We start from the raw sequence: 261,268 nt of genomic DNA on the forward strand, positions 1-261,268 counted from the left end.
TGCAATGAAAAGCAGTTTGCCCCTTCAACAGAACAAGCAGGTTCAGTGGAAACTTTGGAGAAATCCAAGCTGCGTGCAGGTTACACCATAGAGCCCAAATGCGACATCGTAAGATGCCTCTGCTGTCTGTTTGGTTCATGTATCTTCCAAGACTGCCTCTGAAAGAAGCTGCCTGTTGTTTCTTTCACTGACTCGAACATAACTTCAGGAGATGGGGTAAAGGCTATGAGGTAACCTACACCTTCCCTTGAGTCTCTACTATGAGGTGGAAAAAATACAATACTTGCAAAATTCCCTAATGGTGGCTGCCTGCGATTTCCTCCTTACACACACCTTACATACTGCAACTACTATGAATACAGGTGAAACTCGGAAAATTAGAATATCGTGCAAAAGTCCATTAATTTCAGTAATGCAAATTAAAAGGTGAAACTGATATATGAGACAGACGCATTACATGCAAAGCGAGATCAGTCAAGCCTTAATTTGTTATAATTGTGATGATCATGGCGTACAGCTCATGAAAACCCCAAATCCACAATCTCAGAAAATTAGAATATTACATGGAACCAAGAAGACAAGGATTGAAGAATAGAACAATATTGGACCTCTGAAAAGTATAAGCATGCATATGTATTCAGTACTTGGTTTGGGCCCCTTTTGCAGCAATTACTGCCTCAATGCGGCGTGGCATGGATGCTATCAGCCTGTGGCACTGATGAGGTATTATGGAAGACCAGGATGCTTCATTAGCGGCCTTCAGCAATTCTGCATTATTTGGTCTCATGTCTCTCATCCTTCTCTTGGCAATGCCCCATAGATTCTCTATGGGGTTCAGGTCAGGCGAATTTGCTGGCCAATCAAGCACAGTACACTGTATACTTTTCAGAGGTCCGATATTGTTCTATTCTTCAATCCTTGTCTTATTGGTTCCATGTAATATTCTAATTTTCTGAGATTGTGGATTTGGGGTTTTCATGAGCTGTACGCCATGATCATCACAATTATAACAAATTAAGGCTTGACTTATCTCGCTTTGCATGTAATGCGTCTGTCTCATATATCAGTTTCACCTTTTAATTTGCATTACTGAAATTAATGGACTTTTGCACGATATTCTAATTTTCCGAGTTTCACCTGTATTTATATACCACTTTTTAACAAAAGTTCCCAAAGCAGTTTACATAGAGAAATAAAAATAAACTAGCTGGGCTGGGTGCAGAGCATCTGTGCTTCTAGTTCTCCCTCCACTCGCCCACCCACTGCCGTCATTTCCTTTCCCCACCGTTTTCTTCCCTGCCCGCCTGCCGCCACTGCCATTTTCTTCCCCCACCCGCTACCTGCCACCGCCGTTTTCTCCCCCCACCCCAGCCTTGCCCACAAGCTTTCCCTCTTTGCCCGCAAGCCTGTTCTCTGGCACTGGCACTTTCCTCTCCCCCTACTGGCAGCTTGCTTGAGAACTCTCGTGAGATCTGTCACTCATGGGATTAGCGACGTGGACGCCTTAGATAGATAGATAGATAGATAGATAGATAGATAGATAGATAGACTTCTCAATGGAGGATGAAGGGGGACAGTGTGTGTGGGGGGGTATCACCTTCAGCCCCCCCTTCCCCACAGATTGGGTATGTGTGTCTTACAAGATTGCTAAGAATACACACACAATCCAGAATAAGAGCCATTAGCAGAGCCATTCAAGAAACATCCTCTGGGTCTCTTTGCTCTTCACCCAGTGATTTACTCACATAATAATTGTCATCCAGCTAATGACTAGCCATTTTGCAACAACATAGACTCATTGGATCTTGGCCACAGAGGACAAATGCAACATTTGTGTATTAAGAACTGAACAGCCTTGATATAAAATGAACCAAAGATTTAGATTTTTCAGCCTTCTGTTCCCTACAGTGGCCAACCAAATGCCTTTGAGAAGATCATGAGGAGCAGGAGCAGGAGGAGGAGGAGGAGGAGGCAGAAGCCCCACCTTCTGCTTGCCTCACAGCAACTAGGCATTTTTCCTGCCTCTGTAAAAAGAGATCACACACACTTGGCTTTTGATTGCAATCCGAGGTACACCTAGGTAATTTTGGAGCCTGGACCTAAAGGCCTTTGGAGTAGGGATGTGCGAAACGTTTCGGGTACAGAACAATCTGTACCCGAAACAGCCAATTTCGGGTGATTCGGATCCAAACCGAATCACCCCCGAAGAACCCCGAAAAATTTCAGATCCGAAACGCATCTCCCTGTTTTGGATCCAAAATATTTGGATGTTTCAGACCTCCATTTTGTGGCCTTCTTTCCCCCTCTCCATTTTGAGCAATGACGTCTATTTGAATTTCCCGCCTTTTTGCCTCCCATTGACTTCAATGCAAAAATGTCTGATGTGACATCTGCTCGAATTTCGGGTCCCAGGGGCAAAATAGTAGGGTGTGGTGGTAGTGCCCAATGGGTGGTGGCTACCACCCAAATTGCAGAGGGATTGGGCAAAGGGCTGATTTTTGGTGATTTTCTGAAGTTTTAGTGTCTTTGGGGCAGATTGGGGGCATAACGTGGGATCTGGGCTAAAAGAGTGGGGTGGGTGGTAGTGCCTAATGGGTGGAGGCTACCACCCCAATTGCAGAGTGATTGGGCAGAGGGCTGATTTTTGATGAATTTCTGAAGTTTACGCGTCTTTAAGGTTTTCCCCCATTAGGTATAATGGAGGATGTATCGCTTCACATCAGGGGGAAAGGGGTGGCCTAGAGTGGTGTGGGGTTGGTGGTAGTGCCGGGTAGGGGCAAGGAAGCTACCTGAATTTTTTCAAAGGATTTGGGCAGAGGGCTGATTTTTGGTGAATTGTTGAATTTTACGCATCTTTAAGGTTTTTCCTCATAAGGTATAATGGAGCTTTCAGCAGGCCCATAAATGCACTTGAGGGGTGCTGGGGTGGCCCAGAGCAAGTGGTGGTGTAGTGCACATAGCGTGCCAACCACCCCCATGGGTTGCTAACCCATGGGGTACAGGGTTCTGTTGTTTCTGAGGTATTCTGAGTGTGGATTCTACGATAGCAAATTAGAGTGGATTCATGGTGTCTCATTGAAAATCTCATTTGCTATCACCCCACCCCACTCTTTTGGCCCCAGGACCCGTTTTTTAATCCAAATCGATTCGGATTCGGATTAATTCGGATCTGAATCGAATCGGGGGTGATTTAGATGGGCAATATTCGGATACAAAACAGAACAGGGGTGTTTCAGTTCGGATCCGAATCGAAACACCGAAAATCCGAATTGCACACCCCTACTTTGGAGGCCTCCTGCTGAAAGTTAAGCATCATTTATTAACACATAGGTTCTTGAGGGCACTAACGATACCACCCAGGACAGACTAAAGAGGATTTGGGTGGCCCCAGGGGGTGTAGAGGCCCTGAACTCTCTGTGTGTGTGTGTGTGTGTGTATGTGTGTGTGTGTGTGTGTGTGTGTGTGTGTGTGTGTGTGTGTGTGTGTGTCCCCATTGCAATGAAAAGCCAATGATAGTTCTATTATGCAGAAATGTGTTTAATCACCTTTTAAAGTCATCCGAGTTTGTAGATCAAAATTGTGGCTCCATCACCATATATCGTAGCAGCAAGTTCCATAACTTGATTCAAAAACACAGAAGCTGTCTTATACTGAATCAGACCATTGGCCCATCTAGTTCAGTAGATGTTACACTAACTGGCAGTGGCTCTGTGGGGCTTCAGGCAGGAGTCTTTCTACCTGGGGATGCTGGGGGTTGTATCTGGGACCTTCTGCAAAGCAGAACTATGGCCCAATCCCAATTGTGCATATTCATCCAGAAGCTTTTCGGTTACTCCCTCATGTGGTAGATCAATGCCGACCCAAGTATTGGTGACACCCCAGATGAAGCCTGGCACTGGTGGCCCCAGCCCTCCGGCTTGAGCGGGTGCCCCCATCCCCTTTGTGTGCATGGGCAGGTGCCTCCTGTCTGCAGGCAGGCAGTCCCCATCGCCCACCTGGTTGCCCACTTGCTCTCTTCACTACCTCTGCCCACTGCTGGGCAGCCAGCCTGCCACAGCATGTTATGATGATGTCATCACACAACGTGGCAACATTATAATGTGTTGTGGCTGCTGGCTACCCAGAAGCACCCGTCAGAAGCAGCGGGCAGAAGTGGCAAGGAGGGCAAGTGGGAGGCCAGGTGGTTGACAGGGATGGGGAGTGCCCCCTCAGTTGACCGCTTGCTTTGACAAAGGGAGGTGTGTCAGTCCCTCTGTGGAGGTGGGGGGCAGACAATACATGCCATCAGTGCCCCACCCCGCTTGAAGCCTTAGCATCAGCCTAGTTCACCTAATGGATGGGCCGGCCCTGGGTAGATGCAGAGTAAGATAATATGTCAATCACATAATTGTTGCTGAAATTTAATTAAATCTGCCTTCTTGTACATAACCTGGCTCTTGTCCTATCTTAAGAGGAGAGCTGGTCTTGTGGTAACAAGCATGACTTGTCCCCATAGCTAAGCAGGGTCTGCCCTGGTTGCATATGAATGGGAGACTTGATATGTGAGCACTGTAAGATATTCCCCTTAGGGGATGGAGCTGCTCTGGGAAGAGCATCTAGGTTCCAAGTTCCCTCCTTGGCTTCTCCAAGATAGAATTGAGAGAGATTCCTGCCTGCAACCTTGGAGAAGCCACTGCCAGTCTGTGAAGACAATACTGAGCTAGATAGACCAATGGTCTGACTCAGTATATGGCAGTTTCCTATGTTCCTAAGAGGATAGGATGATATTCTAATTATTATTTAATGTCTCTCCCCCAGCTGTGTTTGTGCCAGTGATTGCTCTTTAAAACGGTGTCCCCTAGTCAGAGCTGGCCCTATCATGGAGCAGAATGAAGGGAGTCACTTCAGACAGCAGATTGTGGGCTGGTCCTCAGGGGCAGCAGGGTAGGCCAGTCACCAGCCCCCACCCACCCACCCACGAGTGGCAGACAGAGGAAGGAAGGCAAAGCAGCAGTGCATCATGCCGCTTTTCTTCTTTCCTTCCTAACAGAAGTGGAAGAAAGGGGAGGGGGACAGTTTTCCCGCTAAGGCGTGCGCATGTGAGTACACACACACAAGTCTTTTGATTCCTCTCAGTTAATTTTAGAACCCACTCGGTTTGTCTCAGGAAGGCTCCATTCTGAATGCACATGCACAAACACACATTGCCTTGATACTGCCACCCAGAACAAAACTCATTCTGCACACAGATGAAAAAAATAGAGGGAACACTGAAGTGGGAGATTTGAAGGTAGGAAGGAATGGGTGGTGATTTTAGCAGAAAAAAGAGAAAGGGGACTGAAGGGAGGAGGTGTCATTTGGTACTGAGGGCTATAGGCCACCTGCAGCCTCAGAGCAAGATGCCTCTAAGTTTTCGTGGAGTAGCCATAGGAGAGAGTGCATGCCCTCAGCTCTTACCTGTGGGCTTCTCAGAGGCATCTGGTGGGCCACTGTGTGAAGCAGGATGGGCCGTGGGCCTGATCCAGCAGGGCTGTTCTTATGTTCTTATGCACTCTGCTTCAGGCAGCAAAATGTCAGAGGCAGGCACCATCCCCGGTCTTAAAACAGTACTACATATGTCTCACTACAGCTTTCTGTCTTTGTCAAGATTGTAGCAAAGTAGATCCCGAGTAATTTAGATTTTAGGAAAAGAAATAGTTCTGAAGGTCTCAAATCAGGGAGGAGAGCTGGTCTTGTGGTAGCAAGCATGACTTGTCCCCATAGCTAAGCAGGGTCTGCCCTGGTTGCATCTGAATGGGAGACTTGATATGTGAGCACTGCAAGATATTCCCCTCAGGGGATGAAGCCGCTCTGGGAAGAGCAGAAGGTTTCAAGTTCCCTCCCTGGCAGCATCTCCAAGATAGGGCTGAGAGAGATTCCTGCCTGCAACCTTGGAGAAGCCACTGCCAGTCTGTGAAGACAATACTGAGCTAGATAGACCAATGGTCTGACTCAGTATATGGCAGCTTCCTATGTTCCTATGTTGCATGCTGCAAACCATTTTGCAGCCATGCTGATTCCCTGCCCCCCCCCCCATTTGAACATGAATAGAAAATAACAAATGGTCATCCATACACTGGTAACAAGTAGGGCAGCAACAGTAGATTGCAGTTCTCTACAATCATTCATATCCCAGAGCTCAGGGTCAGAGGCATTGTAATAATGATGGAAAATCTTTACCACTTCCCAGCTTGTATATTGGCAGAAACAGGTGTGTGGATTCAGCATGTTTTAATTTTCCAATGCAGCTATGCTGAATGATGAGCTCATATTACAAACACTCTGGTGCAGGCATTTGGATGAATACGCCTCCTCCCATTTTGTGCCTACATTCGAAATATTGCTTTAGCTGCTTGTCCTCATATGCATAGCCTCATTTGAGACAAATGCTTGTTCTTTTCACTTCCCACCTCTTCCACTTTTTTCAATGACCTGGAAGTTTTTCACACCAGGCTTTTGAAGCCCTTTAATTCACATCTCCTCTGTAATGGAGGGGGTGCGTTCACATATCAGCCAGATTTACCCTGAAGTCCCTGCGAGTTATTGGGGAGCAGTTCACACACAATTCAGGCACTATGCCTTCGAGTGTAGCCCAGTTTATATCGGGGGGGGGGGGACAACAACTGTTTGTGTTGTTTTTTGTGGAAAACTTTCAGTTTGCATTAAAGCCTCCCCATATAATAGCTGTGAAGTCTGCTGTGTGTAAAAGTCGCTGGCAGCAGATGAAGTTTTCATGTTCTTATTATGTTTGTCACCATCTTCATTATTATCAACATTATTATCATCTGATCTGACATCCACACTAACAAAGTGCATGTGCACTGAGCATGCAGCACAGGGATGGGGCAATTTTCATCTACCTCCTCTTCCCTCTGTGACTCCCAAAAGTTTGTTCCTGAGGGCTGCACAATCTTCAGGGACATATTTTTGCTCATCATCATTGGCTTCAGAGAGGAGAGGGACAAAAATTGCCCTTGCCCCAGAATGTGTAGTGTGTGTTTGCTGCACACACACTTCATTCGTCTGTATGTCAGCCATGATGATGATGATGATGATGATGATGATGCATCTAAATTTCACATTTGTTTCCTTTTTGTCCATATGCATTTTGAGCTTTTGTTTGAGATATATTGTACTCTCTGAGAGCATTATTTTGTCCTTAACACAGAGCATGAATTGTCCCTTTTGCTAAGCAGCGTCTGTCCTGGTTTGCATTTGAATGGGAGCCTACATGTGTGAACACTGTAATATATTCCCCTTGGTGGCTCTGGGAAGAACATCTCCATGCTTGCATGCAAAAGGTTCCAAGTTCCATCTCTGGTCTCTCCAGATAGGGCTGAGAGAGACTCCTGCCTGTAAACTTGGAGAAGCCACTCCCTGGATAGACAATACTGAGCTAGATGGGCCAAAGATCTCTCGGTATAAGGCAGCTTCCTATGTTCCTAGCCATATCACATACTCATAGCCTTTGCTGATGTGGTATGACACACTATGACACATGACGCTAGGATTTCCCACATTTTTAAAAAACTAAGGATAATGTATACTTGTATTTGATTGTAGCATTGGCACTGAGAAAGGGGTAATCCAAGATTGGTCTTTTTAAAGTGAAATACAGGCTTTGGTGGGGGGAGGCAGGTTGTGAATGCTGGGGTTCACCCTTTCCCTGCAAGTCATTTTTGTCTCCCTGCTAACTGCTTTCCTATAGGGGTTCCTGTACTTGTTTTCCTACAGGTGGGAGTGTGTGTGTGTGTGTGTGTGTGTGTGTGTGTGTGTGAGAGAGAGAGAGAGAGAGAGAGAGATTTTGACTGCAAAAATGGCCGAGAGGGAAAGAGGTAATCAACCCATTCATGCACACACACCCAACACCAAGCCTACATTTCCTTTAAAAAATCAGATCTGTAATGGATCTCTCAGTGCAACATATAGTTTGAGCCTACATTCTTCCTTATGCGTTAATTGTGCCTATTTTTAAATGTTATACCTCCCTTTCCCACTTTGTAACCATAGACTTGCACAACAAAATATCAGTTTAAAGACCTGTTGTCAAGCTTCTGGAAGGGAGTGTGCATCTCAGGAGATGAAAGAAAAAGGAGTGGCAAACAGCAGAAAAGCTGTCTCCCTGCAGTTGACCCATTCATCTCTTTTACTACTATAAGATGTGGAGAAAGAGCTGTTGTGGCTGAAAATGCAGTTGGAGCATGCTTTGGTTGATTGTGCCAAAAGGCTCATAGACTTGGCATTCACAGCTTGACTGTTTTTGACTTTGCTCCAAATATTGACCCCAACCCTGATCTGATATGGCCCAACTCCTATCGACTTCATTTCTGGATTTGCTCCCTTGCTATTGCTTGTACCATTTAGGCATCTCGTTATTTGATTTCCTGCAACCTAACCTGTGCACTCACTACATGGTATGATTGTGCACCCCAGGTGGGGATGTCAAAATGAAAATTGCATCAGTTTCTGGATAGGGCAAAGAAGGCTAGAGTTGGGTGTGGATGAAACAGCTTGAAGGGGAAAGCTAAAGATAATAAGGTCATTTTCACAGAGGATGGGTGTGGGGGGAGTGAGGTTTCAACCTACCTTCTCCCAGAAGATCAGTCTTGGTGTTTTTGGTGTGTGAGCTGCATGCCCACACAATCCGCACTGCCAGGGTCAACAGATCGACTGTGCGGATCAACAGAGGCCAGGACTCATTTTCCCAGCCTCTGGATATCCCACAAGGCACTGCACAATGTGTGCATTGCCTTGGGGGATTCCCCCATCATACAGATGCTCTAGGTGTGTGCAGCCCTGGAAGACACATGATCCTGGCAGCCGGGTGAAGGGCGTGCAGGTACCCTTAACGTTGACTAAAAGCTGGGGTAAGAAATAGAGTTCAACTAGGCAAGAGCACCAGAATCCATGCAGATCCCAGCACTCCACATAAGCAGGCTAGCCCAAGCTAGGCTGCTCGTCAGAACAGCCTCAATGGCTAACATTCTGACTAAGTTTTCTAGAGGAAGTCCTATTGAAATTGGTGCACTTAGACTGGAAGTGCTGTTAGTTTGCTTCCTTGCTCTGAATGTCAGCCAATATTTAATTGGTAGGATATATGTGGGGGAATAGTTTCAAAAGTGTGTTTGGGAGCGCCTGAGAATTCTCTTTCATTTCTGGGTTGGTTTATTTTGCATTGCATGCACAGTAAGATCTCGCAAAGCCAAGAACAAACTAATTCTCCTGTAAACCTTGCTCTAAGTAGAAACCACATCATACCTCTTAAAGTGACACCTTCTCTGTTGAGTTGCAGGATTAACACCTCATGCTCCCTAATACCACCCACCAACATATACAGAATGATGGAAGTGTCCATGTGTAGTAGACATATATATAGGATGTATTTTCACTGCTAATTTGAATAGTGCTAATAGAACAGCACTCCAGAAAAACATTTCAGAGTAATCATTGGGATCATGATAGCAGATATCTTGCCTTCTTCAGTGTCTAACATTATATTTTCTTTTCTATTAAGGGTTAGGGTTTGTTGGTCCTACATTTCCTGGCAATGAATTTCATGGGATGACCCCTGGTTCTAGTGTTGTGTGTGTGTGGGGGGGGGGAATTCTCTCTATCCACTTTCTCCACACCATGCATGATTTTATCGACCTCTATATGTCTCCCCACAGTTGTCTTTTTTCTAAACTAAAAGGCTCCAGGTGTCGTAGTCTTGCCTCATAAGGAAGGTGCTCTACATTCCGCAACTGTGCTAGTCCACTCTATCACAGGACGGTAGGAGGCAGCAAATCCAGCTAGGAAATATGTACCAGTGTTGGTTGGAGGGATGGTCTAGAGCTCATCTATCTATCTATTTCTCTTAAACATACCCATTGCTAATTCCATATGTGGCAGCTCTTGCAAGAGTTCACGAGCAGTTGCTGGATAGTGGCAGGGATGGGTTGACGGTGGCCAGGCCGGCCAGCCAGCCAGCAGTAAGGGAAAGTGGCAGCCAGACTGGCCGGCTAGAGGAGAGGGAAAGCGTTGGCAGGCTGGCGCGTAGTGAGGGAAAGCGCCGCCAGAGGGTGGTGAGAGAAAGCAGACTGGGAGGGGGAGAACGGACTGGGGCTGAAGACGAAATTAATTTGGGGGAGAGATGAAGAACTAGGGGTGCAGATGTTCTGCACCAGATTAGCTAGTATATATAACTCTCTAAGGCATACCCGTGGCTAATCTTGTGCATGGCAGCTCTTATTTATTGATTGATTGATTGATTTGATTTGATTTGATTTGATTTGATTTGATTTGATTTGATTTGATTTGATTTGTATACTGCCCTTCCAAAAAGGCTCAGGGAGGTTTACAGCACGATAAAAACAATTAAAACAAGTTAACAATTAAAATCAAACTATTAAAACACAATAAAACCAGGCAATTAAACAGCTAAAAACCCTGGAAATCAGGAAAACAATTTAAAACAGTTAGTCAATCATTTAAAACCCTGGAAGGCCAGGCCAAACAGATAGGTTTTAAGGGCTCTCCTGAAGGACAGCAATGATCTCAAATTACAAATTTCTGCCGGGAGTGCATTCCACAGCCCATGAGCAGCTACAAAGAAGGCCTGCCAGATGAACCAGTGGCAACTGGAGACGGACCTCCTCAGATGACCTTAACGTGCAGTGGGGATCATGTAGGAGAAGGCACTCTCTAAGATAACTTGGACCTAAGCCGTTCAGGGCTTTAAAGGTAATAACCAGCACTTTGTATTTTCCCGGAAACATATCAGCAGCCAGTGTAACTATTTCAAAACAGGCATGATATGGTCTCTCCAGGTTGCCCCAGAGACCAATCTGGCTGCCGCATTCTGAACTAACTGAAGTTTCCAGACTACGTACAAAGGCAGCCCCACGTTGAGCTCATTGCAGTAGTCGAGCCGGGAGGTTACCAGCTGATGCACCACTGTTTGGGGGTCATCCTCTTCAAGGAATGGGCGCAGCTGTCGAATCAGCCGAAGCTGATAGAAAGTACTCCTGGCCATGGCCTCCACCTGTAGGGATGTGCAGAACCGGTCGGGCCAGACGGTTCCGTGCACACCCCTATCCAGCTGAAATACCAGGGTGAGGCCTGGGTCCAGGAGTACTCCCAAGCTGCACACCTGCTCCTTCTGGGAAAGTGTAACCCCATCCAGCACAGGAAGATCTAACTCACCCCTCAGATTCTGAGCCCCCACAATGAGCACCTCCGTCTTGCTTGGATTCAGCTTCAATTTGTTCTCCCTCATCCAGCCCATTAATGCCTGTAGGCAGGCATTTAGTATTATTATTATTATTTTATTATTATTATTTTAACATTTATATCCCGCTCTTCCTCTAAGGAGCCCAGAGCGGTGTACTACATACTTTAGTTTCTCTTTCACAACAACCCTGTGAAGTAGGTTAGGCTGAGAGAGAAGAGTCACCCAGTTAGTTTTATGGCTGAATGGGGATTTGAACTCAGGTCTCCCAGGTCCTAGTCCAGCACTCTAACCACTACACCATGCTGGCTCTCATTTAGGGAATGAACACCATTTCCTGAAGATGAAAAGGAGAAGTAGATTTGGGCGTCATCAGCATACTGATAACACCCAGCACCAAATCTCCCGATGACCTCACCCAGTGGTTTCATGTAGATATTAAAAAGCATTGGTGACATAATGGAGCACTGGGGGACTCAATATAACTCCCATTTTGAGGAGCAACTGTCACCAAGCTCCACCATCTGGAATCTACCCGAGAGATAGGAGCGGAACCACTGCAAAGCAGTGCCCCCTGTCCCCAACTCCCCCAGGCAATCCAGAAGGATACCATGGTCAATGGTGTCGAACACTGCCAAGAGATCCAGAAGATCCAGCAGAGTCACACTCCCTCTGTCGATTCCCTGGTAAAGGTCATCCATCAGGCTGACCAAGGCTGTCTCAACCCTATAGCCAGCTTTAAAGCCAGTTTGAAATGAGTCTAGATAATCACTTTCCTCCAAGACTGTCTGGAGCTGGTTGGCCACTCTTGCGAGAGTTCGTGAGCAGAAGCACTGTGGTGATTGGGCAGTGGAGATTCCATATGCAGATAGGGAGGAGGAGACTGTGAGAGCAGAAGCACCGTGGTGATTGGGCAGTGGGGAGTCCATATGAAGACAGGGAGGAGAAGCCTGTGGCACCGTGGTGATTGGGCAGCGGGAACTCAATATGCAGATAGGGGGGGGGTGAGCCTGTGATGGTTAAGGTCAGTTGGAATGCAACTGTTACTGGTCAAAAGATGTTCTTGATTGTAGAGGAGAGGAATCTATCTATCTATCTATCTATCAAAGGATAGTGGGCAGGGGTCTGTGAAGAGAGGAGTCATGAGAGAGGCAAGAGCCCCTTCAGGAGAAGGAGGCTGCCATTGTGTGAACTAGATAAGGACACAAGATCTGTTAACTCAGGAAGCGGGAGAGAGAGAGAGAGAGAGAGAGAGAGAAGGGAGGGGAAGAGTGAGTGGAGGAGAGAGAAAGAGAGAAAAAGAAGGGAGGGGAAGAGAGAAAGAAGGGAGGGCGAGGGATGGGTCCGAGCCTGTCAGCGGCCTGAGGGGAACGAGCGGCCATGGTGGCGCCTACTGGCAGCAAGGAAGGGCCTGCTGCCGCTGTTCGAGGTTACCGAGGCCATTGGTGGAGGGAGGCAGGCAGGCAAGGGATGGGCCCGAACCTGTCAGCGGCCTGACGAGAATGAGCGGCCATGGCAGTGGCAGCAGCGAGGAAGGACTCAGTCAACAGCTGCTGCTGCTACTCCTGTGAGGGGAACAATCAAGTACTAGCATGCAGATGCTCTGCAGAGGTTAAGCTAGTATTACTGAAACCCTGTACATTGTTTTTAATATTACTGTATATAACTGTTTATTTTTCATGGGCACGTGCATGTATGTTGTAGTTTTGTTATGGACTATGGCTCAGGCATGTACATTTAATGAAAACAGATAAGGAGGCTATGCACAGGCACGTGCAAAACTGGACTTCATTTTCCAGTTGCAGCAGGGAAATAACTTCCCTTTTAAAGAGGGCTCTCTTTCCACACAATGACTGAATGCAGAATGCTTTCAACTTCCTTGCGAGTTCATCCAATGGCTGGGAAGTTCTTTTCAACCAAGAGAGCTATTCTCAGTGAAGAGCTACATGTCACAGCCTAGACAAACATCATCCCTGCTCACAATAGTGACTCTGAGTGAGAAGCTGAGAAGGTCCCTGATCTTCACATCAGACCTAAACCTGAGAGAGCCCCAGAGCTGGAGTCCCCTGAGGTAACTCCTTCGGGGCCTGAGATTTCTGAAGCAGCATGAAACCTCATGAAGCACCATGAGGAGGAACCTTGGAACCCAAGCTCACAACAGAGCTGGCTTCTCTCACACAAGCCCCAATGTCTGCATACCAGTACTAGCAGCAAGCTCTGCAGAAGCAGTTAGAGGAGAGGAGAGGAGCGGAGAGGAGTGCTTGATTCTGGGAGGATGCCTCTTGAAGGATCCTACTCTCCTGGATACTTAAGGGCTCATGTCTGTCCAATCATGTCTGTCCAGAATAGTGTCCAATCAATTTGCTAGGGTCCTGTGGTCTGGCCTGGCAGGCAACCAGGGCAGGATACGACACCAGATGTGCTGGCTGAGGAGGGCTTCAGGCTGCTTTTCTAAGCAACAGGCTGGAACCCTTCTGACTTTTGTGGATTTACTCATGAATAAGTACCCCAGCCTGCCATGGGAAATTTTTATTATTATTATTATTATTATTATTATTATTATTATTATTATTATTATTATTTCTTGTTTACACAGTCAGACAAATGTTATTGACTGGTTTGTTTTATCCAGACATCGAGTTCTTCCCAAGGACCTGGGATGCCAGAATTTTATTAATTAATTAATTATTATTACATTTATATCCCACTCTTTCTCCTAGGAGCCCATAGCAGTGTACATGGTTTATATTTATCCTCACAACAACCCTGTGAGGTAGGTAACACTGAGAGAAAAGTGACTGGCCCAGAATCACCTAGTGAGTTTCATGGCAAAATGGGTATAAAGTGCTTACACCCCACTAATTATGCTACTGCTCTCAGTAGGTGCACATTGCCCACTTGCAAAGAGCTGCAGAGGAGCCTTTTGGGTAATCTGTACCCCCTCCTGGCAAGGGATCCCATGGTGCAAACACACTCATAGAGTGGCTCTGGACATTAATAACCAATGTCTGTATGGGTACCTCACATGTATACTATATAGAAGCATCTGAAAAATCAGGACTGCACAACTTTGGCCTTCCAGCTGTTCTTGCACTACAACTCCCATCATCCCTAGCCACAGTGGCTAATAGTGGAGCTGGAGTCCATCACAGCTAGAAAGCTGGTTGTGCAGCCCCACCCCCACACAAAAGAGTCCAACTTTTCAAGCCACAGCACACCTGATGAAACCAAGAACACCATCAAAAAGGCTACCATGTTATGGGACTGTTCACACAATTCTAATCAAGGTAGGAGACACATCCTGTCCAAGTTTGGGGGCCATGAGCACTCCCATTTTCCAGTGTGAGCAAATAGTAAAGCAGGAGGGGGAGGAAGTGATCACCTGCTAGACAGCAGCTGGGGTCAGAGGGCTTTTTGTCTTACCTCGTTAATGAACTGGGTACAGCCACTGGGTAGGATGGAGCTCTCTGACCCAGCTATTGCTTAGCATACAATCACTTCCTCCCCCTCCTACCTTGCTTTCTACTCACAGATGGTTGGAAAATGTGAGCATGCACAGCTATCAAACTTGAGAAGGGCATATCTCCTACCCTAATTAGACTAGTGTGAACCACCCTTATGTATGTTACCCGGAATCCTTCCTTTAGATTCATGGCTGCATGCGTGAGATGGAAGGCACATCTGATACCACCCAGCAGGAAGAAGACAAAATGTACCATGGTACCTTAGAGACTAGCCACCTAATGGCGCAGCGGGAAAATTGTTTGACTAGCAAGTCAGAGGTTGCCCATTCAAATCCCAGCTGGTATGTTCCCCAGACTATGGGAAACACCTATATCGGGCAGCAGCAATATAGGGAGATGCTGAAATGCATCATCTCATAATGTGCAGGAGATAGCAATGGTAAACCCCTCTATATTCTACCAAAGACACAGGGCTTTGTGTTTGCCAGGAGTCAACACCGACTCGACGGCACACTTTACCTTAGAGACGAAAAGCTCCTTCAGACATTAGTTGGAAGGCTTTCTAAACCTCTTGGTGGGCAAATGAGGAGGAAGTCTTGCCCCCTCCATGTCAGTTATCTGCATGCCCCATTGCTCATGGGTCCTACAGGGCTTGTCTAAAGAGGGGAAATCCCTCTCCATGATGGTGGGTTGGCCTGTGATTGTGAGGATAGATCTTTCCACCCTCACAATCACTAGTCTGCCTGCCATCACAGAATTATGAGCCTGTAGGAGCTGTGAGTGACAGGGCACAGGAATAAGTGACGCAGATGGGGCGGGACTTCCTCCCCCTTTGCCCTGCCGCACGCGGGTATGGTGATGCTTCAGATCTATACCCATGAGCAGGTACATCTGAAGGAGCCTTAATTGTTTCTCCCATCAGTCACTGAATGCAGTTTATCCTTTGCATGATCCCCCCCACCATCACACACACAAATGCCATTAAAAGGCAATAAATCATTCAACTGTATCAAGCTGAAAGGAGGTACTTGGTGTTGTTTCACTGGGATCTCTCCTAGGGCAAGTTTACATAATATATGTTTTTAACCTCTAATAGTAGTTCCAAGAGCCTGCACTTAACAGAACAAATATTCTGTGTGAAGTGGTAGATAATCACAAGAACCACTACAGCTAATTTTTTATTTTATTTTTTTACAGAGACCAGACCACTTTGGTGAACAGAGCAAGCAGGGCTCTGAATAATAATATTTATTCATTATATTTCTATACTGCCACATAACAATGTCTCATGGAGGTTTACAAGGCAAACAAAAACAAAACCAAGTTTTTAATTTTTTGGAACCATAACCAGAATTAAAACCAAACAGTTGTAAAAAGTGTAAAACAATTTAAAACAGCAGGAAAAAATAAAATAAAAACCAACTTACAGTTAGTCAAAGGTTTGGTGAAATTAATGTGTCTTGAGTGTTATTTTAAAACCTGCTAGTGATTGGGGAAACTCTTGCAACAACAGGGACTTCATTCCAAAGCCTTGGAGCAGCTATAGAAAAGACTCCACACTGAGTTGGGCCAACCAGACAAGCTGGGGGCAGCTGCAGGTGGACCTCCAGAAGATCTTAATAAGCAGTGGGGGGTCCTGAAGGAGATGGCACTCTCTTAAATACCCTGGGCCCAAGTAATTTAAAGCCTTATAGGTAATTAGCAGACAAAGCAGCTCAACACTTTACATAATGAGTTCAGCAGGGGTGATGGGAATTTTAGTCCAACAACAGCTAAAGAACCTCAGGTTGACCACCTCTACCTAATATTGTAGACCTTAGCTGCAAATGTGAATGGAAAGATGAAATTTTAAAAAGGTAGGAACTGAGATTCTATGAAGTATTAGACTACTGCAGCGCACTCTAAGTGGGGCTGCCCCCGAAGAAAGTTCAGAAGCTTCAGCTGGTCCAGAATGCTGCTGCAAAGATACTCATCGGTGCAAGTCACTCTATGAGTGTCACACCCATCCTGCAGCAGCTTCACTGGTTACCAGTCTGCTTCTGGGTTAGATTCAAGATGCTGGTCTTGACCTTTAAAGCCCTACACAGCTTGGGGTCAGGGTACCTGTCAGACCGCATGCTCCCATAAGAACCTGCCAGGGTCCTCCATTCAGCATCTCAGGCCCCGCTCATGGCCCCACCACTAACAGAGATCTTGTTGGCAGCAAGGACTAGACATAGACCCGTTTTTCCTGGTTGTAGCTCCTTGACTTCTGAACGTTCTCTCATAAGAGCTTTGGCATGCTGCTCCCCCCACCCCAGTGTTTTTGGTTTTTAAAAACAATAAAAGACTTATCTTTTTAAAGGATTTTTAATGTTGTATCCACTGCTTATATCTGGTAGGTTTCTTAATTCTTAGTTTTGAGCTTGTTACTTATAACTTTTAATTTGAAACTTAAAACTGGTAACTTTTAAATGTGATTCTAACTTGATCTTTTAACTTTTTAATTTTATTAATTTTTTATTATTTAATATTGTATCTGAGTATGCATATTTTAATTAAATAAACAAACAAACAAAATAAAGTATTTAGGCTTGTGGGAAAGAATTGTATCTGCCAGGTGGAGCACTCTTGGACAGTTTTGTCACAGCAGAAGCATCAACAACCAACAAGCTGTGATGGTTTTTTAACTGAAGAGTGACTTGCCTTTTCATCAGTTGAACCAGAGCACTTTCCAGATTACATGCTGTACAGCAGTAAAATGCTTCGGCTTGGCAGAATCTTTTTGACGACATAAATAGCTTGTGCAACCTTCCTACAACGGGAAAATACAGCTTCTTTTTTTTTTTTTTTGGCGATGCAGATGCAACGTTGTAGGACTAAAACGCAAGGATAAAATTTGAAAGACAGCATCAGAAATGTGAACAGCACCTTGCTGTGATGTTGAAACTCAGGCAGTACAGAAGCACACTTAACAGACATGTAGTGACACTGTTGTAGAGGGTAATCTGGAAAGCGCCCTGATGGAGTTAAGACTATTTAAAAAAAAAAAAAAAAAGCTGTGGCTGCATTCATTATTTTTGCCTATGTAGCTTTCTACTGCATCCAAAATCAATAATATCCTATACCTGAATGATAAGAATCCTTATATATAAGGTAATGTGGCTTTAAACACTGTCAAACAGAAATCCACTTGAAGAGCAGAACTCTGGTGATGCTCAGTTCCAAGGAACTTGAGAATAGAAAGCACAACTGAGATTCACAGAGTGAAATGTTCTCAAATATTGTCTTTTTCAGCTCGCTCAAAGAAACACTAACAGCTGGAGTTTCCCCAAAGATTAATTGGTTGGCAGAGATTGCTCTTTTTCTCACATAGGGGGGCCACATGATAGGTTGGGTGTAACAGGAATGCCCATGGGGTGCTAGAAGGACGAATGAAAGTCAAAGAACAAAGCCTCATGTAAAAGTATGGAATTGTGCCATTGGCACCAAGAAATGAAAGCTGGAGGCATACAGACGCCTGGTTTACACAGATGCAGATAAAGATTACGTGAATTCAGATCTGGAGCTGGGGAGGCAACACAGAGTCATACTCTGCCTACTGATCCATAAAAGACATTTTCATCCATAAAATGAAGGGGTGGAATCAGAGAGGAATTCATGCCCTTTTCAGCAACTGTCAACAACATGTTTTGAGAACTGTGATATGAATGCATAATGATCTGCAAACTTCACTTCCAGCAATAGGGAGCTCCTGTAAAGACTTAAGACACGAAAGAAGGAAGGAAGGAAGGAAGGTGGCTTGCATTAATTCATGATGTGAGATACGTAATAAGCATTTCATTTTGGGCCTAAACTGTGGCTGCTCTAGCAAAACATGGAACCATAACTGAAGATAATTAGATATGATAGCATAAAATCCCACCACTTTACAGTTTATGTTTATTGTATTTACTGTTAATTAATTGGCAATTTTAGGGTTGACTGGAAAAAATATCTTTCTGGTGAAAGCACTGCTTTAATTTAGGTGATAAATGCACACCTGATTCACACAAGCACACTATCAGAGCACTTCATCCTAGTTCTCCACCTGTCCATATGGCTGCCTGGAACTGTTGTAAGTTGCAGCCAGGGAGATGAGATGGCATCCCGCTTTGTGAGTTTCAAATTGGACATTCACAACATTTGAAGCAATCACTCCTTCCTTCCTTTCCTCTGTCATGAAATTCCATACTAAAGCCACGAGAGGGAACCAAAGCAGTAGGAACTTGTCAAATGAATAAATGGCATCTGCGACTTTCCACAATCCACATACTAACCTGCATTTGCTTCTTGAGCTATTCTGATCAGAGTCTGACATAAATTATGTTGTCTAAACACTGGTGTTCTTCATCTGAATCCTCTTGGATCTCAGTGATGGTGAGTTTGCAGAATCTGCATTTCATTGTTTAATTGCATATCAGAATGGTTTTCACATATCTCAGTCCAGGCAGTAGCCTGCATCATTAGAGGGAGGACAGGGGAGTAAAACAATTTACTTGGTCCCCTTCTTGCTACATTCCTCTTACTGTCCTTTACTGTTGTTGCCATCAAATGGAAGTCTTCTCTCCCTCTTGTTTCCTCCTCTATGGCTGCCTCTCTCAATTCAGCCATTGAGAATTCTTTTATAACTCTGCCAACTGACAGCGCACATCAGGGGAGGCTCATCTGTGGCTACCTTCATGCTGTCTGGTGGCCACCCAGGATGGGCCTTCTCTGTTGTCGCCCCGAGACTTTGGAACGTGCTTCCCGTGGGAATAAGAGTCTCCCCATCTCTAGCAGCTTTTAAAAAGCATCTAAAGACTTATCTTTTTACCCAGGCCTTTTAGCTTTTAACTTTTTAAATTTTGGATTGTTTATTATTTGATTTAAACTGTTTAAGTATTTAATTGATTTTAATGTTTTGTTTTTGTTAGTTGTGAACCACCCTCAGACCTTGGGTTGGGGCGCTATAAAAATGCGCTAAATAATAAATAAATAAATAAATAAATAAATAAATAAATAAATAAATAAATAGACTCAAGTGAGAAGGCAGTTTGAGATGGGGTGGCAAACAAAGTTTCAAAGACCAAAGCAAATCAATAACAAAGGTATGTTTTTACAAAAGTCTATTTAAAAACAACAACAATCAGCAGGTTTGTAGAACAAGAAAGTTCTGTACTTTCAGAGCAGTACCCATCAGAGCAGTACACAATTGGGAAATACATTCAACTAAACCTATCTCTGTTGATATCCTACTTTAGCCAGGTTCTAAAACCAAACAATTTCTTTCAACTCTTACAAGTTTCTTTTTAAAAATTTTATTTTAGACTGGCTCTGTTGTGAGCCAAGCCTGATTCGCACTGTGTATATGCTCCAGAGCTAGCAATGAGAAAGAGGCTTGTTCACTTTAGCCATACATGGGTTTCGTTCTTTATGTGGCAGCCATGTATGATCTGGATTCAGAGGTAGAAAGAAGACACAATCCTCTCATAAATCCAATGGTCTTTATTAAGGCAAATTGGTCACAGAGGTATGAATGCTAACCAAGTAAATCAAACAAATCAATAATATTTCTAGCCATAGTGTAGTGTAGTGTAATAATTACCAACTATCATATGTGTTGTGTGCTTGTGATCTCAGTAATTACTCTAACTAACAAGAGTTAGAGAGACTGGAAAGGAGAACGGAGAAGGAGTTGTTTGGAAGGGGGATGGCAGAGCACCAGGGTTTAGTAGGGAAAAGGAGGAGGAGCAAAGGTTGAATCTTCTCCGGTAGACATATTACCAGATCTAGATGTGGCCAAATGGATGTGAGAGCATAGCTTGAGTTCATTGCTGGTGAGCGTTGCAAATAACTTCAAGCAGGCATGTTGAGTTCTTGGACCTGATGTGTCTCAGGAGAGATAGTCATGCTTCCTCATCCCACGACAGGAATCTCTACAGTCTCTTGCCTAGCTGGAGAGAACTTCTGCTTTGCTCCGTAGCTCAGACAGCAAGTTCTTAGGTGAGCAAGGTTTGCTTGTTAGGCAAAAGATTGCTGAAGCCCTGTCCCGAGAGATGGATTCTTATAGTTGTTAGATCATTTGATCTCAACAAGAGGTTCTTTCAAGATAGCAAACATCCGTCATAAATCTCCAAAGTGTCAATTGTTTGTACCATAAAACTTCTCACTAGGGATGTGCGAAACGTTTCGGATACAAAATGTTTTGTACCCAAAACAGCCTGTTTGGGGTGTTTTGTAGACAAAACAAAACACCAATTTTCCAGATCCAAAAGTTTTGTATACAAAACAAAACGTCCCTGTTTCAGCTACAAAAAGTTTTTTTGTTTCGGACCTCCATTTTGTGGTGATCTCTGAGTCAGTCTCCATTTTGTGTTTGATATCTCCTTGAATTTTCCACCCTTCTGATTGGTGACCTAAATCATGGGTTGACCTGCTGACAATTCCCTCCTTGTTCTGCATTGGCTCTTTTGTTTCTTGCTACTCTTTTACTGATCCCACATTGGCCAGGGGAAGGGTTGCTAACCCATGGGGTGCTGGGTTCTGTTGTTTCTGTGGTGTTCTGAGTGTAGATTCTCTGGTAGCATATGAGAGTGGATTCTTGTTTTTCACTGAAAATCTCATATGCTACCAGAGAATCTACAATGAACACCTCAGAAACAACAAAACCCAGTACCCATGGGCTTGTGGGTATGGGGGTGGTTGGCACCCTATGTGCACTACACAACCCCTCGCTCTGGGCAACCCCAGTGCCCCCCAAGTGGAACTATGGGGCTGCTGAAACCTAAACCTCCATTATTCCCTATGGGAGAAAATCAACACGTAAACTTCAACAAATCACAAAAGATCAGCCCTTTGCCCAATTCCTTTGAAATAATTCTGGAAGTTTCCTTGCCCCTATTGGGCACTACCACCCACCACACTCCACTCTGGGTCATCCCTTTCCCCTTGATTTGAAGTGATACATTTGCTGGAATCCCCATTATTCCCTATGGGAAAATTCTTAAAGATGTGTAAACTTTAAAAAAAATCACACACACAAAAATCAGCCCTTTGCCTAATTCCTTTGAAATTTGGGTGGTAGCTTTCACCCATTGGACAGTACCACCACCACCCACTCTTTTTGCCCTGGGACCCTTTTAAAAAATCCAAATCGATTCGGATTCAGAAAATTTGGCTACAAAACAAAGCAAGGCTGATTCAGATTCAGAAAATTTGGGTACAAAACAAAACGGGGGTGTTTCGATTTGGATACAAATCGAAACAAGAAAATTCCAATATGCACACCCCTACTTCTCACACATGACAACTGTTTGTTTGCCAGAGGAAGACTGGAGGAGATGAGGGCCATCTCCTGCGTAGTGTCAGTCAGTGTTATCAGGGAGCATTGTATTCTTGTGTTCTTAAAACAATCTGCATTTCTGAGCTTTGCAGATGGGCAGTTTTTCTTGTCAGTAGACTCCTGGTGCCTTTGCCCCAAAGAACTGTTAGAAGTCAAAGGTGTTTGCGAAGGAAGATGCTAAGCTAAATGTGTGAGACAGCAATTAAATCACTTCTTGTGTAAATCTATCTAGTGTACATTTCTAAAACATTCCAAAGTAACAGCAATAGGATATATGTGAGGCTAGTAATCAATGCAACAGGTTACATCAACATTGTAAATGATGTCATCCAATCCAAGATGGCAGCTGTGTGAACATCTGAGGCGCAAGTGGGCTAATTTGTGGACTGCCTAACCCATTTGAACCAAATTGGGTACAGTTGCAGTGTGTGACACACAGGGACACCTCAATGGCATAGTTTGTGATGATGTCACACACCCTGATTCAAGATGGCGGAACCATAAACCTTTGAGGCACAAGTGAGCTAACTTGTGAACCACTTAGCCGATTTGAACCACATTTGATACAGCTGTAGGGACACATAGGAATACCCTAATGGCGTGGTCTGTGCTGATGTCATCCACTCCATGATGGTGGCTGTGTGAACATCTGAGGTGCAAACTTGTGGACACCAGCTGTAGGGACACCTCAACAGCAAAGACTATGATGATGTCATCCACCCTAATTCAAGATGGTGGACACAAATGTTTGAGGCGCATGTGCACTAACTAATGGACAGTCTAACTGATTTGAACCAAATTTTCTACAGTTGAATGGACACATAGGGATGCCCCAACGGTGTAGTTTGTGATGATGTCACCCACCCCGATCCAAGATGGTGGGTGCATAAACCTTTGAGGCACAAGTGCACTAACTTGAGAACTGTCTAACCAATTTGAACTAAATTTGGAACTGCTCAGGGGCGTAACGATAGGGGGGCAGGCAGGGCACGTGCCCTGGGCACCACTCTGGGAGGGGGCGCAGCGCGTTGCCCCAGAAAAGCTCCACCACCAAAAAAAATTTTCCCAAAATTCCAGGCGGCGGAGGGTGGTGGGGGTGGCTGGTGGGCGCTCCCCCTGGCTTGCAGGAAAGGCGGCCGCCCACCCGCCCACCCCCCGCACTCACACTCCTGCAAAGAGCGCGTGCCTATGTGACCACGACTGGCAGGGTAGCAGCGGGCGGCCCACGGCAAACCAGTCGCAGTGCCTGGACGATGCACCCTTCCGAGGGCTCCTCCGCTGCTGGGAGCCCAGTCCGCCCCAGGCCTACAGCGAGGCGCAGCGCCTGGCGCTGGAGGAGCTCATCGCCGGCGGGCGGGCCACTTTCCGAGCCTTCCTGCACCGCGAGAAGATGCGCGCCTTCCTCTCGGAGCACGAGATCCAGGCCATCCTGCGTGCCGCTGTGCCGCTGCCCGGCGCCGAGGAAAACTCCTCCTTGGCAGGCGCGGATCAGCCGCTGAATGGCTCTCTGGATTGCTCGTCTCTCACCTACTTCCCGGTGCAGTCCGACGTGGAGCCGCCAGTGCTGGAGCTGGGCTGGCCGGCCTTCATCAGCGGCTCTTTTCGGGGGCTCACATGGGTGGAGACGCATTTCCAGCCCAGCTTTGGCGAGACCGTCTACCCCTGCAAGGAAGCGGTGCGCAAGCAGATCCGATCGGCCAGGGAGTTAAGATAGCTGGGCCCAAAGGTGCATTTTCTCCTCCTCCTTATCGGCCATTTTGGATACCAGGATTTACAGTGCAAGCCTATTGCAGCTTTAGGTTGCAATCCTTTCCCCCCCTCAAATTCAATTTTTATTAATTTTTAACAATAGTAACCATTAACAATCATAATAAACACAAATGGACTTCCCACGCACCTCCCTTTGTGAAACAACAACTATAAAGTTTACCCTTATTATAATGTTAATTAAAAACACAAATTTAAACCTTTAGCATAAAAAAAAGAATCATTAATCTACCCAACCTGCATTTCAAATTTCAAATCCTGCTGTAAGATCAATAGTAGGAAAATAATTTTTTAAATACAACAAAAAAGGTCTCCAGTCTTCCTTGAAACGTTCTAAGCTTTGATCTCTTATCAATGTTGTAAGTTTTGCCATCTCTGCATATTCCAAAGTTTTTATCAGCCAGTCTTCTTTTGAAGGCAGTTCATTACTCTTCCATTTCTGTGCATATATTATTCTGGCCGCCGTAGATGCATACATGAAAAAAATTAAGTTATTTGTAGAAATCACTCCTTGTGTTATTCCTAGCAGGAAGGATTCTGGCTTCTTAGGAAATGTCACTTTGAATATTTTCTTTAATTCATTATGAATTAATGAATTAAAGGCCTTAGCCTTCCAATAGGCCTTAGCCTTCCCACAGGTCCACCACATATGAAAGAAAGTACCTTCAGTATGCCCACACTTCCAACATTTGTTTGAAACATTTTTATACATTAATGCCAGTTTTTTTGGTGTCAGATACCATCTGTACATCATTTTATAATAATTTTCCTTCAAAGCATAGCAAGCAGTAAATTTTAAATCACTCTTCCATAACTTTTTCCAGGCTACCATTTCTATATTATGTCCAACATCTTGAGCCCACTTTATCATAGTTGTTTTAACTACTTCCTCTCTTGTCTCCTCCAAAAGTAATATTTTATACATTTTAGAAATTAATTTTTCATCATCTTGGCATAATTCCTTCTCAAAGTTCAAAATCTGATCCTCAAACCCAACTTTAAGGTCTTTCTTATAAATCTCATTTAACTAATAATACTGAAACCAATCTCTAACCAAGTTTTGTATTTCAGTTAAGCTTTTTAACTTACAATCCTTTCCATGAAAATGCAACAAATCTCTATAAGTACCCCAACACATCTGCATGTTTACTTCTTTACGCGATAAAGCTTCGATCGGGGATATCCATAACGGAGTTTTTGGTTCGAACCAGTTTTTATATTTTAACCATACCCTCATTAAACTCCTTCTTACATAATGGTTCAAAAAGTCTTTATGTATTTTACTTTTTTCATACCATAAGTAAGCATGCCATCCAAACCTTCTGTCGAATCCCTCCAGATCAAGAACTCTGGGGTTTCTCAATGTTATCCATTCCTTTAACCATGTCAAACAAACAGCATCAAAATACAACCTTAGGTCTGGCAAGGTAAGACCACCTCTTTCCTTTGCATCTGTTAAGTTCTTAAAATTTATTCTTGGTCTTTTCCCCTGCCAAACAAACTTAGTTATATCCTTCTCCCATTGCCTAAAACAAGTCAAATTATTAATTATAGGAATAGTCTGAAAAAGAAATAACATTTTAGGTAAAACATTCATCTTCACCACTGAGATTCTTCCCATTAAAGATAAATTCATTTTAGACCATCTTTGCAAATCATTTTTCACTGAGTTCCATGTTTTAACATAATTATTAGCAAACAACAAAAAATTATTATTTGATAACCAAGCTCCCAAATATTTCACTTTCTTCTCCAGTCTTAACTCACTTATTTCAAAGAGTCTGTCTTTAGTTTTCTGGTCTATATTTTTAGTCAAGACCTTGGTTTTAGTCTTATTTATATAAAATCCAGCCAGCTGACCAAATTGTTGTATCTTATCCAAAAGTCTTTCAATCTTGTCCATTGGATTTTCTAAAAATAACACATCATCTGCAAAGGCTCTCAACTTATAGTCTTGTTTCCCAATTTTGGGACCATGTAATTCATCAACTTCTCTAATACTTCTACAAAGCACTTCTAAAACCAATATAAAAAGCAATGGGGAAAGTGGACAACCTTGTCTAGTCCCTTTTTGTATTACACAGTTATCTGATAATTCCCCATTTACAATAATCTTAGCGTATTGTTCCGAGTAAATAGTTTTAATTGCTCTAATAAAATTGTTACCAGCAGTTATTTCCTCTAATAGTCCCCACATAAATTGCCACGAAATATTATCAAAAGCTTTCTCTGCATCCAAAAAAATCATCGTCATCTGTTTATCATTATGTTTTTCGTAGTACTCCAATACATTCAAAACTGTTCTAACATTGTCTCTACAATTGTCTCTTTGGCAAAAAGCCAGCTTGATCTTCATGAATGAAATCTCTTAAAACAACTTTCATTCTTCTTGCCAAAACAGCAGCAAAAAATTTGTAATCATTATTTAAAAAGTGAAATTGGTCTATAATTTTTAACTAATGTTAGATCTTGATCTGGCTTGGGGATTATTGCAATATTTGCATACTTCCATGAATCCGGCATAATCCCTTTTTGTAAAATGTCATTCATAGTCCATTGAAGAGGTTGTAGAATTTGATCTTTAAATAACTTATAGTACAAAGCTGACAGTCTTTGCAATCCTGTGCTCGCTTGTCTGGGAGCAAGCTCATGCATATAGCCAGATTTACTTAATATGCATAGGATTGGGCAACATCGCTAGCATTGTCACCTTTCTTCCGACAAACTGTCTTTAAACAGCTGCAGGACAGGTAGCAATTCAACAGGTGCAGCAGTCTCCAGCACTGCATTGCTATGCCAAAAGGCACCTGTATGAATTTCTGTTTGTCTTGCAACTCAGGTGTTAAAGATACCGGATTTTTGCTAGAAGTAAAGATTCTCAGCTTGGGCTGAGCCAGCTAAAGTCTCATGTCCACTATGGGTGCAAACAGCTACTCAATTGCAACTGGAAACAGGAGTAGCTCAGATGATCGCCCAGGGTTGTTGTGAGGAGAAACTTAAGTATGTAGTACGCCGCTCTGGGCTCCTTGGAGGAGGAGGAAGAGCGGGATATTTTTAAAAAGTTAAATAACTAAATAAATAAATGTATGAATGTTGCTGCTTGCTGGCAGATAGCAGTGGGGGGGGGCGGTGCTAATACGCACTCCTGGATTTGGAATAGAATGGGGACTGATGCTACTTGAAAGACCATCATTGCTTGCCTGAGTGTTTGGCTGCTACTCCATGTTCCATGTTTATATTTGTAAATATAACAGATATACCAAAAATGCCATAGGACTCCATGCCTTTGGAGCTGCTAAGGAGACTTGGGTAGCAGACATGGGTAGAGAATACTGTCCTGAATTATTAATATTATTAATGTTCTCTAAACTATGTTTGGATGGGGGGGGCGCAATTTCAGGACTTGCCCTAGGCGCTATTTTCTCTAGATACGCCTCTGGAACCGCTGTAGTGAATGACACACAGGGACACCTTAGTGGTGCAGTTTGTAATGATGTCTTCCACCCCAATCCAAGATGGCAGACACATGAACATTTGAGGTGCAAGAGATCTAACTTGTGGACCTCTATTTGCACCAAAGTTAGTCCAGATGTAGAGACAGTGAAAGGAAAGTAGGTTGATTAGTTCTTACTAGAACAATTTGTTGAAATTACTGTGATTGCAAGTAAAAGAACAGTTTGAAATCTGTAGGATTCACCCTCAAATGCTTTTTATTTTATTAGATAATGAATATATATGGTAAATGTGAATCTGAGAAAGATCTGCTTTCTTGGGGCATGATGTGGTTTGGGAATTACTAATCTAATTATTGAGTGGTGAACATCTGTTGAGAACAATGACAGTTAAAATCTGCTAGTTATCTTGAGGATTTCTTCTTTTAAAAATACATGCATAATGATATTTAAACCTCCCCTCGCTCCAGCATATTCTAGTCTAAATTGCAGTCCATTCAGCTAATTTCAATGGCAGGATTGTTCATGCAAAATCTGGTATCTGTAGGTCATAAGGAAGTATTACTGCATTTCCCACAAATTATCCAACATATATAATGGATTGTTTAACTATAACCTACACAATGGCTGCCATCCAACTTTAGTTAAGTGTTGGGAATCCAAGTATCTTCCTTCAAATGAGATTTTTATTGGAAGAGAATTCAATTTTGGAATTCAAATTTGGAATGCAACTGTGTTAAATTGTGTATGTTTGCATCTGTGTTTTTCATATTATGCATATTAGATTGAAATGTCAAGGGGGCCCAACATGCTGATTCGCCCCTAGCCCCGCTCCCCACTAGGGATAGCCCTGGTCATGGTGAAGGCCCTTCTGTGGGTAAGGGATTCTAGCTGCATAAGATATAGAGCAGGTATTGCTATGGATCTTAGACTTCCAGTGATAAGGAAGTTCAGGACCCCACCTAAGTCAGTTTGGCGCTCTGTACCCATTACGTGCTGTTTAAAGAGTGTTCTAGCCTATGGAAAGTGGGAAGGGGAGAGCCCAAGTGATGATATTTTCACCAGCAAAGTCTGTTTCCACGTGGATTGGTAGCCAAAGGTTGGCAGGTTTGGCTTTTTTTAAGCCAAACTTTGGGTTACGGCCCATTTGACCCACAAGTATACCCCTTAGGTTCTGGCAGCGAGGCTAAGGCCATTGGGAGGCATGATAGTCTTAACCAGAAGAGTATAGTCAGCCATTCTCCACTTTAACCATTCCTGCCTCTACAACAGAGTACTTGAAATACTGCTCTAAGAAATTTGGACTGGACAAGCTCCAGAGGGGCAAAGTTGGAAAAAAAGGCCCAGCTGAGCACCATAGAGCAGTTGCGCCAGCAACTTGGCTTCAAATAGTTTAAGGGCTGCAGGTATGTAATGGCCACCTCTTCTATGAAATAATTTTAAGATGGCAGCAGCACTCCTCTGGGCATTTTGGGCAACATGGCTGCTGTGAGCCTTCATGGTACCAGAGGCATGAAAAAACACCCCCCACATATTTGAAGAATGAGACCTGCTCAGTTGTGTTCCCATTTATGCACTAGGAGTGTGTTTTTGGTCTCTTAGCAAAGACCATAATTTTGGTTTTGAGATAGTTAATTTCTAGTTTATCCTCCTTACAATATTGAGCAAGGGCCATCAAGAGCTCTTCTGAGACCTATGGGGGTCCTTGAGAGAATTGCTATGTCATCTGCATAATGTCTGGCATAGAGCTTACTGAATAGGCTGATGGGTCTATAGTTGGCTAGTTCATCTCTCTTGCCTTTTTTGAAGATGGGAACAATATGGATATGGAGTTCCAGAGCATCAACCTCTTGCACCGACTATCCTAATGACCACTAGGGGCATTGGGAGTAGAGGTAGTTAGTGAGGGTCTCCTTACCTGTCCCTGCTTGCATCTACTCTATTACCTCTGCCTTGACTCCTCAGGTACTTCCTGCGCTGAGTCAGTCCTCTTACTTTCCTCTTAGAGAGTAGATAGAAACATCTCTCTCACCCTACCTATTCATTATGTAGCTGATATTTAGGCTAGATCTTTCTTCTTTCCTATCTCAAATTTACTTAACCAATAAACCTACTGAGTTAGACTGTACAACAATCTCCATGCGTATTTTTAAGATAACTGCAACAACTAAACTCTGCACTCTACTCTGTAACTGGAGTGGGCAGCTTCTCTTTTTGGTGCTTTGCTAAATAATTACAAACCCCAACACTGCTAGCCCCCAGTCCCTAGGGATACAACTGTGCTTATCGATGAATGAGTGGAGTTGTATTTCTCTGCCAGCTTGGGAGGGTGGAAGTCTGGGTTATTTAGGTGAGCCACCATGGTGTTTATGTAGAAGTTAAACAGGAGCGGAGCAAGAATGCAGCCTTGTCTGACGCCCTTACAAGTTGGAACGGCACTTAATAAGTGACCTTGGGGTTGTATCTAACATTCAGGGAGGTGTCATCATGGAGGATGTGAATGAGAGACAGCAAGCACTGGTCAATCAAAGAGGCTTCCAGTTTTCCCCACAGTTTGTTTCGAGAGATGGAGTCAAATGCAGACTAGAGATCTATAAGGTTGCATATAGGGAGACTGTGATACATATGGAATATTTCTCAATTAGATGCTGAATTACTAGGCACTGGTCATTGGTGGATTGTCTCTCCCTTAATCTGGCCTGTTCCTCCACTAGGAGGTTTTTGCTTGTTCCAGCCAGTCCTTTAGTTTCAAATATAGAGGTCTGGCATAGAGCTTGCTGAGTAGGATGATGGGTCTATAATTTGGCTGGTTTAATCCCTCTTGCCTTTTTTGAAGATGCTTCCCCACCTTGTTTAGTTGGTGGTTGTTTGGGCTGTTCCTGTTTCTTTTCTTGCTTTAGATTTCTGTAAATTTTGCTTGGGAATTTCAGGCCCAATAAGGAGAAGTCCAATTTTAAGTCAGGAGCTAGCCTTGGTTAATCTTAAGTTTATAAAATAATTAAAAAAAGCAATACCATAGGCAGGAGCCATTTGGGACTCTGTGATATAGCAGCATTAATCCAGACCTGAATGCTAAGACCACCTGGAGGTATGGATGTTGTTGGAGACAGATCAGTACAATTGCAGATCCAAGAGCTGCGAGACATTTATCAGAATATTCCATTCTGCTTTCACTTTCCATGATATCACAAAGGATATACAAGCTCCATTTGACCATAGGGATGTGCAAAGATGTTTGATGTCAAACAGGTTTGACATTGAACCTTTTTGGTTCAATGATCCAATATCGAACTGAAAACCACCACCACCCCGAGTTTGGTTCACTATCAGACTGAACCCCCGGCCGTTTGGGGGTGTGTGTGTGTGTGAGTTTAAAAAAAAATGTTTTTAACTTTAAAAAATTAAACTTACTGCCACCCGGTCCAGGGCCTTAGATTCAGCTGCGGGGGGAGGGGTCTCTTTGACCCATTCCAGGCCTGCCCTCCATTGCAGTGGCCATTTTGGAGGGGTCATGTTCCAGCCAGCCACACAAAGGCCCATTGGGCATGTGTGGCGGCCTCCAAAATGGCCACCGCAACAGAGAGCAGGCCCAGAACAGGCTGAAAACTGCTCAAACTGGGTAATTTGTACATAAATGGAGGCCAGCAGGGGGCAGGGGGGACTTCTGGAAAACCCCACCCCCCATGCGGCAGTAAAATTTAATTTTCAGTAAAAAATCCATATTTTTTAAAAAAAAACTTTTAAAAACTGAACCAAACCGGGTGTGTGTGTGTGTTTGGGGGTGCCCAAACTGAACATGCGCGGTCCAGTTCGAGTCCAGTCTGGACTCGAACCGAACTGCACACCCCGGAGTGTTGTACACCCCTATTTGACCACTGCTCACTGAGCAAAGAGGCACTTTTAAAAGTTGTGATTCTCTTTATATTAAGCAGGAGGTAGAGCAACATGCCCAATTCATTCCCAGCACAGCATCCCACCAGTGGCAGTTGCTGGTGTTTACTTTGTGTTTCTTTGTAGATTGTGAGCCCTTTGGAGACAGGGAACCATCTTATCTATCTACCTATCTATATATCTATCTACTCACCTATGTAAACTGCTTTGCGAACTTTGGTTACTAAGTGGTGTATAAGTGGTAGTAGATGTTGTTGTCTGTTCACATGTTACTGTGTGTTCAATGCATGCAATCTGTGTAGAGACTGATATTCATACATTATGTTCAGCACACATACAGTAGTACACTTCCTAGCAGTGCCTTGCTTATTTATTTATTTATTTAGTTAGTTATTACATTTATATCCCGCTCTTCCTCCAAGGAGCTCAGAGCAGTATACATGGTTATTTTTATCCTCACAACGACCCTGTCAGGTAGGTTAGGCTGAGAGCTACATGACTGGCCCAGAGTCACCCAGTGAGTTTCATGGTTGAATGGGGATTTGAACTCGGGCCTTCCTGGTCCTAGTCCAACACTCTAAACACTATGCTATGAGGAGACCTGTACCCAGGTTCACTTTTTAAATGAACGCATGTACAGTCATTCATGCAAAAATAAAAAATGGAAAATGTGTACACATGTACAGACATCAGTATGCATGTACAGGGCTGCTCAACTTTGGCCCTCCTGCAGATGTTGGCCTACAACTCCCATCAGGGGCATAACTATAATAGGGCAAGGGGAGACAGTTGTCTGGGGGCCCACTGCCTTGGGGGGGCCACCCAGAGGCAAGTCACATGACTGACTCCCACAGCCGCGCATCCACCCTGACTTCCTTTAGTTGTATTCATCCTCCGAAATTGATGTGAGTGTTAAGAACTGCAGCTACCAGAACAGCATGTCGTTCTCTAGTACCATTAAATGACTTGCATCATCCACAATTTACAAAACCTTTTAAAAATAATTTTGTAAGATGTTCTATTGTGGCACATAGGAGATATGAGGCTGAATAGTGGTAACAAAAAGCATCTATCTATCTATCTATCTATGCTTTTTGTTACCACTATCCAGCCTCATTTAAGATTTCTTTACTTCATGAGCTGAGCTTCAGTGGGGTGGGGGTGGGGGTTGCATCTTAAAATCTTGTCTCTGGGCCCACTACAACCTTGCTACGCCCCTGACTCCCATAATCCCTGGCTATTGGCCACTGTGGCTGGGGATTCTGGGAGCCGTAGTCCAAAAACAGCTGGAGGGCCAAAGTTGAACAACATAACTTGATGTACAACATAACGTTTGAATTGGGCTGCAGAGAAAGGTACATGAATTTAAGTCCTCTGGTCATTAGTGGAACTAAAACTGCAGTTCTGTGCACACTTACCTGAGATTAAGCCCCACTGAACACAGTGACCCTTGAATACAATTGGGCTGCACAGCTGCAGTCCTCACCACACTTACTTTGAGGTAAGTCCTATTTGAATCAATAGGGCTGAGCAAACATGATTACGGTAGAACTGTTAGGTTACTTTCATTTAAAGCCCACTGACTTCAAATAACTCAAATGCAGCTATGGTTTTTTTTAGATGTCACTCCAAAACTGGGTGTGGCCCCTGGCTAGCATTGTGAAGTCTTTCCATTAAAGGCAAAAGAGACCTGCCAGAAGAAAGGGTTGTACCCTTACCTGTGGCAAACAGGGTCCCTTTGGGCAGGGGACAGGACTAAATGATCTTTTGTTTTTGTCCAACTCTGATTCTATTGTCGTTTTGGGCACTGCAGTCTTTCCATAGAACTGTACATGGGAACTTCTGGAGAGAGAGAGAGAGAGAGAGAGAGAGAGAGAGAGAGAGAGAGAGCGAGAGAGAGAGAGAGAGAGAGAGAGAGACTCATTAACAACTTCTGCACACAGTGAACATACTTGAACTTCTTTTAGTCACCTTTGTGCAGTCTCCAGGAGACTGGCTTCTATTTACTAAGCAGCTTCCACACCCTTTCCCTATCAGTACACCTGGAGACCAGACTGGCACATGAAATGACTGAAACCATTGTTATCTACACGGCTTATCACTTCTGTGGGCATTCTGTCAGGAGGCCTAGCACTGAATTCACTCTCCTTTTTAGAGAAAAGGGTGAAAGAGTCAGGTATTAGCCATCTTTTGTGCTGGAGATATGAAGCTGAATTTGTTATTGACTCCACAGTAATTTGTACAGAATATTGCTTGTGTACATCATTGCACAGAGTCCGAGCATAAGTAGAAAGGATTTTTGCTGTTTTCCCCTCAGACATCCTTTCCACTTCTAAAGGTTGCTTCTTAGGTGAGGCTTTAGGACCAGTATGGAGGCCCCAGATAGGGGTGGATTAACCATTTTGCCGCCTATAGGCTAAAGGCTTTTACCACCCTTAAAATAATAATTTTTTTAAAGCTCCAGTGAGGGCGGGGTGTGAGGGGGAAATTCCCCCCTTTACTTTATCTTTTTTAAAGCCACAGCAGTGGCAGTAGCTGTGGGGAGGGGGGTGACTAGGCAAGAGGAAAGTTCCTCCTTTTGCCCCCTAAGGATCATCGCTGTTGGCAGTGGGATGGGGCATGGCGGCCTGCTGCAGGGAGTGTGGGTGAGGAGGGGAGAGCTGTGCCCCCCCTTTAACCACTAAGCCCACTGTGCAGGTGGCAACAAGCTCCTTCCTCCTCCCCTCCTCCCAAGTGACTGCTCTGCTTTCTGCAGCCCGTTTCTGGCTTTCCTTCCACGTGGAAGGAAAGCCAGAAATGTGCTACAGATAGCAGAGCCCAGGGGCCGTGCAGTCACCTGGGAGGAGGGGAGGAGGAAGGAGTCCACCACTGGCCGGCACAGTGGGTTTTCAGAGGTTAAAAAAGGGGGCACTGTGACTCTCCGCTCCTCGCCCCCCCTCCTCCCTGCAGTCACCCACCACGCCCCATCCCACCGCCGACAGTGGCGATCTCTAGGGGGCAAAAGGGGAAACTTTCCCTTTGCCCAGTCCACCCCCCAGCTACTGCCGCCGCCACGGCCTTTTAAAAAATTTAAGTAAAGGGGGGGACTTTCCTCTCGCCCCCCTCCCCGCAGCTACTGCCACCACTCCTCAAATTCTGGCGTCGTAGGCAGATGCCTCCTCTGCCTCTGCGTTAATCCACCATTGGCTCCAGATCTACCTGCCCTCACCTTTCAATTCTCAACTGATTTGCAAGAAGATGCCACTGGTCTGCAAGGTATAGACAGCCCTGATAGAATATTTTTACCTATTTCTTGATTTCCACCTGGTCTACACCTTATGCAGCTATGAAAACTGCTGTCTTTACCAGTTCAGTCTCAGAACACATCAGTAATGCACATATTTGTCCCAGTATAAACATACTCCCATGTGGTTAAAGCCATGGAAAAACTACCAGGAAAAATGAGCAAATATACCATAGAGTCGTTCACACAACACTTGAGGCTGGAGCTGGGGAGGGCAAAGGCAGGACACAAGCTGCTTTTCCCCACACAAGCGAGGGCTCACCTGGATGACGATGCACCATATGCCCACATGATCAGCGCGGCAGTGATGTTTTGAATGGGGAAGAGGAAGTCCTCCGGTATACCACAATGCATTGTGCGGGCAGCAGAGAGGCTGCTTGCATCAATACAGCAACTCCCAGTTTCCTGACCACTCTATAGGTGGCACTCTATGGTCCCAATTGCACACACAATCAGGGCTGTAAGGTAAGAAGATGCTTTCCCACTCTTACCTTGGTTAAAGACAAGGTATAAAAATAGAGTAGCCCTGCGCTGGTGTAGTAGGGTAGGACCAGGTTCTATGGCTCTACACAAGCCTCTCTACCCGGGTTTTTCCACTCCTACCCTGCTTTGGCTGATTGTGAGAACCACCTTCAGGTGTTTCACTAAAGAAAAGAGAACCTAGCCACAGAATCTACATTCACTGCCTGCACACATTGGCACGTACATGCCTAGAACAAATTGTTGCAGCAGGACATTTGCCCTTTGGTACAAATGTGGGCTTTTTTGGTACAGAAATTACATCTTCCACTTAGTGCAGTTGTAAGTCATTTATCTTTCAGTGCCTCCTAGGTATTTCATTCCATGGTTCCTCTTTCATTTTCCAGAACCAATGGGCTTGGGGAGATTTTGTTATGGGCTGTAGGACAGTAAAGGGACAATTAGAAGTATCATTTCAGTTACTACAGTGATATGAAAATGATTTCAAATGAACTGATGGTATTTAAAGACTCTGTGGATGTTTAAATAAATTAGCTTGCTTTTGAATAAGGATGTAAATTACCTTTTAAAAGTACTATGAGAACATTGTTGCTAATTAGCAGCATTTCCTCAGCATGTGTGAAGCCACATTCTTTATTTCTGCATCGAGGGCTGAACTTATGATATGCACAAGACCCAAGGGCTTTTGTGATCTAATAATACATCTACAAGGAAGTTTCTTTGGGTATCAGATGGGAATCCAATGTTGAGAAATCTAGTTGTATGGACTGGCCTGAACGTTAAAATCCTGAAAGGTCGTATTCTCTCAGGATTCTGAGATGGCACTACTGGTGAAGAGAGGGATAGATAAGGCAATAACCATATAAACAACTCAAGGCTAATGAATTATTGTACTCATATATTCAGGAAATTGTGCAGGGAATTGCTTAATCTGCAAGGACTGCATTAGGGGTGTGCATATTGGAATTTTCTTGTTTCGATTTGTATCCAAATCAAAACACCCCCATTTTGTTTTGTACCCAAATTTTCTGAATCTGAATCAGCCTTGTTTTGTTTTGTAGCCAAATTTTCTGAATCCGAATCGATTTGGATTTTTAAAAATGGTCCCAGGGCAATAAGAGTGGGTGGTGGTGGTAGTGCCCAATGGGTGAAAGCTACCACCCAAATTTCAAAGGAATTAGGCAAAGGGCTGATTTTTGTGTGTGTGATTTTTTTAAAAGTTTACACATCTTTAAGAATTTTCCCATAGGGAATAATGGGGATTCCAGCAAATGTATCACTTCAAATCAAGGGGAAAGGGATGACCCAGAGTGGAGTGTGGTGGGTGGTAGTGCCCAATAGGGGCAAGGAAACTTCCAGAATTATTTCAAAGGAATTGGGCAAAGGGCTGATCTTTTGTGATTTGTTGAAGTTTACGTGTTGATTTTCTCCCATAGGGAATAATGGAGGTTTAGGTTTCAGCAGCCCCATAGTTCCACTTGGGGGGCACTGGGGTTGCCCAGAGCGAGGGGTTGTGTAGTGCACATAGGGTGCCAACCACCCCCATACCCACAAGCCCATGGGTACTGGGTTTTGTTGTTTCTGAGGTGTTCATTGTAGATTCTCTGGTAGCATATGAGATTTTCAGTGAAAAACAAGAATCCACTCTCATATGCTACCAGAGAATCTACACTCAGAACACCACAGAAACAACAGAACCCAGCACCCCATGGGTTAGCAACCCTTCCCCTGGCCAATGTGGGATCAGTAAAAGAGTAGCAAGAAGCAAAAGAGCCAATGCAGAACAAGGAGGGAATTGTCAGCAGGTCAACCCATGATTTAGGTCACCAATCAGAAGGCTGGAAGGCTGGAAAATTCAAAGAGATGTCAAACACAAAATGGAGACTGACTCAGAGATCACCACAAAATGGAGGTCCGAAACAACAAAACTTTTTGTAGCTGAAACAGAGACGTTTTGTTTTGTATACAAAACTTTTGGATCTGGAAAATGGGTGTTTTGTTTTGTCTACAGAACACCTAAAACAGGCTGTTTTGGGTACAAAACATTTTGTATCCTAAACGTTTCGCACATCCCTAGTATACCATATTATCTTCACAGCTTGTCTATTCTTAAGTGCCACATTATCATCATACATTTCCTTTTTGCATGCTCCTACTGAAAAATTCAAGCACAGAGAGAGTATGTACAGCTCTTCTTTCCAGGAAAGGGATCGGCTGCTACTTTCTCCACAGTGTAGGCCTCAGGTATCACTACCATGTCCTCTTCTTTACAGTGCTTACAGTTGCTCACAGCTTTTATGGCTATCACTCACTGCTATTGCCTCCTCAACGGCTAAGTAGCCAGGCAAGCATCTTGTGAAGAACTGTTGTTGCTGCTGCTGCTTGCTGCTGCTGCTGCTGCTGCTGCTGCTACTGTTAGAGAAACCCATCCAACATCTATTCAGAGATGGAGGAAGAAGAGTCATTTGAGTGTCAACTTCCCCAAGCATGTGCTTTCATGAATTTCATAGGGACTTCCCTGTAATGTGCCCAACTAGAGATTGGAAAAACATTTGCTGGTAATTCCTTGGAAAGCCTGCATGTGATTGTTTTAGCCGTGGGCTTGGAAGGCAGGAAGCTAGTAGGTAGGCTGTGGGCTGGGACAGCAAGGGAACTAGGGGAAATAATCTATTCATCCATCCATCCTCCAAGAAGCTCATGTGGCATACATGAAGTCTTTCTCAGTCACCTGCTTTGTTTCCACAACAATCCTGTGTGGTAGGTCAAACTGAAAGATGGTGACGAGGGCCAAAGTTGCCATTTTTTCCAGAACCTTGGCACTTGTGTATGCCAGAGCAGGCCAGTTCATTATGGATGAGATGTGTTTCAACCACCAAACCTGAAGAGTGCTTCATCCTTCCTCTAGCCTATCCTAGGACCTGGTTGAAAATTGTTCTTCTGCAAGAGAGGCAGCAAAGCCACCACTGCTGAGAAAGAAAGAAGTAGGCAGTGGTGCTGGCATGGCTGGGGACTGCAGAAGGAGTTGACATAGAGAGTGAGGGGGCAGTTGTGAATGAGTGGACCCTGTACGTGTCAGCTAGGCCTAACAGTTGAGAGAGCTCACAAGATTTCACATGTGATTATTCTAAACTGTCAGTTGGTTTTGGCCAGCAAACCTGTTCTTTCCATGAAAGAGCAGTAAACTTTGCAAAATTGCTTAACCTCTCTATGTAGCTATTATGTGTACTAAGGCTTCCTGGAAGTATAACATATTATCTTCACAGCTTGTCTCTTCTTAAGTGCCACATTATCACTCTACATCGGCTTTTTGCATGCTCCTACTGGAAAATTCAAGCACAGACAGAAGAGGAGCAGTTACCTTGCCTGAGAAGGGCAATGGGGATTGACATAAATTATCGCTGCTTGGCAGGAAGTGATGGCAGAGTGTGCTGCAGCTGCCCAGGAGCCAAGAGGGGCTATAGGAATGGCCACAGGTAGGTACAGAACAAAGCAGCCAGCTGGTGGTTTATCATCTACATTGAGAAAGCGGCGGAGATCCAGTGGTTTGATGGGTGAATCACGAGAGAGGAATGAGTAACAGGCCACAGACATCGAGCTTGCCAGGAGAGAATGAGTAATGTGACATTTATTAGATTGCACAGCCCTGGTATCCATCAAAGTCAGAGAGCTGGAGAGTGACACAACTACAGGCAGAGAAGGCTGCGGGGGAGGGCTGTCCCTGTGTATCAGCCGGTTCCTTGCACCTTCGGCAGTGGCTGCTTTTTTGGATGGCTGCCTAGAGCAGTGGCTGAGTCGGAGGCATGTCGACAGTGACAGATGCAAAGCAGTCAGCCAGGCTGTTCCTTTTCTGGAGCGGAAGGCAGGGAGGGCACCCCACTGGCAGGGGCGACAGAGCAAGATGCTTTGAACCCAGAGTAGTCAGAGCTCAGGGCAGAATCAGCAGGGGTGGCCAGGCAGGGGAAGAGGCTGCTCACTGCTTCCAGCTGTGAAAAGGTTGTAAGGGCTCAAATTTGGCTTTGCATTAAATTACCTGTGTTACTTGTAGAGATGGTGGCTCAGAAGGGGGCTGGCACCATAAAGCAAAATGTAAAGAAGCAGGCAAAACCAGAGGGTGCAAGGCAAGTGTATTAACACACTGGTTTCCAAATGTCCCAGTGCATTTTGGACATAAGTATTTTTCCTCAAGGGAAACTTGAGCATACCTTCCCAGGAAAATCAATATAAAGGTAGTGCCAAAATATCCTTTAGATCTTAAAAAAAATAAAGTACTTAACAGGACTATTGAGAATCTCAGAGTTGGTATTGTTTATCAATCTCTGAGAAGCATTTTCATAATATAGAATTAATATGCCCTTAACTGTCAGTTCAACCAATTAAAATCCCCCTCCCCAATTAAAAAATGCTCCCTTCTGAATAATCAAATAATGCATAGTAAGGTTAACTTTAATGATTAAAGGTTGCGGCCCTTATTCTAAATTTATTTTTAAAGAGATATATCCAGGGTTGCAATATTTAGTTGACAAATTTATTGTATAGATCAGGGGTTCTCAAACATGAGTCTCCAGATGCTGTTAAACTAGTTGGAGCTAGGACCCTGGCAGCATCAGCTCTCCGCTGCAATGTCTCATAGTGACCGGGGGTGGGGGTGGGGTGTTAGAGTCATGGATAAAAGTGCTGGACTCCTCCCCTCTTTATTCTTCCAGTTTTAGTCTGCATTTTGTCGCTCCAGAGAGGGCTGTTTGTTTTGGTCTCTCTGTTCAGTCATGAGCTACAGCTGAAATTAAGCTGCAGGCTTTTCCACATTTGTTTGTAACCTTTTCTTTTAAATAAATCCTTGTAGTTCTTCCATCCTAAAAAGCTGGCTCAAGACCTCTTGCTTTGCTGCTTTCTCACCAAACTGGTTTTGCTTTGCTATTTGGGCACTGAAACTGCCATTCTTCCCCTACAAAACTACCACTCCCATCACCTCCAGGCATAATGGCCAAAGGCTACTGTGGCTGGGGATGATTGGGAATAGTAGTAGTCCAACAGCATCTGAGGACCCATGCTTGAGAACCCCTGTGATAGAGTAATCAATGAAGAATTGTTTGGTGTCTCCGATTAATCAGCTAACTTTTTTTAAATTGTAGTATTAGTACTTACAAAAGTGAGCCCTTTGGGGACAGGGATCCATCTTATTTGTTTATTATTTATCTGTGTAAACCATCCTGAGCCATTTTTGGAAGGGTGGTATAGACATCAAAGAAAGAAAGAAAGAAAGAAAGAAAGAAAGAAAGAAAGAAAGAAAGAAAGAAAGAAAGAAAGGGAAAACCCTGAGTGACAGCCACCATTTTAGAAGAGGCATTTCCATCTTCTTCCAGTGCTAAACTAGACATGCCTTTAATGACATAACTGGCACAGACATGCTTGCTTTTTCTTGTTGAGTAAACAGCATGCAAGGGAGCTCAATCTAGATTGGGACCACAGCAGCAGCCAAGGTGTTTTTAGCCCTCCCCTTACATTTTTTAGATGGCTGCCTAGAATAGTTGCCGAGTCTAGGCATGTTGACAGTGACAGGGAAGAACACCTGCATGCTTGCATGTAGAAGGCTCCAAGTTCCCTCCCTGGCAGCATCTCCAAGATAGGGCGGAGAGAGACTCCTGCCTGCAACCTTGGAGAAGCCGCTGCCAGTCTGTGTCGACAACACTGATCTAGATGGACCAAGGGTCTGACTCAGTATTTCCTATGTTCCTATGTACAGTCACAATTCAGATCAGGAGTCAGGACCCCAAGTATGCTCTTTGCCCCAGAGGATAAAAGCTCTCTCTGAAGCCAACAGAAGTTTTGTTTTGTTTTTTGACAGGGCAGATAGCGCAGAAAGACAATCTGGATTAGGACCATGACAGGGGCAGGTTTAAAGCCCCCTCCCCTACATTCTCAATCTAGATTGGTCCCATGTGCATCCTACTTACAGCAAAGAAAGCAAACAACGCCAGGCTAATGACAAAATTCAAGTCATGTCTCGTTCAGCTTCAGCATACAAAAGGAAATGAGATGGAGAGATGGTACCTACGGTGCTGCGTAACACAAAAGCAAGAATGCCTTTTTCCCCTCTACTATTTTTATACAGATGTTGCAGATTTAATCCATTAATGGATAGATCTGTGATTAATTGACTAAGGGCTAAGTAAGCTAGAGCCTTATTCACACATTATGTTTGATGCATATACAATCTGTGGACATGGTATGAATGTGCAGATCTGTATGCACATCGTTATTCACTCGTTAAGCTGAACACGTGTACAGCATCGTGCATTTGTGGAGGCCTGTACCCAGGTTCCCTTTTGAAATGGACACATTTCAATCATTTCACACAAAATGAATGCATGCACATTCACGCAAAAACATGCAAATGCATAGAGACTCCTGAATGCACATACAACATGTCTGAAGAGGGCTTGTGCAAGATGCACTTCTGGGGAGGGCTTCATCTTTGCCCCACTGTCATAGTCAAGACTGAGACAGCCAAAACCACCACTGACATCAGCAAGAGAGGATGGCAACTCCATCAAGCCCTCCTCCTGTTAACGATTCTAACTGTCATCAAGCCAGCTGTCTTTGGGAAGACCTGAGTTGCTACAGGAGGAGCTGCCCATATCTACTGATCTGGACACTGTTATGTACTCTGCTCTCAGATTAGTCTGGATTTGTGAGTCCTTCCACGGCAGTCTTGTTCCTTGTTTCTCCGTCACCTGATCTAATGGTAACAATGTGCAACAGGACATTGTACATAAGAACATAAGAACAGCCCTGCTGGATCAGGCCCAAGGCCCATCTAGTCCAGCATCCTGTTTTGCACAGTGGACCACCAGATGCCATTGGGAGCCTACAGTCAGGAGTTGAGGGCGTGCCCTCTCTCCTGCCATTTCTCCCCTGCAACTGGTACTCAGAGGCACCCTGCCCTTGAGGCTGGAGGTGGCCATCCAACTAGTAGCCATTGATAGACCTCTCCTCCATGAAGTCATCCAAACCCCTCTTAAAGCCATCCAGGTTGTTGGCTGTCACCACATCCTGTGGCAGAGAGTTCCACAAGTGGACCACACGTTGTGTGAAAAAGTACTTCTGTTTGTTGGTCCTAGACCTCCTGGCAATCAATTTCATGGAGTGACCCCTGCTTCTAGTGTTGTGTGAGAGGGAAAAGAATCTCTCTCTCTCCACTTTCTCCACTTCCTCCACACCATGCATGATTTTATAGACCTCTATCATGTCTCCCCGCAGTCATCTTTTTTCTAAACTAAAAAGCCCCAGGTGTTGTAGTCTTGCCTCATAAGAAAGGTGCTCTAGGCCCCTGATAATCTTGGTTGCCCTCTTCTGTACCTTCTCCAGTTCAACAATGTCCTTTTTAAGATGTGGTGACCAGAATTGTACGCAGTACTCCAAGTATGGTCGCACCATAGTTTTGTATAAGGGCATTATAATGTTAGCCGTTTTATTTTCAATCCCCTTTCTAATGATCCCTAGCATGGAATTTGCCTTTTTCACAGCTGCCGCACATTGAGTCGACACTTTCAACGAGCTGTCCACCACAACCCCAAGATCCCTCTCCTGGTCCGTCACCGACAGCTCGGATCCCATCAGCATATACTTGAAGTTGGGGTTTTTCGTCCCAATGTGCATCACTTTACACATGCTAATATTGAACTGCATTTGCCATTTTGTCGCCCACTCCCCCAGTTTGGAGAGATCCTTTTGGAGCTGCTCACAATCCGTTTGGGATTTCACTACCCGGAAGAGTTTGGTATCATCTGCAAATTTGGCCATTCGCTGCTTACCCCTGCTTCTAGATCATTTATGAATACATTAAAAAGCACTGGTCCCAGTACAGATCCCGGGGGACCCCACTTCTTACTTCCCTCCATTGTGAAAACTCTCCATTTATACTTACCCTCTGTTTCCTGTCTTTCAAACAGTTAGCAATCCACACATGTACTTGTCCCCTTATCCCATGACAGCTAAGTTTCCTCAGGAGTCTTTGATGAGGAACTTTGTCAAAAGCTTTTTGGAAGTCCAGGTATACTATGTCAAATGGATCACCTTGATCCGCACACTCGTTGACACCCTCAGAGAAGTCCAAAAGGTTGGTGAGGCAAGATTTACCTTTGTGGAAGCCATGCTGGCTCACTCCCAGCAGGGCCTGTTCTTCTAGGTGCTTTACAATTTTATCCTTGAGGATGCTTTCCATCAATTTGCCTGGAACGGACGTTAGGCTAACTGGCCTGTAATTTCCCGGATTGCCCCTGGATCCCTTTTTGAAAATTGGTGTTACATTTGCTACTCTCCAGTCCTCTGGTACAGAGCCCGATTTCAGGGATAAGTTAAATATTTTGGCAAGGAGGTCAGCAATTTCACATTTGAGTTCTTTGAGGACTCTTGGATGGATGCCATCTGGCCCTGGTGATTTGTTAGCTTTCAGTTTTTCCAGACAGTTTAGAACATCATCCCTTGTCACTTCTATCTGACTCAGCTCTCTAGCCTCCATCCCTAAAAAGCCTGGTTCAGGAGCAGGTATATGCTCAGTATCCTCTGCCGTGAAGACAGATGCAAAGAACTCATTCAGCTTCTCTGCAACCTCCATATCCTCCTTAATTATCCCTTTCACTCCCTCATTGTCTAATGGTCCAACTGCCTCCCTGGCAGGTTTCCTGCCTCTGATGTACTTAAAGATAAAGACTGCATGTAACAGAGAATTTGAGTCAACCCCTTATTTAGCAGAGAAACCCAGTTTGGTGAGAACAGAGCTCATAGAAGAGATCTGGAGACAACTGCTTAAGGCAGGGTTTCTTAACCTTGGGCCCCCAGATGTTGTTAAACTACAACTCCAAGAATCCCCAGCCACAAAGGCCATGTCTGGGGATTCTGGGATTTGTAGTCCAACAACATCTGGGGGCCTAAGGTTAATAAACTCTAGCTTAAGGGCTAAAACAATGGAGGTTTATTTTTAAGAAGTTACAAGCTTAGATAGAAAAGCTTGCGCCCTGCCCTCATGGTGAAAGGAAGAAGGAAGAATAGAGAGAAGAAAGAAGAAGGGAGGGTCCTAAGAGTATCTATCTACTAATCAGAACAGATGTGGAGAGAAAAGGGGGGTAGTCCTACACACTCTGCCTCTACTCCTAATGTCCCTAATGGTCAGTAAGAGTTATTGGTGTTGAGAGTCAATGCCAGTGGAGTCATATCTCCAACAATGCAGGCCCTCCTCCAGTATTCCTGGTCACCCTCCTCCTCAGCTTGTTTTGCTACTGGGCCTTTAGCCCTGCAACAAGTAAGGAAGAAAAATGAGCTGAAGGACTGAGGAAGGAGCCAGTGGAAGGCAGAACAGCAGCTCCACAATCTTATACTGCATTATCAGTGGTGGATCAAGGCTTCTGAATGCCTGGGTGACAAATGCTGCCCACCTTGTATGCATACTCCTCTCCTTCTTCCTTCAAGGGCATAGGAAAAGCTGGATCAGGCCCAAGGCCCATACAGTCCAGCATCCTGTTTCACACAGTGGCACCAGATGCTTCTGGGGAACCCACAGGCAAGAAGTGTTGGCATGCCCTCTCTCCTGCTGTTGCTCCTCTGCAACTGGAATTCAGAGGCATCTTACCTCAGAGGCTGGAGGTAGCCTATAGCCACCAGACTAGTAGCCATTGATAGACCCATCCTTCATGAATTTATCTAAGTCCCTTTTAAAGCCATGCAGGCTAGTGGCCATCATCACATCCCATGGCATGTGCTGTGTGAAAAAGTACTTCATTTTGTTGGTCCTAAATTTCCTGGCCTTCAGTTTCATGGGATGACCCCTGGTTCTACTGTTGCGAGAGAAGGAGAAAATTTTCTCTCTGTCCACTCTCTCTACTCCATGCATAATTTTATTCACCTTGATCATGTCTCCCAGTAGTTATCTCTTTTCCAAAGTAAAGAGTCCCAGATGCTGTATCCTTGCCTCATAAGGAAGGTGCTCCAGGTCCCTGATCATCTCAGTTGCCCTCTTCTGCACCTTTTCCAGTTCTACAATGTCCCTTTTGAGATATGATAACCAGAACTGCACACAGTACTCCAAATGTGGCCGCACCATAGATTTATATAAGGGCATTATGATAGTAGCATTTTTATTTTCAACCCCCTTCCTAATGATTCCTAGCATGGAATTAGACTTTTTCACAGCTGCCGCACTGAGTCAACTTTCAATGAACTGCCACCATGACCCCAAGATCTGTCTCCTACTTTGTCACTGACAGCTCAGACCCCATCAGTGTATATGTGAAGTTGGAGTTTTTTGCCCCAATATGCATCACTTTACACTTACTAGCACTGAACCGCATTTGCCATTTTGTCACCCCACCATCTTGCAACCTTGCTGTTGCCCCAAAAACCTTGCCTCGCTTTGTGGAAGGACCAGCCCTGTGCAACAGGAATGTTAAAGGCAAAGACTAGATTTCTGGGTTGCACTTTGACAACCCTAAATAGGGGCAAAAGATTTCAAAACTTGGTTCATAGCAAGATTGGAGCAAGGCCTGAAGAAACCACTGCACATTTACAGTCATTAATAAATGAATGCATTTAAACCAGTAGTTCATTACACGTTGTCTGTTATGCACCAAAAACACTGAACTCTCTCCCTGGGGCTGGCAGAGAGCACTGAGATCTAGACTCATTCAAGTCCTGCATTAATCTTTACAGATAAGCAATTACGCACTTCCATTTAATCAATACAAATGGAGCTTTAAATAAGGCTCTGCCATTGAGACTGCTTGATGGGGACTTTAACGTGCCAGATCTTTTCTGGCCTTTAGCTTGATCACATGGCCCAAACAGACCTGATAAAATATTCTTGTGCATTAAGAAGGGCGGGACTTTTACAAAAGAACTTCAATATTGACAAGAAGTGAGGGATCTGCTCTTTGCACAAATGTGGCAAATGATCTCATAGGGCTGTGGTTTACAAATTGATTTGTCAAGTGTGGTCATGTATAGTGCTTGTAGTATTCAATCGTATTAATAAAGGTGAACCTCAAAGTCAAGTGAAGCCCCCTAAAACTGTCCCTGCTGGAAGATGAATCTCCTGATCTTAAAATGTATATGTCAAAATCTTCACATGCCCCACAAAAATGTTATAGATACCTTAAGCCTCACATACACTTCACCCCAATATAGGGAGGAGAGCTGGTCTTGTGGTAGCAAGCATGACTTGTCCCCTTAGCTAAGCAGGGTCCATCCTGGTTGCATATGAATAGGATACTAGAAGTGTGAGCACTGTCAGATATTCCCCTCAGGCGATGGAGCCACTCTGGGAAGAGCATCTAGGTTCCAAGTTCCCTCCCTGCCATCTCCAAGATAGGGCTGAGAGAGATTCCTGCCTGCAACCTTGGAGAAGCCGCTGCCAGTCTGTGAAGACAATACTGAGCTAGATAGACCAAAGGTCTGACTCAGTATATGGCAGTTTCCTATGTTCCTATGTCCTATATCCCACTTGCCTGCACAGATGAGCAATCAGTGCATGATAATGCATTAGACTTGAGTTTGGGGAAACCATTGTCTCACACCACAGAGCCTCATGCAAGTCATTGAGTCCATTCTCACGACCAGCCCTACATTGGTAGGACAGGGCTAGCTGGCTTCTGGGGTCACTCCCAGTTCCACTGCTCTTCCCCTGGGTAGTGCTGATTGGCTACCCAGATTTAAAGTGGGGTAGGAAGACAAGCACACGCCTCCTTCCTACGTCACTCTCTGGTCGTCTGGGTTGCTGCTTTGTCAGCAGTGGCTCCCAGGCGTCTGGCAGCCATCTTTATCATAGAGCCAAGAGGCAGGAGCTTCCAGGCAGCACGGAGCTTCCACAATGCACCGTACTGTTCATGCAGTGCATTGTGGGATGCCTGGCGGCACCGTCTTCATCCCCATTGATTGCTGCCTCGCCATTTCTATGAGCAGTGGAACCCTAATGAGCAACTGGTTATTTTGGGAGAAGGCACGTAGGCTCCTGCCCCCAGCCTACCCCCTTGTGGTCCTGTGAACAACCTCATTATCTGGATTTCTTTGTACGTTTGCTGCTGAAGACTTCTTCCGCATGCCAGGACTTCCTGGAATGTTTAATATCTCACGAGGATGGCTCAGCCTTAAAAGAAAGTCAGTGCTCTTGCTAGTGGAAAGTACATTGCTAGCATAGCCGGATGGCATGCAATAGGACCAGTTCTCATGATAAACAGCTTACACATAGTATGGCAGCCATGCAGAGCCACACGGAAGCAGTTTGGGGTGACAACCACCCAGGGGCATAGCTATAATTGAGCGAATGGGTTCAAAGTACCTTCGGGGCCCAGCTCCTGAGGGGCCCCCAGCTTCACCCCTCCCTATTTTCTTCATGATCTTCCTCACTCTGAGGGGCCGCCAGAGAAGGAGTTGAACATGTGCCCCCTCTCCCCTAGCTACACCCCTGCAACCACCTTGCAGTGTAACATTTGGAGTCGGTCTGAAGTCTGCCCCTGTTTTAAACAGTGAACAAGCTTTGAGGTTGCATGATGATAAGAGATGGAAGGACATGGAGACACCATTGGGACCGCGAGAGCCCAGCTTTTCTGAACAAAAGTAGTATGTCAGGGAGAAGAGTTCAAGCCTAGTCTTCTCCCTGACATGCTCCTTTAATGTGAAGGGTGGTTGCTGTTTTTTAATCTAGGAGAACACACAAGTCCCCCACCCCCCACTTGCTATCTGAAATGGTACAATCCAGAAAGAGATGTTCCACATGATTCTCCTGGTAGTGTCTTTCAGCTCTTTCGTATGTAATGGAGTGATGTTGTGATGGAACATAAGCACAGCCCAACTAGATCAGGCCAAAGGCCTATCTAGTCCAGCATCTTGTTTCACACAGTGGCCTACCAGATCACACACTTATTAATACGATGCCTCCAGCTTTATTAAAACAGTGTCTCCAGTTGATAGCGCAAATCACACTACAGCATCGACTACCCACTTCCAGCAGCTTTGCAATGACGCAATATATCACATGGTCACTTCATGACAGAGGTGCACCTAGATGACTTTGAAGCCTGGACCTAAAGGCCTTTGGAGCCGCCCCACCTCCAAATTAAGCATCATCATGCTTGGCCAGGCAACCACACCACTGGGAGAGATTAAAGAGGATTGGGGGGGGCAGGAGTGGTGGAGGCTTGGACTTGGGCCCCAAAGTCCAGGGATAAGAGCGCCTCTGCTTCACAATGTACTGGACTCAGACCAGTTCCTCTTGTTAGGTAAAGATTGCTTCTCCTGTACTTTGTTATTACAAATCTCTGTGTATTATAGAAGATTGCCTTGGCTGAGTTTTTTGTTTGGGGTCTATTTCTTTTCCTTCAGGGATGTTGAGGCTCCTAAAAATTGAGGCTGTAGCCACATGCCTAGTCTGCCTTTTGGTAAATCCAGCCCTATCTGCCATGCAGTAAAGCACTAACAGTGACACACCCTTTGGTACTTACTATATTTTCTGTCTACACCACATCGGTCTTTTGCTTCTATTAACCCACTTCCTATCTCCACGTAGGCAACACTTGCCCCTTCTTTCGGTGAGCTCACCTTTGCAAATATACACTATGGGTGTGGTTGAATTATATAGGCTTAAGCAATTGCCTTTTCTCAGAGTGTTGCTTTTTGCTGCTTGTGCAGATACGTGACATCTCTGTGAGTATAATTCTATTGCTATTTGGACAGATAATAGGCAATATGAAGTGTATAGCTGTATTTATGTTTTAAATGACCAATAGTTTATAACTGTAAACTTCAAGACAATTCTGTTCTTGGGCAGGGACACAATTCTATATTTTTTGAGAAAATCTGCTAGTACAGAAATATACCTAAATTGATCTGATGTGTTTCTAACCATTTTCACAGCTTAATTCTATTGCACGACCATAACAAATGCATTTATTATTTTTGTTTTGTTTTGTTTATTACTAAACATAGTGGATTTCCATTGCAGACACGCCATGTGAAGGTCTGGATAGGTGTTAACTGTTCCATAAACAGTTCAGTATTTGGCTGATTTTATAAATTAAACAAATTTCATGAATTAAACAATGTTGTTCCCTATTTATATGTGGCAATCAGCAGTATGTGTTACTAGGCGTAGCATAAGAAAACAGAACTTAAAGACTTGTCTTAAACTAAGGAATAGACTACAATGGCTCTTTGAGGCTTTATAACACCATATTTACCTGAATCCAAAACTAGGTTTTTTTTTCAAGTTCTATGATAGAAATTGGAGGGGGTCATCTTAAATTCAGAGTCATCAACCTTTTTTGGTAAATATAGGTAAAATTTGTATTTTAAGTGGATCATCTTCAATTCAGAGTAATATTCTATTTGGGTAAATGTGAAATAGATATATAGGTATAGATATAGATATAGAGAACTGATCAATTCCAGTGAGTACTTGCCAATCTTGTTAAAACTTGGATTGTATCTCCCATTTCCATCCAGTTATAGCACATGCCTCTATTCTGTTTTCCAGGTGTGTGTGACTGCTCAGACTGTAACACAGCAATATGGATTCTGGTAACAAAACTGAACAGTTTCTTATTAATATTGATAGCCTTTATTTCACATGCTTATGCCTCTGTTTATTTTATATTCATATACCTACAACTGTGTGAATTCTGAATGAAATATCTCAGATTCTTCAACAAGCAAATGATTCTTCAGTTTACTAAACATTACATTGCTGTTGCTGCTGTTATAGATGGCTAATGGCTTTGTAATGAAATTTTGAGTTTCAGTGCAAGAACTGAGATGCTAATGGATAAATTGAATTAAATAATAATAATAATAATAATAATAATAATGCTGCAGTGGAAATACTAGAGAAGCAGTGGAAATATGGTGGGGGGTACAGTAGAAAGGACATGGGGGGTTGCATTTTTTAGTTTCAGTTGTACAACTCTTGAGACTAGAAGTTTGTGAATATAATTGGATTATTCAACCCCTATATTCTGCTCTCAACATAATTTTAAAAATCCACACAGCTGGTTTAAAAATGAAGTTCTTTTTCCGGCACTCTGAATTTTCATCTTTCCCCCACCATGCCTTAATTCAAAGGAGTAATAGTTTGCAAACTGTAATGCTGCAATGAGCAACAGCCCCATCTGTAGCTGTGTTGGGGAAATGTGAGTGAACTGTGCCTTGCTCCCTCCAACTCCCTTAATAACTCAGTTTTGCTGAATTATTCAGCAAAGTTAAGCTGCACTGAATGTATTAGGATAGGCTGCTGAGACAAATTAAATATTCTTATGGAAAGACCTGAGCATGAGCCAAAGTGGTGCATGCTGAGATTCAAAAATTAGACTCATCAGATCCATTCTGGCCAAACTGGAATAGGCTGTGAGACTCTTATACGGGAAAGGTTTCCCTGAGCCAGCCCTAATGGATTGGAGGGAGAGTGGTTTGCTGAGCTGTGCGCGTATGAGACAGAGCATTATGAACTAATAAGGCCAACTGGGCTGGAAGGATTTGAAATGAATGCACAAGCTGTGCTATTCTGAAGATAACTAATTTTTTTTATTTTATTTTGCTATCACGCAAGCCAAAGGTACAAGGCAGTGTGCAAACAAACAAAACCAAAACACAGCATGATATTAAAATCAAACTATAAACCAGCACAAAAGAAATATTAAAGCCAACATTAAACAGTAATAGTAGTCCTAATCACTAGCTACTGAAACCCAGAATGAGACAATGTGAATCTCAACCTAAACTGACCTATTTAAGAGGGGCTTACTAAAATAGCCCGAACCGGCAACCTCTGGCTTGATAATCAAGTCATTTCCGAAAGGCACCATCTCACACTGTGCGGGAGGAGGCAATGGTAAACCCTTCCTGTTTTCTACCAAAGAGCCCCATAGGGCTCTGTGGTCGCCTGGAGTCGAGACCGATTCGGCGGCACACTTTACTTTACTTTACTTTACTTTACTTTACTTTACTTTACTAAGATAGCCAGCTGCAAAGGAGGACAGGGCTCCTGTACTTGCTGAAATACTTGTCTGGAAGAAGGCATTTTGGGAGATGCAACTTGCCGTGCAGGCATGGGGTAGGTGGGAACTGCCCCTACTGCAATTCCCTTTCCTTCCGTCAAAGAATTCCCTCGATCTGCTGTCAGTTTCTCTCATCCAGTGTAGCAAACTGGATGAGAGACTGAGCTCTGAAGCAGGAAGTATCTGCTTTGAATCTCATCTCTGAGCCACCATCAGTCAGTCCCCATCTGCTATATGGAGAGAATAATATTGGCCTGCATACAGAGTTACTGCAGGGACCGTGACAAAATAATGTTTTGCAAGTGAGATATATATATATAATATCCAGGGCGGAGCTAGCAGTGTTCCAATGCATTCTGTGGAGAAGGGCTGCCAGGGCCGCTTTCCCCGGCTTTTCGCCTCCACCCCGCACTGTCCTCCCCCCTGCAGCAGCACCATGCTCATCCCACACACACCCGGGCAGTGCTGCGTTCCTGCTGCCTGCTTTTGCTTAGCATCCAGCTTGCTGCCTCCTCGGGTGCCTCCGGCTCCAACTCTGGCTCCTGCCCCTACCCCTAGTCCCAGCAGCAGAGGAAATAAACAGTGCGCACCCCACATAGGAAAAGCCAGCTGGGAAAGCTCCTGGCTGGTTTTCATATGCTGGGTGTGTTGGTTTCCTCTGCCATCAGCACTGCAAGAACTAGCAGCAGAGTTGGTGGCAGTGATGAAGGAGGAGGAGGTAGGAGGTGCTACTGGGGAGCAACTATATGGTGGCTGCCATTACCACCACCACCACCCCTCAAAAATAAAATATTAAACAATTGAAGTGGGGTGTCCATTTATTGAACACAAACCCCCTCTGACCTTGTTACATCACTGTCTGCTGAAGATACAGTAGATAAACCTTCCCCCACTTTTACAGCTCTTCACACAAATTCACCCTTCCATCATGAAAGATGAAAACTCGATTCCATCATTCTGGATCGCTAGCTCTAGTTCAGTGATCTTCATTATTTTTCAAGGAAGAATCACTTTGGTTTAAAACAAACAAACAAACAAACAAACAACAACAACTTCTTGTGTGAGAGCCATTTCCCACTGCACTGACCGCACTGACCTCTGGGCAGTGCTGGTCTTTCCCCAGCACCAGGATGGGGGAGTGGGGGGTGGGTTGTCTTTAAGAGAAATAGAGCCCCGTTTGGACTGAGAAGGACTACACTTCCCATTGCTCCATGGGCACCTTCCCAGATGTCACTGGGGCTTGACAAGGCTCTGTTTCGCTTAAAGCCCCCAACACCACCCCCAGCACTTGGAAAAGCATAGCAATGCACAGGGGGAACAGTCGCTTCTGCACAGGCTGGGGGTTTGGGGGTGTGGAAGGGAGGGTGTGTGTTCAGTTTTGGCCTAAGCTTTGCAGAGGCCTTGAAAACAATTTATAAGGGAGCTGCTGCACTTAGAGTTGATGACAGCCATCACTGGCTCCCAAGCCTTGCAATGAGGAAGACTGCTCTGGTTATATAGAACCTTCCACAGCAATGTGGAGGATTATAGGATGCAGGGTTTCAGGAAGTTCTCAGCAAACAGCTCTCCCATGTCCTGAGAGAGTCATTCTGCCACCACTACAGAAAGGCTCTGAGCTTGGAGGTAATCTCAGGAATCAGCAAGGGCCCTTCTGAGGGTGCTAGTTCCTCTGCAGAGAGGGAGAAGCTGGTCTTGTGGTAGCAAGCATGACTTGTCTCCTTAGCTAAGCAGGGTCTGCCCTGGTTGCATCTGAATGAGAGAGTAGAAGTGTGAGCATTGTAAGATATTCCCCTCAGGGGATGGAGCCGCTCTGGGAAGAGCAGAAGGTTCCAAGTTCCCTCCCTGGCAGCATCTCCAAGATAGGACTGAGAGAGATTCCTGCCTGCAACCTTGGAGAAGCCGCTGCCAGTCTGTGAAGACAATACTGAGCTAGATGGACCAATGGTCTGACTCAGTATATGGCAGCTTCCTATGTACCCAACAGTGTCAACCCTGATGGGATGCACTGAGTTTGTGTGAGCAGGATGCCCTTGAAGCAACAGACTTTGATCCAGGCCTGTGACTGCTTACTGATTCCTCAGTCTCACTCTCTGAAGTTTTTCACACCCAGCTTTTCATTCGCATCTCCTCCAGAATGGAGGTGTGCGTTCACATATCCACCTAATTTGCCTGAAGTCCCTGCAACCTATCAGGGAGCACTTCACACACAATTCGGGTTTTTCATTGCACGTTAGAATGTAGCTCAGAGCAAAAAATAAATCCACGTTTTGCGCCAGGTTTTTTGAGCAACTTCAAACTTGCAGTAAAGCCTCACAGATAACCTGCGGTAAAGCCTGCTGTCTGGGAAAGCTCTCTGTTTAGAACTAATTGAGCACAGCAAAGGCCTGCCTCTTATATGGTGGTTGTGAGGCTGAATGAGGGAAGTATTGTTGTCAGTATATAATCCACATTAATGATGAACACTGAGGGGCTACGGAATGCACGGAGCCTCTCCCTTTAATCATGGTGTGCCCAGCAATTTCCTGTAGCATTTGTGGTCACAATGTATAGATATTCATCTGGATTTGAACATGTTCCCAGCTTTCATATCAATATAATAAACACTCCTTAAACTTCCCTGAGGGAAGAGGCTGGCAAGCATTGAGCCCACATCATAGGCAGTTGTCAATAGATGAGATATTTACATCAGGTGAGCTTGTAGGTATAGTGTATCAACTGCTCATTGCTGCCGATAAGGCTCCTTTTCAATGCACAGGGGTGTGGACCAGTAAAAAAGTTGGTAATCCTAGGTATAAGTGATGCCTGAGAGATGTATTAAAAGAATACCAAATAAAAAGATTAAATTATTCTTTCCTCTCTTTTCTTAACAGCTGCAAAGCCACAGGTAAGAAAACTAATTATTTGCATGGGGATAGGGAGTTCTCTTTGAATTTTGTAATCTGGTGTGGTATAGTGGACAGCAGTTTTGGGAGACCCAGGTTCAAATCCCCAGTCCTCATGTAGTTCACTGCCCCTGGAGCCAGCCAGTCTTAGCCTAACCTACTTTAAAAGGTTGTTATGAGGATAAAAGGGAGTGCATGGAACACTTTGGAGGAAAGGTGGAATTCAAATGTAATGAAAGGAAGAACTGACTCCATAGGCTCTCTGCTTTGCCAGAAGTATTGCCCATTATATTTGGGTGGTTTAAAGCTGTTTTTTATTATTTAAAATATTTTAATGCTATATTTTAACACCTTAGTGCTTTCGCTCTCGCTCTTGCTCTCTCCCTCTCCCTCTCCTCTCATTAATGGTCCTGGATACAGGAATGGAGGAAATAAATTATTATAGAAAACTCCCTCCATAAAGAAGCCCTTGTGCCTCCAAGGGTTGCATGGCAGGGAGAAGGTAGCAAATTACTGTGTAAGAAGTTCCTATCCCACTAAATATTCCCTACTGTGCACCTTTTAAACAGAAATTGGCAACCTCTTCATAAAAGACACATTGAAGGCTAGGAACTCCTTTCACAATAAGCTGCTCAAATCCTGACACAACTCTTAAAGGGGTAGGGTTTTCTTCAAATGCTTTAAGTTTGGCAACCTCTGTACTGTTGGAGGGGCCATTCTTTTCTCTAGAAACTTTATTCAATATCTTTGTGAATGGTTAGACTCTGTGAAAAAATGAATGAATGAATGAATAATATAATATAGAAACTGAATGAATGAATGAATGGCTACCATACCATCTAGTAGTAGGTGCTTCAAACCTGTATGGACTACATTAATTTTATTTTTATTTTCAAGAAATCTCTGGCTTATCAACAAGGTTTTCAAAGCAGCTCATAAAAAGATGTTAAACATTTAACATTAGAACAAATACAAATGATTAAACTATAGTTACAACTAGGAGCCAAAGGTTCTCAGCGGAGAATTTTTGACCAATGTGTCAGGCGCTGGGGGGTGTCAGGAGAAAATGCGGGGGGAAACACTTACTTTTCTCCCTGGCTTCCCCTTTTCACTGTTGCTGCTTTTGTGGGTGGCAGTCTTCTTGATGGCTGCCTTCCCCCTACCCCAGAATGCCACCTGGAAATAATGCTGCATGATGACATAAGGGCTGTTCTCACAAACAGCCTAACCCAAGCTAGGGCAGGCTAATGGGTTAGGCTGCTCATGTGCAGCTCCAGGATCTCCATGGATCCCAGCACTTCCCAGCCACCTAACCCCACTTCGAAGCCTGACCTTTCACTGAGGTTAAGGGCACAAGTGCGTCCTTAACCCCAGTGTCAGGATTGTGTGTATACTTAGGCTGCTTGCAGCCCAAGCGCACAGATGCCTGTCTCATGGAGGTATCCCCCAATGCACCATGCTTGTAGTGCAATGCATTGTGGGATATCTGGAGGCCGGGCTGTGTCATCCCAGCCTCTGGAGATCCCTACTGCCAGGAGCAGTGTGGATTGTGTGGGTGTGTGGCTGTGCACCCAAGGAAAAGCACAGCAATCGTCTGGGTGGGAGGTGAGAGGGTGACCCTGCCTTCTCCCTCCCTCCCTCCCTCCCTGCCTGCCTGCCTGCCATCCCCACCTGGGGATGATCATGTGAATAGCTTTATAATATCATTCATAGATTGCATTCTAGGGAGGGGATGGGGGGTGGAATTGTGTCAGCCAGGTAGTGACTGCTGGGAGGACCTTTGCCACTGTCACCTATAAGCAGACTCCTTTTGCCACCTGAAAATCACCAAAATAGAGGGACTCACATACAGAGCTAAAAAGAGCCATCACTGAGCATCTTTTCCGGTTAGCATTACAAACAAAATCTAAAAGGAAAATATCACCTTAAAGTATTTTATTTGAAGTAAAACTAATATAGAACCTTTTTTACCATAGCTTGATTTAAATTTGCAAACCAGCTGGCAGGGGGTAAGATAACCCATGATCTATTAATTGAGCAGCTCTGTGTCAAAGTAACAGAAACATTTTACAAGGATAGGTATTGCTGATCTCACAGCTACAGCGGGGTGGTGGGGAGGGAGAGAAAACAAATACCCTGTAATCTTGTTCCCTTTAAAGGTCACAGAGACTCTACTGATCCATGTCATTCTCGTGTGTGTGTTTGTGTGTGTGTGTGTGTGTGTGTGTGTGTGTATATCCCCCATAGCCTTGAGTTTCTTGTCTCCCTTTCATTTTTTTCTTATCACCTTTTTAATCTCCATTCTTCCTGTTGCTTCCTTATCGCTGGCATTAAATCTTGTGTCTGGTTTATTTCCTTTATTCCATCTTCTAATTGTCTCTGTGGATTTGCTGCTTTGATTTAAAGTTATGTCTATAGACATATGCCTAAAATGTCCATTATGACTGCCCCCATAGTGTTATAGTGACTCCAACCCTACTTCAGTAGCTAGAAAATTTCACAAATCTAATGTTGGAGAGCCTTGTTCCAGGAGAGCCATGCTGTGATGAGGGGTGGGGAGCAGGGCAGTTATTAGCCCATTTTTAAAGGACTGTAAAACTCCAGAGGTGTTCATTTTTCTGCTGGAGAGGAATTGTGCTTTGTTCAGTGGGGGGAAAGGGGTTTTGAGAAATAAGAAAATACTGTTGAAATTATAATGCTGGCTTCATTATAGTGGAAGCACTGGCAATCTTGCACTATTAATTAAAAATAGAGCCATACATACATTTACATGCATATATATTAATTCTTCACCTTACTAAATATAAGATATAGATGGATCCAACTTTTAAAGCTACAAAATCACTCCACTGATGGGAGAAGTGTGCTACTTGACTCTAGTGATGTCACATGTGCTAGCCAATAGGCACCTACCACAGCTGCACACAGATCTAGGGAATTCCAGAAACTGCCTTTCTCTTTTTTCTGGGAGGAAGAATCTAGGCTTCCCAGATTCACCTCGAAATGCACTGAAAATCTACAAAACTGGTTAGACCAGAGCCCATGGGGGTGGGGGGAAGTACACATCAACTGTGGATCACAATAACACTATTATACTTCCAAACCACTCTGAAAATGGCACAGCCTAAGAAACATTGTCTGTGTAGTCATGCCAAGCCTACCCATAAGTTGTGGTGAGACAGTGGCCTCAGGTGATGGATTCAATCAGACAAAGACGGAGGCAGTACCTTTGCTGCCCCACTGGGCCTTTCTTTGCCCTGCCTCTCCTGCCACTGCTAATCTCCTTACATTGCGGGCCTTTTGAAAAGGCAGGGATGGTGAATGGATTACAGTCATCCCTTGCGAACCGCAGTTTTCCCAATTGCAGTTTTGAGTACCTGTGACTGGGAAATTGTGACAGGTTCCTCAATTTGCCAACTGAAAGATTTTCCTGGAACGGAACCCTCGTGGTTGGTGAGGGATGACTGTATCAGGAAGTGTGGATCACTGCTTCCTGTTGCTCAGTTCCCCACCTCCTGCCTTTTCAAAAGGCAGGGAAACTGGGGGGACCAGTAAGTGTGAGATGTAGTGACAGTGCTTGCCACCACCAGCACCACAAGGGGAGAAAGGGCAGAGGCATGGAAAGAAAATTTCTGGCACGGGGAAGGGGCTGTGTAGTGAGTGGCATGAAGGGAGAGACCCAAGGGGGAGAGAGGGGGAGGGTTGGTGTGGCTGGGAGGGAAAGGAGGGAAAGGGTCCATTTGGGCAGGGGGCAAGAGAGCGGTGGGGAGAAACATTTCTCCATGGCATTTTTCACACAGCAGGCTTTAACACAAATTTACTGTGAGTTCAAAGCTGCCCCCCCCCCCCAAAGTAGATTTTTTTTACCCTGGATGTAAATCACTCTAATGCACAATGAAAAACCCGAATTGTGTGTGAAGTGCTCCTCAATAGCTAGCTGGGACTTTGAGGTAAATCTGGCCAATATGTGAACCCACGCCCTCCATTTTGGATAAGATGCAAACTAAAAGCCTTGTGTGAAAAATGCCCATGGCTTGGCACCACAAGTATGCAGATGGGAGTGGCAGCTCGCTGGTGGTGCTTTGGCTGGGCCTGTGTGTAGTCCCCCCACCCCCCGCACACACACACACTTCTTACTGCTTACTGCCTCATTTTTCAGTTCAGAAGAACAACAGTACATCACAGCCCTGGAGCAGTCCTCTTTTCCAGGAAATCTTGCTAAGCGTTGGTTCCATGGAAGAGGCTTTTTTACATCCCTCATAAAAACCAGAAATAACAATACACTAATTTTACAGACAGCAGTTGCAGAGCTGCCTGCCCTGTCAGCAATACAAAGAACTTTGAACAGCTTACAAAACATGAGTTAATAGTAGCAGTGCTAGTTAAAAGAAAAAGTGTCCATTGAGATCCTCGTTTCAGACTATACTCTACAAACAACCCCAAGCAGGAGATTCTGTCAACACGGACCAAAGGTGTCTTGTTTTCCCTATTCTGCTGATTTGAAACATGGGCTCAGAGAACTTTTGTGAACACTTCTTAAATTTACCAAGTGATCTAGGAAATGCTTTGGCCATATAAACACTAAAGAGCTGGACTGGATCTACAGCCCCAGAAAATAATAGTATAATGAGATGCAGTGGCTGCCACGCCAGTACAATCTTGGTCCTTGGTATTTTATTAAGCAGGGGGAGAGCCATTGGCCCTATCCATCCCCAGCACAGCATCCCTCCAGTAGCTGTTGCTGGTGTCTATCATTTCTCCTCCTCCTCCTCCTCCTCAACCCTCTTTGGGAACTTTTGTTGAAAAGTGGTATATAAATAACTGTCCTATATAAATATCCATCATGATATCTGTCACATTCATATTCATATGGTGTAGCTCTGCCATTGCAGTTTGATCCAGAATGTTGTGCCAGCGTAGCAGCTGGTATTGCCACTGCTCTCCCAGGAACAGCCACCTTCACCAGCTCTGGCACTCTGAGTGGTATTACTCAAAACTATTGTGTGTCACAAAATGGGTGAAGCAGAAAGCTGAGGATTGCATCCTGGATGTGCTGTCCTAAAAGTGTTTAGCTGCCATCTAACCAGCCAAACTGGTGCAAACATACTGATGTGAACCATGAGATATGGTTCTCTGCTTTAGTACAGGTTTCAGCTGACATGCAGTATAGTAAAAGACAGGCCTGCCCCACTTTGCCCCCAAAGGACACTGCTGTACTTTTGTCTTTGCATGCATCCATGCTCTACCACAGCTATGCATATCTCTGCACATTAATCTGGATCAGACTAAAGGTCCATCTAGTTTGGCATCTTACTTTTCACAGTGCACCATCAGATGCTTCTAGGAAGCACAAGCATGACACGATGAAGGTAGCCCTCTCTTGCTGTAGCTCAACAGCAACTGATCTTCAGTGGCATACCACTCTGAATGGCATACTACTTGTGATGGCTAGTGCCATCTAGCCAACATGATAACCAACACGGACAGATCTATTCAGATTCCAGTCTCCTACGGTTGTAATTTGATGTATATTTGTTTGGGTGTGAGCCCAAAGGGGATCTACTGCCTCATGTATGGAATCAGATGCACATACCAAAGCCTGTATTGTAATCAGAACATGCAGTGCAATCCTATCTCTGTTTGTTTGGAAGCAAATAGCATCAGTTTCAATGATGCCTTAATTTTACAGACTGGAGGCCCAGCAGATGTCACAGACAGAAACTTATGGGTTCCCACCCATTGTTTTAGTCTCAACATTCTTCCTTGTCTCTGCTGAATTATTTAGGGCTTTGCTGCCTGCAGCAGTCAGGAACTTAGAACAAGGAATGGGTCCTTCTGTTGCTGATCCCTCAGTTTTATGCCATCAAAATGCATTGCAGCCTCCATAAAACTGCTAAGTGTAAAATGTAATGACATGTTTAGAAAAGCTTGTCAAGTCAATCTGCTTGCATTTCAGTCTCCAGACTAGTATCACAGAAGGGCTTATGTTCTTTATGCTATCTTAAGACTTATAGGGCATTAAGAGAAGAGGGGCTAATTCTAAAGTGCAAATAGTGTCTTCAACACTCTAGCAATTCATCACACTTTTTGTTGATTTCCTGGCTTTTCACAGCATGAGAAACATGGAGAATGCCACAGTCATGGCCAAACCCATTGTCATGAGAAGGGCCAAGGTCATGGGCAAGGTGAATGCCACAAGAGTGAAAGTCATTGTCATGGCCAAGCTTCTGGAGAGGAATGTCGCAAGGATCAAAGTCATTGTCATGAGAAGGGCCAAGGTGAATGTCAGAAGGGTCAAGGTCATTGTCATGGACAAGCTTCTGGAGGACAGCACAAATGAAGCCTACCTGGATCGACTCTAATTTGACATAATACATGACAAATGTAATCCTTTACTATCATTATTATGGAAAAAATAAACATAGTCTATACACTGTGGGGGGAAAGAACCTAATTTGTATCTCCTTTTGACATTTTACTTAAGTCAGTTCACTTTAACAGCAGTTATTAGGAAAGATGAGAAGATGTGTTTTCTTTTTTTCAACACCTCTACCAAAGTGAATCTTGATTTTTTCAAAAGATTAGAGAGACTGTTCATAGGAACATAAGATGCTGCCATATACTGAGTCAGACCATAGGTCCCTCTCATTCAGTATTGTCTAAACAGACTGGCAGAGGCTTCTCCAAGGTTGCAGGCAGGAATCTCTCTCAGCCCTATCTTGGAGATGCTGCCAGGGAGGGAACTTGGAACCTAGATGCTCTTCCCAGAGCAGCTCCATCCCCTAAGGGGAATATCTTACAATGCTCACACTTCTAGTCTCCCATTCATATGCAACCAGAGTGGACCCTGCTTAGCTAAGGGGACAAGTCATGCTTGCTACCCCAAGACAGCTCTCTTCCAAACTCACGCATGCAAAGCACAATGGTCTGTTTCCTAGACCTATTGACTGCAGAGGTATATTAACTGATTCTCAGACTCAAACCATGGGTTAAGACGCAGCAGTTGGTTCTAGGATGGATCTTTAGGCTATTGTTTATGAAAGGTGTTTTTTAAAAAAACTTTCATTAGTTAACTGTTAAAAGTTAAAAGTTAGTTAGTTAAAAGTTACCTGTCTTTCTCATTCTCAGCTCTTGGGGGGGGGGCTGAGCCCTTTAAGGCCCTTTAAGGCCCTTTAAGGCCCATGTCCTTAGATCAGTTCCTGGCAGTCTCACAATCAATCAGAGCAAGGAGTCCCACCCAAGCATGTGAGTGCTACAGGAAGTCAGGAGGGACAGAAAAGTAGCCAGAATGGATGCAAACAAAGAAGGGGGGGGGAATCAAACTATAATTAGCTCACTGAGATAGTCCAAGCAGCTTCCAGTGGGTGCTAACTCTAGCTGATTCAGTACATCTTGATGTACATCTTCATCTCAGGAAAAATATTCCATCAGGTCTCTTGATATTATTTAGCTCCGATGATAAGGCACATTCCAAGGACATGGCCAGGCAACAGTTACTGGTAACCCGACCATGACAGGCCCCCAAAAAGTGTTTTTTATCAAAACAACAAGACGGGAAGGTTTGGTCAGAAACTATATGCATACTATGGTCAATCATTTTGCTTTCTTTGAAGGATTCGGAATACACAAATACAAAGCGTATTTCTCCTGTCTCTAGTACTTGGGAGGCACCAAGAAAATCTCTCTCTCTCTCTCTCTCTCTCTCTCTCTCTCACTCACGCACACACACACCCTCCTCCCCCCCTCCTCCTCGAATAGTTGTGACCCCGATAGATAGGATGTGCTCGGGAAAGTCTAGAGAGACCATAGAAGATGCTGTCCACTCAGCCGCTCAGCAGCCCGAAACAGCGCTCTCAGGTCGGCCTCCCCCTCCCTTTGCTGCGATTGGACCACGTGCCCGGCTCGGTCCGGTCCCCTCCCCAATAGGTTCCCGCTGGATTAGCGCACGCGCTTTGTCGGCGAGGGCGCAGCCGCTGCGGCTCTGGAGAAAGCGTTCAGCACCGCGGAGCTGCGGTCAGCGCCTTTCTCCTGCCCCCACCCCCACCCACCCCCAGGCAGCGCTGCCCGCAGGAAGGCAAGGGCGCCGAGGGCCATGGAAGGGGCGGCAGGTCCCCAGTCACTGGACGAGGCGGCTGCGGGCGAGAGGGCAGAGGCGACGCGCCCAGAGAAAGGATGCTGCTCCTCCAGGTAAGGCTCGGGTACCAGGCGCGGGCTTGGGCTGCCGGTCGGACAGACTCCACGCGTGCAGCAGAGCCCTCCCCTTCCTTGGCTCTTGCGTCCTCCTCGGGGTCCTCCATGCCTTTCCCCTCTACCAGCCCTAAGCCCGCTCCATTCCGCCACTCCCGCCCCGCTTCCATTGCCAGCGCTGAGTGCCAACCCAGGCCAGCCGTTCATTTCCCAGACAATGGAGGCGATCTCCCCCGGGCGACGGGAGGTGAGGGAGGGACCTGCTGCTGCTCCCAGCAACCCTGCAGACGCCTCGGCTTCATCCCTGCTGTAGGGCGCCGCTGTCAGCGGATCACCCTCCCTGCAAAAGTTGGCATCGCAGAGTGGAGCGCTGGAGCGTCGTGCGCGACCCCGTGCACCAGCCGGGGCAGGCTGCAATGCCTTCTCCCGGGTTTCAGTCCGGTTGGCTCTCGCATCCCCGCCACGCGTGTTTGCTGTTTCCTCGAGGTGTCGGAGGCTGCCTGCGGCCGCCGGGTAAACAAGGGATTCTGTCAAACTCTTGCAGTGCACGCAGCCAGTGACACTTCGGGAAGCCATCCCCAGCAAACCTCCTTCAATCCGAACGGGGCTAATGTCTCTGCATGTTCTACTAGTAGTGATATCAAACGAGCCCATCTGCACATCTGTCGCCACGCTGGTGTGTGCCTTTTTATCCTCGATGGAAGTGACGTGCGTTGCCCTAGATCCTTGAGGAGAGCTGTCATTTGTGTCAGAGAGAATTTCCTGCTCCTAGAGCCCCAAATGAGACACAACAAAAGGAGGAAATCTCTTCTGTGGTGCGCGCCACAAACAAAAGAAACAGGAGGCAAATTTTGCCCAGATTCCCCGCTAAGCAAACACAAAGAAGGCGGAGCAAAGTCTGGGCTGGGCAGACTGGATGATCCCTAGTCTATAGTACTGGTTGACCCTGCAACCATCAGGTGTCAGATACAGAACAAGAGTAAAGGCTGGCATCCATAAAACAGCTATAGCGCCAGGGGTGTGATTTTTCCCTGCAGGGTGCAATGGGATGAAAGAAGCCATTATCAGAGGAAGGTATCCTAATGATAGTCCTTAGGGGAGAAAGCAGGAGGGTGTTGGGGTGTGGATTCAGAAGACATTCTTTAAGAGATAGCTCCTAGATGGATTATCTTCATGGACCATTGAGTATGAAGATATATGTGTACACAATAAATGTGAAAAGGTCTGGAAACTTCAGTCAATCCATAGATTAAGACTGCAATCCTGGAAATAAGCCCCATTCAGTAGATATGTTTTCAAGTAAACTTGCATAGGATGCACTGTAAAAGGTTTAGTTACAAGTTACAAATCCTGCCTGTAGTCAGTGGGATCACTGGGAGCAATAAAACGCTGCGGACATATGGCAAAAGCTATGCTTTCTTTGTCTTTCTTCTGTCAAATCTGATAAGAAGATAATGCAGAGATGTTTTCTAGTTTGCATCTAAAAGCTGGCACCCTTCCAAGTGAAATTATTACAGCTTTCCTTCCTCTGATACAACCCACGAGCAATTTAAAAGGACAATGTTTGTTCAAATTCCTTGTGGAATTGAGCTGAACTCTGTTTTGAGTTTGCCTCAACATTCATGTCATGAAGAATGGCTCTATTAGCTGCGACTAGTCATGCTAGCTAAATGGAACCCCCATGTTCAGAGGCAGTATATCACTGAATACCAGACGCTGGTGATAAACGCAACTGGGGAGGGCTGTTGCATTCATGCCTGCTCACAAACTTCCTGAATAACTGCTGTTGGAAACCAAATGCTGGAGCAGATGGTCTTCAGTCTGATCCAGCTGGGCTTTTTATGTTCAGTATCAATGCTTTTTAAACCTGGAACTTCCACAGTAGTGATGGGTCTTGAATGTTCTTTTTTCTAATATATGTGCTTATATATCCCAAATGTGATAGAAAATATATCCCAAATGTGATAGAAAACTCAAAGTGGCCACTCCTTTAAAAATGAGTAGCAGCTTTTGTTTATTCAAATTCTAATAGTTTCAAGAAACTTCACTTTTTTCAACGTCTTCACAAAAGTGCCTGCACTGAGATTTTGCATCATGTAAATGGCCATTAAATTAATTAATTTTAATTACAGATTAAAAGCCAGACTAACAATTTTTTTTAAGTTATTGGTTGGCTGCACTAGTGAAAATATGGACAAGAACCAATTACATCAGGGCAAAGAAGGTCATAATACTTAATGAAATGTTTGTACATGCATGCATACTAGCCCTATTCAGGCCGTATGTTGTACAAGTGTACAGATGTCTGTACATGAACTTGGGTACAGACTCCACATAGTACAGGTGCAAATATTTTACAAATGACATTATGCAAGAGTAAGCACATTGGAAAGAAAAGACTTACTCTTGTGTAACATTTGTGCAATATTTGAGTTTGCTCAATTGTGCAACTTGTGTGCATGCAACGTTACAGAGCTGATGTACCCTTGCATGGTATGTCAGCCAGGAATTCTACTTCTGAACCTATGTTCAGCATAGCATGTGAAAAACTATAGCCGGATTCAGACGTTATAAAAATGTCCTGCTCTAGCTGTGCGCAGTGGGGTGAAGGGGGAGGAAGTCCCTCCCCAGCCATGTCACTCACCTGTGCGGCCCACTGTTCATGCTTACAGAGGGGCTTGTCTCCTGCTAATTATCCCCTGCTAATTGAACAAAGAGGCAGCTTTTAAAAGTAATGATTCTATTTAGCAGGGGGAGAGCAACTGGCCCTTTCCATCCCCAGCACAGCATCCTTCCAGTGGCTGTTGCTGGTGGCTGTCTTGTTTTTCTTTTTTAGATTGTGAACCCTTTGGGGACAGGGAGCCATTTTTATTTATCTATTTATATCTATATAAACCGCTTTGAAAACTTTTTGTTGAAAAGTGGTATATAAATATTCTTTGTATTTGTATTCGTATAAGAGCCCTACCTGTGGTGGCAGGCACTTCCATGATTGCACGACTGGATTGATCCACCCTCACAATCATGGAAGAACCTCCCAGGTAGGGCTCTTCCTGCTTCATACAAGCCTCACTGTGTGTGTGAGTGGCGGGGTGCACAGGTGAGTGACACGGCAGGGGCGGGACTTCCTCCTCTTTCGCCCCGCTGTGCACAGCTACAGCAGGGCATTTTTACAATGTCTGATTCAGGCTTATATATGTATATAGATCTGTGCCTTATACTGTACACTTGTAGTTGAGACTATAATGTGTGAATAAGGTTATGTTTTGTGCAGGTTTGGATTAAAAGACATAGGTGCATGCTAAGGGTATGTTGTGTTTTTAAAAGTCTGGTACTTCCATTGAACCAGATTTAAATGGTACATGTCATGACATTGCAGCAGGAAGGGATCCCTGCTGCACCCTAAGATCTTGAGGAGGGACTCTTTTTCACTTTAGTGCCACTATGACATCTTGAGATGGTGGGCTAGTGGTACATGTAGTGATATTACAAGACATAAGCATTCCATGTTAGAACAGATGAAAGGTTTGTCAAGCTGAGGATGCTTTCTCTTTGACATTGGCCAGCCAGAGTCCCCAGGGAAGCTCATGAGCTCAGCAAGATTGTGGTAGCCATTCTCTGTCATTTGCATGAAAATCTAATCATCAGCAGTCTACTGCCTCTGGGTGCGGCATATTTAAAGCATAGCCATGTGAGGTTCTTTCATCCTTTCTTGCACTGTAGGCTCTGGAAATAAAACATATTTATATATTAAAATTAAACAAAACCTATTAATACTTAAAACTCCACTTTGATATCAGCCTATGGGGATCTGACATGTTCTATTGCTTTCTATATATGTTGCAATTCTGTCTGGTGAAGAGTTCTGTGTAACTCAAAAACTTGCTGAATCCTTACAAGTAGGCCCAATTACAAAACAAATTGTCATCCAGCTGGCCGTTTATGTAGAAATCCCACTGGAATATGCCATGCAGATTTAGAACCCTAAATCTCAGCATGTCCAGAGTGACTTCATTCCTGGCTCAGCTCAAAGTGATGTCATTGTTGGCTCAGCCCTCAACACATCACTGTCATTTCCCATCTGCTTATTCACAGATACAACTTTGTTGAGGAGGGCTAGGCAAAATTTGTCTTGAAATCTCTGATAATCCACCTTTCCTCATTGTTTTAGTCAAAGCCTGTCTCTTAGGGGAGGCATTGTAACTCACTAGTAGTGTGCCTGCTGTGCTTGTAGAAGGTCTCAGGTTCCATTGCTGACTTTTCTAGGTAGGGCCGCAGGGAAAGACATTGAATCCTGGAAAGATGCAGCCAGTCAGTGAAAACAATGTGGATATACAGTAGGTGGGTCAATGGTCTGATTCAAAATAAGGCAGCTTTATATGTCCATCATATTTCTCATTTGGACATTAGCAGGTCTTTGCAAAATTAAAAAGGGTTCCCACAAAGAGGTGTGCTTGGTTTGAGATGCACAAGACTAAAAATGTTCAGATTTAACACGTAGAGATATCTGAAAAATAGTTGAGCACTATACTCTATCTATACTGGCCGACATGGTGGGGAAAATTACTCAGAACAGTCCCATTGAAATTAAAAGGACAAGTTAGGAATTGTCTAACTTGTCCTTTTATTTTCAGTGGGACTACTGTGAGTAATTTTTCTCATCATGTTAGCCATTCTATTTAATTATGTCTTCATCTGCTCCAGTGTTTTGTACTATTTTATATTCAGGAAGAATGTTCTTAATCTTATACAAAACGTGTGAATGGCCAATTTAATGTGGGAAACATTTTAAAGGTGCAGTTCTATGTTCTTGGTATCACTTCAGATCACTTTCAGTCCTGGATTCCATTTCTATAACATCATCACCTTATCATATCAGCGGAATATGAATGCGGGGGATGGGGGAGATCACCGCTTCTGCATTCATGTTCTATACTCCCTGTTTTAGGTGTTGCGCTCTTTCAAAGTCTCAGAAAATGGATCTGACATTTTGTCCTCTATCTCCACTATAAAACCCAGTTCAGAAACCTTCTTCCATAAATCCCAGGGGGAGATATTGTGATGCCTACACAGAAATTGGCAAACAACATGAGGCTTCAGATCAGCAGGGATTTTTTTAAAATATGAAAAAATAATTGCTAATAGTATTTGATAAAGACTATCACTGCAGAAAGAAGCCTGTTTGTTTGTTTGTTTTGTTTTGTTTGTTTGCTTGCTTGCGTGTGTGTGTATGAGAGAGAGAGAGAGAGAGAGAGAGAGAGAGAATTTTTTTAACTTCTAGTATTCTGATGCAATACAGCAACAGGATTCCTTCATATTCCTAGTTTTTCTACCTGTATCAATAACTTCCAAGATTTCCCAGAAATGGGGAAAGAGGGTACATAAGTAATCCATGCTTTACCTTTTTGTGAAACATGTTTTGTTTCTGAGATAGAATAATATTGTGAAGAAACAATTCATATGTTTCCCCATGGCGAGCTGTTTGTTTTCCTGATGAATGTAAGACTCATGCCTCCTTGGAGGCAATTGTGCAGTCTTTGATTTTTAAAAGCTGCTGGAATGTAATAATCACCTTCCAGTTCCTAATTTACCACTTCTGAGCAAGGTGATTGACAACTCCAGAAATTCTGGATGAAGCTCATTTAGATCCTCGGTCTTGCTTCAGGTCCAGTATTGGTGCTGAAACTGCTTTGGTCACTCTGATGGATGATCTAAACTAGGAGATATTCATGAGGGATGTAAATATGAGCATGTTGATTATTCTGGACCTCTCAGCTGCTTTTGACCCCACTGATCATAGCAGCCTTTTAGGCTGCCTTCCTGGGGGAACTGTGTTGTGGTGATTCTATGACAGAATCCAAAAGGTGGTGCTGGGAGGAAGGCTGCGCTGTCCTAAGGAACTTGGCTTACAGCAGGGCTGCTCAACTTCAGCCCTCCTGCAGACATTGGCCTACAACTCCCATAATCCCTGGCTATTGGCCACTGTGGCTGGGGATTATGGGAGCTGTAGTCCAAAAACAGATGGGGGGGGGCAAAGTTGAGCAGGCCTGGCTTAAAGGGTTTTGCAGAGTTCGATCTTTTCTGCCATACTTTTTAACGTCTAGATGAAACCACTGGGAGGTATCATCCAAAAATTTGGGTGGTGGTCAGGGGTGATGACACTCATCTATTTTTCTCAACACAGCGAGATATGGTGGGAGAAGCCCTGAACAGGTGTCTGAGGTCAGTAATGGACTGTATGAGGGTGAGCAATGATATAGAACCTCCATGTTCAAAGGCAGTTCACCACTGCCTTATCCCTTGCCACCACCTTCCATGCCCTCACGTCCATTCACCATCTTCCACTGCTTTGCACGTCCTCACAAGGTCCCTGACACCTCACCACCATCTCACATTACCTCTTAAGTCCATTTGCTACCTCACCCTCCCAAACTCCCACTCCTATGCCCCCTCACAAGCTTATTCACCATACTGTGGCCACCTCATATGCCCTCCTGTCACCTCATCACCACTTCTCATACCCTTGCGAGTCCATTTGCCCCCCTGCCACTGCCTTGCACACCCTTGTGAGGCTGCTGCCAACAAGCTGCCCCCTTGCTTTCCCTTTGCCCCTCTGCTGACACTTCACATGCCCTTGCAAGGCCCACTGCACCTTGCCACTGCCCCGTGGAGGGAGAAAACAAAAGTCCATAAAAAGCGGGGGGGGGGGATTTGTTTAACTACAGAAGTGCCAGAGTTCTCCTAGATTCTCCTTATCAAACCGATAAGTTCAGAACCAGGAAGACACTCTCTCAAATTTGCCAGTATTTGTTCCTTAATAGGCAAAATCACTGATCTGTATCCTTAGCTGATGTTACCTTCATATTAGGAAGACTTCAGAGGCTAACCAGTGGTAGTGGGGAATAGAAGAAGTAACATTGGCAGGTCAGAAGGCCGTTACAAGGGGAAGGGAAATCAGAAATCTAATAGCTGTTTCCATTTCCTGCTGTCCTGCCAGCTCTTTAATGTTGGGGAGCAGTGCCAACTACCCACAGAGCTAGGGATGTGCCCGAACCGGTTCGGAGGCCATGCTGGAGGCCTCCGAACCGATCCGGATCCGAGCCGGTCCTGCGGCTTGGCATGGAGGGGGGTTGTAGCTTTAAGGGTGGGGGGGGTAGTACTCCCCCCCCGCCGCTCTTCCCCCTCCGGCGCTGTGGTTTTTTGTAAAGTTTCTGGGGCGGCAGCGTTCCCCGCTGCCGCCCCTGCCCCCGTCGTTAGCCTGCCATTACCGAAGTATGTAACACGCATGTGCCCGCTCCGGCGCGCATGTGCACCCACCGCCCCGCGCATGCTCCGCATACGTCATACATCGACGTGTGACGTACGCGGAGCGCGCACGCGGCGGCGGGTGCGCACACGCGCCGGAGCGGGTGCATGCGTGTTACGTACTTCGGCAATGGCAGGCTAACGACGGGGGCAGGAGCGACAGCGGGGAACGCTGCCGCCCCAGAAACTTTACAAAAAACCACAGCACCGGAGGGGGAAGAGCGGCCGGGGGGGGGGTAAGTACTACCCCTCGCCCTTAAAGCTACAACCCCCCCATGCCAAACCGGACCGGTTCGGAGGCCATGCACATCCCTACACAGAGCCTCAACTTGCTCATTTGTAATGCCTGATTGGTCCAGAATAAATAAGAAATAATCCATGATCTGATTATTAATGAAGGGGCCAACCTGGTATGCATCACAGAGACTTAGCTGTGGGAGGCCAGTGGTCCAATCTAATCCCAGCTTCTCCTTCCAGGGTACTCTGTTGAGGATCAGGTGAGGGGACACGGGCAGTAGACATGATTGTTCCTAAGCATCCTCTCCTACCCATTTCAAAATTGGCCCCTTGGTATATGGAAGAACTGTGGGAGCTGAAGTGGCAAGGTAGATGACTGGAGAACAAGGGGGAAAAGACTTGACTCAAATCCGACATATTACAACATAGAGAGCATTTGAAGCAAGAAGATTGCAAGCCAATTGGAAGCCAGTGCCAAAAACAGGAAACAAAGGGGAAACAGCCTGCCAAAATGCTGCTTGGAATGCTAGGAATATTCCAACTTGGAACAGAGTAGTTCTGTTCCGAGCTCAAAACAGGCCCGTTTTGAGTTGGAACTTTCTGAGCTCGGAATTTTCTACATATCCCTAAAACCAACCAACCAACCAATTCTTCAAAATATATAATAGATTAAACTGAAAATTGCTCCGAAGATATTTATACATGGCATCACAGGTACCAGCCAATCAGTGCTGTACACAGCTTGCTTGTGCTGCAAACATGCAGAAATGGTTTACTTTGAGCTCAATCCTGGAAAGAAGACCACAGGTGAGTGTGCTTCTACAGCAATCCCACCACCCCAATTGCATATGTAGGTACACTAGGGATGTGCACAGAACCGGCTGGCCCGGTTTGGTTCTAGAGCAAACTGCACTTGAACCCTACTGGGCCAGTTCAGTTCAGCACCCTGGTGAACCCCCTTGAATTTGGTTCGGGGGTTCACGAGCGTTTAAAGGCTTAATTTTTTTAAAGACTTTGCAGCCCTCCGTGGGGTTCCTGGAGGTGGCAGGGGGTGGGGGTCCATGGGTGCCAGCATGGGGGACACTGCTGGCCTTCTATATGCCCCCCAAGAGCCAGTTTGGCTGGCTCTGTACCTGTTCAGGAGGTCTTCAGCAGGTTTTCGGCCTTCTCCTGGTGGGGTGGGGGCCATGCTGGGGGCTGGGCACCTGCGCAGTAGGCCTCTCTGCATGGCCTCTGCATGCGCCCAAATGGGTGCAAACCAGCTCTTGGGGGACATATAGAAGGCCAGCGGGGGGAGGGAGATCCCCGTGGACCCCCTGCCGCTTCCAGGAACCTCATGGAAGGCTGCAAAGGTTAAAAAAAATTAAGACCTTTAAACTTTCATGAACCCCCCGAACTATTGGGGGGGTCGGTCTGAGGTTGGACAGAACAGGGGGGGGTTCGGTTTGACCCCGACCGGTCAAACCGAACCATTTCTACCTCGAACAGGTTTGGAGTCGAACCTGTTTGCACATCCCTAGTACACACCCTTTTTCTTAGCTTCCTTCCTCTTCCTGCTTCTCATCAGATTATGATTACTTGTTTCTGGTCAAAACAGGAATCTTTTAAGCATTGTTTTATGAAAGTGTTAAGAAGGACAAATAAGAGAGCAGCTGCAATGGAAAAACTGGAGCGACTGATCTCCAATTTCTCTTTGTCTCTGATTAGCTGAATCTCTCTTTTGTTTCTCTCTTGGTTGCATCCAGCTGAACTAGACATAATGGAGCTGCCAGACCACCACTTGTAAACCTCAGGCTTCTGCTCTTGCTCTAGTCCCAACATTGCTGAATGCATTGCAGTGTTATGACTGAGAATCACTGCCCACCAAGAACTCTTCCTTTGTTGCTTTTTTGAGTTGAATCATTACTAATGAATTAATGGATGAAAATAAATATGACAGTATCCCAGTGCAATGAAGATAACCATTTCTCTCTATTAAATAGCACTGGCATATCATCTGTTCTCTACAAAAGTCATCTTAGTGTGCTGCCCAAATAAAGGGATACATAGATTGCTGTGTGTGTCTGTTTTTCATCGCTGCTTTTCGTCACTGAGGTCATAGCAAAAAAGTGGTTTTAAAAAAACAAATGAGGAGAGCTAATTTGCTCAGCAGGCAGTTAATACCATTGGCTTGTCATTTTCATTGACCAGGCAGGTGTGAAACTACTGTTGGGTCTTATTTATTTATTTTATTATTATTTATTTAACATATTTTTATACCACCCAAAACTTACATCTCTGGGTGGTTTACAAGATTAAAAAGTAAAACATTAATTAAAAACAAAAACCCAGCCTTCTGCCCCAGCCCGCTCTCCCTCCCAAGCCTTCTACCCCAGTCCCCTCCCCCCAAGCCTTCTGCCCCAGCTTGCTCCCTCCTCCGTTTCCCCCTCTTTCTTTCTCTCTTTTTCGCTCTCTCATTCATGCTCCCCCCCCCACGCTTTTTAGCCTGCTTGTGTTTCCCCCGCTGGCCGTTGCTACCTCCTCCTTCCTCCAGTCCCCAGTGTCAGACTCGGGCTGCCAAGCGTTCAGCCGGCTCCTTCCTGCATGGCCCTCCCTCTAGCAAGCATCTTCCGAAGCGGCCAGCCGTTTGTCTCTGCCCAGCCAGGCTCCACCGCTTTCTCTCCCCGCAGCTTCCCCCCTCCCTTCTGCCCCAGTCCGTTCAGTTCTCCTCTCCGCTTGCCCGCTTTCCTTCTTTTCCTTTCCTCCCTAAGCGGCCACTTCCCTACACGGCCAACCGCTGCCCAGCCAATCCGGCGTCTCCGCTGCCCAGCCAATCCGCTGTGTTGCCAGGACGCATCCCCACAGAGGCACGTCTACGAGAAGTAATATAATAGATAGTCTAAAGATTCTACCAGGATCCTGCAAGCCACTCAAAAATGCTTATATGCAGATTATAGTGTGTTTCATTTACTCTTGGCTTACAAAGCCAATCAACATATTTTAGAAATTTGTTTAGTACATAACAACAGAGATGGACAATGCATGGAATCTAGTGCTTCCAGTTCAACCCCACAGCCATAGTAGCTTATGCTACACAAAACTGCCAGTTACCACGCCTACGAAGATGTTTTTCCTTAGTACTGGACAGTATAAAGACCAAGATCAGGATCAGTGATCAGCATCAATAGGCAGCTATTGAGGGCCCGCTGCTGATCTCTGCTGTCACTACAGCGCCCACAGCATTTTTGTAGTGGTGGTGGAGGCACTGCCCTGGGGCTCACTCAGGTAGGAGGGGCCTCAGAAAAGCAGCATAGCAACAAATGTACACTCAAACCATATTGCAGATCCCATGCAAACCACATTGCAGTAAAATCCAGGTAAAATGCAGGGAGCAGCAATAAATATAAGTTCACTATTAAGCAAAAAGCCAGGCCACTCAGCACTAGGTGAAATCTCTGGGGAGAACATTCCACACTTAAGAAGACCACAGGAAAAGCCTCCTTTTCTTTATTACTGCTCTCCAGTCACCAGTCACCACCCATTTAAAATCCAAAGGCAAAAGCACCTGGAGAAGGGCCTGTAAAGATCGTCTGAATTACTGGGCAGGTTCATGTTATAAAGGAGCTGACGGTCCTTTCGATAAACAAGTCCCAAGCCATAAGGTCAGTGTCACCGCTTTGAATTGTACCTGGAATCGCACAGGATGCAAGTGGGAGTTAACACTGGAGAGATACGTTCCCTGCTGCTAGCTCCAGTTGACAAGCTTGCTGCTGTGTTTTGTACCAATTAAAATGTATTTCCATCAAAGACTCTTGAGAGCCATCACTACCAAGCACTGCAACAACTTACCTAAATGATCCAGCAGTTGGACTCAGTATGGCAGCTTCATGTAAGAACCATATTCCCTTTGTAACACTGAGGCTATTCCCACGATTACTGGAAAGCGGGCTAAGGGAGATTAGCCCGCTTTCCAGGGATCGTGGGAACCACCGGGATCACAGGCGAGCCTGGTGCTCCCAAGGCAGCTAGCCCACCTAATTCCCCCTCCCCTTAAATGAGGTTAACGGAGCGGGTGCTCTGTTAACCTCATTTGGTTGCTCATGTGTCACCGCGGCACACAGTGGCAACACAAGCAGCCTCCCGGGTTCAGGGGTCTCTCCAGGATGCCCCGCACACTCGCACGCATCATCCTGGAACTTCTAGTGGCCGCGTGGCCCCCAATCCCCGCAGCCCCTGACCGATCTGGCCACCCAGCTACGAGGGGCTGCTTGTCTGCCCGCTCGTAAGCCCGCTCTCCCTTCAAGCTCCACAGAAGCTCTTCTTACGGATCATGAGAAGAGCTTCACTGTCTCTTTCGCACAAGGCATGGGCTTCCCTTCTGTGTTTAAAGGGCCAGTCTCTTGCACATGACCAGGCCCACGTTCTAAGAAGAATGTCTACAGTGCAGGAAACTATCCTATTGATTGAGGATTCACAGAAACCCATCTCATTTCTTTTTACAGAGAAAAAGTAAGCCCAGAACGTTGTCAGGCCTGTCTTAATGTGCCAGAGATCAGGAAGACAGAGCCAAGCCACAGTGGAGTTTCCTGGGAAAGGAGATGTCCAGTCCATCACTGCCCAATTGATTCTTCACCCAACTTCGTGAGATACCACCCGCCTTTCCCCAGCCATATGCATGCACCGATCTCCACTCGATCCAATGGCCAGGTGCCATCTGGCTCCAAGGACTCCTTTCAGCCTCACCTGTACTATCACTGCAACCAGCAAGAAAGCAGAAGCAGCTATGCCTTGCCTCCTCTTCCAGGCCATGGTGAGAGAGCTCCTTCATGCTCCCAGCGCTCCAGTGGGGATTCGTCACCAACTCCCCAGCACGAGAGCTCTGAAAGCAGATGGAAACAGTGGTCTCGTGACCAGCTGCAGCTACGGCCAGTGCAACACCATATTGTGACAGTCAGGTAAGAACAAAGCTCTGTAGTAAAAGGCCTCCGTGAATGTCCTTGTGGTCAGGGGACAAAGAGGCCAAGAGTGTGGCTTGCACTATGGAGTGATGTCCTCCTGGAAGTCTCCAGCAGTATACCCATGGCCAATAAAGTGCTTTTCTTTACTCAGTAGCAGCTGTAGGACTGCTACTGCCCCTGTTTGGACTGGGACCATGCTATAGGGGAGGGGGCTTTAACAGTGTTGTTTTTAATCAGTCACCTGGTCATCACTGGAGACCTGGAACTGAAGTCTGGGTGAGTGGCACTGGAGGGGGTGGTTTCTTTCATTTGCCCTTTTTTCACTGCATCTCTGTGGGCAGTGGTGGCTTCAGCATCTGGGGGTCAACTCTTGGGATGTTCTAAAGCCGAAGGGGTGGGGGGCAAGTGGCACAAGCCAGCCTCTGGAAACATGATCAATGCTTTAAGTGGCTTTGATTTGTAATAAATATTCCCTTCCTCTCCCAGGGTCCTCAGCTCCTTCTATTAGTTCTCTTTTTCCTGACTCTTGTTTGGTCCCTGAGGAGCTGCTGGGGGTGAACTCCCAGGATGATTCTTATCCTTTTTCTTCTGTTACTTCTGCAACTTCTTATCTTCATTCCTTAGCACCTGGCCTGTCTCCTCCTCTCCTCTTAGCTCTTTCTGCTGAATTTGTTATTTTTCTGTGCTTGGGTTCTGGATCCATTTATAGAGTTTTTATTTTCTTTTGTTGTGTAAGCTATGTTTGTTTGTTTTTTCTTTTACTTTCTTGGGCTCCCTGGCTAGGTGTGGGTGCTTTTTGGAGCTATCTGGGTTGGGTAATTTGGGCGGCTTATTCCCACAGTGTTGGGATTCGGGAGATATGGCGTGAGGAGGCTGGTTAGCCAGCTGAGGGGTAGCAATCCCTGCAATTTGTGTATGCTTTTTCCTTTTTGTTTCTGCTTCCGACCTTCCTTCCTCTTCCCTGGGACCAGGTGACCAGATTGCTGGTTCTCAAGGTCTTGGGTTCCTGCTTTTCAGTGCCAGGTCAATTTGCAATAAGACCTCTTCCATTTTTGATCTTATTATGGAGGAGCAGGCCAACCTGGTTTGTATTACGAAAACCTGGCTGGGTCATGATGGCGATGTTGCCTTATTGGAGATCTGCCCACCAGGTTTCCGTATGTTCCATCAGCCCAGGTCCTTGGCTGGGGATGCGGATTGGCAATGATTTATATTATATTATGTTATTTATTGCTTGTTTACACAGTCATAAGAACATAAGAACAGCCCTGCTGGATCAGGCCCAAGGCCCATCTAGTCCAGCATCCTGTTTCGCACAGTGGCCCACCAGATGCCATTGGGAGCCTACAGTCAGGAGTTGAGGGCATGCCCTCTCACCTGCCATTACTCCCCTGCAACTGGTACTCAGAGGCACCCTGCCCTTGAGGCAGGAGGTGGCCTACAGCCCTCCAACTAGTAGCCATTGATAGACCTCTGCTCCATGAAGTCATCCAAACCCAAGGACCTGGGATGGCTGAATTTTATTGTCAGTTGTTATAGATATCGTCGCAGAATATAGGCTCTTCCCAGTAAAGCTGCTTTTTGTAATTGGCTGATGGTGATTTCTGTGGCCCCTATGGTGTTGAGGTGCTCTTCAAGGTCTTTTGGAACTGCACCCAGGGTGCCAATTACCACTGGGATTATTTGGGTCTTTTTCTGCCACAGCCTTTCAATTTCAATTTGTAGATCTTTGTATTTGGTGATTTTTTCTATTTCTTTTTCTTCTATTCTGCTATCCCCTGGTATTGCTATGTCGATTATTTTGACTTGTTTTTCTTTCTTCTCGACTACAGTTATGTCTGGTGTATTGTGTGGCAGATGTTTGTCTGTTTGTAGTCGGAAGTCCCATAATATTTTTACATCTTCATTTTCAACAACTTTTTCAATTTTATGGTCCCACCAATGTTTGGCTACAGGTAGCTTATAATTTTTGCAGATGTTCCAGTGTATCATCCCTGCTAATTTGGCATGCCTTTGTTTGTAGTCAGTCTGTGCGATCTTTTTACAACAGCTGATTAGGTGGTCCACGGTTTCATCTGCTTCTTTACAAAGGCGGCACTTGCTGTTTGTTGTGGATTTTTCGACTTTGGCTCTTATTGCATTTGTTCTTAGTGCCTGTTCTTGTGCAGCCAGTATTAAACCCTCTGTTTCTTTCTTCAAGTTGCCATTCTTAAGCCATTGCCAGGTCTTGCTGATGTCTGATTTTCCACTTATATTGTGCAAATATTGACCATGCAGGGGCTTATTTCTCCATTTTTCTGCTGGGTTCTTGACTTGTTCTTTCTTGTAGGCCTGCTTTCTTTCATTGGTGTTGAATAGTTTTGCATTATTGACCATTTGAAGTGCATCTTCTTCACTGTCCTTTATATATTCTTCAAGGCCTCTTTTCTCCTCCTCTGCTGTTTGATGGACTTGCAGCATTCCTCTTCCACCTGAGCTGCAAGGGAGGTAGAGCCTATCTACATCACTGCGGGGGTGCAGAGCATGATTGATGGTCATGATTTTCCTGGTCTTACGATCTAGCGTCTCTAGCTCTGCTTGGGTCCAGTCTATTATTCCTGCAGTGTATCTGATAACAGGTATAGCCCAGGTGTTTATGGCTTGTATGGTGTTCCCGCCATTGAGTTTGGACTTGAGGATTTTTCTTCTTATTATTATCATTATCATTATCATTATCATTATCATTTATTCAATTTCTATACCGCCTTTCCAAAAATTGCTCAGGGCAGTTTACACAGAGAAATAATACATACATAAGATGGATATCTGTCCCCAAAAGACTCACAATCTAAAATAGGGAAGCTCTTGCATTGATTAGGGGCCCTGCCCTGCAGGCAGCAGGTTGTGAGTGTCTTTTCGTTATGTTGGGTCTTCGCGATAAGCTTGGGCTGTTGCTTGTATTCCGGCCGCCCCACTGCCCGGCCTCAGCCCTTCCTGAGCTTCTTGACCTTGCTGCAGGCCTGCTGGTTACGAACCCCAGATCTTTGATTCTGGGGGATTTCAACCTGCCATCTCTGGGTGAGGGTTCGATGATGGCCCAGGATTTCATGGCCTCCATGGCAGCCATGGGCTTATTGCAACTTATCTCTAGTCTGACTCACGTTGGTGGTCACACTGTGGACCTGGTTTTTGTCTCGGAGAGTGGCGATATGATCTTAAAATGGGGGACTTCTCCATCTGTCCCTTGCCATGGTCTGATCATTCCCTAATTTGTTTGCAGATCACTGCCGCTCCTTCCCTTTGCAGGGGCAATGGACCTATTTTGGATGGTCCACCCCAGGTGTCTTATGGATCCTGATGGTTTTCAGAGGGCACTTGGAGAGTTTCCCAGCAATCTGGTAGGCAACTCGCCAGTGCTACTCATTGAGGCCTGGAACATCGGGGCTATGAGGGTACTTGAGCAGCCTCTTAGGGCTCATGGATTTCGGCTTCCCTGGTTTTCTGAGGAACTTCGAGAGATGAAGCAAGTCAAAAGACGCCTAGAGCACCGCTGGAGGAATACTAAGACAGAAGCCGACCGAGCACAGTTGCTTGCCCATGTTTGGGAGTACACAGTGACGATAAGGGTGGCAAAATCTTCTCATTTCTCCATGCTTATTGCATCAGCGGATTCCTGTCCGGCGGCCCTTTTCTGAATCACCCGTTCTTTGCTGGGAAGGGTTGATTCTGGTGACCTTCCACCTGGCCGCTGAGACATGTTTGCTAGGTTTTTCGCTGATAAAGTTACTCGCCTTCGGTCAGAGTTGGATTCCAATTGCTCAGTATCCATTGAGGTAATAGAGGCTGGGTCTTGTGATACTATCTGGGATACCTTTGAGCTTGTTGGGGTTGATTATGTGGACAGGATTCTCACCAATGTGGGCACAGCAACCTCTAGCCTGGACCCTTGTCTCTCCTGGCTCGCGAGGGCTGCGAGGGGGAATGTTCACTCCTGGCTTCGGGAGACGGTTAATTCCTCTCTTCAGGAGGGGTTTGTTCCATCAGCCCTTAAAGAGGTGGTGGTCTACACTCTCCTGAAGAAGCCTCCTCTCGACCCTGACAATCTGGATAACTACCGATTGGAAGATCTCCAATCTTCCTTTTCTTGGTAAGATTTTGGAGAAGGTGGTTTGTGCCCAGTTGATGAGAGTTCTGGAGGAGACTGATTTCCTGGGTCCTTGCCAGTCAGGTTTTAGGCCACAGCACAGCACTGAAATGGCATTGGGAGCCCTATTAGATGACCTGTATCGTAACCTTGATGTGGGAAGCGTACCTCTCTTGGTTCTTCTTGATCTCTCAGTGGCCTTCGATACCATTGACCATGCTATCTTTCTGGAGCACTTAAGTGGGCTGGATCTTGGGGACACTGTTCTTCAGTGGTTCCGGTCCTACCTCACTGGGTGATTCCAGTCGGTGTCGATTGGGAGTGAGTGTTCTGTGCCCTGGCCCATTTCTTGTGGGGTTCCACAGGGCTAGGTCCTTGCTTCCATTCTCTTTAACATCTACATGAAGCCACTGGGCTTGGTCATCCGTCAGTTTGGGGTATGTTTTCATCAATATGCTGATGATACTCAGCTTCATATCTCTACCCCTGGCGAAACAGGTAATGCCGTTTATGTGCTGGCTCAGTGCCTAGAGGCTATCAGGACCTGGATGGGCCAAAACAAGGTCAGGCTCAATCCCTCCAAGACCAAGTTGTTCTTGTTCAATTTGTGATCTGGCCAGTTGCCGTGTGTGAGTTTATCTCTTGACGGGGTTGTGCTTCTCTTGAGAGAGACAGTTCATGATCTGGGGGTCCTCCTGGACTCGTGGCTCCTGCTTGAACAGCAGGTGGAGGCTGTGGCCAGGGGTGCCTTTGCCCAGCTTTGGCTGGTTTGCCAGTTACGGCCTTTCCTCAACTGGCAGGCCCTGACAACAGTAACTCATGCATTACCTCTCGTTTGGATTACTGTAATGCGCTCTACCTAGGGTTGCCTTTGAAAAGGATTCGGAAGCTTCAACTAGTCCAGAATGCTGCGGCCCGCCTCCTCATGGGTGGTCGTAGATTTGATAGTGTCACACCTCTTTTACGGTCGCTGCACTGGTTGCCTGTTCACTTCCGGGTCCAATCCAAGGTGCTGGTTCTCACCTACAAAACCCTTATGGGCTTAGAACCTGTATATCTCTCGGCCAATTGTATCCCATCCTGTGAGGTCTTCTCAGTTGGCCCTCCTTAGTGTCTCGGGCCCTGGTGTAGTGTGTGGTGCCTGGGCCCGTAGGAGGGCCTTTTCTGTGGCTGCCCCTCTTCTCTGGAACACTCTTCCCCCCAGGTTCATTCAGCCCCCTCCCTGCCTGCTTTTAAGGCCCTTCTTAAGACCCACCTGTTTCGCCAGGCATTTGCCCTTTAATAGTTTTTTTAAAAAATTGATTGTTGTTGATATCTCTGTTGTTCACCACCTTGAGTGTTTGGAGGAGGCAGTATATAAGACGTTTCAATAAATAAGTACTGCTGAAGCCACCGCCTGCAGAGGTGTAGCCAAAAGGGGGGTGGGCAGGTAAAAAATAATTCATCGCTTCCCACACCATCAGAGCAGGAGATGACAAATATTTGTGAGTTTGGGTGGGGCTTAATTACAAGACTGTTTTAACTCTTTGTCCCTGCCACAGTCCCAATCTGGATCAGGCTCCTCTATGGTTGCTATACAGAAACTAAGCATGACAAGGTCAAGGTTCCTGTGTTACTAATGTGAAGTATAGGTTGGCCCTAAGAGGATTCAGAGTATATCTAAAAATGCAGTTCCACAGACATATCTGCAGACACAGGTACCCTACAGGACATGCTCATCAGAAATTGCTCATGACTCCCTGGCAGGTAAACATTAAGTGACAGACCTGGGTTTTCTGCCTAATGAGGCCATTCACACAACCAAAAACTGTGTTCTACCCGGGTTTGGGAGCTGTGTGTGCTCCCAATTTTCAGTTGTGTAGAAGCAAGGTAGGAGGAAAACCTGGTTAGCTTTTCCTCCTCCCTTGCTTCGAACACAACTGAAAACCAGGAGCGTGCACAGCTCTCAGAACTGGGTAGAACATTGTTTTTGGTTGTGTGAATGACCTCAGTGTATGAATGGCCCTGAGGGATGGATATGTGTCTGTTGCAAGTAGATTAATGGATCTGCCACTTCCTCATTTATTTTAACCACAATTCCCCCACTCCTATCTTATTAGCTGAAGCTTAATGATCCTAAATCTGGCTTCAGGTCAGTCTAAGTGCTGTTCATTGTATTACTTTTAAGACATTAAGATTAACATACTTTTGAGAGTTAAACCCTCTTCTAAATATCCATGAAATTTCATGGCTATTCCAAACATAACCATCTGTCTTAGAAAAGGACAAAAGCTCTCTCACAAGCTGTTTCTGCAGTTTGGTGCTTCCTGTGTTTTCTCTCCAAGGAAAGCCTCTATGTTTTTGTCCCGCAGTTACATTTTCATAAAGTTATGGACAAGGAACAACTCCAGAAAGGCTAATCAAGTCTTCAAAAGTCATGTGAAATGTCATGTGGCCCTGATAATATTGGTGGGAGGCATAGCTCAGTGGTAGTGCAAATGCTTTGCATGTAGAAGACCCTCGGTTCTATCCTTGGCATCTCCAGATAAAGCTTGGAAAGATAAGGCTCAGAAGAGAGCTACTGAAGTATAAGGCAGCTTCATCCATTTCCCTCTTTTCCAGCTATGCAAGCAACAGGATTCAGAGATAATCGGAATGAATTCTGGGGTTGTGGGGGTGGAATTCTTAAGCAAGCTCTTCTGATTCAAATTTGCTTGCCAAAATTCTAATTGATATTCTCTTAATTTAATTTGGTTTTCACCATTTTAGATGCTATTGGTGTGAGTGTTTTTAAAAATGTGTGCAAGTACTGAGTTTGGCTATTCATCTAAACAGGTGACCCTTGTTATTCGCAGGGGTTCTGTTCCCGCCAATTTCAGTGGATAATGAAACTGTGAATAGAGACCTTAACCTGATGGGGGTGGGTTAGGTTCCTTGAGCTTTAAAAAAAATGCTAAAAAAGCAGGGAGGGGCAGAAATAAGGGTAGAAAAGCTTAATACCTTGTTCTCCAGGTCTCCAGGAATGCCCCCCAAGTCCTCTTTTCATTTTCATTTTTTTTCTTTTTTTAACAAAAAAGCCACAAAATGTCTCTACACTTCAAAATGGCAGCTGTACATGACATCAGAAGTCATTTGCAGACACTCAGGAATCATGGATGGGTGAAAATTGCTTATATTTCATGCTGCAGATAAAGAAACTGGGTATCTAAGACTCATCCACGGATAATGAAAACGTGATCCACGAAACTGCAGATAACGAGGGTCTCCTTGTATTTTACATGACTTGTACTTTTAACCTTGTACGTTACCTGAACTATATAGAAGTAAGAGCTATTGAGTTTATGTGGTAAGGCAGTTAGTAAGATGCTGTGAGTGGGAGAACTCTATGGAAGAATCCTTGGACACATTTGCCATCCTGTTGGAAAAATATAAAATATGAGACCCTGAAAGTAGAATTTTCTGTACTGCTTAGAGCACTGTAGTTAGAATCACAGTTCTTTACCACCACAAGAAGACTTGGTGGATTATTCTGAGAGTCTAAAATGCTCCAAGGAACCCACATGATCACCCACAGTAACAATCAAGATCAGTGCCCAATGTAATTGTTAATGTAAGTGTAGGTTGTTAAGTGTAAATTGCCCTTATGGGCAGGGCAAGTGACCTGTTAAGTGTGGCAGGAAAGGATTTTCACTGTAGATGCTACAGCTCAGCTGCTGATTAAACAAATTCCACATTGACCCTCAGTAAATTACAGGCCCATAATAACCAGACTGCCAACTTCACCATACTAGTTATTAAGTGTTCATTGGCTGGTGCTGCATTATGGAGCTCAGATTTTGTACTTTGCCTGCCCGGAAGGGTTAACACTCTTATTAACAGAGAATTCTGCTTGGCTTGAAATTAATAAGCCAATGAATATCTTTCTCCCTACAGACATGACAAAGTGCTCAGGATGCCAAAGAGGTATGTTAAGATCAATCACGTCCTGTCTTTCTACCCTATTATCATTTTCTCTTCTCATACCCTGCTATTAGGAATGAGACGATGCATTATTCTTGGTGACATCCCAGGCAGGCAAAGAACTGCAGCTACATTAGCAGGTTCATGGTTCCTCAGTGAGAGCTTCCCATCTGTTCATGGTTCCTCAGTGAGAACTTCCACCCACCCCCCTCCATTTTGCATTTTGCAATAGATGTACTCTGCTTTTGTGAAAAGCTGCACAATCCAGATAACTTTCCTCAGGTGGCAGTTGCTTTTGGATTGGTCATTTGTTGCTCTTTTAACTGGGCGACAGCACTAAGAACTGCTTCATATATTGCACTAAAATTGGGTATTGATTTCTCATGCTGTATTGTTTAGTATGTGTTGCTTTACTCTGCGTGTTAAGCATGTACCCTCATCTGCCTCATAACGTATGTGGTGGAGAATGTCCTTCCCCCAACCCATCACATGTATACCATAGAAACATGCATCAGGGAGTTGGCACCAACCAACTGTGGCTCCCCACAGTGTTTCCATGATGTACGAAGACTGAAAAATAGACGTGTAGCTCCTTTTTGACAGGGTAGGAGCATCTACATGCTGAACTACTTTCGCTACAATACATGAAGTGGCCCCAAACGAACACTTGTGCACTATTTACCAATCAGAGCCATTTAAATCCCACCTTTCTGCTAAAAACCTTGATGGATTTTATTTTTTTATTTGATTTCTATACCGCCCTTCCAAAAATGGCTCAGGGCAGTTTACACAGAGAAATAATAAATAATAAGATGGATCCCTGCCCACAAAGAGCTCACAATCTAAAAAGATACATAATATAGACACCAGCAACAGTCACTGGAGGTACTGTGCTGGGGGTGGATAAGGCCAGTGCATGATGTGAGGTGACCCGCATCAAAAAAACCCATGAAATACAATAAAAACAACACACAGTGCCAAGACAGGGATAGTTGATAAGAACAATTTAGTATTATTAAAAATATTTATATATCACATTTCAACAACAAAAGTCAGAAAAGGGCTTACATAGTAAAAATTATGAGAAAATGGTTCCTTGTCCCCAAAGGGCTCACAGTCTTCACACACAACAAAACACAATACACCAGCAACTGGAGAGATGCTGTGCTGTGCTGAACAGAAACAGTTGCTCCCCCTCTGCTAAATATATGAGAGCCACAGCCTTAAAGGGGGTTTCCTTGCCCAGTTAGCAGCGGCAATTTAGCAAATTAATACAGCAGATCGTGTGATCAAAAATTTGGTAGTGCTGCCCAGCTCCTGCCTGCTGCACGATTACTCCCCACTCCTCCTTCCTAGTTGTTTGCTCTCACACAATCAAAAATCAAGTGCGCATACAGCTCCCAAGCTGGGTAGGATTCTTGTCCCACCCAGTTTTCAATTGTGTGGACTGCCTTATTTAGTTTTTTTAAAGGAAAGCACACCAGGGAGATGAGCTTTACAGGCCAAATACCCATTCTGTGACATAGAAGACAGCAAGGTGAGTTGCCCTAGGCAGGCAGTTCCATAGCCTAGGCACAGCCACAGAAAAGGCTGACTCTCCCGTGTCCCAATCACATGCTGGTTGGAGCTGGATCACAGGAATGTGCCTGGAACCGTTTGGCACTCCTTTCTAGGAGCGCCGAACCAGTTCCGTGGACCGGAGTTTGAGCTGGTTCGGAGGGCGGGGGGATCCTTTAAGGGGCCAGGGAGGTGCTGCCTACCTGCCAGCCCCCACCCTACCACTTTCCCCCCACTGGCACGCTAAAAGCAAGCACACAGGACAGCAGCATCCCTCTCTGTGCCCTGTTCTGCATAGCCATACAAATGGCTGGTGCGGTCCATGCACCAGCTTTTAGAGAGTGCGCTGTTGCGGGGGAAGTGGTGGGGCAGGGTTGGCAGGTAGGCAGCGGCTCCCCGGCCCCTTAAAGGAACCCCTGCCCTCTCAGGAGTGCATAGTCCCTACTGGATCAGAGCAAAGGTCTATCTAGTCCAGCATACTGTTTTCCACAGAGGCCAGCCAGATGCCTCTGGGAAGCCCACAAGTAGGATATATATTGTATATATATTCTAGTAGGATATATTCGTCAGTAGGCTCTCTCACTGTTGCTCCCTAGAAACTGGTATTCAGATGCTTACCAAGGTATGCATCACCATGGCCAGATTTCAAGAATGGGGCCACTTCCATACCAGCAGTGAAGTGTGGGATATTCAAGGCTTTCATGCAAGTTCTAAGCATGGTCATCTTGCTCCCCATGTATTGTTGTTGTTGGTATTTATTCAATTTCTATACCGCCCTTCCAAAAATGGCCCAGGGCGGTTTACAGAGAGAAATTATAAATAAATAAGTTGGATCCCTGTCCCCAAAGGTCTCACAATCTAAACAGAAACTTCAAAATAGACACCAGCAAAAATCACTGGAGGTACTGTGCTGGGGGTGGATAGGGCCAGTTACTCTCCCCCTGCTAAATAAAGAGAATCACCATGTTAAAAGGTGGCTCTTTGCCCAGTTAGCAGGGGTTACCCTAGAAACTGCTGCTGGCTTCCACACCGCTTCCTATGCAATCTTATCTTCTGTTCACACACCTAGCAGGGCCCTTGCACAGTTTTCACAGAGTCATATACCAGTCAGCTCTTGCATTCAGAGAAGAGCCCACCTTTTCCTTCAGTCACCACAAAAATGGTAATGAAAAGGAACCAGTTCTCAGAAAGCAAGATCTGGGCAGCAGATGACACTGTGAAAATCGCATGAGGTCACTATTGGCATGTGTACAGAGGGTAGGATCATGCTAGGAAGTACATAGGCACATAGGAAGCTGCCTTTTACTGAGCCAGACCATTGGTCCAGCTAGCTCACTGTTGTCTACACAGACTGGCAGCGGCTTCTCCAAAGTTGCAGGCGGGAGTCTCCCTCAGTCCTATCTCGGAGATGCCAGCAGGGGAACACCTAGGTAATTGGGGCACCCAGACCGCCCCCATCACAAGCCCACCACCACCATGAGGCCCTCCCAACCTGCTTTTGGGGGGCCTCCTGCAGTCACCTCGCACCCACCGTGCTGAACCTCCATCCCCCCCATAATTTCAGCCACCATGTATGTGGCTGGGGGCGGTGGTCAGTGGGGTGAGCCGAGCAGGTCTCCCCCACCCCCCACCCCCGCAGCAGCGGCGAACAGAGCAATCACTGGGCCTGTCTGTCTGGCGCAGCGGCTCTTGATAACTGTGAGGTGCTCCAGCGTGTCTGCGTAGTTGAAATGGACAGGCCCTACGGTCACTCTGTCCGCCTCTGCTGCCACGGCGGGGAGGTCTGCTCAGCTCACCTTCCGGCCACCACCCCTCAGCCATGCATATGGCAGCTGAAATCATGGGGGGGGGAGGTTCGGTGTGGTAGGGCAGCAGCAGGGTGGGCCAGGGGTGGCTGCAGGAGGCTCCCCTTGCCATTTGGAGGCCCCCTCAGACCTTGGTCCAGGGGTAAGAGCACCTCTGGATGCCAGAGAGGGAACTTAGAACCTTCTGCGTGCAGGCATGCAAATGCTCTCCCTAGAGCAGCTCCATCCCCTAAGGGGAATATCTTATAGTGCTCACGTGTGGTCTCCCATTCAAATGCAAACCAGGGCAGACCAGACTCTGATTAGCAAAGGGGACAATTCATGCTTGCTACCACTAGACCAGCTCTCCTCACTAGTAGTGCAGAAGCCTGCAGCAGCATGTCTACAGGGAGTAAGATTGTGTATGGAACTTGCACAAAAACTTTGAATATCTTGCACTTTATTACCTTATGGAAGTGGCCTGGATGCAGGTGGCACACTAACCTAAGTTGGGCAAAGACATCTCTGGCCACTTGAGCATCCAGAATAGCTCCCTATGAACCAGAGTTTTCAAGTGGAGTGCAGCCTCATCCACCATGACAGGCTTCCCTGATCAGCAGTCCTACTGAATATCTTGTAGAGATGTTTTGAACCAGAAGATACTTCTTTGCCTTCCTTAAAAACCCTGGATTCCATTTTGCTGCGCATGCTGGATGGAGCATCCTGACTCACGGTGTGCTATTGGACATATGTCTTTCTTGGCTTCGGGCTTCTGCATTCTCCAGCTTCTTCCTCTGCCAGATGAATATTTGGTTTGTTTACCTTCATATGAGATTATGAGATCAGCTACCAAGCTGCCTGCCTTTTGGGTGCAGCACAATGCAAATGTTAATTCAGCTAAAGGCAGAATGACTGTGTGTGCAGAAGTGGTCACCAAGCGTCATTCTCCATATCAGAAAAGGGATATTGTGCAGCACTCCTGAGACTGTGCCACTTCAAAATACAAGTGAAAGACTGCATGCTGGAATGCCAGTCCAGTAAACAAAACTCTCTTGAGTTTAGAAAAGGAACAAGTCAGGGATAAGCGCAGAAGCTTTCTCCTTGACATCCATCCTGGTTCTCAACATACAGAGGGCTGGGGTTTGGGCTGTTGTTTGTTGTTGTTGTTGTTGTTGTTGTTTTTTGTTTAATTATTTCCGGGAAGATTGCCAAACTTCACAGGCAACTGCTTCTTCATAGTGGATAGTACTGCAGCTACAGACTGTGGCTGAGATGTTATGCAGCTCTGAACCACCTGTGCTGCTGTTTTCCTGATTGAAATCTCTCTCCCCATCACCAGAGGAGCATCTAAGGCAGGTGCCTGTTTTGTGCTTGCTTTCCCTCCCCACCCCCAGCAAGTTTACTAGCAGCTTTGGGTGAGGTTGATTTCAATTGAGAAAAAACACTCCCTCCCCCATCAACCCTTTTACTGGGTGCATCATGCCATTAGCCTCTCTCTTCCAAGGAGATTTTTAAATGGTGACATCAAAGGCGGGGGAGCCCTAATTATGTTTAGTTATTTCCCCTCTAGGCTATTACTTAATAAATAAAACATGCACTAAGCAAGAGAAAATGCAATGAAAGTAGTTGCTTGTTTGTCTCTTGCTTGTTACAGTTTTTACCAAGTGATTGCAGAGTGGCCAGTTGCTGTCTTGGTGATCTGCTCTTTGACGATTTTAGTCTGTACACTGGTGGGTCTGTTAGTGGGAAATCTGCCGGATTTTTCTGAGCCCCTAATGGTGAGTTCATGCCAGTTCTGTGGGTCTGGATATATATCATTCTAGATAATAAAGGTTGCTTCCTGTTTTCCACTGGGTCTCTCATGTGAGTTGGAAATTGACCTCAGTGTGCTTCATCATATTATTTAACAATATTTATAGATTTCTCTTTTGCACAAAAAGTTTTCAAAGTCATTTGCGTAGCAAAAGATACTATCCAAGTAAAACTTATTTATTAATCGCAAATTAAATTATCTTATGCTTTTGGATTCTTTAGAAAAATATTGGTAGATGTCTACTTTAATTACTTGTCTCATTGACCACCAATAACAATACCTAGAACATTTGAAGGGAACACAAAAAGCAAAAAAAAAAGTTCTACTCGCAGGTTTTCATAACCCGTTCAATAATTCTATTGAAATTCTAGGGCATATTAGTAAGGAGCATACACCCAGAATTCTTTGGAAGTTCTCCTGCATATGTCCCATTGAAATAAATGAGAGCTGTACAAGAGCACTCTGTTTAAATGAAAAAATAAATGGGAGCCTGAAAGATTTATTGATTATCTTTATTCAGAGTCTTGGACAGACCTGTGTGATTTCTTCAGGATAAATTTGCATCATCTCATCTTCATGGCTAGAGAACAAATTTGACTTAGATTTTTGCTCTATCTAATCATACATGGCAAAAAAATTTCAAGTACTCAAGTTTAAAACGTTAATATATTTTTTCCATAAATAGGGGTTTGAGCCACAAGATACTGACATAGGCAGAAAGCTCACAGTGTGGAAGAACATGGAAAGCCATACAGGCTACAGAAAGACTCTCTCTCTTTTCCCCTACACTGACAACAGGTAAGCAATTGGTTATGTCGTATGGGTTACAGGTCTCAAATTTGTACAAAGAGATTATTTTATTACTAAATAGGTAATCAGATACCAAAAAGTGAAGAAGAACATCCAAAAAGTGGAGAAAAACAGAGAATGTGTACAGTGCTTACAAAGTAACATAGACAAACAAAGGGCAAATTCTTTGCTCCAAGGAGATTATAATTCAAATCTAGACAATGCAGGAGGCAACAATGTGGGGCAAAGAGAGAGGTGGAAGCGGTGGTAACAGAAGAGGCCCAGCTTCTGGCTCTGTACCCTGAAAGTATGCCTGTCAACGGAGTTCTACAAGGATGCTCAATTCAAGATGTGCATAAAGGATAATATTGCTTCTTTTGTTAGCTATGTAGACATGGGCATGAGCAGAGGGCAGCAGTCTACAAACAGTGAGCGAGGAGCAAGAATACGGAGAATGGTAGAACCGGACTATGAAAAGGATGGATTCTTTTGTGGCCCCCCAGGTAAGTTATGTCATAGATTGAGCCTCCAAAATGTAGAGAGAAAAGAATGGGAAACGTTTGATTGACTTGACGTGGCTTCCAAAACTGCAAAAGTGTTCCTCAAAGTTCCACATGGTCCACATGTTTACCCAGCAGCCTTCTGCTTGCATAAAAAAAAATAGTTCCAACCAGGGGTGTGCATGGAACTGGTTCCCGTGGTTCAGTTCAAATTCGAACCAGACTTGAACTGGGGCCACCGGTTTGAGTACCAATTCTATAGAACTGACCGCTGGTCCGGTTCAAATTCAAACCAGGGTTGAACTGGTCCAAAGTGGTTCTGCCATAGGGAATAATGGGGATTCGAATGGGGACTCGAATGGGCATTCAAACTGGGTAGCACCTAGGGACACCAAAATGGGTTGGGTGGTAGGACATTATGAGTACTATATACCACCAAACCCACAAAGCAACCAGGCAATTTTTAATGGGTTTTTTTTCTGGGTCAGTGGGTCAACCCCAAGTTGGAGTTGACCTACTAACCCAGAAAAAAATCATTAAAAATTGTCTGGTTGCCCAATTGCTTTGCGGGTTTGGTGGTAGGTAGCACCCACCACACTCTACCACCCAACCTGCTTTGGTGTCCCTAGGCACTATCCATTTTGAGTAATGGGCCAGTTTGAATCCCCATTTTCCCCATGGCAGGAACAGCATGCACTGCTACACAAGTGAAACACAAACACAGAGTACAAAAAAGGGGAATCTCCCAAGTCCCAACAGCCAACCAGCAGACCCAGTAGTACCTCCAGAATCCAGAGACTGAGTTAAGTCAGGCAGGCACTGCCTGGCTCTAAATACACTTTGAAACTCCCTCCTTTTTGCTCCCCCTTCATCCTTCCCCCCAAACCAATGGGGGCAGAGTTGCCCTGACAGCACAAAGACTTGAATGACAACAAGTCAACCAGGATAACAGAGATTGCTAGCCAATTGGAAGGCAGTAGCAGAAAACCAATGAGCAACTGAGAAAACCTGTAAACAGATCAGATAAAATGGTGGCCACCAAATCATTCGAACCATCAAACTAGTTCCAATTCAAACTGGGCTCAGTTTGGTTCAACCTCTAGCTGGCACCCCCTTTGGTTTGAGTGCCAAATCTCAATCTGGTTTGAGTTCAAACTGGTCGAACTGGCCTGGTTCAAATTGAACCAGTTCTGCACATCCCTAGTTTCAGCACATCTTTTCCCCACCCCACTATTTAAGTGTTACTGTTTTTTTCAGTACAGTTACAACCACTGAGACCTGCCCCATCCATACCCAAAACCTCTTCCCCTTGGTACCCACAATTACTAAGGGAGCCTAGCATACGTACCAACACAATCAGACATGCATAGCAGCATTATGTAAAGCAAACCAGACAAAAACAATATATTAATGGGCAGGGGAAAAAATCATTAGAATTAGCTTGATCCACTCGAAGATGAATAATATGGGTCAATTTATGCTTCCAGTATTGTGCAATAATCTAGCCGCAGTTAACATAAAAACTTTAAGATCCTTAGACAATAATGCCAAATTAGCTCCCGAAAATAAATTTAATAGAGCCAACTCTGGTCTGACCTCTGTTGTGTAATTTTACCCATTTCTAAAAATACCTCTGTCCAAAAGCAGAAAATACTGGGACAAGACCGCCAGAGATGGAAGTATGTTCCCCTATTTCCACAGCCATTCCAGCATAGCGGGGACAAACGTTCTTGATCATTTCCATTGCATATTCTTGATAACTTCAGTGTACCAAGAGTTTTTAAAAAGGGGAATGCAGATTTCGAAAATCACATCACCTTTCTTTCTGAGGAACATGCTACATGTTACATTATCCATTCAAATTCCTCATGAATACACTCTCTCATATCTAATTCTGCTTATCATGTGAAGAGTTCCCTTGCCAGTCAGAGTATCCTTTTTTCCTCCTAGGACATTTAGCACTAGCATGGATACTCTCTGCTTATAAGAGAGAGCCGGGGCTGGGGTACCTGTTGGACTGCATTCACCCATATGAATCTGCCAGGGCCTTCTGCTCATCATCTCAGGCCCTGCTCATGACCCCACCACTAACAGAGATCTGGTTGGCGGGAACTAGAGACAGGGCCTTATCGGTTGTAGCCCCTCGGCTTTGGAACGCCCTCCCTGAAGAGCTTCGCCATGCTCCCTCCCACGGTGTTTTTAAAAAACACCTTAAAACACACCTTTTTAAGGAGGCTTTTTAATGTTCCATTATTATTTTGTTATATCTGGTAGGTTCTTTAGCTTTTTATAATTTTCAATTTTAATTTGAACTTAATAATTTGAACCTAATAAAAGTCAGTTTTTAATCTGACTCTTTTAAAAATAAAATTAGTTAATTTTATTACTTTTATTGTATCTGTGTCTATCTTATTGTTGTGAGCAGTAGCGCCCTGAGCAGTAGCGCACTAGAGGGGCAGGGTATAAATATTTTAAATAAATAAATAAATAAGAGTCCAGCATTTTTGCATTACAGTAGAGCCACCTAATGGTGCAGCATGGAAATGACTTGATTATCAAACTAGAGGTTGCCGGTTCGAATCCCCGCTGACTTTCCCAGACTATAGGAAACACCTATGTCGGGCAGCAGTGATATAGGAAGATGCTGAAAGGCATCATCTCATACTGCATGGGAGGTGGCAATGGTAACCCCCTCCTGTATTCTACCAAAGACAACCACATGGCTCTGTGGTCGCCAGGAGTCGAAACTGACTCGACGGCACACTTTACCTTTACCTTAGAGGAAATAGCCAGGAGTTTATAAAGCAGTTTGTAGGCTGGCCCTCATTGGAATGTATAACAACTCCTTATATTCACTGAACTGCATAAGCTTTGATCCTTGTTTATAGATAGGACCAGCAGTATTTGGTTATCATCATAAATGTTTTAAAAAGAGGCCAACATCCAGACTAGCCATCTGCTGATGCGCCTGGGTGGTGGTGGTGGTGGGACACAATTCTAGGTGATGCCTCCTTCCCTCTGCACTGCCTGTGCCTCCCAAAACAATGTCCCTGCAGGCTGAGGACCCTCAGGGAGATAATTTCAGAAGGGGGTTACCAAAAACTGCTCCCCCTTGCAAAACAGAAAACTTTGGTGCTTCAGCAAATAGTTACTCCATTGGCCACTGATTTTTAAAGTTACAAACAGTATCCAAATTAGCCATTTTATAGTTCACAAAGAAGTTATATTGCATTATTTCATTAGTCGGACAGTTACATTCGAGCAAATTACCTCAGGTTTCCACCCACATTGTACCTCCCACATGCACACACCAGGTTTCTTGCTGCTGAAAACAAAGATTAAACCTCAGTCAAGAACACCAGCAATAAGTAATAATAATATGATTACTGTATCTGGAAAGCATTTTTCTTCTCACTGCCAAGGCGATTCTAGCAGTCCTTTCTGTCTGTCTCTTGGGAAGTGCTCAGATAGCTGGGGCATAGCCTAAAATTATGTGACTGAAGATAAATAGTACTTTAGCAGACAGGATCATATTTATCCTTCCAGTTGCATCTTCATGATGGGGAGTTATACAAGGACACACAGTGATTATCCCAAACAGTTTGTCAGACTTCTCTACTATTACTTAACTCTGTGTACTTTATTTTGGCTTTAGGGAAGAGTTATTCTCAGCTGGTATTTATGTCTACAACTGCTGGGAGCTTATGGAACTTGCAAGCAATACAATCCATGTGTCAAATGGAACAGGACAAGGTTTGTAGTGCTATCGGGAATATGTGCCCACTTGTTTTCCTGGCTTGTTTAAGGTCAAGTTAACACTTCTAAGTAAAAGAGCAAGATGATTTTAGAATAACGCTTGAGAAATTCACTTGCACATATCGATTTACCCACAAACCCACGAGTGCAGCAGGATGCCGCATCCTACCACACTGTAGAAATAAAGAAATGATTTTTCCTGCTGCCAGGAATGCATTTTGGAAAAACAGCCTGTGAAACTGGAAAGGAGATGTGTAAGAGACAGTGCACAAGACTACACCAAAGGGTTTGGGTCAAAAGGGGAATGTGCTGTGCTGACGTGGCAAGAAATGTCAAGAGTTGCATAATGGCATTAGGTTCAGTGGCTGACATCCTGACCAAATTTATTAGAGGAAGTCTTACTGAAATCTAGTAGTCCTTTAGAGTAACTCCTGAGTGTACTATTGAGTAATTTAGTCAGGATGTCAGCCAGTGACTTGGCTAAAATCCTAATCTGGGGGATATTGCTGCCAGGATTGTGCCAATAGCTTAAAAGACAAACAGGACTGGTGAGATATCTTTTGTTCATCTAGGCAGTTTGCATGCAAACTATCTGGTTTCACAGAGCTCTTGATCAGGAAATATGAGTATTCATTAGAGTTCTCAACTGATTCTTCAATCAATCAATCAATCAATCAATCAAATAAACTTAAATTCCTTTGCATATCACCACAAATTTCAACATAGGTGCCTTTTTAAGATGTTGAAGAAAGTGTGAGGATTTAGAATTTAACAAACAAAAGCTACCACCCATTCTTAGAAGGAAAGGTCATTTAATATTTTATTTTTCATTCCATAAGCAAAGAGGCATCTTTAAAGTGGTAATTCTCTCATATTTAGCAGGGGGAGCAATTCTTTCTATCCAGCCCCACCACAGCACCTTTGTAGTGGCTGTTGTTCGTGTCTGCTTTGTGTTTTTAGATAATGAGCTCTTTGGGGGCAGGGAGCTATCTTATTTCTTTTTCTATGTAAACCACTTTGTGAACTTTATTAAATATTCATATTCTTATTCTTATTAACAATTCCTTATTACAATAATACATCAGACTCAAGACAGCCTCAAAAAGTATGCCCTTAACTTTCAGCCAAAGATAAAAAAATAAGAGGTACTTGAGCAAGCCTAAATCATTATTTTTCTCTTGGTTGTTTTCCAGATCCGTTCACATGCTCAGTTTGGGAGTCTCTGTCAACGTACTGAAGCCAATGAATGCTGTCCAAGTTGGTCTCTGGGGAACTATATCGCTGCCCTGTACAATCGGTCTTCTTGTTTAGAGATTACTCAAGCTGATGTTTCCCACACCCTTGCCCTCCTTCGTTCTTGTGCCCCTGACTATCACAAAGGTGTCCTTGTTCCTCCGTGCATTGGTCCCAAAACTGAACGGGAGAAACACGCACAGTGTTCCAAAGTCCCTGAGAAATGCACTCGTTTCCGAGCTGTTTACCAGCTTCTTCATTTCTTAGTTGACAGAGATTTTCTCAGCCCACAAACAGTGGGCTACCAAGTGCCAACCCTGAAATACAGCCTGCTCTTTTTGCCTACCATGAAGGGAGCATCCATGATGGGTATCTACCTGAACAACCTTGAGTCATGGGACTTGTTTGACAATTACACGTCCATCACTGGAATGGATCTGGGCCTTAAACAGAAATTATTTCAGCACTACCTTTTACTGGATACCATGTATCCAGTCATGGCAATACTGACCATATTTCTAAGCATGTTTTTTTATTTACGCTCGATCTTTATTACCTTTATCATCCTAATGATGGTCTTTGGTACCTTGATGATTTCCTATTTCTTGTACAAGGTGGCCTTCAGATTCTCCTACTTCCCCTTTATAAACCTAACAGCAGTAGTCATTCTCAGCAGTCTTTGTGCCAACCATACTTTTGTCTTTTTTGACCTCTGGAACCTTAACAAGAGCCAGAACCCATCAGCTGGGCTCCTGCAATGGGTAAGACTAACAATGCATCACTTTGGGTATCTCATGCTGGCTTCTTGCTTGACAACTGGTGCTGCTTTCTACACTGGCTACATGAGTAATTTAATTGCCATCCGCTGCTTTGCCATCTACATGGGCACTTCAGTCTTGGTGAACTTGGTATTCATGTTGACATGGCTTCCTTCCTCTGCTGTGTTGTATGAACGTTACATAGCAAGAAAGTGCATTTATAAACCAGAACACTATTGGAATAACAGTGGACATAAGAGTGTCATTCTCTCTTTCCATCACATCTTCAGGAGTCTTCAGAGTACCTGGTGCCAAACTTCCAAGTTATTGTTTGAGAAAATTCTTCCTTGTGGGGTCATAAAGTTTCGGTATATCTGGATCTGCTGGTTTGCTGCTTTGGCAATAGGGGGAGCTTACATTTCTTGTCTGAACCCTAGACTGAAACTCCCCACTCTAGAGATGTCGTCTGTACAGGTCTTTAGGTTAAGTCACCCCTTTGAGAGATATGATTCAGAATATTGCAATGAGTTCATGTTTCAGAGGGTGGAACAAGGAGAAGATCTGCACATGCCCGTTACTCTTGTCTGGGGCATACTCCCCGTGGACAACGGGGACCACTTTAATCCCAGGAGCAATGGCACGCTGGTGATGGATGCAGCATTTACAGCTGAAAATCCTGAGGCACAGAGATGGCTGTTGGGCTTCTGCCAGAAAGTGAAGAATCAGACTTTTTACTACTCTGATCTGGAGCAAAAGTCCACTGTTTGTTTCATGGAGGCATTTCACCGGTGGATGGACAGCCGCCAGTGCTCTAAGCGCGATCATAGCTTCAACCTCTGCTGTAATCACTTCTCCTTCCCATATGGCAGCGAAGTCTTCCTCCACTGCATCAAGATGATGATAATGGAACAAAACAGAGAGAGGGCTGAAACTCGTGACCTAGGTCTCCGATTTGATGAGAAAGGAAACCTTGTTGCTTTGGTGCTACAGTTTCAAACTGTTTACCACTATAGTTTGAACTATAGCAAGGCCAAACATTTCTATGATGAAATCAGCCTCTGGATAAGAGAGGAGATGAGTGCAGCCCCCATGGGGCTTCAGAATGGCTGGTTCACCAGCAAACTGGAGCTCTATAACCTCCAGCACAGTGTTGACACAGAGACAATGGTGGTGCTGGGCTTAGCCATATCCATTTCTTTTGTGGTTCTGTTGCTCACCACTTGGAACGTCTTTCTTAGCATGTTCTCCATTATGGCAATTACAGGCACTGTTCTGGTAACTGTTGGGCTTTTGGTCCTTCTGGAATGGCAGCTCAACGCTGTGGAGTCTCTCTTTGTTTCAGCAGCAGTGGGCCTCTCTATTGATTTCACAGTGAACTACTGCATTTCTTACCATTTGTGTCCACATTCTGATCGCCTGAGCCGCGTAGCTTTCTCTCTGAAGCAGATGAGCTGTGCCACAGTCATTGGGGCCTCTGCCTTGTTTTCTGCAGGGGTCATCATGTTGCCTGCCACTGTGCTGGCATACAGGAAGCTGGGCATTTTTATGATGATGATCAAATGTGTCAGCTGTGGCTTTGCGAGCTTCTTCTTCCAGTCTCTGTGCTGCTTCTTTGGCCCAGAGAAGAACTGTGGTCAAATACTTTGGCCTTTCGCTCATGCTCTGAAAGACTATTCAGATGATCCAAGTTCCAACATAACATTTGCCTGTGGGGGAAATGAGAAGCAGAACCGGTTACAAAAAGGCCAGGAATCCAACAATGCAAATGAACAGTATGAGCTCCAACCATTGGCCAGGAAACTTAGTGACAGCTTTGACAATAGCACCTCCACAAGTAAGTTGTCCAACCGTCCATCAGTGTTATCTGATGACATTCAGCTCCAAGACAGCAGGTGTCCTCGAATGGAAATTCACTCTTCCTTTGAAAAGGATAGGCAGAAGCCAGAGCAGACTGGGGGACACCATGTAGTTCTGTGCCAGTGTCCTGCTTTGCAAACATCTTCTCCTTACAAACCTGGTAGTAACTCAGGAACGGAAGCAGAAAGTCATAGCGGAGGGCTATGCAAAGACTGTAGATGTCAAAAATATGGTACAAAGGCTTGGGAGCACCTTCAGTCAGCCAGCACAATAGATGATGGACTGCTAAACAAGTCTCACTGTTCAAGCAACACCGATCAGCAAAAATCAGATTATACCTCAGAAAACAGTAATGTGCCAGAAGCCGATATGTATGAACTTCACAGATGCCTTTATTCCACTGGCAGCTCTTTCAGTGTGCAGAACGTCTCCAGCGAGACCTCCCTCAGTGACTTTGAGACAAGCATAAAACTGGTGGAATCAGCCGGCTCTTGCCCAGATCATTTAGATGCAGCCAATTCTTGCTGTCCAACTCGGAGAGGACATCTCAATGGAAAGAGAGACACTCTGAGGCTGGACCTGAGAGAGACTGTCTTTGACACATCCACATCACAGCAAAACAGTTGCTTGAGAAAAATGCGGGTAGGGCTAGGGGGTGAAGAGCCCGTTGTTTTGCCAAACAGCAAGCCAGATATGCCTGATGTGTGGATCAAACGGGCTGGTGTGCAAAATTCTGGATATTAGAGTTGAAATCTCAGACAAAACAAATGCTCTTTCAGGGGCAAGGAAAATGGATTTCCTTTTTGAATAGCAGGTGCAAAGCTGTTCTCACCTCCCTTTCTGAACTGAGAACAAACTGCATTGTTACAGAAGTGAAAATGACACATTTTTACAAAGCCAGCAAATCTGATGTGGATTAGAAGCAAACAGTTCACAGAGCCTGAGCGGTTTGACCTCCTGCCCAGTAGTCAGTGCCATATTCTCAATTATATTATAGGGTTATCAAGCAAGAGTTGTGTCATTCCCTCCCCTGCAATTTGTTTTCCTGACAAGTCAATGGAGAGGCATTAATGATTTGCGGGGGGGGGGAGTGTTTAAAGACAGAGGGAAACCTTAGACTAAGGAGTATTCTGTGTTACCATGATTTTTCTACTATTCAGTATCTTTGACTTGACACACAATGTATATTTCTGTTAATCATATCCGCTTTAAATAGCAGTCATGCAAATCTCCTTAAGGGAATAATATTCAGATGGGTTTTTAAAAGTCTCCTTGATACTTTTCAGCAGAGAGGACTCACCAGGGATCCTCTACAACACTGCTACTACCATCTACAATATCTGGATTTAAGAGATATTTCCCATCCCCTCCACTGACAGTATGCTTAAAGTTCATCATACTGTACACTTTGCTTTCCCAGGGAGAAAGACATGTCATTCTTCACATTCTGACATGAGTAACTTGTGCTTCAGCTCAATCACTAGTTTTCTTAGTAGGTAATTCATTCAAAACTGCAAAGAGGTGTTTTTTTTTTTAAATTTAAAAAAGAGTATTTCTATAGAACCCTGAAATTTGCTCTCTTTCCTTCTACCATTCATGTTGCACCCTCCTTTTGAACCATCACAATTTTTTAAAATCTCTATCTGTATAAATGATATTCAAACATAACAAATAAACATCATGTTTTCTAAACTGGGCTAATGCTTTTTCCTTCCACCATCAATAGTGTGCCGTCGGGTCAGTGTCAACTCCTGGCAATCACAGAGCCCTGTGGTTGTCGTTGGCAAAATAAAGGAGGGGTTTACTATTGCCTCCTCTCGTGCAGTATGAGATGATGCCTTTCAGCATCTTACTATATCACTGCTGCCCTATATAGGTTTTTCCCCAGACTATGGCTGGGGCTATGGGAAACATACCAGCAGGGATTCGAACCGGCAACCTCTGGCTTGATAATCAAGTCACTTCCCCACTGCACCCCTGGGTGATCTAAAATTTTCATCCAGACCACTCCCATAGGTCTTGGTGAGCTTCTGTGTGTTCAACCCCTCCCCACCCTTCCATCATCATGCAAATACTACTTAGCATTCCTATAGTGCTTTTCCTGAGTGTTCACATACAATAAGGACAGTTCGCATTAGGACATTTGATCAATAGCGTAGCTTCTCCTACCCTAATTTGGGAGCTCTGCACACTCCCAATTTTCAATCATGTGTCAGTTAAAAACAAGAAGTGGGGAGATTGATTGTTTGCTAACACCCAGCTGGATAAGGCACAGGGGTAGCTATAATTGAGTTAAAGGGTTCAAAGAACATGGCCTCCCAGCTCGAGCCCCCCATCCCACCCCTCCCTATTTTCTTCCTTATCTCCCTCACTCTGAGGGGCCGCCAGAGAAAGGAGTGAACATGGGCCCCCACTACACTAGCTACGCCCCTGATAAGGCAGTTTTTCCTTCTACCTCGTTCCGAAGCTGGAGACAGAATCTGGGTAGAATCTTGTTCTCTCCAGCTGGGCCTTAGCTCATGATCAAGCTCTCTGCCTCCAAACTTGTTTTTAATTAACACACACTCAAAAATCAGCAGCAAGAGGCTACTCCTCCCTAAGGCTGATCGTGTCAACTGCCCAATTATCTCAGTAGTCCTCGCAAAAACTTTGTACATTAGATTAGTATTATAGTCTGAGGGGAAATATGCTTTATTTTATACCACTTTTCATAAAATATCATAGTGGTTTAAAAATAAAAACACCACAACATCAAAAAAAACAGATACATCAAATAATCTCCTGTTTGTTTCAGGAAATACAGCGGTAGTAGAGCAGCCTCCATAGATGGCAGCCCAGCCTCTTTCTGAAGCCCACCAGCAAAGGAAAGCCCACCAACCTTCTACGTATTAATGCAAGAAGCTCAATCAATGGCAGCAGGATCACCACGAACAGAAAAAAGGGGAACAGAACTGAAAGGCAAAGGCTATCTGGAAAAAAAATAGTCCCCACCTGCCTTTGAATGGGCCTGTTTTGGGAGAGAGTTCTAGAGCATCAGGGGTACCAAAGAGAGACCATGCTGCTCATAGAGGCTAATCCAGACTCTGACCAATTTTATTTGGATCTAGGAGCCAGTCCAAAAGTTTAGGAGCCAGATAATGGACACATGACAAAATTACCAGATTTAAGGAAGGACATTGTGGAGGGGGAGGGTAAATTGGCTTCTCTTTATCTCTTTTACAAGTTACGTACTTAGAACAGAAACAGGGCTGTCTGGAACTTTCAACTCTGGTTATTCTAGTTTAGGCACCATGGTTAAATTTCTCTGGCACCTGGGATTTGTCAAGCCCTGGGCTAATCTAGTCTCCAGATGAGAAATAACTTGAAGCAAAATTGCTATAAATTAAAGTTGTGCTGTTGAGTCGGTGCTGACTCCTGGTGACCACAGAGCCCTGCGGCTGTCTTTGGTAGAATGCAGGAAGGGTTTACCATTGCCATCTCCCACGCAGTGTGAAATGATGCCTTTCAGCATCTTCCTATATTGCTGCTGCTCGATATAGATGTTTCCCATAGTCTGGGAAACATACCAGCAGGGATTCAAACCAGCAACCTCTTGCTCCCTAGACAAGTTACTTAAATGCTGGAGGAGCTCAGATGTTCCCTGAGATAATCGGGACCCAAGCCATTGGGTCAAAAAGAGGTTTTTGAATGGGGTCCAGAAGCAAATTGGCAGCCAGTACAGCTTCCAGACAGGTAAAATACAAGAACACTGATCCACACCTGTCAACAGGCAAACTACTACACTCTGCACTAGCTGAAGCATCTGAACTGTTTTCAAAAGCAGCTTCACGTACAGATAATTATCTTCCAGTCTCAAAGTAATCAAAGCAAAACCCACAAGGATCAAGAGGGCAATTTGTGGACTAGAGTTCCCCCAAGTATCTTGTCTGCATCCTCAGGTGAAATCAGCTGAAACTCATCCTTTTGCCTAGCATATTGTCTAATTATCAGAAATCAGAAAGGTGTGAAGCAAGTAATAAAATTTTCTTTACACTGTCAATACATCAATCCAAACTCTGTACAATTCTGTCCACATACACTGTTCAACACCCTAGTGATCTGCCATGGTTACTGTACCCTGCAGAAGCATAATAATTAAGCCTTTCTGCTTAATGTCATCTTTAACATTACATTCAGATTAAGGATGTACAACATATAACTGACAACACAATTTTGCTTGGTGTGGGATTAGTAGTAAAGCCAGGAGAATTTGAGCTAATTTTTAAAGATGTTTCTAGCTGTCATTTCAACTGCAGGAGAAAATGAATATAGAGTCATAGTGTGTGCTATAAAATTATTAAAACCAAAGGGAAATTTTTATATTTATTTTAATTACAATTCATAATTTGTAGGGTCCTCTCCTTCTCATTTGATTTATGAACATTTGGCATTCACAACACAAACCCCACATTATCTCAGTCTGGCTCATAGACCTTCAGAACATTAATCTAAAAAAGAGTCAAACCAGATTAAACCTTCATATCTGGGAAATTTTCTCATGCAGACAGCCTTGGGTCAGATGGGTCAAAACCCCAGACTTTTGTGGTAAACCTCAGAATCTAATCCTGTGACAGCCTGTTCCTCTTCCCTTCAGATACAGATCTTGGGAGGACAAGTTAGTTTCAATATATAGATCATAAGTTAAGGGGAACAGAACCTCAGTCTGTCTTTAATTCTAGGGTTCCAATCTGGACCAAAATAAGGATTACTATTATGACTTACTACTAATACTGTGCACAACAAATGAACAGCAAGTATGAATTTACTGCTCAGTCAATCCAGACTTAAGGACAAGCCCTAAGATTTGTACCAGGCATGCTCACACTGTACATTAAAGAATATGCATCTACAGCACAGAATTTGACCCCACATATCTTTACACCCGAGATGCCTCCTGCATCAACAAAACCTCTAACGCAAAGAGTAAGCAATGGGGCATCTGCTAGACTGAAAGCTAGGGTATTCAAACAAACAAACAAACAAACAAAAGTAAATAGCCAACACATCCACAGAATCTGGCTTAGTATGTAGTTTACTCCATGGGTAATGATTTACTTGGATTTAATCCTGAGTGGTGGCACCCAGAACCTGGTGCGTGATGTCAGTGTCATCGACCCCTTAGGGAACAGTGACCATAGTGTGATCAAACTCAGCATACATGTGGGGAGAAAATCACCAAGGAAGTCTAACACAGACACTTTGAATTTCAGAAGAGGAAACGTTTCCAAACTGAGGAGTATGATGAAAAGAAAGCTGAAAGGGAAAATCAGGAGAGTCACTTCACTCCAGAATGCATGGAGTTTACTCAAAACCACAATACTAGAAGCCCAGTTAGACTGCATACCCAAATGGAGGAAAGGTATCACTATGTCATGCCCTTGATCTCAGACAGAGAGGAGGAAGGGGAAGCTATCAACTTTTCAGCCAATGCCGGGGTGTCTGAGGGGCAGAGCCCGGCTGTCAGTTTCCAAGAAACGGCTGAGGCAGATCCGGCTGATGATTCAGATCAGGCACAACAACCTGAGACAGCAGAAACCGTGATGGACCAATCAGAAGAGGAGCTATGCAAGCAACCTCCACTGACTCCACAACAGAGGCGTATTACAAGACAAAGAACTCAGCTAGAAACTATCAGGAGGAGTAAACGCCTCTTGCAGAGGGCTGATAAGCCTTGAATTCCTGCCAGCTGGGAGCTCTCAGCTTGTGCTATAAATTACGTCACCAGCTTTCTATTCACTGCTAGAAAGCAACGTTTGTCAACTTTCGTGTCGACAGCTTGCAGCCAAGCCCGATAAAGAAGAACTGTTCGGAGCCGTATCTTGTTTCTGCAGCTCCATTTGGTACTGTGAACTTCCCTGCCAGGTGGCCAGATACTGACACACTACTTCCAGGAGGATGCTAGTATGGCTAACAGGTAAAGTCAAGGAAGCCATAAAGGAGAAGAAGAATTCCTTCCAAAATTGGAAGGCCTGTCCAAATGAAGAGAACAGAAAGAAACACAAACTATGGCAAAAGAAATGCAAAGTGACAATAAGGGAGGCAAAAAGAGAGCTTGAGGAACATTTAGCTAAAAGCATCAAGGGGAATAACAAAAACTTCTTCAAATATATCAGAAGCAAGAAACCTGGCAGGGAGGCGGTTGGACCATTAGACAATGGGGGAGTGGAAGGGATTGTTAAGGAGGATATGGAGGTTGCCGAGAAGCTGAATGAGTTCTTTGCATCTGTCTTCACAGCAGAGGCTACTGAGCATATACCTGTTCTTGAACCAGGCTTTTTGGGGATGGAGGCTAAAGAACTGAGTCAGATAGAAGTGACAAGAGTGGATGTTCTAAATATCAATTGGAAAAATTGGGAAAATATCAACTGGAAAAATTGAAGACTAGCAAATTGCAAGGGCCAGATGGCATCCATCCAAGAGTCTTTACATAACTCAAATGTGAAATTGCCGACCTCCTTGCAAAAGTATATAACTTATCCGTAGAATCAGGCTCTATACCAGAGGACTGGAAAGTAGCAAATGTAATACCGATTTTCAAAAAGGAATCCAGGGACGATCCGGGAAATTACAGTCTGGTTAGCTTAACATCCATTCCAGGAAAACTGATGGAAAGCATTCTCAAGGATAAAATTGTTAAGCACATAGAAGAACAGGCCCTGCAGGGGGAGAACCAGCATGGCTTCTGCAAAGGTAAATCTTGCTTCACAAAACTTTTGGAGTTCTTTGAGAGGGTCAACAAGTGTGTGGATCAAGGTGATCCAGTTGACATAGTCTACCTGGACTTCAAAAAGCTTTCGACAAAGTTCCTCATCAAAGACTCCTGAGGAAACTTAGCAGTCATAGGATAAGGGGACAAGTACATGTGTGGATTACTAACTGGTTGAAGAACAGGAAACAGAGGGTAGGTATAAGCGAAGAGTTTTCACAATGGAGGGAAGCAGGGGCGTAACTATAATAGGGCAAGGGGAGACAGTTGTATGGGGGGCCCCTGCCTTGGGGGGCCCCCCAGAGGCGTCACATGCCGCGCACCCACCCAGGCTTCCTTCAGTTGTATTCATCCTCCGAAATTGATGTGAGTCTTAAGACCTGGAGCGACCAGAACAGTATGTCTTTCTCTAGTACCATTAAATGACTTGCATCGTCCACAATTTACATTGGGGGGGGCATTTTAAAATCTTGTCTCTGGGCCCACTCCAACCTTGCTACGCCCCTGGAGGGAAGTAAGAAGTGGGGTCCCCCAGGGATCTGTACTAGGACCGATGTTTTTTAATTTATTCACAAATGATCTAGAAGTAAGGGTAAGCAGCAAGGTGGCCAGATTTGCAGATGATATCATACTCTTTCAGGTAGTGAAATCCAAAACAGATTGTGAGGAGTTCCAAAAGGATCTTTCCAAACTGGGTGAGTGGGCAACCAAATGGCAAATGCAGTTCAGTGTTGGCAAGTGTAAAGTGATGCACATTGGGACGAAAAACCCTAACTTCAAGTATACATTGATGGGATCTGAGCTGTTGGTTACTGACCAGGAGACGGATCTCGGGGTGGAGTTGTGGTGGACAGCTCATTGAAAATGTTGACTCAATGTGCAGCAGCTGTGAAAAAGGACAATTCTATGCTAGGGATCATTAGAAAGGAGATTGAAAATAAAACTGCTAATATTATAATGCCCTTATACAAAACTATGGTGCGGCCACATGGAGTACTGTGTACAATTCTAGATAGATAGATAGATAGATAGATAGATAGATAGATAGATAGATAGATAGATAGATAAACAAGGACATTGTAGAACTGGAAAAAGTGCAAAAGAGGGCAACCAAGATGATCAGGGGCCTAGAGCACCTTCCTTACGAGGCAAGACTACAACACATGGGGCTTTTTAGTTTAGAAAAAAGATGACTGCAGGGAGACATGATAGAGGTTTATAAAATCATGCATGGTGTGGAGAAAGTGGATCAAGAGAAATTTTTCTCCCTCTCACATAACACTAGAACCAGGGGTCATCCCATGAAACTGATTGTCAGGAAATTTAGGACCAGCAAACGGAAGTACTTTTTCACACAATGCATAATCAACTTGTGGAATTCTCTACCACAAGATGTGGTGACAGCCAACAACCTGGATGGCTTTAAGAGGGGTTTGGATAACTTCATGGAGGAGAGGTCTATCAACGGCTACCCGTTGGAGGGCTATAGGCCACCTCCAGCCTCAGAGGCAGGATGCCTCTGAGTACCAGTTGCAGGGGAGTTACAGCAGGAAAGAGGGCATGCCCTCAACTCTTGTCTGTAGGCTCCCAGTGGCATCTGGTGATGCCATATAATATTAGCGCTGGACTAGATGGGCCATGGGCCTGATCCAGCAGGGCTGTTCTTATGTTATTACTTAGTTTGATTTACTCTGTGGGTGCTGCTGGATAGCTTCTTTCACATGAATAGGTGTACAAATTAGGATAGCGGCTAGAACAAGAGCTGCTCAGCTTTAATCCTCTTGAAGATGTTGGCCTACAACTCCCATGATCCTTGACTACTGACCACTGTGGCTGGGGCTTATGGGAATTGTAGTCCAAAAACAGCAGGAGGGCTGAAGTTGGGCAGCCCTGAGTGAGAAGGTGGATGAAGGAAGGAAGATGACACCCCCCCTGCAACTTTCATAGTTGCATCAAAGATGAAGTTCTGAACCATGCATCTGAGATAAGGGATAAGAAAAGCTGCACCTTTTGAGATTCCCTCTTCTGCTCAATCATTAAAGTTGCCACAGCCTGCCCTTTACAATTGGTCACCTTTGGAAGAGCACAAGCAAAGTCATCACATGCGGTAGGGGCTCCACTGGCAAATACCACTGCTACAGAAGCGACATGCCTCTGGCATGTCAGGGAAGGGCAACAAACCTTGCATATGATTGGTAGGCAAGAGCCGAGCAGACCAAGCTACAGCCCCCCTTGGGCCCCACCCCCACGAACACAGCTGCACAATATGCCAAAATTCAACTGGCAACGCCTTGGCCCCTTTGGCATGCTGGGGAAAGTGGATAGCAATGCTAACTGTGAGAGATAAAGTGCCAACACGGCCAGATTACACCCACTTATGGTCAGAGATGCCCTTGTTTCTTAAACAGGATAGATTTCAGCAGGTGCCATTCCTCCTATTACTGAAGCACTATGATGGAAGGAGCTTTGGGCTTCTGTGTTTCTTAAACAGCAGCCCCCATGACACATACCAAACCACTTCTAAATATAAGGACCTCCTAAAGCAGATTTGTGATATGGCATTAGGGATGTGAGGGAGGTTCAAAAATGGGTTTTTAAAAGTCCCACAGAACATAACCAAGTCCATAGACACACCTGAAGTAGCTCTTTGGATCCTGCTGTGTGTATTCTGGGCAAACTTAAATTGAAAAAGGGATCTTAGTCAAATAATGTCGGAGGGCTGTAGGCCACCTCCAGCCTCGGGGGCGGGTGCCTCTGGGTACCAGTTGCGGGGGAGTAACAGCAGGAGAGAGGACATGCCCTCAACTCCTGCCTGTGGCTTCCAGCAGCATCTGGTGGGCCACTGTGTGAAACGGGATGCTGGACTAGATGGGCCTTGGGCCTGATCCAGCAGGGCTGTTCTTATGTTCTTATGAGCTACACCTGTGAAATTTCCACCTGCCTGAGATCCCTAAAAGGAAAAGAACCCCTTCACTGGGGGTTCATACTTTATGGCAAATAAAGCCAGGAGTTCTGAACAAGGGTTGTATTCTGTTATGACACACATGTTTTAATGATATGTGTCTTGGGATCTTGTAAGTAAAGGCTAATCCTATGTGTCAGAATGGAGGAATACCACAGATATGTTTCTGCTTTTAAAAAAATAGTGGAATTTATTAAAGGATCTAATTGCAGGGTCACAGAAAGCAAAAAAGGAATGAGTGATATTCATAAAAAGGAATGGGGAATTAGCAATAATATTCAATCAATTAACATAAGCAGGCAGAGTAAGTAATGCATCTCAGACCATATACTTGTAATTTTGAAAATGGAACTCCTAGGATAGGGCACCAAAAAGCTAGGATGGGGCAGCAAGGGAACATACAGCCTTGGGTAAATGAGTTACCTGAGCTATGATTTCTCACTGGAGAGAAATGCAGAAGGGAAACAGAATGCAAGAGTGACAGAAGTAAAAGACTCTCTGTCTGAAAGGAATGTATCTGAACTGGAGAATAAGCAGGAGACACCAGAGTCCTGGAGAGGGTTTTTCCTTGCGTGGAGAGATGATTGTTTGGGGGTGTGAGAGAAAGAGCAAGAGCAACAGAGCACAATATCCTGGAAACAAAAGGAAGGGGTTTCTCAGTTCTGCCTCTGTTTAGCAGGAAATGGATCCTAACATAGGAAGGACAGTCAGCTCTTGTGGGGAAGGGGCTAGGAGCAACACAAGGAAAGAGAAAGCATAGCAGGGTGGAGAGAGATGGCAGGGTGTGGAGAGAAGAAGAGAACTGATCTGAAACCACGGTGTGTGACCTTCAGCCAGGAAGGATTTTCTTAGTCTGTGAAGAGACAGCCCCTGTTTCTCTCTGGGTGTTCTGGAGTAGTTGTAAGAGTGCTAATTCTGGCAGTCTGGTATTTATACCCCAAAACTGATTGAGAGTGACAAAACATTTCTAAAGATTTGCTTACCAACCCTTTCATAAGATGAGATGTGAGGAAATGTACACAGACAGTTTCCTCTACTAGGTGGTTTGGGCTAATGTAAGGATTCTCCAACTTGGGTCCCCATATGATGTTGGACTACAATTCCAATCATCACCAGCTGAAAGCCATTGCAACTGGGGATGATGAGAGTTGTAGTCCAACAACATCTAGGGACCCAAGTTTAAGAAACCCAATTAGAATTCGGATTAACTCCTCAGCCTAGCAGACTTTGTTGTGGAACTGCAAAGAGGAATCCAGTTCCTCCTCCGATCACTATGGTCCTACTTCTTCTATTGTTTTGTTAATTCAGGAGGTTTCCTCTCAGAAGCTAGATGACTGGAACTTCCTTCTAGCTAGGTGCTGATGGGAAAAATCAAAAAGAGATAGGATCATTGGCTGGAGGGCATTGCAAATTTCCCAAATAAGCATTTTGATTTAGAATGGGATTTTGATCATACGCATACTGATGTTGAATGCTGCCAACCAATCTAGTTTGCCCATGGTCTTTTGAGGTCATTGGCCATAGTTGTTGACGATTTCAGCCCTTGATCAGCAAGAGAAGAAGGGGAGCTAGGTCACTGGCCTGCACTCAAATCCATTTTTAAATATCTTTTTCTCTTTGGTCTCTGCTTTCACAGATCTGGATGCACAGTCCTGGTTCTGCCTGGGAGACTCTCAGGTTTGAACTGGGCCAAGGAGGAGGCCTGTTTCATCAGTACCTATGTACCCATATCAGGATTAAGCCCCAGAAGTGTTACTAAGTAATAGATCAGAGGTCTAGGCACACAGAGCTTGGCTCACGCCACGGCCTCCCCTCCACACCCCATTTTGATAATTAACCTTTGCCATGCTCTCTAAAGCAAAGCAAACTCTCATTTTTTGAAGTCATGAATTACTTGTTATAGCTTCTGGTGTGTTTGGGCCACAGACAGTACTTACCTTCTTTTCAAATTTCCCTCCGTTTTGATAAAGAAATGTTTAATCCAGGCTCACAAATAAGTGTATAAAAGTTTGGTTCAGGCTCCTGAACAGAATGTAGGGCCAGGAGGCCTGAATAAAAAATGTTTGAGTCAAGGATGTGAGGCCCCTCGGCCAAAAGGTAACAAATAACAGAGCCTGACAGGAGATAATGTATGTACTGTATGTAACCAAGGTCCTGAGAAAAATTCTCCACTCAGCAGAAAGAAACATAGCTGGCACCAGAAGATAAGGAGTAGGGTCAGCAGAAAGGCCAAACAGTAACCCATGTCCAAGGCTCTAATTGGCACCACAGGGAAACATATGCTTAATTACAAATGACGTGTATTGATTGATGTACTGATTTGCTTACTTATTTTTAATCTATATAAACTGGCAACTGCATACCTTAGGGGCGCAGTGTGTGTCAGACTACTGACTTGTACTCTGCCTTCATGATCATGAATAAAAGCTAATTTGAGCACACACCCTCGTTGAATTGACTTATCTTCATCAGGCAATGAGCTCTATTGCGGGAACCTTGTCTAATCCTCTTTAGTTCAGTAAGACGCCCCATTCTCTGTCAATCTGATGGAAGGATGAACGCAAGGGGCTGAATTAAACAGGAGGGCAAGGTTCCAGAGGATTTTCCCGCAACAGTTTTGCAATAAATCTTTACAGCAGCTTTGTCACTGTATGAAATTTGGGAGGTGGGGGTTCACTGTGCATTAGTACAAGTGCGGAGCCAGCCGAGCAGCGGCCCACACATGCCCGGGCTGCCGAGAGCCCAGGCAAATGCTCCTGCAGTTATTTCAGGCAGTGCCGGCTGCCCAGTAGAACGTTTCCCCTTTTCTCTCCCGCTCTGGAGGAAGAAAAAGGGGGAAACGTCCTATCGGGCAGCTCGCTCAAGCTCTCAGCAGCCTGGACCACGCCCCTTTGTGTGCAACATCATGCGCAAAGGGGCATGGCCTGGCCTGCTGAGAGCCCGAGCGAGCTCTCAGCTCGTCATTTCTGGCAGTCATTTCCAGCAGCGTCAGCTGCCTGGTAGGACGTTTCCCCCTTTCTCTCCCTCCAGAGAGGGAGAGAATATCGGGCAGTTGGCGTTGCCGGAAATAACTAGCAGAGAGTTCGCCTGGGCTCTCAGCAGGCCAGGCCACGCCCCCTTTGCATGTGATGTCACAACCAGGCCCCCTTTGCTCATGATGAGAGAAGAAGATTTTGTGCAGGGAGGGGGTCGCCTTTGTTCAGAAGAGGGAAAAAGACAAATGCTATTTTTTCTCCCAACATTGTCTGTAGTGACTTTGTGACACTTCTTCTTTTGCTTTATTCTCTCTTTCTCTCCTCTCTCCGTGGTGTGTATGTGTGTGTGTGTAAATCTGCATAAACACACACCTGGGGGCGAGGGGCATCGAGGCAAGCGGAGTGGTGAGATCACCCTGCTCTCCACTCGCTCAGCAGCAGCCGCCTCGGCTTCTGACTGAGCCTGCCTGCCCTGGTGACGTGTTTGGGACACGCACTGTGGCTGCTCTGCTCTGCCTCCCCTTCTCTCTCACAGTCAGTTGGGTGTGTGCGACTGTGCACACCACTGTGCCTGCTTGGTGTGATCACATTGTGGCACACAAGCAGGCAGCCGGCAGGCAAGCTGAGGAGGCGAGAGAAGAAGAAGGGAGAAGAAGAAGGACAGCTGCTGGAGCCTGGGGAGTGGGACTGCAGCTGGAGACAGGGTTCAGTGTGTGCGTGCTGCTGGCCAGGGACAAGTAGACTCTTCAGCAGTCCTTCTCTGAAGAAGGTCTGTTGTTGTCTCTCTCTCTCTCTCTAATTAAGGATGTTTCTACCTTCTCCCAGGGGATTTGAGAGAGAGAGAGAGAGAGAGAGAGAGAGAGAGAGAGAGAGAGAGAGAGAGAGAGACTTGCATTTTGCATGTGCTAATTTGTTTAAACACATATTGTAAAATTAGTCAGAGACTGAACTTAGCTAGAAGCAAAAAACAAAGACAAACCAGAAAAGCCAGCAGGGTGCAACAGGAAAACTGGTGATCTTTGTTTAAAGCCAGCATAGCCAGAGGAAATGTGTTTTCTGGAATGTGTATTCCCCTGAGCCTGCCAGCTCCCCACTTCCCTCTTGTCCTAGGCTCTGATGCTCTCAGTTGTCTGTGCTGAAGACAGAAAAAAAGGCATACAAGATATCTATAAACCTTCTAGTAAGCTGCCTTTTACTGAGTCGTCCTATTGGTCCAGACCATCCATCTAACTATTGTCCACACAGACTGGTAGCAGTAGGATAGAAAGTTGGTAGCCATGCAGCTATGGAGTGTGTACTTTCACTGAGGTGCTGGTGAGAGAGAATTCCCCCCCCCCCACACACACACCCAAGTCTGTGCCTCTTAACAGCTGTATAACAAGCAAACATTTAGTGGGGGAAGCATTCTTTTTTTGCTGTGCCTTCTTTATGCCAAGAGATTGAGTGCCTGTTGAATATCTACCTATCATGCAGCCTTAGTCTTAACAGAGCAATTGCTCTGCAAGACAGACTGAAAGAAGACAGCAATTTTAGGGGGTAGCTCCCTTTAGATGAGGAGACTGTGCTATTCCTGAAGATTTTGTTGTATGGGAACATCCTAATCCTGATCTTTTCTGGAATAGAGAGCAGGTGGGTGTATTGTGCAGTTTCAGGGAGTGTGGGAGTTCATGGGGACTGACTATGTCAGCACAAGGAGAAAATCTGTGAAATAAGGTTCTGCTTAAGAAGTGTGTAATGCTTATGTGGGGGTAGGGGCATAGCTAGGGGAGAGGGGGCCTGTATTCACCCCTCTCCCTGGTGGCCTCTTGGATTGAGTGTGCGTGTGAGCTTTGCAGGTTCTTGGAGTTTTACTAGTGAGGAAAAACAAGCCTCTCCTTTGGTCATGCTAGAGTGGATGTGCTTGCGGTTCCATGAAGTGTGTCTGGAGGGTACAAAACTACCCACCATTCCTCTTTGGATAAGGAGTGATTGGCAAATACTTGATATATTGAAGAAGGGTGGCTGTACAGATTTGTAATAGGAGGAACAGAGGGACCAACACTGATTCTTGCAGGACAAAGTGGCAGCTGGCAAAAAGTGTTACTTTAAAAAGATGTCAGGAGGAAAATTTGAAAGCACTTTCGTAATAGGGTCTGTGCTCAGTGTGGAAATGGATAGGTTTGTTTGCAAGTTCTGACAGCAAGTAGTTTGGGAAAGTTATTTTGAGAGTAAGATGTTTTGTGACAAGGAAAAGTAATGCTTTTAGGATGTACTTTCTGGATTGTAGGTATGTCTAAACTTTGAGATTCATATTTCAAAACATTTGATGGACATTCTGCCAGCTGTGGATGTGTCTCCCTCATGTGACTTCCTAACCTTGCTTAAAGGTAAAGTGTGCCATCGAGTTGGTGTCGACTCCTGGCAACCACAGGGGCGCAATTTCAGTGCTTGCCTAGGCGCTATTTTCCCTAGATATGCCCCTGGTCAGAGAGGGAACTTGGAACCTTCTACATGCAAGCAAGGAGATGCTTTCCTCAGAGTGGCTCAATCCCCTAAGGGGCATATCTTACAGTGCTCACACATGTAGTCTCCCATTCATATACAACCAGGGTGGACCCTGTTTAGCAAAGGGGACAAGTCATGCTTGCTACCACAAGACTTGCTGTCTTCCCTTAAGACCAACTCTCTTCCAGTTAGGGTTGCCAGCTGTTCCTCATTATGCAGGATGGATGTCCCTCTTTTCAGGGATGAAATGTTGGTCCCTACCGGGACAGCATTTGTCCCTCATTTATTCAATAGCATATAATTCAAATACATATACGTCAATGATACTCAGGCTCTTGATTACCACTGCATACACCGCCCCCCGCTAGCTATCCCCTACAAACTTGTGTCCCTCATTCTGGCAATGAAATCTTGGCAACCCAACTTCCACCCCTTCCACTATGCCTGGCAGCTGAGTTACTGCTGGGTGGGTGCAAGGGTCACCTGCTGCCTGTCCACGATGCTTGACCAGTGGGTTGCAACTGAATACAACGGTCACCATGCTCAACCGCTAGGCTGCTGCAGGATACGGGGACTGGCCATCACTGCCCCCTCCTCCCCATGCCCAGCAGTTGCATAACCACTGTGTACCAGGTCTGCCCATGCCCAGCAACTGTATTGCTGCTGGGTGTGAAGGCTGCCTGCTGCTCCCTCCACCACCAAGCCTGGCAGTTAGTAAGTACCAGCTAGTTGCTGAGGGGTGTGGGCCATCTGCTGCTGCTCCTTTACCATGCCCAACAGCTGCATTGCTGCTGCACTCAAGCACTCGCATGCTAGCTCTCCAAGTCCAGCGGTTCTTGCCACTGGACATGAGGGGGAGCCAGCCACCTGCCACTGCTTCCACCACCCCAAACAGCTGGGTTGCCACTCTTTGCAAGGACTGCCCACTGCCCCCCATCACCGTGCCCTGCAGCTGGGGCCCATAGCCAGCCTCAAAGTATCAATGCAATAAATAAATAAATGCAAGAAAACTTCACATTTCACAATAAAATTTCACTCCCCGCTCTGTCTCTCACAAGTCCAAACACACACTTTTGCCCTTGATAAATATTTAACTATAAAAAGAAAACTTTGGTAAATGACATTTTTAATACAATATTGCAGTGTTGAACTTGCGCACAGTAGCACTTAATAAGGATTAATTAATGCATATTAAATCATATAGAAATTCATTGTAATCACAGGTGCTTCTCTTTCCTCTATCAACAATTTATGCATGATGGCCAGTGTGGTGTAGTGGTTAGAGTGCTGGACTAGGACCAGGGAGACCTGAGTTCAAATCCCCATTCAGCCATGAAACTAGCCGGGTGACTCTGGGCCAGTCACTTCTCTCTCAGCCTAACCTACTTCACAGGGTTGTTGTGAAAGAGAAACTCAAGTATGTAGTACACCACTCTGGGCTCCTTGGAGGAAGAGCGGGATATAAATGTAATAATAATAATGAGCTCTTAGGTCTTAAATTGCAGTTCCAAAAACAGCAGCTTGTATCATGGTGAAGTCTGCACGCTCCCAGGAGCTATGAAGCCTGGTCTCAGCTAACAAAAGCTGAACTTAAAATTGGTTCTGTGGCACAGTATATGAAACTACCTTGATTGCAACTATGCCCGTTCAATATGATTTATTTCTGAATGCACACGTGCAGCATTGGGCTTTCAATCGGCAAGACTGCTAAATGTCATTCCTTTTTGCAGGAATCTTTCAGCTCTGCCTTGAGGGGGAATACCTTACAAATGCAAAATGGGACAATGCATGCCAGCACTCATCAGGACAATCAATTGGCATACAATGCGCTTCTACGGTGAAAACACCGTTTTCCTTCCTGCTGCCTGTGTAGGTGGAAGGCTGTAACGGGAGCTGCAGCAGGGACAGAATGCATTTCTTGCTTTCTGCGAAAATGTTGTCAGCCAAGGAGAAGCACTGGAAACAGATCGCCCGGGTGAGGGAGCAAGAGAATTTTTTGTGTGTGCTGTGCTCAACAGCTGGATGGCCACGGGGTATGAGGACCACCCACTATCCCTCCCTCTCCACCAACAAGCCTTGGCACCTGGGCTGTTATGGAAAGGGAAAGGACAGAGAAACTGAGGGAAAGGTGCTCTGTCCCTCCTGTTTTCCATTCCAGGCACACAAAAGGGCAAAGACGGAGGAAGCTCAAGATAAGAGGCAGCATGCCCCGCCCCGTTTTCCAAACAAGGGGCATGGCCGGGGCTGGGGGGGGCGAGAAAGACAGCTAACATGACTAGGGCGCCTCCTAGCTCAACAGTGGGGAGGAGGGAGTAAGCCTCCCGAGCCTAGTGCTAGACACTCTACTGAAGTTTTCCCTCTGAGAAAACACATGCATGGGACCAGCGCCAGACTTTAATACTCGTTGATACATTCATCACCACCACACAACAACAAAGCCCTACAAACAACTCCGATAATTCCCATCGCGAAACTCGCGTTTAGCAAGGGCATTGACTTCGCTTTCAGTTCTGCGCACGCGTTCATACTTTCGGGGTGGTCTGCGCTTGCGCGATTGATTCTTTTCACTGGACTGGCTTCTTCTTTCTGGGGCTGGGCTGCGTAACGGTAGGTGTGAACGTTTTCTGATTCAAATAGCGGCGGGATATATTAGTGGAGAACTGTCTTTCCCCTTATCAACTTATTAAGTCGCTTGGTGCAGCGGTGGGGAAATCGTGCTTCTTCTACCACAGATCAGCGACATTAGGCGCTCAGGCTTGCTGGGAAGTATTGTCCTTGAACTTAGAGGTCCGTGATCATGGCTTGGGTTGATTTTCTGTATATGCTCAGAGGGGCGTTTATTTTGCAAAACACTTGGCAGCTAGCTAGCGTGATGTAAGTTTATTAATGGCTTGCTGTTGTGAAAAACGTGTTGCGGAGCCGAACTTCCAGGAATGGCTTGAGTCAGAATCGGCAACCCTAGTGTAGTATCATGGATGAAATGTTGGACTTTCACTGGGTTCAAATCTCTGCTCTGCGATGAAGCTGCACCCTGAGCGTTACTGTGAACCAGTCACTGTTGCCCAGCCTGACTTTCACAGGGTTGTTCTGCATATAAAATAAGAGCAACCTGACCTCCTTGGAGGAAGGCTGGGATATATAAGTATAGTTGATGTAATTCTGGAGAGGCGTCCAGTAGTAGTAATGCAATTTGCCTCAGTTGTCTGTATATGGAACTGCCTCATTGGAGTCCTTCCCACAAGAATAATTATGGAAAAAATATTCTGAATTTTTGCTGTCTGTATTGGACCAGAGAGAAATTGACAGGCAAGAAATCTCCCTCTCTTAAACCCTAAATATTAACTCTGCAAATGCTTTTGTTTCTTAAATGGCACCACTGTATAAAAGACTCTTTATATAGTCCTTTATGCAGGGGCATTTGCAACTTTATTTGATCTGAGTCAGTTTTGACCTTTCTGTCTGATCTGATGACTATCATTTATGCTTTACCTTGAGACTAGACTTCTGCAGTGTGTGTTCCTTGTGAAGCTTTGCTTCAAAACTGTTTGGAAACTTCAGTTGCCTCAGAATGGAGCTACTGGCTTCCAAGTGTGGGTGAAGCACGTTGTGCCCTGTGAGAACATCTGCTCTGACTCCATATTATAACCCTGATACAGATCAAGTGCCCCTTTTACCTATAGAGCTCTAAATAACTTAAGCCCAGCATATGTTAGAGACCTTTCCTCCCATGCCTTTCTTTTAAGATCAACTGAACATATATATTTTAATGATTCCACCTGTGGTCCAGGTTCACACAACAAGGACACACTTGGAATCATAAAGAGATCTAATACCACTGGTATTACCGGTGTGTCTGGCGCTACCACTCTGCATCTGGTGGCGACTCAGAGGCAGGCCTTCTTTGTAGCTGCTCCTGGACTGTGGAATGCACTCCCTGCAGAAATCCACAATTTGAATTCTTTATTGGCCTTCATGAGAGCCCTTAAAATCTATCTGTTTGACCAGGGGCGTAGCAAGGTTGGAGGGGGCCCAGAGACAAGATTTTAAAATGGGCCCCTTGCTGATATACACACACAAACACGCTTCACAATATATCGTGCACTCACATCCCCATTATGAATACAGTGAATATCTAGTTCACATTGAATCTAGTTTTTTTACTCTCTGCTCCTGCCGATCTCCAAGAGACTCAACATAATTCATAGGGGGTGCAACATGGGCCGGTGGGGAGTCATGTGATGTGCCTCTGGGGGGCCCCTCGAGGCAGTGGGGCCCCAAGACGACTGCCTCCCCTTGCCTAATGGTAGTTACGCCCCTGTGTTTGGCCTGGCCTTCCAGGATTTTTAAATAGTTGTAATTGGTTTTAATGTAACCTGGTTTTCAGGGTTTTTTAAAATCGTTCTGTTTGTTTAATTGCTGTTTTATGATGTTTTAATTGTTAGTTGTTGTTTTACGCTTTTTTATAATTTTTGTTTTAATTGTTAACTGATTTTAATGGTTTTGTTTTAACTGTAAACTGCCCTGAACCATTTTGGAAGGGTGGTATAAAAACTGAATAAATAAAATAATAATAAAGCCCAGAGTCACACTGGACATTAGATCTGTTTGTGTCAGCTCTGGGGGATTGGTTGGGGTAAATGGGTAGGGGTTTCTTATGATATGTTAATGGAATTCTGCCATTTTCAGATTGGTAGCTGCTGTTAAGCTTTTGGGAACTTGTTTTTAAATTTCATAATATATAAATGTAGTCTGTTAATATGTATTGCTCTTATGTTTGCATTGCCATTTTTACATTTTTTAAAAATTCTTAGTAAGTCAGATTAGAACGCGTTTTTCCTTCTGACTTCAGAAAAGTGTGTTGGTCAATTAACTATGCCAAGCACACATGCACATGTTCTTTCACATAGATATGCATATATTTGTTGGTCATGGAGTTCCAGTGCATTGACCTTTTGCACCAACTATCCTAATGACCACCAGGGCATTGGGAGTAGAGATAGCGAGTAAGGGTCTCCCTTAGGAACATAGGAAGCTGCCATATACTGAGTCAGACCATTGGTCTATCTAGCTCAGTATTGTCTTCACAGACTGGCAGCGGCTTCTCCAAGGTTGCAGGCAGGAATCTCTCTCAGCCCTACCTTGGGGAAGCCAGAGAGGGAACTTGAAACCTTCTGCTCTCCCCAGAGAGGCTTCATCCCCTGAGGGGAATATCTTGCAGTGCTCACACATCAAGTCTCCCATTCAGATGCAACCAGGGCAGACCCTGCTTAGCTGTGGGGACAAGTCATGCTTGCTACCACAAGACCAGCTCTCCTCTCCTTGCTATTCTACCTGTCTCTACTCTATGACCCCTGATTGGACTCCTCAGGTATTTCCTGTGAGAGTCAGATTCCCTTCCTTTCCTCTTGGAGAGCAGATGCAAATATCTCTCTCCCTACCTATTCATTATGTAGTTCCTATAGATTAGGATTAGGCCTTTCTTATCCAAAGTGTACTTCACCAATAAATACTTAGTATTTAGTTCTACAAGAATCTCCATGTGTCTTCTCTCAATAGCTGCAACAGCTAAACTCTGCATTCTACTCTGTAACTGGAGTGAGTTACAGTGCTCTGCTAATGAACTGGGGGTAAAAATTACAACCTCCAACAACATTGACTCAGATCCAGTGCAACTAGTAGGCCAAGATCAGGATGCACTTCCCCATCAGAGGCATCAGTTCGTGGTGACTCGAAACGAGGCCTTTTCTAGAGTTGCCCCAGCCCCTGGGACTCTGCAACGTGCTTCCTAACAAAATTAAGAGTTCCCCCTTCTCTGAATGTTTTTAAGAAGGACCTAAGCACCCCTGCTAACTTGGCAGAGAGGCACCTTTTAACGTGGAGATTCTCTTTATTTAGCAGGGGGAGAGTAACTGGCCCTATCCACCCCCAGCACAGTACTTCCAGTGACTGTTGCTGGTGTCTATCTTACGTTTCTTTTAGATTGTGAGCCCTTTGGGGACAGGGATCCATCTTATTTATTTGTTATTTCTCTGTGTAAACTGCCCTGAGCCATTTTTGGAAGGGTGGTATAGAAATCGAAATAATAACAATGATGATGATGATACACTGGAACATCTGCAAAAAATACAAGCTACCTGTAGCCAAGAATTGGTGGGACCATCAAATTGAAAAAGTTGAAGAAAATGAAGATGTAAAAATATTATGGGACTTCCAACTACAAACAGACAAACATCTGCCACACAATACACCAGATATAACTGTAGTCGAGAAGAAAGAAAAAAAAGTGAAAATAATCGACATAGCAATACCAGGGGATAGCAGAATAGAAGAAAAACAAATAGAAAAAAATCACAAAATACAAAGATCTACAAATTGAAATTGAAAGGCTGTGGCAGAAAAAGACCAAAATAATCCCAGTGGTAATTGGCGCCCTGGGTGCAGTTCCAAAAGACCTTGAAGAGCACCTCAGCACCATAGGGGCCACAGAAATCACCATCAGCCAATTACAAAAAGCAGCTTTACTGGGAACAGCCTATATTCTTCGACGATATCTATAACAACAGCAACAACATTGACAATAAAATTCTGGCATCCTAGGTCCTTGGGAAGGACTCGATGTCTGGAAAAAACAAACCAGTCAATAACACCTGTCTGACTGTGTAAATATAATAATAATAATAATAAAGAACATTACAAATACTTGGGCATTCTCCAGGCTAACATTGCACACACTGAAGTTAAAAGAAAAATTGGAAGTGAATACATCAGGAGAGTTAGAAAAATCCTCAAGTCCAAACTCAATGGCGGGAACACCACACAAGCCATAAACACCTGGGCTATACCTGTTATCAGATACACTGTAGGAATAATAGACTGGACCCAGGAAGAGCTAGAGACGCTAGATCGTAAGACCAGGAAAATCATGACCATCAATCATGCTCTGCACCCCCGCAGTGATGTAGACAGGCTATACATCCCTCGCAGCTCAGGTGGAAGAGGAATGCTGCAAGTCCATCAAACAGTAGAGGAGGAGAAAAGAGGCCTTGAAGAATATATCAAGGACAGTGAAGAAAATGCACTTCAGATGGTCAATAACACGAAGCTATTCAACACAAATGAAACAAAGCAGGCCTACAAGAAAGAACAAGTCAAGAACCCAGCAGAAAAATGGAAAAATAAGCCCCTGCATGGTCAATATTTGCACAATATGAGTGGAAAATCAGACATCACCAAGACCTGGCAATGGCTTAAGAATGGTTACTTGAAGAAAGAAAGAAAGAAACAGAGCTGGTCTTGTGGTAGCAAGCATGACTTGTCCCCATAGCTAAGCAGAGTCTGCCCTGGTTGCATCTGAATGGGAGACTTGATGAGTGTGAGCACTGTCACATATTCCCCTCAGGGGATGAAGCCTCTCTGGGGAGAGCAGAAGGTTTCAAGTTCCCTCTCTGGCTTCCCCAAGGTAGGGCTGAGAGAGATTCCTGCCTGCAACCTTGGAGAAGCCGCTGCCAGTCTGTGAAGACAATACTGAGCTAGATAGACCAATGGTCTGATTCAGTAGATGGCAGTTTCCTATGTTTCCTATGTTCCTATGGTTTAATACTGGCTGCGCAAGAACAGGCACTAAGAACAAATGCAATAAGAGCAAAAGTAGAAAAATCAACCACAAACAGCAAGTGCCACCTTTGTAAAGAAGCAGATGAAACCATGGACCACCTAATCAGCTGTTGTAAAAAGATCGCACAGACTGACTACAAACAAAGGCATGACAAGATAGCAGGGATGATACACTGGAACATCTGCAAAAAATACAAGCAACCTGTAGCCAAGAATTGGTGGGATCATAAAATTGAAAAAGTTGAAGAAAATGAAGATGTAAAAATATTACGGGACTTCCAACTACAGACAAACATCTGCCACACAATACACCAGATAGAACTGTAGTCGAGAAGAAAGAAAAACAAGTTAAAATAATGGGAAGCTAGCTTCTTGGCTTCCGTTAGCTTCTGCGTTAGCAACCAAGCACTCCAGCTCACCCAACTTGGCTCGGAGGCTTCCCATAGCCTTCCCTAACGCTTCCCTTCCTAACGCTTCCCATAGCCTCCCAACTTCGCATAGTGGGCATAACAGAAACATGGTGGAACAGTGAGAACCGGTGGGACACTGTTATCCCTGGGTATAAACTCTATAGAAAGGACAGGGAGGGGCACCTTGGAGGAGGGGTAGCACTGTATGTTAAAGAAGGGATAGAATCTAACAAGCTAGAAAACCTAAGTGGACTAGAGTCCTCCACAGAAACCCTGTGGGTGACTATACAAGGCCGGAAAGGAAACGTGCTACTGGGGACGTGCTATCGCCCTCCGGATCAAAATGCCAACAGTGACTGGGAGTTGAAGGAGGAAATCAAGGAAGCATCAAGGAGAGGCAGGGCTGTAATTATGGGTGATTTCAACTACCCACACATAGACTGGGTAAATTCACATTCAAGTCAGGACAAAGAGGTCAAATTTCTAGATACGCTAAATGACTGTGCCCAAGAACAATTGGTCATAGAACCGACCAGAGAGAAGACGACCTTGGATCTAATTCTGAGTGACACCCAGGACCTGGTGCGTGATGTCAGTGTCATCGACCCTTTAGGGAACAGTGACCACAGTGCCATCAAATTCAGCATACATGCGGGGAGAGAATCACCAAGGATGTCAAACACAGACATTTTGAATTTCAGAAGAGGAAACTTCTCCAAAATGAGGAGTATGGTGAAAAGAAAGCTGAGGGGGGAAATCAGGAGAGTCACTTCGCTCCGGAGTGCATGGAGTTTACTCAAAACCACAATACTAGAAGCCCAGTTAGATTGAAAAGCAAAAAAGCTGAAATTGGAAGGCCTGTCCAAAGAGGACAGAAAGGAACACAAACTCTGGCAAAAGAAATGCAAGGTGACAATAAGGGAGGCAAAAAGAGAGTTTGAGGAACATTTAGCCAAAAGTATCAAGGGGAATAACAAAAACTTCTTTAAGTACATCAGAAGCAGGAAACCTGCCATGGAGGCGGTTGGACCATTAGACAATGAGGGAGAGAAAGGGATTATTAAGGAGGATATGGAGGTTGCAGAGAGGCTGAATGAGTTCTTTGCATCTGTCTTCACGGCAGAGGATACTGAGCATATACCTGTTCCTGAACCAGGCTTTTTAGGGATGGAGGCTAGAGAGCTGAGTCAGATAGAAGTGACAAGGGATGATGTTTTAAACTGTCTGGAAAAACTGAAAGCTAACAAATCACCAGGGCCGGATGGCATCCATCCAAGAGTCCTCAAAGAACTCAAATGTGAAATTGCCGACCTCCTTGCTAAAATATTTAACTTATCCCTGAAATCGGGCTCTGTACCAGAGGACGGGAGAGTAGCAAATGTAACACCGATTTTCAAAAAGGGATCCAGGGGCGATCTGGGAAATTACAGGCCAGTTAGCCTAATGTCCGTTCCAGGCAAATTGATGGAAAACATCCTCAAGGATAAAATTGTAAAGCACCTAGAAGAACAAGCCCTGCTGGGAGTGAGCCAGCATGGCTTCCGCAAAGGTAAATCTTGCCTCCAACCTTTTGTCCAACCTTTTGGACTTCTTTGAGAGTGTCAACGAGTGTGTGGATCAAGGTGATCCAGTTGACATAGTCTACCTGGACTTCCAAAAAGCTTTTGACAAAGTTCCTCATCAAAGACTCCTGAGGAAACTTAGCTGTCAAGGGATAAAGGGACAAGTACATGTGTGGATTGCTAACTGGTTGAAAGACAGGAAACAGAAGGTAGGTATAAATGGAGAGTTTTCACAATGGAGGGAAGTAAGAAGTGGGGTCCCCTAGGGATCTGTACTGGGACCGGTGCTTTTTAATTTATTCATCAATGATCTAGAAGCAGGGGTAAGCAGCGATGTGGCCAAATTTGCAGATGATACCAAACTCTTCCGGGTAGTGAAATCCCAAACGGATTGAGAGCAGCTCCAAAAGGATCTCTCCAAACTGGGGAATGGGTGACAAAATGGCAAATGTGGTTCAATGTTAGCAAGTGTAAAGTGATGCACATTGGGACGAAAACCCCAACTTCAGGTATATGCTGATGGGATCCGAGCTGTCGGTGACGGACCAGGAGAGGGATCTTGGGGTTGTGGTGGACAGCTCGTTGAAAGTGTCGACTCAATGCGCGGCAGCTGTGAAAAAGGCAAATTCCATGCTAGGGATCATTAGAAAGGGGATTGAAAATAAAATGGCTAACATTATAATGCCCTTATACAAAACTGTGGTGCGACCACACTTGGAGTACTGCGTACAATTCTAGTCACCACATCTTAAAAAGGACATTATTGAACTGGAGAAGGTACAGAAGAGGGCAACCAAGTTGATCAGGGGCCTAGAGCACCTTTCTTATGAGGCAAGACCAAAACACCTGGGCTTTTTAGTTTTGAAAAAAGATGACTGCGGGGAGACATGATAGAGGTCTATAAAATCTTGCATGGTGTGGAGAAAGTGGAGAGAGAGAGATTCTTTTCCCTCTCACACAACGCTAGAACCAGGGGTCACTCCATGAAATTGATTGCCAGGAGGTCTAGGACCAACAAATGGAAGTACTTTTTCACACAACGCGTGATCCACTTGTTGAACTCTCTGCCACAGGACGTGGTGACAGCCAACAACCTGGATGGCTTTAAGAGGGGGTTTGGATGACTTCATGGAGGAGAGGTCTATTAATGGCTACTAGTCGGAGGGCTGTGAGCCACCTCCAGCCTCAAGGGCAGGGTGCCTCTGAGTACCAGTTGCAGGGGAGTAATGGCAGGAGAGAGGGCATGCCCTCAACTCCTGTCTGTGGCTTCCAGCGGCATCTGGTGGGCCACACTGCGAAACAGGATGCTGGACTAGATGGGCCTTGGGCCTGATCCAGCAGGGCTGTTCTTATGTTCTTATGTTCTTAATCGACTTTGCAATACCAGGTGATAGCAGAATAGAAGAAAAAGAAATAGAAAAAATCACCAAATACAAAGATCTACAAATTGAAATTGAAAGGCTGTGGCAGAAAAAGACCAAAATAATCCCAGTGGTAATTGGCGCCCTGGGTGCAGTTCCAAAACAACTTGAAGAGCACCTCAACACCATAGGGGCCACAGAAATCACCATCAGCCAATTACAAAAAGCAGCTTTACTGGGAACAGCCTATATTCTGCGATGATATCTATAACAACAGCAAAAACATTGACAATGAAAATTCAGCCATCCCAGGTCCTTGGAAGGACCCGATGTCTGGATAAAACAAACCAGTCAATAACACCTGTCTGACTGTGTAAATAAATAATAATAATAAATCATACCTGTTTAGTCAAGCTTTTAGTTTATAGTTTTAAAGCTTTGGTTTTAGAGTTTGTATTGCATTTTAAATTGTTTTAATTGTGTTAATGTTTTAATTGGTTTTATATTATGAACTGCCCAGGGACTTTTTTGTATGGGGCAGTATATAATTGTACTAAATCAATCAATCTAGATACCCTGTTTCCCCGAAAGTAAGACCTATCCTGAAAGTAAGACCTAGCAGTAATTTCTGATGTACCGCTAATTGCCCTAGTGCATTTTTGGGGGCTAAAATTAATATAAGACACTGTCTTATTTTCGGGGAAACACGGTAGTACAATGTGACCTGGGTGAGCATTGAGATTCATACCCTGTGGCTGTCTACATATGCTCCTGAGTCCAGAGCTCATGCAGATTCCAAGTGCAGATTTCCTTCTCTTTTTCTCCTCTTTTTCTTGCTCACTATAAGCAGAAGCAGCCTGCTTGTAATGTGCATGGAGCCATTTCAAAGAGGAAGCTACTACAGAGAAACAAGACAGAGGCAGTGATCTGGCATTGCCTGCAGTACTTTCCCCAACCTTGGAAAGTCTTTTGTGCCAGGGCTCCTTGTGCCCTACCACATATAACACAGCTCTTGTCTAGCATGCAACCAACTTATTATTGGGGTTTGTCAATGAACTTTGGGTGTAGTAGAGAAAATGCAATTAATTTGCAAGGAGAAGGGGCCAACTTGTCTGCAAGCTTGCATGTCCTGCCCCCATTTAGAGGCTGTAGTGCCTGCATTTTCCTCTGCTTTAGTTAATCTGCTGTGCCTGAAATGTTGACCTGCCACCTCCTTACACGTCATGCATCCTGTACTGTCACAGTTGGTCAAACAAACATGCTGTACTGCTTTCCTATTTTTCAGACTTCAAATATCATGGAGAGTGAGAAGTCCAGAATCCCTGTCTACAGTTTTCAACAACCCAAAGTCATCAGTGAGCTTAAAGGTTTTTTTACCTATTAAGACTATTACTGCATTATCAGCGGATAACTAATTTTCCTCTGTTGCAAACAGGGTGGATTTGATTTAAATCAAACTGATTTAAATCACTAGCAGGGTGGATAAAAATCAAAAAAAATCTGATTTAAATCAAAAAAATTCAAATTTTTTGATTTAAATCGGATTTTTTTTATTTAAATCGGATTTTTTTGATTTTTATCCACCCTGCTAGTGATTTAAATCGTGATTTAAATCGTGATTTAAATCAGTTTGATTTAAATCAAATCCACCCTGGTTGCAAAACCTTTGTTAGACTTCTGGTATTGGTTGATGATCCTCCTAGAGAGCTACACATACTTTGGTGGCTGCTCGCCATAAACCAGAAGCTACTTTGTGATTAAAATCTCTAGTGACCACCATGAATTCAGACTTCTGGCCCTTCAGTGAAGCCATATCCTGGTTTTAATGTTGTGTTGTGAGCTGCCCAGAGAACAATTTGTTATGGAGCAGCTAACACACAAAGTTTATCATTATTACTTTATTAAATGCATTTCCCGTTACTTGAGCTACAACAGTGTTTTCACTACCTATTTCCTTTTGCTCCACCTAATGGCGCAGCAGGGAAATGACTTGACTAGCAAGCCAGAGGTTGGCAGTTTGAGTCCCCGCTGGTAGGTTTCCCAGACTATGGGAAACCCCTATATTGGGCAGCAGCGATATAGGAAACTGCAGAAAGGCATCATCTTGTACTGCGTGGGAGATGGCAATGGTAAACCCTTCCTGTATTATACCAAAGACAACCACAGGGCTCTGTGGTCACCAGGAGTCCACACCAACTCGACAGTACAACTTTACTTTTCCTTTGGCTAAGTGCAATGTGACACCAAAATATTATTGGCTTAATGCCCAAATGTCACTTAATTTGACATGTTCAAGATCCTTAAGGAGACTTAACACATTTTCTTTGGGTCTAGGAGCCAGCTTAAAAATGTAGGAAACAGACAATGGACACTTGACAAAATTAACAGACTTAGTGACAGACATTGTGAAGGGAGAGAATAAATGAGTTATCTTAATCCCCTTTACAAGTAACTTACTTAGAATAGAAATGGCCTTGCCTGGGACAAATATTTATTTTGTTAAATAACTCCACTTCTGAATATCCTAGCGTAGGTATCATGGCTCCTTTATGCCTGGGATTTATCAAATCCTGCCTTAAAGTAGAGAGTTCTTAAGTTTACTTTAATCTCCTCCTCTGTATTGGACCCTTCCCCCTTAAAGATGTTGATGCCCATTGAAAGACCAGAACAAATGAGGTCAAGTGCACCCCACTGGGAAGAGAGCAACTTGGAGGGTCATCAAGCAATCTAACACTGGGGCGGAAAAGGGATTTCTTCCTGATATCATCGGTATTGACTTTTCCTGTTAAGTGAAATGGGTTTGTGTTTCACCCTTGGATCTGTCTGAAGTGCAAAATGTCTTCCAACAGCAGGATTTTCAGCATGAATAATATATTGGGTTGGATCCAAAGAACTGTGAACGGAAAGAAAATAGCCTCATGCTGTTCTGCAAAGACATGTGCAAAAGTTCACAAAGTGCTATGATATGGGGATACTTGGTCTCTATAGCAATTCTCTGCTTCTGCTTGTGCAAGGCACTTCACAAACGCTTGCATAAAGAATGCTTTTGTTCTTGGATGCAACCACTTAGATTCTGTAGTGCTGTAAAAAGAAGTTTTACATAAAGAAGGGGAAACCTTAGCCAATGTAAAAGAGACTGAAGTTAGGGAAGAGGACTGTGGCACAAAAGGATAAAGAAATGGAAGGAATGATCAGGAAGGAAAAGCCTGAAAAAAGAGGTGTTTTAAGTCTAGGGCCCAACGAAGATGGCCTTGTGTTGGAGGCAGGGCATTCCACAGGAACACAATGGAGAGTAGGGATGTACAGGTTTGGCAGTCCAGTGTTCGAGCCTGTTCGGAGGTGGGGGTGGGCCTTTAAGAGGCAGGGAGGGTGCCCTTATCTCCCCCACCAACGGTGTGCCCCAAATCACTGGTGTGGAGCTACAGCGTACCTCCCTGCAGCCCCGGTCAGCATCATACCTGAGCGTGTGTTCACTTCTGGTATGATACTGACCAGGGCTGCAGGGAGGTACATTGCAGCCCCACACCAATGGTTTTGGACACAGTGTCGGGGGGGGGGGAAGGTAAGGGCACACCCTCCCTGCCCCTTAAAGGCCCCCGCCTCCCTGGAGTTCACAAACCCGTTTGTGCACATCCCTAATGGAGAGTGCTAGAGAACAGAGACAGGAGCTAGAAGAAATGGGGTTTTGTGAGAAATACCTTTAAAAGGTGCTAGCAGAACAGGGAAGCGTGAAGGGGCTGAGAGTAAGAAAAGGGAGATAATGAGGAACAAGAGAATGTAAGCACTCAAAAACAAGGACCAGAAGTTTAAAATGAATGTAATATGGAAAGGGAAACCAGTAAAGAGCAAAATATAATCAAAACTGGCAGTGGGTGGGGGAAGCAGAGACAAGTCAAATTTGAGAAGAAAGAAAAGTTGAAGATAGAAACAGGTTATCTTGAAATCAAGTAATCAAGAGGGTTGAAAATCAGGGAGTTAAGTAGTGCTTTAGTTGCAGTAAGAGTCCTGAAAGATTTGGAAATGGTCCATGAACAAATGCTGTAGGGTTTAGCAGTGGCATGACTAAGGAGAAAAGACAAAGAAGAGCTGAAATTGTCCCGATCTAGTCTCATTAGTTAATACTACTTCCAATCTGGCTGCTCTTTAATCTTGTATGTATTATAAACAGTGCTCTCTAATTTTTTCATTTGTGTGAGGAATGAGTTTTGTTCTGGGCAGCAATATCAAAGCATTGTGTGTGCACGTGCATTCAGAGTGGGACCTTCCCAATTCAACCTGAGTGGAATCTAAAATGACTGACTGACTGACTAAAATTAACTGAGCGGACTTCAAAAAAACTTGTGAGAGCACGCACATGCGCACAATTTAGAGGGAACACTAATTATAAATTATCTCAAATTTGAGATGAATTCATATTTATCTCAAACTTATGTCAAAAACCAAACCTTAAGACCTTCTCATTCATCTTCTTTTTAAAAATTACATTCTATTATTTTTCACTTTCCTCAGGTCTGTAATTTTAGAGTTGTGCTTTTCCTTTGTCTTCTCTTTCTTTGTGCCACTGCAAAATCCTGTTGCTTTCACTTGTGCACTGCTTTAAAACTTTAATTATCTCGCTACAACAAAAATGTTTAATTGCTTTATTTACTGCAAAACATTTTATTCAGGTCAGTTTAATTTTCACCTGTAACCTCTTTCTTCAGCATTGATTTGTGCAGACTGTGGTTGCAGTTTTGATTACGGAATTCGCATTTAGTTCTTAAGTACATGTCTCATTTGCAGATATGCAGCATTCAAAAGATCAATGTATCAACAAAGAGACTTACACTGTCAAAGAGCCTGATCTTACTTTTGGTGGAAATGCTTCAGTATGCGTTGTCTTCAAAGGCACAAATCAAAGGTAAAGTTGGCTTCTACGAAAATATATTAACTTCTGTATTTTTAATCAGTAAATATTACTGACTTCTACCTGCAAATGTGCCTTATTCTAGACTTCATAAAATGTCTTACATGTGCAATGTCTGGATTAAAAAACAACATTCTAACCAAATTGACTTGGTTTTGTAATCAGTTAAATATATTATTCTATTATTCTATATTCTATTATTCTATATATTATTCTATTCCACTCCTGTTAAGGCTTGTGAAGTCTTCCAAGAAAGCAGCAGCTGCACCACCACCACCAAAGAAAATGGTCGCAGCAATGGTGCGAAGGTAAATATCTGCAAACTAAACTTCTTGTCTTGGGGCTCAACAGTTTCCAGGTGCCAGCTTGCCATGGAGTCTGGACATTTTAGCATGATGCCCGAGCCAGATGATGGATGGATATGACCAGGAGGAGGAGCAAGTAAGCAAGGTGGAGGCAGATAGCTCCCATCTTCTTCTGGTAACATTGGTCCATCTTCTGCCTGAGCCATACAGATGTGACTAGGAAGCAGGGGCGTAACTACTATTAGGCAAGGGGAGGCAGCTGCCTGGGGCCCCCCACACCTCAAGGGGCCCCCCAGAGGCAAGTCACATTACTATATATTGTGAAGTGTGTGTATCAGCGAGGGGCCCATTTTAAAATTTTGTCTCTGGGCCCACTCCAGCCTTGTTACACCCCTGCTAGGAAGAGAAGGAAACAATTGCCCACTGCCTTGCTTGCCTTGCTCATTCCTTCTCTTGGTTGCGTCTGCCTGGCTCCCGCAGATGATGGATGGACACAATCAGGAGGTGGAGGAAACAATCAAAGCGAGAAGCCGGCTGTTTCTTCTATCTCTTGGCCATGTTGGTTCATTGCCTGCCTCTGCAAAATGGATGCAACCAAGAAGAGGAGGGAGCAACCATCCCCCTTGCTTTCTCAAACTTTCTCCTGATCACATCTATCCATCCATCCATTGCCCGCCTTAGCCAGATGGATGCAACCAGAGAAAGGAATGAGCAAGCAAGGGGGGAGTCCCCCTCATGGAGCGGAGGCCATTGCTGGGGGAAGTGGTGGGTCCATCTTTCCCCTGCATTCAGCAGAGGGCGGGCTGGTTCCTACAGCCAAAGAAAATTTGTTGAGGCCTTTTACCCTTTCCTCCTCAACCGTTTTACAGCAAGATTCCATACACATGTGAGTATATTAGATATCCATTAATCACATTGCAGTCTTAATATAGGAAATGCCTAAAGATCACTATATAAAGCAACTTAAGCACAAATTACAAAAACTCAACCATTCAACCACTACACATTTAAAATGTATTGCTATGTCAAACTGGTACTACAGAATCCAGACCATCCATCTGCCGTGGATGTACACAGGAAGAGAAGGAAATAGCATAGGAAGTTGGATATTTTTCTTTGGAGCAGGGGATACCTTAAAGCAGAACTTCTGTACGTGCATCTCTTTTAATCCATAATGCAGTGAGTTTTCTTAGTCTGAATGTTGAATGCAGACCGGCTGCCACTGTGATGCATCAGTGATGTGTTTGATCCTATAGCCCAGTGAGCAGATACAGACGGGAAGCAGAGCTCAGGAACAAGAACAAACTGCTGGAAACCACTAAATGTGACCTGAACTTAAAGTTGGCAGGAATGCAGGTAGGGAACACACTCTGCTCTGGATATCATAGTATGATGATCTACCATGTCTGGCATGCAGTTTTTCTTACAGGCCCACGACCTGAGATAAGACTTTGAAAGTATATATCAGTGTTTCTCAATGATTTTGGAGTCATGGACTGGTACAGTCTTTGTGTGCAGTTTTCCGGACCAGCAGTTAGTAAAGGGGTTGCCCCCCTCACCGCCACCCCTTCCCCCAGTGATGTTATGCGCAAAGGGGGCAGGGCCCAGGGTCCACGGAGCCCAGGCGAGCTCTCCAGAGCTCATTTCTAGGCAGGCAGCCCTCACTGCTGGATAATGTTCATTTCACTTCCTCAAATGAACATTATCCAGCAGCAAGGGCTGCCTGGAAATGAGCTTTGGAGAGCTCCCGCTGGCAGCCCCCGCCAGCCCGAAATTGTTTTTTGGGGGGTGATTTTTATTAGTGATGCCTCATGGACTGGTACCCAACGCCGGTCTGCAGACCTGTGGTTGAGAAACACTGATATAGATTGTGCCGTTGAGTCAGTGTCGACTCCTGGCAACCACAGAGCCATGTGGTTTTCTTGGTAGAATACAGTAGTGGTTTACCATTGTCTTCTCCTGGGCAGTATATGAGGATGCCTTTCAGCACCTTCCTATATCGCTGCTGCCCAATATAGGAGTTTCCCATAGTCTGGGAAATATACCAGTGGGGATTCGAACCAGTAGCCTCATGCTCTCTAGGCAGGTTACTTCACCATTGCGCCATTAGGTGGCCTTTGAAAGTATAAGCCTTTCTTTATTCTACATGCACTAGTAGGTCTGTCAAAACAACCAATCCACAGGGCTCAAGTTGGTGGCAGAAGAATACCGAACTGAAGCTGCTTGCAAGGGGGTCTTATTCTTCATTCCAATATGCCACTTCAGACCACAATTCCTCTTTGAGGAGGTTCAGCAGGAGCAAGGTTGTGCCTTGTATTTATGCAGGAGTGTTTTGGCACACTACCTCACCTACTTGGTCTAAATATGTTGTGATGACGGTTGGCACTAATACTGTTGCTGGACCTTTACTTCTATCGAGGTGTGATTTGTTGCACAGAACACCGAAGTGACATGGCTTCTGCTCAGAGGGTTTATATGCAATGTTAGTTTAATGGGGCAGAGAGGGGAGCGATCTTAGTCTTAGGACAAAACTGCAGCTAGATGGCTTCATGATCTGGAAAACTAACATTTCAGCTAGTGGTTTTCCAAATTGTAAAACCATCTAGTTCTTATTTTGTCTCCCTTCTCTGTGTCTGATTCATCTAACTTTCCATATCAACCCTCTGAGCAGGGGCCATGTCATTTCTGTGTTCAACGCAGTACTTTGCACCTTGATGGGAGTACTGCCAACATATTGCTGAGTGGGACAGGTGATGATGCAGCTGCCACTGGAATTGGTTTCTCATTTGCTGACAGGAGAAGGGCCTGCAGGTTGGGTGCAAAGCCTCAAGTCAAGTTCTGCTTTTAATCTGACCAGCACAACTACTTAAGCAAATCGGCTTGAGCAACAGTGCTAATGGTGCTGTATAATGGCAGATGGCCTTGGTCTGCTGCTTGGTGGAAGGAGCTCTTGATCAGGAGAGAAGAAGCCTTTTCCAAGGCATGAATGTGGCAGATGCTAGAAAACAGAGATCTTAGGGTGTGGTTTGTCCATTCCTGGACTCCAGCGCATCTTACTGGCTGGGAGTGATCTACATGTACACAATCTATATTCCTATCTCTTCATTATGGTATAGTCCTACCAAAAATTGCATTGTGATGTGGGGATTTTACAGCCCTATGAGCAGGTACAGACACAAGGTAGGGGAGCTTTGAGGTTAGCTAAATGTGCTACCAACTTTAACATGCTTCAAAGGCAATACAAGAAATCACTTTGTAGGAATACAGTTAACCCATTAGGAAAGAGTCATTCCACCTCCTTTTGGAGGGCTGGAGGGAACTTTATTTATTTTTAAAAGTATATACGTAACTTTGGTCAAACGATCTCTAAGGCAGCTTACAACACAATTACACTGAAACAAAAACCTACCAGGTCCCCTCTGGCTTCTGCCACCAGCCAGAGTTATGTGCATCCTTTGCATGGTTCTACTGTCCCTGGGCAATTACAGCAGAGCTCTTTGTGGCAGGGAGGGAGAAAGAAGCTGCCTGCAAGTGCTCCTCCTCTGGCCAATGGCTGGGTCTGGGCTGCAGTGTTCTTCACGTCACTGCAGCAATCCCAGGGCAACCTCCCTTTATTGGGCAGCTCTTTGACTTTCCCTTCTAGGCAAGGAACGTCTTGGGGGCCTAATAGAATGGCACTTATTTCTAACGTGTGCTGGTGTTTTGATTTCTGTACTTGTAGAGTGCTGTACAGGATCTGAAGGAGCAGAATGATGTTCTGGAAAAGGAAAACCAGAAGCTGAAGCAATTTCAGGAAACCTGCATGTTGATCCTAGAAGCCAGGAATTGTGACCCAGGTGACTGTTGCAGTCAGTCCCCTGCATTCTTCTTTCCATTGGTCCCTTTTTTCCCCCTCTACCTGCCCTCGAAACTTCTGACTAGAACTGAAACAACTCGGATTATGGCTCCTGTGTAAAACCCAGCCAAGCTTCGATGCAGGTCTTAAAACGAGTGAACAAACGGAGCTGTCCAAGTCAGACCATTGGCCCATCTAGTCCAGGATTCTCTACTGAGAAGCAACAGTTCCCTGAAGTCTTGCCACCTTGCTGTCTGAAATAATGCCACTGGAGATTGCAGGGGCTGAATCCTGTGTTTGCTCTGTTACTGAGCTTTGGGCTTGTGATCATCCTGTGATCCATGCAATGCCAAATCTTAAGGAGGGTCCTCCTGGATCATACCAAAAGTCCATCTAGTCCAGGGGGATAGGCAACTTTGGCTCTCTAGAGTTGTATTGCTGAACTGCAGTTCCTATCATCCCCGGGCACAATTTATCGTGGATGGGGATGATGGGAATTGTAGTACAACACCTGGAGAGCCAAGGTTGCCTATCCCTGGTTTAGTCCAACATCCTGTTTCCCCCAGTTCCATAAGTTATGTGAAGAAGCGTTTCCTTTTGTCTGTTCAGAATCTGCCCATCAGTTCTATTGGATTACCCCCGGTCCTAGTGATGATAGAAGGATGAAAAACCTCTGTCCCTTAGGGTCATGATGGGGATATGCTCCAGGCAATGTAAAAGAAAAAAGTGAGGAGGGAGGGCAAGCCCCTGTATACCAGGAGGGGGAAGAGTCAAGGTGGATACAAAATGGATACAAAAAAATTGAGATTAGAAACTCATCTTTAATAGTCATCTTTAAAAGTTTAAAGTCATCTTAATGGGCCAGCTGCCTCCCTGTCAAGCTTCCTGCATCTGATGCATTTAAATTTTTGTTTGATCTTAATGTCTCTGGCAAGACATATCTTGGGTTTTTCCACCCCTTATATCTTACAATGGATGCTTTTGGGTTTCTTGCAAAAGGCAGATGATTAAGTTCTCCCAAAGACACTTGGCCTCTAAAAACTGCTTCTAGTAAACTGAGAGAGAAATGGCTGGCTGTATTTTATAATTCAAAGAAATCTTTGCAAATCAGTTACAGGCAACACCATTTTGGAAGAAGAGGAGGTAGCCAAAAAAACAAGGAGTGAGGTAATGGTGAGTGACGGTTTCCTTTTCCTTAGCAGTTGGGTTGCTTGATCCTTCCCCGCCCTGCCCCCACTCCACCTACCTGAGTCTCACCAACTTGTTCTTGCTGAAATTGTCCTGTCACTTAGTCATGGCTATCCAATAACTAAGGAGCTGCATCGTGAGTAGTTCAGACTGTGCAGGATAGAATTTGACTAAACTGCTGTTCCTCATGTCTCCTTCCTTCCTTTCAGGTTTTGACAGAGGTGCTGAATGCTGACCTTGAACTGTTTAACCAGTTGGCTAAAGAGCAAAAAGAGAATCTTCAGGTGGCTGCTGTTTTGCGTTTTGTTTTTCCTTCCTCTGTCTTTCGGTGCACATTGCACAGTATTACAGCACAACTTTTCTTCTTCTTGAGGTCTTGTATTGCTGGTATTGCTCAGTATCCTGGGAATTATGTGAATGACACATACTGTATATGCAGACTCCACACACCAAAAAAAAAAGTGGCTATGTTTGTCAAGAGGGAAAATTTATAACCATCTGGCACCATGCAAGCAAACCTCTTTTGAAAGTGATATTTCTGTCAACTGTGAAAACAGCTTCCTTTAATAAATTGACAGATCATCATGGAGAGAATCTATCTGTGTGGTTGCTAACACTAACCCTAACCGACTTGATGGCACTTAATCAATCAATTGCATTTATTATTTTTCTTTCCCAGCAGAACACAAAACTTAAATGGAAGCAAGCGGAGGATGATCAGGCCCACTTCCTACAGCAGCTACAGTCTTTTAATAGCGAAATAGAAGAGTTATCTGCGTTATCTGAGTTATCTCTCTTGGATCAAGAAGATGCCCTCTTGAATTCATAATAACAGGGATCTTACGCTGCTGCCCTTCCTTATTGAGCTCAAGTGTATAAAATTTAGTGCGACTTGATTATTTTGTGAATGGCCTGGTTATCTTTTTTCATTATCAAATAAAAAGGGCTTGCTTTGCATCTGTGTTATGAATCCTCTCTTTGTATGTATTTCTTAAACTTAAAGAGTCATTTAAGGATCTATTTTGAACACTATTTTTCCTGTGTTTCACTTCACTGTTTCCCATTGCCCTGGGAATGTTTGCCATTCATATGTGGTATCTCTTCATGGAATTGCAAGCTTGGGAGGTTAAATTCTTCAAGAAATGCTGAATCTGGTGCAATGGCACCAATATGCTCATATTACTGCCACATCTCACATCAATTTTCTAAGCGTATTTGGTGGGTGTTTGCTCTTAAGTGAACCTGAGAAAAGCCACTTTGTGCAGTCTTTATGTGAGCTCTTGTTTGTGTGGAGAGCAGCACCTGATTTTTTCACTTGGTTGGCCTTCACCTATGCCCTCCTAGTAAAAACAATTAGACCATGGGCACCTGACATTTGTTTTGAACTGGGAGGAGGGAAAGAGGGAGGGGGATCCCCTAACTGGGGCTTGAAACAGGGTGTTGAGGCAGGAGAGAAAGATCTGGAGTGGACGCTGAAATCGTTTTGGAGATATTTAGGATGGAAAAGTCAGCTATAAGTTTCTTTTTAGCAAGTTGAGAGGTTTGGAATTTTCAGCCTGCATCTTGCATCCTTAACATCTTCTGGTTTTTGTCTTTTTGCTGTTACTACTGGCTTTTTTGAAACAACGCCTCTAATGAAACTAGGTACCTTGACATTGTCAGGTGGTGGGGGGGGTAGTGGAGAGGGGAGAAACATTCAGTCAGGCTGCAGAAGCTGCCACATTTCACTTCTGCTCAATAAACTGACAGAAGTAATCAACAAGATGTCCAGTGAATGGATGCAATGGTGCATACTTAGCAGTGAGGAAAGAGAGAAATCAAAGGTTCTGATAACGGCCAGAGATGGGGCAGTGCTGTCATGCAGAGCTATTACTAGGGATCTGCACAAACTGGCAGGCAGCCAGTTCGGTGGGGGGTGTCACTGGCACTGGAAAAAAACTGGTGCGGGAGGGCAACATACCCTCTTGCCGCCCTGGTCAGCGTTGGACCAGAAGTGGCCAGTTCACATGCACACTGGCTACTTCCAGTCTAATGCTGACGGGTGGCAAGAGGGTATGGTTGACCGGGGTGAGACTAAAACTGACTGGAGTGGCAAGAGAGTATGCTGCTGCCTGCCCCAGCTATTTTGGGCACAGCACTGGTGGGCAAAACACTGGGGGGGGGGTTTAAGAGCACCCCCCCCTGCTCCTTAAAGGTAACCCCCACACACACTGCCAGACCTCTAAACCAGTTTGGTGGTCCAGAAAAGGATTGCTGAAATTGGTTCGTGCACATCCCTATACTTCCATTTTAAAGGGTGTCACCTTAAATTCAGACTCATCATAAATTCAGAATCATCACCTTAAATTCAGAATCATTACCCATCATGTGGGTAAATATGGTACTGCTTGCAGAAGCAGAACTAATGTTCCCTACTAGCATGTCCACCCTTTTCTTGCAGGTCTGTCTCCCCCCTCCCAGTTGTTTTCTAATTAATTCTATTTTCCTGCCAACCACCACACCCCCTCCCCTAGCTTGAGACTAGAGAGAGTCCTCCATAGATTTGTTCATTATCACTGTTTGGTGTGGTTTTACCTCTTCTCTCTCCCGCCATCAATAGGATCCACTCTGCCATCCATGTGTCCAGTTAGTGGGAAATCTATTGATACTATAGACATTTAGAGACATTTTAATTACTGTACAATGTAGTTTCAAGAGTATTTGTGTTAGTGTTATGGCAGAAAAACCCCTGCACATATATATGTTATCCTTGTGTTATATTTTAATTTATAAATAGAAGAAGTATCCTCCAACTGCTGGCACTATTAGTGCTTTTGTGTGTGTAGTTTTTGCCTTTATACAAAGTGCTTCTCATGAAGTGTGTTTTGAATGTGTATTGCTACTCGAATAGATTTTCTAAGCTAATTCTACCCCACCCCCGTGCAAAAAACCAAACTCCTTTGTTTAGCCACCCTTTTTAAAAAAAACTGTATTAGAAACTATAGTGGAAGGTTGTGTTTTTAATTGAAACTGCACCAATAAAGGCTTTTTAAAAACCCCAAAAGGCTCATATGATAAAACACAAACATCTGAGGGAAAACGGAATCCACGAGAGTATAGTCCGAGGAGCCCAAGGAAAAGGCCATCTGCCCCTGGACTCTCCTGGGATATTATTTCTTACTGAAAAATACTATCATTTCTCCGATTTCGAGATTCTTCCTTGCATCTAAACTGGGGATTTATTCTATTTTTATTTTTTAAGCCGGGCAGGTTCAAAAGCTAGCTGCGTATGCTAAGTAAGGCGGTGCTCATTCAGAGGCTGGCTGCTGCTTCCCCGTTTCCGAGGCTCCCAGTGGGCAATTAGCCCCCGCCCCTGAGTGTTGATTGGTAGAGAGGACGGCTAAGGTGGGGCTAGTAGCCTCAGGCCTGACTGTGCCAGGCCAGCCAGAACACACAGAGATGGCGGCCGTAGCACTGAGGGGGAAAGGGGTGGCTTGCTGGGCCCGGCGCCGCTGCTGCCTTGCAGGGCTGTTCCACAACCGCAGAGGCTGCGCTGGGTTCGCGCTGGACGATACCGTGAATGGGCTGAGCCAGGAACAGCAGCAGGTACAGCGGGCGCCGGGCAGGGGGGTCCTCCTCATTGCAGCGGACAGTCGCGCGGGGACCCTTCACTGACTGTCGCCCCGTTCGCTTGCTCGCCCGCCCGCCCTTGGTTGGTTTCCAGAGTTCGTGCATTGCACGCCCCTTGCTTGCTCTCCTCTCGTGGGGTTCATTCTCTTTTGAGTGCTCGTCCAGGGCCTTTGCTCCGAGGTGGGGCCCAGACTCGTGCTATATGCAAGGGTTCTGCTTCGGAACATAAGTAGGGGTCGTCCTAAAGACGCGAGTGCTTCTGAGCATGTAGAGTGTCTTATCCATTCAGCCCTAGCCTTAGCGGAGCTCTCGGAATCGGAGTTTTTAGCTTGCAGGCAGCCTTCACCCTCCATTCCGCTTTGCCGTAAAGGGGCTGCTGCTTAGTAAGTAGTGTAATGTAACTACATTTAGTGCTTACATATACTTAATAAAGTGCTTATTTACATTTCCGCAGCTGTAGACAACATGCCTGAGTATTTTCTATTTCTGAGCAAGCAGGGGGTCTCTAGTTTTTGAAATCAATCCTTGCTGTAGTCACAAATCTGCAACCTTATACTCTGTTAAAGTCAGAACAACAAAACATTTATATACCAGTTTTAAACAAAAGTTTCCAAAATGGTTTACATAGAGAAATAACAAATAAATAAATGAAATGGATCCTTGTCCCCGAAGGGTTCACAATCTAAAAGAAACATAAAACACCAGCAACGGTCACTGGAGGTACTGTGCTGGGGGTGGATAGGGCCAGTTACTCTCCCCCTGTTAAATAAAGAGAATCACCACGTTAAAAAGGTGCCTCCTTGTCCAGTTAGCAGGGGTTTCCAGAATAGAAAAGAAAAATCATTTTGTGCTGCTTTATCTGCAGCCACTGTAGATTGAAATCCCAATGGCATTCATATGTGTACTGAAAAGATGGCAGAATCCTGTCCTTTTATTCTTCTAATCTGTAATGGCCAAGCTCACCGTGGCACTATTTTGTTTGTAATGCTATGATACTTAGTTGCAGGGTGTTACAAAAAGCAAAGGACTGGTGGTGGTGGGGAATTCTTATTCCTTCTCTGTCAGTTTTATCCTTAATAAACACACACCCAGTGGAGTGCTGACTTTACTTTAAGGGTGGGGGGGATGTGAGAGGGGAAAGGGTTAAAAAGCGCCCCCCCCACACACACACACCGCAGTTCTTCTGCTTTAGTCTGTAGCCCGAGCCTCTCCATGGCTTCATTTAATAAAGGAAACCTCTTTGGGGGGAAACTCCATGTGATGCTGAGATGTGTGTAGTTTAGCACTAAATTAAGGTATATTTGTGTCCCAGTCTATCTTGAAAAATGCAATAAGCCAATAGAATCCACAGTGATTCGGGCAATCACATTTGCTAAACTATCAACTTCTGGGGTGGGGGGGGAGGGAGGGGTTTCTTTGCTTCTCCATAACTTGTCTTCAGTTAAGGAGTAGGATGAAGGGAGCGAATTACAATAGTCTTGAAATTAAGACATGCACTTCCCCCACCTAAGTAAAGGAAGAATGTTTCCACTCTCTTCCCTTTCAAAAGCAATAAAGTGTCTTTAAGGAAAGGAGGTCCTTGGATTCATTTTGTTTCTTTGTGTTCCTCCAGAGAGTATTTGAGGCTTGGAAGGAAAGGTGTGTCTAAATCTCAAGCAGCGATTGGTAGCTAGTTGTAGCTCTGCTGACACGCCTATTTAAAAAAGCAAGTCAAGGGAGGAAGTGTCTACATTTCAGTTAGGCTGCAGTCATGCTGTGCTAACATTTCAAATGTGATCCTCCTTAATACACTTTCTGCAAAAGGTTTTGTCACTTATGTTCTGAAATCATTGCTCAGTGTGGTAGAGCACATGTTTTGCTGTGATTTTGGATGTAAACATGTGATCTTGGTGATCTCTGCTCCATACCGTGGAGAACCACTGATAGTTAGGACAGACTAAAATGGACTAGACAGAGAACTGTATTTTCATATTATACAATGTGTGTAGCATTGGTGTAGCTAAAACTTTCTCAAACAGGCTTTGTTTTTGCATGTGGATATTTTATTTAATGGCTGTTTTAAAAACCTCTCATGATATGGTTGCATCACTGCATTCTGGTGCTAGTTTTTTTTTTTTTTTTTTTAAGTACATGTTTTCTTCTGTAAAGAATGAGGCTGATCTTGATTATAGAAGTTTTGGGGGAAAAGACAAGTTTTTTAAACAAAGCACTGTATACGATATTTCCAAATTACAGTTTTTTGTCACTGTTATGACTGAAGCATCCCATCTAATCTAATAGTAATTATTTGTCTAAAATAAACTAGGCTGTACTGTAGACAAAAGATCATCTCTTCTTGTGGGTTTATCTTAAAAGCAGTGTGATACTGAAATATTATAATCAAGATTGTGTAGCTTGACTTAGAATACAGAAATGCCATGCATCCTATTCCCAACCCAGCTAGGTAGATTATCCATCAGAAGCAGACTTCATGTGAATACTTGCTGGATTAGATACCAGGTCAGATCTGGTTGTGCATCCATATGGCAGGACACATTCAGAAGCGAGTCTTCCCAATAGTGTCTCATCTGAAAAATTATGTTAGGAAGCATGTTTAATAGCATACTAAGGAAGGAAGTTTCAATTCTTTAATTGTGGTTTATAATATGTGTTTTTGTGTTTATTGCATCTCTAACAGCTCAGGCAAACCATGGTCAAATTCTGTCAGGAGCATTTGGCTCCAAAAGCTCAAGAAATAGATCAGCAGAATGAATTTAAAGGCATGAGGGTAAGTAAATTAAGTATCATGTGGTTTGGCTATGGAAAAACTACATAATCTACTTAAATGCCATAACTTTGAGGGATGAACATAAAGAACTAAAGGATACAAGCACTGAAGGATTTGAGAAAATTATCAAATGCTTGCTTATTGAAACTAACTATAAATGCATGGAGAAGAAAGAGATATTCCCTTATTGAGATTTGACTAAGTCTGGAATATGGTTTGTTGTCCTATTTCCCTCCCTGTTGCCCCCAAAAGGATGTGAAGCCTTTCTTTGGCACATAATGTCATCTTCAATCCTCCCCTTTAGGTTTTGAAGTGTTAAGTACTGCAGATGATAGACTTTTAGTGTGGGATTTAATAGATTCTTTCTAACAGTCCTTGTAAATTTGATGAGCTGCAGGTATTTTTATTGGATTTGCTGCTTTTCACTATTGGCTTTTATAAGCCTTGCAATACTTGGCAAGCTCATCTCTCCTAGAACTTTGTCCACCTGCTATATTTCAGAGAGAATTACTTGAACATATTTGTAGTAGGGTTTTTACAAAACATTTTTGGTTACAGTAGGGGTATGCACATTTGAACTGCATAACATTCTTAACTAGGGAAGCCTTGTAGGGTGGCCAGTTCATCTGTATAGAAAGTAAAGTTGACTATTAATTCAGATGACTTTAAAATAAAAAAAACTCATGGAGGTGCTATAGTTCCAGGAGCTCAGTTTCAGTCAGGTAATAGACCATTATAATCATAAAAGAACTGAAGTACTCTATACTCTCTATGAGGCATTTGTATTATAGCAGCCTTGCAGAATAGTTATTGGAAGTCAACTCACTATCATTCTCCTTCCTCCATAGCCTATTGCTTGCCCACTCAATACTCTGTCTATACAGCAAGAAAGAGCACTGCAGAGTTCTCTCTTCTTCTGGATCTAAAACCCAAACAGGCAACCCAAATAGCCACTACAATATTATTTCCAGCGCCGGGGAGGCAGGGCAAGGCAAAAGAGTACTGCTGTGACTGTGATGTATGTTGGACAGTTTTTCCATTTGTGTGTTCGCTTGGGACATATTGTTAGGTATTCACCTTGGACAAGTAGGAGTGTAACACATTGCACCACTACAAAATTTAATTTTATGACTTCTGATCTTGTCCAGAACAAAGTAATACAACTGCAGACATTGAAAGGGAATGCAAGTGTGTTCAAAATGAAAATTTTAATTTGCTGAAGCCCACAGCAGTGAAAGTTCCACATTGTAGTTCGCCTTTTAAGACTTGATTATAATTTTAACTATGAGCAATACCTTTAAGTAGCTGTGTGTGGTTTTCGATATAGACAGTCCAAGATTGGGACCAAAAGCCTAAAATGCATGAGAATAAGGTAGTGGATGGTTAAGTGTATTCCTATACTGCTCTTGATTCAATTTTTTTTTTAAGTTCACAAAACAGTTTTTATAACACAAAGAATGAGAAATTTTTCTGTCTCAAAAGGGTTTAGAATATAACATGAGCAAGAGCTCCAGGGACAGATACCATGCCAAGCTGCATAGGTACAGTTTGTAGGAGAAGAATGGCAGTTCAGTCCCCAAATAGCAGAGCAAAACCAGTTTGGTGAGAAAGCAGAAAAGCAAGAGGTCTTGAGACAGTTCTTTAGGACTGAAGAACTAGAAGGATTTATTTAAAGAGAAGGTTACAAACAAATGTGAAAAAGCCTGCAGTTTAATTTCAGCTGTAGCTCATGGCTGAAGTGAGAGACTAAAACAAACAGCCAACTCTGGAGAGACAAAATGGAGACTAACACTGGAAGAACAAATTGGGGAGGAGTCCAGCACTTTTATCCATGACCCTAAACCACCTCCAGTGGTCACTATGTGACATTACAGCGGACTGCTGATGCTTCCAGGGTCCTAGCTCCAACAAAAACCTCATTCCATTAGTTATCCTCTCCAAACTAGCAATTTCATGCAGTGAGCAAAAGCCAGCAGCTAATCACACAGAAGTTACTTGTGTGGCAGGGGGCAGGTGTAGCTATATGAGCATCCATGGGAAGGAAGCATACATACATAACAACGCAGAGCTAGCAAATAAACTGAAGAAATGCAATCCACATTCTAAAAAGGCACACAATTCTTGCAGAGAGCTGATGCTGCCAGGTTTCTAGCTCCAACACCATTTCTTTTCCCCTGCTAATATAAGGGAGCCAGCACTTTAAAAGGTGCCTCCTTGCCAGATTAGCACCAATTGCTGTCTGGAGTGAGTGGACAAACCTTGCAGTATGCAAGGTGTATGGTTCTTAAATCCCTGAAGATTTTGCTTTCTTCCTATATAATTAGATTCCCTTGTGGCTGGTTCAAACACTTTGACCCAGCAGCGCATGTGAATAGAAAGGGGTGTGCCAAGAGTACACCCTTTGAGACATCCTCTATGCATGGCCCAATGTCCTCCCAGCATGTTCCTTAATCACAGGTGGAGGCTGTTCATCTGAATGGCCCCTAAATCCAAATACTTGTTTAAACAAATTAAGGATAGCCCCCTTCCTGTTACATGTGCTGCCCGGTTGAATTTTTTTAAATAGCCTGTGCTTGCACGGGTGTGTAATCTGATTTGATCTCAAATCGTTTCGGATTGAATTGGGGGCAATTCATAAACTGGACATCATATCACCCTCAAAATATAGGGTCTGGTTCAGGGTCAAGGAGAATCATCCCCGATTTGACCCAAATCGAATTGGGTAGACCAGTCTTCCAAGGTGAGCTGATGTGCTAAGTCTGGCGTGGAAGACTAATCTACCCACTGATCAAAATGGATAGACCAGCTCTCCCCAGAAAAATGGGAGAGCTGGTCTATTAATTGGGTTCAGCGGGTAGACCAGTCCTCCACCCTGGACTTTGTGCATCAGCCTGGCTCGAGCTTCCATTCTAGCTCGAATTGAATCACAAAAATTGATGCATGCACAGAAAAGCTTGAACATCATAGGACACACAAAAGGTCTTCTGTTCTGACTCCCTGCCACAAATTAGACCATCAGTCCTGACGGTGTTCCACAAGCACATGGCAGCCGTACTGCAGTAAGGTTACCTGGAAAACAGTTTGAAAAGACTAAGGGAATGAGCCAAGCCATATTCTGCAGGAGCAGGCAAATCTTTTTCTTCCTTGCACCATCCCTCCAGGATAACTGCCCTTCTTATCTGGGGAAGAAATTCTTTCTTCCTTTCTCACCTTGTGCATGATCATCAGTGAGGACTTGGGCTTGAGCACCATCTGTCCAACAAGGGTAGAGCTCAGCATTTTTTTAAATTTTTTTTTTAGTGGGATGTCTCAAGAAATGAACCTTCAGTTAAAGGGTCCCAGGTGGCAGGAGGTGGAAAGAGCTGAAACCTCAGAGAATTGCTGCCAGTCAGAGTGGGATAGTCATTAGTGGACTAGATGGACTGTGGCACCAGTGTGTTGTAGTGGTTAGAGTGCTGGACTAGGACTGGGGAGACCTGAGTTCAAATCCTCATTCAGCCATGAAACTCACTGGGTGACTTGGGGCCACTCGTGCATCTCTCAGCCTAACCTATCTCACAGGATTGTTGTGAGGAGAAACATAACCATGTACTGGGCTCCTTGGAGGAAGAGCAGGATATAAATGTAGCAGCAGCAACAACGTCATATATTGAAGTTAGACTGGGCACATTTCCAGATCACTAAACTTTAAATCCTTTGTTGTGTTAATTGCTTCTGGCCTAAAGAAATGGAATAAGTACCAGAAATGTGCAGGAGGAAGAAAGCCTTCCCTGCCCAAGGGATTCTGGCTGATGAGAGGCGTGTCCAAAAGACATGAGAAACCAGAAGCTCATTTTTAAAAATACAGTATCCCAATGTCTAAGCTGCTTGGAAGTACCTGACTCCTAATTTGAAACCGTTGAGGCCAACCGTACTGGGAGTCCTTGTCATCCGTACTGGGAGTCCTTGTCATCCTGTCAGAAAGAAGAATCCACTAGCGAGAGGATATCTGTCACATTTTTCCGATGTTGTCAGGAATGTCTCAGGAAGATGAAACATCATTGAGAGAGAGCGGGTGGATCAGTGGACAACATGACAGCTCCAGACAATGGTGAACACGGCAACTTAGTTCCGCCCCCACTCCCTTAGATCAGGATGGTGACTCATAAGGGAGAGGTTGAGTTAAATGATGTGCAGCAAGGGCTGGGAAGCTGCTGCCGTTTCACTGGTGCCTGGGCATATCAGCTTGGTGCAGGATGCACTTGAGACAGAAGTCCCATTCAGAGGTTACATTGTACGAATGTAAAGATGTCTGTATGCTCGTACATGCTTTTGCATGAATGCATATGCCTGCCTTCATCTAAAAAGTAAGCCAGGGTACAGGCCTCTCAAATGCATGGTGCATATAGGGAGTGTATTGCTGTACTGCGTTCTACATAACATGTGAATATCTGCACCTGTGTACACTGCACGCTTGTGTGAATCAGGTGAGTGTTTCTCAAATGTCTTGAAGGCCCCTCCACTGAACTTACTGTACCTGCCAAGCCACTGGCAGCCATCTCTTCAGTAGGTGGATGTATGGAATTCTTGCACGCAGCCACATGTATGGAGCCCCCTGCTGTATGTATAAGGATTTGTGGACTAGAGCACCAATCCAGCACTGGCATTCAAACAGGGCCAGACTGGGGTCACTGAGAGGGTGGTGGAATGTATGTGGGGAGGGCCCCGGGTTTTGAGCAGAATGGGTACTTAAGGGTAGGAGTATTCACTGCTGCTGAGTGTGGCGGGATGCCCCAAGAATAGGCCCTGTGGGCCAGTCCGGGCCTGCATTCAAAGTGCATCTCTGACTCCTTCCCAAAACTACTTAGCTAGTCAGGGAAAGAGGCATGAGCTGCTAACAAGAGGGATCCTCATTCAGATCATCAAGCTCACTACTGTCTACTCTGACCAGTTGCCACCCTTCCAAAAATGGCTCAGGGCAGTTTACACAGAGAAATAATAAATAAATAAGATGGATCCCTGTCCCCAAAGGGATCACCATCTAAAAGAAACATAAGATAGACACCAGCAACAGTCACTGGAGGTACTGTGCTGGGGGTGGATAGGGCCAGTTACTCTCCCCCTGCTAAATAAAGAGAACCACCACATTAAAAGGTGCCTCTTTGCCAAGTTAGCAGGGGTTATTAAATATTGGTAGTAGTAGTAGAATGACTTGCATATCTCCAAGCTGAACCTTCAGAAGTGTAAGCCAAAAAATGGGTCCACAAAATTTCCTAGCCCACACGAGGTTTTATTATCTCATAAATTAGTCATTGTGGCCTAAAAGAAGAGGGCAGAGGGTGTGTGATTGTGTGTGTGTGGAAATCAGACTCTATAAAACTTCCCAGTTTGGTTGCCTGAAGGTCATTCTTACTTGCAGAAGTTGCCTAATTGCAAGTTAGGTATAAACTCTGACTGTAATGTGTAACCATTTGTTGTGGTGGTGAACATTTGCTTCAGAGACTTATTTTGTTTTAGCTGTTGTACAATACAAGGTTCAAACCAATTAGTTGGAATTGTCTCATGGAATATAAGTTAGGTATAAACTGAGTGTAATGTGTAACCATTTGTTGTGGTGGTGAACATTTGCTCCAGAGACTTATTTTGTTTTAGCTGTTGTGCAATACAAGGTTCAAACCAATTAGTTGGAATTGTCTCATGGAATACATGGGCATACAAACATGCTTTAGATCTCCATGATCTAATTATCATCTGTCACATGCAAAGTGATCAGACTGTGCCGTTTCTAGCTTTGCACCACCAGAAATCTCATTGAATACAGAATACATTTCCACCACATTCATGCAGATATGAGTGGATCAATGCATGTTTATTTTGAACATGATCCTGACATCTCCAGCTAAATAGCAGCACAGAATAAGTAGTATAAAATATTATGGGTGTGCATGTTAAATCAGGACTGCACAACTTTGGCCCTCCTGAAGATGTTGGACTACACCTTCCATCATCCTCACTATTGTTCACAATGACTGGGAATGACAGAAGTTGTAGTTCATCATCTGCAACAATGCCAAATTTGTGCAGCCCTGGTTTAAATGGAATTAATATTTGTATGTGTTAAGTGCTGAAGCTGGTTGTAGCCTTCTGATCCCCAGCACATTCCCAGGCAATGGATGTTTTGTCAAGTGTTTTTTTTTTAAATGTGGGGAAATGAAACAGTTATGTTTTTAAGGGAATTGTAAAAATGTTCATCTGGTCTCATGACAGACCAAGTCCTTGCTAATAGCTTTGCTCTGCTCTTTGTAGGAGTTCTGGAAGAAGCTGGGGGAACTGGGAGTTCTGGGAATAACTGCTCCTGGTGAGTGTCTCTCCAGCCTGCCCTGAAATGAGTAGCCTGCTAGTTTTGCAATGTATATTTTAACATACTATAAAAGGGCTGCTACCACACAACGTACTGCACCTATACGTGTGCAACAGATCAGCTAGAATGAAATGGGATAATTGTGTTAGTTGTGTAGTAGTAATTCATGTTTGGTTCATCTAGGCCAGGAGTTCCCAATCTGTGGTACCTCAGATGTTGCTGCACTACAACTTCCTTCATCCCTAGCTACAACCTATTGTGATTGGGGTGATGGGAATCGTAGTTCAGCAACATCTGGGGTACCACAGGTTGGGAACCCCTGATCTAGGCTCTTCCTTCAGCTCTCACAGTGTTTGGACATGCAAATCTTTCAGTGTCCACATTCTGTACATTACCACCTTGTCGTTTCCTTGAATAAAATCTTCATGCATGATTTTATCCTTGAATTTATTCAACTTTCCTCTCTCAGGCCCCTTGATTGTCACATTTCAATGTGGTCATCTTCTTCATATTGCTACCCGTATATCCTAATTATTATACATGAATGGCCTTCATCTTCATTCATTATACATGAATGGCCTTCATCTTCATTCATTATACATGAATGGCCTTCATCTTCCCCACTAATTTAAATAAACCTGCTTCCCTTCCCCGCCCCTCCAGATCTGGAATGTTGACACAGAAGCTTCTGTGTTCTGAAGTTGTTTGTGATTGTATCTCATTGTAATCGTTGTTCATACAGATATGAATTGTGCTTTATCAGTGGGGAATATGCTTCAGTTACTAATTATTCCAGACAAATAATTCACTGTGACATGTAAGATAAGAGAGCTGAGATTCTGTAAGGAAGGAAAAGCAGACCTAACCAACTCAAGTTAAAAGCCAAAGTTGTAAAAGTGTAAAGACTGCTTCAAACACATGACTTACCTAAGAGAATGCCACCTTCTGCTTGATCTCCACGGCTTAATGAGGTCTCTTTGCAATTGCTACTGGCTTGTTTGGTGGTAGCTCAGGGTTGGGCCTTCTTTCTAGCTGCCCTGAGCTTTGGAATGCACTCCCTGCTCAGATATGAGGTTCAACATTTCTTCTTGCCTTTAAGATGGCCTTAAAAACACATTTTTAAAACACATTTTAAAAACCGCCCTGAGCCATTTTGGAAGGGTGCTATAGAAATCAAATAAATAATAATATAATAATAATAATAATAATTTCTTTAACTAGGCCTTTGGGTGTTTTTAATTGTTTTCAGGTTTAAATCACCTTGAGATTAGTGTGTGTGTGTGTGTGTGTGTGTGTGTGTGTGTGTGTGTGTGTAAAATATAAGTAAAATATAAAACAAACACATGATAAATGTTCAGTATGAATATTGCCTCTCTGTGGGAAATTGTGCATACTCTTCTTAAATGTGATAAAAGTATGTGTGTCTAGATTATTGTATGCACAAACAAAACCCCATGGGTTCATGCAGTACGTATGCTTGTGTGTATGTCATATGCAATCATTTTCTACATGGAAGTTGGTGTCCAGTTTTCTACATAGCAATTTGTCATGTTTGGTGGCCCTAAACATCTACAGCAGTGGTTCCCAACCATGGTTCCTCCAGATGTTGCTAAACTACATTTCCCATCATTCCCACCTACAGTTTATTGTGGCTGGGGATGGGAGTTGTATTTCAGCAATATCTGGAGAAATTCTGGTTGGGAGCCACTGGTCTAAGGCATACATAGGAAGCTACCTTTACACTGAGTCAGACCATTGGTCCATCTAGCTCAGTATTGTCTACACTGACTGGCAGCAGTTTCTCCAAGATTACAGGCTGGGGTGTCTCTCTCAGCCCTATCTTGGAGATGCCAGGGAGGGAACCTGGGACTTCCTACATGCAGAACAGATATTCTACCACTTGATATAGTTTACGTATGAGCCTTTAAATTTGGGGTTTGCTTTTTCTCTCCCCCACCCCCTTACCAGCTGAATATGGTGGATCTGGCATGGGATATCTAGATCATGTGTTGGTGATGGAAGAAATGTCTCGGGTTTCAGCAGCTGTTGCACTGAGCTACGGTGCCCACTCAAATCTTTGCGTTAATCAGTTGGTGCGGAATGGCAACGAAGCACAGAAAGAGAAATACCTGCCTAAGGTTTGTAGAACTGTGGCGTCTGCTGTGTCAAGGAAACAAGATGTGTGAAGGATAAAAGTTTTAATTACAGTACACTTTTTAAGAACAATAAGCATGGAGTGCAAAAATGGGATACTTGGCCTCAAGCATTCTACTTCAATTTTCTTAACTGAATTTTATATCTGTACATATGAAAAGCCCAAAACATATTGAAAACATTCTGGATGTAATGATTTTTGGCTGATCTGTTGCTACAAATCGTATAGGCACAGCCCTCCTCCTGGAGAAAAGGCAGTAATTGCTCTGAAATCTGCATTTAGACATTTAATTGTCTAAAAGAGCCCCTGGTGGCACAGTGGTAAAACTGCTGCCCTGTAACCAGAAGGTTGCAAGTTCGATCCTGACCAGGGGCTCAAGGTTGACTCAGCCTTCCATCCTTCCGAGGTCGGTAAAATGAGTACCCAGAATGTTGGGGGCAATATGCTAAAATCATTGTAAACCGCTTAGAGAGCTCCGGCTATAGAGCGGTATATAAATGTAAGTGCTATTGCTATTGCTATTTAATTGCTGAACTAATCCATAGCATCTGCCTGCTATCTCACACCTGAGTTGAAAGGTATGTACTTCTTTGCATTAGTATATCTGCTGAATAGTTACTCAGTTCTGAATAATTTCCTCCCCCTCCTATTTAGTATTGAAAGAGATGGCATCTGGATTTATGTCCCTTAGGGCTGGTCATTTGGTTCATCAGTTGGTGAATGTGCCATCACAGAGCAGACACCACGGATGTTTTCATATTGTCTTACATCATTTTAATCACTGTCCTTTTCAGTGGAGTCATTTCACATGTCCCAAACTGCTCTTTATGCTTCACCAGGAAAGGTCGGTACTGTCATCAACTACTAGGTGCACTTCAAAATACTGTGTAGTGCTTAAATTGCAGCAAAGCAAACTTAAAATCCACTGCAAAGGACTGACGTATAACACATACACAAGAATACCTACCAGCTTGCTTCTTTGTTGTCATGGGTGGACTTTGGTATGTTTAGAGGAGGAGGAGGAGGAGAAGAGGATCAAACTGAGGTCTAAAATGCCCTGGCACCTCCCCTTCTTGTGCTAGCCCTTTAAAAACAAAAAGAGCAAGCTTCAAGCAGCAGTATCAAGGCTACTTTTACCTCTCAATTATTTTCTGGCACTCAAGAATGTGTTTGGGTTTTGTTTTTTTTTAAAAAAAACTCTTTCTGTGCTAAGTTTTCCCCTTAGGATTAAATTGACAAAGCCACAAGCTGCTTGTGATCTGGTCATTTTATTGCTCTGTAGGTTACAGAGCTCTGTAATTGGGGGTAGGGGGGACAACTGCATCTAGGCCTTTGCTTGTGAAGCGAGGTGCCTTTCTCCACACCACTCCATTGCATTTATGCAGTTATCAGTTGGATTGGGGCAAATATGTGGTAGCATTCAGGAAAAGGCTGTCATTGCTCATCAGAAGTGATTGTTCACAGCCCTAATGTGTGTATTGCCTGGAACAAAGCTTGGAAGAGATAGCTTTCTCCCACCTCACTTACAAAGCACTGCTGATGTGAAGAGGCTTTTAAGACTATTAGATGCACCTTGACAATCCCCACTGTAATTTGACAGGCAGAATGGTCTCTTTGAACCTTAGTTGCCTGTTCTTGGGCCTCTGCCTCATCTCTGCACACCACTGGCACTGTAGCAGGAAGTCGGCTCTGACCATCTAGCTGACTTTACAAATAAATACCCTCTTTCTGTCTGTCCCCATTCATTTATCCTGAAGTTAGGTCATCTAACTGATGAGAGGTATAATTATCCTGGGGACATTAAAAGGCTCTTTAGCAGCCTTTAAAAGATGCAGCCCTTAAGATGCATTTTTTAAAGCCTGGCTTTTAGTAATCTTTGAATGTTTTAAATTGTTTTAACCTTTTATTTTGTCTTTATTGTAGGTATTTTTGTGAACCACTTAGGGCCTTTGTAGTCAGGCTGTGTGTGTGTGTGTGTGTGTGTGTGTGTGTGTGTGTGTGTGTGTGTTTACACATACTGCAGGTAATGATTGTAGTCATTTAAAAAAACAACCCATAAAACAGATTTTGGCTTCCTTATGTAATGTGTTTAGTGATGATTGGATGAAAAACATATACAGCATTGATTATCTATTTTCTTATTAGATATCAGTTATTTTGTGTTTGGTTTTTATAATCTCTGAGTCACCACCTTAAGAACATAAGAACAGCCCTGCTGGATCAGGCCCAAGGCCCATCTAGTCCAGCATCCTGTTTTGCACAGTGGCCCACCAGATGCCGCTGGAAGCCACAGACAGGAGTTGAGGGCGTGCCCTCTCTCCTGCCATTACTCCCCTGCAACTGGTTCTCAGAGCCATCCTGCCTTTGAGACTGGAGGTGGCCCACAGCCCTCCGACTAGTAGCCATTGATGGACCTCTCCTCCATGAAGTTATCCAAACCCCTCTTAAAGCCATCCAGGTTGTTGGCTGTCACCACGTCCTGTGGCAGAGAGTTCCACAAGTGGATCACACGTTGTGTGAAAAAGTACTTCCGTTTGTTGGTCCTAGACCTCCTGGCAATCAATTTCATGGAGTGACCCCTGGTTCTAGTGTTGTGTGAGAGGGAAAAGAATCTCTCTCTCTCTCCACTTTCTCCAAACTCTGCATGATTTTATAGACCTCTATCATGTCTCCCCGCAGTCATCTTTTTTCTAAACTAAAAAGCCCCAGGTGTTGTAGACTTGCCTCATAAGAAAGGTGCTCTAGGCCCCTGATCATCTTGGTTGCCCTCTTCTGTACCTTCTCCAGTTCAACAATGTCCTTTTTAAGATGTAGTGACCAGAATTGTACACAGTACTCCAAGTGTGGTCGCACCATAGTTTTGTATAAGGGCATTATAATATTAGCCATTTTATTTTCAATCCCCTTCCTAATGATCCCTAGTATTGAATTTGCCTTATTAACAGCTGCTGCACATTGAGTCGACACTTTCAACGAGCTGTCCACCACGACCCCTAGATCCCTCTCCTGGTCAGTCACCGACAGCTCAGATCCCGTCAGCATATATTGAAGTTGGGGTTTTTCATCCCAATGTGCATCACTTTACACTTGCTAACATTGAACCGCATTTGCCATTTTGTCGCCCACTCCCCCAGTTTGGAGAGATCCTTTTGGAGCTGCTCACAATCCGTATGGGATTTCACTACCCGGAAGAGTTTGGTATCATCTGCAAATTTGGCCACATCGCTGCTTACCCCTGCTTCTAGATCATTTATGAATACATTAAAAAGCACCAGTCCCAGTACAGATCCCAGGAGACTCCACTTCTTACTTCCCACCATTGTGAAAACTCTCCATTTATACCTACCCTCTGTTTCCTGTCTTTCAACCAGTTAGCAATCCACACATGTACTTGTCCCCTTATCCCATGACTGCTAAGTTTCCTCAGGAGTCTTTGATGAGGAACTTTGTCAAAAGCTTTTTGGAAGTCCAGGTAGACTATGTCAACTGGATCACCTTGATCCGCACACTCGTTGACACCCTCAGAGAAGTCCAAAAGGTTGGTGAGGCAAGATTTACCTTTGTGGAAGCCATGCTGGCTCACTCCCAGCAGGGCCTGTTCTTCTGTGTGCATTACAATTTTATCCCTGAGGATGCTTTCCATCAATTTGCTTGGAACAGACGTTAGGCTAACTGGCCTGTAATTTCCCGGATTGCCCCTGGGTCCCTTTTTGAAAAACAGTGTTACATTTGCTACTCTCCAGTCCTCTGGTACAGAGCCCGATTTCAGGGATAAGTTGAAATTTTTAGCAAGGATGTCAGCAATTTCACGTTTGAGTTCTTTGAGGACTCTTGGATGGATGCCATCCGGCCCTGGTGATTTGTTAGCTTTCAGTTTTTCTAGACAGTTTAGTACATCATCTCTTGTCACTTCTGTCTGACTCAGCTAGCAGTGTGCACGGTTTTGGTCTGGCCTCATTGGCCAGACCGCCGGACCGGTCTGGAGGTTCGGAGTCCCCCCCGGTCCGGAGGGGGGGGACTGTGACTTTAAGCGGGGGGGTGGTAGTACTTACCCACCCCCGCCGTGCTCCCCCCTCCGGCGCTGTTCCTTGTTAAAATCTTCTTGGGGCGACAGAGCTCCGCTCTGCCGCCCCTGCCCCCGTCGTCGCTTGCAAGGCTGTTAGAAAGACAGCGTCAGAGACGAGTGCGCGCGCTGCGCAGAGCGCATGCGCGCCACTAGCGCTCGTCTTTCTAGCAGCCTTGCAAGTGACGACGGGGGCAGGGGCGGCAGAGCGGAGCTCTGTCGCCCCAAGAAGATTTTAACAAGGAACAGCGCCGGAGGGGGAAGCGCGGCGGGGGTGGGTAAGTACTACCACCCCCCTGCTTAAAGTCACAGTCCCCCCCCTCCGGACCGGGGGGGACTCCGAACCTTGCACACCCCTAGACTCAGCTCTCTAGCCTCCATCCCTAAAAAGCCTGGTTCAGGAACAGGTTTATGCTCAGTATCATCTGCTGTGAAGACAGGTGCAAAGAATTCATTTAGCGTCTCTGCAACCTGCATATCCTCCTTAATAATCCCTTTCACTCCCTCATTGTCTAATGGCCCAACCGCCTCCCTGGCAGGTTTCCTGCTTCTGATGTACTTAAAGAAGTTTTTGTTATTCCCCTTGATACTTTTGGCTAAATGTTCCTCAAACTCTCTTTTTGCCTCCCTTATTGCCTCCCTTATTGTCACCTTGCATTTCTTTTGCCAGAGTTTGTGGTCCTTTCTGTTCTCTTCATTTGGACAGGCCTTCCTGTCCAACCTTCTAGTTTTTAGAAGGATTTTAGAATCCAACCTTCTAGAAAACCTTCTAGTTTTATGAAGCAATATCTTGTGGTAATCTGCCGCAATTGCTTGAATGAGCAGAATTGTTTCCACCCTAATGTGATTTAACAGATTTTACTCACACGGACATAGTGTAAAACATGTGGTTTGAATCTCTGTTTATCTGAAATAGTCTTCCTGAGACACCTCTGTTGAACAATTCATAAAGCACCGCATATAAATTATAAAAATGATGTTAATTAGCAGAGTGGTAGTCTAGTTGACCATTATCTTACAGGTGATTACATATGAAATCTGTCTCTCTCATCTGTGTAGTAAACAAGATTGAAAAGAGAAGAGGCTGGGAGAAAAAAGCATAAAGATAAAGGGACAGGGATAAAATAGACAAGGAAAAAAAAGAGGGCAGGCTACTGTGCCAGAGAATAGCATACGGGGGCACAGGAGGAGGGTGACCATCTGTTATTCCATTATGAGGGCACAGGAATATTGCAGATCTCGTTATTGCCTAACGTTCTGGTATCTCATTCCACCCCCCTAATTCATTCCACAATCTGCATATTTTCTCCTTAAATGAGCTGGCCTCTTTCCAAGTGTGCCTGAACTGTCTGCCTCTTCCGGTCATCTGTTTTCGAAGGGCAGTACAGGGGAGGAGGCTGAGGGATAAATGTCTGCTAGCATGGTTCTCTTGGCATGATCTCCTAGCTGAATAATGAAACTATTCTAAAGCCAGAGCTGTGTTGCTTATTTGCCACATCCATCACAGAACCCCTTAACTTGGTGCCATTTCTACAGTCACGTTGGTAAACTGGAGAATTCGGCCAAAGGTGACGCTCCCGCTTGGCGTTCCTCTGTAGCATGAAAGACTCCTCAGTTGATTGTGATCTCTCTTTTTTCTTAAAGGCAAGAGGAAGAGTGGCAGCAGCAACCTATTTTTCATATGCACTTTCTTGCATGTCTTTTTCTTCCAGCTGATCAGTGGAGAGCACGTTGGGGCTTTAGCAATGAGTGAAGCCAACGCTGGCTCTGATGTTGTCTCCATGAAGCTGAGGGCAGACAGAAAAGGTAAAAGCTATTGGGAAGTTGCTTCTAAAGACCTGCAGTGGCCTTTTAAGATGTAACATTAAGACCAGAAATATGCAGGATAGGCTCTTCTGCTGCTGCTGAATTGCAACTTCAAAAATTACTGTGGTCTGGGGATGATGGCAGTTGTAGCTCAACTGCAGCTGGAGAGCCAAGGTTGCCTACCACCGCTCTATACATTGTTCTGTGTTCAGACATCACAGATTTTACTGAAGATGCTGTTTGGGGCATCTCCCAAACAAAATAGCACAAAAACTGCAGTGGGGTGAGAGAAATTGGGGGAAGAACATGTGAAGAGAAGAGGCTGCCAGGCTGCCATGGACTTGGACATTTTAGTTCTGTCTAAAGCAGCAATTGCCAGTAAAGATGAAGACCCACCACATACTGCAGCTCTATGCCAGTGCCTTTCCAAATAGGACATGCTGGGCATATGCGTACATGCACGGTACACTTTCCATTTCTGTCTTTCACCATCGGTTTCATCTATCGCATGTTCAGGCAGACTTGCAGTGCTGTAGGAAGCCCATATAGGTGCAACTCCCACACCTCAGTTTGCCTCCACTCCTCATTCTCCTCTGTTAGATTTCATCTGGTCACCTAGGGCAGTGTTTCTAAAACTGGGACACCTTGCTGCTATTTGGAGGAGAGTTTTTTGCATCTGTTTTTGTTAACCCAAGCTTTTTAATAGCCCTATTATTTCAAACGCTAGCTTGCAATCTCGTTTGGATTGCTGGAAAGCAGGAGTGGGGGACCGCAAGTTTAACTGCTGCTGACCGATTCACTTCAAACAAAAGACTAAGGGAACTGGGGGAAGAGTTATGTAGAAGTCAGGGGGAGAAATCATGGGTGGGGAGCGCTGCATAGGAGCCTGGTAGCAAGAAAACACATCCGAATGGGGAAGGTCACAATTTTATAAAGTTCGAGACATGCTGACCAAGAGGATCAGGCTTCTGATTTTAGGAAACCCTGAACTAAGGGGTGCAGAAGAATGAATCCTTGGATTTAACATGACTGGGACACTTGTAGCCCTGTATCACGAGGTTGCCATGGAAAAAGCCAGCTACAGAACTGAGCTGTGTACAGCCTCTGTATTTTTAGGTCTCGATACAAGCAGGTCTAGACCTACCAATGGCTTTTTGCTTACTATCCTGGACTTGGAAATTGAGGATATCACCATATTTACCTGGCTCCAAGACTAGGTTTTTTCCAAGTTATTTGATGTTAGAAATTGGGTGGTTGTCTTAAATTCAGAGTTGTCTTCTATTTGGGTAAATACGGCAAGTGCTTGGAATCTGTGAAATGTTACTTGTGGGAATCTCAATTGACTTGGGAAATCTAACAAGACTTTCTGGGAAGGTGTAGTTCCTGATGCTTTTGTCCATCTGAAAGTTAATGGATTTCATTTATTTGTTTTCCTTTTATTTGTTTTCCTTAGGAGATTATTTTGTCTTGAATGGGAACAAATTTTGGATTACGAATGGGCCAGATGCTGATGTGCTCATTGTTTATGCTAAAACAGATCCAAGTGCTGTTCCAGTTTCTCAGGGTATAACAGCATTCATTATAGAGAAGGTATGGTATTTTACCTTGTCAAAGTTATTCTATTAATCTCCATTTGCTAAGAATGTTTTCCAAATAGACTGATTTGGCAGAGCCATAGTTTCATGCCTCTCTTTTTGCTTATGCCTAAAAGCAAGAATCCAGGCTTCTGGTTCAGTTTACTGTAGCTGAGATTAATGCCAGAATAAAAGCGTAGACACAAGAGGTCAAGATTTGTCACATCAGAAACTTGCTGTGCTGCTCTATGGCTTATCCCAAGGAAATTGAAAAGGGTTGTCGCCTTTTCTGGACTTCCCTGAGTGTTGGACAAGTGCCCCCACAAGCGTTGACTTGAACAAGAACAAATATATTTCAATATTGAAAGGCAGGATGTAAATTCTAGAAATAATAAAATCTAGGTGCTTCCTTGTTGAGCCAGCTCCAGATGTGGTGAGATTGACATATGCTCAGACCCCACAAGATAGCAAAAGCCTAATCTCCAGGGCTTGGCTTCTAGAAAAAGATTCTGGTGGTAGATTCTGTCTAGAAAAAAAACATTCTGTGATATGGAAGCTATTCCCTGAATCTCTGGTGGGTGGAGATTCACTGTATTTAGCAAAATGTACACTGAACCAGTCCACAGGTGTTTGCATGTAATCTTACTTCTTATACATGTTTTAATCATTTGACTGTTCATCCTGTGAACTGTCATGTAATGTGCCATCCTGTGAACTACTTTGCTGGATAAGATCCATCCAACCCAGGCCTTCTCAGCCTTGGGTCCTCAGAAGTTGCTGGACCACAACTCCCATAATCCCCAGCCACAATGGCCGTCAACCTGATCTAATCCAATGTTCTCTCTTCAGTAGTGGCAGACTAGATGTCTCTTGACTGGTCACAAGCAGGGCATAAATGGTGATCATCTTGTTTGACTCCCACATCTGTAGTTGGAGAAATACAGCCTCTATTTGCAGGGGTTTCATTTACCTATCCAAGTAAAGAGAATCATGTGCCCAATATCCTCACTAATCATACACCAGTAAGACGCATCCTTGCTGTGAAGAGCTTCCAGGGTTCTGCAGTGGTCATTGCTCAAGGAAGGGGAGGATTTTTTTCGCCATCTCTCATTCCCTCAGAAGTGCCCTGTGCCACCTGAAAATGCATCCCTGAGGGGTTGCGCAAAGCTCAGGAACATTTTCAGGGGGAGCAGGACACTTCCAGAGGAAAAAGAGAATGGAAAAATCACCCCCAACACACACAATAAGCACGGCAGAGTTCCAGAAGCTCTCTGCTGTGGGGATGCTTCTTCCCAATGCATGGCTGCATGGTTCATGAGGATGTTGGCCTGTGTATGCAAACAGTAATAAGATCCAAAAAGATATAAGACCAGTCTCCATTTCCTTTGTCATCCTAATACTCTGATGACTATGATTATTATTAGGCTAGCATTCTGTTTCAGTGGTAACTTATTTTACCAGTAGCAATGTGCCTTAGTTATGCCCAAATTAGACCACTATAATATGCTCTATCGGACTGCCCTTAAACTGTAACTAACTTAGAATGCTTCTGTTAAGATACTGTCTAGCACTAGGTATGGGGATCATGCAACATATCAGCTGCACTGGGTGATTCAGTTCCAGGCACAATTTAAGGTGCTTTTTTAATGTTTTAAATGTTTTCAATTGTTAAGTGATTTGATGTTTTAAATTATTTTAATTGTAAACCACCCAAAGACACAAGTTTTGGGTGGTACAGAATGTAATAAATAATAAAACAAAGCAAGCAGTGTAAAATCTATAGAAGAAAAAACAAACTCAAAACCAAAATCCTCAGGAATAGAGCAGCACACTCCTAGACAGATAAAAAGCCTACCAAAAAAGAGTTTGTGATTTTATTTTAATTTTTAGCAGATGAGAGAGCTTGCCTGTTGACTAGGGCTTGCCTGATCTCATGGCAGAGAGTAGATGCCACTACAAAAGAGGCCCTTTCATGCATCATCACTAATTGCACGTCCCAGAACTGCAGGACAGGCAAGTAGGCCTCACTAGATGACGTCAGAAATAAAGTAGAAATATACAGGAGGAGGCAGTCCTTCAAGTACCTGGGTGCTAAGCCGTTCAGAGCTTTAAAAGTAACATTCAGCACATTCAGTATACAGTAAATGTATATTATTTCTTGTTTACACAGTCAGACAGGTGTAATTGACTGGTTTGTTTTATCCAGACATCGAGTCCTTCCCAAGGACCTGGGATGGCTGAATTTTATTGTCAATTGTTATAGATATCGTCGCAGAATATAGGCTGATCCCAGTAAAGCTGCTTTTTGTAATTGGCTGATGGTGATTTCTGTGGCCTCTATGGTGTTGAGGTGCTCTTCAAGGTCTTCTGGAACTGCACCCAGGGCGCCAATTACCACTGGGATTAATTTGGTCTTTTTCTGCCACAGCCTTTCAATTTCAATTTATAGATCTTTGTATTTTGTGATTTTTTCTATTTCTTTTTCTTCTATTCTGCTATCCCCTGGTATTGCTATGTCGATTATTTTAACTTGCTTTTCTTTCTTCTCGACTACAGTTCTATCTGGTGTATTGTGTGGCAGATGTTTGTCTGTAGTTGGAAGTCCCGTAATATTTTTACATCTTCATTTTCTTCAACTTTTTCAATTTTATGATCCCACCAATTCTTGGCTACAGGTAGCTTGTATTTTTTGCAGATGTTCCAGTGTATCATCCCTGCTACCTTGTCATGCCTTTGTTTGTAATCAGTCTGTGTGATCTTTTTACAACAGCTGCTTAGGTGGTCCACTGTTTCATCTGCTTCTTTACAAAGGCGGCACTTGCTGTTTGTGGTTGATTTTTCTACTTTTGCTCTTATTGCATTTGTTCTTAGTGCCTGTTCTTGCGCAGCCAGTATTAAACCATAGGAAACATAGGAAACTGCCATATACTGAGTCAGACCATTGGTCTATCTAGCTCAGTATTGTCTTCACAGACTGGCAGCGGCTTCTCCAAGGTTGCAGGCAGGAATCTCTCTCAGCCCTACCTTGGAGAAGCCAGAGAGGGAACTTGAAACCTTCTGCTCTCCCCAGAGAGGCTTCATCCCCTGAGGGGAATATCTGACAGTGCTCACACATCAAGTCTCCCATTCAGATGCAACCAGGGCAGACTCTGCTTAGCTATGGGGACAAGTCATGCTTGCTACCACAAGACCAGCTCTGTTTCTTTCTTTCTTTCTTCAAGTTGCCATTCTTAAGCCATTGCCAGGTCTTGGTGATGTCTGATTTTCCACTTACATTGTGCAAATATTGACCATGCAGGGGCTTATTTTTCCATTTTTCTGCTCGGTTCTTGACTTGTTCTTTCTTGTAGGCCTGCTTTGTTTCATTGGTGTTGAATAGTTTCGTGTTATTGACCATCTGAAGTGCATCTTCTTCACTGTCCTTGATATATTCTTCAAGACCTCTTTTCTCCTCCTCTACTGTTTGATGGACTTGCAGCATTCCTCTTCCACCTGAGCTGTGAAGCAGGTATAGCCTATCTACATCACTGCGGGGGTGCAGAGCATGATTGATGGTCATGATTTTCCTGGTCTTACGATCCAGCGTCTCTAGCTCTGCTTGGGTCCAGTCTATTATTCCTGCAGTGTATCTGATAACAGGTATAGCCCAGGTGTTTATGGCTTGTATGGTGTTCCCGCCATTGAGTTTGGACTTGAGGATTTTTCTAACTCTCCTGATGTATTCACTTCCAATTTTTCATTTAACTTCAGTGTGTGCAATGTTATCCGCCTGGAGAATGCCCAAGTATTTGTAATGTTCTTTCTCTTCCAGGTTCTTGATCTTGCTTCCATTGGGCAGTTCTATTCCTTCTGTTGTTGTTATTTTCCCTCTGTTCATTATTAATGCAGCACACTTGTCTAGTCCAAACTCCATTGCTATATCGCTACTGAATATACGGACAGTGTTTAGCAGTGATTCAATTTCTGACTGGGACTTTCCATACAACTTCAGATCGTCCATGTACAGCAGATGGTTGATTTTACTTGATGTTTTAGATGTTTGGTATCTGAGGCCTGTTTTGTTTAGTATTTGTGAAAGTGGGGTCGTGGCGATTACAAACAACAGAGGGGATAGTGAGTCCCCTTGGAATATTATTATTATTTTATTATTATATTACACAGTCAGACAGGTGTTATTGACTGGTTTGTTTTATCCAGACATTGAGTCCTTCCCAAGGACCTGGGATGCCAGAATTTTTTGTCAATGTTGTTGCTGTTGTTATAGATATCGTCGCAGAATATAGGCTGTTCCCAGTAAAGCTGCTTTTTGTAATTGGCTGATGGTGGTGATGATGATGATGATGATTGATGATGATTAGTTATTCAATTTCTATACCACCCTTCCAAAAATGGCTCAGGGCAGTTTAAACAGAGAAATAATAAATAAATAAGATGGCTCCCTGTCCCCAAAGGGCTCACATTCTTTTTAAAAAAGGGGGGGTGCACGGAACCGGCAGGGACTGATTCAAAGGGGGGGGAGGGTGCACTTAGCCCTCCCTCCGCTTTCCCCCCCTGCCGGCGCTCCATTTTTAAAGTCCCTGTCCGGGCAGCAGCGTACCTCCCTGCCTCCCCATGGCCTCTTTGGCACCGCACGTGCACATGTCAGGCATGCATGCATGCGCACCCACCACTTCCAGCCAAAGAGGGCACAGGGCAGCAGGGAGGTATGCTGCCGCCCCGACAGGGACTTATTGATGGTATGGTATGTTTGCTTTTGAGTGGTGATTGTTAACCACCTTGGGCATCCCATTATTGAGACAGATAAGTGGGGTATACTTTAGGGATGTACACTGAACCAGATCAGAGGCCCTTTATGGGCCTCCGAACTGGTTTGATCAGCCGGCAGTCCCCCCATTTCAACGGCGGGGGGGAATAGCTTTAAGGGTGGGGCGAGGGTGCACTTACCCCTCCCTCCGCTTTCCCCTCCCTGCCGCTCTGTTTGTAAAGTCCCATCAGGGCGGCAGCATACCTCCCTGTGCCCTCTTTGACCGGAAGTGGTAAGTGCGCATGCATGCACCGCGCACACACGCCTGACATGTGCACACACGATGCCAAAGAGGGCATGGGGCAGCAGGGAGGTACGCTGCCGCCCCAACGGGGACTTTACAAATGGCACACCAGAGGGAGGGGTAAGTGCCCACTCCCCCACCCTTAAAGCTATGCTCCTCCATCTTCAAACCAGTCCCTGCTGGTTCTGTGCACATCCCTAGTATACATTTTTAAGAATAAAATATTGTATGACCACCTTCATACAGACAGTGAGGCTAAAATCTGTAGTAATCCCTGTTTGAAATTTTTAATTTTATTATTCCATTCTCAAAAATTGCAGAATAAGGAAAAAAGTAAGAGTAGCATGCTTTGTGCAGAAAGCAGATCAAAAAGTTCACAAAAGAGGGGAAAAACACCCAAGATAAATATGTCTTGTGCCTATTAATTTTTCATTTGATGCATCTGCACTGCTGCTAAGATTTTTTTAATTACATTTTATTTTATTTTTATTTATTGTTTTATTACATTTTTGAAATTTTAGTATTTGACTGTTTTTAATGTGTGAATGTAATTGTTGTGAATTAAAAATCTTATAAGACTAAAAAACAGGAAACCTGTTTCTTAAGCATAAAAATGAGATTTTACTGTGCGCACTTCTGAACATTAGGAATCATTTAAACCCTTTAACACCATATGAAAGGTTGACTCTATGCCAAATGTAATGCTTCTCATAAAAACACTACACAACTTCTTGTATGTTGCAGTACCCCATGTTTTGGAGATGTTATGCAGTGGATTATCCTCTGTATGTTAAAAAAAAAAAGGCATCGTTTTTGTGGGGATTAGTTCAATGCTAAGGATTTTTTAAAAGTTGTATCTACTGTACTAAAGCAATAATTGTGTGCCTTTTTAGAACGTGGGTTGCATTCCTCCAGTTTATTTGCTAGCTCTGTGTTGTTATGTGTGTGTGTATGTATATATGTTTGCTTCCTTCCTGTGGATGCTCACATCGCCACACCTGCCCCCTCCCACACAAGTCACTTATGCATGATTAGCTTCTGGCTCCTGCTCACTACACAAAATTGCTAGTTTGGAGAGGTTAACTAATGAAATGAGGTTTTCAGGGGTGTTTTCTTTTCCCTTTTCTCTTTCCTTCAGGGTGTGGCTGGTTTCAGCACTGCCCAAAAGCTTGATAAACTGGGAATGAGAGGTTCCAATACCTGCGAACTGATTTTTGAGGACTGCAAGATCCCTGGTGAGTGATGCCCAAGCTATGCTGCTTCACTCTGTGCATGGCGACTCTTCCTTGTTTAAGCATCTATCAGTTCTAGTTACTGAAATATTAAAAAACAATGTGGAGACAAAATTAAAAAAAAAAACACACACCATGAAAAACCATATGTTCTAAAACAGATCAAGCAAGCTGCATACTCACATAGATCAAGCAAGCAGTCTATAAAAACAATAGCATACTTGGGCAGTTCTTCACTAGTATAAAATTAGCATACAGCATTGATGTATCTCTTTCTTTTGTGGCTTCAGTCTGACTCACTTACAGTTCTGTAATTTTGATTGCAAGAGATGATTTACTTATGTCTTCTGGGACCACCAGTTAAAAGGCTTTGACCATTAGCTAGAATGGTACCAGATTTTCAGTCCCTGTGACTGATTTTTGAGGAAGACACTAACAGAGGAGATCAATTATCTGATTTTTCTGTGTGCCATAAGAAGTTTCCTCCCACTTGCTAATTCTAGTGTTGTCCCACTCTTGATGAGGAACTCCAGGGTGTGCTGCCTGCACACTCCTTCCCAAGAGTAGTATTTTTCATTTTGTAGGTTTGTATGTAAGTCAGAAACACCTATGGAAGGAATGCTGGGCTTAGTGTGCCTTTTGGTACTTGCATACTTGAGTTCTCATGGCAACAGAGTCCCTGTCCTCTGCTCAGTGGAACAGATCAGCAACAGTACCAAATGCCTGTATTCTTGTTGAACAATTATTGCTCCCCTCATCTCCCACATTGGAAGCTCAGCCACTTCAATAGCTTCCTGCCTCTGTCAAAATCTTTTACTTAGATCAAAGTGTACTTTAGTGTTACAACTCTGTCAGCTATATTAGTGCATGGTTTTGTGTCTGCAGTGCTCCACTGAGTGTAGCATCAGCTCCTTTTGATAGCGAGTTCTACTGTAATGTCGCTTTCTTAGGTCATGTAGCAATGGCCAGAAGCAAACCTGAAAAGCTCATCTTGTATTTTGCCTGAGGTGTAATTGTTCAAGGCTGCTCTCCAGGTACATTTAGACAATTCTGATGTTTCAGTTCTTCCTTGTAACTCTCTCTTCTGCATTTCCCAGGTTATTGCTTGGTGCCGTCTCTCTCCTTTTAGTTATGTTACCCACATTGTCTGTGAGATGATGTTTTTTCTTTGAAAATTTATGCTTCTCCTTTTATGACCCCATATCTTCTGCAAGGGAGGGAGTACCTGTATGTGGGGGGAATTTACTTCCAAATTCCGCAAACAAAGCAAATGTGTATTGCAGAATAATACCACTTGTCCAGGCTTATTCTGTGATTCCACTTTTACGATGCAGAAATATATATTGGATATGGAGTTCAGCTTTCTGAGAATCTCTGCTTCCTCTCTTTCCCCCCGCTTAACACTAACAGCTGCAAAAGCTGATCTGAAAACGTTTGGCTAGTGTGTGGTAAAATCATGAAGCTGAAATGAGGGGGTGACAAGCAGGATTTCTTATGGCAGGTAAAAGGGCAGCAATGCCCTGCCTAGCTGTTGGCCTCAGAATTAGCAGAACAATGTACACAAGACAAGCCAGAAAATATACTTTAATGTGCATAGGTTATACAAGGCACAAACTCTTAGGTTTGTTTGAGCACAAAATATGCGTGGCTTTACATTTGTGAATCAATTGAATGTCTGTGCAATATGCCATATTTGTAAAATATACATTGTAGTATATAATTCCAGATCCCCGTGCATACATCCAGAATTGTGTCACACTGGACATTCTTTAATTTGCTATGTTATAACAAGTGCCAACTTATTCTCAATTTGATTTTGACCCCTTAATACTGATGTCTAAATGTGAAGAGTCATAAATATGCTTTGTTTTCTTGAGCAAGGTATACAAGCATGGGAACATAGGAAGTTGCCATATACGGAGTCAGACGATTGGTCTATCTAGCTCAGTTTTGTCTACACAGACTAGCAGCAACCTCTCCAAGGTTGCATGCAGGAATCTCTCTCAGCCCTATCTTGGAGAAGCCAGAGAGGGAACTTGAAACCTGCTGTTCCCAGAGCAGTTCCATCCCTAAGGGGAATATCTTACAGTGCTCACATGTGGTCTCTCATTCAAATGCAACCAGGGTAGACCCTGCTTAGCTAATGGGACAAGTCATGCTTGCTACCACAAGACCAGCTCTCCTCTCCTGGGATCATTGTGGTTTTCTATTTTATGTTTACTTGAAAGACTTGGGAAACCCATGAGTAACTTACCTTTTGCTTTTCACAGCTGAGAATGTCCTGGGACATTTGAGTAAAGGCGTCTACGTGTTGATGAGTGGCTTGGATCTGGAAAGGCTGGTGTTGTCTGGTGGACCTCTGGGGTAACTATGTAAACTGTTCACTGTATTCAGTTATTAGTCTAACACAAGGCTGCACATCTTCAGCCTTCCAGCTAACAACTCTATCATCCCCAGCCACAGTGGCCAATAATCAGGGATGATGGGAATTGTAGTTTAACATCAGCTGGAGGGCCAGAGCTGTGCAGCCCTGCTCTAACAGCAAACCTTGTTAGGTTTCACCAGTTCTGTCAATTTGTGGCAGTAATTCTTTACAACAGGGTTTCTTAACCTTGGGCCCCCAGATGTTGTTGGACTACAACTCCCAGAATCCCCAGCCACAAAGGCCATGTCTGGGGATTCTGGGAGTTGTAGTCCAACAACATCTGGGGGCCCAAGGTTAAGAAACCCTGCTTTACAACATGCCCTTGCTCCTGACTAGAGGAAATAATTGTGACTGAAAAGTGGGATGAACGGTCTACATGACTCGATCTCTTACTATCCCTTATCTCCATGTGGATGTTTTTTGTACTTACGGTTATTTACCAGAATAAGCGCCTATTCATACTGTACATCCAAGAACCTTGCTGATTAAAAAAAAGTTAAGTATTGCTGACCAACATGGTGAGCAGCCTGAGGTTGACATTAGGGACCCACCAGGGCAGCCTTGACAGTGGAGTGCGATGGGGCTGCTACGGAATGACTTAAAAGCACTTCTGGGCTGTCATGTAACACTACTTCCATGGTTTCTGATGGAAACTGCTACGACTATCTCCATGGTTTCCAGTGAAGGTAGTGCTGTGTGGCTGCCCAGAAGTGGTTTTAAGTCATTCCGCAGCAGCCCAGTCTTGCTACACTGTCAGGGCTGCCTTTCAAGTTGTGTGGCAGCCCTGGTGGATCCCCAGCGTCAGTGTTAGTCGACCCATCATGTTGGCCGCTGTGAAGAATACTAGATGATGATGTTGCCCAAAACACAAATGAATTTTGGGGATGCCTTTACAGGAATAATATGTGTGAATTGGGTATATTTGAAGGGGTCCACACATTCGATCCAGACTTGGTAGCCAAGGATATTTCCACTTTCTCTGAGTGGAAATATACTAAGTGCCTCTGAGCATATGCAGAGTGCCTTTCCCTTTCTACTGAGCAAATGCAGCCCACTCACCCAAGTTAAGGAGAAGAGTACAGGACAGATGACACTGCTCCACAATCCAGAATCCCTGCATGTCTTTTTCTTTAAATTAAACACTGCCCCCCATTTCCCTAGCAAGTGTCTACCGTTTATAACTAGAACACAGACTCCTTCCGCTAAAAAAAACCAAACAGTTCTGGTTTTCCTCAATATTGCAGGCGATGCTCCATTTGAGACCTTTAATTGCTGAGGGAAAGGAATGATTCCTAGGCTTTCTTAGCTTAATCTTCTAATTTAGCAAGACATTCTGATATCTTCATACCAGTTCAGGGTCTGTTACCTCACAGAAGCTTTTCACTATTAAAATGTTCCCACACCTACACAGCTCTCCAGCCATAGGTAGGCTTTTTTTCCTTTGCACCTCTCCAAGCATGAACAGGCCATCAGGGGGCTGTTCTCAACACCAAGGCCAGTTTTAAAAAAAAAACCCCACCTTTCTCTCCACAAAGATTTTTGTGCCAGCTACTGTTTCTTAAAGCAGTTCCAAGTCTCTTAGACAAGGGGTCACTGCCACCTTTCATCAGCTTTGGGGGAGAGGAGGAGGCAGAGAGTGAGAGAGAGGCCAGCGTGCAGTCTGCTATAAAGGATTCTTGTTGAGAGCAGAGGCTAGGGCTGGAGGAGAAGGAACTTGCTGAGGTGCAGAGGAAGGGCAGAGCAGCAGAGGAAGGCATGCAAGGAGCAGTAGCTGAAGCAAATGGATGGCCCTGTAAAGAACATTTTAAAATGCTGCTGCTTGCTCCCTCCCAGTCAATCAGTGGAATGTGGGCGTGTGGCAGGTCGAGATGTGTGAACTGGGCTTCGAGTCAAACCAGTCCGGACCCAGTTCGGATCAAACTGGTTCGGCCACAGTTCCTAGAGCTTGTAAAGGGGGATCCTTACCAGATTCTCCTTTACAAGCACTGGGAGAACCCTATGGTGTTTTAAAGGGGTGGGGGGTGGGAGGCTACCTTACCCACTGCGGCGATGGGCCAGTGGTGGCTCCTCTAGGCCCCAGTGGTGCTACCCCCATCATCTTGAATCCAAAATGATGGGGGGGTGGGAGTGCCATTGGGGCCTAGGTGAGCTGCCACCAGCCCTTCTCCACAGCAGGTAAGGTAATCTCTCGCTCGCCCTTTTAAAACCCCATAGAGTTCCCCCAGTGCTTGTGAGAGGGAATCCTTACCAGATTCCCCTTACAAGCACTAGAACTAGGGTCGAACCGGTTTGACCCCCAGATCTAGGCCGGCGGGTTCCACAGAACTGGTTCACAGATCGGTTGGCTCGGTTTGAGTCCAGTTTGGACTCTAACCGAACCCCCAGAGCAGTTCTGTGCACACCCCTAGTGGCAGGAGCAGGAGAGGCAATTTAGTTGAGCTGCAGGATGTGCTGGAGACTGCACACCAAATCTGACTGCTGGAATTAAAATCTCAGTCGCCATGGCAACCATATGTGTGGGCTCCAGTTTGTTTAGAACTGTTACAGTTTTTCTGCTCATGCGCATGCTCTCCCCACCCCCTTCTTATTTTAGTAGAACAGCATAGACTATCCCAGGGCTGCACAACTTCGGCCCTCCAACTGTTTGGACTACAGCTCCCATCATTCCCAGCCACAGTGGCCAACTGTCAGGTATGATGGGAGTTGTAATCCAGCATCTGCAAGAGGGCCAAAGTTTTACAGCCCTGGCCTATAAAAGTAAGAAGTGTATTTCATAGGAAGATATTTGTTCAAAGCCTAGAAAGCTTCTGCTTGTTTAAAAAGATTGTGGTAAAAAAGATAAGAATGTGTTGTCCCCCTTGGCAGTGGCTGGTATAACAGGAGATAATAGGTTTGGGTTTGACGGTTAGTCAATAGAACGTATTACATAAGCTGCTACATGGAGCCTAGAAAGCTTCTGCTTGTTTAAAAATATTGTGGTAATCTTCAAGCTGATGGAGGACTCTCTACTCCTTGGAAGAGTAGCCGACAGATAGTGGAGCCTCACTGCCTCCACTATGATGGAGGGCTCTCCACTCCACTCCATGGGAATTTAGGAAGGGTGATTTGCTTCTCTCCACTCGTGTTCACAACCTGGGTAATTCCTGTGTAGCACTTGAGGCCAAGAAAAGCCAGCTGTCAACTAAAAAGAACTGGGTACTGTCTCCATCTCCTCCTCTTCGTGGGAATTGGTTAGACAGGGAAGGAAGGAGGGTGGCCAAGAAGCAGTGTGTGGACTGGAAATGAGCTGGGCCGTCTCCCTCTTGCTGGCACGGCACAGCAGCTGAGCTTGGAGGAGAAGGGAATGAAGCAGCAGAGTTGGCAGCAAGGGGAGCCTCTTGGACAGGCAAGTCAGCCAATCCCTCTGCAGGTTTGGGTGCAGCAGCAGCAGCTGCCACCAGACATCTAGTCTCAAGGACAGCCTGAGCTGCCATTGTCGTTGCCACCTCCTCTAGCCCATGTACCAGCAGCTATCTAGCTGAACCTTCCATTCCATGGCGAGTGTTGTAAAGTGAGACTCTGTTGTAAAGCTGAAACAACTTTATGAGGAATTTACAAACGTCTTAAGTGCCATTAGTCTTGACTCAGAACATCATAGTCAAGGACATTGCACACACACACACACAACAAGGTAATGGGAACAAGTTTTATCAGTTCATGTAATTTACATGATTAATGCTGTAACTCTCAAAAAGGATCCATGTGATCTGATTAGTGCAAGAGATAAGACTGTGTAATTACTCTTTTCAAAGGACGAGCACTTCTTTGTCCCTGTAAGAGTGGATGCTACCTGAAAGGTATTAGGACCACCTAACTTAATTAAGTCTGTACAGCACTTCCCTCCCATTTCATCTGGTGTCCTGAGCCTAGAGAAGAGCAGGCACTCTCTGTGGCACCACACTGACTCCCTGCACACTCAGAAACAGCGTGTCTCTGGCTGGCTGCCAAGACCAGCTAAAATTTCTGCTTTAAGGGTATTGCAGGCTGCAAAGAGAGCTTTGTCACCCTGCCCTATGGCATCCTTTCCTTCTCACTTCCTCTTAATGTTCACTCTTATGAAGAGTTCTGATAAACTTGAAAGCTGTCTTGCTGCTTCATAATTTGTCCTAATAAAGGTATTGCCCTGCTTTTGAATTCTAATTTTCCCCTCCGAATGGACTGACACAGTATGTACAATCATTGTAATTTGCAAGTTTCCTTATGCCAGGGAATGCTGTCCTATCTATGCACTTAAACATCCAAATGTATTACAGCATCTAAGCACTTGACAAGGGCTTTGTTTTCCTTACTTTACACACTGGTATCTGCAGACTACTTTTTATTGTTTCTAACTGTTGTTTTTAGTGAGAAGTTGGTGGTTTCATTAATTACATTTTTAATTATGATGGTTCTGTGTTTGCTGAATCTTCGTGAGCTATCTTCCAAAACCCATTTTTCCCCTAGAGCAGGGCTGCTCAACTTCGGCCCTTCTGCAGATGTTTGCCTACAACCCCCACAATCCCTGGCTATTGTTTTTCTGTGGCTGGGGATTATGGGAGTTGTAGTTCAAAAACAGTTGGGGGGCCTAAGTTGAGCAGGCCTGCCCTAGAGCAAATACACATCCTTTGATAAATTTATCAATGTGTCTCTTTCCCTGCCAGGATCATGCAAGCTGTCCTTGATCATGCTGTACCATACTTACATGTGAGAGAAGCTTTTGGGCAAAAAATTGGCCATTTCCAGGTGAGAGAAGGGAGAGAGTGTTGGTGAATTCATGGAATGTGCTGAATATCTTGACCAGAGGCTGTTTTCTTTTCAGCTTGTCGTTGTAATGTTCCTTGTTCCCTAATATGCAAACTGAAAACTTGAAGCCAATAGTTACTCCTTAAGTTATTTAATTGCTGGCTGTTTTAAAATAAATAAAAGAAAAAAGATCTAATACTACTAGAACCTCAGATTTTTATCATCCAGAAACTTGATACCAGGGGAAACTTGATACTGTTTGAATTGGATTTTCACATTATGATGAGAACTTCGGGTAACTCTGATCTGCTTAGTAGTTTAGCCTAAGGCTCATGTTTGGGGTAAAGGTTTGGAATCACACAGTGTCTTTAGTAAATTACTGCAATGGTTTAAGCAGTGCTAGAATGGCTCCTATCTCTACAGCAGGGCTGCGCAACTTCAGCCCCGCTACAGATATTGGACTACAACTCACATTTTTATACAACAATGGCCAACAGTCAGGAGTGAAAGGAGTTGTAGTCCAACATCTGCTGGAGGGCCAAAGTTGTGCGGCCCTGCCTGATAGCATCCATTCTTCCCCAGTAATAACTGCTCCTCCAGTGAGTTTAGCTCACACTGATTTACTGTAATGTGAAAAACAGCAGAAAAGGTATTAGTTTTTGTCTTCCTACCTTAGCAAAGTATGGGAACGAGATTTAGTTTTCATTCCAACATTCACTCCCCATGCCCACCTTTATACTGTTCTGTTTAGCTCATGCAGGGCAAGATGGCTGACATGTACACACGGTTGATGGCATGTCGACAGTATGTGTACAATGTAGCAAAGGCCTGTGATCAAGGTCACACCAACACAAAGGTGAGTTCACAGGATGTTTGTAGCACCGGGTGTTCTCTTCTTTTGAACCCTGTTTTTCTCATTGTTTTGGGTGGGAAAGGGTAAAGCATCAGTAGTGTAGGAGTCCAAGTTAGTGACAGAAAACTTTAATGGGTTTAATGCTGTATACTCTCTTTAAAGAGAAAAATACTTCCTGGCAAAAGTGGTGGTGTGATAACTTTTACTTAAAAACACAGCACATGAATTTTTGTGTGTAATTTCCATGATTGGTATCAAACGTAGCTGTGGCTATCACAGCTAAAACATCCACCATTGCATATGCTTTAAAAATAGCAACTAAATATGGCAGCCAGTTAGTGTGCTGTCTTATACCCTAAATTAAATTCCACATACTCACATGGACATAGTTCAGTGCCATGAAGATTGTACTTTTATTGTGGTTGAGGATGGATGAGAGGGTCATGTTGTATGCTTGTGTAGAACTTAGAGAGACATTGTGGCACCCTTGTCTCACAAGAGAAGCTAAATGTGCTTCTTCCTCTGTAACTATTGCATGACTCTGAAATCTGTGTACCAGGGCAGGAGATTAGCTTAGGCAACTTTACCTTTTTCCACACACCCCCACTCTGTCTAGAGGAGCTGTGCCTCTTAACTGGACGTTTTGCTGTCAGTGCAAATAATCTTGTCCCCTCCTCCAGGACTGTGCAGGAGTGATTCTCTATTCAGCAGAATGTGCTACTCAGGTTGCTCTAGATGGAATCCAGTGTCTGGGTAAGATAATGGATTTGTATGATTGTCCCGCTAAGAAGCAAGCTGACTTGGGAGACTTACACTAAGGCATAGTCTCCTTGTGCCAGTTTGCACAATACAGCCCAGTTTGCATGCTAGAGCCCATGGCACACATGATTATGAAGGGGGCATGCTGAAAGCATGCCCGTCTTCTCAATGAATGTCCCGCTGTGTCCTTTTATCACATATGAGGGAGCCATTCATACACATGGACCCTGTACACATTCTTCAGGTAAGTAATTGGAGCATGTGTATAAGGGGCACTGGAATGGACACCCCCCCACACACACACACACACTAAAAAGGGATATGATGGGAGGGCATTGGGGCATCTGCAGAGGACATCCTGATGGGTGTGCCCTTGGCATGTACCCTTGGCATGTCCACTCCATAATTGTGTGTTTTGTGGGCTATACCATGCGAACCAGCCCAGTGTTATCCTGTGTTACTGATCAGCTTCTAAGCTTGTAGTTCTTAAAACTACATTATCCATTTCAACTGAATTAAGTATCCTTTAATCCAGAAGTTCCCCTCTGCATCCAGGAGTTCACCTTCTTGCTAGACTCTAAATTATTCTCCTTCCATTGCAGGTGGAAACGGCTACATCAATGACTACCCCATGGGTCGCTTTCTACGTGATGCCAAACTATATGAAATAGGGGCAGGCACCAGTGAGGTGCGGAGAATAGTCATTGGCCGATCATTTAACTCTGCCTTTAAGTAACTCTGCCATTAAAGAATCTCCACTTTTCAAACCAAGAGGCCTTTTGCTTCCAAGACTGAAAAGCGCACAAATATTTTTCTACTCCCAGATCCCAGGATGACCACTTCTGGCTCTTGGCCTGCTCTCATTGCAAATGCTGCTAGATTGGTCTGAGAATGTGATTGTGTTACAGTGGAACACTAGTGGATAGTTCAAGTGGAATGCATGAATATCTGTCATCATGCCTCATGCAAGAGAGAATGAAATTTTTGTCCATTTTCCAAGGTGACTTGTTTCAGGAACCATTGGAACAGATCTTTATCCCTAAAACTCTACTTCTGAGGGATCGATTTAACAGCTTGATACTCCATAGCATAGCATTGCACCTTCAGAAGGCCAGCTGACTTCACAGGGATCTTACAGGGCCCTACCTATACAGGCAATATTAAACCTGTAGTTGCTAAAACTTTATTAAAATGTAAGGCATGTATGTATAAAATGTGCATTCCTTTTCTCTGTTGCTGCTTACTGAGGTATATTAGTACCATGTGAAGCCTTCATTCATTTGATGGTCTGCCACCTTGTGCTTGATTCATGTGATGATGTCACCATCCATCATTCTAGAAGCAGTTAAAATGTCAAAACACTGCATTGTGCCATCCAAGAATGGGTTGAGGAGGAGGAGGCGGCAACTTGATTGCGGAATTTCTTTTACTTTTTCACCTTTTTGTGAAGCTTTCCCTTGATGATGGTGGCAGCCTATATACCTTGCTTTAACAGGCTGGAAGAAAAGAAAGCACAGCAGATAAGGAGGAGTGATGGGTTTTACTGTGTTTTGGAATGGCTTACAACACCACACCATAAGAAGACTTAAGGGTGTGGGGTTCTTTTAAACTGTGCAGTAAACAGCAGCATTACACAATTTCCAAAGATCTAGGGCCCCTGTTCTAGAAACAGAAATCCAAGGGTGTTAACTTGAACTTCTAGACTAATCTTCTACTCTCTTTATAAAGGATGCATAATCTGCATTTGAGAATGTTCTTGGAGCTGTTGTACATTTGGCCCTTGTGGTTATTTAACTCACAGAGTCTTTATCAATTCTGAAAATATATTTTATTTTTTAAAGCAAGTTTTTAGCCATCATAGTGGCAGAGATATGTTTGAAGGTTCAATTGCAAATAGTAACGTAGGTCTCTGCACTAAACAAGTTGCCTGATCCATCTTGGTGTACATACTGCATCTGAATTCATGGGTTCTTGGCATCTCCAGATCAGATAGGAGCATGTAGACTTCTTCCTGATTCTTGTAAGTGTATCTGTTAAAGGGCAGTTCTTTTTGAGAAAATAAGAAATGGGGAAATGATTAGAGCCGGAGGTGCAGAAATGGAAAGGTGTTTCTAAAGTATTTTAAATGTCATCTTATATGTTAACATATCAGAAATGGGAAGGAATAGCAGCAGTTTTCCTTGAAGACCATGAAATGTGATGGCAGCAGTGAGTCATAGCTTTATCACTCATCTCTGGCTGGAGCTTCAGTGAAACAATTGTGAAAAAAGAATCATTCAAGGGTTTATTATAATATTCCAAGTTGAAACAGAGGCTGTCGATGCAAGGATACTGCAAAAATCACTCCTTTTTATGATCCAGTTGACAACTATGTTTTTCTAGGCATCATGGCCAATTTCAGACATGAAGCCACAATCAGTTCTGATTATTTCCATTTGGGTTTTAAATGGCTGTCAAATCAATGGAGACAATATGTACCAATTTACACCAGATAGCTGGTTTGATACAATACAGTGGTAGTTACTGAAAAAGCATAATTTGAACTAGCAGTGATCTTCATGCCCATGTTGTACACATTCTATGGGGAATGAGCCATTTCCTTGCATAGAATATTGTTCTGGATATATGTGCAATGCTGTCAGTCTTGGTACATAAAGTTTCAGTCATACAGAAAAATGAACATTACAATTCAGAGTTGCTCTCGGCTCCATGTCTGATATTCTTTATGTTAGGAGCATAGGAAGCTGCCTTATACCATCAGACCATTGGTCCATCTAAATTATTAGATGGATCTATTAACCAGTATCGTCTACACCAGGGGTTCCCAACCTGTGGTACACCAGAAGTTGCTGAATTACAACTCCCATAATCTCCAGTCACAAATTGTGGTTGGGGATGATGGGAGTTGTAGTTCAGCAACATCTGGAGTACCACAGGTTGGGAACCCTTGGTCCACACTGACTGGTAGTGGCTCTCCATGTTGTTGAGTAAGTTTCCACTGCAATGTATCATAAAAGAGCAACCCTTATGTAAATTGGTACATGTCATCTCCACTACATATACTCTGGTTCTGAAGTTTGCCATCTGATACTGTGAGTGCTCTTCATAACATGGCATCGAAGCCCTATTCACACATCATGTTTAACACATGTACAATCTATGTACTTAAGTACAGATCTGTATGCATGTACAGTTATTCACTTATGTTCAATGCAGTAATATAGTTCCTATGTGTACCCTGCATTTGAGGAGCCATGTACTCCACTTTACTTTTGAAGTGAATGCATCTGCTAACTTGGCAAAGAGGCACCTTTTAACGTGGTGATTCTCTTTATTTAGCAGGGGGAGAGTAACTGGCCCTATCCACCCCCAGCACAGTACCTCCAGGGACTGTTGCTGGTGTCTGTCTTATGCTTCTTTTTAGATTGTGAGCCCTTTGGGGACAGGGATCCATCTTATTTATTTATTTCTCTGTGTAAACCACTCTGAGCTATTTTTGGAAGGGCAGTATAGAAATCAAATAAATAAAATAAATGTACAGTCATTCACACAAAGTCATGTATGTGTATATAGAGATTTGTATGCCTGTACAACGTAAAATTTATTTATTTATTTATTACATATCTAGACCACCCCATCCAAAGGCTTTGGGCAGTGCAAAACAAGTTTTAAAAACATAAAAACAAACATTTAAAACACACTGCTTAACACAATATACAAACAATTTTAAAATGGTTCAGAATCATTTAAAACCAAATAAAATACTTTAAAACACTAGCCAACCCCACACAGAGCATCTGTGTGGCACTTTGGGGCCGGCTGTTTCCCTCTCCCTCTTCCTCATGCCCTGGTCTCTCCTCTCCTCCCATTCCTCCTCCCACACAGAGCTGCAGCGTGCGGCCAAGAAGGGCCCCACCCCCGCTGTTTTTTCTTCCTCCCGTCCGCCTGCCGCCACTTTTCTTCCGCCCCCGCCTTTCTCTCCCCCCGCCGGCGGCCCGCCCCCGCCTTTCTCTCCCCCCGCCGGCGGCCCGCCCCCGCCTTTCTCTCCCCCCGCCGGCGGCCCGCCCCCGCCTTTCTCTCCCCCCGCCGGCAGCCCGCCCCCGCCTTTCTCTCCCCCCGCCAGCGGTCCGCCCCCACCTTTCTCTCCCGCGGCCTGCCACCGCCAGCACTTTCTTCCCCTTCTTCTCCTCAGTCCTCCTCACTTTTGAACTCTTGCAGCATGTCGCAAGAGTTCCATTGCCAAATCCTGGGCACACATGTCCCAAGAGAATTAAATATATAGAAGTCCACTCATCCCCTCTGGCACCAGGCCAGGGCCAGTCCATCCCGCTGCCTCCCAGCCCAGGCTGCAGCCGAGATGGTCCCTCCTCACAATGGGCCGGGCCAACCGGCGCCCAGCCAATCAGGTGCCTCCACTGGCCAAATGGAGCTCAGCCAATCAGGTGCCTCCCTCGCCGGCAAGCATTGCATTGCCTTGCCATTGCCTTGCCACATCCCCACGCTGGCTGGCTAAGAGAATTAATCATAAAGATTATCTGAATCGGGTTTTACAAAATATACAGTAACAATATCTCTGAAAAGGGCTTTAGCATTCAGGTGATGTAGAGCTTGCAAAGGCAAAACTCATCCATATTAAAAGCTTCATGAGATGTATGTAAGAGGAGGAATCCATAACTCCTTTCAAGAGATCATTAATCAAACACTGGATGGACACATGGCAGTTTCCATGTGTGACTGTGATGAATGCATTGAGTGACTTTTTCACAGGTTACTTTTGAGTCTTTTAAGGGGCTTTTGCTGTGACAAAACATGGGAAATTGTTGGCTAACTGCTGGTAGTTCTGTTACTGTAATCATGTTGATAAAAGGCATTTGATTACAAATAAAGTTATCTTCTCTATTTATATATGAGTTGTTAACAGGTTCCATTTTGCCCAGCAGGAGGCAGATAGAAACTTCAAACATTTTCTAATTTCTCCACAACCAAGAGCTGAATTTCTCCCAACTGGCACATCCTGTTTGGGTAGAACTGGCAGCGTTGGTTGGGGTGTTCCTTGAGCTAATTACTGCCTTAGTCGTCATCCTCATTCTCCCCTTATAAAAAAGTTTGTGGCACATTGAATAGTTATTGAGATCTTTGAGTGCTGGGGAGTTATAATTAGCAGCAGAAATTATGAGGCTACAGAACACTAATGTGTATTTTCTACTGGTCTAGTGATCCATTCTAGATAGAGAGATGGGCATTTTTGCTAATGCCTTGATTAACCAGCCACACCACATTTCATGTGATGCTGCTTCATAACTACTGAGTTCAAGAGAGTAGAGACACACAGAGTAGACTTTGGGCAGTTTCACATGATCACACCAAGTCAGTAAGCTGGGGTGCTCTGGTTTGTGGTGAGTGTGTGCTCTCGGTAGGCATGTCGTGTGAAGCCACCAACTGCTGGTTAACAAGATTCTACTGAGATTCTCTGCTAAGCTTCAAATCTCTGTTGTAGAAGTCTGACAAATCTCTAGAATCGCACAACCCGCCCACTGGGAGTGCAAGCTTGCCAGAAACCAGAAGTTTCCTGCTTACTGACTTGGTAGTGATCGTGTGAAGCCGCCCCGACTGCCTTGGTTTCTTTAGTAGATGACCTACACCGGGAACTAGACAGGAGTGTGTCCCTGTTGGTTCTGCTGGACTTCTCGGCAGCATTCAATACCATCAACCATGGTATCCTTCTGGGCTGCCTATCAAGTATGGGAATCAGAAGTACTGTGTTGCAGTGGTTCCGGTCCTTTCTTGGGGGGAGGGTCTAGAAGGTGGTGCTGGCGGACTACTGCTTGGCTCCGTGGCCACTGGCCTGTGGGGTCCCGCAGGGTTCAGTCTTGTCCCCCATGCTGTTTAACATCTACATGAAACCGCTGGGAGAGGTCATCCGGGGACTTGGACGGAGTTGTCAGCAATATGTGGATGACACTCAGCTCTATCTCTCCTTGTCATCTGATCCTAGGGAGGCGGTGGATGTCCTGAATCGGGGGCTGGAGGCCGTTGTGGGTTGGATGTGGGCTAACAAACTGAAATTGAATCCAGACAAGACGGAGGTACTGTTGGTCAGTAGGAGAACCAATCGGGATGAGGAGATTTTACAGGTTCTGGATGGGGTTGCACTCCCCTTGAAAGAGCAAGTACGCAGTAGAGGAGAAAGAGCGGTTGGCAACAGTAATGGGCAATGAGCGAAGTCCCACTGCTTAGAAGAGGAGGAAGGGCAATGGGTGGCAGAGGAGGAGGACAGGTGCTGGGCGAAGCCCTGCTGCCCTCTAGAGGATGATGGCTGGCAGAGGGGGAGAAAAAGTGGCGGCGGACAAGAGGAAGGGGGAGAAAAAGCACCAGCAGGTGAGATAAAGTAGTGGCCAGGGGGAGAGAAAGCAGCAGCTGGGGAGAGGAGAAAGACACGACTAGGGGGAGAGAGCAAGCCCTGGGCCCTGAGAAAAGACCCGAACTGAAGGCCCACTGGCCTTTGAAGCTGGGCAGCGGCCGCACAAAAAAGCTGACCTGCCCCAAATAGCGCACAGATGCTCTGTGTGGGGTCAACTAGAATGTAATTAAAATTAGGTGTAAGAGAATATACACTCACTTTAGATTTCATTGAACGTGATTCATAAAATAACATGAGTTCCACTGCAGAATCACATGAAAAGTAGCAGATATGAATGTTTTCTACTCGAAATTTTTATTTGTTTTATTTTTATTAATTTATTTTATTTATAAAGCCCCTGACTCCAAAGTCTCTACGAAAATTGGTTCCACCTAAATATTGATCCCAGACCTACTCTACACATTTTCTCCCTTCACTACTATAAAAGCTAGACGCCTTTGCAGGAGAGGGTGGGATACAGATCTTTTATCATTGTGGCAAAATGATGCAATTCTCCTGTATGAGTCAGATTGCTGCTTGAAAGTACAATCCTAGCAATGTGGATTACTAAGCTCCTGATGGCAGATAAGAATCAATACATAGAAGCACCCAGTGAGGGTGTAAGAGTTTTGAGGTGGTTGAAACTGTACTGCTTAAGAGGGTGGGGACCTGTGTTTTTGAATACTCTCCTGTTTAAAACTTTTAAGTACAAATATAAAGAGCACTGAGAGTTGCAATACAGTCTTCTTCCCTGCTGTGCTAGTTTCATTTTGCCTGTACAGTGTTCTTAATATGGGAGGGGAGGGCATTCAGAAATGACGTTCTCCATTCCCCCATAGCCCAAAGTGGTTAAATCTACTGCTAAAAGGATTATTTCACCCATAAATGCAATAGTTTGATCAATCAGATGAATGAGTTTTAGAACTTTTTTATTTAAGTTGTCTCGGATTGAGCTGGTAGCAGGTGTTTTTTTTTGGGGGGGGGCATGTAATGCTGGTTCCTATTTAAAAACCAAAAAGTGGATAACATGCACCCTCTTAGAAAAGGCCTTTTCTGTCATACACAGAGGAAAGTCTTTTCTAAGATGATGCTTCCCATGACGTGCATTCATGTGTTTTATACTCTTAAACTGAAGATAATGAAGTGGTTTGCAAAGATACCAGTAAATAATAAAGATACAATAATAATACAAGACAATAATAAAGATACATCAAAAGCTGTAAGCAATAAATCAGGATTTTAAAACATTACAAACATTATTAAATATTTTCCAGAACAAATATTCATCTTTAACATCCATCCGAAGATGGAAAAGGAGGGAGGCCATTTAATCTTCTGGGAAGCGAATTCCACAGTTGTGGTGCTGCTACTGAGAATTCCACAGTTGTAGTCCTGTCTCTGCTACTCTCTGACTGGATTTCAGTTATTGATGGACCAGACAACAGGATCGGGGCTGGTTCATATGGGAAGAGGCAGTTCTTAACTGGTTCCCAGATCATTTAGGGTGGGAGTTCTCCAGACATGGGTCCCCAGATGATGTTGGACTACAACTACCATCATTTTCCCACCCATAATTGCTGAAGGCCATTGTGATGGGGGATAATGGGAGTTGTAGCCCAACATCATCTGGGTACCCAAGCATACAACTCTTGATTTAGGGCTTCCAAAGCTAGCACCAGCATTTTAAATGCAGCCCATAAATCTATTAGTAACCAATGCAGCTAGAACAGAGATGCATCATCAAATATGGTCTTGCTAACTGGGCAGAAAGGCACCTTTCAAAGTAGTGGTTCTCTTACAGTGGGTATAGGAAAGAATCACCCCCTTTGATAGACCTTAAATTCTGGTTCCCTTACATCCTGAAATGAAAACACAAAGAAAATTCCCTTCCCCAGCTGTACTTCTCCAATGCAAACTATAACATCCAACTGAAAAACATCACAATTACAGTCCAGAAAAAGTGTCAGAAATAAAAAAACAAGAATTACTGAGATTGAAAAAGGATCAACCCCCCCCCCCAAGTCAATATTTTGTTGAACCACCTTTTGCTTTAATAACAGCCTTGAGTCTGTTGGGATACTTCTCTATCAACCTTGCACATCTAGACGGAGCAATATTTGCCCACTCCTCCATACAGAACTGTTCAAGTTCGGTCACATTGGATGGTAGGTGTTGGTGGACTGCTATCCTCCCTGGATCCGGTCGGCCCTCCAAACTGGATGGAAGAGCAAGGAGGAAACTGGTAAGAGAGGTTACCAAGAGGCTAATGGCCACTCTGAAGGAGTTAAAGGACTTCATGGCAAAGAGTGGTTGTTCTGTGCATGTGACAACAATTTCACGAGCGCTCCACAGATGTGGCTTGTTCAGGAGGGTCGCAAGGAGAAAGCCGCTTCTTAAGAAAGGCCACATTAAAGCTCGTTTGAGCTTTGCCAGAAGGCACCTTGAAGATTCTGATGCCAAATGGAAAAAGGTCTTATGGTCAGATGAGACCAAGATTGAACTATTTGGCCTCAACACCAAACAGTACACCTGGCGTAAATCCAACGCAGCTCACCATCCACAACACACCATACCTACAGTGAAGCATGGAGGTGGCAGCATTCTGTTGTGGGGGTGTTTCTCTGCCTCAGGGACTGGGGCTCTCGTTAGGGTAGAAGGAAAAATGGATGGGGCAAAATACCGTCAGATTCTGGAAAATAACCTGCTACCCTCTGCCAGACAGCTGAGGATGGGCAGAAGATTCACCTTTCAACATGACAACGATCCGAAGCACACAGCAAAACTGACCACACAGTGGCTGAAGGAGAAAAAAGTGAACGTCCTCATGTGGCCCAGTCAGAGCCCAGACCTAAATCCCATAGGAAATCTGTGGAGAGATTTGAAGATAGCAGTCCACCAACACCTACCATCCAATGTGACCGAACTTGAACAGTTCTGTATGGAGGAGTGGGCAAATATTGCTCCGTCTAGATGTGCAAGGTTGATAGAGAAGTATCCCAACAGACTCAAGGCTGTTATTAAAGCAAAAGGTGGTTCAACAAAATATTGACATTGGGGGGGGGGGTGATCCTTTTTCAATCTCAGTAATTCTTGTTTTTTATTTCTGACACTTTTTCTGGACTGTAATTGTGATGTTTTTCAGTTGGATGTTATAGGTTGCATTGGATAAGTACAGCTGGTGAAGGGAATTTTCTTTGTGTTTTCATTTCAGGATGTAAGGGAACCAGAATTTAAGGTCTATCAAAGGGGGTGATTCTTTCCTATACCCACTGTATATTTAGCAGGAAAAGAGCAACAGTCCCGATTCAATTCTACACAGCATCCCCCCCCCCAACCCAATGGCTGTTGCTGGTGTCCACCTTGTATTTCTGTTTTAGATTGTGAGATCGGGAACCATCTTCTCATTCTTTTTCATATTCCTTTTGATATGTACTGCTTTATGAACTTTTTGTTGAAAAGTAATATATACAGTATTTCACAAAATGCAGAACTATTGGGGGTTTTTTTGGCAGGGTAGGAATGAAATGTTAACCCTTTGAGAAGTTTTGGATAATATTTCCAGAAGTATACAGTTGCATTGCTTCCAGTACAGCAGGCTTGTGTTATGTGGTTCTCCATGTTGGACTACAATCTTCCTGAACTACAGTTTGGAGTTGTATTCCAACAACAGCTGGAAAGCCTTTGGTTGGCCACCATCTACCGAGTCAGACATTGGTTCACCTAGCTCAGTATCGTCTGTGCTGACTGGCAGCAGCTTTCCAGGGCTTCAGGCAAGAATTTTTTTCAGCTTTACATGGAGATGGCAAGGATTGAACTTGTGACCTTCTGTGTGCTAAGCAGGTGTCCTACCACTGAGTGATGGCACTATGCCCCAAATGACAGATCATGTGCAGGTAGCAGTTCCCCACCCCAGCTCTTCCCTGGTGCAGCAGGGCCATTCTGGGGTTTAGCAGTGTGTCTGGTAAACTCTCTGCTAGCAGTGTGAAAGGCTGATAGCTACTGCCCTTTCTGAGGCTGCAAAGGAAGATTAGAAACAGGGCTCACTTCAGTATAAAGGAATTAACAACTGTGAAGGGAAGACAAAAACATCCTTGAGCAAAGAAGACAATATTGTAGGAGTGAAAAGGGGAGTGAGGATTACTGTTAGCAGAGTGGGGATCTTGCTGCTTGCACCTGCTGTTTGCTGAAAGGCTAATGCTGAGGCCCAGTTGTCAGCCAGAATGCCGGGTGGGGGGAGGCTCTGATCAGGCAGGCATCCTATCTGCACATGCAGGGTATACAGCAGAGGGGAGGGCAGAGAGATGCAACACATGGAGACAAGAGGCTAGCAGAGAGGTGCCAGATTGCTCAAACATCAGATGGTCAGTAGGGCAAAATATTAGCTGTAAATTAAATATTTACTGCAAACTTTACAGGTTGGGAGCAGAAGCGAAAGGCTGAGCAAAATCTGCAAGCAAAGTGCTCTGCAAGAAATTGTGTGAAGTGAATGGTAGAAAAACTAAACATCACAAAGTATGTATTCTGACAGCTGATGTAACTACAGCTGCGAGAGTTCCCAGTTCAAACCTAATCTCTGCCATCCATGACCTCTCTAGGCGGCCTTAGGCAAGCCACTTAGCCTCACCTCATCATCTGCGATATAGGAATAATACAGATCCATATTGCAGATGGGTCTGCAAACTCTGCCTGCAATACAAGGTTGTTGTTGGAATTACAGCAAGATCCTGTATGTGTAGTACTCTGCTCAAAAGTGCTGCACAAATCCTAAGTATGATTTAGTTTTAACATTACATTGTCCAAGTATTTGATGTTAGCTTACTGTTATTGATGAGGAAATTAATGAGGTGATTCTCATGATTATGTATCAGTGCAACTAAATAGGTTAGTTTGTCATATGTGCAACTTGCTTATTTGCTAAATTTAGTTCTGTCATTCAGATTCCAAAGTATTGCATATCTTGTTTGTATGTTTGTTTTTGTTTTTGTTTTAAAAACAAAACCTACACTAAATATCAGAATCAGTTAACTGACAAGGTGGAATCATAGATGGTAGACAGCTCTATATAATACTGCAGCATCTGTCTGATGGAGTACATTTTCTTAAATACATGGACAGTCATTTTTTTATTTATATATTTATATCCCACTTCAATCAACATGGGAGGTGGCTTATAAATCCATAAAATCAAACCCACTAAAGCATATTTCATAATAGTCCATAAACTGAAACCTATCCATGAAAATCCACATTTCAAGCTGTACTGCTAATACATTTAGGACAAGCAAATTGCCAGTTTCTACAATTCCCACTTGCCTCCTGTTAATCCTCTTTTAGGGAAAAGCTAATCATATTTATAGTAGGACAATGCATTTTCTGCAGCACCATTAAAAAAATGAATGAGGGGTCAGGATAAATGGGTAACTTCTGGCCAGTGTCCAACGTGCCATTTTGAGACAGTGTTCAAGTGCCTGGTGGTGTTCCAACTCCAGCTTTATTTGGTGTTTTGGGGTTTGGTTTTATGAGGAAATGGATTATCTAGATCCATTTCAGTCCAGTTCCAAGCCTGCTTTTGGGACTGAAATGGCCTTTGTAGCTAGGGGAGAGGGGGCCTGTGTTCACCCCTCTCCCGGGCGGCTCCTTGGAGTGAGGTAATGAAGAAAATAGGGAACTGGGGGCTCTGGGTTCTTTGAACCCATCCACTCAATTATAGCTGCACCCCAGGGCCTTTGTCAACCAACAACTCAGACCCCATCAGTGTATATGTGAAGTTGGGGCGGGGTTTGTCCTAATGTGCATCGCTTTACAGTCAGTTACATTTGCCATTTTGTTGCCCACGTTGGGAGAGAACCTTTTGGAACTCCTTACAATCTGTTTTGGATTGCACTACCCTAAATAGTGTAATGAGCAAATATGGCCACCTCTCTGCTTACTCCAACTTTGAAGTCAACTATGAAGGGGGAGGGAGGGAGGCAAGTTACTCCTCCAGCCTCCCAGGAGCCAGGTCAACCCCAAGCTTCTTTTCTGGGCAGGAACTGGGCTGGGTGAGACCATGTGCAGAATCATCTCTCCTGCACATTTCAGCTGGCCTTATACTGCTCTCTCTCCAGCCCAGGCTTTCCTGCCACATAGTCTTGGACAGAAAGAGAAAGCTAACCTGAAAAGCAGGCTAGAAGGTTTGGTCTAATCCAAAAAGACAATATTTTCTAAGAGGAATTTGGTCCCATTTTCTGAATGTTTGAAAATGTCAAAAAAAGCATTATTAATAAGGCAACAAAGTTACCTCTATAAGTGTTTATTTAATGTATATCAAAATGTATATTGATGGAAAGCATCCTCAAGGATTAAATTATAAAGCACATAGAAGAACAGGCCCTGCTGGGAGAGAACCAACATGGCTTCTGCAAAGCTAAATCTTGCCTCACAAATCTTTTGGACTTCTCTGAGGGTGTCAACGAGTGTGCGGATCAAGGTGATCCAGTTGACATAGTCTACCTGGACTTACAAAAAGCTTTTGACAAAGTTCCTCATCAAAGACTCCTGAGAAAACTTAACAGTCATGGGATAAGGGGACAAGTACATGTGTGGATTGCTAACTGGTTGAAGGACGGGAAACAGAAGGTAGAGATAAATGGAAAGTTTTCACAATAGAGGGAAGTAAGAAGTGGGGTCCCCCAGGGATCTGTACTGGGACCTGTGCTTTTTAATTTATTCATAAATGATCTAGAAGTAGGGATAAGCAGCGAGGTGGCTAAGTTTGTAGATGATACCAAACTTTTTCGGGTAGTGAAATCCAAAACAGATTGTGAGGAGTTCCAAAAAGTGTGGCAGCTGTTAAAAAGATCTCTCCAAACTGGGGGAGTAGGTAACAAAATGGCAAATGTGGTTCAGTGCTGGCAAGTATAAAGTGATGCACATTGGGATGAAAAACCCCAACTTCAAGCATACGTTGATGGGATCTGAGCTGTTGGTGACTGACGGGGAGAGATACCTTGGGGTCATGGTGGACAGCTCATTGAAACTAAGTGTTGACTCAATGTGTGGCAGCTGTGAAAAAGGCCAATTTCATGCTAGGGATCATTAGGAAGGGGGTTGAAAATAAAACTGCTAATACTATAGTGCCCTTATACAAAACTATGGTGTGGCCACACCTGGAGTAGTGCGTACAGTTCTGGTCACCACATCTTAAAAAGGACATTGTTGAACTGGAGAAGGTACAGAAGAGGGCAGCTAACATGATCAGGGGCCCCTAGAGCATATTCCTTATGAGGCAAGGCTACAACACCTGGGGCTATTTAGTTTAGAAAAAAGATGACTGCGGGGAGACATGATAGAGCTCTATAAAATCATGCATGGTGTGGAGAAAGTGGACAGAAAGAAATTCTTCTCCCTCTCACATAACACTAGAACCAGGGGTCATCCCATGAAATTGATTGCCAGGAAATTTAGTACCAGCAAATGGAAGTACTTTTTCACACAACACATAATCAACTTGTGGAATTCTCCACCACAAGTTGTAGTGACAGCCAACAACCTGGATGGCTTTAAGAGGGGTTTGGATAACTTCATGGAGGAGAGGTCTATCAATGAGTATTAGTTGGAGGGCTAAAGGCCACCTCCAGCCTCAAAGGTAGGATGCCTCTGAGTACCAGTTGAAGAGGAGTAACAGCAGGAGAAAGAGCATGTCCTCAAATCCTGCCTGTAAGTTTCCAGTGGCATCTGATGGGCCAGTGTGAAACAGGATGCTGGACTAGATGGGCCTTGGGCCTGATCCAGCAGGGCTGTTCTTATGACTGTGTGTGTTACACATTACAAACAACACAATCCAACACAGTGTGTGCGAAAACCTATTCATTTCATTGGACTTAAGCATGTTTACTCTGTGTTGGATTTGTGGCCCTTGTGTCCTCCAACTCCCACAATCTTAACTGTGCTAGTGCATATGCAAAGATTAAGCTATAAGAGTTCATCATCTGCAAAATGAGAAAAATGATTACCACAGAGCTCTAGTCAGGATTAAGCAGATAATTCTAAAGCAAAATTACTCTAAGTAAATAAACAACAATTTCCCCCCCTGAAAATCTAATACTTGCTCTGATGCTAATGGTGCAGTGCCAGGGTAAATGTTTTGAAAATGACAGCCTTATTTGCTTGAGGGAATGGCAGAATGGCTGAATAATATAATTGTAAGAGGGAGGTGGGAATCTGAAGAAAATCTAATCTTGCCTGCAGGGTCTGAGATATGAGTTGCTGGATGTCATTAATCTTGTTTTGTTATATTTTGGCTTTTGTTTTATTTTTGTAATATATTGTGTTATTTTAGTACTGTAAACTGCTTTGTGCTGTAATTTACATAAAAAGCAGGGTATAATTAAAAAAAGAGTTGACAAGTTTTTTTCTGGCAGGCTCCTGCGCTTCTATCTGTTGGCTCAGGCTGATATCAACACAGAGTAGCCAAAGCTGAAGGAGAAGGAGAGCGGGTCTCATGGTAGCAAGCATGAATTGTCCTCTTTGCTAAGCAGAGTCTGCCCTGGTTTGAAATTGAATGGGATACTACATGTATGAGCACTTTAAGATATTCCTCTTAAGGGATGGGGCTGGTCTGGGAAGAGCATAGGTTCCTCTCTGGCATTTCCAGGATAGGGCTCAGAGAGACTCCTGCCTGTAACTTTGGAGAAGCCGCTGCCAGTCTATGTAGACCACATTGAGCAAGATGGACCAATGGTCTGACTCAGTATATAGCAGCTTCCTATGTTCCTAAGCGTTTCCTGGCTGACAAAGCAATGAACTGATGGGAAATGTTTCATCTGTTAAAGCTCTACAGCTAGGAAAGGGGTGAAGGGAGGGATGGTAATCTCATACCAGAAGCAAGCAATAGCTTTGTTTCTAGCTGTTGGGAAATTTCAAAGTGTAGTCTCTGCCAACCAAGATGACTATGCTTTAAAACACCAGTGAAAATATCAGATGTTGTTTTAGTAGTCTCTCCCTAAATATCGGGAGAGAATATAGCATATGAATCGGTGCAGTGGAGTTCAAGAATATAGCTCATTATAAAGAGCCATGCTCATTATAAAATACTTTGCTAATACATTGTGGCCTACAGTTCTCAAGGATTTCTTTTTGGAAGGATCTCTAACCACTATGATCCTTCAGGAAATACTTTTTTGCTTCAAAAGTAGCAAAACCAAAGAAACTGGACCAGTCTGTTCGGAAAGTAACAGAAGCATAAAGCATATGATCTGGTACATTCTCACCAAGAGTGTTTGCATTAATTTCCAGCTTATTTTGTTACTTAACCTTCTAAAAGTCATGTCTGTCCTCCTCCCCTCAGCATTAAGTTCAGGAGGAGTTCTGTGTGACTTCAAAGCCTGCCATTTTAATACTGCTTGGCTCAAATAATGGAATCTTACAGAATTCTTCCAGAACTTAAAGGGTGTGGTGGATATGAATATTTTAGGCGGATGGTTACCTAGCAAACACACTGTTCTTTTACCTAATTCTTTATTTTTCTGCAATACACGTGTAGTTTTTACTCATTTGTTTGGAAGGATACAGATGTCTGGTACTGCATTTTTCCAGAACTCAAAAGGCAACATTTTACTACAGGGAAAGCTATTCTTGCTCCTCTCCATCCATTGTCTAATCTATTTCACTCTCTGACTAAATACATATTTTTCTGTAAAGTAGGTACTGTACATACATCTAATCGTTCCGTATGTCTAATAGCTGAGACATACTTGGAGGCATGTTTCACTCTTATTCTAACATAAGAACAGCCCTGCTGGATCAGGCCCAAGGCCCATCTAGTCCAGCATCCTGTTTCGCACAGTGGCCCACCAGATGCCGCTGGAAGCCACAGGCAGGAGTTGAGGGCGTGCCCTCTCTCCTGCCATTACTCCCCTGCAACTGGTACTCAGAGGCACCCTGCCCTTGAGGCTGGAGGTAGCCCACAGCCCTCTGACTAGTAGCCATTGATAGACCTCCATGAAGTCATCCAAACCCCTCTTAAAGCCATCCAGGTTGTTGGCTGTCACCACATCCTGTGGCAGAGAGTTCCACAAGTGGATCACACGTTGTGTGAAAAAGTACTTCCGTTTGTTGGTCCTAGACCTCCTGGCAATCAATTTCATGGAGTGACCCCTGGTTCTAGTGTTGTGTGAGAGGGAAAAGAATTTCTCTCTCTCCACTTTCTCCAAACTCTGCATGATTTTATAGACCTCTATCATGTCTCCCCGCAGTCATCTTTTTTCTAAACTAAAAAGCCCCAGGTGTTGTAGTCTTGCCTCATAAGAAAGGTGCTCTAGGCCCCTGATCATCTTGGTTGCCCTCTTCTGTACCTTCTCCAGTTTAACAATGTCCTTTTTAAGATGTGGTGACCAGAATTGTACGCAGTACTCCAAGTGTGGTCGCACCATCGTTTTGTATACGGGCATTATAATGTTAGCCGTTTTATTTTCAATCCCCTTTCTAATGATCCCTAGCATGGAATTTGCCTTTTTCACAGCTGCCGCGCACTGAGTCGACACTTTCAAAGAGCTGTCCACCACAACCCCAAGATCCCTCTCCTGGTCCGTCTAGTCCCAGAAGTTCACTTTTAGAGTACATGATGAGCACGAAAAAACCCAGCCCCGAGTTTCCGTATGAGTCTCTGATCTGAGCGCTGCTGATCAGAAGAAAGGAAGCCAGAGGGGCTCCTCATGCAGACACACAATGGGCAGCCTCTTGGGACGGCAGAGAATTCTGCTTCCTCTCTGCGTGCAGCGGGGGCTTGGCTCGGCTCCCTCCTTTCTCGTGCAGAGAAACAGAAGTGTGGCCAGACTACTCCCAGAGAAGAATGGCTGGGAATAAAAAGGTGGGACCCTCAGAGCAGTGAGTCAGTCACGCAGAGACGCGGCACCACTATCAGCCTCCACAGTGGAGGGGGGCGCACTTTGAGGGTCACGGGACCCATTAATTGTTGGGTTAGTTTGCTTCTCGGCACACGGTTTAGACATCACTGACGTAAATGAAACGTCACGTACAAAGAAGCACCCCTCCGTTTCACGGGCTTGTTCTCAAGAAGGACCTGCCCTGAGCGGCCCCTGGAGACAGGAAAGGCGAGGCGGCGGCGGCTGCTCCTCAGTCTGATCTGAGGAGCAGCCGAGCAGCGCGAGTTCATTTGCCGAGATTGTGTTCCTGGCTGGCCGCTTCTTGTTATTGTGCCGCCGCTCCTCTGTCGGAGCTGGGAGAGTGAATTACGCAGCAGCCTAAAGCGGACTGAGCGCGCAGCTGGCGACCAGCCGAGCCCCGTAGGCAGTCGCTTTCCTACTGGCGAAATGTGTGTCCCTCCTGCTGGGTTGCAACCGCGGGGCGCCTTTGAGCAGCAGCGAGCGGGAGAAGAGCCCTCCCGCGCGCGCCCCTCCTCGCCGCCCCCTGCAATCTACCTGACAGCGAGAGGAGAAGCCAAGAGGAGATTAGCAGGGAGGCAAGCCCGCCTCCTGGCGCGCGGGGTCTGTCACTGGCGGGGGCGGGCGGGCGGGCGCTCTGTGGAGAGAAGGAGCCAGCCGAGGGCGGGCGCTTCAACCACCACCAGGCAATAGCAACGAGTCCTCCTTGATCCCTTTTCACTGCGCCAGCAGGCAGCAGTGCTGCTGCGTGAGCCTAGGAATGGCGCGCGCCACCACCCCGGGGAGGACGGCGATGGGCTGCTAAGTGCCAAACGGGCGCGTGGCTGAACTGGGAAGGGGAGGCGGCGGCGGGGTGGAAATCCTTGGGACAGCGCCCCTTGTGGCAAATGGCCACGCAACACTCATTATTGCCACTCAGGCGACTCGGGGCGGGGAGTAGTAGTCCCCTCGGAAAACTAGTCGCCCCCAACACTCCCCCCATTTCTGTTTCAGAAATCTAATTTGTGGGACAAAGTTTTCCCACACCCAGAAATACACTTTGCCTCTTCTGTGCCCCCCACCTCATGATTATTTTTCGGGTGCCGCCGCTGCTCATTAAACGAGCCATACACACGAGTCTCTGACCACAACAAGCTGACAGACAGCATCGGTAGTCAGCCTAATATTACTGATCAAGACACATGTAAGGCTATACATTCATACAATGCCACACATTATGTACTTTCTATATGATATGGTCGATGTCTTTCATTGGTTGATTAAGTGTCAAGTCAGTGTCAACTCTTAGCCACCACATAGATAGATCCTCTCCAGGATGATCTATCTTCAGCTTGGCCTTTTCGGTCTCTCAGTGGTGCATTCGTTGCTGTTGTAATCGAGTCCATCCACCTTGCTGCTGGTCTTTCTCTTCTTCTCTTTCTCCTTCAGCTTTTCCCAGCATTATGGACTTCTCAAGGGAGCTGGGTCATCACATAATAATGTGTCCGAAGTATGATAGTTTGAGCCTGGTCATTTGTGCCTCAAGTGTCTTTACTTCATACATCTTTAGGGGTGAATTGCCTAGCTTTGCATTAAAACAGAATGAATTTTAAGGTGTGGTTTCAAACACCAGTCCTGCAATGCATGGTTATATGTCACATCTTCCGTGACAGTAACATATAGGCCATGTGGAGGGGCCTGGCCTTTCCATGAATTTTCAGATTTCATTTTTAAAGAAGTAATGAGACTCTGCGCTGGATTCTAGTCCATCTTTCTAGACCATTTATTGGTGGAGTTATAAAGGGAGGAAATCCCAGTTGCCCAGAAAGACATAGAGTAGAATGAATATTTGAAGCTGCAGGGGCGTAACAAGGCTGGAGTGGGCCCGGAGACAAAATTTTTAAATGGGCCCCTCGCTGATACACACACACACTTCACAATATATCGTCATGTGACATGCCTCGGGGGGGGGCCTTGAGGTGTGGGGGCCCCCAGGCAGCCGCCTCCCCTTGCCTAATAGTAGTTACGCCCCTGTGAAGCTGCCTTCTACTCAGTCAGACTTCTGACTGGTCTGTCTACTCTGACAGGCAGCAGCTCTCCAAAGTCTCAAGCAGAGGCCTTTCCCAGCCCTACTACAGGTGAAACTCGGAAAATTAGAATATCGTGCAAAAGTCCATTAATTTCAGTAATGCAAATTAAAAGGTGAAACTGATATATGAGACAGACGCATTACATGCAAAGCGAGATAAGTCAAGCCTTAATTTGTTATAATTGTGATGATCATGGCGTACAGCTCATGAAAACCCCAAATCCACAATCCCAGAAAATTAGAATATTACATGGAACCAAGAAGACAACGATTGTAGAATAGAACAATATCGGACCTCTGAAAAGTATAAGCATGCATATGTATTCAGTACTTGGTTTGGGCCCCTTTTGCAGCAATTACTGCCTCAATGCGGCGTGGCATGGATGCTATCAGCCTGTGGCATTGATGAGGTGTTATGGAAGACCAGGATGCTTCATTAGCGGCCTTCAGCTCTTCTGCATTGTTTGGTCTCATGTCTCTCATCCTTCTCTTGGCAATGCCCCATATATTCTCTATGGGGTCGGGTCAGGCGAGTTTGCTGGCCAATCAAGCACAGTACACTGTATACTTTTCAGAGGTCCGATATTGTTCTATTCTACAATCCTTGTCTTCTTGGTTCCATGTAATATTCTAATTTTCTGGGATTGTGGATTTGGGGTTTTCATGAGCTGTACACCATGATCATCACAATTATAACAAATTAAGGCTTGACTTATCTCGCTTTGCATGTAATGCGTCTGTCTCATATATCAGTTTCACCTTTTAATTTGCATTACTGAAATTAATGGACTTTTGCACGATATTCTAATTTTCCGAGTTTCACCTGTACTTTGAACTGGCAAACCTAGGAGCTGGACCCGGAATCTTCTGCATGCAAAGTGCGTGAACTATTACTTAGCTGTGGACCCTATCTATTAGCTCAAACAGTGGGTGCTTGGCACTTTAAAAATATTATTTAATGCTATCACAATTATTTAATGCTATTCAAATAATGTTATGAGGCTCCATTTCAGAACTGCAGGCTCTCTTTAGGTGTTAACTAATAAATATGTTAATGATCATATATTAAATAATGTTAACATCTTAAATATAACAATATATTGTTAGGTTTTTGCTATTCTGCATTTATTACCACCACCACCGCAATCACAATTTTTTAGCTTTTCATTTGACAGTATGATGAGCTCCCCTTACAAGCTTATTGTGAGAATGTATTAACCATGTAGGGTGGGCTGTGACCCGCACACACACATGCACACGCACACAATAAGTCTGCAAGGCCATTTTAAATGGCAGCTTGCTTGGTTGTTTAAAGTGGGAGCAAGTTATTTCAGTGGCCAGAGATCTAGGGACGTCATGCAAGGCTGTAGATTTTATTTTAAAATTTCCCCATCTCAGACTGTGGAGTGGAACTAGGACAGTGAGCAGATTTGCATCAGAAGGGCTTCTCTGCCTTCTCATGTGCTTGATAAACTTTGGACCAGGAAGCTGTCAGGCACTGACTTGACCCTCCCATTGTTGATACCCAGAACATGCCCTGTCCTGTATACTACAAATCTCATTACACAACAGAAATGGAAATCCTAGCACAGTGCCCTTCCTGGATAGTTAAGGTCATCTAGCCTAGAGCGTCCTATGGGATGCAATAAAACTGCCGGAGGCCTGCAACAATTCCCCTGGAAATCCATTGCCTGTCGTGTCTCATTGCTCATTCAGCAAAGCTTTTACTCGGAGGCTGTGCCCTCCAGAGTTGTGGTGGTGAAGCTAAAGGAAGCCTCTGTGCCAGGGGGTACTACCTGTTTTTGCACAGATGCGTAATGCAATACTCTGCCCTGTGGGAGCATTGACAATAAATCCCATAAAATGGAAGTGTCCAATATAAGCCAGTTGGTGGAATTGAACGGCAGCTTCTTCTTCAGCCTCTGCTTCTTGACTTGTTGCCTCTTACAGGGCAGCAAAGATAATGAAATCCTGGTTTTAGTGTCTCTGGGCTATTTCACTGACTTATTCTCTTCTGCTGTAAATATGCCTTGCAGGCTGCCTCTGTCCATTTCTGCTGTTTAATCTTTAATGAAGACATTCTGCTTCTGTCTATAATATTGGCTCCTCTGTCTGCTTTTCCCTGATGCAAAAATATTATAATAAATGAGCTAGCCCACTATCCTCCTGGCAACACAAAAATGATGTCATTTCTCTTGTGTTTGTGGCTGCCACACAGCTCAAGGTTTTCATCTCAAACAGGACCTTGTTCCAGTCTGCTGTCATGTGTGTACCCTTTTCAATCTTGGAGAACAGCAGTGAGTTCTTGGAGAGGCCTTCTAAAGATACATGTTAACATTATGTCAAGTCACTGAATTTGTTATGGGCTGTCTGCTGTGTGAACAGTCTACTATGTGGTTTCTCAAATGCATCTACTGAATCAGGGAGGTAAAAGTGGGGACAGATGAAAAGAAGGTGGGAAGAATAAAGGCCATGGGAACAATGGCAGAGAGCTCTGGCAGGAGCAAGGAACAGAAGTGAAAGGAAGGCCACTAATGGGTATGGGGCCATAGCTCAGTGGAACAGCATCTGCTTTGCATGCAGGAGGTCCCAAGTTCAAGCCTTGGCATCTCCAGGTTAGATAGAGCTGGGAAAGATTCATGCATGAAACTTTGGATAAACCACTGGCAGTCAACTTAGACAATACTGAGCTGTAACGACCACTGTGCTGACTTGTTATAAGGCAGCTTCATGTGTTCCTATGTAATGGGGGTGTCCCAGGACGAAATGTGGGCAGTCCTCAGTATACTGGTTTTTGAGATCACAGATACATGACCTTTCTCCACATAAGCCAACTGAATGGTATTCATTCAATTAATGTGTACGGAGAAAGATACTGGTACCAGAATCAGAACTGCTAGGAGCTTGTGCCACTAAGAATGCTTCAAAGGAACATAGGAACATAGGAAGCTGCCATATACTGAGTCAGACCATTGGTCTATCTAGCTCAATATTGGCTGCAGGCAGGAATCTCTCTCAGCCCTATCTTGGAGAAGCCAGGGACAGAACTTGAAACCTGCTGCTCTTCCCAGAGCGGCTCTATCCCGAGGGGAATATCTTAAAGTGCTCACATGTGGTCTCCCTTTCATATGCAACCAGGGTGGACCCTGCTTACAAGTCATGCTTGCTACCCCAAGACCAGCTCTCCTCTCCTGAGGAGAACCTTTTGCATGCAAGCATACAAATGCTCTTCCCAGAGCGGCCCCATCCCCTGAGGGGAATATCTTATAAAGCTCATACATAGTCTCCCATTCAAATGGAAACAAGGCTTAGCAAAGAGGACAATTCATGCTTGCTTCCACAGACCAGATCTCCTCCCTTGAGTATTAAGCTTGTTTCCATACTGTCCAGGTCCAGAAACAATTCATGATTCAAGATATGCACTCTGGCGTCTTTTTAAGCATTTAATCCTTGTGAAATCTCTCTGCATCTCTATATAATTTTAGAATGTAATTTAAAATGGTATGTCTCAGTAACTATCAAGACTTGCATGGCCATTGATACTTCCAGGATGGAATGCCAATGCCAGACTAAGGCCCCCTCACTCTCAGCCTTTAAACACACAATTCAATTGAAGTCTTCCCTGAATGCACTTGAGGCCACAGTTAAAGACTAATTTAAGAACTGCTGGTTTATTACAGTGTGTGCAGTAGGGTCTTAGAAATAACCAGGAACGCTATGAAGCATTATGTATTTTAAGGGTCTTCTTAGTCTGCATGACATAATAGCGCCAAAAAAAAGAGTCATATAGCAACTTAAAGCCTTAGACATTGATCATAGCATGAACTTTTGTGGACCATAATGCACCCTATCAGAAACATTAAGTGTATGCTGATTTGTCGCATTCTCACGATGACCATGATTAAAGAGTTACCACGATGACTGAGTCCTATGTACTCCCACGGAGTGTGACATGAGGACTCAGAATTTCCAGGCAATCCCAGTCAAACTGCTGTGGTTAAACAGCATTTAATCAGGACTGATAGCCAGGATGGGTTATTGATCCTGGTTAAATACTGTTTAACTGCAGCAATTTGACTGGGATTGCTTGGAAATTCCAGATTCTTACATCATGCTCCGTGGGAGCACACAGGGCTCAGCTATTGCACAGTTAACCCTTTTTAACTGTGCTCATCATCATGAGAATGCAACATAAGTAACCTGTGACCCCAGGACTTGAGCCTAAAGGGAGGAGAGAGGAAAAGAAAACTCCCTTAGCTCAACACTGGTTTAGTCCCAATCAAACATTTTTCTGGATGTTTCCAAATGCCACATCAAGGAACACTGCCTCCCTCTCTCATTGATAGATTCCCCTCTGGTAGCAGCCTTGAGTTGATCCAATGTTGTGTTTCTCCTTGCACTCCAAGCCCCTGTGGGCTTTTGAGGAGTCTTTCAGGACTCCTTCAAGGCCCGCTTTCAATTCCTGCTAGTCTCAGCAGATTCTACTTCTGCAACTAATTGGTTTCACTTTTCATTTACTGCCATACTGTCTGCATTCCTGGAATCATAACTGCATGAGCTCCCTTTTCTTGGCTGGTCTTTTGCCATGGATTCTTGTCTTGTTGTATGGAGTGGGATCTCATCAGCATGTTCTCCACTATCTCAAAGGCCACACCTAGTTCTCCCTGGAAGTAAGAAAGATCATTCATTGGTCTTTTTAACCAGATATAGAGGTCATTCACACAATCAAAAACTGTGTTCTACCCATGTTTGGGAGCTGTGTGTGCTTTCAATTTTCGGTTGTGTGGAAGCAAGGCAGGAGGAAAACTTGGGTAGCTTTTCCTCCTACCTTGTTTCCACACAACCAAAAATTGGGAGCTCACACAGTTCCCAGACCCTGGTAGAACACAGTTTTTGACTGTGTGGGTGACCTCATACTGTTCTGGCCAGCCATCTGCTCTTCTGCCTGCCAGGTAGTCTCTGTGCTGTTTGTTTCATGGGAAGTTTCAGAGGATTTAAGGAAGTGGGTGGATTGACTGAAGCCCATATTTGTTGCTTTGCACTGCAGTTCACAGTGTGTCAGGTGTCTTGGCATTAGATGCTCACTGCTGTCTTCAGTGGTCATCCTGCACACTGTAGCTTCTATCTGCCTTCAGACTCTTTGCTGACTCCACCCATGGGGTCCTGCCATTGGATCTCCTACAGTCAAGAGGAGTGTGAGAGACTTCCTGTCAAGAGTACTCACTGACTCTGGCAATTTGGAAAGTGGGGGATGAAAGCTGCCTGTAAAACATCTTTGGTAAATGACATCTGGATGTTAACTAATGAATTATATAGTATGGGTGTCCTTGTTAAGTTTTTGCAGGATACCTGTCCATGTAGGCATTTCTGGAAATGAGGAGGTGTGCACGCTGGCTAAAGAGGCCTTGAAGAAGGAGGTGGGGAACTATAAACTGGCTTTTACTCAATCTGAAGTTGAGTGCTGGGTTATGCAAGAACTAGAGGAGGAATGGCAGGAGCAATGGAAGAATTATGCTGTGGGCTGGAAGGTCTTTTCCCTCTGAATTTGCTAATTTTTGACTCTGTGGCTGGCAGATTACAAGTCTCTGTTTTGAGACTTTTGTCTGGACACTGCACTCTGAATAATAAACTTTATCTGTTTGGTAAGACAGAGGATGAATTATGCGTTAACTGTGGAGTCCTGGAAATGTTGGATCATGTGCTTTGGGACTGCATGACATATAGTCATGAATGGGAAGCGTTCTTTGAGGTCCTCCGACCATAGGGTATCTTGTCTTCATCAACACAAGTGGCTTTTGGAAATAAGGACATTTGGGGGCTGATTCTCCATCCCCTATGAATTTCCTTTGAGTCACCAGGCTGTATGAGAGGCTGTAATTGTTGGTGGTGGCTGCTAGTCATGGGAACTTTTTTGGTCTTGTTTTGCCATTCTCCTTTACAACAAGAAGAAGATGTACTCACTGCCTCAGTATCTAGGTTTCTTGATCTGATGTGCATCTTAGTATAGCTCCTGAGCCTTTGTCCTGACCTCTGTTGTGGCTTGTCCCTGATTTCTGGCTCCTGTCTGACCCTCTTGCTTTTGGCAATTACTCTGCTCTGACTCTTGGCGTGTGCTGGAATTCCAGCTTGTCTGACCCTCCTGGCTCCCAACTGCCTGCCTGGCTTCACCCTGGTGATCTTCTGATTTTTTCTAGTCCTGGCCTTGTACTTGTGCCCTCTAGGGACCACTGTCCATGGCTCAGGTGCCCAACACACTGCAATTCATATACCCTGAAAGCCTAGTGGAAAAGCTGAAAGAAGCTTCCTGTAGCAATCTTATTTTATTGTTATAGAGAATCTTTTACTCCCAAATGATTTATTACAATAATATCCTGAAACTCCATTTCAGGATTGCAGGTCCTCTTTTCCTAGCAGTCAGAAATTCATACCCACTCACCCAGGCCCAATGGAAGTCTTATGAATTTCCTAACCCTGGAGCTAGGTCTGTGGAAACAGTAGTTCTCCCTTCTACATAGTATCATGGTCTGTCTGCTCAAAATATCTATAAAACTGCAGCCCTTAGATTTAACCTGATTTAGTTCCATTAGAGTCAATGAAATGGATGCCCTGATCCTAAACACATTTATTTGGAAGTAAGTTCCATTAACATCATTGGGATTTATTTGAACATAAGTGTGCTTAGGGCAAAGAACTAATCAAACAACATCTTATGAGAAGTATGCAGGGGTAGCCCAAGGTACTGCAGGACGAATACGATGAATATGAATACGACAAATATTTATATACCACTTTTCAACAAAAGTTCCCAAAGTGCTTTACATAGATATAAATAAATAAATAAATAAATAAATAAATAAATAAATAAATAAATAAATGGCTCCCTGACCCCAAAGGGCTCACAATCTAAAAAAGAAACATAAGATAAACAACAGCAACAGCCACTGGAGGGATGCTGTACTGGGGATGGATAGTGCAAGTTGCTCTCCCCCGATAAATAAAAAGAATCACCACTTTTAAAAAGTGCTTCTTTGCTCAGATTAGCTGGAAGTTTTTCACATGGGGCTTTTAAAGCTCTTTAACTCGCATCTCCTCCAGAATGAAGGGGGTGTGTTCATATATCGACCAGATTTACCCCAAAGATCCCGCAAGTTATTGGGGAGCACATCACACACAATACGGGTTTTTCACAGCATGTTAGAGTATAGCCTGATTTTTATCAGGGGTAAAAAAATTCCACTATTTGTGTCGGTTTTTTGGGACAACTTTGAGTTTGCAGTAAAGTCTCCCTGTAAACCCGCGGTAAAGCCTGCTGTGTGTAAAGGTCCCAGGCGGTTAGCAGTTTGATTGATTAAGTGCCATCAAGTCAGTGTCAACTCTTAGCAACCACATAGATAGATTCTTTCCAGGATGATCTGTCTTCAACTTGGCCTTTAAGGTCTCTCAGTGGTGCACTCATTGCTGTCGTAATCGAGTCCATCCACCTTGCTGCTGGTCATCCTCTTCTTCTCTTTCCTTCAACTTTCCCCAGCATTATAGACTTCTCAAGGGAGCTGGGTCTATGCATAATGTGTCCGAAGTATGATAATTTGAGCCTGGTCATTTGTGCCTCGAGTGAAAATTCTGCATTGATTTGTTCCATGATCCATTTGTTTGTTTTCCTGGCTGTCCATGGTATCCTCAAAAGTCTTCTCCAGCACCAAAGTTCAAAAGTGTCAATGCTTTTTCTATCTTGCTTCTTCAAAGTCCAGCTTTCTCATCCATAGAGTATCATGGGGAAAACCATTGTCCGAATGAGTCTAATCTTTGTAGGTATAGACACATCACGGCATCTAAATATCCTTTCCAAGGCCTTCATTGCAACCCTACCAAGTGCTAGTCTGCAGAGTATTTTTGACTGCTAGATCCTTTGCTGTTGACGGTTGATCCTAAAAGGCAGAAGCTATCTACCACTTTCTTCATTATCACTTCTGAGGCTGGTTGCTGTACCCGTTGTCATTAGTTTAGTCTTCTTGACATGTAGTCGTAGCCCAATTTTTTCACTGTACTCCATGACTTTCATTACTAGAGCTTGCAGATCATCCACATTCTCAGCTGTCAGAGTGGTGTCATAAATGTAGCAGTACCCAAGGCAAAATGCAAATATTGTATTTCCCAAATCAAAGATGTCCCCAAATCAAAAATGATCCCGAATTTAAGACAAACCCCTTTAACAAAATTAAATATAGGTTATATTGTTTACCCAAAAGGAAGGGGACCCTAAATTTAAGACACACACCCCCCGCAATTTCTAACACTGAAGAACTTGGCGGAAAACCTAGTCTTGAATTCAGGTAAATACAGTACTGTCTTGCTCCACATCCCTGGTGGGGGCTGGGCCTCTTTTAAAAGCAACCCTTGCAAGCTTAAAAAGTTCATGATGGGGAGCAGGGAGGAGATAAAGTGTCTAGCAGCCTCCTTTTCTCTCTTCATGCTTCTTGCAAGCTTTACAAGAAAAGTGAGATGTGCTCCTTGCAAAGTTTGCAACAGGTGTCTGGAGCGGGTGGCAAGGGGAATCAATTTCCCACCCCACAGATTGAGCCAGTCTCATTGAATTCAATGGGGCTCACTCCCAGTTAAGTGGGTATAGGATTGCAACCTTTGTCCCACCTCCTGAAAAAGCCCTGTAGATGCCTATGATCAGTCCCAAAGTACTGCTCTGATGGTGATGGTGGAGAGCATCTTGCCATCCTGATGGTGACCAAACTGCTGTTGTCTGAAGTGACTTTCTTACTTTGCGTTATGAAAGGGCTGCCCCTGGAAGAGCAGCAATTTGTGCTTGCTTTCTTCTAGTGTAAATGCAGGTGTGGGGAGGGTCAGTCTGGATCAGGACCACCGCGGCATGGAGGGAGATGGAAAATACAGCTATGGGGCATTGATTTGGATTGGGACCATGGAGGGGATCTGGATTGGGCACCCACTGATAGTTGCTATGCACTATAAAAAGGGGGAAAGCATGGAAGTGCTAATCATGTGCTTTTTATAATGCATAGTTTGACCCTCAGGGCTGTGTTTTCACTGTGGCCACAGCATGAGTATTGTAACATTTTAAGAGGAGATATGGACACAGAGAGCTACATCAGATTGCAACAGCTCTCCAGTGCACCCTGTATGTCTCAGTGTGTTTAAAGACACACATCTTCGCCAGGGGCATAGCTACAACTGAGCAAGGGGGAACAAATGTCCCTGGGCCCCTGATGGAGGGCACCCCCCTACTAGCTGGGTGACAACTTGCTCTTTGCTCTCCCTCTCTCCTTTCTCAAGAAGAAATGGGGGCAGGGGAGCCATCTTTATTTTTTGTCCCAGGTGCCACTCTAATCTTGCTGGGCTCCTGAACTTCCCCTTTCAGATGTTATGTTATGTTCAACAGAACACACAGGGTGGATACATTGAAACAATACCCGCTGTTAAAAGTGGTCCTTAGCTCCATGCAATGTGTCTTTCAGATCAGGATGTAGGTTCACACATTCAAATTGATAACAATTTTAACCGTGATGATCCATGTCTCTTAACAACTCCCAGCTTGGTCCTCTTGGGGGTATTTGCAAAAAACAGCATGGAGCAACTATCTGTGCAACTTCACATAGAAGTAATTGCCATATGATGAATCCAGTATGTGATTAATAGCTAATTAGCCCCTGTGTGATTAACATAACAACATAAGAAAAGCTCTGCTGGATTAGACCCAAGGCCTATCTAGTCCAGCATCCTGCTTCACACAGTGGCCTACCAGATGCCTCTGGGGAGCCCACAGGCAAGAGCTGAGGGCATGCCCTCTCAGCTGCATGACAGGCAGAAATAATTAGTGAATTTATCACATTATTATATCTCCATAATAGCAGCTCTGTACAGCGCCTAACACATACTAGACACTTCGTCAAGGGTGGTGATGATACTGAAACGTCTGCATGGACTGCAGCTCTTAAAGGTACGGAGCCCATGGCAGTGTTCTTCACTGTAAGGGCTAGCGGCCAGTGGTGGCCTGCATCAACCCTAAGTGAGGCCCCTGACTAATTGTTTGTTGAGTCTGTGAAGTTTCCGCCATTGAATATTATGGACAGTCCCCCTGGCGCCATATGGAGACAACTGTTTTCTCCATCCTGGAAAGCATACATAGAGTGCTGGGGAGTGTAGCCCTTCCCGGTGCTATTATTTCCTCTTAGAGCTCTTAAGAGAGGGTCCTGTCTCAATTAAAGGGCCTTCTCAGCACTGAGAAAAGTACAGTACTGTGTGGAGGTCGGCACAGTGGGAAATGGTTCTTACTCTGAAGGTTTCTTGCCAAGTTGCCCCCGCTCGAAAAACAGTACAGATGACTGGACTGTGAGATTAAAAAGGTGGCATCTTTCTAGGCAATACATCCATGTTCCAGCTGGCATATTAACATTCAGCTCCTACAGTCTAAATGATTGGGGTTCCTAAGAAGTGTAGGTATTCCTTTTGCAACTATTGTCCTTGGCTTATTTCCCTTCTTAAGGCTGTAAGTATCCTTTCCCTTTCCCCTTATCCTTGTATTATGATTTCTGTGTCCTTCCCCATGAAGTTAACCTATTGCTACTGTTCTTCTCTCTCTCTATGTAAACAGAACACTTCGGTTTCCCACATGACATGAGGTAAATGTTTGCCTAGGCTGCAGATCTGTGCGGAGATGAGGGAATGGCCATCTTGATGACTTGCAAGGCCCACCCACTTTAGCTTCTGTGGCTTCTTGGGTATTTGTTTGGGTACTATGAATTCTGTTCCTCCTGCCCTTTGTTATTTGTTCTGGTTGCTTCAGAGATGGGAGGGCAGAGATCTGAACAAGGTGTTTCAGCAAAGTATAAACATCCTCTTTTTTTGCGAATTATAAGCAGTGAGAGGAAAATGATACTCTGTTCCAGGAAGGCAAAGTATGACGAGGAGCTGAAAAATCAAAGAATGAGTCGGAGTCTTTCTGGGTTATAGTTATTAGCACAATGCATGTGCAGTTTTTAACCCATTTGTTGTTTTAAAACCACTTGAGACTTTGCTTTCAGTCTCAAATCAGCAACTACAACTACAGCAAATATTTATATACCGCTATGCAACAAAAGTTTCCAAAGCAGTTTACAGAGAAAGAGAGAGAGAGAGAGAGAGAGAATGAATAAATAAATAAATAAGATGGATCCCAGTCCCCAAAGAGCTCACAATCTAGAAAGAAACACAAGATAGACACCAGCATCAACAGTCACTGGAGGGGTAGTGTGCTGGATTTGTCTGTAGGTTTAACTAGGTTTTGTATGTAGAGGACCATTCTGGGATAGAGTGAGGGGCCATAGGCTAGTGCCCCACCCCCTATATCCTAAAGTGATATGTTCTGTAGTCCCAGATGTCACATTCTTCACACTGCTTTTTGTCTCTAGGTTGGTATGATGAACTCAAGGCAGAGAACATCTGCTAACTGAGCAAAGACAAGGCACCTCATAAAGTGGTGACTCTCTTATATTTAGCAGGGGGAACAGCAACAGTGTTCCTCCCCAACCACAGCATAGCATCCCTCCAGTGGTTATAGATGGTGTCTACCTCATGTTTCTTTTTAGATTGTGCATTCTTTAGGGACAGGAAGCAATCATTGGTTTTTTTCCCTACTTTAACTGCACTGCAAACCTTTTGTTGGAAAGTGGTATATAAATAGTAATCTTAGATTGTTCTTTTTAGATGTGCCTTCAGTACTAGGTAAATTGTCCTCCTTAATCTGTGCCTGGTAGCTGTTCGTTTCTGCTCATGTTTTTATGCTATATAAGATGTTAATGCTGCTGCCAACTGGTATGGGATTGATTCATTTTACTGATTTTATTTTTTATTGTTTTTTTACGCTTCTGTTGTATGACACTTGGAAAGCCCTTTTTGGGACAGAAAGAGGGCCTATACATTTTAATATTAACATTTTAACTTAACTACTGTAATGCACTCTATGTGGGGCTGCCTTTGTACGTAGTCCAGAAACTACAATTGGTACAGAATGCGGCAGCCAGATTGGTCTCTGGGACAACAAAAAGGGGCCATATAACACCAGTTTTGCAAAAACTGCACTGGTTGCCGATATGTTTCCAGGTGAAATACAAAGTGCTGGTTATTACCTATAAAGCCCTTAATGGCTTGGGACCAGGCTATTTAAGAGAGCACCTCCTCTGTCATGAACCCGCCCGCCTTTTACAATCTTCTGGAGAGCTCTGGTTGCAGTTGCCACCAGCTCGTCTGGTGGCGACTCAGGACCGGGCTTTCTCTGTGGCTGCCCCAGGGCTTTGGAATATGCTCCCTGATGAACTAAGAGCATCTCCTTCTCTGTTTGTTTTCAGGAAGACCCTCACGACTTTCCTGTTCTTGCAAGCTTTTGATTAGAATTTTAATAATTTTAATAATTTGTTTTATATTGTTTTTATCGTGTTTTATGTATCTTAACCTGTGATTTTAATGTGGGATTTGTACACCGCCTAGAGATTTACATATCAGGTGGTATAAAAATATTAAATAAATATATATATAAACAAACATACAAACAATCCATGCTGGTGGTGGCAAGGTAGGAATGGCCTTCCATCCAACAGTGGGGAAGAGTCTGCAGTGGTCCAGCAGGAACTTGGTTCATGCAGACTAGCAGGAACCAAGGCAAGGTGATGGAAGTTTCAAAGAGCAAAACATGGGGATGGGTTTTGCACTAAGAGAGGCTGAAAGGAGCTAGGGGCACCAATTTTTTAATCTTCTGAACAAGTGAGGTATGGAAGCAGTGTTGCTCCTGCTGCAGTTCCTGGGAGAAGGGTCCATATTCAAGGCCAGATGCTTCGAGGATATTATGATAGTTGTTAGAACTGACTTTCGTGGGCAGATATGGAAACAGAAGCCTGAGTATGTGAGACAACAAGAGATTTCTGATCAGTTTGAGTCTGATGATCTGCTGCAGATGGCAAGGGTCATAGATTGAGCCAGAAGGAGCAGATTGCAAGGATCATCAGGGGTGCACTTATGACTGGACCTCGGGGTCCAGGTCCGGTCCTCCGCCTTTGGGGGGGTGTCTCCAAACATTTCCCCCAGGGGCCTCCGCTGCACTTGAAATGGCGGCAGGCCAGCCGGCGGCCACCATTTGCCTCTGTTGGCCTGGCCTGCCTGGTGGGGGGGGGCCTCCCAATATCCATGTTAGTGTGTGTGTGGGGGGGCCTCTCTAAGTGCTGATTCAATGTGAGCAGGGATCTAAAATTGACTGAGCGAACATTTTTAAAAATGTGAGAGCGCATACATGCTCACGCCTTAGAGGAAACACTGCCCGGCTCCAGACTTTTCCCCTCAGTTTTACTCACCCTAGCCTCCTAAAAACAATAGTGAAGCCCCCTTGTGATTCATGCAGTGTGTAAGCAAGAAGGGGTTCATGCAGGCAGCACCAGCACCCTCCACTCAGTCCAGACCACAGCAGCAGCAGCCGGGCACTGGGCAGCAGCAGCCACCAGAGAACACGAACAACAGCCAACAACCAGCGACTCAGTGAACTGGTAAAATGAGTCTATTTATCATTACTATTATTAGTTACTCCTCTCCTTTCTATTATGCTGTGGCTGCCTGTGGGTTGGGGTCTAGTCTTGAAGGGCGGGGGGAGGGCTGGTTGGGCAGGAGGGAAAGCGAGTTGATTGTGATCCATTCCCCCCCTTGGTCCACCTTTCCTCCACATTTCCCCAACCTGATTATCTTCCAATATGATGCTCCTTTTTTTTTTTTTTTTTGGTATTTATATCTTGCTTTTCTTCTGGAAAGCCCAGAATACATGGTTATTTTTATCCTCACAACATCCCTGTGAGGTAGGTATGTGTGGGGTGATTATGCTTAACTTGCAGCGAGGGCGGGGGGCTCCAGATGCCTTTAGGTGATGATGCTTAACTTGTGGGAGGGCCCTCTGGGGTGGGGTGGGGGGCCTCCAAAGGCCTTTAGGCCCCGGCTCCAAAATCACCTAGGTGTGCCCCTGAGGACCATACTGAGCCATCAAGGTGGGGGTGCAGATGGGGGTGGGCAGCTCAGGGGCAGAGCAGCTACTTTGCATACAGAAGGTCCCAGGTTCAATTCCTGGCACCTCCAGGTAGGACCGGGAGAGACTCTGCTTTAAACCTTGGACAGCTGCTGCCAGTCAGAAGACAGTACTGAGCTAGATGGACCAATGGTCTGACTTGGTATATGGCAGCTTCCTATGTTCTCCCCCCCCCACACACACCTTTAGCATTTGAGAAGTTTGCCCTCATTTTACTGAATTCTCCCCACCAGATCTCATAACCCATATCTCTCCCCCGCAAAGTCTTTCCTCCCCACAAAACATCTGAGTGAGGGGTTGTTCCTCAAATTTCCCTTCTGTCTGCACTCCTGCATCAGTCTGTTCATACCTTTTCATGCCTTCCATGAGCAAAATACTGATTTTTAACTATCCTGAGATGTATTTCTTATGGGGAGTGGTTATATTAGACAAAAATATTTGGCTTGGAAATTCCTTTTTCCAAGTTTTTTTAAAACTTCACTATGTCATTCACCAGCCATAAACACAGGGAAACAATGCTTATAATAGCACATTCTAAACCTCATTTTTATGGTGCAAGAATTGGTGGGTGTAGAGAGGCGCTGCAAGAACTGAGACTGTGCTCTCCTGTTATTTTAACAGAAAGTAATTATCCCCGCATCGTGTCAAGCCTTCTGCCTCTAAAGGTAGGCAAGGATTTTCAAAGTCAACAATTTACATTTTGCAAGAGCAATATGCCCTGTCGCTGTGGCCTGCGTCTTTAATATGCAGGAATCTCAACATCCAGCTGGTAGATTTATGCCTAGTGGAAAATAATACAAATTGCAGAGAGCTTTCAAGTCCCCCGAGTATACAGCAAACTGTAATTAATTGATTTGTTAAATGCTGATAAGGTGCTCAGTCCTGTTTTTAAAACACTAACCAGTATCCCTGACACAACATCTTTCGGTTGCAGCAGAAGTTCCCCAAGCTGACATCTTTAGATTCAAACAGACTAGAACAAAGGCATGGGATTGAAACTGGAGGGCCATAGGGAAAGATCAAAGGAACCTGAATATATTAGGACTGTAATCCCACAAATCTATTAACTTCCATTTGAGAGCCTGTTCAAGTCAAGTCACGTACTGTGGTTTTGGTTTTGATGAGCAGACAATGACCATCAGAAATTGGGCCAGTAGACCCGAGTCATGGGGCAGACTTGTGGGAGTAGGGTTGCCAACACTGCATTGGCCAAAATTGGGACAGAAGTGGGGGGTGAGTCAGGGGGAGGGGATGAGGAGTCTTGGGGGGGGCACCTAGGGGGCGGGATGTGTGTGCGTGCACAGAGGCCTGAAATCGGCCCGATCTGCCTCATTTGGGAGGAAGGTGGGCAGAGGAAGGAGCTCCTTCACCACTGTCTCTCTGAGTCTCCCTGCTTCCAGCGCGTTCGGCTGCTCACCGTGACCTCACCTGTCATGACGCGGAGGTGGGTGCGGAGCTCTCAATGCCATCCTTTCTGTGCTGCTGCCGCACAGCAACAACTTTAAAAGTGGTTTAAAAACAAAACAAAACCCACCAATGTCAAAAAGCAGGAGAAATTGAGTCCTGAATAATTTCTCCCCAGGAAATAGGGACATCCCGTGCAATGCGGGACAGTTGGCAACCATATATGGGAGGTTGTCCAAGTTCTTTCCAGAATGAGAGTTTCAGTTTGAGAAAAGACTTGGTGGGATTATATCCAGGGCAGGGTCAGGCCCAGACTGGAGGCAAAATGGAATGTGTCCTAGGCCAGAAGCAAGATAGGACTGAGTCCAAGAACACGGTAGCAGGACACAAACAAACAGATAAGATTGGTACCAGGAAGTGAGAGGCTGACAAAGGTGAAAGGGCAAATAAAGGCAGAGTTTGAAAAGTAGCAAGCACATCCCACTGCTGTCGGGTAGAATTCCTGATCAGTCTGGTGCAGCAGCTTCTTCCTTCCTCCTTTTGCAGGATTTGTTGGGAGGCTGGGGCCAGGGAAGTCAGGCGCAACTTGTATTCATCGCAGAGATAGTTCATTCCAAGGGCAGCATCTGTGGCTGGGGTGGGAGTCCTAGCAGTGACATTCCTGATGCCCACATGTCTTGTCACAATCCCTTCAGCAACCCACGGCCATGCAAGCCACATTGTTCACTTTTCTATGTAAACTTCTTTAGGTAAGCACTTCTCTGTGTAAGTTTCCACTGACTTTCTCCTGAGCATCATGTCCTGTGGCCTCTGAGGTGCTTACAGACGGGGAGCCAAAGCAGTGTCTGCCCTAAACCAGAAGTGCTTCAAAGTCTTGGGAGAAGGACTGGATTAGGAGCTCCACATGCTTAGTGGGTGAAGCTCGCTTCAGTTCCTCACGCTTCTCTGTAGAGCTGAGGTGAATATTTGCACATTTTCAGAATTTGCCTGTTTTTCCGGTTCTACCAATCAGTGTTTGACCTCAGAATGTGAATGCTCTAGGGCAGTGGTCCCCAACCTGGGGGCCTCCAGATATTGCTGAACTACAACTCCCAACATCCCCAGCTAGAACTGCTCTTAATTGTCAAAATCAAAAGAGACTTCAAATACGAAATCAAAAACGATGTTTGCTGTCAAATACAAAGTTCCTTTGCTTGTTACCTATCAAGTGCTGTCAGATACCAATGTAGTTTTCTGTCAAGTGTTGTCAGAAATAAAGTATCATTACATATTATCAAATGCTAATAACTTTGGTTGGTTGAAGAGCGGTATATAAATATTCATAGTAGTTACATGACAGCTACTAAATATTAACTAATATCAAATAGTAATATCAAATAGTTATCCGCCTGCTAACTGAGCAAAGAGGCACCTTTTAAAAGTGGTGGTTCTCTTATATTTAGCAGGGGGAGAGTAACTGGCCATATCCATCCCCAGCACCGCATCCCTCCAGTGGCTGTTGCTGGTGTCTATCTTATGTTTCTTTTTCAGATTGGGAGCCCTTTGGGGACAGGGAGCCATTTTATTTTATTTTATTTTATTTTATTTTATTTTATTTTATTTATTTATTTATTTATTTATTTATTTAACGTATATCTATGTAAACCACTTTGGGAACTTTTGTTGAAAAGCAGTATATAAATATTCATTGAGTTTGTGTTCAAATATTATTGCATGCCAACTATCAATGCTGCTAATTTGATATACCAGTTGTAGTTATTAGGCTATTTTCTGGGGAATTCTGGGTTTGTATTTCAGAAGCTTATTGGAGGCTTCTCAATGAGAGGAGCAGATGAAAAACACTTTCCCAGTTGCTACTGATCTTCCTCTGCAATATGCAGATGCAGGGGAGTGTTTTGTGCATTCTGCAACACACTCTCAAGTCCCAATGAATGCTAGTGAGGACTAACATTGCCTGTATGAACTGCATTTCTAACCTACAACATGTCTGCAGATGAAACCTAGCACATGGATTCCGTGGCAGACCTGCAGATTATTTATTTTTGACAGTGATGTGGAAAATGTTCCCTGCAAGCAGAAGTTCAAAACACACAAACCCCCACTAAGATGGGCTTCAAAAATGATCCACATTCCAAATCAGGGATGGGCTCCCATTTGGTACTGACATAAGGTTTCTAGATTTCTGAATGCCAGGAAAACCTCAAGTCTTTCTTCTTCCTCCTCCTCCCCTTCCTCCTTTCCACAGCAGCCAGATTTCTAAAAAGGGTTACCTATATGAGAAGTGAGGCTTTAAATCCAGCCAGTCTAAGAAATTATTTGGAAAATCTAGTTAGAAATCTATTTATATCCTGACTGCCAGGTTATTAGAGGGATATTTTAGTCATTTAATTGTCTTGCTTATAATGGTAATTGATTAGTAAAGGTGAATGAATTAACCCCAATTAATTGTACTAATTAGTGGACTGATGTTTTCAGACCCATTTTGTACTGTATCTAATCTATTGGCAGGTTGAGCATACCTAAGGGAAAGGAATGTGTGCCCCATCTGTTCTTGTTGTGATAGGATAACCTTCTTACCTCACAGGAATACTGAGGAAATTATTCAGCTTGTGCCTCCACAGTTGTGTGTGTGTGTTTAGAGCAGGGGTAAGCGATCTTGGTTCTCCAGCTGTTGTTGAACATCTTCATATTTCATACACCCTCCTATGAATTATGTGATTTAAATCAAGAATACTCTTTTCCTATTGACAGGGAACTTGTGGTGGAGAAAACCCTTTTTGGGTACATTTTCATCCCTGGCTACCTATGAATTAAAAATGGGTCCCAAAATGGTTGTTAGAGCAGATGGACTAGTCACATACCAGGAAACCCCAGACACCCTGTGAAAAAAGATGGTGGTCACCAGTGCAGACACAGGGAAGTGCTCCAAGCGGATGCCACTACTGTGGATGTAAGCCTCCCCCAAGCCTTTGCGGAGGCTACCATGGCAGCACAGTGGGTTGGAGTGAAGTTTGACAGCCATGCTGGTAGCATCTTCTTTTGTCTATCATGCAGTGTCCCCACTGTTGCATCCAGTGATGTAATGGCAGCAGGGGCACTGAATTATTGTTTGTTTGTTTGTTTGTTTGAAAGATGCCTAATACCAGTACAGCTGCCCCTGTCACAGCTAAGGGGACCTGTAAAGGCACTCGGCTAAGGGATTCCATGAACCTTGGGCCAGCACTACAGCAGGCTTACATGACGATACGCAGCATGGCACTGTAAAGTCTGCAAGGAATTTTTTAAAAATGCAATTAAATCCTCCTCTAATGCCATGGCAGTAGGGAGGGGAAGGAAGCAGGAGTAAGCTTGCTGTTGTTCATATTGAGTAATAAAAAAGCCACCTGAGTGCTCCAGTGCACAATTGTTCACAATTGCTTGGAAGCATTTTTTTTTTAATTTAAAATAAATTAAAGTCCAGAAAACAGCAGGGGATTGTGAGTGAGTAAGCAGTGTTGCTCAGCACCATCTAAGTAAATACTGGTGACACTTATGCAACAATTCTAGTCCAACACAATTGCAGTGGACTTCCTCAATGTGAAAACAATCATATTTTCCCAATAAAATACTGCAGCTTGCCTGGTGAAAAAAAAATACTATTTTCCCACAAAAGAGATGCCACCAAAAATAGATATCAGCAACTGGAAGCCCCTGGGCCAAATCCAGGGTGCTCGTATTATTACAAATATTTATATACTGTTTTTCAACCAAAACAGTTCTCAAAGCAGTCTACATAACAAAAGAAATAAGATGGTTCCCTAGCCCGTGTCCCAAAGTACCATGTCCCGGGCCTAGCAAGTTTTTAATACCACTCTCTCATCTCAGCACGGATCTTGTCAGCCTAGGCAAACATTTGCCACATGTGAAAAAATAAGATGGTTCCCTGTCCCCCAAGAGCTCACTGTTTAAAAAGAAACACAAGGTAGACACCAGCAACTGGCCCTGGAGGGATGCTGACCTGGGGCTGGACAAAGACAGTTGCTCTCCCCCAGCTTAATACAAAGAAAATCACCACTTTGAAAGGCACCTCTTTGCTCAGTTAGCAGGGGCCTCCATGAAGCACTGAAAGGCTGACAGGGAAGGGGGCAGATGAGCCTGCTGGGGAAGACTTTTTATTATATCGATATTGTCTTTTGACTTTATTTGGGGTACCACATTGTTCTTTTAGTGAGAAATCCTATATTGATTTGTGATCACAGAACTTCTGGACCTGATCTTTTGGTTTGCCACAAGAGCACATGAAGTTGTAACGGGACTGAGATGAGAAAAGGAGGGAGGAAAGATGCACACACGCCTCTAAAAGTATGGTGAAGGAGAGTGTTGTCAGTCCTGATACCTAGTTCTGACCCCTTTTCTCACTTCCACTCATTAAAAGTGAGCCGGAAAAAACCTGAGTCTTTAAACAAATACCTGGCATTAAAATGCAAATGTTTTCCATAAAATAATGTTCTGTTTGATTTTTTCCCCTCTTTTTTTTTTTTTTTTTTTTGCTAGTAGCACTGTATGCATAATTCATTATGTGCCATTGACAATTCTCCTGTTTTAGAAGTTTCATTTGCTACAAGCTTAGGAAGACACAAAGCCACAGGACCTAGGTGATTAATAACACATCACAAAATTAGTAAACAGCCAAAATGTAAAGGACTAAGAACATAATAATTGCTTGCCTGGATCAAATCCATCTAGTCCAGCACTTTGTCTCTAGTAGCAGCCAGCCAGATGCCCTTGGGGGAGATTCACAGGAGGTAATAAATTTGTTTTCCTCATGATGGGGAATAAGCAATAATAATTACAGTTCTATTTGCCTCTCATTTTTGTTATGTCAAGCCAGTTTATTTTAGGAAGCATGATTTTCAGTGTTTGGTGGTGAAGTGGAACACACTCTTGCCAAATCACTGGATACAACACTAGATTTCTCCACTGTCTTCTATGAGCAGTTGTCACTTTTATAACTTTTAACAAGAGATAGTCATGGTGTCAAAAGTGACCAGGAAACCCAGTCTAAACAAAGGAAATGTTTATAGCCAGTGTGGTGTAGTGGTTAGCGTGCTGGACTAGGACCGGGGAGACCTGAGTTCCAATCCCCATTCAGCCATGATATTTGCTGGGTGACTCTGGGCCAGTCACTTCTCTCTCATCCTAACCTACTTCACAGGGTTGTTGTGAGGAGAAACTTAAGTATGTAGTACACCGCTCGGGGCTCCTTGGAGGAAGAGCAGGATATAAAATGTAAATAATAATACTAAAAATGTAAATGTCAGCCTAGTAATTTCTTATGCCTGTGGCTAATCAAAAGGCACTCTGCACGTGCTCAGAAAAGCTCTCTCCTCTGTTATTATTTCTCACATTCCAAGATTTGGGTCCTGATATTAGGTCTAGAGCTAAGCTCTGTGGAATCCTAGTTCATATTAAGCACTGATTTGATAACCTGAATATGTCATGAATGGCTATGTCAGTTTTGACTATCCTTTGGGTGAGTTCAAATCAGGTGGACAGCATGCAGGATTAAGCAAACACATAGGCTAACCTATCACACAAGAGCACAATCATTCAAAACATTATCAGTGCTGTCTGTATTGCCTTCCCTTTTGCATTGAATGTTCTTTCTGGAATGTTTACTTCCTCCTGGGTAACCCAGCTTCTCTTTGTGGCAGCACCTGTAGTGAAGTCATAATTCTCTTTTTGCAACATCACGGTCCGTTGCCATGGGAATGCATGTAATGTAATGTTACAGATTCAGCAGTAGAGCCTCACTCAAAGAATGGGTAGCTGAAGAAACTCTGAAGCAAGATCTCTTCTTTAAATATAACAAGCTTGATAAATAGCCAGGGTAGACACACAAGTAATGACTGAGCTTCTCTTTAATTAGGCTCCACATAATAATTGTTCTGGATGTGGAGGTGCCTTTTATAGTAAGTGCTGATTATGCAGGAGGGCAGGAATGCCTGTTGGGGAGGTTATCGACTTGTTCTTCAGACTATTACATTTTTGTATGGCACGCTTTTCCGCAATCCAGCTTTTGTTTTCAGTTCTTTAAATGCACATTAATATTAATTGTTGCTCTCTGAACATTCAGCAGAAAGTGAGGAAATTCACTAACGAAGGTAAATCTACTCCAAAATGACCAGTCACTACTGTTATTAATCATTTTTAAAGCACACGTGAATTGTACAGAGTGCTTTGGAGTCCTTATCTCATTCAGTCTCACTAACATTGATATTATAGGAGTACACAGTTGTGCGTTTCTCCTTAAACAAAAAAATTAGTGACAAGCAAACTCTCTCCATGAATTCACATAGAGAGCCTAGTTAACTTAGCAAAAGCCCAGTGAAGACACTGCAAAGAAGGAATACATAAATCAGATTCAAGAGCAGATCACCTAAGGTAAAAGATGGATGCATCCGCATTGGATTTTCTCCTGGTTCTGGTATACTGTTTTAATATGTTTAGGAGAAGATACTAAAAAGTAGGAAATTGGTTAGGATACATTTTAATCAGTAGGGGCTGAAAATAAATTTTATGTATTATTATGACTATTTTGGTTCTGATCTTTTACAACAATAAGGAGTGAGGGAGAAAGTTTTAAATATGCCCTTTCTTTATAATACTGCATGTTAGCATTTGTTTATTAAATTGTAAATTATCACACACTTCCTTCAATACCTCAAAAAGCATTTAAAATGCAGTGTTAATATTATATACAATGTATATAATCAATCAAGTAATTGTTTAAAAGGAAGATAATTCACTAAATAATAAAAGCTTTATTGGAGGGGAACAACATATGAAAAAATAGGCATAAAACAGGATGCTAACTTGTGACTATTTCATTCTCTTTTTGGCATTGATGTGGCTGAAAATCACAACCATGTCGAGACTTGTGGGAAAGATTCAATTCCCTTTCCATGTGATTCTGCTTGTCCTGGGTAACATGGAAAGAACCACAGTGTTTTGCATTTGCCTGGGATAAGCAGTCCTGGAATGGTTTGCTCCAACATGATTCAGCTGATTTAAAAGTTCTTATACCTATATAGAGCTCTGATGATGCAGAAGCAGCCAACGAGAAAAAAGCATGTGTGAACCAGCCCTTAGAGATAAAACAGAAGAAGATTATAAGGACCAGAAATCACAGCAAAGTTATTTTAGAGTCTGCAATAATTCCAAGTTATTAATTCATCTGTAGGTGAACTTTGTTCCTTTCAGGGCTGCTTTGCACATTTAGAAAAATTCTAGACAGAATGTTCTCCTATGTAGGAATGACTGGGTTTCATATCTGTAGTAGGTATGTGCACGGAACCGGCTCGGTGCTCCTTTTCTGGAGTGCTGAACCGCTTTGAAGGTCCTACGTTCGAGCCGGTTCGGAGGGCAGGGCTCACTTTAAGGGACAGGGGAGGTGATTCCTACGAGCCCATCCCTGCCCCACTGTTTCCCCCCCACTGGCGCTCTCCTAAACAGTGTGGATGCGGGGCTGCAGCATTCCTGCGTGCAGCCCTGTTCAGCATCACCACACCCATGACCAACGTGCGTGTGTGCCGTGCGCATCGGCCATGAGCATGGCGATGCTGAACGGGGCTGCACGCAGGAATGCTGCAGCCCCGCGCCCATGCTGTTTAGGAGGGCGTCGGCAGGGGAAATGCAGTGGGGCAGGGATGGGCAGGTAGGAAGCACCTTCGCTGTCCCTTAAAGTGACCCCCCCCCAACACACCCAGGAATGCATGGACTGGTTCCATGACCATCCCTAATCTGCAGATTGAAACATACATGTAGGTTCAACAGAGGTTATTATCTATGTAACAAATCCCTTCCCTTATCCTTGTGCTCCTTGAAGAAAGAATGGGATATAAAATGGAATGAATGAACAAACAAATGAATGATTGACATCTCTTTTTCATGTAGAAATGCAGTAAAGTGTGAAAGGGCCTTTCTCATACACTATCTGGCAGTCTTATTCTAACATATATCCCTGCACTGTTGTCCTGAAGAAAAACCCAGATGCTTTTTTATAGGCAGAAAGCCTAGTGACATCACAGATTAGATGGTTTTAAACACAAAACAAGTTCTGGTAAGAACTAATCTGCCTACTTCCCTTTCACTATACTCTGAATTGATAATTACCATCCTAACAAGTTAGCCCACTTCAGCCTTAAATTTTCACATGTGCACCATCCTGAATTGGGGTGGATGACATCATCACAAACTATGTCATTGAGTTGACCCTATGTGTCCCTACAGCAGTAGCAAATTTGGTTCAAAATGGTTATGTGGGTCACAAATTAGCCCTCTTGTGCCTCAAATATTCATGTGTCCACCATCTTGAATTGGGGTGGATGACATCATCACAAACTACACCACTGAGGTGTCCCTTTGTGTCACTCACTACAACTGCACTGAATTTGGTTCAAATCAGTGGATGATATAGTCACAAACTACACCACTGAGGTGTCCCTACAACTGTACCCAATTTGGTTCATATTGGTCCAGGCATTGTGAAGTTGATAGGCGTGGACACACAGACACACACAGAATGCCAGGTGATCTCATAAGCTTACTTTCCTTAAGGAAAGTAGGCTAAAAAATGATTTGTTACTATCTTAGTTTGGACAAAGATGTAAAATATAAGTATCATTCTAGCTGAGTGGCTATAAAACCCCAGGTTATAATACCCAGGCTTAGGCCTTGGGTATTGGGCGTATCTAGTGTGGGGCAGGCAGGGCACGTGCCCCGGGCGCCACTTGAAGGGGGGCGCCATTTTGTAAAATTATTTTTTTTTAAAGGCTGCCAAAAACAAAATGGCCACTGCGCATGCTGAGATGGCCTCTGTGAGGCCCTAGGCCATGCCAGGCCTTGCAGAGGTCATTTGAGCATGCACAGTGGCCATTTTGTTTTCAGTGGCCATTTTTTAAAAAAAAGATTATTGTTAAAAATGGCTACCGCACATGCTCAATTGGTCCCTGTGAGGCCCTAGAGGCCAGCAGGGGGAGGGCAGACCCCCCACGGCCTTTAGGAAGCCCCCTGAAGGGGCTACAGGTTAAAAATTTTTTTAAAAAATAATATAATATAAGACACTGTACACATATTCAGATTGGCATTATGTACAGAGAATCAGGGCTTGTGAATAATGAGCTGAAGTTTATAAGCTAGGATTGTATTCATTTGCTCTTACTTTGCTTCTTGTGATAAATGAGTTAAATGTGATGTCTTAATAATATGGTTATTAATGGTGAGTTTGTCTCTGAATCAGTGTGAAATCCTTAGTATTAAGGCCCACTGGGAGTTTCTTACTCTCTTTCTCTCAATTTAACTGTCTTTCTGAAATACTAGAATATATTCCAAGCAGTGACACAGTTTACTCTGCATATCCTTTAATTATTTTCAGAGTATCTGGGAAAAGTCAAATTCTCCATTTATTTTTAAAACTTATGTGATGGTGATGCTACAATACATAGTAGAGAATTAGACAGGGACTTCTGTTTAGTTTTCCAAGTACACCTCCACATAGTATTTGGGTATTTCATGAGCCCCAGAATACTGGAATTTGTAGTTTTCCAGCATTTTTTGGTCTGGCTACATCCACTGCTAAATAGTTTTTTAAATATTAAAAGATTAACAAGCTTGACTTGTATTTTTGAGCTGATATTATGGTGAAGTTATCTGAAAGATGGGTGTCAGATGTTTGGACAAGGGGTGCAATTTCAGTGTTTGCCCTGGGCGCTATTTTCCCTAGATACGCCTCTGCTGGGTATTTAAGAGAATGTCTTCTTTGCCGCAATCCCCACCCACCCCATTTAAGATCATCCGGAGAGGTTCCTCTACAGTTACCACTAGCTCATCTGGTGGTTACTCAGGAATGGGCCTTCTCCATTGTTATCCCAAGGCTTTGGAATGTGCTCTCTGTTGAAATAAAAGCCTCCCTATCTCTGACAACTTTTTAAAAGGCAGCTAAGACCAGTGATATAGTTGCCAATTCAGGCACTCTCCATGACCTGCCCACCCCAATAGCCAGAGAAGCTGAGAAGTATTGGCGCTCCGTCCCCCTTCCTCTACACCCCTGGTTAAGACTCAGGTTTTTAATTAGATTTATCATTTTTCATAGTTTTTAACATTTTGTAAATTTAACATTGTGTTAAATTATAGATTGTTTTAATGTGTTAATGTTTTAATTCTGTTTTAGTTTGTACTGCTTTTATTGTAAACTGCCCAGAGCCTTGAGTTCTGAGTGGTATACAAATATGTTTTAAAAACCAAACATAATAAAGTAAATTATCAGCATTAATAAACAGAACCAAGTATTCTTTCTTATAACTCTTTCACTGTGTGAACGATTAAACAACTGTTCACTTTCCCCCACAAAGCTATGGAGCAACTTCCACATAACAAGAAGATAGAAAGATTAGCTTAAGGGGGGGAAGGAAGGAAGTGATATGCTTGAAGTATGCAGCGTCATGACATTACTGGAAAAAGTGAGCAGTTGTTTAATTGTTCACACAGTGAAAGAGTACTGGAACTGGGGAACACCCACAGAAATTTCTATAGAAGGCTTAAAATGAAAAATGACCAGTTTCACTAGTATTAGTGTTACAGTATTAGTGACTGTGCACATCTGACACGAGAGCTGAGCCACCAAATAGAAAAGGCTCTTGCTGAAAGTTGCAATTTCAAGCCTCATTTTAGGTGACTGCATCCCAACTGCAACATAAGAAGAAGCTGTCTCTTTCTGAGTCGGACCAATAGTGAATTGCCTTCACTGACTGGCAGCAGCTTTCTAGGGTTTCAGCCAAGGGCCCAGTTTCCTAGCCATGCCTGGAGATAACACAGAATTGAATTTGGGACCGTTCTGCATGAAAAGCATGCGCTCTACACCGAGCTACGACTATGTGGATTGCTTTGATCACTTTTCATTGATGGTATGTACATTTCAAGAATACATACACGTGTGTAAAATCAGCCGCTTTTGAAACAAACAAAAAATGGTAGCGGCTGACATCCAGACTAACTCTGCCTCTGCGGCATGGTTTTCTGCTGACCAATCCAACGATTTCCAGTGATTTCGCTTTCCTGAGGTCCCTAACCCCAGTCATGTATTTCACATTAATGGTTTCATCTTCCGAACTGCTTTTTATGCATATAGAAGCTTTTCATTGATTTATGATCAGAAAGAAGAGCATTTCGATTCGAATATGTAAAGCGTGCCTTTCCTTCAAGTTACTGCAGGGTCCAGCAATGGGGCGGGGATGCACAAAAAGAGGGCAAGTGTGGGGGATGAGCGCTTGCCCCCTCTTCCCCCATCTGGCACCGCTGATGGAAGAGAGACAACCTTCTCCCTATAGCGCTTCAGTTCAGAGGCAGCTACCACGCACGCTGCGCAAGAGAACGTCAGAAGCGTTGACCTTAATGCGGAACGTATGAAGACAGCAGAGACAACATGACGGAATTCACAGGAAATCTTATGATTTCACGTTGAAACCATGAATACCGGTGGTTTGGAACCGACCACCTCGAGTGAAATTATCCCCTGCTTAGAACAGACGACGGTTTGCTTGAACTCGAAGTACATTCGCCCTGAAAACACCCACACTTGCTCCTGCTCTAGGAGGCAGCGCAGTGCGCCCAAGTCCTCCTCGCTCTCCGCCCTGGCGTCCCTTGCTATGGCCCCCCGAGGGGATTTTGGGGCAACAGGGAGGGGCAGCCGCCGAAGAGCGCCGCCGCCGCTTCTTATCTGCTCCAGCCCCCTGAGCTGGGCGCTTCTGCGGGCTGGCTGCCTGCTTGCGCTCTAGGCCGGCGTGCCCGGCGCACACGAGGCGGAAGAGTTCACGAGGCGCTTCCTGCCCTCGGAGGGCCGACAGAGCTACTGAGGAGGCGGCTAATGCTGCCGGGACGCAGCGAGTGGCAAGCGAGCGCCGCGCTCTGCCCCTGCGAGGGCCCCGCGGTGGGTGGTCGCGCGGCTGCTGTTAGCACAACAAGCGGTGGGGGTGGAGGCAGACGGGCGGGCCGACTGGCTGCGGAGGGAGCGAAGCGGGTGTTGCCCCACTTAGTCGCCAAGCGCGCAGTGTGCTCCGTTGGCCGGCTTGTTCTCTGCAACCCGCCCCCCTGAGCGGCGTTCGCTGCAGCAGGGCTGCGCGTGGCTAGCCCGAGGCGCGTCCAGTCCCGCGCTCTCCTGGGCGTCCTGCTTCTACGGAAGGAGGGCGGGGAAGAAGCCATTGGCGAGAAGATGCGGCGCTCGCCTGACGCACTTGTTGAAAACTTTGGCTACGAGCGAGCACACTCTCTGCAACTTGCCTGCTAGGCGAACTTTCTGGATTGTTCTCGGAGGCCTGGCCTTTTGGCAGTGGTGGGTCCGCTCCGGTCCCAAAGGAGAAGTGCTGGGAGCGAAACCACCGCGCCACTCTTGGAATGTTGCCCTGCTCTCCAAGCTAAATATGTGGCTGCTGTCTGGAGGGAGGGAACGGGCTCTGTAGTCTGCACATGCCTAGAAGATACTCCTTGCTCGGTCAGACCTCTGGCTGAGCAGAGACAGAAGCACTTCTTAAAGCGGTGATTCTCTTGTATCTGGCAGAGGGGTAGCAACTGGCCCTATCCAACCCCCAACACAGCATTCCTCCGGTGGTGGTTGCCAGTGGCTACCTAATGTTTATTGTGAGCCCTTTTGCGACAGGGAGCCATCTTTATTTATTATTATTATTTTATTTTCTGTGTAAACCACTGAAAACTTTTGTTGGGAAATGGTAAATAAAGCAGTAGTATTGTTTCACATAACAAGCAGAGCAAGGTTTGAAAAAGGCCTTGGTGGAGGAGCCCTGGCTCAGGCCAGACCCTGTCTACTACCTCTTGCTGAAGACGATATGAGATGGGAAAGAAATATTTGTAGAAAGGTCACTTTGAAACAGCTCCTTTATGTTCAGGTTCATGTTGGTGGACAGAATGACTTTTCTCACTCTGAAAGTTCTTCCGGTTTCTGCCCAGGAAGACAGGCAGCCTTGGCTGTCTCTCCCAGAAAACCACTAGCAAGATGTATATCCCTAGGAGAATGTGGCTTTGAAACATAGGCGTCCTCATGTACCCAGTGCCTTGTATATACTTAGCGGATGTGCAGGGATGTAGTATTTTAAACTCTTCAGCTAAACATGCAGATGTTTGTGGCATCATCACACCCCTTCATTTTTCTTCTTTTTCTTCTTCTTGATTTCGTTTTGCAGATATGCCTCTTTGATCTCTGCCAGACAAGATCTTTCCTCCTGGCACTGTTGATGAAACTGAAGTGAGAATGATGAAGGAGAAACAAGTTTTAACAATTGACTCTGTAGGCAGATAATGTTGAAAGGCATTGATGAACAGGTGTGATCAGTTAACTCACTAAATTGAGATTTAAATTGAGGTTTTTAAATTAGATTTTAATGTTGAGCTGTCACCTGGGAAAGCATGGGGCTTTATTATTTAAAAAACACAAAAGCATTTTGAACTATGACAAGACAGCTGTACAAAAATACTGCAGTTTGAATCAATGATGCTTGCTGCAGATCTTGAACAGGAGTACTGGTTTTCTCTAGCAGAATTCCTGTGCCTTCAGCAGCTGCATGATGGGCAGAAGCCTACATCACTACACTTCCATGCTGGAAAAACCTGTACTTAGCAAATTTCTGCCTGACACTTTGGGGTGAAAGAACCCTGTCATATGAACATAGGAAGCTGCCATATACTGAGTCCATCTAGTCCATCTAGCAAGCATGGTCCATCTAGTTCAGAATTGTCTGCCCAGACTGGTAACAGCTTCTCCCAAGTTTGCAGGCAGGAGTCTCTCCCAGGCCCCAGCCCTATCTTGGAGATGCAGTGATAGAACTTGGAACTTTCTGCATGCAAGCATTCAGATGCTCTTCCCGCTTTGAATTCTATCCATCTTACAGTGCTGACATGTAGTCTCGCATTCAAATGCAAACCTGGACATACCCTGCTTAGAAAATTCATGCTTGCTACCACAAGACCAGCTCCCCTCACATCCCAGAAGGTGGCAAGCTTACTTTTGTACAATCATTAAGGGCAGCCCCATGCCGTGTGCTTGAATGGTCTCTTGCACCTGCCACTTCTGACTGAAAGCTGTGAGCCTGAGTGAGAAGAGAAAACCAAACAGCAACAGTGATGAATATCCTTTGCTTTTTGGGTCAAAAGACCTGCCAGCCATTGCATTGTCTCATCTAGAGTGTTTCAGTCAATGTCCTGTCCCATCATTAGATGCTGCAGGAATTAGGAGAGGTGAATCTGTATACATTTTTTATTTCTGTACTCTGCATATTTTCTAAACAAATTAATTATTAGTTGAGATAAACATTATAGGGAACATAGGAAGCTGCCATATACCAAGTCAGACCATTGACTGGCACTCCAAGGTTGCAGACAGGAGTCTCTCTCAGCCCTATCTTGGAGAGGCCAGGCAGGTAACTTGAACTCTCTGGTTCCAAGGAAATGCTCTTCCCAGAGCAGCCCCATCCCCTAAGGGGAATATCTTATAGTGCTTACATGTTGTAAACATAGGAAGCTGCCATATACTGAGTCAGACCATTGGTCTATCTAGCTCAGTATTGTCTTCACAGACTGGCAGCAGCTTATCCAAGGTTGCAGGCAGGAGTCTCTCTCAGCCCTATCTTGGAGATGCCAGGGAGGGAACTTGGAACCTTCTGTTCTTCCCAGAGCAGCTCCATCCCCTGAGGGGAATATCTGACAGTGCTCACACATCAAGTCTCCCATTCAAATGTAAACCAGGACAGACACTGCTTAGCAAAGGAGGGAACAATTCATGCTTGCTACCACAAGACCAGCTTTCTCACTGTATCACATATACCAAGGTATAAGCTTTCTGGATCCAGCCATACAGTAATCAAATGAAAGCAAGACAATTGGTAATGTTTCAATTTGATTATAAGCACATTTATTTTTGATCCCAGTAGAACTAACTTTTAAATAAATGTTTTTAAGATCTGTTTTTTAAGCTTAAATTTAGCATGATGGCATGAGTCAAAGAGAGAAGTGAATGAGGGACTACATTTCCACAGATTTGAAGCTGGAGAACCAACAATTAGAGAGTTGGTGTCTGCTTTCCAGAAAGTGATTTGTGGATTTGGGTTCAGTCCTTTCTTTTTGGTGGATTTATTGCATGGCTTTAATTCCCCATTTTCAAAATGGGACTAATCAAAATGTGTTGTGAGGTTGAACACAATGAAGTTTTGTTTTATGTTCTCTATCAGTAGTAAGCTAGGCTTTCAAGTATACTCAAGCCTGGAGCAGGTCAGTAACCAAGTACAAAAAGTACTTGTGAAAAGACTCCTTCCTGCATCTTTTTCATAATAATCATAACTAATAACCTTTGTTAGCTGCCCCATAACAAATTGTTCTCTGGGCGGCTCACAGAGCATTAAAACATCAAATAAAAGCACATAACACATGAAATCACAATAGACTAAAAGCAGGGGGGAAATACAAAATACAATACAACACAATTTAAAACTTTTTTAAAAAAATCAAATTAAAAGCAAAATTTAAAAGGCCTGAGTGAACAAAAAGGTCTTTACCTGGTGTCTAAAAGAACAAAGTGATGAAGTCAGATGAACCTCACTTGGGAGGCTGTTCCATAAATGGGGTGCAGACACCAAAAAGGCCCTCTCCCTAGTAGCCACCCGCCTCACCTTGTTTGGCAAGTGCACTCGGAGCAGAACCTCCAAAGATGATCTTAAAGTCTAAGTTGGGACATATGAGGGTAAGGTGTTCTCAGATAACATTCCCAAGAATGTAAGAATATAAAACAGGTATATTTATGCAAATATGCATTAGTAGAAACAATACAACATGCAACTGAACATATTCCCATCCCAAATATTTCTTTCCCCACTCCCCCATCTGTCTCTAAAGCAGAAGTCACGCTTGGCCACACCACCCAGGACAGCCTAAAGAGGATTTGGGGGTCCGCAGTGGGTGTGGAGGCCCTGGACTTCAGCCTGGAAGTCCAGGGGTAAGAGCACCTTTGCCAAACTATATCTAGGTAAGGTCACAGTTGGCATATCATCAGGTGAAGCTGATAAAAGGTGCTCTGAGCCACGCTTGAGCCTCTAGTGACAGTGCTGGATCCATGAGCGCCCCCAGACTGTGAACCTGGTGCTTTAGGTGTCAAACTGGCCCTTTCAGTGTTAAAAATAATTAACAATCGCATTTGAAAGCCACTAAGGGGAAACTTGATGTTAGGATGCTTTCCCTTTGCTGCTGCCTTCTCTTCTCCCTTTGGCTAACAACCAGAGGCTCTTCTACACTGTAGTTATCACCCAATGCTGACAGGTTATTAGAAACTCTTCCCTGCTAGTCCCCTATTAACTGGTGTGGGGAATAGTTTAAATTTGATAGTGTGGATAGGAGAAAACAAGCAGTAAAGCCATGTCTAATTTCAGTCAAGAAGAATTGGGAGCAGGGTAGGTCTTATTACTGACAACAACAATCAAGCAGCCAGTCACTTTTTCAAACTTGCTCTGTTTTCTCCTCTAGCTGAATTGCATTTGTATCTAGTCCATGCAGTATATGCTGAAGATATGGAACAGGCATGTTGTTTTTTTAGATCTCTATATGCTGACATAATAACTCCACATTTTTAATTTTAGATGCTTCTGGGGAAGGTACTTGTAGACAAGGTGTGTAATCTGGGATTGCTGCACTTTGTTCACTTGCTCTTTACAAGGTTTATGCGTGTGTGTGTTGTGGGGAGGTTTCACATAATGTTGTCATCCATTCTTTGTCCACTTGCATTTCCCCATGCTTAGCTACTCACATTTATTGAGAGAGAATTGGCTTTTTTTCAGAAGAACAATTCAGTAGCAAGATTACCATACATCTGGACTGTTGGCACGATTCTTCTGATTATTATTATTTATTTATTTTGAGAAGCGCATGCTCAGATGCAAACAAAACAGGAGGAGTAAAGGGTGGGGGTGGAGGATCAGGATACTGTGTCCCCAAAACACTCATTCTTGCTCAGTAGTAGTAGTAGTAGTAGTAGTAGTAGTAATGTTGTTGTTGTTGTCATCTATTTACACACAGTCTACCAGATGTTATTGACTGGATTTTGTACTTTAATTATCAGGCCCTTTCCAAGGGTCAAGGATAACTAAAGAAAAATTAAAGATAGCATCGTAGTATTTGTGCTGTCCCGAGTAGTGTGGCCTTCAGTAGTTGATGTGTTGTATTTTTATTGATGCCCAAGGTGTCAAGATGGTGTTCAGGTTCTTTTGGTACTGCACCAAGGAGGACACCAACAACTATTGGCACCACTACTGTTTTCTTTTTCCAGAGCCACTCAACTTCAGTCTGAAGGTCCTTGTATTTAGTTATTTTCTCCAGTTGTTTTTCGCCAGCTCATCTATCCCCTGGGATTGCAATATCAATTATCAAAACCCGATTCTTCTAGATGACTTTCAGATCTGGCGTATTGTGCGCTAAATGCCTATCAGTTTATATTCGAAAATCTCAAAGGATTTTTGCCGCCTCATTTTCTGTGACATTCTCAGTTGGATGATTCCACCAGTTCTTGCTTGCTGGCAATTTGTAATTCTTGAAAGGTTCCATCATTGCAGCAACTTTATTGTGTCTTTCCTATAATCAGTCTGTGCGATTTTCTTACAACATACAAGGTGCTCAACCGTCTCATCCGCTTCCTTGCATAAGTGACACTTACTGTCTTTCTGTGTCTTATCAATTTTTGCTTTTATAACATTTGTTCATAATGATTGTTCCTGGGCTGCAAAAATGAGACCTTCTGTTTCTTTCTTCAGTGTCCCCTTCTTTAACCATCGCCATGTTGTGCTATTGTTGACTTTTGATTATTATTTCTTGTTTACACAGTCAGACAGGTGTTATTGACTGGTTTGTTTTATCCAGACATTGAGTCCTTCCCAAGGACCTGGGATGGCTGAATTTTATTGTCAATGGTTATAGATATCGTCGCAGAATATAGGTTGTTCCCAGTAAAGCTGCTTTTTGTAATTGGCTGATGGTGATTTCTGTGGCCCCTATGGTGTTGAGGTGCTCTTCAAGGTCTTTTGGAACTGCACCCAGGGCGCCAATTACCACTGGGATTATTTTGATCTTCTTCTGCCACAGCCTTTCAATTTCAATTTGTAGATCTTTGTATTTGGTGATTTTTTCTATTTCTTTTTCTTCTATTCTGCTATCCCCTGGTATTGCTATGTCGATTATTTTGACTTGTTATTCTTTCTTCTCGACTACAGTTATACCTGGTGTATTGTGTGGCAGATGTTTGTCTGTTTGTAGTCGGAAGTCCCATAATATTTTTACATCATTTTCTACCACTTTTTCAATTTGATGGTCCCACCAATTCTTGGCTACAGGTAGCTTGTATTTTTTGCAGATGTTCCAGTGTATCATCCCTGCTACCTTGTCATGCCTTTGTTTGTAGTCAGTCTGTGCGATCTTCTTACAACAGCTGATCAGGTGGTCCACTGTTTCATCTGCTTCTTTACAAAGGCGGCACTTGCTGTTTGTTGTGGATTTTTCTGCTTTTGCTCTTATTGCATTTGTTCTTAGTGTCTGATCTTGTGCAGCCAGTATTAAACCCTCTGTTTCTTTCTTCAAGTTGCTATTCTTAAGCCATTGCCAGGTCTTGGTGATGTCTGATTTTCCACTTATATTGTGTAAATATTGACCATGCAGGGGCTTATTTCTCCATTTTTCCATTAATAATAATAATAATAATAATAATAATAATAAAGCCCTAAACGGCTTGAGACCGGGTTACCTGGGAGAGCACCTTCTTCTGCATGATCCCTACTATACATTAAGGTCAAGAGAGGTCCGTCTCCAGATGCCATCAGCTTGTCTGGAGGTGACTCGGCTGTAGTTGCTCCTGGGCTGTAGAATGAGCTCCCTATAGACATTTGCGGCTTTCTTTATCAGCCTTTAAAAGAGCCCTTAAGATGTATTTTTAAAGCCTGGCTTTTAGTAATCTTTGAATGTTTTAAATTAACAGTTTGTTTTATCTTGTTTGTATTGTATTCATCTTTGTGAACCACCTAGAGCCTTTGGAGTTAGGCAGAGTGTGTGTGTATATATATATATATATATATATATAAATGAAATAATGTCTACACTGACTGGCCTCAGTTCTCCAAGGTTTCAAGCAGAAGCCATTCCAAACCCCACCTGGAGAATCCAGGGATTGAACTTGGGACCTTGCAGTCTCAAAGAGCCGGTCTGGCAGTGCCCATAGGGAAAAACTGCATTGCATGTGTGTGGATAGATGGTCTCCAGTCCTATAGTCTGCTGTTCTACTTCAGGAGTGCCTAGGATTAAGAGCAACATGACTGCTTTTGGCAGTGCTCCAGTGCTGATTGGGACATTGTGCCATCTATCTCTGCTTCTGTGCTGGCCCCTGCTGTTTTCATTTGACATGTGTCGCAGTAGACTGACTGGGGAGGGAAGTGGGGGGGCAAAGGAGAGCCTGGTCTGACTCTGCATACTAAAGACCGTTTGGCCCAGCAGAAAGACATTATGCTAGTGTAACACTTATATGCCTATGTGGCATCTTTCTTTTTCAACTAACTTTTAGAAAAGGAGCAGGTGGTAATAAACTGGCAGGGAGCAGACTGGACTCAGCTTGTCAGGCCCTGAATTCTGCAGTGGTACAAGCCACTCTTTGTGGCACAACTACTATGCAGATCTAATAATAATGTTTACTTGTACATTAAAATAATGAAGAGCCCTGTCACGCCTTACAGTCTAACACATTTATGATGATGTAAGCTTTTGTGGACTGAAGCTCATTTCATCATAACCCACAAAAGCTTATACTGCAGTTCATTTGTTAAGTGTTTAAGATGTCATGGGACTCTTTGTTTTTGCTGCAACCGACTTAAAACTACCCCTCTGGACTTTATTTATTAGAAAAGATGAAATTATCCCTTCATAATATTATATGCACATAATAGGAAAATTTAAAAGTCTTACACAGTTTCATAAGGAAATCAATGAAATAAAATATACTGCTTAAAACTCCAGCAAATGCCTCAAAGGATCTGCTTATTAATAAATGCAGACAGCTAGGATGTTTGGAAGGAAGAATTCAAAGGACAACAATTCCTAAGGGAATTGATTTTGGAGACAGCAAAGTGCAAGGGACTGTGAACAGGCCAGGAAAGAAGCCAAAAGAGTATTTTCTTAGTTACTTGTGCTATGAATTGCAATGAACGAATGTGTTTTGTCATATGAAATGCAGTGGTTTTTTTAAAGGATTGTCTCCTATCTAGACACTGTTGTGCATCTTTCTAGCTGACAACGTCAGACTTATGGATGTGCACGAAGCATTTAGGGATGTGTACAAAACGATTTAGCGCATTCAGTAGGGATGTGCCGAATCATTTTGGCAGGATGGGGAGTGGGACCTTTATGGACAAGTAAAGCAGGTGCTTCTCCGCTGCCCTGCTGCTTTTCCTGCTGCAGCGCTGCACCGTTTAGAAGTCTACACACAGCTGACTCAGCAGCCTGCACACAGTGCCAGTATGCACATGGAGGCCCATGCATGTGCAGTGGCTGTGTGTGCCCTGGCACCATGTGCAGGCTGCTACATCAGCCCAGCAGTTGTGCGCGGACTTCTGAACAGCTTAGCGACTCAGCAGGAAAAGCAACATGGCAGTGGAGGAGCAGATAAGGACCTGCTTTACACGTCCTTAAAGGTCCCGCTCCCCACCCTGTTGAAACAATTCGGCAGGCTGCACCAAAGTGATTTGGCCTGTCCCTACTGAATGCGCCAAATAGTTTTGTGCATCCCTACATCAGACCGCCATGCAAATATATCAGACTGTCATGCCAGCAAACATTTTATCTAATATCAAACAGGGTAGCCCAGCTCCTGCTCCTTTTGAAGTCTCCAGGAGCAAGTTACATCGTTGCTTCTGCATCTGATTTGGTCTCGATTTCCAATGTCTCCTAAGCATAAACCCCTGTTAACAGGGCAAAGAGGCAACTTTTAAAGCAGTGACTCTCATATTTAGTAGGGGGAGAGCAACAGCCCTTATTCAGCCCAGCACAACATATTTCTAGTGGCTGTTGCTGGTACCATATATTTATTTTCAGATTGTGGGCCCTTTAAGGATAGGGAAACATCTTATTCTTCTGTGTAAACTGCTTTGATAACCTTTTGTTTTTAAACATGGCAAATAAGTATTCTTAATAATAAAAACAAATCAAATTGTATTTGTTGTTGTATTTGATGTATAAAGTCCTAATGAATCCAGTATATCTAATGATCAAGCTGTATGTTGCATCATGTGTGCTTGGTCTGTGTGTTTGTGTCTTTATTCCTTACTAGTTATTTTAGGCCCGTTAAATTAACGGGCGCTAGGAGAGTTGTGTGCTCCGGGCCCCCCGCCGCCATTTCCCCTCCCCCCGCCGCCAGCCTCCATGGCGCGGCAGGTCTCCCCCGGCCCGCCGGCCTCCCCTTTCCGGCTTCCCCCGCTGCCTCCTCACCCCGTCCGGTGGCGGCAACCTCGCCCAGCTTCTTCCTCTGCTTCTTCCTCTGGTGGGGGGGTCCTCTTCCCCCTGCCTGGCTTCGGCGGCGCCGCCAGGCCTCGGCCGTGGCTTCGCCGCCACCTCAGCCGGCTTCCCCCCGCCCGGCTTCGGCGGCGCTGCCGGGCCTTGGCCATGGCTCGGCCGCGCCTCGGACAGCTTCCCCCGCTGCCTCTTCCCCCCGCCCGGCTTCGCGGCGGCCGCTTCTCCTCAGCCACCGCTTCTCCTCCTCCAACATGGCCGCCGTGTCTCTGCGGCCGCATCTTTCTCGGACCGCGCATGCCCAGAACGGCCGAGAAAGACACGGGCACAGAGACACGGGATCACACTTTAGCATTTTATTATAGAGGATAGCAGCCATGGGGAGTCCCATTCTTAATCAGGACTGTGGGAGGTGGCAGGGGAGGCTTTAACCCTTTTGTTCCTGCCACAGTCCTGAGCTAGACTGCCCTTTCCTTTTGGCACCAATGAGACCTTCCCTCCTGGCAAATAGCAGCTTCAGTGGGATTGGGATTGTGGAAGGGCAAAGAGTTGAAAAAGACTATCTCTTATGTTGCAATTCTGATTCAGATTGGGTCCTCCATGACTGCTATTTGGGAATAAACAAGTTGTTCTGGTAAGACCTAATCTGTCTATGTTCCTTTCACTATCCCTAGACTACCTTTGATCCAAATAAGATAGGCAGTTCACAAATTAGCCTACTTGTGCCTCAAATATTAATGTGTTCACCATTTAGAATCAGGGTGGATGACATCATCACAAACTATGTCTTTGAGATGTCCCTACAACTGTACCATATCTGGTCCAAATAGGTTCCTACTTGCACCTCAAATGTTCACGTGTCTGCCATCTTGAAGTGGGATGGATGTCGTCATCACAAACAATACTGCTGAGGTATCCCTTTGTGTCACTCACTACACCTGCACCAGATTTGATCCAAATTGGTTAGGCAGTCCACAAGTTAGCCCACTTGTGCCTCAAAAGTTTACATGTCTGCCATCTTGAATTGAGGTGGATGACATCATCGTGCACTATGTTATTGTGGTGTCCTTATGTGTCTCTGCAGCTGTGGAAAATTTGGTTCAAATCGGTTAGGCGGTTCACAAGTTAGCCCACTTGCGCTTCAAAACATTTATGCGTCCACCATCTTGAATTGGGGTGGATGACATCATCACAAACTATGCCATTGAGGTGTCCCTATGTGTCATTCACCACAACTATACCAAATTGGATTCAAATGGTTAAATGGTCCACAAGTTAGCCCACTTTCGCTTCAAATGTTCACACTTCCACCATCTTGAATTGGGTTGGATGACATCATTACAAACTATTGAGTATGGCCCTTATGTGTCCCTACAGCTGTAGTAAATTTGGTTCAAATTGGTTAGGTGGTTCACAAGTTAGCCCGCTTGCGCCTCAATCTTTTATGTGTATGCCAACTTGAACTGGAATGGATTACATCATCTCAAACTATGCCATTGAGGTGTCCCTACGTGTCCCTACAACTCATAAGATCATAAGAACAGCCCTGCAGGCTCAAGGCCTATCTAGTCCAGCATCCTGTTTCACACAGTGGTCTACCAGGTGCCTCCAAGAAGCCCACAGGCAGGGGTGAGGGCTTGCCCCCCCCCTCCCGCCATTGCTTTGCTGCTATTGGTATTTAGCGGCATCTTGTCTCTGCAACTGGATGTGGTCTAGAGCCTCCAGACTAGCAGGCATTGAGATACCTGTCCTCCATGACTGTCTAAACCCCTTTTAAAGCCATCCAAGCTAGTGGCCATCACCACATCCTGTGGCAGAGAATTCCATAAGTGGATGGCTCATATTGGTCCAGGCATTGCAAAGATGATGGGGTTGGGTTGCACTACACACACACATGGACATGGACACGTAGGCGCACACACACAGAATGCCAGGGTGATCAAATAAGCTTACTTTCCTTAAGTAAAGTAGGCTTAAAGGCATATCGGGACCAAGCATGTGCTTAATGTAAAATGTAGTTTGACCCAAAGAGATTCTTCCTGTTCGTGTTGGAATCTTAAAATTGCCTGATATTACCCTCTGAATAATCCCTTCTATCTATCACAGCATGACGTGAGCATGTTAATTATTTCTCATTATAACTAGAGAATGGCTGTTGCTTCAAAATTCATAAAAAATTGGAATGACATTGACAAACATCAGAGTACCTGCACAGACATCCCTACATCGATTTGTCTGCAATTTGGCTGGTCCCATGCCCTCAGAAGGGACTATCACCCCAGCGGTTTTCATCTAATTCTGCCAAGAAATGAATGTGTTAATAGGCATGGTAGTGATTTGCTGTTACAGTCTATGGCCAAGGCTTCAGATTCAAACTTAAGCACATGCATGCCCTGAATTGGGCCAAATCAAAGTGCAGTGTTTAGCTGAAGTGAAGAATTGGATTCCCCCACAAATATTGGTTTCCAGATCCAATATTTACTCTGTTGTACAGCCCTAATATTTAGTAAACAAAAAACTAAAATAGCACCTCATGTTAGTTTTATGTGTTCATGGTATATTATATTCATGATATTCATGCCCCTGCTAACTGGGCAAAGAGGCACCTTTTACCGTGGTGATTCTCTTTATTTAGCAGGGGGAGAGTAACTGGCCCTGTCCACCCCCAGCACAGTACTTCCAGTGATTGTTGCTGGTGTGTGTCTTATGTTTCTTTTTAGAATGTGAGCCCTTTGGGGACAGGGAGCCATCTTATTTGTTATTTCTCTTTGTAAACCGCCCTGAGCCATTTTTGGAAGGGCGGTATAGAAATTGAATTAATAATAATAATAATAATAATAATAATAATAATAATAATAATATTCATGATATTTGTATAAACTTTTTAAAAAATGAAATTTTTATAATTCTTGATTTTCCAGAAAGCTCACATCACAGATTGCAACACATTTTTATTTGGGCTAGCTTTGGAAGCCAGAGCTAGGATGTAGAACAGTATCTGGGTGGGCGGGCTGTTTTTAATTTTCTATTTATGTATAAGTATTTTTAGCTGTTTGGGAAGGGTTAATATTGTTAGTATTCATAGTTAGTATTGTTTCCCTCCCCCCACCCCCCGGTTAGTGATCAATTTTCTTTTTTTTTTCAGGAACTGAAAGGTAGCACTTCCACTTCTCTGTCCTTATTATAGGTACTAAAAATCAGCTGGTGGTGACTCTCAGTATCAATATATAAAACTTCAATTTCTAGGGAGTGTTCTAATGTTCTTACAACCCAAAGATAGAGTCTAGAGTTAGGCTATACAGGTAAAGCAAGCTTGATTCCCAATATCTCCCATTATGTTATATGGCAGGGTTTCTTAACCTTGGGCCCCCAGATGTTGTTGGACTACAACTCCCATCATCCCCATACATGGCCTTTGTGACTGAGGATGATGGGAGTTGTAGTCCAACAACATCTGGGGACCCAAGGTTAAGAAACCCTGTTCTATGGGACAAAGGAAACAGTCTGCAATTTGGGAAAGGGTAATCCTGTCCTTCCCAGATAGGTCACCAGGAACAAAGTGTCCCTAAGTATACCCCCTTGCTTTCTCCCTTGTAAGTAGGTGCCTGCCATTCACTGGGAAATAGTGTATTACTGCGTAGGCAACTTGCGCTGGAACTGTGCATCAGATTTCTGATATGGGAGAAGCTCTGAGCAGAACTACAGTCCCCAGACATCCACACTTCCTCCCAGCTGCCACGTGTGCTAACCAGGGTGGGAATGGGACAACTCTCTGCAGCCAACTCTCTGTGGGACACCTCAACACGGCCGACTCACTGCAGGGACAACTCAGTGCGAATCTCCGATAAACACTTCAAAACAGCTCCCTGTTCTCTCTTCGTTCTCCAACAAACCCTATAGTGCCCTGCACTTCAAAACAGTTCCCTGCTCTCTATATGTAATATCCTCCTGTAATATAGTAGTCTCCCTCACTCACCTGAATATGTAGGCCCAAAACTGCCAAATTAACCATCTCTTGTTCAACCTTCATGTCACTGATTAAAAGGCTGAGCAACAACATAAGAACAGCCCTGCTGGATCAGGCCCAAGGCCCATCTAGTCCAGCATCCTGTTTCACACAGTGGCCCACCAGATGCCACTAGAAGCCTACAGGCAGGAGTTGAGGCCATGCCCTCTCTCCTGCTGTTACTCCCCTGTTAGCCCTCTTTTTGTCGATTGTGGGAACTACCGGGCTTACGGGAGAGCCCAGTGCTCCCAAGATGGCTAGCTCCTTGTGACTCAAATTCAAATAAAGTAATAATTGCATGTCTGCTGGTTGCTGGCAGGAGTGGGCTGCTCTCTGCCTCCTTCGCCCACTTCCCATCCCTATAGAGAGAGCAGGGAACTGTTTTGAAGTGCGGGGCACTATCGGGTTTGTTGGAGAACGAAGAGAGAGCAGGGAGCTGCTTTGAAGTGTTTGTCAGAGATTCGCATTGAGTTGTCCCTGCAGTGAGTCGGCCATGTTGCGGAGTCTCACAGTGAGTTGGCTGCAGGGCTGCAGAGAGTTGGCCGCAGAGAGTTGTCCTAGACCCCCACAAAGTGCCCTGCATCATTCCCTGCCTACCTCTGATGCTCCTGAGCAGGGGCGTAGCAAGGTTGTAGTGCGCCCAGAGACAAGATTTTAAAATGCGCCCCCTCACTGAAGCTTAGCTCATAAATGAGGCTGAATAGTGGTAACAAAAACATAGTAAAATTTATATACTTTGGATACACACACACACACACACACACACCCCTATGTGCCACAATTGAACATCACCCTAAATTGTTTTTTAAAAGGTTTTGTAAATTGTGGACGATGCAAGTCATTTAATGGTACTAGAGAAAGACATGCTGTTCTGGTAGCTCCAGGTCTTAACACTCACATCCATTTTGGAGGATGAATACAACTGAAGGAAGCCCGGGGAGGAGCGCAGCTGGGGGAGTCAGTCATGTGACTTGCCTCTGGGGGGCCCCCCAAGGCAGTGGGCCCCCAAACAACTGTCTCCTCTTTCCCTATTATAGTTATGTCCCTGCTCCAGAGATTCGTTGCAGCTGCCCCCGCACCACTGCTGGGGTGGCAATTAAAGGGCCTCCACTAGCACTGCACTACCAGGGCAATTGCCCCATATTCTGCTGCCTCCTCATGGTGGGGGCCAGGATTTCTGATATCAGAAATCCAATGCACAGTCCTAAATTGTATAACTCTCCTCCAAGGCATTCCTATAGTATATCATCCTTCTTTCTGTTTTGCTAATAGTCCTATGAGAGAGAATGGATCATGAAATCAATTGGAAAATTCTCACTTATGATAGTAGTATGGGGACAATCCTCCAAGAAAGTGCAGTTTTTAACACACTCATCAGAGCACTGCACCATTTCAGAGGGTCTCCCACAGCGTTCAGTTACAGAGGACAGCAGTTTCCGAGACAGTCATCCAATTCTGCATGAGCACTGTAGGGCCTTTTGAAGAAGCGGCTGTTAATCAGAATGCTGGCTGTGACCTTAACTGGAGGGTTCCTTATAATGCGCAATTTTGTGGTGCTGACTTTGCGGGACCTTCAGTGACCTACGTGAGCCTGGCTTGTAAAATGTTAGTACTGAAGTCCTATTAATTTTTACACATGTAACTTTTTGTTTTAAAGAAAGATTATTAGGCAGAAACAGATAGGAGATGGGAGTCATGGGAAGGTTTTAAATCTTGTATATAGACCCCTCCCACACCTGACAGGCGTGTTTCAAAAAGAGCAAAACATGGTGGTTTCTAGGACAGATACCAGATTTTGCCCCATCTCACCAATGTCCCTGTTTACACAAACTGCAGTGGAGAGAGTGAAAGGGGCTGCAACTGGGGACATGGCTGAAGAGCGGGTAAAAAAAACCTGTATCCTGTTCCAAACACTGGTGACACTTAGGATGACGTAAGTGATCTTCCCTGCTTCAGAGAAAACAAATGTGATATTTTTGGTAAGGTTATTCATTTTACAGAATAGTGCAAAAGTGGGTGGCAAGATCTGCTTATTTCGGCTGAAGCAAACGCAGTGCGGGGATTTGGGGCAGCAAATCGAAGTTAAATATCAGAAGGAAGTTCTGAACCAGAACAGCACAGTGCAGCAATGGAAGCTGGCTAGAGAAGTGGAATTTCCCAAGGGAAGTTTTCAATAAAAGGTTCAGTATTCATCTGCCAAGGATGCTTTGGAGCAGGAGGCTGGACTAGATGAGTCATTGGTCCCTCCTTCTACCCCACGCAGGCTGCAGGCTTTCCAGATGCTGCCTGTGGCTTGTTACCTCAGCAAGTGCTTTCATTGTGGGTGGAGGGAGAGGCTGCTGCTGGCAGGCATTCAAGCCACTAACCCAATGGCTGATAAACTGTTTCTTCCCCCAACTGACAGGATTATCTTGCTGTGGGGATGGGGGTGGTGGTTCAGTAACATGGACGTCTAGAGGGGAAGCAAGAGGGAGAAGTTGCTCTGCCTGGATTTAGCCAACCCCATTGAATTAAAATAAGGCTTATTTCCAGATAAGTGGCTATAGGATTGTAGCTTTTGTCCCCTGCTCCCATGCATACCCCGAAAAATGCCTGTGGATGCCCATGTTCAGGTGGTATACGTGCTTCTGCATGGTGCCCATAACACTATGATGAGGTATGTCATAAAAACATAGCAATAGCAATAGCACTTACATTTATATACCGCTCTATAGCCAGAGCTCTCTAAGCGGTTTACAATGATTTTAGCATATTGCTCCCAACATTCTGGGTACTCATTTTACCGACCTCAGAAGGATGGAAGGCTGAGTCAACCTTGAGCCCCTGGTCAGGATCGAACTTGTAACCTTCTGGTTACAGGGCGGCAGTTTTACCACTGCGCCACCAGGGGCTCATCATAACATAAGAACAGCCTTGCTGGATCAGGCACAAGGTCCATCTAGTCCAGCATCCTGTTTCACACAGTGGCCCACCAGATGCCACTAGGGGTGTGCACGGAGCCAGCTGGCCCGGTTCGGTTTGATTCCAGCCTGGACTTGAACCTGACCAGCCAAGACCGGTCCAGCCCCCATTGAAACCCGCCCCCACCGGTCCGGTCCGGACACATTCACGAAGGTTTTTTTTAATAAAATAAAATAAAATACCTCTAGCCCCTTTGGGGGGCTTCCTGTAGGCTGCAGGGGGGTCCGTGAAGGTTCCCCCTCCTCTGCCAGCCTCTGAATTCACTGTCATGGCCTGGAAAATGCTTGTATTTGGCCCATTTGGGCATCTGTAAGTGTGCACGGCAGCCATTTTGGCCACCGCCATGCATGCGTAAATGGCCCCTGTGAGCCCTGGGGCCTTGCAGATGTCATTTGCGCATGCGCAGTGGCCATTCCGTGCATGCCCAAATGACCTCTGCGAGGCCCTGGGTCATGCCAAAATAGCTGCTACACACACAGAGGCCTGAACAGGCCAAATGCAAGCATGAATTAAGAGGCTGGCAGGGGTAGGGGGCACCTTCATGGACACACATACACCCGTGGCCTACAGGAAGCCCCCTGAAGCGGCTAGAGGTATTTTTATTTTATTTTTAAAAAAATTTTTAAAATTCACGAACGTGTCTGGAGGTTTGGTTCTGGTCTGTACAGAACCGGGGTGGCTTGGGTTCGGTTTGATCCCGAACCTCTAGAACAAACCTCTGGACCCTATAACCTCCGGATCAGTCCACACATCCCTAGATTCCACTGGAAGTCTACAGGCAGGAGTTGATGGCATGCCCTCTCTCGTGCTGTCAGAGGCACTCTAACCCTGGTCTGTGGCCACCACAGCATGAGGCAGACTGTTCCACGGTTGTACCCTTCTTAAAGTCAGGAAATGCCCCCTAAAGTCTAACCTAAAAACTTTCTTTCTTATGATTTCAACCCACTGGTTCCCATCCTCCCCTCAGGAACAGCAAAGACAGAAGCACAGCTATAATTGAAGGGACGGGAGGGGTTGGCAAATGTTCCTGGGCCCCTGAGGGAAAGAGGGCCTACTAGCTGAGTGGCAGAACTCACTCTCCGCCTCCCGCCTCTCTGAAGAAGGTGGCGGGTTTTGTGTGTGCAGGGGCAGGGGCCCATCTCCACCTTTTGCCCCAAGGCCCACTCAACCTGCTCAGCCACCCCTGAGCAGAGAATAAGTACACTCCTCCTTTCATGTCAGAGCCCTTCAGATATTTGGCTGTCACGTTGCCCCCTCTTCTCCAGGCTAAACATTATCAGCTCCTTCAACCCATGTGTTTCTCACAGAACTTGGTTTCAAGACCCTGCACCACTTTGGTTGCCCTCCTCTAAACCCATCCCAGACACTTTACCAATGTCCTTCTTGAAATGTGGGGCCCAGAATTGGACACAGTAAGCGAGGCCTGACCAGTGTAGAATAGAGTGAAACAGTTCCTTTTTGAATGTCCTGGTCTCCCAACCCGCTTTGGAGGCCTTTCTTACTTTCTCCACCAAGGAAACACATAACTTCTGCTGGGGGGTGAGTTGGGGAAGGGTATCCCACTCTCTCTGCCCGCAGCAGGACTACTATGCACCACCAGCAGCAAGGCTACTCCACCCCCTTCTGTTTGTGTGGAGGTGAGAATTTTGCTGGGCATGGCTGGCATTAGTCCAGCTAAGGAAAAGTAGCATTTCCTCCACAAGACTGAGTCTTGCTCATGGCCTCTCAGTGTCTCCATAGTCTGAATGCCGGTCTCTCAGATAAAATTTCAGCACTCTGTCCATTGCACCCACAATGGCTGCAATTAAAAAGAAATGTATGATAAGGCTGAGGGATAATTCTGTTTTAATGAGAAGATTCTATGATGCTTTCTTCTGATTAATCTAAACAGACTGTCCCATTTCCTTACGTTTTATATGGGGGATTTGCTCACATTTGTGACTATGTCGACCCCATTTGATTACTGAATAAAGAGAGGGTTTCCCCCCCCCCTCCATTACTTCCCCCTAAAATGCAAATAAGGAAACGCTAATTTAGGCTGGATGTTGGCTGCCCTCACTTACCCTGTGCTGCATTGTTCCTCTAAGCACATTATATTACAGGAAAGTTCCTCCTGTCTCTATTCTAAAGCAGTTGTAGGGACAGATACAACAAAGAGGCCCCAGTTCATCTGGCTGCTCCTCCCACATCACTGACACTGTTCCACCCCACCCCCCACCATGTGTATGGCTGATAGACAGCTCTGGGGGGGGGGGATCAGAGGAGCAGCCTGCTGCAAACTCGATTTTTCATTTACATGTATATAGCGAATTAATGCAGGAAAAGGGGCCAGTAAGCATTTTCTTTGTATACACACAGAAGCTCTTCTATAAGAATTGCAGGTGTCAAAAGCAATGGCTTGTTTCTGTAGTGTGCAGAGGCACCTTAAAGAGCCAGTCATCTTCAGACCGGCCTTTAGCTTTACCGCTTTTAGAGCCAAAGGCAACCCGAAGTGCTTAAGAGCCTCATTAGATGTGAAGTGTTTAAAGCAGCTTAGCTGAAATGGTAGAGGAGCCCACTCTGAAAAGGAGTGCTCTGTATTTAAAAAGTGGTTAAGGGGGAAGGTTGTCTTGGTTATTGTGCTGCATTGTATCTCACTGAATCCAGATTTTATTTACTGTCCTTTGTCTGCGGCAAGGCTAGCAATGCAGTCAGGCTAAGCTCTGAGTTTGCCTTTCCCCCACCCATGATGCTCATGCATCTTTATTAATGTAGGTTGTTAGCAAGGCTGGCAGATTCCCCTATTGAAAAGGCAAGCCCATTGTTAAGAAAGGTATTTATTTATATCCTTCCTGCTGTATGCCAAAGGCTTACTGCATGTTACTGTGTGTGTTACGGAGAGCCTTCCCTGCCTCTAAAACTCTCAATCTAGATCTGCTTTTTCTAGTCCTCTCGGTCTAAGGGGCAAAACAGACGTGATGTGGAAGGGCTGTGACTGGATTCCTGGGTATGTGTGTGTGTGTGTTTTAACATATATCACTTTAAAATAGTCATAGTGGTCTCCAGTTTTGGCTGAAGCAGTGGTGCTGGGGGAGAGGGATTTAGCAACTTGCCATTTTTTCAGCTTAAATGGCTGGATCCCACCCATAAGTAATATCTAGTTCCGCCCTTATTAAAATAGATAAGACACCACCAAATCTATTCTCCATGCAATTGGGGGACGGGATAGCCAAGCGAAAGCCTGGAGATTCATGCTGTACCTTTATGTTTGATGGTGGGAAAATGACTTCTTATGCCCAGGGGCATAATCAGGTTGACGTGTGCCTTGGGACAAGAAAATGGCCCTCCAGGCCCCGCAGCCTTCTTCTCCCCCGCCCCCCGCTTGCCCGCCCGCTGCAGAAGAACTAAGCAAAACATTTTCAGCATGTCCCTTCTCTCATGCCTTTGCAAATAACCTCACATACTCTCCAGGATCAGGAGCCAGCAGCTTGCCACTGAGTCAGCGAGGGGAGAGTGAAGAGTGGGCTGTTTCCCATGCGGTGGGTGCCCCCCTCTCCCTCATGGGCCCAGGGACATTTGTCTCCCTCCACCCGCCTGCACCCCTGCTTGAGCCCATTCTTCTCCTGTTCCTTTCTTCCAACCCTTTTCTGCACCTGCCATGTGGTGCACTTGGAATCCCAGTCACTACAGCAGGCAGGGAAAGAAGGAGCAGGAAGAGCTGACTGCGGACTAAAGGTACAATACAAATCTCTCCGTTGCAGTCTGGCAATCCTAGGTTTAAGATTCACAACAGCAACTTTCCTTTGTTCCAGACTGACAAGTGACTGTAGTTAGGGTTGCCACCTTTTCTTCTGGTCTTACCTCTGTGCCTTTAACCGCAATCTGACAAGCAGACATTAAGCCGGTGAGGTTGTCCCCTGTTGTCTCTACGTGTCTTCAGTTGCTTAATTTCTGCATGTCAGGTTGTTGCTGTTAAAGACACAGGAGCAGTGTAAGTCATCTTCTGTACTAGCCTTGATCCTGTAACTTCAACAACAGCTTGGCAGGAGGCAATTCATCAGGCGAAGCTTTTTTTTGAAACATGGAGATTTCATGGGGCAAGCTTCACTGGCCCCAGTTCAGTTTGACTGTGTCAAGCCTCTGTTACAGGCTCAGGAGCAAGGCCTACTCAAAAAGCCGGCATCCCTATCTTGGAAAAGGTGAGGATAATTTATCATTATAATTATAATAATTAAAAAAAAAAACACCCAACACTCTTGTATTAGAGTTGCTATCTTTTGGGGGAAAGGGTTCCTGTGCATCACAAAGTAAAATTAAACAGGTGAAGCTTTTCTTTAGCCTGCAGATGCAGAAATGGAGAAGCTTCACTTTCTAGATTTCTGCTTGTCAAGGTGTTCTTTTGAATAAGGATTATTGAATTCAGGCTTCACACAGGTGTCGGTAGCTTAGCTGATTTAGGTGCAAGCTTGTATATATTTTCCTGGCAAGGTTCCTAACACAGGTATCTGCACAGGGTTTCTGACAGTCTAAGACAGGAGTCTAAAATTGCATTCAGCCGGCTGTTGGACTACAACTCTCGTAATTCCCAGTCACAATGGCCAGTAGCTAGGGATGATGAGAGTTTTAGGTCAACCTCTGCAAGAGGACCACAGTTTGAGTTCCCTCATCCCTATAAGGGATGAGGGGGAGGCTGTGCTGTACTATATCATCCAGAGTTAATTCAGTATGCCTGATTACAACACTTTATGTAGCTGGCAAAAGGACAGAAGCCTTGACTGGATGAAAAGGCTACTACTGTGCACCCAGTTCAATCCTACTTGGAAGTAAGCCCCTGTTTATTCAGTGACACTTACCTCAACATATATGTGCATAAGATTACAGCCAAAGCAGGGAATCACCTGTAGAGACATCACCTCCCACAGTAGTTATGCTGCAGCAGTCCTTATCAGGTATCTGGACTAATAGGAAACATCACGGGATTAAGCACTTTGTTCATGAATAGGGCACGGATTGGAGATGTGGCCCATGTGAATGGGCCCATAGGTGAGGGGATGGGGCCATAGCTCAGTGGTAGTCGTCAAGCATCTGTTTTGCATGCAGAAGGTCCCAGATTCACTCCCTGGCATCTCCAGCTGGGGCTGGGAGAGACTTCTGCCTGAAACCTTGGAGAGCGGCTTGCCAGTCAGTGTAGACAATGCTGAGCTAGATGGACCAATGGACTGACTTGGCAATAGGCAGCTTCCTATAAGTATACAGTCTGTACATACACTGTGCTCCCCCCCTTTTAAAGATTTATTTAACTGTTCCCATAAAATCTCCAAATTCCCCCAAGTTTAAAAAGCAATAGGGAAGAAGTAGGGCACTGATGTGATAGCTGCTTAAAGAGAAGCTCTGGAGGAAATAGTCCATGTATGTCCTGGCAGCAGTTTCTCTTTTGGCAGCTCTTGTGTCAAACTCTCGGATGACCAGGTACAAAGGAGGATAGGTCTTCTGGATCTGTGATATTCGTGTAGAAGTGGAAATTTCAAGAAGAGCATCTTGTCCTACAGGGATGAGAAGTGCTGCATTGGTTGAAATACCCCCGTCTATAGATCTGCTAAAGGCACAGGGGCCATGTTCTCCTTTGCATGCTTATCTACCAACCAACCCAACCCCGCCCCTCCTCCCCGGCCTCCTCAAAACACAGTGTGAGGTTTTCTGGGAGCAGCTACTAGGAGCGAAATCTTAAGAAAATTCTGCTATGTTCCTCTGGAGCATAGCCTGTCTGGCATGGTCTGCATCTCTATGCAGTTTTGCCCTTGCACCCATTTGTTTTTCAGGTAAAGCTTCAGCTCTCCATTTTTAAAGAAAATGACAAGGTAATGTTCAGCAGATGTGCTTCCATGTAACCCAGTTGTTCACAACAGTTCACTTTGCTAAGTACAAAGGTATCTTACCTTTACCATACAAAGCATTTGCTTTCAAAACAATTGACTGCCTTCACACCAAGATTTACGATCTTATCTTTATTCTAAGATCCAGATTGGTCATTGGGAGTAAAATCATCCTTACTGATGACTACAACAGAATAAATGCAAGAATTAATTTAGCCTTCAGCATCTACTTTGTTTCTCATGGAAGAAAGATCCAATAAACTGATCCTTAGGTATCTGACTATGGTTCACACAAAAGTTTGAATATAGTAGTGAGCTATCAATGTGCATGATTGTGTGAACTTGGGCCAAAATGGTTTATGGTCTGAGAAGAATCTGAGATTCTTGCCCTGGCATTGGTTCACACAATCACACTAATGTCAGTAAACCATGTTAAACCTAAATTTGAATGGTTATGTGAACCAGGCCATTGAATAATTTCTATGCTGAAGCAACTTGGGTAGGGCAGAGCTTCTGGCATATTTTTGTGGCCATTGGTTTGGAATTTGGTCCACAACTCTGCAATCCTATGCACTACTCAGGAATAAGCCTAATTGAACTCATTGGACTTAACTTCCAAGACAATGTGCATAGGGACTGGGCTGGAAGAAGGGACATGATGGAGATATACATACGAGTAGTTGTCGTAGTTGTAGTAGTTGTAATTTGTCTTGACAAAGCGAAAAGAGAAATTATTCCCTGTCAACCTCTTAAGCCGAGATCACCCCATGAAACTGATTTGCAATTGGGTTGGGACAAACGAAAGGAAGCTTTTCTTCATGTAGCACATAATTTGTTTATAGAATTAATAGCCTCAGATGTGCTAGGTATGGATAATAGGTGTATCAATAGTTATCATCAAGAATGAGCCTATGGAACTTATGGACCCCAGCCTTTATTTCCCATAGTAGCCAGCCAAATGCCTCTGGGAAGCTCACAAGTGTGGTAAGGTAGAGATAGGCACCCTCTGGTCTTTGTACCTCCGTCATGCTATGCTTGATAGCTTCCCAGATTTCTGGTTAGTTGCTATTAAAGAGAAAGAGGCTGAGGTCCAAAGAAGCATGTAGCTAGTTTACACCCAAGGGAAAGTTGGACACACCTAAGGGGAGGCTGGTTGTGCATTTTTTGAACAGCAGCCCCACCCCATATCACATGATAAACTGCTTTTGAAATTGGAGAGCCTTTCAAAAGCTGTATGATGATATGGCATTGTGTCAGGTGGGTGGGTAGGTGAGTTCCCTGGTTTTTTTTTAAAAGGCTGAAATCATCCCATTTGGAGTATGTTAAACCTTTGTTCATCCATTATGTAACTCTGGACCCTGGCTAGAGTGGTGGGCCAGATGGACCTTTGGTCTTATCTAGCAAGGCAGTTTTTATGTTAATAGGATTTTAATGTCTTCCCAATGGGATGAATGTGGATCAGCATCTTTGGTTCTGAACAGATACTGCATAGCAATCTAGCTGTTCAGCTCTTTTGTCTCCTTTTATAACATGAAGGCCATTCTCTATGTTATAGTTCATACCACTAGATTCTAGGCCAGGGTTTATAAGGGTTGATGAATTGTTTTGGTTTCTCTTCTCAGAGTGCATTTGTATTTACCCCATGCCTTGAGATGGTGAATGAGTGATGCACTGCCAGATGCTTCAAGCTTTGAACAAACAGGTCAATTTATTTTACAAACTGCAAGTCTATGCAAAAATCCTGGTTAAACAGGGACACTAGATTTTGAAAACTATTAATGCATCAGTAGAGTAAGAGACAACTGCTGTATGTGTATGTGTGTGGTTTTGGTTTTTGTGTTTTGTCTTTTTCTTTCTGAAGAAAGGCTATTCACACTAGGAGAATCTGCCTATTTTCAGTGCATTTTCAGTGCAAGAGTCATCAGTCTCTTGGAACATACAAATGTGAAGCAAAAAGTCAAAATGATGTACCCTCTCCTTCTGGACTAGGTCCTTTTTCTTTTAATCGTGGATAGAAATGAGAGGCAGAACAATGATGTCCCTTTTGGAATTTGCTAAATGGGCAAGTTCAGCTTCTTTTTATACTTTACTGTACTGAACTTTATAGGGATTCAATGGCATTGCATCTAGCCTGGCCCCAAGAGAGTCCCAATTTTGAAAGAAACAATTGATAGTTCAGGTCATTAGCACTGCTGCTCATACAAATGTTAAGATGAAGCTTTAAGAACAGCCCAGTGTTCTTCAATAAAAGAAGACTTGACTACTGCAATGCGCTCTATGTGGGACTGCCTTTGTATGTAGTCCGGAAACTGCAGTTAGTCCAGAATGCGGCGGCCAGATTGGTCTCTGGGTCATCTTGGAGAGACCATATCACTCCTATCTTAAAACAACTACACTGGCTGCCGGTAGGTTTCCGGGCAAAATACAAGGTTTTGGTTATAAAGCCCTAAACAGCTTGGGCCCTGGGTATTTAAGAGAATGCCGCCTTTGCTATGAACCACACCACCCACTTCTGCATTGCTGCCCTGAGGCTTTGGAACACACTTCCTGCTGAAATAAGAGCCTCCCCATCTCTTACAACTTTTAAAAGGGCAGTCAAGACGCATTTGTTCACCCAGGCTTTTAACTAGATACTGTTTTAATTGTGTTTTAATAGTTTTAACTTTTTAATTTTAATTATTGAAATGTTTTAATCTTTTATTGGCTGTTTTTATTGTTTTGTAAACTGCCCAGAGAACTTGCATTTGGGGCAGTATAGAAATGTAGTAAATAAATAAATAAATGACGACCTGGAGGCTAGTGGTAGCTCTCATCAGCCCTAAGTATGGCTCCCTGACTAATTGTTTTTTGGGTCTATGTGAAGCATTTGGCCAAAGACTAATACTCTGCACAGTCCCCCTGGCAACATCCAGAGGTGACCATTCCCACTGTGCAGTGCTGTGCCCATTGCTGGAGAGGGCTACTTTAAAGGGAAAAGCACCCTCTTGAGCCCCTACACCATCTTGAACAGTCAAGGCCTTCTTCCCAGCACTTTCCCCATAGATTTCTTAAGAGATGACTCTGAGGCTTCCCACATGAGCACTGTGGAGAAACTGTAGGGCTTGTGTGGGGAGAGCGGGCTTGACCCGTTCTCCCCATACACAAGCATTCTGTCTCCCCGGGCGGCCAGATTGGTCACCTACATGATTACCAGCTCCGTCACGGAGCTGGTAGGGACAGCTGGAATCAGGGGCTGTCAAGCCCCCGGAAGTCCCAGCCCCCGGAAGTCCCAACATTCTGGGGAGACCCCCAACACCAGGAGGCTTGCTGCAGCCTTCCAGTCGGGGATCTACATGTGAGTTGCTGCGGCGTGGAGCCACAGCACGGTGTCTCACTGTCGAAAAGATGGGGTTAGCAGAGCGCTTGTTCTGCTAACCTCGTTTTAGATTAGGGCTAGTTTGGCTGGCTAGCCACCGTTGAACCACCAGGCTCGCCCCCGAGCCCAGTGGTTCTCACGATGGGGGGAAACTGGGCTGGGCTCCCTTAGCCTGGTTTTCCCCCATAGTGAGAATAGGCTCTATCTCTCTCTTAAGGGGCTCTCCCAGCACTGGGGAAAATGCAGTACTATGCGAAGGTCAGCACAGTGAGGAATGGCTCTCACATTGATGGCGTTTTGCCAAAGTGGCCTCCCCTTGAACAAGAGGGAAGATCATTGGAATGGCTTATCAACCCTGCATATAAATATCTGGAATTCTTGATATATTTCATCCTGTGGTGATGCTATAATTTGTAATAAGTGTAATGTCTCACTTAGACACAAACAATGAAATTGACAAAACCATACTATTTGAAAGGTAAATACTGCATTTTCCTCACTCTTCTGAATTTTCCTGTCAAAAGCCTCACTGCTAAATGCAAATTGCATGCTGCTGGTCAGTTCTCTCTGCTTCTCCACACCCACTAAGTGGGAGCGTGGTGCTTTGAGGTCTGCAAGGGTGGAGGAGATCTCTGTGAAATCTGAGCCAGTTTTTGCAGTGGCAATTAACCTATTGGCTTCCTATCTCTGTAAAGTTTCAGAGGTAGATTTACAGAGGGGAAGGCCCTCTCTTGTTCCTTCTTGTTCACATCACTGGCTTTGGTGGACTCCATGGCTGTGAACAGCTTGGAGAAGATCAGCCTTACCCAGGGTACAGTTGCTTTGTGATAAGACTGACCGTTCACTGAAATAATGAATGTTGCCATTGTGTATTTTCAAGTGCTGTAAAGGGAGGACAGATCATCAGCCTGACTGACAGATTTAGTAATATGTGAGTGATTTAAACTGCATAGGAAGGGCAGGATTTTTTCATTTTCACACTTATTCCTCAGAAAGCAAGAGATTACACAGCTGCCAATATAGCCATCACCAACCAAGGAGTCTAGATTACACCTTCCCCTGAGTCCACTAAAGCAGGATTCTTAAAACTAGGCTAAATTGCACTTAGGGTGCATACTCAAGATGACTTAATACAAATTAATTACCTTCTTGTGCATTATTGATGCTCTTTGGGGTAAATTATTAGTGGGCAAAAAGCTGGATTTCCCCTTTCTTTCTCTCAAAGTTTGCATATAGAGTAGTGATTCTAATGCCTAGCTTTTTAATGATTGTGTATCATCACCCAGGAGGGTGGCCAGATTAATCTTGAGTGAAAGTGGTCATATCTATGTGTCTTTATTGTAGTAAGACTGGCTCTTTAATACATTCCCCTATTTATGATTCAGTGTGTGTTCAGGATTTGCAGAGGGGAGCTTGGAATGAGGGAAAAGACCAGCTCTATGCACCCTTGTCTATTTGAAATTTCTAGTTTAGCCCCTCAGTTTGGGCAGCTGTTGGTTAAATTCTGATGCTAATAAATGTTACACACCTATTCTTGGGGCATGGAATAAAATGTCTCATAGAGAAGTGTGCAAATTCCATGTTGTACTGGAGAAGTGTTGTGTGCTGCCACCATGAACCAACTACTTTCATTATGCTGGTGCCCCCCTCCTTAGGGTGACTTGATGCAAAAGGGAGATAAGATCCCTACAGCTTCATAATTGTGTAGAAGGGGGAATTCCAGCAGGTGCCGCTTTTCTCACCAAAGCATGAAAAGCTGTACTTGCTGAAATTCCCTCTTCTTTACAACAGTTAGAGAGGGACCATTCTCCTTTGCATACGGTGACTGTTAGGATGTGCCCAAACTGGTTCAGCAGTCCTTTTCCAGACCAAGTTCGGATGGTTCGGTGGCCGGGGCTTACCTTTTAAGGACTGGGAGGGTGCTCATACACACACACACACACACCACATTTCCCCCACTGGTGCTGTGCCCAAAATTGCTGCACGGAACGACAGTGTACCTTCTTGCCACCCCAGTCAACATCAGACCAGAAGTGGCCAGTGCATGTGCGCATGCGCACCGGCCACTTCCGGTCTGACACTGGCCAGGGCAGCAAGAAGGTATGCTGCCACCAGGGGTGTAACTATAATAGGGCAAGGGGAGACAGTTGTCTGGGGGCCCACTGTCTTGAGGGGCCTCCCCAGAGGCAAGTCACATGACTGACTCCCCCAGCCACGCACCCGCCCAGGCTTCCTTCAGTTGTATTCATCCTCTGAAATTGATCTGAGTGTTAAGACCTGGAGCTACCAGAACAGCATGTCTTTCTCTAGGACCATTAAATGACTTGTATCGTCCACCATTTACAAAACCCTTTTAAAAATAATTTAGGATGATGTTCTATTGTGGCGCATAGGTTATAGATAGATATAGATATAGATAATTTTTACTATGCTTTTTGTTACCACTATTCAGCCTCATTTAAGGTTTCTTTACTTCATGAGCTGAGCTTCGGTGAGAGGGGGCCCATTTTAAAATCTTGTCTCTGGGCCCACTCCAACCTTGCTACGCCCCTGGCTGCCACCCTGCACAGTGATTTTGGGCACAGCGCTGGTGGGGGAAACACAGCCGGGTGTTTGTAAGAGCACCTTCCTGGTCCCTTAAAGGTAATCCCCTCCAATGCCGAACTATTGATTGAATGGTTCGTGCACATCCCTAGTGACTGTATGGTTCCTATAATCCAAAATAATCTTGCCAGTTCAAGAACTACTTTGATTCTAAAATAATCATACTTAATATTTTTGGCAGTCACATTTAAAGTTAGATGTTCCTGTTATATTTTTAGCCATATCCATGTGCAGCTTTTAAGGTCTGGAAGTCAGTGATGGAGAATTACTGACAAACCTTTGCCTATTAAAGCTGGAGGCATGTTGGGAATAGATTGAACAAAGTCATTAAGAAAAGCTCATAGGCCACTGTGGCATTACCGAGCCAGTTTCAGTACTTACCAGGGAACAGAGACTATTAAGGAGCTAATGGGCTGCTGAGTCACAGTTATACATGGTTTGGGAAATGGGTGTAGCTTTACTTCCTCCCTAGAAGAAAGCAGCTGGGGAGGGGAGGAGACTAAACTCTATAAAAGGAATTAGCCTAAGTTAAGTCCTGTTCTGACCTTCTGTTGTATGTGAATATGAGTGTTGGTGCACATGTATGTATTTGTGTGAAAGACAGTAGATGTGTGTTCTTTTAAGAAAATGAACCTGAGTATAGGCTGCCTTAAATGCAGAACGCAGATAGGAAGTGTATTGCTGTATAAACACTGAACATAATGCATGTATAGGGTTTAAGGTTGTCAGAAATAGAGGTAAGTAGATCATTATGATAGAGCTGTGGCTTCTTTTTGTTTGGCTTGGCTGTTAATACTAAAGTCTTGTGGGTTTCTTTTTTTAAAAAAAATGTATATAGTTATCTTTTGCATGTGTTTACTGAGGAAGTGTCAGAGCTTGCATCAGGCTGGAGGGGCTCCTTTGAGGAGTGTCTGTCAGTGAGCTGCCTCCTACTTGGGTGGGCTTCCTCCCCAATCTGTAAGGTAGTAACAGTGGGCCTTAGGTAGTGCTGGGCAGCCTTTCCAAAAGTTTAAAAGCTGCTTGCTGCTGCCTCTGGTGGTGGCAGAAGCAGAGATCTTAATGGTTTCCAGCGGCCATCTTGGTTCCCCACCAACAGAATGCTGGTCTTGCACATATGATAAGGACATGTATATGCTTTGAGTGCACAGGTCCCCCTCCCAATGCACTAGGACACCTTTCCCTAATTGTAGCGGTGGCGGTTCATTTGAACTACTCCTCTATACACACTACAAATAAGAGTGTAAGCTACTGTTTATATACTGCTTTTCAATTCAAATGTTCTTGAAGCAGTTTGCAAAGAAAAAGAATAAGAAGATGGTTGCTTGTCCCCAAAGGGCGCTCAATCTAAAAGAAACACAAGATAGAAACCAGCAACAGCTGCTGGAGGAACACCATGCTGGTGTTGAATAAGTCTAGTTACTGTTCTCCTAGTATCTGTAGTGTGTGAAGTGGTGGCTTGGATGAATTCCCCCCAACCCCACCTGGTTTAGGAAAGGTGTCCCTGTGTATTGAGACAGAAGGCAGGACATGCACTTTCACTGGACATGCATGTCCTTATCATGCATGCAAGAGCTGATGGATGAAGTTTTGCCCAAACTAGCCCAATGTCCCTGAGACAGTGTCATTTAGTGGAAACCAAGAGAGTGGCAAAGGCTCCCAAGAGCCCTGCTTATGCTGCTGCCACTATGATAGGAATGTTTTTAAAGGCAACAAACAAACCTTCCTGGCACTGAAGGGCATTTAAAAAAACAAGTGGAGCATGGTAGGCATCAACAGTAGGTCCTGTCAGGGTGCTGAGGCCCCAACATCTGCTAGAGGAGGGGGCAACCTGTGGTACTCCAGATGTTGTTGAACTAGAACTACAATAAATTATAGCTGGGGGTGATGGGAGCTGTAATTCAGCAACTTCTGGAGTACCACAGGTTGGGAACCCCTGTGCTAGAGGATGCTGCATGTTGGTGCCTGGGAGGCATCATAAAGCAGACTAGTATACTTGTTAAATTCAGGCTGATTTGGAGTCCAGCATTAGTGTGGGAGATCCACCCCAGCTGCATTTAATCCAAACCTTGCCAACTAGCCAGATAAAAACTACCCATGCACCTTTAGCAACAGTCTGACCTGCAACAATCAGTAGTCAAAGATTTCCCCCAGCGTGGAGATGAACATTATCAGCATCTTGTTTCACACACTAAGTAAGCCCCAGTTAAAGGTACAACTCCAGAGGCTGCCAGAGCACCTGATATTCTTAATCTTGTCTATATCTCTTTATATATGGCTGATAATTCCAGCGTTTTCCATGGCTAACTGGATAGTAATGCTTCTGTTCTCCCAATCTGTTCAGATTCTTCTGAAGTCCTTGAACTCTGCCTGAGCAAGCTTCTCTGTGAAAAGGAAGCCACCTGAGCCCCACCATCAAGTGCAGCTGGCAGCATCCACTCTTCTACTTGGCCCATTAGCAGGCAGATCAAAGGGGAAGGAGGGAGCAGGCTGTGTGGGCATGAAGTGTGCCTTAAGGCCTCAAAAGAGAGAAACCCCAGGAAAGTGAATATCTGTGAAAAACCAGGTGACAGACCCCCAGGACTAGCATCAGCCTGTGCAGCAAATGGGAGGGGCTACACAGCTATCAACGCTGCACTGAGCTAGCCAACACTCCCCATCCTTACCCAATGGGTTGTAATTTAAAGTGCCGAAGCGGGTACGTTCTCCCATGGGAAATCTGCCAGGTTATACTTGGAGTGAAGCACAAGAGAGAGTAGTTGGTGACTGAGTTTTTGTAATAAATATTTCTCTTCACTCCATCACCGTACAATGTCTTGTGCTTCCTTTGGGAGGCAGCCTTCCCGTTTTAAACATGCCAAGCATTTCTCTGATTGCATTGCCACAGTTATGTTTGGAGTGGGCTCCTAGGTCTTGGCAAACCCACCAGAAACTGGTACCAGCAGCAAGTTAAGGCTGGTTGTGGACCTTTAGGGATCCTGCAGCGGAAGGTTATGGTTAACACAGACAGAAGTTGTTTTGGCTTTCCTATCTGCTCATTGCTGCAGTCTGGAGTTGTAGGTCTCTGATTTTCTCCTCCCACACCAGCAGTATTAATAGCCAATGTGCTTTACTGTGCTAGGCTGGAGGCACAGGAGCAGTCAGAAGAAATGGAAACTGTGCCACTCTGCCTGGCCTGCTACCCTCACCAAGCCTCTCTTCCAAGTTGCACCTGGGGCAGATGGTGCTATCACCCACCAGAACAACTAGCAAAGAACATGATTAGGCGAGCAAGGATTTTGCTACACATTACATACTTGTAGAGGTAAGGTAATTAATGTAATTAAGGTAATCAATCAGTCTCCTGCATACCTGGCTGCACTGACTTCTTCAGATTGCCTTGCGGGTAGAGGAGTGAGTGAATGAGGCTTCTTTAAACAACAGAGGTCCTTTAAAACTAATTAATTCAAGCTATAGGATCATAATCTACTAAGATTGTATTTTCTGATGTTTTACTGTAAAGTTCCAGTCTGGTTAATGAGGGAGTGCCTGCTACCCCTTGGAGTCATCCCTGCACCCTGCCATGGCCAAACTTCTGCACTATTGTCTTCCAGGAGTATTGTCTGTCTGTCTCTCCTCCCCCCCCTCCTTTTTGTTCCTGTTTTCTTCCCTTTTGTCAATCAGTTTTCATGCTGCCTGGTGGCTTGAGCGGATAATTCTGATCTTGTAGCACTTTGCCGCCACATAACAAGCTGAAACTGATTGCACTAGAAACAGGTGCTCAACCTCTTTGGTGTCCTGGATTCCAGAACCTGCTGTTCCCTGTCCCCAAGCTGCCTGGTGCTTGCTTTTGTTTTGTTGTGCTGTGTTCTACAGCAGAGGTAGTTTGTAGGAAATAATGGCCAGGCCCTCATTGCATGTGTGGGTGGTTGTCAGTAGGCAAGGATATGGTGCTCTTTACCACACTGACCTATTTCAAATGGGGAGAACAGACACATTTGTTTTGCCTCTCCCAATATCCAGATAGCAAGTGGAAAGAATGCCCTATTGAAAATGTCAAACAGAACTGTTTGAAGACAGCTGTTTGTTGGCTGGTGAGGAAAAATAATCTTAGAAGTTAAGCTAGGTAATCTTTTTAGCCTTAAAGAGGGGGAAAAGCAATTGGATATTAAGCAAAATGTGATAAAATATGTTATCTTATCTCTTTAAAAATCTTGCTAGAAATTTGTGGGTAATTTCCTTCTGACTGAATATCTCTGAGAATAGGAAATACTGGGTGGGTGCTGGGGTTACAGCATCAGCATTACGACTTCTGCTACCACCATCACCCTTTATCTGGCTGCTGGTGTTCTTCCCTTCCTGCAGTACGATACCAATACCAGTGCTCCTCACACTACAGAAAGCAGGGGATGAGAGGTCAGACTGCAAGAATATTGGGGAGCAAAAAGGGGAAAGTACTTGGTCTACAAGGAAAGGCTAACACATTTGAGTCTCTTCATCTATTTTCTATACTGCTCCCTCTGTCAATTCTGAGCTACAACAAATAAAACACCAACATAATCTATTAAAAACCAGTGAATGAATTTAAATAAAACAACAACCTAAAAATGATATAAAGCAGTTTAAAATAACTTTAAAGTTTAAAAATCCCAGAAAGCCAGACCAACAAAAATAAGTCAAGGGCTCTCTTGAAGGCCAGTAATGTTGTTGAGCCTTGATCAGATTTATGTCGGGCATGCATTCCACAGCCTAGGAGCAATTGCGGAGAAGGCCCGATCCCAAGTCGCCACCAGATGAATGGGTGGTAGCTGAAGGCAGACCTCCCCAGAAGACCTTAAGGTGCAGGTCTTAATTGTAGCTGGGGATTATAGAAACTGTAGTTCAGCAACATCTGAAGAACCACAGGCTGGGAACCCCGATGTAGAAGAAAGTAACTCGGACCAAAGTATTTCAAAAAGGCAACTTACGGTGGAGGGACATCAAAGAGGTTTAAAACATTATGCATGATGTGGATAAAGTGCATAAAGAGATGTTTTCTCCCTGTCTCATAATACTCAGACTTGGAGTTGGCCAATCAAGTTGATTGGCTAGAGATCCAGGGCAAACGAAAGTACTTTTTCACACAGCACATAATTTATGGGACTCACTGCCACAAGAACTGTTGATGACCAATAGCTTAGATGTCTTTAAAAGGGTATTCAACCACCTGTGCCCCCGCCCATGTATAAACATGGGAGTGCACCACAGTAAGCACTCAACAGTAATTCATGCACAGAATTGTGTGGTGTGGTGCCCATTATTTCCAATGGCAGTAATTCCCATACTACTGAGTGCTGCTGCCATGTAGTACAGCTGCATCACAGGTTTCTACACATGCATGGGGCATGGGTGGTACTCAGGCTGTCCATGTCCCCTTGTGCAGTATGTCAGCCAGTAGGCTTTGCCAGCTATTGCATCATGTGGCCTGGCTGGCTGGCTTTGAATCGCTTTAAGTTATTTGCTCTATAGGCGGCTTATGGTGAAGCACCTTGTTTGCGCCTACATTTGCCTTGTGCTTGTAGGACAAAGGGGGAAGAGTTTGTGCACTGCATTGGGACTAACAGGTAAACACAATCTGATGGGGTTATGCTCTCTGACACACAAGCCTTCATACGGATGGATGCTCCCTTCTCCATATTTTATTTATTTATTTATTTATTTTACATTTTATATCCCGCTCTTCCTCCAAGGAGCCCAGAGCGGTGTACTACATACTTAAGTGTCTCCTCACAACAACCCTGTGAAGTAGGTTAGGCTGAGAGATGCGTGACTGGCCCAGAGTCACCCAGCTAGTTTCATGGCTGAATGGGGATTTGAACTCGGGTCTTCCCGGTCCTAGTCCAACACTCTAACCACTACACCACGCCGGCTCGTGGCTGCCTGCTACTGAAATACAGTAAATTGCTAACTTACATAATGCAATATGCACACTTGTGAAAAGCAACTGCTTAGTACCAGCCATCATTTGCTTCATAAAACATTTTGCCTATTAAGTACAGAGAACAAGTTCTGACTTTATTGCCATAGACTGACATACAGAGCAAGGAGGCACCAGTGCAGCAAGAGAGCAGCGTAATAGAACTTCCCTACTAACTCTACCAGTGCAGTGGGGAAGCAGAAATTTTTGACACCCAGGAAGTCCTCTGTGCCACCTGGAAATATGTCCCTGAGGACGGCATAGCCCTCAGGGATGCTTTTTTGGATGGCACAAAGGGCTTCCAAGGGGAGGGTAGTTAGTTTGGACGTTCCATTAGGCTGCTCTTCTGCTGCACCAGCACATCCTTGCTCAGTATGCCAGCCATAGCCTTTTTGTTTCACCATGTGCCTATTTTTTTCATTCAGAAAGTATGAATGCAGAGCTTCTTAACTAGGACTGCATTCCTATCCACACTTGTTGGGACCATGGGTGGGACCATGGGTATAGCATCCATTGTAAAAGGGGGAACAAATGTCCCCTGGCCCAGATAGATGGTCAAGGGGCCTACAAGGTTGCTGCTGGGTGCTGCTGGGGCATGCAGCGCTTTCCCCCGGCTTCCTCCCACACGTCCTCCTCCCAGCCCCTCTCTGCTGCTCCACCCACTGTCCTGGCCATCATGCAGGAGCTGCCGGAGGAGGGGCTGCCAGGCCTTGATCCTCTAACAGCCCCATACAGAGGATGGCCCTGGCAGCCCTGCCTCGATCCACGCCGTCGGACTGTTGCTGCTGCGGCCACCCTCTCGAAAGACTCACCAAACTGTGAGTTCAAGAGACGGGGGGGGGGGAGGTTGCCCCACCCCTTGTGTCTGCCGTCAGATGCAGGGGGCATGGCTTGGGGCTCTGGAGTGTGAAGGAGGGCCCCCTGCCTAACCCTATGCTCCTGAGTGGGACACTTCCAAATAAATATTGCATGTAGGTTTAGGTTTAGGCTGCACAAATGGCTAACATAAAGGTATGTCAACAACTATGATTAGTTCCAATATACTTGAACACAGTTCAGTGAAACAAACAATAAAACTAAGCCTGTTGCGCCATGTAATGTGATGTCTCCTGTTCCTAACTTTCTGTTTAACTGTGTAGGAGGAGAGATTAGTTTCTACAATTACCTGTATTCTACAATGTTCCAATTGCCAAAGAGGTACAGTATACATGTGTTTCAGCTGCAGGCTTTGCCAAGTGCTCATCCAGGGAGTAGGTTAGGGGACTTGAATGTTTGGGGCAAAATGGGTTATATGTGTTAAAGGCTGAAGTTTCTCTTTTTGAAGAAAAACTTGAAAATACTATATGCTAGAGGTTGAAACACTGTTCAGGACATCCCAAATGTGTCAATCTGTTGTTTGTTCCTTCTGCCATGGCTTGTGGCACACTGTAAGCAAAATCAAGAGCTAAGTGGTACTTGATCAGAAGAGATGATGTTACTAGCATCACGCTAACAGCTAGCACTGAGCTGTAGTATTGATCAAGGTAGAGGCTGGAGGGCAGAGTTCACCCATGAACTCATCAGCAGCACTTCCTGCTGTATTGCCCAATTCGTATTCCGCACAGGTCCCCTAAGTACGGACCAGAATCGAACACACACATTCTTTCCTGGCAGGAGCCCAGTCCAAGAGAGAGTACTGTAATAATGATGTTTTTTCCGGGGATGAAAGTGAAGTAAGCTTGCTCTAGTTCCAGCCCCTATCCACTGAGAACTCCCTGGACTATCTTGTTGAATCCCTATAAACAGGGCTCTGTGAACCAAGAGTAACCGAGATTGTTCCTATTTTAAGGCTGATTGAGTTTGTTTTCAGGTGGTGAACATGGTAAGTTCCTTCCTAGCTAGGTTAAGAAATGTCATTCTAAAATGAGCAAAATTTAATGGAAGACTTCTTTGTTTGAGAACACATTTTTCCATGCTGAGACAAGGTCAGATTAACAGCAGAGTCTGCAGGTCCTTCTGCAGCCATTATAGAAACTGATCACATTCCCTGATCAATACACCCTGGAAGCCTCTCACTTCATCTCTCCATCCCTTCCTGTCCATTCCTTGACAGACATTCCCCCAGTTCTTCAAATGGGCATTCCAAATCCATGTGTGCAAATGCTAGTTCTCCACCCCAATTCTAGTTTTCTTTTGTACATTTGTATTACTTATATTTTGATCTGGGCAGAATGAGTGAGCATAGATGCAGACACAAAATTGAAAAATTGTCTATGGCCAACTGCACTGCTCATCCTCTTTTCTTGGCTTTGATCACTGTAACTTTGGGATGGGGAAATAAATCAAAGATGGCCTTTGAGTCATACTGAGCCTTGCTGCCTTGCAGGAAGAGTCCAGCTGCTATGCTGAATGGATGATCAAAGAGCAGGCCTGCCTTGCTGTGGTCTCTGCACATCCCTCAGAGTCAGTCATTCTGCCCCTTCAACCCCTCTTCCAGCTGATCCTTGCATTATCTCAAGTAACTCCCATGCTCTGGTTAAGGTGCATCTGCAGCAGGGAAGGGAAGGTTTGTGTTTGCTCAGCGAAGCTAACTTAAGGAGCTGGTTCAATCTGCACCTAATCCTGTTTCTGATTGCTGCCTCTCCCTGATCAGTGTTCCACTTCCTGCTGTCTTCATCTTCTCTAAATCAAATGGTTCCCATGCCACTGTTATTTTCTGTAGATGTGCTTTCGGGGTTGGGGGTCTGAGCATGCCAACCTAGCCTCTTCATCAGGGGTGCCATGGGGCTCGGGGTGCCAGTGAATGACTGGGAGCCCTGAATCTCAGTAGCCCTCTCTTTCTTGAATGTAGTGGCTGTGGTGGTCGCTGCTGCTACTACAGCAGTAGCAAGAACTGCTTCTCATCTCTTTCTACTCCCCCAAAAGTGCTGCACTGGGGACAAAACAGCTGCTTTAGCCCCCGATACAGCAATTGTCTCCTCCAATTCCTCTTTTTTAAGAGGAGTCGGATGTAATCATTCTTGGGGTGGGGTGGGGTCATGATTGTTTAATTATCAAAAGGGGGGCTGTGGACCTGGGCCTCGGAACTTCTAAGCACCTAGCAATGCCCCTAACATTCATCATCCAGCAGTGAGGACTCAAAATTTTCATTTTCCTCATTGCAGGGCCGTCCTTAGGGCAGAGCAACCAGGGCAATCGCCTTAGCCCCAAGCTGGGACCGGCTCCGCTCTGGAGCAGCCTGCCCTCCAAAATTTACCCCACCCACCCCTGGCCAATGGCCTGTAGCTGCAGGCACCACATGCAGGCTTGCTTGCTAATGGAAAGGCTCCCTGCAGCCACACTGCTTCAGCTCCCTCTCTGCAGTGACTCTCAGCTGTTTGGAGAGGTTTCTGGAGGCCTCTCTACTGGTGCAGGCCTCCCTGAAGCTCTCCCCGAGTCCCCAGTCCCTGACCCTGCCTGAAGCACTCCCGCCTGGACTGGAGGCAGAGTGGCCAGCACTGGCTGCCCACGAGAGCACTAGCACATCCTCTGCCCTCCCTGCACTGCAGCCTGGGGCTGTGCTGAGAGCCTGTGCCTTCCTTCTCCTCCTCAGAGCCTGCAATGGAAGGTATGGGATTTCCCTTTTTTCATTATCCCCCATTCCATATTTATGGAATGGCTTGATGTAGAGCAGGGTGGGAGGGCTCTGAATATTAAACTTGAAATGGATTGGACAAATTCTTGACTTTTAATAATTTTTCCCTGCTGCAATAAAGTTGCCAGAAAGGGTTCTCTCTATCCATACTTATTAGTATCTACCTACTAGCTATGCTTACTCTTACTTCACACCTAGCAAGAGCGGGGCTAACTGTAAAGAGATGAATAAACTTTTATTTATTTTATTTGTAAATGCACTATTCTCAAGTTGATTTGCAATCCAAAATGTCTGAGTGATAACTGTGAAGGAAGGGGCATGTGTTGTGCGCTTAACTTCTTTCCTTTACAAATGCACTGTATGTCCAAGCTGATTAGATATGCCCCAAAACCCCACTCATTCACTCACACTGTATGTCATCAGTCAGTATGATTTTGTAAACATATGAAATATTAAGGCCCCCTGCACATGCTGGTCTGCCCCCAGTTCCGCACCCACTAGAGATGGCCTTGCCTCATTGCACATAGCATCAGCAAAATTTGGTATGGGTGGGTACATTGATGCAATTGCACATATTCAGTGTTATGCTATTTTTAAAAAACCAAAATTGGTACCGTAGCCTGAAGAAGTCCATAACTATAGAAAACAAAAATGGATAAGTACAAATATGATGAATGTTTATATGCTGCTTTTCAACGAAGTTCCCAAAGGGGTTGGTTTCATTGATTGATTAAGTGCCATCAAGTCGGTGTCGACTCTTAGCGACCACAAAGATAGATTCTCTCCAGGATGATCTTTCTTCCACTTGGCCTTTCAGGTCTCAGTGGTGCATTCATTTTTGTCATAATTGAGTCCCTCCACCTTGCTGCTGGTCGTCCTCTTCATCTTTTTTTCTTCAACTTTTCCTAGCATTACAGACTTCTCAAGGGAGCTGAGTTTTCACATAATGTGTCTGAAGTATGATAGTTTGAGCCCTGTCAAAGTGGTTTACATAGATATAAATAAATAAAATGGGTCTCTTTACCCAAAGGGCTCACACTATAAAAAAAGGAAACATAAAACATACACAAGCAACAACCATTGGAAGGATGCTGTGATGGGGATGGATAGGACCAGTTGTTCTCCCACTGCTAAATAAAGAGAATCGCCACTTTTAAAAGGTTCCTCTTTGCTCTTTTAGTAGGGGACAAGTACCAGGAAATGGTGGGACAAAAACAGAAGATGGAATGAAATATTAAAAGTCTCACAAACCTGTCAGGCAGATGATAGGCTTAGTTTCCAGGCACTACGGGTAAAGGGTAAGGCCTGTATAGCTTCTGCTTAAAAATGCTGGCACAGAGTGGTTAGATTAGTTATAGAAGAGGTATCCTCCTGAAGCTTCCTGCTCCTGTATGTGATGGGATGGAAGGCTTTTTCATATTTTATTTATTTACTTGATTTATATACCACCCTTCCAAAGGTGGCTCAGGGCAGGGGTTGAGCCCACCATATGCGACTTTGCCTACTGGGAATCAGATGCTGAGTGCAAAACAACACAGACAACATTAGTTATAAATGGCAGGCACTTGTATAAATTTCAGAGTTAAGGCTCAAGCCCCTATTTGCATGCATTTTGGCAGCAAAAGCTGAATTTTATTCATGCACATGCTATCTACAGTATATATTATGCTTATGCATTTTGTTCTCTGGAATTGAATACAAAACAAGAAATGGTCTTAAATTGAGTGGGAACGTGTTAAAGCAGATAATGAGATGCAGGTATCCTAAATGGGTATATAGAAGAGGAATCCATGAAGAATAAGAACATAGGAAACTGCCATATACCGAGTCAGACCATAGGTCCATCTAGCTCAGTATTGTCTTCACAGACTAACAGCGGCTTCTCCAAGGTTGCAGGCAGGAGTCTCTCTCACCCCTATGAGATGTCACCACGCCAGGGAGGGAACTTGGAACCTTCTGCTCTTCCCAGAGCAGCTCCATCCCCTGAGGGGAATATCTGACAGTTCTCACACTTCTAGTCTCCCATTCATATGCAACCAAGGCAGATCCTGCTTAGCTAAAGGGACAAGTCATGCTTGCTACCACAACACCAGCTCTCCTCTCCATGAACGTCAATGAACTCCATGACATCAATTCAAACAACAGGAAGATGGATCATTGCCCAAATCCAGTTAAAAAGGAACATATGGAGGGAAATGGGCACTGTTTGATTTTTCAGCATCACTCTAGCTTTCCAGGAAAGCATTAACCATTTCCCCTTGAGTGTGGAAATACCCTCTTCTTTACATAGACTGAATTGGGGAATTACTTACCAACTAGGTTATTAAAATTAGTAGTACTGCCTTGCTGCTGGCCCTAGGAGAACTGACATAAAGCGAGTTACCATTCTAGGCTTATCCCCTAGAGATGCAGTGGCATTGCATTGAAAAAGCATCTGGCTGTGATCAGATGGCCTCAAGAACAGCTTATAGCACTCATGGGGGTCCCATGCCACCATTACACATATTTATATGTGGCTTTTCAACAAACGTTCTCAGAAAATAAATAATAATTATGATGGTTCCCTGTCTCCAAAGGGCTCACAGTCTAAGAAGAAGGTAGACCCTGGCAACAGCCACTGGAGGGATGCTGTGCTGATGCCATGTCCTCACTCATTGTAAATGGTAGTAGTAAGTTACTACCAGCATTTTAGCCAATGAAGTAAGTGCAGAGCCAGAGTGGTATAGTGGTTAGCATACCAGACTAAGACCAGGAAGACCCAAGGTCAAATCCCCACTCAGCCATGAAGCGCAGTGGGTGATTCTGGGCCAATTACTCAGCCGAGCCTCCCTCACTGTGGGGATAACACAGCTGTGAGGATAACACAGAGGAAGGAGAACCACGTATGCCCCCCTGAGCTCCTTGGAGGTAGGGTGGCATTAAAATGTAATCATTCAGTAAAGAAACAAAAGGAAAAGCCCCCCTTCCCCATGATGCAGTAGTAGTGTAGTATTCCCTGAGAGCACCTTGAGTTACTCTAGTGTTTTTATCAAAATGCTAGATAGAGAGGGTGGTGGCTGCTCAGCTCCAGACGGTCCTGGAGGAAACTAATTATCTAGACCCATTTCAAACTGGCTTTTGCTGGGCTTAGCTAGCTATGGGGTTGAGCCTGCCTTGGTCAGCCTAACGGATGGTCTCCAATTAGGTATTGTCAGAGTGAGTGTGACTCTGCTGGTCCATTTGGATCTCTTGGTGGCTTTTGATACCATCGACCATGGTATCCTTCTGGGTCACAGTGGGATTAGGTGGCACTGTTTACAAGGGCTCCGTTCCTGCCTCTTGTGTAGATTCCAGATGGTGTCACTTGGAGACTGTTGCTTTGTGTAGAGTTCCATAAGGCTCCATACTATCTCCAGAGCTCTTTAACATCTATATGAAACTGCTGGGAGAGGAGATTTGGTGCAGGGTGTTATCAGTATGCTGACGACACCCAAATCTATTTCTCCATGTCAACATCATCAGAAAATGGCATAACTTCCCTGAATGCCTGCTTGGAGGCTGTAATGGGCTGGATGAGGAATAACAAACTGAAGTTGAATTCAAATAACACAGAGGTACTGATTGTGAAGCCACCTAATGGTGCAGTGGGGAAATGACTTGATTATCAAGCCAGAGGTTGCCGGTTCAAATCCCCACTGGTATGTTTCCCAAACACCTATATCGGGCGGCAGCAATATAGGAAGATGCTGAAAGGCATCATCTCAGACTGCATGGGAGGAGGCAATGGTAAACTCTCCTGTACAGTATTCTACCAAAGACAACCACAGGGCTCTGTGGTCGCCCGGAGTCGATACCAATTCAGCACACTTTACCTTTACTGATTGTGGGGGATAAAGACCTGAGAGATGCTTTAGATCTGAATGTTCTTAGTGGGGTTACCCTGCCTCTGAAATATCAGGTACATAGCTTGGGAGTGCTCCTGGATCCAAAACTCTTTCTGGTTTCTCAGGTTTATTTTTTTATTTAGGTTGAGGCAGTGGCCAGGAGCACTTTTTATCAGTTTTTGGCTGATATGTCAGCTACTCCCATTTCTGAAGCTAAATGACCTTAAAATGGTAGTGCATATGCTGGTGACCTCCAGGCTTGACTACTGTAATGCACTCTATGTGCGGCTGCCTTTGTACATGGCCTGGAAACTAAAACTGGTACAGAATGCGGCAGCCAGATTGGTCTGTGGGACAACATGAAGGGGCCATATAACACCGATTTGCATGAATTGCACTGGCTGCTGATATGTTTCCAAGTGAAATACAAAGTGCTGGTCATGACCTATAAAGCTCGGAACGGCTTAGGTTCAGGGTACTTAAAGTAACACCATTTTTTGTCTTCTCTACAGCTGCCCCAGGGCTTTGGAATGCACTCCCTGTTAAGTGTTTTGTTTTTATATTGTAATTTGTATTATGTACACCTCCCAGAGATGTATATATCAAGCAGTATATGATAAATAAAATATTGTATGTAATCCCTACTCTGATAAATGTACTATGTTTTGTTTGCAAGTTCAGAAAGCTGCTTTATGTTGACAATGGGTTGATATTCTTCTGTACTCCCAATATCCAGGTGGATGGGGTTACAAGGTTAAATTGAGAAGTCTTTCACCCAATTCAGACAACATGCCAAACCTCAGTTACACTTTGATGATTTCTTGGATGATTTCTTATCATCCAACACTTGGATGATTTCTTATCATCCAAGTGCAGGAAAATCCCACAAATGCGGTTCCATTGCCACCTTCAAAGTGCAGATTGAACCTTCAGTTTGAAGTTTGGTAGGTTGCTGGAATCAGAGCTCTGTTGATCCCATTGTGTCACTTGAATTCAGTAACCTGGAGTTTGTGCTGAAGCTCCTCCCGCAAGCATGCCCCCTCTCATATTGGAGCCAATGGTTGCTTGGTGAGTGACGTGCTTGGCGGAAGAAGGGGGTGGGTTGCAGGTGGAAGCAATGAAACCGCAGGTGCTGGATCATCCGCGGCATGATTCTTGGCTTCTGAGGTTAACCTCAGGTAATTCTACCCACTGTTTTGCTTGTTGTTCAAGTAGGCCCTTTGAGTCACTTATGGCATTGTCACATATCTTCAAGCTTCTTTTTATGCTATTTGTGTGTTCACGTGAATACGAGAGCAATAGACCAGACAGCCATTTTAATGGAATGTACATTCTAGCCCATTTACATCTGTAATGTAGTCATTTGGAAATGCAACAGGCACTTCTAGAATCACATGAGGAGTGTGCATATTTTATTTAAGTTTAAAGTTCTTAAAGAGCAAGGGTTCCTGACCTTCAGTCTTCAGATATTGTTGAGTTTCAACTCCTACCATCCCTAGCCACAATGGCCAGATGTCTTTGGAAATTGTAGTCCAACAACAGTTGGGGACCCAAGGTTAGGACCCCTCAAAGTACAGTATAGTTGTTCCCCAGGGTACCCCTCCCCACAGTTTATGTGGATGTTGTGCACTGGATTAAGAATTAGAGTGGTGTTCAACAAAGAAGCTCACAGAGTAACTTTGGATAGTTACTGTCTCTCAATCTGACCTGCATCACTGTTGTGAGGATAACATGTTTTTCTGCCCTTCTTTCTTGGAGAAAGGGGTAGTATGCCAATTAAGACATGTCCAAGATGATCACAATTCGTTATCTATAAAAGGGAGGATAATCTTTTGAGGCTGAATTAGATAAAGGCCAAAAAGCACCTTCTGTGTTAAAAGTGATCCAGAAATAATGGGACTCATCCAGTCTTCTAAGACTGTGCAGAAGGCAGAATGGGGTGACTTCACAAACACAAATAGCCCTGAGGAGACAGTTATTCTAGTTTAATTTAGCACTCATGTGGAGTCTCCCACCACCACACCAAGCTGGGCGTCGTACCATTGTAAGAATTAAATTATGTGCGTGTGTAAATGTCTCATCTACTGTTGTATGGCCAATACCTCAACAGAGGAGCAAGGCTGCCTGTCCACTAGGCAGCCCTAGGGCACCAATTATTGGAGGACACACAAAAAGTGCCAGAGTAGAGCTCAGAATATTGTAGCCATGAAGTACTGTACAGCGGTGTAAGAATATAATAATATTTGAAACAGCACCCTGTTCCTCAAAGGACTGGCACATTCCATACCCCAAAATATACAGTCTTCTTTGCTCACTACACCTCAGCCCCAATAAACAGCTAGACTCCTAAACTGTATTCCCT

The 261,268-nt window shown here is 44.5% G+C and overlaps 3 protein-coding genes and 1 long non-coding RNA gene across 9 annotated transcripts; all 4 read left to right on the plus strand.

Annotated features, from left to right (window-relative positions):
* The first annotated feature begins 61,835 nt into the window (after positions 1–61,835).
* DISP2 (dispatched RND transporter family member 2) lies at positions 61,836–98,289 on the plus strand. Its single transcript, XM_053273416.1, has 8 exons — positions 61,836–62,009; positions 74,033–74,485; positions 82,524–82,553; positions 87,546–87,669; positions 88,390–88,502; positions 88,878–88,996; positions 92,649–92,746; positions 93,943–98,289. Exons 1-8 carry the CDS (start codon positions 61,915–61,917, stop codon positions 97,339–97,341), a joined length of 4,431 nt encoding a protein of 1,476 aa, XP_053129391.1. The 5' UTR covers positions 61,836–61,914; the 3' UTR covers positions 97,342–98,289.
* Positions 98,290–114,132: 15,843 nt separating this feature from the next.
* On the plus strand, positions 114,133–133,901 carry LOC128340460 (uncharacterized). Of its 5 annotated transcripts, none has more exons than XM_053285598.1 (9): positions 114,133–114,370; positions 123,996–124,065; positions 127,493–127,610; positions 127,850–127,924; positions 129,178–129,277; positions 131,643–131,757; positions 132,868–132,929; positions 133,154–133,228; positions 133,624–133,901. In XM_053285598.1, exons 2-9 carry the CDS (start codon positions 124,008–124,010, stop codon positions 133,771–133,773), a joined length of 753 nt encoding a protein of 250 aa, XP_053141573.1. In that variant the 5' UTR covers positions 114,133–114,370; positions 123,996–124,007; the 3' UTR covers positions 133,774–133,901. The 5 variants fall into 5 exon arrangements, with proteins under 5 accessions (XP_053141573.1, XP_053141547.1, XP_053141541.1 ...); XM_053285572.1 differs by having other exon boundaries at positions 114,146–114,370; positions 123,996–124,077; XM_053285566.1 differs by lacking the exon at positions 114,133–114,370 and adding an exon at positions 114,389–114,550 and having other exon boundaries at positions 123,996–124,077.
* A 2,446-nt stretch (positions 133,902–136,347) lies between these two features.
* On the plus strand, positions 136,348–175,239 carry IVD (isovaleryl-CoA dehydrogenase). 2 transcript variants are annotated; one of them, XM_053279872.1, is made up of 12 exons: positions 136,348–136,529; positions 139,231–139,320; positions 145,606–145,657; positions 147,629–147,798; positions 153,591–153,684; positions 155,138–155,274; positions 161,445–161,541; positions 163,809–163,902; positions 168,643–168,724; positions 169,476–169,580; positions 170,258–170,330; positions 170,939–175,239. In XM_053279872.1, the coding sequence occupies exons 1-12, from the start codon at positions 136,383–136,385 to the stop codon at positions 171,070–171,072; spliced, it is 1,275 nt and encodes a 424-aa protein (XP_053135847.1). In that variant the 5' UTR covers positions 136,348–136,382; the 3' UTR covers positions 171,073–175,239. The 2 variants fall into 2 exon arrangements, with proteins under 2 accessions (XP_053135847.1, XP_053135854.1); XM_053279879.1 differs by lacking the exon at positions 170,258–170,330.
* Positions 175,240–203,091: 27,852 nt separating this feature from the next.
* LOC128338080 (uncharacterized) lies at positions 203,092–209,484 on the plus strand. Its single transcript, XR_008312501.1, has 3 exons — positions 203,092–203,222; positions 204,371–204,414; positions 209,392–209,484. It is a non-coding gene; the product is annotated as an uncharacterized LOC128338080 (long non-coding RNA).
* The last annotated feature ends 51,784 nt before the right edge of the window (positions 209,485–261,268 follow it).

This window comes from Hemicordylus capensis, chromosome 1 (genome assembly GCF_027244095.1).
Source record: "Hemicordylus capensis ecotype Gifberg chromosome 1, rHemCap1.1.pri, whole genome shotgun sequence".
Lineage (NCBI taxonomy): Eukaryota > Metazoa > Chordata > Lepidosauria > Squamata > Cordylidae > Hemicordylus > Hemicordylus capensis.

What these genes read in the sequence shown, in the direction of transcription:
- IVD (XM_053279872.1), top strand. Translation starts at nt 136,383, where the DNA reads ATGGCGGCCGTAGCACTGAGGGGGAAAGGGGTGGCTTGCTGGGCCCGG. An exon ending in TCTGGGAATAACTGCTCCTG is followed by an intron (nt 145,658 to 147,628) that starts GTGAGTGTCTCT and finishes CCCCCTTACCAG; the next exon opens with CTGAATATGGTGGATCTGGC. An exon ending in AGATGGAATCCAGTGTCTGG is followed by an intron (nt 170,331 to 170,938) that starts GTAAGATAATGG and finishes CTTCCATTGCAG; the next exon opens with GTGGAAACGGCTACATCAAT.
- DISP2 (XM_053273416.1), top strand. Translation starts at nt 61,915, where the DNA reads ATGGAAGGGGCGGCAGGTCCCCAGTCACTGGACGAGGCGGCTGCGGGC. An exon ending in ATTCTTTTGTGGCCCCCCAG is followed by an intron (nt 88,997 to 92,648) that starts GTAAGTTATGTC and finishes TTTTGGCTTTAG; the next exon opens with GGAAGAGTTATTCTCAGCTG. An exon ending in GTCAAATGGAACAGGACAAG is followed by an intron (nt 92,747 to 93,942) that starts GTTTGTAGTGCT and finishes GTTGTTTTCCAG; the next exon opens with ATCCGTTCACATGCTCAGTT.
- LOC128340460 (XM_053285572.1), top strand. Translation starts at nt 124,008, where the DNA reads ATGGAGAGTGAGAAGTCCAGAATCCCTGTCTACAGTTTTCAACAACCC. An exon ending in TTCAAAGGCACAAATCAAAG is followed by an intron (nt 127,611 to 127,849) that starts GTAAAGTTGGCT and finishes ACTCCTGTTAAG; the next exon opens with GCTTGTGAAGTCTTCCAAGA. An exon ending in TAAAGTTGGCAGGAATGCAG is followed by an intron (nt 129,278 to 131,642) that starts GTAGGGAACACA and finishes CTGTACTTGTAG; the next exon opens with AGTGCTGTACAGGATCTGAA.